Source organism: Pan troglodytes, chromosome 5 (genome assembly GCF_028858775.2).
Source record: "Pan troglodytes isolate AG18354 chromosome 5, NHGRI_mPanTro3-v2.0_pri, whole genome shotgun sequence".
Taxonomy (NCBI): domain Eukaryota; kingdom Metazoa; phylum Chordata; class Mammalia; order Primates; family Hominidae; genus Pan; species Pan troglodytes.
Genome location: NC_072403.2, coordinates 111,302,860 through 111,591,217, shown reverse-complemented (window position 1 = coordinate 111,591,217; position 288,358 = coordinate 111,302,860). Strand labels below are relative to the sequence as shown.

The window sequence follows — 288,358 nt, the reverse complement described above, 5'->3', positions numbered from 1 at the left end:
CATTACAACAATCATGCACAACCCTAATATGTGACAAATACAAAATAATGCCTCACCTATGGAGAAGTCAGACTGTCAGCAACCTCAGTGATCTCAGTTATAGACACTAACTCAAAATGAATCAAAAAAAGAGGTCCTTTAGCCATAAAGTCACATTAGTCTATAGGAAGAGACAAATAACTACTCTCACACCATTGCTATATTTTGTACCTCTCTCAACTCCTCCATTCTTGAAGAGGGGAGGAGCAGTATGTCTTTAACTTATCTCTACCTAAGGCCTTTTTATACATCATAGGTATTCAGTAAGAAGTATTTACCAGTGTGACAGCCATACCACATGTGGCTACTGAGCACTTGAAATGTGGCCACTGAGACTAAGGATCTGAATTTTTATTTTGTTTTATTTTAATTTAATTTTAATTTAAAAACTGCTTGCTATTGTTTGGCTGTTCCCACCCAAATCTCATCATGAATTGTAGCTCCCATAATCCCCATGTGTCATGGGAGGGACTTTATGGGAGGTAATTGAATCATGGGGGCGGTTTTTTCCCATGCTATTCTGGTGATAATGAATAAATCTTACAAGATCTGATGGTTTTATAATGGGTAGTTTCCCTGCACACGTTCTCTTTCCTGCCACCACATAAAACATGCCTTTGCTCCACCTTCACCTTCCACCATGATTGTGATTGTGAGGCCTCCCCAGCTTTGTGGAACTGGGAGTCCATTAAACCTCATGTTCTTTATAAATTACCCAGTGTTGGGTATTTTTTCATAGCAGTATAAAAATGGACTAATACACTGCTATTCAATTCACTTGTTGAGAAACTTTTAAATAGTCTCAAAACAATTTGGGTACATGAATCCACTTTTTCAACTGTAAATTTTATGAAATCTAAATAAATAGCACGTATCTATCAAAAATTTAGCATTCCAATTGAGTTGTGTTGCAAGAGTTAAATACACACCAGATTACAAAGACTTGGAATTTAAAAAATAATGTAAAATACATCATTAATATTTGTATATTGATTACATGTTGAAATGATAGCATTTTGGATACATTGTGTTATATAAAATATATTATTAAAGATAATTTCACCTATTTCTCTTTACTTTGTTTAATGTGACTATTGGAAATTATAAATTACATATTTGGCTATTAGATGGTGTTGGTCTATAGAGTGAATGAATGCAACATACAGCAGTATATCAGAAGCAGGAAGAGAATACCGACTAACAGCAACAAAAAATGACATCTACAACCAAAGAGAGTCGAATAAAATCAAGAAACCACAACGACCTAGAGTCATTTAAAGCATGAGTATATATTTTCACCTATTTCATAGGTGTCTGAGGGTATCACTGTTATTTATGTATTATAACTCTTTTTGTATAAATTTATCATGCACAACATGTTCTTTTGAAATATGCATACACTATAGAATGGCTAAATTGAGCTAATTAACATATACATTACCTCACATATCAATTTTTATGGTGAGAACATTTAAAAATCTACCCTTAGCAATTCTCAAGAATACAATACACTGTTATATACTATAATCACATACTGTACAATAGATCTCTTGATTCCTCCTAACTGAAATTGTGTATCCTTTGACCAACATTTCTGCAATCCCTCCTCCACACAGCCCCTGGTAACCATCATTCTATGAATTCAACTTTTTAAATTCCACATATAAGTGAGAGCCCCTAGTATTTGTGTTTCTGCACCTGGCTTATTTCACTTAATGTAATATCCTCCAGGCTCATCCATGTTGTCACAAATGACAGGATTTTCTTCTTGTTAAGGCTGAATCATATTTCGTTAAGTATTTATACCACATTTTCTTTACCCATTTATCCATTGTTGGAAGCTTAGGTTGCTTCCAAATCTTGGCTATTGTAAATAGTTCTGCAATAAGCATGGAACTGAAGATATCTCTTCAACATACTGATTTCATTTCCTTTGACTATATACTCAGTAGTGGGATTTCTAGATCAAATGATAATTCTATTTTTAATTTTTTTAGGAACCTTTGTACTGTTTTCCATAATGGCTATACTAATTTGCAGTCCCACCAACAGTGTGTAGGGGTTTCCTTTCTCCACATCTTCTCCAACATTTATCTTTTGTCTTTTTTTTTTTTTTTTTTTTTTTTTTTTTTTTGAGAGAGAGTCTCATTCTGTTACCCAGGCTAGAGTGCAGTGGCATGATCTTGATTCACCGCAACCTCCACCTCCCAGGTTCCAGTGATTCTCCTGTCTCAGCCTCCCAAGCAACTGGGTCATAGGCATGTACCACCATGCCTGACTAATTTTTGTATTTTTAGTAGAGACAGGGTTTCACAATGTTGGCCGGGCTGGTCTCAAACTCCTGACCTCAAGTAATCTGCCTGCCTCAGCCTCCCAAAGTGCTGGGATTACAGGCATGAGCCACCATGCCTGGCCTATCTTTTGTCTTTTTGATAAGTCATTCTAAACAGTGTAAAGTAATATCTTACACTGTGATTTTAATTTGCATTTCTCTGATGATTACTAATTTTTTATACATCTGTTGGCCATTTGCATGTCTTCTTTGGAGAAGATATACATATGTATTGTAACTCAGCCACAAAGAAAGGTATGATGGTGGAACTTGTCATTATTTTAACATTTAACAATAAGTTCCACTTACCTAAATATTTCACTAATATATAACAACTCATTTAATTATCACAATAATCTTACGAGACAAATATTACTATTACCTTTCCAATTTTGTAGGTAAGGAAATTGGAGCATAAGGAGGTTAAGTAATTTTGTCAACGTTACATATATTTACTATGATTTTCTATTATTCCTGTCAAAATTCTTTTCCAACATTCCCCTATACATGTGTTTGATCAAAATGCTTCTTTCCTCTATCTTTAAATATTATCCTTTTCAATGGCGCCCTTAGTCTGGAATGATTTAGCCAAATCAACCCTAGGAATGAAAGTTCTGCCAGATGTCACAGGCAAACCTCCATTATATTCTCTAACATTAGTAGAAGTCCTGCTGATGTGGGGTCTATCAGGAGACTAGTTTATAAAGTCTCTCCTCTAATTTCTGGTTAAGAGTTGCTACAATTTCTAAAAGCCTCTGGTTCTTCTACATGGCAAATAACATTCTAGCAAGAACTTAAAAATACTACATGAAACCATAAACTGGTAATATTTGTATTGCATTACCTCTGATGATATAACAAAATAGAAAATAAATATTGTGGTTTTTAAGGAAGTAGAAATTATCTTTAATCTCTGTGGCTTCAGTTAATATATAACAGTTTCACCAATAAAAGTTCAGTAAGAAAGATTAAGATATGATAGGACACCTAAAAAGATGAAAGGCTGATTGAGAAGAGTGGAAGAGGGTAAGAATTAAGAAGGTTAAATAATTAAGCAAATGGTCTGAATGAAAAGAAGCAAGGTATCAGAAGGCAAAATGATAGAGAAACAAAAAAATGCAGCTGGTTCGAAGACAGTGTTATCTCAATTAATTGTTCACAGTCAGTTACAGATCAAACTCCTTGTTCTACTCTTTCCCCCTTTCTCACTACTGCACTTGACTAGTCTAGAAAAAAAAAATTAAACCCACCTGAAACACAAGGGAAGAGAAACTGAGCAGCTTAATGAGGAATTTATTTCAAGCAGTAATAGCAGCACACATTTAAGAAAACTGAGCACTTTTTAAGTGTGAGCATTAACTAATGTAATTTAATAACACGGAAGGCCAATGTGCTTTGTAGTAAGCTGGTTAGTTTTTCTATTTTCTATTCATTGCCTTGTTTTTCCCGCTTTGGCTATTTGTTTTCTCTTTCTAAACAAAAATTAATACACTAAGAGTCCAGGTATTAAAATTTAAAACATGAAAAATTAAGCATATGGCATCAAGATTCTTTCATTTTTATAAAAGGAAAATTAGAGCATCACTCTTATTCAACCATTATCTGTTTTTAACCTATTTGATAATATGAAGATATGGGGAAAATAGCTATTAGAAAGGTTGTAGACTAAAGAATAACCAGGATTCTGTAGATGGTGAGCACTGTTCTGACTTTTTCTGTGAGTACCTTGGAGAACATCATCCTGGGTACCTTTAATTTTCTTCTAGTGGCTTCAGGATTACTTCTGGGAAACAAGCCCTTGTCAAGAAAGAGAAATAAATCAAGTTTTTCTTTAATCTCATTAAGTCCCCACAGTGCAGGCTGACTTTACCAGAAGCTCTTTAGTGATTTTTATTTGTTGCATTTTTCCAAACAGAAGACACAAAGGAAAGGAGCACTGGTGGCCTGTCAGTTCTCAACACTCTGCCAAAAGACCTGGCTGTCATCACGAGGATTTATCAGCTTGCCTTACAGGACACCTAAACCTGTCATGTGGCTCAGGGTTCCTGACCAAAGTCACTAAAGAAGCTATTACCTGAGAGCCCAGCAAATACTGTGGCCTGGAGCAATATTTGGTATGACCGACAGCATGTGCTGTTACCAGATCTTTTGCTATAAAACGCTGGAATCAGGAAGGATTACTCAGAGAAAATTTAACGTAAAGAAATTTAAGCCTTTGACCAAAGTTGTCTTATCTTGAAACAGTATCTTTCTCAAGATTCTTTTTTTTAATATAACCTTTCATAAATCCCTTATGGCTTAATCCCTTGTGAAACAGCATGTATCTTTAATATTACATTATTTTTCAAAATTTGTTGTGTTTAAATCCTAAGAACAAGTTAGTAAACAGTCATGATAGAAACTGCAATTCCAAACCACCTTAACAAAAAGATCCACATATAGAGATGTGATTGAATTTGGTTTATTTTTTAGTGCTTATAAATATTCTACCCTTTTCATCTTTGTTTCTTTTAGATAAGCATTTGGACCTTCAAATAGAATATACTTTTTTTGCATTCATTTGAACATCTTTTCTGACTTAGAACTTGTCTCAAGGGAAAACCTTGAAAGAAAATTAAAACTTCTCTTTTAAAGCCCATAGCAATTCATTAATATTTTCAAGCTTTTCAATACAGTTGCATTCACAAATTGGATTTGCACTGTTTGATATAAAACAATTGTTTTTCACTTCAAGTGCTCCACTGTTTTCAAGCTTGTTAATTAAATGTTTTATTTTTAAAAATACTGTACAAGTTTCTCAAAACTTCATCTGCACCTGCTCTGTAAATGAAAAGATGTCCTTGGAACAACTCCAGTTTATTAAGTGGAAAGCCATTTATTTCACACAAGAATTCAGTCTTTTACCTGCAAGCTTTAACATGAGTTACTGTGCATTGTATTATTTCACCTTTTATCTGCTTTCAATTAATAGAAGCATTTTTAATGTGTGGAGGGGAAAAAGACATGTTGTTTGGAATGTCACTTCCATTGCCTGATGCTCCTATGTGTGTGCTGAACTGACATCCCTGTAAAGCTATTTGGTGGCTTTATCTTTTAGCCTGGCCCTTTTGGTCTTGCCCCATCATCCTTTTTCCCAAAGAGATTATGTAGTGTGATCTGATGAGATATGCAGATGGCGTGGAGCAGTAAAACTGCTACAACCTCTCAGGGATTTTTCACAGCACAGCTAAATTAGTAAACTGCTTTCTAACACAGAAAAGAAATTAGGGACACATGGGATCTGATACAGTTTGGATATTTGTCCCTACCCCAATCTCATGATGACTTGTAATCCAAAATGCTGGAGTGGGTCCTGGTGGGAGGTGTTTGGGTCGTGGGGGCAGATTCTATCTCAAAGACAAAATGCATCTCAAAACTGCATCTTTTCCACTAAGTGGGGAGAGCATCTTAAAATTAAAGGGAAAAAAACTGCATGTAGCCCCCTGAGCTACAATTGGTAATCTAGTACTCAGGGTAGTACTCTTGGTACAAGATGGATGGGCACCTATAACAACAACACTGCCCAGAAAGAGACAACTTTTGAGGCACCTGTTTATACTGCTCCCACCTGCATTCTCCTTTTAGCTAGAACTTACATGAGCTGCCTGTGGGACTCTCTCCCTCCCTCTTGTTAAGAGTAGGAACAGAGCATACATTTTGTAAATTAGTGACTGTTCCACTTTTCAAGGCTAGAAGGAAGTGAGGAGCCAAGGTAGTGCATCCTATGGCCTTAATTCCACTATATTGCCTGTAGACTCCTATCCAAGACATCATGAAGGATATAGATATATGGAAGAAATTTTTTAAAAGTCCACCTAAAGAAGTTATTTTATCCTCTTTAATAAAGGCAGTATTTTGGCATGAGCAAATAGTACTTATTTGCATAAATAATAAAGTATATTTACTTCTCTCCTCTTTAATAAAGGCAGTATTTTGGCATGAGCAAATAGTACTTATTTGCATAAATAATAAAGTATATTTACTTCTCTATCTGTCACACAGCCCATTTGGATGACTTCCATGATGTAAAATAAGGCATGTTATGGTATTAAGATCATTAGTCCTGATGATTCATTATTCGGCTGGAAATAGACAATAATAATCCTCAAAAATTAATACTGCTCTCTGATTGGTTTTAATGTAGCTCTTACAATAATTTTATTTAATAATAATTTAATAATTACTAAATTGATTAAATTATTTAATAATGTGTTTGCTTAATGTAATTATTGAAATTTTTTTCTACTTTGATCACATCTTGAAACTTATGTTGGTAAATTTGAAGATTTGCTTTCTTGCTCTCTAAATATAAAGAGAAATAGACATTAATATATTGTATAGATATTGATATTGATATTACAGATATATAGATATTGCTGAATTACTGGAGAGTCAGTTGAATACATTATAATACTTCATTTCTCAATAATTTAGCATGCATCTAGTAAGAAAAAAGCATTCTTCTTTATAACCTTAATACAATTATCATACTGGGGTAGTTGAACATTGATCCAACACTATTATTGTCTATATATTATATATATCTTATATATAAGCCATATTCAGATTTCCCTAATTGTCCTGTGATACAGTTTGGCTGTGTCCCCACCCAAATCTCACCTTGAATTGTAATAATCCCCAAATGTCAAGGGCAGGGACAGTTGGAGATAATTGAATCATGGGGGCAATTCCCCCATACTGTTCTCATGGTAATGAATAAGTCTCATGATATCTGATGGTTTTATAAATGGGAGTTCCCCTGCACAAGCTCTCTCTTGCCTGCCACCATGTAAGATGTGCCTTTGCTTCTCCTTTGCCTTCTGCCATGATTGTAAGGCCTTCCTCACCATGTGGAACTATGAGTCCATTAAACCTCTTTCCTTTATAAATTACCCAGTCTCAGGTATGTCTTTATTAGCAACATGAGAACAGACTAATACAGTAAATTGGTACCAGGAGTGGGGTGCTACTGTAATGATATCCAATAATGTGGAAGCGACTTTGGAACTGGGTAATAGGCAGAGGTTGGAACAGTCTGGAGGGCTCAAAAGAGGACAGGAAGATGTGGGAAAGTTTGGAACTTCCTAGAGACTTGTTAAATGGCTTTGACCAAAATGCTGATAGTGATATTAAGTCCAATTACTGGACTTCCTGTCACAATCTGGACAATGAAGTCCAGGTTGAGGTGGTCTCAGATGAAGATGAGGAACTTGCTGGGAACTGGAATAAAGGTGAATCTTGCTATGTTTTAGCAAAAAGACTGGCAGCATTTTGCCCCTGACCTAGAGATGTGTGGAACTTTGAACTTGAGAGAGATGATTTAGGGCATCTAGCAGAAGAAATTCCTAAGCAGCAAAGCATTCAAATATGACTTGGGTGCCGTTGAAAGCATTCAGTTTTACGTATTCACAAAAATGTGGTTTGAAATTGGAACTTATGTTTAAAAGGGAAGCAGAGCATAAAAGTTAGAAAATTTGCAGCCTGATGATGTGACAGAAAAGAAAAACCCATTTTCTAAGGAGAAATTCAAGCCAGCTGCAGAAACTTCCATAAACAACAAGGAGCCAAATATTAATTGCTAAGAAAATGGGGAAAATGTCTCCAGAGCATGTCACAGACCTTCATGGCAGCCCCTCTCATCACAGGCCTGGAGGCCTAGGGGGTAAAAATGGTTTCATGGGCCAGGCCCAGGGTCCCCCTGCTCTATGCAGCCTCAGGATATGTTGCCCTGTGTCCCAGATGCTTCAGCTCCAGCCATGGCTAAAAGGGGCCAACGTACAGCTTGGCCCAATGCTTTAGAGGGTACAAACCCTAAGTCTTGGCAGCTTACATGTGGTATTGGTCCTGCAGGTGCACAGAAGTCAAGAATTGAGGTTTTTTAATCTCAGCCTAGATTTCAGAGGATGTATGGAAGTGCCTGGATGTCTAGGCAGAAGTTTGCTGCAGCGGTGTGGCCCTCATGAAGAACCTCTACTATGGCAGTGTGGAAGGAAAATGTGGAGTTGGAGCCCCCCCACAGAGAGTGGCCACTAGGGCACTGCCTAGTGGAGCTGTGAGAAAAGGGCCACCATCCTCCACCATCTTCCAGACCCCAGAATGGTAGATCTACTGCTTGCACCATCCACCTGGAAAAGCCACAGACACTCAACACCAGCCCATGAAAACAGCCAGGAGCAGGGCTGTACCCTGAAAAGCCACAGGGGTGGAGCTGCCCAAGGCTGTGGGAGCCCAACTGTTGCATCCTGTACGTGAGACATCGAAACAAAGGAGATCATTTTGGAGCTTTAAGATTTGACTGCCCCATGGTGGCACATGCCTGTAATCCCAGCTACTCGGGAGGCTGAGGCAGGAGAATCGCTTGAACCTGAGAGATGGAGGTTGCAGTGAGCTGAGATCGCGCCATTGCACTCCAGCCTGGGCAACAAGAGCAAAACTCTGTCTCAAAAAAAAGAAAAAAAAGAAAAAAAGATTTGACTGCCCCATTGGATTTTGGACTTGCATGTGGCCTGTAGCCCCTTGATTTTGGCCAATTTCTCCCATTTGGAAAGGGTGTATTTACCCAATGCCTGTGCCCCCATTGTATCTAAGAAGTAGCTAACTTGCTTTTGATTTTACAGGCTCATAAGTGAAAGAAACTTGCCTTGTCTCAGATGAGACTTTGGGCCATGGACTTTTGAGTTAATGCTGATGAATTAAGACTTTGGGGGAAGGCATGATTGGTTTTGAAATGTGAGGACATGAGATTTGGGAGGGGCTGGGGTGGAATGATATGGTGTGGCTGTGTCCCCACCCAAATCTCACCTTGAATTGTAATAATCCCCACATGTCAAGGGCAGGGCAAGATGGAGATAATTGAATCATGGGGGTGGTTTCCCCCACCCCATACTGTTCTCACAGTAATGAATAAGTCTCATGAGATCTGATGGTTTTATAAATGGGAGTTCCCTCTGCACAAGCTCTCTCATGCCTGCTGTCATGTAAGATGTGCCTTTGCTTCTCTTTTGCCTTCGGCCATAATTGTGAGGCCTCTCCAGCCATGTGAAACTGTGAGTCCATAAAACCTCTTTCTTTTATAAATTACCCAGTCTTGGGTCTGTCTTTATTAGCAGTGTGAAAACAGACTAATACATCCTAATAACATCCTTTATAGTTGGAATTGGGGGTTTTTTTATTGTTTTCTGTTTGTTTCCAATTCTGGATCCAATCAAGGATCACATATTAGATTTAATTGTTTTCTCCTTAATGTCCTCTAATCTAAAACTATTTTTCAGCTTTTTGGTCCTTTGGTAACATTAACATTTGGGAAGAATCTAGGCAAATTGTTTTTAAAGAATGCCCCTCAGTTTGAATTAGCCTGTTGCTTATGATTAGATTCAGGTTAAATACTTTTGACCACAGTGCTCCATGGTTGCTGATGGGTCCTTACAAGTGCATCACATCAGGGAACACAACTCAGTTTGTCCCATTACTGGTAATGTTAAGTTAGATATGTTGGCTATGTTGTCTCTAATACACTGGAGAGGTACCTTAATAAGTACTCTGTAGTATGAAACTAGGATTTTAATCCTACCAAGTTGTTACAAACAATTTTAACCCAAAGTTTTCTAATTTTATGCAGAATTGTAGAGCTCTTATTACTGTCCTGATGCAGTTCTCTCTGGCAGTCCATCCTCCCCACATATTGCTCTGACCTCTCCCTGCAGTCCTCCCCCAACACCTTCCACCTCTCTTTCATGGCTCAGTCTTCTGCTATGCTCCTACAGTTTACTCTCTTTTATTCTTCCATTTGGGTCTACATTCTTTCATCAACAAGTTTCTCTATACTCTAAACCTTCAATACAGTGTTCCCTGAACTTGTAGAATTAACTGAAACCTAGACTTCCCACCCTACTAGGACCCAGCACCCTGGGGGCCCTTCCTATTGAAGAACGATCCCTTTCCTCTACCAAGGAATCTAGGAACAACATTATCCTACACCCCTCTGTATCAAAGCAACTCCACTTGGAACAAGTCTTTGAAAAGCATGCCATGCCTCTGTACCACCCTCTAAATCTTCTCATGATTGTCATCTACCAGCCTCCAAATCTTGCCTCTCATGATCTTGGCACTTGCTTAATTTCTTCCCTCTACGTTGGCTTCTTCCATTATTCTTTGGGACTTCAATCTCCATTTAAAAAATAAAAACAACTTTTTTCTACAATACCACATCTTCTTAACATTTTAAACTCTAAAGATTTTACCTCTGCTCCATTTCAGCAATCCATATCCATGATCACAGCTTGGACCTTATTAATACCCAGAAAAGTTTCACATCTGAAATCTCAAACTCCCATGTCTTAGTCCCTCGCATCTTTCAAGCTTCTTCCCACCTTACGTAAATGCAATCTTTAAATGTGTCATGGCTTTCAGGACCAGAACTCTTTCTTCTTCTCCACCACTTTGGTAAACTCTTTTCCTGTGCAACTGCGAAGTTGTCAACTCCTCAACTCCCTTTGCAAACTGAACTGCAGAATAATCCATTCACCTACATTCTCTTAATTCTGAACTGTTGCTGAGCCCTTCAGGAAAAAACCACGAATCACACAGAGCTCCCGTTTGCCCATTTCCCCAGCTGCTCATCCCCAAGCCTTTTTCATCTTAGTAACACCACCACCAGCCACCCAGTTTGCAAGCCTAAAATCTGGAAATCAACACTGATTCATCTCTTTCCTTCTCCTTCTACATGAAATCCATCTACAGGTGCTTAAGACCCTGTCTCCAAAACATACACCAGTATCCAACCACTGGTTACAACCTCTACTGCAACCATCATCATTCCCTTCAAATACTGCAGCCTTTCTGATTCTACTCTTGCCTCATTCCACAACACTTTCTCCACCCAGCAGCCAACGTGATCTTCTTAAAACACCACCACCCTCCTTTAAGCCTTCTAATGGCTTCCCACCACACTCAAAACAAAAATCATTACTCTTGCCTTGACTTATAGAGCGAGCCCTAACTTTCCTTACCTCTGCTTACCTCAGGTGCCTCAGCCCATCCTACTTTTCTCCTCATCACACTGGTCATTCTCTCTTAGGAGCACCAGACTCATTGCTGCCATAAGCATTGCTGCATTAGCTTTGCCCTTTGCCGCAGAGAACCTCCCCTTGATATCCAATGTCTGGCTCCTCTGGTCAATCAGACTTCATGTTAAGTGTCACATCCTCAGAAAGGCCCCTCCTACCATCTGATTCATAGAAGTTCCCCAGTCCCTTCTGTCACATCGCTTAATTGTAACTGCATAACACTTAAATGAAGTATTTTGCTTATATACGTATTTGTTCCTGTTTGTCTTCTGCCACTAGAATGTAAGCTCCAGGAGGGAAGGGACTTTGTTCACCTCTGCAACCACTAACACCTAAAATGGTACCTGGCACAAAGCAGACACTCAAAATTGTTGGCTGAATAAATACAATGCAGATTGGAAACAAATATAAATTTATAGCTTACTAATTGTTCTCATCAGTAAAATTGGGAATAATAGTATTACCTAACTCACAGGATTAATAATGAGGATCAAAGTAGTTAATAATGTACAAAGGGCATAGAACAGTATCTAGCACATCAATTGCCATTATTATTATTTGTTACAGAAATAACAAAACAAAAAGGTCACCATCCACTAGAAAAAAACTTTGTGAGAACAACCACATACTGATTCATTAATTTCACTTAACAGATACATATTAATTACTTACTATATTCCTATTGCTATAAGTGGCACTGTAGATATTAAAAACAATACATAGTTTCAGTCCTAGAAGACTTTCACATTTCAGTAAAAATGACAGTTTCATAAATGAATATTTAAGATGTGGTATAAATACTATAATATGCATATGTAGAAAATACATTGGGAATAATTACTACTGCAGGGAAAATCCGGGAAGCCTTCACCAAAAATGACATTTGAGCTAGACCTTTCTTTCACACTGAGAAAAAAAACATTCTAAGCAGAGGTAGCAGCATGGGAAATAACAGTCCATGCCTCCCTCCTGCCGCACCCTCATCAGCCCCCCTCATCTTCCCACCTATAAACCCAATCCTGCCCCAGCTCCAGGGTGACTCTGTGATATCACGACGTATCCAAGGTCACAACAGACCAAGTAGTGCTAAGATTCTCTTTCTTGGTCACCTATTCACTTCACACTGAATCAGGTAGGCATGCTCCCAAGCACTGTCTGCACAAGCATGCTGAATTTCTGGGATTCATCCATCTTGCCATCTCACACAGAGAACAAATGAAAGCCTCTCTCATCTTACTCTGATAATAAATCAGCATCATCAAGTTGAAAACTGGTTATTCACTTTTTCTTTTGCACTCCCATTGAATTTGTATTTCTAAAATCCTTGTTTACCTGCCTGGGTCCTCTCACAAACTGTACTCCTTAACAGCCTCTCCAATAGCCTTTCTGACTCCACTCTTGTCTCACTCCACAATACATTCTCCGCCCAGTAGCCGAAGTGATCTCTTGACCATCCATGTCTTTGTAGCTCTAATAACTACACAGTACCTGGCATTAACTTGATAAATAAAAATAACCTGCAAATGAATAAATAAGACTTTATAATTTGTAATGATTTTTATAAGTAATTCTTACATACATCTGCAAAGATATTATAGTCTATTATCTATATATCAACATTATTTCATGTGAAATATTTTAAAATATTAGAATTTAATAAAGATGCTGTAATATATGATTTGAACATACTAAATACAAAAATAAAATGTTAGCTAATCTAACTATAGATCTATAATACATTTTATTTTTTTCCTTCTTTTATTTGAGTTTTTTTTTTTTCTTTTTGAGACAGGGTCTCACTCTGTAGCCCAGACTGGAGTGTATAATAAATTTATAAAAAGAGAAAAAAGTAAAATTTTTTTTAGTTAAGAGGAAAAGTATTATTCTATTTATTATTTCTCTTGCAATGTATAGACAGCAGACATACAACCACCTGATCCCATCACTAAATAGGAAAAGAAAGCTCTGGGTTTTTGGGGTTTTTTTTTCTGTCTTCAATTTTCTGCCTTGTTTTCAAAGGATATTTCATAAAGGAGGAAATAACCAATGAAGCCAAAGTTAATGGGGGAAAAAACCATACATGTCTATATATTATATGTTATTATCTACCAATGGAGGAGTTGCAGGTAATTAGAAATTGTTGGCTTAAAGTGATCACGTTTTTTGATCAAGAGCCTCTTCTCCCTGTACTGGCGGATTTCCACTGGTTTGCCTGAATTCTGTTTGCTTGCATTGGGTCTGACAGGCGAAGAACATGGCCAGCTGGTTTCCAAAGCAATACGCTTCCTGGTCTGAGGAAGGCCTGTGAGACATGTCATAAAACAGCTGCCTCTATCTCCCCAACCAGCCAGAAAAAAGCTGAGCAGAACAAAACCTTGAATAAAAAACCTCGACTTTTCATGCAAGGACAAAAGGCAGTTATTAAGCATACCAGGAAAGTTCTTTTATACCTGGTAATTACATATAAATTGGGGACATATAATAAGAAAAGAATCATTACCCTCTTCATTTACTTAAAAATGTGATTTCTGCAGTCATTATATAATTACTGGTATTTTTCAGTAACATTATTAGGAATAAATGGACTACTGTTTCTGAAATTATCATAAAGATAAAAATACTGAAACTTCCTTATTAGAACTGGTTGTTGAGTAGGTGAAAAGAGAAAATGGTTTATTTCTGTAAAACAGCAAACTGAACTTTCTTCTTTGTCAAAAGGGATCAATCTGTCATCTTTTGCCTTTAAAAAGTGATTCCTCCTATTTCCCTCATACTCTTATAAGCCCTCCATCTTCCTTAAATTCCTCCTTTGAACATTTTGTTCTTTATGACTGCTGATCTCTAATGAAAACTCCACTAGGACTTAGAGTGTAGCACTGTTTTGTGCTCCCCGACCAACACAGTAGTAAAGAAAAGAATAGGAAACTGATTCCTGTTTTTCCTATCTGTGCTACTTTGAGAGTTTAAGTAGGAGTCCTCAATGAAAGTATTAAGGAGGTAATTTGTTTTCCCACATCTTTTAACATTTTCTTTCTGTTTTCTACCCACTCAACAGTCCTCATTCTTGGAAATCACTACATAAAAACCTGAACCAAGCCCCAAGTATGCACATTACCTGTATCAATTGCAACCCTCTTCCCTCATCCAAGCTAATACACCCATGTTCCATTCTCAGCTACACATTCAGTTATGTGTTCCAGACCTTACCATGTGGAGTGAACTGGTAGTAATCAGCTAACAATCACATTTTTTAAATTGCTTTTACTGTGTTCATTAATGTGCTGGTCTTTGCTCCTCCCATCCCTTCTTCCAGATAACATCATACCTTACCCTGGTTACAATTCACAAGTCAGCTGAAGGCCCTTAAGGGAGAATACCAGTATTGGGGTGTCAAACACCATTGCTGGAGAAGAGGAAAATATTTTTATAGACCAACCTTTCAGCTTTTCTCAAATCATATTACACAGATGTCAAAACTATGCCAAGGCATAAATCTGACACTGTCTAAATTGTCATTACCTCAAAAGTTTACAGCTGAAGAAGGGAAAATTACAGAAGCCAGCTTCCAACTGTGCCAACAACTTAACTATGGCCCATTTCTAGGGGAAGTGTGAGTGAACTGGGTAATGCAACTAGCCACAGAGGCCTGAGGTTTAAAAGATGACACAAAGAAATAACGAATGCAGAGAAATATTAGAATTCGAAAACCACTATTTTGAACCCCTAATGAAAGAATGGATCTAAGCAAGTTTCATCAATGGCTGCCAAAACCATTAGTTGAAACAATGATGATTACACCTGAATCCAACATCAATCTTCATCATCTCTAAAAGTGGAGCATACACACATTACATGCCTCCTAAAGTGATACTATATAAAGTATGCAGCACCACCTATGAAGTATTCTTGTCCCTCCAAAAAAAGGGAAACTAAATCTTAATCTAATCAATCATCTAGTTGTAACCACCAGTTTACAGAAAATATGAGGGGTAGAGGAATATGATAAACAAAGTGAAGAGGCAGATTCAGATTATGGAAATTCTAAAGGACAAATGACCTGGTTTCTTCAACAAATAAAAGAGAGGTCGAAGGAGGAGAGCCATTATAAATGTAAAAAAAAACTTTAGAAACATGAATCAATGCAAATGAGTGTCCCTCATTCAGACTGAAATTCAAACAAATTTGACTATAAAAGACATTTTTTAGATAACTTGAGAAATTTCAACATGGACTAGGTATTAGATGATATCAGGGAATAACTGTCAATTTTTTGTCAGGTGTAATCTATTAACAGGTGAAATGATACAATTCTAGGAATTTATACTTAAGCAAAAGTAAATGAAACAAGACTGGTAAAACATTGGGAGGCTCATCTTGCCATTTTTTCCGCTTTTGTGAGTTTTGGAAAACTTTCATGTTAAAATATTTTTAGGTTAGCTTTTGTTTTGCTTTGGTTTTGCTTGTTTGTTTTTACAAGACAGACTTGATAACTTTACTAGTCACATCCTGCAATTGAAGATTCTTTTTAAAGCCTTATTTAACACGGAAGATCCAACTAATCAAAAGAAGAGACAGTTCTTTGTATAAACCATAAGGAAGGTAAATCGGCAAAAAAAAAAAAAAAAAAAAAAAAAACGCCAGGAGTTTAGGAGCACCAGGCAGAGTAGGGAGGGTTGTGTGAAATCTTGGGACCTTCCACAACTGACTTGACAAAGACAACTTTCCAAAGTTACTCAGCCCAAGCACAGACCTGCTGGCTGGTTTCCCACTCCTCACTGCCAGCTGGCTCCAAGGGTCTCAGCCTGTGCCCCCAGCTCCCAGGAGCAGAGGGCAGAAGAAAAGAGGCAGCTCTACTCTCAGACGGAACTGACCATTTCGGAGTCAGCTGTCCTCCTCTTAGGGCTCCATGCTGAGAGGCCCAGAGGGTGGATGGCTGACCACTCCCAAGCCACCAGCCTGGGGACACTCACCACCATAGCACCAGGGGCTGGGATCCAGTCAGCAGTACTCTACGCAGCAGTAAACAATCCCACTGGACAAGGCAGATTTATCAAATCATTCCATTTTTGGAAAGAAAATGTAAATTGGACAAATTTGATTGTGGCCTGAGTAGTAGATCATATTAAAAACTATTCATTTTGTTTGCTGTGAAATTATAGTGCTATGGTCATGGAAGAAAATGTCCTTGAGGCACACTATACTATTGAAGGGTAATATATCATGATGACTAAGATGTACTTGAAAATACTTCAGCAAAGAAAAACAGAAAAATGTTAATAATTACTAAATACAGGTGACAAAACTAGACTTACTAAAGTAAAAACAAAAAGAGCAATGTAGTGCACATGAGAATATGCATAGTCTAGTACAACTACTTTCGTGTTTTGCATATTATTTTCCAGTCTTAATCTATACAAATACATATGCTTAAGTAACTGCAAACATAATAGACAATCATTTTGGTCAGTTGTTCTCATTTAATATTTTCAATTTTCCATTGTTTTGTCTTAATAATTATTTTTAACAATACTTTATAATGTGCCATAATATTGATACTCCCTAAAGAACATTACCTTAATTTTGAATACTTGAGTTGCTCCCCTGCTTTTTTGCTGTATGATTTAATGTTGCAAAGAAAAACCTTGTATATATAGCTTTATGCTTATGTTAAATTGTTTCACTAAAATAAATCCTCAGAACTATAAGAATGGAGCACAAAAATGTACATATTTATAGTTATATAATATAATTTTATTACATATTATGGTTATATAATAAAAGTATATAAATATATTTTTAAAATATGATACAATAAAAAGGTATAAATATATAATCCATAATAAAAACATAAATATGTACATATTTGTGTTCCATTCTTATAGTTCTGAGGATTTATTTTAGTGAAACAATTTAACAAAAGCATAAAACTATATTCACACTGTTTTTCTCTGCAGCATTCTCTGCAGTCATACCACAAAAAAAATGGAGGAAGCAACTCAAGTATTCAAAATTAAGGTAGTGTGTTTTAGGGAGTATCAATATGGCACATTATAAAGTATTGTTTAAAATAATTTGTAGACAAAACAATGGAAAACTGAAAATATTAAATAAGAACAGTTGACTAAAAATGATTGTCTATTATGATTGCAGTTAAGAATATGTATTTGTATAGATTAAGACTGGAAAATAATATGCAAAAATGAAAGTAGTTGTACTAGACCATGCATATTCTCATGCGCACTACATTGCTCTTTTTGTTTTTACTTTAGCAAGTCTAGTTTTGTCACCTATGTTCAGTAATTATTAACAATTTTTTTTGCATTTTTTTATTATTATACTTTAAGTTCTGGGATACATTTGCAGAACATACAGGTTTGTTACATAGGTATACACATGCCATGGTGGTTTACTGCACCCATCAACCTGTCATCTACATTAGGTATTTCTCCTAATGCTATCCCTCCCCTAGCCCCCCGCCCCCTGACAGGCCCCAGTGTGTAATATTCCCCTCCTTGTGTCCATGTGTTCTCATTGTTTAACTCCCACTTAGGAGTGAGAATATGCGTTGTTTGGTTTTCTGTTCCTGTGTTAGTTTGCTGAGAATTATGGTTTCCCGCTTCATCCATGTCCCTGCAAAGGGCATGAACTCATCCTTTTTTGGCTGCATAGTATTCCATGGTGTCTATGTGCCACATTTTCTTTATCCAGTCTATCACTGAAGGGGATTTGGGTTGGTTTCAAGTCTTTGCTATTGTGAACAATGCTGCAATAAACATACGTGTGCATGTGTCTTTATAGTAGAATGATTTATAATCTTTTGGGTATATACCCAGTAATGGGATTGCTGGGTCAAATGGTATTTCTGGTTCTAGATCCTTGAGGAATCGCCACACTGTCTTCCACAATGGTTGAACTAATTTAGACTCCCACCAACAGTGTAAAAACATTCCTATTTCTCCACATCCTCTTCAGCATCTGTTGTTTCCTGACTTTTTAATGATTGCCATTCTACCTGGCATGAGATGGTATGTCATTGTGGTTTTGATTTGCACTTCTCTAATAACCAGTGATGATGAGCTTTTTTTCATATGTTTATTGACCACATAAATGTCTTTTTTTTTTTTGAGAAGTGTCTGTTCATATCCTTTGCCCAATTTTTGATGGGGTTGTTTCTTTTTTTTCTTGTAAATTTGTTTAAGTTCTTTGTAGATTCTGGATATTAGCCCTTTGTCAGATGGATAGATTGAAAAAATTTTCTCCCATTCTGTAGGTTGCCTGTTCACTCTGATGATAGTTTCTTTTGCTGTGCAGCTCTTTAGTTTAATTACATCCCATTTGTCAATTTTGGCTTTTCTTGCCATCGCTTTTTGTGTTTTACTTATGAAGTCTCTGCACATGCCTATGTCCCGAATGGTATTGCCTAGGTTTTCTTCTAGGGTTTTTATGGTTTTAGGTCTTATATTTAAGTCTTTAATCCATTTTGCATTAATTTTTGTATAAGGTGTAAGGAAGGGATCCAGTTTCAGCCATGTATTAAATAGGAAATCCTTTCTCCATCGCTTTTTTTTGGTCAGGTTTGTCAAATATCAAATGGTTGTAGATGAGCGGCATTATTTCTGAGGTCTTTGTTCTGTTCCATTGGTCTATATATCTGTTTTGGTACCAGTACCATGTTGTTTTGGTTACTGTAGCCTTGTAGTATAGTTTGAAGTCAGGTAGCATGATGCCTCCAGCTTTGTTCTTTTTGCTTAGGATTGTCTTGGCTAAAAGGACCCTTTTTTGGTCCCATATGAAATTTAGAGTAGTTTTTTTCTAATTCTGTGAAGACAGTCAATGATAGCTTGATGGGGATAGCATTGAATCTATAAATTACTTTGGGCAGTATGGCCATTTTCACAATATTGATTGTTCCTATCCATGAGCATGGAATGTTCTTCCATTTGTTTGTGTCCTCTCTTATTTCCTTGAACAGTGTTTTTTCTTTGCTGAAATATTTTAAAGTACATCTTAGTCATTATGATATATTATCCTTTAATAGGGTAGTGTGCCTCAAGGACATTTTCTTCCATGAGCATAGTACTATAATTTCACAGCAAACAAAAAATATATGTATATATATGTCCCTGGCAAAACTTTATATGTTGCTGGACAAATGGTTTTAATGACATCAGCAAAATGTGCTTGTATCAATTTCAGACCATTACTAGCATTTTCTTAAATTTTTATCAAATTTTTATATATAAGGATGTTTACATCTTTGTTTATTGGCAACTTGGTTAATTTTTTTTAAGCTTATTCAGGATTTTTTTTTTTTTTTTTGGAGAGGTAGTCTCGCTCTGTTACCCAGGCTGGAATGCAATGGTGTGATCTCGGCTCACTGCAACTTCTGCCTCCAGGTTCAAGTGATTCTCCTGCCTCAGCCTCCCAAGTAGCTGGGACTACAGACACAAGCCACCATACCTGGCTAGTTTTTGTATTTTTAGTAGAGACAGGGTTTTACCATGTTGGTCAGGCTGGTCTTGAACGCCTGACCTCAAGTGATCCACCGGCTTCGGCCTCCCAAAGTACTAGGATTACAGGTGTAAGCCACCACACCCAGCCTCAGGATTTTTTTTTTCAAACAAAATCACAGGAAGTACTTGACAATGATATTTGAACATGAAACCTAGCTGGCTGACCTTAGAGAGCCAGAATTTGAAAGTATAATTAAAATGGTTAATTCTTATCATTTGCTATTTATCTATTGGAATCATGATGCTTTCTCATAAATTTTAATGAACTATTTACATATTGCTATTATCTTCTATTCTTGACAAAGCTATTATTTTTCTTAGGCTGTGTTATCATTATTTCAGTTTAGTATTGTTTTGTTTTGTTTGTATGGAGAGATAATATAAGCTTTTGTTGTCTATATATTCAAATATATTGGTCTTTTAATTTCTTAAGGTTTTATTTCCCAACAAAACCAAACACTTCTAAGATCATCTTGACCTACAGTGCATTTGCCAACAGTGATCAACACAGTGCAACACTACTGAGAACGTTATAACTGTCTTATCATTAATATGCTAGACTCCTTACTCTCTCACATTCCTCCACACAGTGACAAAATCCCATCAACGTTACCTCCTAAATATTTAACTCTATCCTCTCCTCTCCATCCCTATTACCACTATCCCTCATCATCTGTCACCTGAACTGCTGAATGTAACTGCCTTCTAACTAGTCTCCCTGTCTCCAAAATAGTCCTCTTGCAATGCAAAACTGCCATTAGTGCCAGCTTAAACCTTCCAGAGTCCCTCCCTTTATGTCCCCTCATCCCCTTGCACCCTCCCCCATAACTCTCCAGTCTCTCAATAACAATTGGCCAACATGCTTTTAATGTTTACCTGAGTTAAGCAGTTTGCAAACATTACTTCAGTTACCCCTCATAAGAATGTTTTAAATACAATGCCATTGTTGTTCCCATTTTACAGATGAGTAAACTGAAGCATATAGAGGTTAAGTAGTTTCACCAAGTTCTCACAGGTAGAAAGATGCAGAGACAGGATGCAAACTCAGCTCTACTGAACTCCAAAGCCCACATACTCTCTTAACCACTGCATCACACTTCCTCACAGGTGGATCTTCATCTCTCAGCAATACTGCCTGTTTGCCATTCTGCCCCATAGCAACACTGTAATGCCTGGAATTCCTCATATACATTCGTGCTGCTTCCCCACTCACTATGCTCATGCTATTCTGTCTCTTGGAAATGTCCTTCCTTCTCCTTTTAACCATGACCTAGATGACTCTTACCCATCTTGTTTAAGACTCAGCTCAGGTGTTGCATCCTCCAGGAGGCCTTTTCCTATATAACTCCTTCCCTGCCCTCACCCTTCTCTAAGAAGGTACCCTTCCTCTGTGTTCATCTCCATCACTATACCCACCACATTGTGTTATCAATTTCTGTTCTTATGTTTGCCTTCTCCACTAGACCATGAGCTTGAGACAATCTTTCTGTTTTCTTTTGTTTTGTGTTTTGTTTTGTTTTGTTTTTAGACAGGGTCTCACTCTGCCACCCAGGCTAGAGTGAGACCTCCGCCTCCTGGGCTGAAGCAATCCTCCCACCTCAGCCTCCTGAGTAGCTGGCACCACAGGCACACACAACCATGCCTGACTTTTTCTATTTTTGATAAAGATGGGTTCTTGCCATGTTGCCCAGGCTGGTCTCACACTCCTGAGCTCAATGGATCAGCCCATCTTGGCCTCCCAAAGTGCTGGGATTACAGACGTGAGCCACTGCACCTGGCTTGAGACCATCTTAATCATCCATATGTCCCCAGCCAGTGCTGTGCCTGGCATGTAGTGGGCTCTCAGTGCTTCATCAATGTTCAGAGTAAGAAATAAAGAGTGTTTAATCAACTAATTCTCAACTATTTGTTGAGTATCTACTATGTCTAATGTATGCATTAAAGTTTTGGGCTGGGACAGTCAGGGAAGGCTATAGAGAAAAGAGAAGATTTTAAATGGGGTCGAAAGATGTACAAGGCTCAGAAAGCAAAGCCACATATCAATAATCTAAATCTAATGTTTGAGCAAATGCTTAGGCTGGGGACCATGGTTAGCTATAAATGGCAAAGCTGAGAAGTTAATTGTCTTCCTCTTGCTCTTGAATTCTATCAGATCAGCTGTTTCCTTATCCAAGAGCAAAGTGTCAGATTCAAGCTGTGTTCCAGGGCATTTAACCTTTCAATGATGAGCATCTCACCTTAACTCTAAGATCATCTCCTAGGACAGAAAATTGTGGAAATGCTTCTAAGTAAATTAAAAACCTAGAGACGGTTAGATCATGAGATACATTAATAATAATGAAATGTCAGAAACATGTGCAGCTACATGTAATGAACTCAACAACTGTCTGAAGGTCATAGAGGTCTTCCTGCAAAATACATGTCATTCTGTTTACATCAAACACAGAAAACTCATTTACAAGTGAATGTCATTTTCATCTTTGTTCCATGGCCAAGTACATCTCATTTGCATTTGTTTGTTTCCCTACTGGAGTGCTTGTCACTATTCTACAGCTGGTGTGGGTTGTGCTCAGTACCTGCTACTTACCATAGGCTCAGGCTCTAGTCATCCAGTTACAAGTCTGAATCATAATCCCAAAGATGGTTTTACATAAGGTATTTTTAAATAATATGCATCATTGGGAAATCAAAATTTGGTGATAGTGTTCACAGGAAAAAACTAAAAGTTCAAATGCATGTGCATGCAAACATACTCTTTTCCCATGTGAGCCCAACATTAGGATTTCTATATTGCTAGGCCTGGAGAGGTACAGTTCTATAGCTAAGGCCTCCCAAGGAGCCTTTGCCAAATTCCCAAGAGAACAAAAGAATGGGGTGGAGTCCCCATTGTTGTCTCCCTATGTACAGAGTGTGATCAAGAGCTAAAGGTAACTCTGAGTTTTCCAACTATGGAGAGAAGGACCAGTTGAACAGTCAGCCAATCATCCCTCTCCCAGAGGCTGGTCTGATTCTGACACTGTCCTGGCCAGCTCAGCATCCTCAATAGCTCTTTCCTCACTGCAATCAAAGCAGTAGCACCTTATGAAACACACCTGCACCCCACCTACAAAATCACTTAACACAAGTTATTCATTGAAGTGTCTTTAAGGTAATAAAAGATTGAAAACAACCCAAAGGTCATCAATGGGAGAATTGGTTAAATCTGTCTTTCTACATCTACACAATAGAGTACTATGTAGCAATAAAAGAAAAAAAAAGTGAGGAGGCTCTCTTTGAATTATCATGGAAAATTTCTCCACAGTATATTAATTTGAATAAAAAGCAGGATACAGAAGAGTAAATATTAAATATTTAAGACAGGGAAGAAAATAAAAATACATTCATTCTTGGATATTTGTATTTACAAAAAGAAAACTAGATGTATACAATAAACTAAAATAAGTGATTACAAGTATAGATCAAGATTTTTTGGTTTTGAAATTCATAGAATTTGGGGGATCTACTTTAAGAAATAAAACACAGAATTAGGTACTGGTCTGTATTTGTCCATTTTCATGCTGCTGATACCTGAGACTGGGAAGAAAAAGAGGTTTAATTGGACTTACAGTTCCACATGGCTGAGGAAGCCTCAGAATCATGGTGGGAGGCAAAAGGCACTTCTTACATGGCAGCAGCAAGAGAAAAAATGAGGAAGAAGCAAAAGCGGAAACCCTGATAAACCATCAGCTCTCTTGAAACTTATTCAGTATCATGAGAATAGCATGGGAAAGACCGGCCCCCATGATTCAATTACCTCCCCCTGGGTCCCTCCTACAACACTTGGGAATTCTGGGAGACACAATTCAAGTTGAGATTTGGCTGGAACACAGCCAAACCATATCAAGGTCTTATATAAGGATTTCATGCCAGTGAGCTTCGTGGTACCTCTACCCGTGGTTGATTACCTATGAGCTGACAGAAGTGCACAGAAATGAGATTGGATTAAGACTCCTAGATAGATACCTATTTAGACAGTTTTGTTCTTTGAAAATTGAGTATATTTCTTATTTAGAATGCAAAACCTACCTTTTTTTTTTTTTTTTTTTTTGGTAGATACAGGAGTCTCGTTATGTTGCCAAGGTTGGTCTTGATCTCCTGGCCTCAGAGTGATCTTTCTGCCTTGGCCTCCCAAAGTGCTGGAATTATGGGCATGAACCACCTCACCTGAGCATCTCAATCATCTTATTTAAGTTTAGCTCCATTCTGCAACCTTGTGTCTGCAGGGATTCTCCCTCAGCCCGACTTTTTCCTGATGACAATGTGCCTAGCATTCTGTTTTGAGTTTGCCCTTGTATTTCCCTCTTTCTGATCACCCTCAGCTCTGTCATCAATAGAGCAGCTTCAGACCACCCCAGCCCCACCTCTGCCCCCTGCCTGGCCCAGATTTCCAGGAATATAGCCTGCTACATGTGAAAAGAGTTTGAACGTTGAATGAACCACACCACAAATGATCTCCAATACCATGGGATGCTAGGAAACTGGGAACTTTTTTAGGTACTGACTTGGGAATTCAGTGATTCTCTGGCTGTGCACCATAGTCCTGAAATTCTCAACAGAATCCAACTATTACACCTTCCTTCCTAGGGTCCTCAGGATCACAGGTGGGCCATTTTAAATCTATCCTTATACAATCTTCTTGTTTAATAAAACCAAGTAAGCCTAGACTAGATAGGACACAGTCTTGCAGGGACTTACCAGAATTCAAATGTCTTCAAATACATAACAAGCCAAAGATGGTCTCTAACTTAACTCTGGTTCCAGCTAAAAAGCCTGGGGACCCACTTATCTTTCAGCTCACCTCATCATCACCCTGTAAAACATTCATTGGATCTAGTTACAAAGGATTCAGATCGAATTTCTGGAAACCTCTTTCATCAGGTGACACTGTTTTAAAGAGGTCATATGGCAGGGTGTGGCAGCAAGTGCTTGTAATCTCAGCTACTCAGAAGGCTGAGGCCAGAGGATGGCTCAAACCCAGGAGTTCCATACCAGCCTAGGCAACATATTGAGAACCCATCTCAAAAACAAACAACAACAACAACAAAGCCCTAAATAAATAAATAAATAGAACAAGAGGGCATACATTAATAGTATGTTGAGAATAAGGCTGTGTAGTGGAGTCAGTAGGCTTAGGAATGAATCTTAGGAATACTTCTAGCTTGGTATTGAAACAAGCCCCATTTCCCTTATCTATTAAATAGATTGTTATAAAGATTAAATGAGATAATAAAGATTTAATTAAATGAGTGATGTCAAGGAAATCTTGAGGCGAAGCTATTTTTTTTCCACTTTATGAGAATATTGGCCCATATAAATATCATGAAGTCTCAAACTACTAATTCAATACAATAATACACAAATTGATTTAGAAACCAATGTAGGGCATAGTATATATACAAGCACCTATAGATGGCAATGCCAGTACCCTGAGATCACATTTCAGCATGTTAGCTTTAAATAATTCCGAAAGCCTATCCCATAAACCCTCTGATGTATTTTCTTTTCTCTACATCCTCTTGGTTGCTAAGGCATTTCTTTCTCTTGCTTTCTGAAAAATCACAAATAAGCTTATAAAATGCGACATCCTACATTGACTTGTTTCTCATTGGATTGACTTTTAGCATACCTGAAAGCATTTTGCTGCTCACAGATGTGTGCTGCTACAGTCCAATGCCCTCAAGAGAGCTTGAATCCGACCTGGTCACGTCTCCATTTCCCTTAAGGTGACAATTCAGGAATCCACTGCTCAGTGTCAAGTATAGAATCTTATCTCTCTGCCTTTTTTTCCCAGGGATTTAAATAAGATTAAAAACAATCTTTGACCTTCGCTGTTATGTAAAGCCATCTGCTATTGCATCTATCTCCACTATATCTCCTGTCACATAAGACATTTCCACCTAAGGCTTTCTACTCAAATCACTAGATTTAAGTGCCTCCCACTCAAATACAACTTGCCATGAATGTCATTCTCTACTTAAAGTAACTTTCAGGAAAACTGCTGCACTACCAGTATTAAGAATAGAAAATTTGTATTTGCAGCCATTTCCTGCAATATCAAATTATGCAAAAGTATATATGGATAGAAAAAAGGTAGAGAACGCTCATGATGTTTGGATATTTATTTCATTTTTAGTAGTTTCCTCACTCTACTTGAAAACATTTCTCTTAATCTGTGTAACTCAAATTACCAAAAAATCCGACTTTTATATTCTTTAATGAACTCATGATTTCGTCTTTATTGGCCATTTACATGAAACGTTAAACTTTAAATAATTAAAATGTACTTGAAATAAAGCTAATGCCTTCAGAGGGGTTGCATGCATACGTGTAGTCCACCCACTTTCGGTCCCTTTTTGAAGGACTCTTGGAGGCTTTGCAAGCTAAAGGCATTAACAAGTTATCTGTGGTACAACGGCTTAATTTGAATTAAACTACAGTCGCATATGACAGAAGCCCTCCCTTCATCTTTTGTAGGGAGGTCGCCGAGCCCAGAGCGAGCGCCATGCTCCTTCTGGAACTAAACACGTTGGCCCAGCCGTCTGTTGAGTCCTCCTCTTCACAACTCACACCTGGGTGGCCAAGGGTCACGCTTGACCTCGCGATGGCGCCGGCGCCTCTGCCCTCTTCCCGTTGGGAAGGCAGCAGATGGCGAGAGCGCACGGCGCGGGTGCCACAGCTCCCCTCCACAGCGGGGTCGGGCGGTTTCCACAAGGACCAGTTACGCCTGAAACTCTCCCGTCCTCCTGCCCGCATCGCGGGTCTTCCCGGGTCCTCCTCTCCAGCAGGACTCCTGGACTGTCCACCTAAACGCGGCAAGACTCCCGCACCTCTGCCCCAACCAGACCCCAGAAACCCCTGTTCCCAGGGAGCGCGAGGCTGTGAGCCCAGGGAGCGCGAGGCTGTGAGCCCAGGGAGCGCGAGGCTGTGAGCCCAGGGAGCGCGAGGCTGTGAGCCCAGGGAGCGCGAGGCTGTGAGCCCAGGGAGCGCGAGGCTGTGAGCCCAGGGAGCGCGAGGCTGTGAGCCCAGGGAGCGCGAGGCTGTGAGCCCAGGGAGCGCGAGGCTGTGAGCCCAGGGAGCGCGAGGCTGTGAGCCCAGGGAGCGCGAGGCTGTGAGCCCAGGGAGCCCGAGGCTGTGAGCCCAGGGGGCGCCGCGCCACAGGACGCCGCTCGCACTCTCACCTCCGGCGCCGCCTGGCCGCCGCCGCACTAGCCCAAGCGGCCGGGGTTCTTTCGCCGCGGCCAGCTCGCCACCAATAGCAACCCTGGCTCCAAGGAATGCACCAATGGGAGCGCTCGGAGTAACGAGGCTCAACCAATCACCGCCCTCTCGGCTCTGGAACCCCACCAGCAGTGTCATCACTACTCCCGTAACTCCGCCAAACGGTAGTTCTAGCCACTCCCTTCCTTCCCTCAGAGTTTAGACATCAAATATACTTTTCCCTGAGTAGAGTCCTGCGGAATTGCAGCTTATGCTCGGCTCAGGAAGACACGCACGCGCGCTCACCTCCGCTGCGTTCTTCTGCTTAGGCTCATCCCTCAATGCCCAGCCAAGCTTTTCAAAAATTAGTGAAAACAAACGAGAATTATTTTTACCACGCAATTGACCTCTATGAACTGTTTGAACCGTTGTCTGGCCGCTATGAACTATTCGAACCTTTGTCTCAGCTTAAAATGGAAAGATGGCCTGAGAAGGAAGAGGTCTGAAGAAGTCTCTCCTTAGCAAAAGCATGGAAAGCCTTTATTTACTGAAGCTGATGCGAGTTGGGGGCTAGAAGTGAACCAAGAGGAGAGTGTTCTGCAAAAAGATGCTAGTGTTATACAAGGCTATCAACCCTTATCTCCTTAGGTTGATATCTTCGAAATGAAAACACAAAGAGTTGCTAGAATTTAGGGTTTTTAAAAAATATATATATCGTTTGATAGCTCACTATGCATCAGGTGTGATCTGAGCTGCTGGCCTGCGTTAACTCATTTGATGTTCACAACTATCCTATTGCTTATTTCGCCCTATTTTTACAAGTGAGGAAATTGAGGCAATAGAGAAACTGGCCCAAGATGCAAAGCTACTAAGTGACAGAGGCAGGACTAGAACCCAGGTCTGTCTGAGGTATTTAGGTTAACAAAACAGTTTAATGCCCAAACTAACTAGGTTCAAGCAATCTAGAGTCTTTCACTTCTAAAGAAAATGAATACACCTCCTATCTTTAAAAAATTTTTTTTGGTACAAAATATTCAGTTAGAATCCCAGAAACTTCCAGTGGCATTAGCATAACCCTCAAAGTTAGTTGTGGTCACCAAGATAAGAAGAGTTGAATGGTGGGTGGCAGGGAGAAGAGAGAAGGGGATAGGAAACAGAAAGAAATAATCTGAGAAACACTAATTCAACTGAGGCACTTAAAATAAACAATGTTATTGTTCCTGATTGTATATCACTGATATGACTTTGTCATTAAAATGAATAATGGCATTATGTATGATATTATGCACATACATGAACAAATACATGGGTTATCTGAGGCAACCTATGGAGAATTACACATGACTTTTGATTAAGAGACACTTTGTTCAATTTTTTTGTATTGGAATCTATTTTAACAACTTCTAGAAGATATCAGTTCACAAAGGGGAAACAGAATATTGGGTCCTTTGTTTTATTAAATTCTAAATGTATATCCTTTAACCAAACTAATTTTAGGTTTATTTTTTGAGATGGGGTCTCACTATGTTGCCCAGGCTGGAGTGCAGTAGTTATTCACAGGCATGATCATAGCACACTGCAGCCTTGAATTCCTGGGCTTAAGCTAGCCTTCTGCTTCAGCCTCCTGAGTTGCTGAAACTACAGACATGAGCCACTGCCACCAGCTTATTTTTAATTTATTTTTATGAGCTGTTTTCAGAAGTTACAGGAGTTGGTACTGAGCCAGAAAACGGGAGAAGGGGGCAATACTGTTATAGCTGATAAAATGTTTCCCATGTTTCAAATCTGGGCAGCCTTTGTCACTTTCCTTAAGAACTCATATGCTCTGATTTCAGAAAAGCTTTTCCAATATTCTTCTATAGTGGACGATTTGGTTTGAAGCAATAATTGCTTCTAAGGGCAGGACCACAAAACTAAGCAGGCAGCAAGAAGCTCTGGGTTCTTGGAGGCGATTTAGCAGGCAGATGCTTGAATTCACTTCTAGTTCTGTGTGATGAACTGTGAACCTGGTGGGGCAAGCTGATGGTTCTCCTCCATGGAAAGGAAAGAGCTGCAAGTAGCATAAGAACCTGGCACAGTATAGGTCCTCAATAAATGGTAGTATCTTTGTCACCATATTTACATGTTGATAGTTTTTTTTCTCTCTCTCTCTGTTAGCTTTCTTTTACAAAGTGAAACATTTTCTGGTCAGCTGACACTAAAAACCTATAATTCCTAGCATACATTTTCCCATAGAAGAAATCTTGCAGATCACCACCAATAGAAATCACATGCCCTCCCCTATCCATGCCCCTCTGCTGTGATGTGCCAGAAAATGTTCCTGCCAGCCACCGGGTGACTAAAGCAGTGTTGCCAACAGGAAGAAAGGTGAAGACTTGCAAATCATTCAGGATTCAGAAAATAATGGGCATTTTTAACTGAGTTAAATTATCAGAGTCACATCCAGACCCTTGGGTGACTCGCCAGAATCTTCAAACTGATCTCTGAAAAGTGCTGCAGACATGGGCCCTTCGGGTACCTGCCCTTAGCTAAGAGGTTGACTGATCCTCCACTTTCTACAGTGAAATCCTCCCCAGAGTGTATATGGGGAGGAAGATGGGTGCTTTCCAATTTTAGTCAACAAAATTATATTCTTTATGATATCTGCCCATTAGCTAGCATTTTTTTAAAACCAGTAAATATAGTCATTGCTTCTAATTTTGCTGTTCTTATTATGGGCATCCCAGTGTCCTTAAAGAGTATGCTTTCTTTTCTGTAAGATAGGACCAATACTGACAGCAGAAGACCATTGGAAGAAGTACATGGGAAAAAGAAACTTATGAGTAAAGCAAATACATCAGCACTTCCAACAAAACAGACCCTCCTTTAGTATTTGTTGAATTAATAATAAAATATATGAATCATAAAAGACACTGAGCAAGTTTCCTTTTTTGCTTCCCAAGGAAAGTTCTGTCAAAATGGAGCACAACAAGAAATAGTGATTCTACAGTTCCATACTTTTTTTTGACAATATGTGGGTTTTTTCTTCTTGAAGGTCATGAACTTCTTTCAGTAAACATGAAAACATTTAGCATGATTAACAATAGTTTTAGGAAACAATTGTTTTGCCTGATGTTTGGGAGCCTGTGAAATGCACATATTGAAAATGGTATATTTCCCTGTTATAATACAACACTGCTTAACATTATTTTATGAATACTCAAAGTATTCAAGTCTCCAATGATTTATTTTATTATGCAGTCTCCTCGCAAATTGTTTTCAAATTAAACTACTTCTTTAAAATATCTGCTGAAATCACTAAGTGAACAAAACTCTCGTTTGTATCTTTATTTTTCTTAAAGATTGCACAATCTGGAACCAAAACCAAAATACTATACCCACTGTACAGCAGTCATTATAAAACAACACACACCACATTTGTATTCTACCAAATAGAATATTTTCTTTAAAATTATATATTGCGTGCTCTTAGATTCATGCTTTAGATATTTTACATTTATCATTATTCTCTCATAAATAATTGCAACTTGACCAATTTGTACACCTGCTACCACTATATATTCAATGGGGCAAGGAGTAATCTTTGACATGAGAACAGATAAAATGGAAACAAGTATATGGATGTCACATCTACCCAATTGTGACTAGTGTTTTGCCTATGCAATGAAATGCTAATGTAAAATACACACGCAAAACGTCGTTTCAAAAGGCACAATTTCCTCCACAGAAAAGTACAACTTAAAAATACGTGGCAGTTAAAATCTGCGCCCTCGAAGGCGCTGTGACGTTCGCATTGATGTGATTCTGAACACCAAGAGCAGACCGCCTGGGCGGTTCAGGGTGAGCTCATCCAAGAAGTCCAGAGGCCCGGGGTGCGGAGGTACTGGTCGCCCTCGAGCTCTCCAGGTGGCCAGATTTACGCCACCTCTGAACTGTTGCTCTGAGTTTCAGCACCAGATGTGGGACCTCTCACTGTTTCAAATCTGGCGCCCTCTCAAAAACAAAAACGGTTTTGTCCATTGGGTCCCTCTTCCCACCACCAGGAGTTCCTCTACTGCGAGAATAAACCCTCGACTCCTCTCTGTCCTCACCCCGCCCCTTCCCGGGAAGACTCGTTACAAGTCGCGCTCCCCGCCGCCCCCAACCTCGGGGTCGCTCTGGTCGTCTGTGAAGCAGACGTCCACGTCACTGTCGTCGCTCTTGGGATCCCCAGGCTCCGGGGGATAGCCGGGCTCGGCACCCGGGCCGTCGCCCGCTTTGGCGAGCAGACTCTGGCCAGGGTGGCGGGACTTGACATGTCGCTCCAGGTCCCGGCGGCGCACAAGTACCTTGCCGCAGAACTCGCAGCGGTAGGGCGTATTCCCCTCGGCGTGCAGCCGGATGTGCTTGTTGAGATTGCTGGGGTCGCCGAAGGGCCGCAGACAGACTTTGCACTTGAGTGGCTTGTAGCCCGTGTGCGTCCGCATGTGGATCTTGAGCCCATACTTGCGCGAGTACAGCTTGCCACAGTAGAGGCACAGGTGGCCGGTCTTGGGCTTACCTGCGCCGCTGCCTCCGCTGCCGCCGCCCCCGGTGCCTCCCGCCGCCGCGACGGCCGGTGGCAACGCCCCCGAGTCCAGGCGTCCGCGACCCTTCCCGGCAGCCATCTCGGACAGCTGCTGATTGTGCATGGCGATCTCTCGGTCGATGCTGGCCAGCGACCCCAGCTCGGCGGGGCTTAGGGCGGCCGCTGCAGCCCCGCTGAAGTAGGAGATGGACTCCGGATACTTCAGCAGCCCGCCGAAGTGCAATTTGAGCGGGTAATAAGCGGTGGTGGCCGGTGAGCCGTAGAGCAGCTCCCCGTTGTAGACTGTAAAGGCCGGCATGACGGCGGGCAGGTGGCTGCACTCACCACCCGGATAGGCTTTGAGACCGCCCGGGTCGAGGGGCGGCAGCGCGCAGCGCTCGAGGGGCAACCCCGGCGCAGGGGGTAGCTGCGCATAACGCGCTCCTGGCAGCGCGGCGGCTGCGGGCGGGGCGCGCTCCACGTGCTTGAAGGCGGACGCCTCTTCCGGGGGGACGGAGAGCAGAGGGAAGCCGCGCAGGGCCCCAGAGCAGGGCAGGCCAGGCGGCGGCGGCGGCGGCGGGTCCCCAGCGAGCAGGCACTTGGGATGGTGGTGGTGGTGCGCGTGGTGGTGATGGTGGTGACCCGCGCCGCCCGCCGCCGAGTTCTCCCCGCTCCCGGGGCGCCCGCACGCCCGGCCCCCGCCCAGCAGCCTGCCCAAAGCGAGGCCGGCTCCTTGCTTGCTGCTGCTCTCCTCCCGGTAGGGGTCGCCGTGAGCGGCCGCCGCCGCCCTCGCTAGGCCGGCGGGCTTGAAAGCTGAGCGCACGCCGGGGTAGAAAGCCAGGCTGCCGACCCCCGCCGAGGAGCCGCCCACGATGCCGAGGAAGTGCCCTTGTCCTCGGGCGGCTCCGCTCATGTCCAGGGCACGGTCCAGCTGCTCCTTGCCCTTCTTGGGCTGCCCCCACTTGCCTGGGGTCGGCGAGGTGGCCGAGGGCGCGGAAGAGGCCTCGCGCTTGATGCCCTCCCGCGCACCGCAGGCCTGAACTGGTGGCGGGCCTAGGGGGTGGGGTCGCAAAGTTCCTGCCTGGGAAGGCGCGGCGAAATCGAGCGCCGGGGGTTTTGGGGAGAGACCGAGGCCATCAGCCGCTGGGACGGCGCCTTGGCGAGCCGCGTGTTCGTGGTGCAGGAAGGCGCCGCCTCCACCGCCGCTGAACACGCAGTGGAAACGCAGGTGTGCCTTAAGGCTGTTGGGGTATCTAAACGTCCTCCAGCAGTACCAGCAGATGTAGCGCTCCTCCCCTGGGCAAGAAAGAATGGAAAAGCGACCCGGTGAGAGGCGAACAAGCGAGACATAAAGAAAGCGCCAGTGCACCCAAGGCAAAGCCCAAGTTTCGACTAGCGGTGTGGGGAGAGGGTGAAATATAAGTTCGGTAGCCCTACTGTATCGAGGACCCCGAAAAGCCCCAAATGGCCAATCCTTATCAGTGTCTCCATCCTCTGGGACTACTCGGAGGCCAAAAAAGGTGACGGGGCCTTTCCAACGAAGACTTCCTCCAGGCCATCCGAGCAAAATCTTCGTTGGAAGGGCAGCACTCAGGCAGGCTGGCCGTGTAAGAGCAAAGAGCAGCTGTTGCTTTAAATCAAGTGTTGAGGCTGTGCAGTGCCTGGGCCCATCTGTTGGCGTTTGCAGAATAGGTGGCGTATGTCAAGGAGTTTGGATAAGCTGAACAAAGACCAATCTAATGGTCGTGAGCGCCTCATTACCAGGCGAGACAATATCCTGTATGTATAGGCCATATGTAATCATTCCTTTTCACAGGACAATGTCTTTTGTGTCCCTTACCCACCCATTCCACCCCCTTCCAGCCTTAAACACTTTGCCTGAGGTTTTCCTGGAGCGTGACCAACTGAAGGACCACATAGGGACTATGATTTGCCATTCTTCAAAATTATTTGTATCTTTATTTCCTCTTTAACACCATTTAATTTGCTGGGAGAAAAGAAAAAATTCTTATGCCCTGATACTCTAAAAAGGGTGATGATAATCTAAGAAGGATGATGTTGCATTGTCTTGTCTTGTCTGCCACTTGGTAATTAATTAACTCCTAGATAGCTGCACAAATCCAAGCTTAGTAAAGTCTTTGGAGAAAATATATTAGTTTTTTATTATATGAATATATATAAATGATATAGATCGATAAATAAATATAGATACTCAGCTTTTAATAAGTGCAGAATTCTCTACCAGGCACTATATACGTGTTTGGTGTGAAATCTTTTTTTGTTTAGTATTATTAGCATTAGTTTATTCATTTTGCCCGAGTTTGTGAACACAATCAAGAGACACATATATGAGACATTCTGATCACATACTAGAAGTTAATTTCCACTTAAAAGGGTCATATTACTGCTGTAGAGAGAAATGATCTTGCAGTTGGGTTTCTTTTAAAATGTGGTTGATTGATAATACTGAAGGGAAAGATGTCTGAGAAAGAAGTTAGTTGAACCGCAAGGAAATATCCAAAATATACATCAGTCTCATAAAATTTAACAGGAAAGTTAAATTCTCCCTCTGCATATATGAGCAGCTCAAACTTCTGAAATATTACTACAGAAATAACAATAGGGAAGAATTCCAGATCTTCTTCCCTTTATGTATATTAACTTCTGGGTTTGCATAACACAAGTAGCTCCCACCCCTACCCCGTAAGACCTGTGAAAACTCAAGTGATAAGCACTGCATTCCAACTGAGTCCAAGGAGAGCAGAAAGAAAAATGGGGAGAGGAGTATTTGCCTATGACACCCTACCCTAATTGTTTATAGAAGTCTTAGATAAAACCATTTCAATATTCTGTTACCTTGTACTGAACATTCACGTAAAATGAATCATGAAAAAAAGAGAGAATAGACCTCCTGGGTTCTCTTGGTGGGTATGTTGTCTTAAATAACTTCCTTCTAACTTCACAGCCTTTCTCTCTCTCATCACCCCTTTTGAAAGAGGGAGTTTTCAGAGTCTGCCGCAGAATGACTCAGCTCAATGCAAAGCCACATAAGCTTTTTTCTTAAAATGCGGGGGCAGTATTTTCCTCCATCTTACTATGAAATTGAAACCCACTGAAGTTAGCTAGTATTAGGAGGATAGCAGCCATCCTTATTTATTTCTTCCTCTTTCCAAGCTTTAAGCAGCATACGTTTAATATATACTTTTTTTCAGTTATCCTAACTAACTGACATATTCTCCAGACTCTGAGATCCAAATCATGCCAAGAGTATCAAACACATTTAACAAGTGACTGCCTCCTCTTCATGTAACTCTAAGGTGGTCAAGAGTTCAAACTTCTCCAAGCTGGGGAAGTCAGGGTTCAAAATCACCCATGCCTTCTCACCTCCAGAAAAAAAAAAAAATGTTGTTTATTTTGACATCTGTTACCATATGATGTTTATAAGCTCAATTGGCTGAAAGGAAAACACAAGGACTGCTATTCCAGTTGCTTTTGTACTATTTGGGACACCTAAGAAAGGGTGTTCTCTGTAGAAATGGCTGGCTTCTAAAGGTTGGTGGCCCGCCAAATTCTATAGTGGCAGATTTGAGAGTTCTCCACTATGTGGCTTTTATTATACTTCTCTTTTTACTGGAAGAAGTTGACAAGAGAATGTAATATAATGTGATGCAAGGAACAAACTATTTTAGGATAATTTGAATACTATACATACAAAATAAACAATTAACTTACAGAGGACGATGATACTTTAAAGTGATTCATTGTTTTGAATAAACTTCATTCTGTGTTATTCATGAAGTGTTTCCTAATTCACATACTTGTATTGATTTCTCTAAACCTATTTCTAAAGGGATGAGATTGAGCAGGCAATTCAGGAAGACAGCACGTTAGAATATTTCACAGCATTCATTATTTTGATGTTAAATAATAAATGTGTCTTTAGGAGAAATTACAGACAATTGTCAAGGAAAAAAAGCCATGGAAGCTTTGTGTGTGAAAAGGAAGTCTCCAAAACCTCAACTATTCTAGCACCTCCTAGACTTTTTTCCACAGGAAGTGTTCTTCACTGTTCAAGGGTAGGTTTAAAAATGTTTTTCTGTTTAGTTACTGCACCTTAATTTGCATAAATCCGCTCTTGGCTTTGAAGGGATCAAATAAATCTTGAGACGAAACTGGGATACATCCCAGATTCAATTTAAGTAGGCAAGGGGAAATGAATAAATGCCACTTAAATGGAAGGGTCTCAGTACCTGCCAACTGACCAGCTGTAAGTACCGTAATACTTCTAAAATGCTGTAGAAATGCACTGCTCTCCTGGAAAGCCAGTGGAGAAGAAATGTCCATGGACTTTGTAAAAGCATTCCAGGTTTGAGTTATACTCTGTGGAACTCATGATGTAATTACTGTAACAACAACTTAAGGCTCCTTTTTTATTTTTTATTTTTTTATTTATTTATTTTGAGACAGGGTCTCACTTGTCACCCAGGCTGGCATGCAGTGGTAACATTACGGCTCACTGGAACCTTGACCTCCTGGGCTCAAGTGATCCTCTTGCCTCAGCATCCTGAGTAGCTAAGACTACAGGCATGTACCGCAGCACCTGGCTAATTATTTTTTTGTTGTAGAGACAGAGGTCTCACTATGTTGCCCAGGCTGGTCTCGAACTCCTAGCCTCAAGTGATCCTCCTACCTCGGCCTCCCAAAGTGCTGGGATTACAGGTGTGAGCTACCGCGCCTAATTTTTTTTTATTTTAATTGGGTAAATAATGGTCTGTTTGAATATGCAACAGAAAAAGGATGGCCCCATTAAGTTCATAGAGCCTACTTTTTCCCCTGCCATTGTGAGCCAGATTGCTACTATCACTGTTATCGTTTATGGTTGATTTTAAGGAGGTAGTGGCGACCTCTCTCCTCTTTGCCTTGAAATACAGGGAATGTGAATTCCATTTTACATAGATCGAGCTATGTCTAGGGACTCGCTTCAAGACAGGAGGAGGAGGGCTGGACTCTTGCCCATCCACGCTTTTGGAATGGGTACCTTTCTCGTCGTGAGTCGGAGTCGCTGTGGTGGGGATGTCGAACCACTGAGCCAAGGAGTTAGAATACCACACTGTCAGCTCCTCCCCTGGCTGGACGTCTCGCAATGCTCGGTAGAAGATCTGGGACGCAAGGAATAGAACAGTTCAATGTCATTTCCTGGGTAATCGGTCAAAAAGCAACTGAGAAGAAAGGTTCAAATCCGGATTCTGATGCTGTGTGACCCTGGAGAAGCTGCTGGAGCTCTCTGAACTTCACTTCCCTCATCCTTCAAACGGAAAAACAATAGTAACTACCTTAAAGGGTTGTCGAGACGTTTAAATGAGACGTCTAGCTAAAGCACTTTGCTCTTAATATTTTTGGCCACCGCAGGGACGGTTAGGTAGACTGAATTGGCGGTGGGGAGTAGGGGGGTGTGGAGAGAAGCCCGCAGTACCTGTCCTCCGGGTAAGTCTGCAATAGCTTCCAGAGTCTGTTCCTGGGAGTTTCTGGCTGCCCGGATTAACCCTATCCACTCCAGAGGGGAGCCCCCCGACTCGTCCACCAGCTCCCCTCTCACCATGCGCACCTGCAACACAAGCAGTGGTCGTTCTCCCCCGCACCTTGGCCAGGCCCACAACCCAAACAGAAAGTTTATCCTCCACCCCCACCCAACACAGGAAAGTGGTTGTTTTTGGTTTGGCCAGACCACTATGGGCTACTGGGAGGAGGAGAATTCCTTAGGACCTTGCTTCGGGGAGGGAGAAAGAGGAAAGTCTACCTATGCTAACAGTACTCCCACTTCCCTGCGCCCCACCTTGACGACACGGGGAGGGGGGAGGGGTGTTGAGAGCATCCTCCCTGAGTGCTTAGGCACATCTTGTACCAAGTTGTCCCCTACCCCAGCTCTCCCATTTGCAGTTCTGAGAGCAGCCGTAACACCACGGTAGAGACATTTCTAGGTCAGTCCCAGGGCCCAGAGCGTACCCCCGACAAACAAACAAAAAAATTATCTCATGCCTCCTGTATTCTGTATGCATCGCACCTAGTTGCCTGTGAGCCCTGCAGCTAAAGTCTCGGAACAAAGCCCAAGCGGGGAAAAGCTTGCCCGCAGCTGGCAGGCCATTTAAAAGCAATTAAAACGCGTTTAAAGAGGAATGCGCGGTGGGCACCAAACCCTGCTTTAGACTGTAGTGGGGGGCGTGATTGCAGGAGGAGCGAGATGCAAGTCCCGCTGGCTGGACACCGGAGCTTTTTACTAGAAAGCTCCAAGCAAGGCAAGCTAAAGCCAAGGAGGCCAAAGTCCTTTCTTCTACCCCAGACTTCTGCCTTCATTTCCCGGTCGCTGTTTGCCGACCTTTGGCTCCTGGGACGCCCCCAAAGCGGGCGAGTGCTTTAAGTCTCTCTGGTCAGGGGTCGCGACGGTGTGTGGAGTGTGGGAGTCAAAGCTAGTGGTTTGGCCCTGGCGCCTCCCGGTTGGGACTCTGGACTCTCAGAGCCCCGCTGCAGACGCTCTGACCCTGTGCCCCGCGCGGATGGGTGCCCCTCGCCCTTGGAGCCCGCGTCAGAGCCAGTACCTTGCTCATCCTCTCTCCATATGCCGCAAACCCACAAGCCGACATCGGCAAGGGAAAAAAAAAAAACATCTGAGGAGGTTCTAGGAACTGAGAGCCTCCCAAAGATTTTTTTTTCAGGAAAAAAAAATTATTTTAAGGCGAAATTAGGCCTCAAATTAACATATTGAAGGGCAGAAGGGAAGAAAGGGTCTCGATGCCCTGAGCCCCCAGAAAGAGGGTGCTTTTGCAGAGAGAGCTGCGAACAGCGTGCGGGGGTGGGCTTCTGGCTTCTGGCTTCTGACTGAGGAGACCCGAGAGCGCAGGGGAAAACACAAGCTGCGAATGGTCCCGGCACCTACAGCGCTCAGTGCACCCCACCCAGGGCTGTCGCCTCTCGGCCACATCCTCTCCTCTCAGCCCGACCCCGTCCAGCTCTCACAGTTAAAGAGGCTACTTGCTCAGAATAATAGGAGTCCCCTTCCACCCGGGAGAATTAGCAGGTAACGACTCAATCACTCCCTTCCTCCACTTTCTCTCGTATCCCTTTCCCGGGTCAGGGCACTGAGAGGCGAATGGCAGTGGGCAGAGGTCTGAATGGTCAATACCTTTTTCTTAGGCCCGGGCTCCCTGCGGTCTGACAGGTACTTGCCCAGCTTGAAGGTACCAGGCACCGGTCCGAGGCGCAAGCCGGCCGGGATGCAGCAGTCGGCACTCACGCTGGTGGCTGGCGCTCTGGCGGCTCCGTGCATTGTTGCCGCCGCCACCAGGCAGGCGCTCGGGTGCTCCAGGTCCTTGGAAGGGCGCGAGTGACAGAGCTGGAGCTGCGCGCTAGCCAGAGAGCCGCGCCCCGACGTGCGTCCTCCGCCCGCGGAGTGACGCGGGCGGGCATGCACTGCGCCTTTTCAATCGGGGCGGGAGCCTTTTGGCACCGCTAGCGCAAGGGCGCGGAGTTTGGTGAGAGAGTTGCGCTGCGAAGCAGCTGCAGAGTCCCACCCGAGAGGGTCACATGGAGTGGTTCCCTCAGCCCCCTGCATAATCGAGGCCTCTGAATGGCTAGCACACAATGGTCCAGGCGACCTTCCCATTCCTAAAAATCCAATTTGTCAAGGGCGAAGAAAAGGCACTGGTGAATCAAAGGTCCGGCGGGACCATTAATCCTCAGCATGGGGTATTGTCCTCCAGACAGTTACGATATTTTAAGTGACAAATCCACTGTATAATTTCTCCATAAATTTTACTTCCTTTTATTGTTCCCCGACAAACCAGTTTTGGGAAATAAGTGACTACTTTAAGTCTACTTGGCTGATTCCTTTGAGCCTTGATCTACTTCAAAGATTTTTAATTCTCTCCCCTTGGCTTTATTGTAAAGGAGATTAAACAAAGAGATGGAGACTGTTTGGAGGACTTGTTAACTTCTATTGATTTCTGGCGTGTGCCATACAGAAATTAGGCAGGTACTTGATGGGAAAACACCAGAAAATACCTACACTTTTTAAATAACAACCATATTACCATTTCAGGGGATTGGGTTCAGGCCAGTCGTCTATTTAGAACCGCTTTAATTCTCACTTCTGTCCCATTTCGTCCGAAAATATGATGAAGCCTCCAGACCAAGTTGAGAAGGGGAGGTCAACTGTTCATCACTTTTCTCGGGCACACCCCGGGCCTGCACTTTCTCTGGAGAATGGGAAACAGCCCCAGAACCAACAGTTTCGAATGGGGATCCTGCGCCCCGGTCTGCAGCCCAGGGTTGAAGGGGAAGAAGTTCTACCAGTGGGTTATTGATCACGTCCCCTAGAAGAGGTCCTTGGACTAACTCCCCTAAAACCAGCAACCTGGACTTTTCTATTAAAAAAAAAAAAACAGAGTAAACAAAAACGAAAATCACCGCAATCGGTTAAAGGTTGTAGAGAAGAGGGGCGAGGTGGGCGTTTGGGACAACTCTTTCTTACACCTACTTTGTGAATAACAAGACGTTGTACTTCAGAGTTAAACCGGAGAGCTACCCGTTTTCTTTTAGGGAAGCCTCCAATTGGCGTGAGGACATTTATTTTCATAAATAGTAGCCGAGTGATCAAGTTCATCAGATATTTGTGATTTCTGCCGGCACCTGCCGCGTGCTGCTAGTTCTGGGCACAGCTCCCCAAATCCTATGCAGCCAGCACCCGAGCCCGATGCAGTTCTTCCAAGAGAGGCCTGAGTGGTGGTGTATTTCCAAGCCTAGCGCCAGAGGCCCAACCACTGCACAAAAGGGCGGAGGGCCCTCAGCAGCGCCCACGCTAGCTTCTCCTAGAGGCTTTGTCGGCTGAAAGTGTTGGAGTGATTGTGGTTAGCAAGGGTGGCAGGACGCAAGGTGGCGACACCTGCAACTCAGCAGTTTATCTGAGGAGGGTCTTCAAAGAAGCTCCATGTGGTGCCCCTCACTCGAAACCTATGTTCACCATACTGGGCAGGTCCAGGACACTCAGGATCATTCACCCTGTGCTCTCCCACTCAAGACTCGGGGAACCTTTAGTGGATTGCTTCGGAGGCTCAGCCTCCCAGTCTGTAAAATGGGAATGATGGATACAAACAGACCCTTTGCTTCCTCTCTGCGGTTCACTTCGGTTTGTAACAACAATCTGTAGAGTGCGTGCATTCTGGAAGCTCCAAAACTGGTTGTTTGCCTAATGGGAAAATCCAGGCCAGGCCAAAGGTTTCAAGTCTAAGCATCTCAAGTCAGACCATGAGAGGACACACGGAAGGCTGGCCTCGGGCCAACTCCAGGGCCTGTGTATACATGGCTGCCGAGGCAGAGAAGAGCCGCTTGAAAGGTCTGGAGGGCCACACACTGTGGCCTCTGGGACCGTGCAGCCACACTATGCCCAGGTCACTTTCTGAGGGAGCTGCCACTGATTTTTCCTCAGAAGCCTCCAATTGCGCTTCTGAGGGCTGTGAAGACTGCCCTCAACGGAGCAGAGGGAGCCTTTGATCCAGCGGCCCATGAATGGCAAAAGCCGGGGGGGTGGGGAGGAGGAGAGGAAGCCGCTCCGAAGAGTCAGGGCAATAAATTTAAGCCATGAACATGTCCCTCTAACCTCTGGCCTGGCGACTCCGGGATGACACCCAGTTTAAATTACCAGCACTGCAAGCGGGAAGGGGCGAGCGCTGGGCCTGGGTTCGGGGCGCCTCCCCGGCCCTCCTTAATGAGTGAAAAAGCGTGAACGACACGCGAACAATTTTATCAATAGGACCATGTAAAGGCCGACTGTGAGGAAAGTTATTTATTAATATAGCCAATTGTGGCTGGTTCCCAGCCCCGCGAGAAGAAAGAGACTGCGCCAGAGGCATTCACACCAGCTCGCCGAGTTTTATTCTGTCCTGTGGCTCAGAGTTGAAGTTCCCCAAGTGAAATAAATTGTCCACAAAGGAGAAAAGGAACACATTTTCTTTTATTTTTCCTCCCCTAAAAAGCAAGGGTGAAACCAATCTAATGTGCCCAGTGGAGCAAGATGGGCCGTGAAAGGCTGGGTGTTAAAAGTAAAAGCGGGCTGTGCAGCAAATGGGATGGAAAATTAAATGAAATTAAATAGCTTGAACGGCCGTATTGTCCCTTATTAAAAAGACACATTAATTACATGGTCTCAGCCTTATTCAAAGACAATGTTGAGACTCAATCAAAACATTCCACTCGGCTTTTTTTTTTTTTTAATCGACTTGAAATGGGCGTCCAGAGTCCCCGTTAAAGCGAAAGCTCTCCTACACCGAGGTGCGGGGAAAGGCGGTTTAGGGGCGGTCCTGCTCCCTGCCCACAGTAGAACCGTTCGGGCAAGGCTCCCGCTCCGGTAACAGGTTGCCCTAACGAGGCTGGAATGCTCACCAGCAGCCGCCGGCCCTCCGAGGGGCAAGCTACGGAGAGCTAAGTCCCACCCGCGCGCGGCTTTCGAACCCGGCAGCGTTAGGGGGCGGCCCCGCCTGGCGCATAGTCGCGAATGAGCGAAGAGCTGGGAATGCGGCCGGCGCCGAGCACGTGTGACCTGACTCGGCTCCGCCTAGAGGAAAGGAGCCCCTTAAGACTTTGAAGCTGAGATGAGCGGCTTCTTTCAGACCACACTTCTCCGGGGCTGCTCGTCACCGTCGCTCAAAGGCCTTGAGTTTCAGGTCCCCACGGGGACCGAGGGAGTTGTCCCGGGGGTTGGGGAGGCGGGCTCAGCCTTGGAGACCCTGGTGCTGGTGACTCACCAAACACCCCTCCCTCCTAGGTCAACGCGGAATCCCAAAACTGGGGCCGGAGGAGTCCTGAACCCGGGGATGCAGAGAGCCGCGCGGGGTCAGAGACCCACGGCGAAGGAGGTTAGGGAAAGCAGAGAGACTCCTGCAAGCCCCGCTTTCAGTAGCCGAATTTTGGCCTGAGGCGGCCTGGGCTGCACCCCCCGAGGGTGTCCGCGCGGGCCGGGCGGGCGGGTCAGCTTGGACCAGCTGCGCGGCCCCCGAGGCGCGGGTGGGACATTAAGGCCGGGTCTGAATAGGGCGGCGGCGATGGGCTCTGGGAACGCCACCAGATGACACGCCGGCGATGAGGCCATTTTCCCCTTAATTGCATGGCCGGTGGATGCGCGGCGGCCGGGAGGCTCCAAAGCGGCAGCCAGGACGCAGCCCGGACGCCGCTGGTGGGTTTTGTGGTGCCTTTTTTGTTGTTTTTTAAGTCCTCCGTTGGAAACGGCTCAATAAAAGTATTCAGAATCCCTCTCAAGTTGCCTTTTAACCGGAGTTCTCCAACTTATTTCTTGGTTCTTTCGGTTGACATGGTGCAAAGAAAAGTCAGCGAGCGTGTTGCTGAATTGCAATGTCTCGGGGCACCTCCACATTCAGCGCTTCTCTGCCGGCCGCTGCCGAATGAGCCCGCACTCAATTCGATTTTCCTTGCTGTTGGGCACATTTAGGAGCGCCTCTATTTGTGAAGTTCATTTCTAGGCAAATGTATTCAAGAGCTGATGGGAATGAATAGGACCGTGTGTCAGCCGCCCCTAATTGGGATTAAAGCACTTAGGAGCATATGCAGAGAGTGACAGAAATTCTCAGGTTGCATTGTGTTCAGACTTCCACCCGCTCGGACACTTCTCCTCCAGGGGAGATTTATAAAGATTGCACGGAGAAACTGAGGAAAGAAAAGCGAAACGGGAAACAACCGGGCTAATGGCTCACGATGAGGCTGCGGTTCCGCAAGTGGTGGTGACAGCTTCTGAGAAAAGATGCTGGGGAATAATTGAACGCGGGCCGGGGAGCAGGTCTGAACTCTTTAATCAGAAAGGCGGAGAGTTAAAAGGCGAAATAAAGATGTTCTTGAGATTCCCAGAGGGTATTTCCCCCTTTTCTTCTTTTTTTTTCTTTTCCTTGAAGAGCCTGGATACATTTCTTTTTATCTCTACCCTCCCACACCCACACTAAATAACATATCCTCTCTTGGAGCAATAATAAGAACAATTTGGTACTCGAATTAGAGAGGGGAAAAGTCACAAAAGAAACAAAAATATCTTTTTTTTTTTTGTATGTTGAAGACTTCACACCCAAATAAATCAATGAAAGTATTTTCTGGCCTATGAATGTGTGTATAAAGTATACACATGCTATGTTAAACACAATCATAATATGTATTTATACAATTAAGACTGTGTGTAGATCTATAGTGTGGTAAATCTCCACCTAGAAGTGGCTGCTGGGTTTCTGAGCTGAAGTGACAAAGCTTCCCCCAACCCCCTGCTCTGTCACCCAAGCTGGAGGGCAGTGGAGTAATCATGGCTCACTGGAGCCTCCATCGTGGTTCACTGCAGCCTCGACCACCTGGGCTGAAGTGATCCTCCCATCTCAGCCTCCAGAGTAGCTGAGGCTACAGGCGTGAGCCACCACACTTAGCTATTTTTTATTATTATTTATTTTTTGGAGATTCCATCCAGGCTGGTATCAAACTTCTGGGGTCAAGTCAGCTTTCTAAAGTGCTGGGATTACAGGCATGAACCATGGCGCCCAGCCCACGAGGCCTTTTAAAACCTGAAAATCAACATGGAACTGAGGCTAGGACAATTGTCTAAGCAGAGAGAAGTGACAGCCTCTTTTAGCCCTTGAGGAGCAGAGAAGCCAGAAAGGACAGATGAACACTGAACAAAAGAATGAGGGGGAAAGCAGATACTTCTGAAATTATCTTGATTTTCTTTTCTGTTTCTTTTTTTTTTTTTTTAATTCATCTGCAAACGTTGGTTCCCAGGAAAAGTGAGAGACTCTGGTTGTCTGAGCTCAGGATAGGAGAGAGACTTCTCACTATATTCCTTTTGGTATCATTTTGGATTTGGTACCATAAGAATATATTTCCAATTAAAAGTTATTCTTGCTGGCTGTGGTGGCTCTCACCTATAATCCCAACATTTTAGGAGGCTGAGGCTGGGGGATTGCTTGAGAGTTTGAGACCAGCCTAGGTAACATAATGAGACCCTGTGTCTACAAAAAAAAAAGTTAATAATAAGTTATTCTTGATATTACATTTTTTAAATCTGTATGAGGGCAAGGGGAAAAGAGGAAAGAAATAAAAGGATGGTAACGTGGAAATATGAAGAAGAGATGACAACCAGCAATTTTTATAATAAATTCCTATTCAAAATTAGGCTCCCAAACTCACTCTAGAAACACCTGCTAACCACAGGCTTAGCCATGGTGGGAAGCTGTGTTCTTCAACTACAAAGGAGATTCTGGATAAAGGAGATGACCATGTGACAAAGTGACAATCTCCCCCCACCCCACAACCACGTCAAGCCATGAGTGGAATATTTTCTTTCTCCCTCAATTCCTAAAACCTTCTTTCTCCCCCAGGCTAGCCCACCTCATAAAGAAAGAACATGTGAATCTGTGTTCAGGAGGCACAGGATTTTCCTTTAACCTCAAATCTAGTTTTAAACTTTTTGGAAAGTAAGGCATTATCAGAGGAAGCTGGCCTGGCAGATACCTTGGTAGCCCCTGGGAGAACCTGTGAGCAGTTGAAGTTGATCCAGTGGTCACCACGACAGCAAAAGAAACAAAACAATACAAATTTCCTGCTTATGTCACAACTAAGAGCCAAATTTAGGTTCATAACCAGCATCTTCGAATACCAATTAGAAAGTTCACTAGTGGGATCTGTGTGTTCTTCTACTGTCACCACTAATTATGTGTCTGATGCAATGCTATCACTCATGTTATCCACACTCATGTTATTTATATGCGTGAGCAAGTGATGATACATTTCAATTTCCTGAAAGTATAGTAGAATTTTATATATCCTTCATTTTACAGTAGGATAAACATTCAGATAACCTTTCCAACACATAAATAATCACAATCTAAAATTTTGGTAAGGTTACATAAGGTAAATTTTATGTATATACACCCAAAGATATTTTTTAAATAGTTTTATTGAGATTCACAAGCCATAAAATTCACCCATTTAAAGTGTACAATTTTTTTAGTATATTCACAGTTCACAGGGATGTACAACCATTACCACAAGCTAATTTTGGAACATTTTCATCTCCCTCACTCAAAGAAAGCTCGTACCCAGCAGCTACCACTCCCCATTCATCCCCAGCCTCTCCAGTTCCAGGCAACCACCAGTGTTTTTCAGTCTCTAAAGATTTGCTTACTCTGGACATTTTATCTAAATGGAATCATACAACATGTGGTTGTGATTTTTTACTTAGCATGTTTTCAGAGTTCATCCATGTATCAGAGTTCATTCCTTTTTGTGGATAAATAATATTCCATTGTAGAGATATATCAAATTTTATTTTTCCATTCATTAGTTAATAGGCCTTTGCTATTATGAGTAATGCTGTTTTGAACATTGGTATACATGTTTGTGTGTGTGTGTCTGTGTGTGTATGTGTGTGTGCATGTGTATGTATATATATACACACACATATATGTGTATGTTTTTGTTTTATTTTATTATTATATTTTTTTTGAGATGGAGTCTTGCTCTGTTGCCCAGGCAGGAGTGCAATGGCACGATCTCAGCTCACTGCAACCTCCACCTCCTGGGTTCAAGAGATTCTCCTGCCTCAGCCTCCCAAGTACCTGGGATTACAGGTGTGCATCACCATGCCCAACTAATTTTTGTCTTTTCAGTAGAGACACCGTTTCACCATGTTGGCCAGGCCGGTCTCGAACTCCTGATCTCATGTGATCCAACCACCTTGGCCTCCCAAAGTGCTAGGATTACAGATGTGAGCCACTGCACCCAGCTGTTTTTATTTCTTTTGGATATATACCTAGGAGTAGAATTGCTTGGCCATATAATAACTAAGTTTAATTTTGGGGGGATTGTCAAACCGTCTTCCAAAGCAGCTACACCATTCTACATTCCCACCAGGAGTGTATAAGGGCTTCAGCTTCTTCACATCCTTGCCAACACTTATTATCTGTTTTTTTAATTATAGCCATCCTAGTAGGGATGAAGTAGTGTCTCACTGTAGTTTTGATTTGCATTTCCCTAATGGCTAAATGAATAATGCTCAGACATACTTTCGCGTGCTTTTTGCCATTCATATATCCTTTTTAGGGAAATGTCTATCTAGGTCCTTTGCCCATGTTTCAATTTGGTTGTCTTTTAATTATTGAGCACACACATTTTTTATAACTTTTTAAATGCCCAACACATAACAGGCTATTAGGTTGAATGATCATAACAACACTATCAGGTAGAATTTATTATCTATATTTTACCAGTGAGAAAATTTCAAAGAGGTTAAGAAGCTTATTGGGGTCACACAGTAAACAATGGAGACAGAATTCCTCTCACATAATTCTGGGCTTAAAGTCCAGGCCATTTACACTTGACCTCACTGCATTAAGGGGCTTAATTGATGTCACATATCTGTTCTTCTCTATGCAAATGATTAAGTTACCACGGGACATCATAGTAGTTGAGAGAGTGGGCTCTGCAGTCAGAGTGCCTAGATTCAAATCCTTCTTCTGACACTTAGACACATGAACTTGAGCAAGGGTAACCTTTCTATTCTCCAGTTTCCTCATCTGTAAAATATGAGTAATAAAAAGACCTACTTCACAAGTGCTCAGCAGAGCACTCAAGACATAGGATATACTCAGAAATGTTACTTATTAATACTCTTATAATGATACTATGCTCACCATTTACTGATCCCTATGATAATGTATTTGTACTGTTAGGCTAGGGATTGTATATGATAAATTAAATGGAGCAGGACTTCTGGCACCAGAGGCTACTTGGGCAGTCACGTAAGATACAGTCATGCATAGCTCAGGGCAACAAATAATTGATGAAGGGAAGCCTCTCTTTATAGATGTATTCTATCTCATAAATGAATAAAGAGTTTGAGAATTCAAGCATTATTGTTTTGGAACCCTTAGTGAAATAATGAATCCAGGCAATGATCATCAGTGATGGCTAGCAGCACAAAATGCAAGACAACTACATATTATGTGCCTCTGAATGGAAGCAGGCAACACCGCCTGTGAAATAATCTTGCCAAAACAAGCAAGCAAGCAAATAAACAAAATCAAACCTGAATCTGATTGTTCTCATAATAAAAAATAGAGAGGACAGATGAACATGATAAACAAATCGGTGGGACCCAATCAGCAAAAACGAAACAAAACAAAAACAGACTGTGGGACCCTTTACTGGACAAATCATTTTTATTTTTAACAAATAAGTTGCAAGGTGAAAGGGAGAGGGAGGGGGAACCAATACATTTAAAGAGATTTAAAGAGTGTGATGGTTTAAAAATATGTCCACAGATTCTTTAACAATTCACATCTCAAAAAGCGGAACCTTGAGTGTGGGCAAAATTTAATCACTTGCTTGTAACAAACAGAATATGGCAGAAGTGACGGTGTGTGATTTTTGAGACTAGGTCATTGAACATTCCTCCTTGATATCTCTACAACACTGACTAGGTATTTAATGATGTTAGGAATTAATGTTAATTTTAAATGAAATAATTTTAGTATGGTTATGTTTTTTTAAATCCTTATTTTTCAGATACATGCTGAAATATTCACAGAAGAAATATGATGTCTGGGATTTGCTTTATGTAATTCTAAGGTGAGAGGGAAATGAGTAGAGGTATAGATCAGGATTTTTATAGATCAGGATTTTTTGACCTAAGCACTAATGACATTTTGGACTTTGTTGTAGGGGCAGTCCTGTCATTGTATAATATTCAGCAGCATCCTTGTCTCTACCCACTGGATGCCAGTAATATCCCTCCCCTATTGTGGTGCCAGACATTGACAAATTTCCCTGAGGGAGAAAATCACCCTCCGTTGAGAACCACTGGGTATAGATGAAACAAAATTGGCCGTAAGTTGGTAATTATCCAATTTGAGTGAGTAATGAGTACATGGGCATTCGTTACAATATTCTGTCTATTTTTGTATGTGTTGGAACTTTTCGAAATAAAATGTTATTCAAAAATAAGATTTTTTTAAAAAGTCCAGTAGGAGAGAAGAGATGTGAGACAGGCAGTGGGTATGTGCACATGCTCTCAAATCTGAGAGGGAAAAAAAAGCAAAAACAGGTTATTTGTTTCTGTGATCTTTTAAGAAGCTATACCAGCTATGGGCTAGAGAGAATGTGCTGAGTTGCAGGGTGTACAATCTAAATAGCTGCCTGGAATCTTCAAAGCTACAGTGGTACCTTGTTAGACCTAAGAAATCCACAGGCTTCACAATGGAAAAAAAAAAAGGTACTTCTGTGGCATTGAATAAAACTCTTTCTACTCTTCTCAGTTGGGATAGGAACCACCAAATGTGATCTGAACTTAAGTCAATTATAATGGCCTGAATTCATTTTATTTGTACAAATACCTTCCTTGTTAAAAAAAAAAATCGGCAAAGTTATTCCACATTCATCCTTGACCTTTAAGCCTCAAAGTCATGTTTGGAAGATAGCATGGAGGAGAAGAGTCTTCAGTAATATCCCTCAGTTTGGGGATACTGTGCTCCTAACAATATGCTAAGACATGTCTGGATCAGTGAGGGTTCTGAGGTAATGTGGAACCGTGTCCTCCCAAAATTCACATGTTGAAGTCCTACCCACCAGTACCTCACTCGGAATGTGAGCTTATTTGGAGATAGGGTCTTAACAAGATAACCAAATTAAAATGAATTTATTAGGTTGACTCCTAATCTAATATAAACTGATGTCCTCATAAGGAGAGGCATTTGGACTCAGACATGCATGTAGGGAGAATGTCATGTGAACATGAAGACAGCCACCTATAAGCAAAGAGAGAGGCCTGGAATAGATCCTTTCTTCACAGCCGTCAGAAGAAATCAATCTTATCAAAACCTTGATTTTGAACTTCTGGCCTCCAGAACTGTGAGACAATAAATTTTTGTTATTTAAGCCAACCTGTTTTGTTGTGCTTTGTTAAGGCAACTCTAGCAAACTGATACAAGTACAAACACCAAAAACTCTCTGTGAAGGGTTGAAGCAGAAAGGGATAAGAGGTGGTTCTGATTCTATGTAAATGTAAGAAATACTGGCTTCAAGGCTACTTCCCCAAGGAAACCAAATTAAACCATAAGATGGCTCAACTGGAGGCACCACAGCCAAGGCACAGGACACAGACCCGACAAATTACACCGCTGTCTCTGAGAATGGCTCTCTGCCGCTACTGCCTCAAGAAGTTTGATACTCTGCTGCTGACCTCACAAAAAGGGATTCCACACAGGTGTTTGCTTTTTCACATTACTTATTTCCAAATCAAAGTCTTGGGTGGTAGTTTCTGACTTAGAACCTAAGCCATATTGCTATGTCCTATATGCAATAAGAAAGCTGAGAAAATGAGCATCTGATTTATAAATACGGAAAGGATGGAGCCATGAGGTAGGACATTCCCAGTCATAGTTGAAAGGTCTTCATAAGCATGATACAATTTCACTACACTGCCTTAGTGGCCATAACAAAGTCTTCTATTACCTTCCCAAGTATTCATTTTTTCCATCTTCTAATAGAACCGTGATTGTATTACATTACTGCAAGTTGCATTGCTGTCTGGAACAAAGACTGTGTGTCCCAGTCTCTTTGTGGCTATGTAAGTCCTGGTCAATACGATGTAAAAAGAAGTGTCTTTTAAGACTAAGGAGACAACTCAGCCCCCTTTTGACTTTCCTCATGCTTGAAATGTAGACATGATGGTTGGGGCTACAGAAGCCATCTTGGTCCATGATATAATCCTGTGTATAGAAGACATGTTCTAAGGATGGCCAAACAGAAAGATAGAAGGAAGCAGGATCCCAGATGACTTAATGGAACAACCACACCAACCCTGGATTACCTATGGCTGGACTTCTTTCAGGTGAAAATAAACTCTGGTGTCTAAACCACTACTTGGCAGGGGGAGGGAGAAAGTTCTTTTACTCAAGGCTTATAGCAATCCCGAAGTGGTACTACTAACATATGGAAGATGTTGGTTTGTTTCCTTTTGGGCTTTGGCTTTGTGTGTATTATCAATGAATTAACTTTTTAGATTTCCTTGTAATTTGTATTCATTTTTATATTTGAGAGGCTTATATATAAATATACCTTTTAAAATGAGATACTATTGATTTTATTTTACCAAAAATATTTGGAGAATAAAAACAAATGTTTAAGTCATTAACATAGGAACCATTCTTCTGAAAATTGCTACTTAATGTTTAAAAATAAAGACATCCATTGAATCCAGGACATCATTGCTGTGCATTTATGAATTTGTAGTCTGTCTTGATTCATTTTGTGTTGCTGTAACAGAATACCACAGACTGAGTAATTTACAAAGAAAATAAATTTATTTCTTACAGTTCTGGAGGCTGGCAAGTCCAAGAGCATGGCACTGGCATCTGGCAAGAGCCTTCTAGTTGTTAAGAAGGTGGAAGGACAATGGCCGGGCGCGGTGGCTCACGCCTGTAATCCCAGCGATTTAAGAGGCCAAGGTGGGTGGATCACCTGAGGTCAGGAGTTCGAGACCAGCCTGACCAACACGGAGAAACCCCGTCTCTACTACAAATACAAAAAAAGTTAGCCAGGTGTGGTGGTGCATGCCTGTAATCCCAGCTACTCAGGAGGCTGAGGTGGGAGAATTGCTTGAATCTGGGAGGTGGAGGTTGTGGTGAGCCAAGATCACGCCATTGCACTCCAGCCTGGGCAACAAGAGCAAAACCGTCAAAAAAAAAAAAAAAAAAAAAAAAAAAAAGAAGAAGAAGGTAGAAGGACAAGAAAGTGCTCTCAAGAGAGCAAGAGAGACAGAGGGGGAAGAACTCACTTTTACAGCAAGCCCTTTCCCCCAATAACTAAGCCACTCTCAGGATAATGATAACAACGTTAGTCCATTTATGAGAGAAGAGCCATTGTGACCTAATCACCTCTTATTAGGCCCCTTCTCCGGGAACTATTGTATTGGGGATTAACTTTCCAACCCATGAACTTTGGGGAACACAATCAAACCAATAGCATGGTCTGTGGTCTAAATTCCGGATATTGTCAACCCCAACATTTAATTATATTTTAGTAGATGTTTAATGAAGGATATTAAACTATTCATATAGCATCTATCTTCTTCAGAATTGATCAATTTATTCATTCCTAATCTTAAACCAGCTGCCAGCCGTGTGATATATTTTAGGCTTCTAAGGGAAAAGTAACAAATGCAAAAATATTTCAAGTGCAGGGAGAAGTAGGTTCACATCACTGAACATGAAAGAGATACCCATCCATGTTTCCAAGGTCAAACCAAAGGCTATCATTATATGGTTCTTAATTTTATCACTGATGGTGATGCAGAGGACTTAAAAAAATTTAACCTGTTTCATCATGACTCATGTGAGGGTTGAGATGATTTGATAGAAAGAAATAATAAGAAAGAATTCAGTAGAGAGAAATAGATGATAAAGTGATGGAAGAAAAAAGTTAAAGAAAGGAGGAAGTGAGAAGCTATTAGAAATAAGTTTCTATACTTGAGCAACAGATGAAAATGGAATGATTCACTGATTAGTATAACTGAAAATATGGGGAGGTGTGGATTCTGCAGGACAGCATCTGGATTAAATACTTTATGGAAAAAATATAATCAGCAAAAGTTTTTCTCTTCTGTGATAACATGACAGACATTTCAGTGCCTACTTGCCTCAGAAAGAGGAGCTTGACACAGAGCAGCAATCAGAAGCTACTTACTCTTTCATCATTAGACCAGAAAGGAAAGGACGTGTTTTTTAGAATATGTTGCCGAGTAATTAATGAAGTTGACAAGTTGAAGGTAATTTTCTGGTTCTTGTTTTAACAACAACTTAACTTTGTTTTTTATAACCCAGTGATGCTGGATAAAACCAATTGACAGAGAAGTCAGGACAGGACTTGGTTGTTTCTGAATATGAAAAATATCTAGAAAGATGCTTCATCTTTATCCTTTACTTTATTCTGTTGCCCTCATAGCATACATGAATTCAGTTTTTAAATACTTATTTTTAATTTTTTAAATATATAACAAATCATGCATAGCAAAAGTTTTATTCTGTAGAATTGATACTCTCATTCTCTGATTTTTACATTTCACTCAGTCACAGCTTAGAGAAGTTGTGTAATATTGCCAAAAAGAATGGCTCTTTTGATTTCCACATAATTTTTCCAGTGATTGTTTTTTCTCTCTTCTGGGGTTAATTTCCTGTAGCAAACTGTTACATAATCATCCCCAGTGAATTGAACCTCCTGGTATTCATGCTCTTGTATAATCTCCTTTCATAATGATCTTAAGCTTTGCCATATGACTTGCTCTGGTCAGTGGGACATCAGTAAATGTGACACAAGCAGAAGTTTCAGCACTTGCACATTTGTGTCATCCCCTTTTAATATGCTATCGATTGCCATATGAAGAAGCCTGATCTAGTCTTCTTAAAAGACCACACAGAGCAAAAAGGTCCAGCCCTCAGCTCTCCACCAAATGAGTATAGCCACTTAGTGAGCCTAGGTGAGACTAGAGAAAGATCCATCCAGGTAAGCCCAACCCAAATTGCAGAACGGTGAAAAAATAAAGTGTTGTTTTATGTCACTAAGTTTTAATAACCAATTAGTTATTCAATGACAGATAATAGATAGCTACACCTCCTCTGAATGAATATAATTAAATACAACAGAGATAAATGTGGGGGAGACTGCCTTGATTCAAATGATCAGTGGTCTAGAAATGTGAGAAGGTAAACTATTTAGACAAGAGATAGCCAACAAACTGGGGATTGTGACTGATCACAGGTATGGAAGATATTAAGATATCAACCCAAAAACCATCATCCCCATATGTTTTTTGCTAGCAGAACCCTGAGTTTGTGTAAAAGTGGTCAAGTGCTTTAGGGAATGCAAAGTCCCTCCAGACTCCAAGAGGTGAATCTTGATTAACTTAAGTCAATCATGGTAGTTCCTTTACCCTCATTTTTGACTGGTTTAGGAACAGGCATGTGAAACAATTATGGCAAAAAAAAAAAAAAAAAAAAAAAAAACACGTGAGAGCAAGTGTTTTGGAAGTACATGGGAACCGTTTTCTTTCATCTTAAAAAGGGTGTCTAAAAGAAAACAGTCGCCATTATTTCTGTCTTTGCATGTTTTGTGAGAATGAGATTCTTAGAAAAGCAGCAATCAATTGTGAGGAAACAAACCTGAGGACAGAAACCAATATCCACATCAAAGAATAAAGAAATGTTAGGTGTTTATTTGAATAATTAGGCAATAGTTTCTGTAACCTAAATGTGAGATGTGGGTATTTTGATTTGCTTCTTTCTCTTGGACATTGGGAATTGAAATGAGAGGGTGTTTTGACTAATTTTTCTAACTAATGTTTTGCCTCCTATGCTTGCAATTAATTTACCTTTCAGTATTGGTCTTTTAAAAACTGGTTAGAAATTTGTAAGAACATTACAACTCTATCTCCTTTTCCGAAAATAAATGTGAACAATCGATTCTACATTCTTGATACAAGAAATGTTACAGTGAACGCTGGAATCTCAAAAAGACTTCTCTCTCTGGAGCAATGCAATTAGATTTTCCAGTGATTAAATGGGTCATCGCCGATAAGAAGTTATTGCTCAGGGCATAAGATTGTACTTCATTCCATCAAAGTGATGCTCAAGTTCAGAAAGCCGCACAGAAAGCACCCTTAGACAAACACAGACGTGGGAAAGGAATAAACTTGTGAGGCTCCATCAGTTTCCCCATTTAGTTCTTCAGCCCCCTTGCGAAACTGTCTGACCTCGGGCATCTGCGGAAACGCAGACGCTGAGGAAGCACCGACAGAGGAGCGCTTGGGATCTCTGCGGGCCCAGCCCAGGCCAGTAACCTGCAGCCAATGACTGACATCCCAATCTCTAGTCTGGGGACTGGGCGCTGGGGCGGCGCCACGCTGCTTTCCCGGGAGCCAGAAGACTCAGCTGGACCACCGAGCTCACGTGCAGAAAAGCTCGAGGCCCAGCCTCTGCCCCTGTGACAGGCGCCCAGGGAAAGAAGAGAGCCCTGGCTTCCTCAGGGGTCGGGGGATGGGGATGGTAAGGACGCCGTGCCGGGGTCCCTCTTCTGTTGGGGGTGGACGTGCCAGCAGGTCAGGCTGTTTTCCTGAGAGGACGGAAAGGGAAGGCTCGCTCCTGTCTCCTCAATCCCAGGGCCCCGCGGAGCCCCCCTTCTGCGCTGGAACTTCGCCTCTTCTCTGCAGTGTCTCCCCCCACGTCTCAGGCCGAGCTTATGCCTTCTTAGAGATCGACTTCTGTCGCTATGGCCCTTTCAAATCCTAGAAAGCAGCCTGCGGAGAGAGAACTGCGCGCTGAAGTGCGAGTGGCCACGCGCCTGCCGGCGGGCGCCAGCAGCTGCCTCAGGACAGCCAGCAGAGCTAGGCGGCTGCGTCCGTGGGCACCCCGCCCCTGCGGGGCACCACCGCCCCGCGCTCGCGCCCTGCACCCTACCTGGTGCCTCGCACCCCTCGGGGAGCGCCGCTAACTTGCCGGGGGCAATGCGCAGTGAACCGGCCTTAGGGTTCCGAAGCTCGCACAGTGGGAGGAAGGCGACGAGGGGAAGGAAGGCAGATGCCCTCTGTGACTGTACCAAGCTGGTATTGGACTCCCTAGGCAAGAAGCCTTTTAAAATAATTTCATTAAATGCTTTTTTACTGATGATAATGACATCAATAATAATAAAAGAGATCCTGGCTCTCACATTCGTCTGTAAGAGTTTGGTAGCAGCTCTCTTGGTGTGACCATCATTCATGCTTTCCATGAACACGCAATGAGCACTTACTGTGCGGCAGCTCTGCTCGTGCTTGACTAGGATCATCCTAGCCCCTCCCAGGCCTCTCAAATATGAACTTCCCCCGTGTTTTCAGGAGCACTGCAAGGTAACTGTTACGTAGTTTTCGAAAGGTCTGGAGAGCCTGGTGACCATGACAAAGAAAGGCACAGTCATACATAGGAAAAGGATGTCTAATTTACTTGCATTGTTCCAGGCTCCATGCCAGAGTCAGGCCTAGGTTTTGATCCTCTGGAGAAAATGTACCAAAGTCGATGGTTTGAGGGACGTCAGTCACTGCCTTCTGGAAGACTAGGAAGACTGGAAAGATTATTTTTCTCATGCTTAACTGTTTACCTTTTTTTTTGTTACGACAGGATCTCCCTGTGTCGCCCAGGCGGAACTCAAACTCCTTGGCTCAAGCGATCCTCCTGCCTCAGCCTCCCAACAGCTGCGAGTGCCATCGTGCCCTATTACTTTTGTTTAAAAAGGTTTGAATATTTAAAATCAGTTCCATTTAGTCAAAGAGTTACAATTATAGTTCAACTAAACCTGCAGTCAATGTAAGTATTCATACCCTAAGAAAAAGCACCACAAAATGATGACTGTGATTGTAAACGGTTGATTGATTTCCTGTGTCCATAGTGGACAATATTATGAAGCATAGACAGAAAAACATGTTTATTAAGAAGTTTTTTTTTCCTTCCAGGAAATTCTGTAGGTGAAAATGTTGAAATTGTCAGTTGAAATATCTGGTGAAGTCTAACATTAACATTAAATAAAAAGCAAGTGACAGGAGAGTACTGATGTATATTCCTCTTGGGAGATTAACTCTTTCTCTGCTAGTCCCCCCCTCACACCCCCACCCCTGAATTTGCCCACAGCCATAGCAGGGCCGTCCGTGTTTCGGGATGCCAGGCAGACGTAATTCGGCTTCAGAGCGCCTTGCTTAAGCAAAAGGGTGTGTGTACGTTCCCCAGGAGTCCGAGGACGGGCAGGCTGGCAAAGGCTGGCCCTGGTCACCGCTGGGAGAGGACGCCCCCGGGCTGGCTGCTGTTGCTGCTGGGGCTACTCCTCCCCCCCCCCCCGCCCCCGTCGTCCTCCAGCTTAGCCGCAGCCGCGCTTCCTCCTCTGGGGCTCTCGCAGCTGTTTAGGTTTAAGGTACAGGAGGAATTTCAAGCTTTTTCTGATCCCATCCCACCCGCCCCCATCCCCCGTGAGACTGGCCTCTGGGCACCACGGTCTCTTCTGTCTCCATCCAGCTCAAATCGAAGCTTGGAGAGGAAGCCCCACAGCTGCGGTTCAACCCTGCCCCGGCAGACCGAGATGAAAGCAGCTTGCGGAGGCTGCTCCGGCACCTGGCGCGGGCACGCGAGGGAAGAAGCCCGGCGCAAAGCAGCGCAGCCTTGGCTTTTGAAGCTGCCCTCTATGCACTTCCTCCGGCTTCCAGCCGGAATCTACGCCCCATCCGCAGAGCGGGCTGGGTAAGGTTGTGCGGCAGCAGCAACCCCGAGGGAAAGAATTTTGTTTCTTTTTGAGGCCCTGCTGCATTTCTGGTTCCCAGCCTGGAGCAGGGGGCGCCTCGCTCCCCGGAGTCCCACAGGCTTGGGCCGCAGCTGGGCCAACGCGGTCGACAGGTGTGTGAGGCCGAACCCCGGAGCACCAGGAGGCGGCTGGGAGCCAGGGCAGAACGCCTGGGGCTCATCCTCAGAGAGGAATCATCTGGCGTTCAAGTCGCTCTCGGGTCTTTTGCTGGATCTGCAGATCGGCTCACGCAGCAGGAGCCCAAGGAGCAGAACCTGGGCATGCCAGACTTTGCAGTCGCGCACGCCACCCAGCGCCCGCCTTGCGCTGGTCCCGGCTGGCGTTCCCTCTATTAGGCAGATCGCTTAGCGCTTGGGTCGGTTTTAGTTCTCCAGTGTCTCTCTCCAAAGGAAGCACAGTGTAGTCGTTACTTCTCTACTCTCAGCTCCTAGAGCGATACCGGGCACACAGCAGCGCACAATAAAGTATTGGTTCTTTCATGTAACATGTGTCTGTTGAGCGCTCACTATGTCCTAAACACCCAAGGCCTCCAGCCTCAGGAAGCTTAATTTCCAGTTGTTTGGATGAATGGGAAAACAATAAGGTATTTTTCTTGCGTTGCTATAAAGAAATACCTGAGGCCGGGTAATTTATAAAGGAAAGAGGTAGAGTTGACCCACGGTTCTTCAGTCTTTACAGGAAGCATGGTGCTGGCATCTGCTCAGCTTCTAGGGAGGCCTCAGGAATCTTACAATCATGGTGGAAGGTGAAGGGAGAGCAGGCACGTCACATGGAGAGAGCAAAGGCAAGGGAAAGAAAGAGGGAGAGAAAATCGAAGATGTGATTGGAGGGATCTTCCACAGTGATCAGCTCTGTGTCCTGTGGACAAATTACCTGCTTTCTATGGAATTTAGTATATTTTCTCTTTACCTAGATAGGAAGATTTAGGTATAAATGTAACCTGCAATTCCAGTCTTTTAGAAGAGGACTTAAAGAGGACAAAGACTTAATAAGTGAGAGGAAAACAAAGTGAGAGCGGAAAAAAGAATAAAGTGAAAGGGGCACCCAGACCGTCCAACAATTAAAAACAAGCCCATAGCCAAGCACGGTAGCATGCACCTGTAATTCCACCTACGGGGGAGGATAGTTTGAATCCAGGAGTTTGAGGCCAGCCTGGGCAACATAGTAAAACCCCCATCTCAAAAAAGATGCTGGGGCTAACAACATGTCTCATTTTCCCTTTTCACAAAGAAGCATCATGAGTTTAAATCATATGAACTTTTCTCTGTTTTTAATTTAGTTCAAGGACTGCCAATCAAAGGAACTAGAATCATAAAACAGGTACATCCTGACAACTTCACCCTGAAGTGGGAACACCACTACCCCAATACTTCTAGCTTTCTCTTAAGCCACTTTAGCTTCTGGCTTTCAAAAAGACCTGTGAGGCCTGAGTTAAGAGAAAAAGGACAAAGTATTTCTTCCTATGTTCTTTGAACAGAATGCCCCTGAGATTCTAACCTCTGGGAGGCATACTTTTTTCACTTCAGCTCCTGAAAATGACTTCGTAAAGGAAACTGATTAATTTGGGTGGAGGGGTGATGGAGTCAGATGAAAAAGTCAGGAAAATAAGTTCAGGGAAGTAAGACCAAATGAAAGATTCCTGAGTTATTAGCCAGACTTTTACTGGGATGTGGAATTAGGTTTACAGTCTGTAAGTAAGAGGTTGAGCTGCTTTTTTTCAGAAGTGTGGTACCCTGTCTAGTGGGCCTCTTTGAACTTAGATTTTAGGTCTGTAAAGCTTTTCATTTGTTGTTGTTGTTTTTAAATCACGTTTTCTGAAGAATTCCATACATAGTCCCAATATTAGGAAGTAGGCCTAGCAGTTATTATTATTCTAATTTTTTTAATGAGCGTCAGATAAGTTACTTATCCAAAGCCGCATGGTTGATGAATAGAGGAGCCCTTGTTAGCATCTGGGTCTGATACTCAGCTCAGCGTTCTGCCCACCATTCCGCAACAGGAAAAAAAATTTTAAAACTTAACCAATAAATATCTATTGACGACCTATTAGCAGCTCAGCACAGTAGGAAGGCCTGTGGAAGTGTGCTATTTGCTGGTCCTTAATATGTTCAACGTTGACACATACCTGCTTTGTTCCTTCTTGGCACTATCAGTATAATATAGAAGTCATACACACTCTAGGCACACAGTCTGGAATTACTTCCTGGCTGCAGCATTCTACAGCCACACTTCATTTTATTGTGTTTCACAGATATTGTGCTGTTTACAATGGAAAGTGTGTGGAGACTCTGCATTGAGTACATCTATTGGTGCCATTTATCTGTTATGGTGATCTGCGATCAGTAATCTGTGGTGTTATTGTTGTAATTCTTTTGGGGTTCCATGAACCATATTTATATAAGTCAGCAAACATAATTGATAAATGTGTGTGTTCTGACTGCTCTACCGATTGGCAGTCCCCATCACTTCCCCTCTCCTCAGGCCTCCCTATTCCCTGAGACACAGCAGTGTTGAAATTAGGTCAGCTACACCCTACAATGGCCTCTAAGTGTAGGGTGAAAAGTAAAAGTGTTCAAGTGAAAAGAAAAGTTGTAAGTCTCTCACTTTATATGAAAAGCTAGAAATGGTAAGCTTAGTGAGGAAGGCATGTGGAAAGACAAGACAGGCACAAAGCTTGGCCTCCTACACCAAACCATTAGCCAAGTTGTGAATGCAAAGGAAAAGTTCTTGAGGAAAACTAAAAGTGTTGTTCCTGTGACCATACAAGTGATAGGAAAGCAGAACAGCTTTATTACTGATGCAGAGAAAGTTTGAGTGGTCTGAATAGAAAATCATACTAGCCACAATATTCCCTTAAACCAAAGCTTATTCCAGAGCAAAGCGCTAACTCTCTTTAATTCTGTGAAGGGTGAGAGAGGTGAGGAAGCTGCAGAAGAAAAGTTTGAAGCTAGCAGAGTTTGGCTCATGAGATTTAAGGAAAGATGTGGTCTCCAAAACATAAAAGTACAAGGTGAAGCAGCAAGTGCTGATGCAGAAGCTGCAGCAAGCTAACCAGAAGATCTAGCTAAGATTGCTGATGAAGGTAGCTATACTTAACAATAGATTTTCTATGTAGGTGAAACAGACTTCTATTGGAAGAAGATGCCATCTAGGACGTTCATAGCTAGAGATAAATCAATGCCTGGCTTCAAACTTTAAAGGAAAATCTTCTGGAAAGGATTCATCATTTGTCATAACTATTAAGAACGTTTGTGGGCTGGGTATGGTAGCTCACACCTGTAATCCCAGCACTTTGGGAGGCCAAGGTGGATGGATTGCTTGAGCACAGAAGTTTGAGACCAGCCTGGGCAAAATGGTGAAACCCCATCTCTACAAAAAATACAAACATCTGCTCGTCATGGTGGCATGCACCTGTAGTCCCAGCTACTCAGAGGCTGAGGTGGTAGGATCATTTGAGCCCAGGAGGTGGAGGTTGCAGTGAGCTGGGATTGTGCCACTGCACTCTAGCCTGAGCAATAGAGCAAGGCTCTGTCCCAAAAAAAAAAAAAAAAAAAAAGTTAAAGTGTTAAAAAAAATTTGTAACTCATGGGAAGAGGCTAAAATATCAACATGTTATTCACAGGAGTCTGGAAAAAGTTGATTCCAACCATCATATATCACTTTGAGGGGTGCAAGACTTCAGTAGAGGAAGCAAGTGCAGGTGTGGTGGAACTAGCAAGAGAACTAGAAGTGCAGCCTAAAAATGTGACTGAATTGCTGCAACTCATGATCAGACTTGAACAGATAAGGAGGTACCTCTTATAAATGCTCAAAGAAAGTGGTTTCTTGAGATGGAATCTATTCCTGGTGAAGATGCTGTGAACATTGTTTAAATGACAACAAAGGAATTACAATACTACATAAACTTAGTTGAAAAAGTACTGGCAAGGCCTGAGAGGACTGACTCCAATTTTGAAAGCAGTTCTACTGTGAGTAAAATGCTGTCAAACAGCATAGCATGCTACAGAAAAATGTTTTGTGAAAGGAAGAGTCCACTGATGCAGCAAGCTTCACGGTTGTCTCCTCTCTTTCTTTCTCTTTCTTTCTTTCTTCTTTTCTTCTTTCTTTCTTTCTTTCAGAGAGAGATTTTAACACACCTCTCATAGTAACTGACAGAAAAAAGCAGACAAAAAGATCAGTAAGAATATAAAATATTTAACCACATAATTAACAAACTTGCTGTACCCACAAATGTATAATAATAAACTCATACCTTTCAAATCAGAACACTTCAGTAAGTTTACCATGAATAAAGCAAATCATAAGTTGTCTTAGTTTTTTAAAATTACCACAGCCACCCCAACCTTCAGCAACCACTACCCTGATCAGTCAGCAGCCATTAACATCGAGGCAGGACTCTCCACCAGCAAAAAGATTATGACCCACTGAAGGCTCAGGTGATCATTAGAATTTTTACCAGTAAGGTGTTTTTTGGCCGGGCATGGTGACTTACGCCTGTAAGCCCAGCACTTTGGGAGGCGAAGGTGAGTGGATCACCTGAGGTCAGGAGTTCAAGACCAGACTGGCCAACATGGTGAAATCCCATTTCTACTAAAAATACAAAAATTAGCTGGGTGTGGTGACACACACCTGTAATCCTAGCTACTTGGGAGGCTGAAGCATTAGAATTGCTTGAACCTGGGAAATGGAGGTTGCAGTGAGCTGAGATCATGCCACTGCATTCCAGCCTGGGTGATAGAGTGAGACTCTGTCTGAAAAATGAAGTTTTTTTGTTTGTTTTGTTTTTGTTTTTGGGTTTTTGTTTGTTTGTTTGTTTTGAGACAGAGTCTCACTCTGTTGCCAGGCTGGAGTGCAGCAGCGCAATCTTGGCTCACTGCAACCTCCGCCTCCCAAGTTCAAGCAATTCTCTTGCCTCAGCCTCCCGAGTAGCTGGGACTACAGACACCCGCCACCATGCCCGGCTAATTTTTGTATTTTTAGTAGAGATGGGGTTTCACTATGTTGGCCAGGATGGTCTCCATCTCTTGACCTCGTGATCTGCCTGCCTCAGACTCCCAAAGTGCTGGGATTACAGGCGTGAGCCACCTTGCCAGGCCAAAAGTATTTTTTGTTTAAGGTACATACATTGTTTTTTAGACATAATGCTATTCCATACTTAATAGACTACAATATACTGTAAGCATAACTTTTATGTGCACTGAGAAACCAAAACAAAATGTGTGGCTTGCTTTATTGCAATATTTGCTTTATTGTGGTGATGTGGGAATGAACCCACAATGTCTCCAAAGTGTGCTCATGCCTATGTGGACTTGGGCATGTTATTTCATCTTTCTCAGCCTAAGTTTTCTCATCCATAAAAAGAGCATCATAATAATACCTCCTTAATAGGCTTGTTAATAGGACCAAATAAAATGTGTGCATGTAACTGTTATTAAGTATGGTAACATTTCAGGTAGCTGAGTTAGATGTTTACTGCTAAGTTAGATTTTTACATAGGTAGATCAAGAATTTATTACCTAGGAGCTGAATAAGGATTTCTGTTTTTAATAATGTGCATTAAAAGACTAGTGAGATTAAATGTGTTTCTACTGGCTTTACAATTTGTGAGTAAAGGTAGCATTACATAAAATAAAATCCTAGATAAAAAGTGGTATCACTAGCTTACCAAATTCAAGTATTGTTTTTATCATAACTTGACTAAATCACAGCTTTCACGTTAAGGAAAACTTTTAAATTAGCACATCCAAGGCCCTGGCCATAGGAGCCTGATATTCTTCCCTCCAGTATTGTCACTAATTGTCTCTTCTTAAAGAAATAGTTCCTGTAAGACCATTTAAACTTTTAAACTTATGCTCAATATGCCTTGATTTCCCCCTCCTATCACATTACAAAAAGGGAGGAAAAAAACAAAGTATAACAGCTTTTTCTCCATTTTTATCTATTCCCATTTACACAGTGTTTTAATAATTCACGTAAAAATTATTTTCCAATTTCAATTGCGATTTTTTTTTTTTTGAGACAGAGTCTCGCTCTGATGCCAGGCTGACGTGCAGTGGCACGACCTTGGCTGACTACAACCTCCATCTCCCGGGTTCAGGCAATTCTCCTGCCTCAGTCTCCCGAGTAGCTGGGACTACAGGCGCCCGCCACCACGCCCAGCTAATTTTTTGTATTTTTTTTAGTAGAGATGGGTTTTCACCGTGTTAGCCAGGATGGTCTCGATCTCTTGACCTCGTGATCCACCCATCTCGGCCTCTCAAAGTGCTAGGATTACAGGCATGAGCCACCGTGCCCGGCCCAAAAATGTTTCTAAGTTGCAATTTTTTTTTTTTTTTTTTTTTTTTTTTCTGAGACAGGATCTCGCTCTGTCACCCAGGCTGAAGTGCAGTGGTGCAATCATAGCTCACTGCAACGTCAAACTCCTGGACTCAAGGCACCCTCCTGCCTCAGACCTGAGTAGCTAAGTCTAGAGGTGTGTGCCACTGAGCCTGGCTAATTTATTTTTATTTTTATTTTATTTTATGTATTCATTCATTCATTCAAGACAGGGTGTCTCTCTCTCTCTATTGCCCAGGCTGGAGTGCAATGGTGCAATCTCGGCTCACTACAACCTCTGCCTTCAGGTTTCAAGCTATTCTCCCACCTCTGCCTCCCCAGTAGCTGGGACTGGCATGCACCTCCACACCTGGCTAATTTTTGTATGTTTTGGTAGAGATAGGGTTTCACCATGTTGCCCAGCCTTAATTTTTTTCTAGAGATGGGGTCTTGCTATGTTGCCCAGGCTAGTCTTGAACTGCTGGGCTCAAGCGATTCTCCTTCCTTGACCGCTCAAAGTGTGGGGATTACAGGCATGAGCCACTGCATCCAGTCTAAATTGCAAATTTAAAGAGATTATGTCATTTTCTCCTTTTCAGCACTTTAAATGTCTTTGAAGATCAGTGCTTCTTGGTTAGTACAAAGAACAAATGTATATTTAAAAATTTTTAATAAAAAACTAAACATCTGGCCAGGCACGGTGGCTCACACCTGCAATCCCAGCACTTTGGAACATCGAGGCAGGCAGATCACCTGAGGTCAGGAGTTCAAGACCAGCCTGACCAACATGGAGAAACCCTGTCTCTACTAAAAACACAAAATTAGCCAGGCGTGGTGGTGCGTGCCTATAATCCCAGCTACTTGGGAATTGAGGCAGGAGAATCGTTTGAACCGGGGAGGCAGAGGTTGCGGTGAGCCGAGATCATGCCATTGCACTCTATCTAGCCTGGGCAATAAGAGCGAAACTCCGTCTCAAAAATAATAATAATAATAATAATAATAATAATAATAATAATAATAAACCGAACGTCTTTGAACAGAAAAGTTTGGGAGCTGTTTCTTCAAAGAATATATAAAAACTATAACAATGTTCCCTGATTTCAAGTCACTTTCAGATAAGTTTTGTTCTAAATCCTGATAAGTGGAACAAATAAAGTAAGCATAGCCTACTGTGACGGAAGTGTTAAGCTGAGCGTCTGTCTTGACAACACTGGAAGTTATTTTGGTGACTTCTCAAAGCAAGTGGGATTTCAGTTAGAATTTCTATCAGATGGACCGTTTTTCCCCTCCCTGGGACACCCTGTGCTTGTAGTCCCACAGAATTTGTTGTACTCCTTCTTCTTTTTCTATGTCAATTAGAATGCCAACAGAGTTTTTAAACAATAAAGAGATTTATTTTCACCTAAAAAAAGTCCGAGCAGGACAGTGACCATGGAAGTTGGAATCCACTAAGGAGTGTGTAACAACCCACCTGCCAAATCAACTAAAAAAAAAAATCCAGATATAGGCACTTGAGAGGTTGTTTAATTCAATGGTTCCTCAACATTGTCACCATGAACTAATTTTTTTCATGCCCTTTGGTTCTGTCATCTTCAGCCTTGTCTTCACAGTCATAGCACATCTGCCACACAACAGTGATCACATACAGCAGTTTCTCAACTTTGGAAGTTGGTATTTGGGGCTGAATCATTCATTGTTATGGGGGGCTGTCCTGTGCGTTGTGGAATGTTTAGCAGCATCCCTGTTTTCTACCCAGTAGATGCCCATAGCACTCTCCCCACAGTTACAACAAGCAAAAGTGTCTTCACTCTTCAGTCACTGCCAAAAGTCCCATGGGGAGCGGGGGTAAAATCATCCCCAGAACTGCTCACTATAGATACAACAGTCAGTAGCAGAAAACAGACTGATTTTTTTTTCCTCCAAATACTTTAGTTTATGACCTCGCTCAGAAGTTCTCAGCAGACTTCCCTTCCATGGCATTGGCTAGAATTGTCACTTGCTCATGCCTAAACCAACCACATACAAGGTAAATGAGAATCAATGCAGCCCTCAGACTCAGGTAAGTGAGATGCTGTACCAACCCACACCTCAGCATCTTTGGAGTATACACACACACACACACACACACACAAAAATATATATATACACACACACATACATACACACAGACACACATATATACATATATGTATATATACATACATACACACATATATACATACACACACATATGTATATATAAAAAATTTATTTTTGAGACAGAGTCTCACTCTGTCACCCAGGCTGGAGTGCAGTGGCATGATCCCAGTTCACTGCCATCTCTGCCTCCCAGGTTCAAGTGATTCTAGTGCCTCAGCCTCCCAAAGTAGCTGGGATTACAGGCGCATGCCACCACACCTACCTAATTTTGTATTTTTAGTAGAGAGTATTTTTAGTACTTTTAGTTTCACCATGTTGGCCAGGCTGGTCTCAAACTCCTGACCTCAAGTGATCTCCCCACCTCAGCCTCCCGAAGTGCTGGGATTACAGGCATAAGCCACCGCACCTGGCCTGGAGTATATTTTTAAAGTAAGCTTTGTATTAGGCCATTCTTGTGTTGCTATAAAGAAATACCTGAGACTGAGCAATTTATTTTTAAAAAACAGGTTTAACTGGCTCACAGTTCCACAGGCTGTACAGAATAGGCATCTCTTGGCTTCTGGGGAGGCCTCAGGGAGATTTTACTCATGGCAGAAGGTGGAGCAGAAGCTTGCACATCACATAGCAGGAGCAGGAGCAAGAGGTGGAGGCTGGAGGGCCACACTTTACAACAAACAGATCTCATCAGAACTCATTCACTATCATGAGGACAGCACCAAGCCAAGACAGATCCTCCCCCGACCCAAACACCTCCCACAAGGCCCCACCTCCAACAGTGAAGATTAGATTTCAACATGAGATTTGGGCAGGGACAAACATCCAAACTATATCAAACCTTTTATTTTGGAATAATTTAATTTAAATTTACAGAAAAGTTATAAAGATAGCACAGAGAGTGCCTATATGTCTCTTACCCAGTTTCCCCTAATATTAACATCTTAACATAACTATAGCACATTTGTTAAAATTGAGAGACTGTTATTGCTTCATGACTATTAATCAATTTTCACAGTTTATTCAAATTTCACCAATTTTTCCTACTATGCCTTTTTTCTGTTCCAGGATCCCACACAGGATACCACATTACATTTAGCCATTAAGTCTCCTTATTCCCCTCTGGTCTGTGACAGTTTCTCAGTCTTTATTTGTTTTTGATGACCTGGATATTTTTGAATAGTGCTGGTCAGATGTTTTGTATAATGTCCCTAAATTTGGGTTTGTCTGATGATTTTTTTTTTCTCATGACTAGTTGTAGGGTTACAGACTTTTAAGAGGAAGACCACAGAGGTAAAGGTAGAGTTCTCTCCTTATCACATCATGTCAGGAATACATACTACCAACATGACTTATCAGTGTTGATGCTAACCTTGATCGCTTTGTTCAGGTAGTGTGTGCCAGGTGTCTCTGCTGTAAAGTTACTATGTTTTCCCTTTACATAATCTATTGTTTGGAAGCAAGACACTAAATTCAGCCCATACTCAAGGGGTGAAGCTTTAAGTTCCATCTCTGGAGGGGAAATTGTCTACATGTATTATTTGGAATTCTTTAGTAAGGAAGATTTATCTTTTACCCATTTATTTATTTACTTAATCATATACTTACATATGTATGTCAGCATAGATCCAGGTATATTTATTTTATTATTTGGGTTAAAATACTGTACTGTTTGGTTGTTATGGATGGTTAATTTTAGAAGTCAACTTGATTAGGCTAAGTATGCCCAGGTAACTGGTAGAACATTATTTCTAGATGTGGCTATGAAGTTTTTTCTCCTGGAAGAGAAAAAGGACATAGTAGGAAGAGATTTGAATCAGTTGACTGAGTAAAGAAGATAGCCCTCACCAATGTGGTGGGCATCATCCAAACTGTTGCATGATTAAACAGAACAAAAAGACAGAGGAAGGGTCAATTCACTCTCTCTTCTGGAGTCTGGACATCCATCTTATCTTCTGCCCTTGGACATCAGTGCTCCTGGTTGTCAAGCCCTCAGGCTTGGACTGGAACTACACCACTGGCTTTTCTGGATCTCCAGCTTGAAGATGGCAGGCTGTGGGATTTCTTGGCTTCTATAATCAAGTATGCCAATTATATATATAATCTCCTATTGGTTCTGCTTCTCTGGAGAACCCTGATTAATATAGTTGTTGCTCATTATCATGTGGTTGTTCCCATTATCATTTCAATGTCTTGATGTATATTCTTCCACTTATTTCTTCTTGCTTAGATATAAATAAGTACACAGGCATATAAATATGTTTGTATGTGTATTTATTCTATAGAAGAAATTTGGTCTGGAAGTCAAGTCTGAAAGGGATGATTGTTTTAGAAGCACCCTCAAGTAAGTCTAAAGCACAGTCAAGATTAAGGACCACCAACCATCCTAAGCCAATTATGGTTGTTCTCATCAGGGCTGTCCCTAGTTTTGTGGGGCCCTAGACACTTTTTTTTTTTGGTATGAAACCTCTATCTATATAAACAAAGGAAATAAGGAGAGAATGAAGTAGAATGGAATTAAAGCTGAAAGTTCATGTTAAAGAGAAAAACTAAGAGCATACAAACTAAAGTTACAATGCAGAGACTATGAAGCAGACAGAAAATACACAGAATGGGGAAATAGTATAGGCCAGTTGGAACAGGAAAACAAGAAACACACAAAAAGAAGTGTATCTCAATTCCAGACAGTTTTCTAGTTACAATTCTAGCGCCAATCCACATTTCTTTTTTTAATGAACTGTAAATTTATGGAAGTAACTTTGCAACCAAAAAAGTTCAATTATAGTATGTAGATGTGAAAAAAATGAATAAAAACAAAGAAGAGAATTGGCCAATGCTGCAGGGATAAATAACATAATGAAAGAAGTTAGGGGAGTATCCAGTTTATAGCCAGAAAGTGAGATCCATTCTGAGCTTTAGTTTGAAAAGTACATCAAAATCAATCATTTCAGAAGACCACTAGACAGATAGACTTCCCCAGAGTTTGCAGATCTGGTCTTTATTTTTGCAGACTCAGAAACATGAGCTGCCAGATTACGAAGTCTAGTCTATCTCTTGGGTGTAAATACATTGATCAAGCTCATAGAAACTCATACATTAAAAACCCAACCAGGTGCAGTGGCTCATACCCATAAATCCCAACACTTTTGGAGGCTGAGACAGGAGGATCACTTGAACCCAGGAGTTTGAGACCAGCCTGGGCAACATAGTGAGACCCCATCTGTGGAAAAAAAAACCTGCAAAAAACCTAATATATAATCTGTCATGAGATTAGAGTTAAAAAAAAAAGAAAAAACAATACAAATTAATTGATTTATAAAGATAATTGCCAATTGACTAAATACTTTTTTACTGCTCATAGCATTATATTTCCATAGGCAAATTAATGTGGGAAACCAAATTATTATTGAAAGATTGCTTCATAAGTACAAAATTAGATCAATAGAAGTTGGTTGAAGTTAGTGCTATCAAGTTATAACAATCTGATACATCAACTTGTACCCTAAGAACATACTTGCTGAAGAGCCTAGATACTTAAGTCTGTGGGCCAGAGCTGATTAACAATCTGAAGACGCTGTAGCAGTCAAAATAGTAGTCTCCAAAGATGTCCTCATCTGAATCCCCAGAACCTGTGAATATGTTATGTTACATGGCAGGGAGGAATTAAGGTTGCAGATGGAATTTAGGTTGCTAGTGAGCTGAATTTAAAATAAGAAAATTATCCCAGATTATCCAGGTAGGCCCAGGGTAGTAATCACAAGGGTACTTTAAATGTGGAAGAAGAAGGTACAATTTAGAGTGACACAACATGAGAAAGACTCAACTGGCCATGGCTGGTTTTGAAGATGAAGGGAGCCATGAGCCAAGAAATGTGGGAACCTCTAGAAACTGGAAAAGGCAGGAATACAGATTATCCTCTAGATTCTTTAGAGAGGAATAGAGCCCTGCTGACATCTTAATTTTAGCATAGTGAGATGCATCTACGACTTTAGGACTTTTTTCTTTGTACAAGATTTTATTAAAGTTATTTACAGAACAACATCCAGACTCCAGACACAGCTGCTAAGTAGACCCTGCTATGCTGTGGGGACTGGCTGGGACATGGCAGGTGGCTCTGGCTTCCTACCCTTCTGTTCTGAGATGGGAGTGGTGGAGAGTATCTCATCTTTGGGTTCCACGAACCCAAAGATGGGTCCCCTGCCCCTGGTCGGGCAGGGACTTCCTAGGGCTAATCTTACCAGCTGGTTCCCAGGGAAGCATGACCTTCACCTTGATGCCCAGCACACCCTGTTGGAGCAGCACATGGTGCACAGCGGTGTCAACATAGTATTAACAGGGTCCCAGCTGTGGATCATCAGGCCATTCACAAACTTCATGGATTTAGCCCTCTGTCCTCAGAGTTTCCTGGACACAATGACCTTGAAGCCTTTAGCCCCACACTCCATGATGAACCACAGCACACCATAGCAGGCCTTCTGCACAGCAAGCCCTCCTAGGGGTTTGTAACACAGAGACTCTGCCTGGACAATGGCACATATCTCTTGTAGACACCTTTTCAGCATAAAGCTCTACTTTACCCTCTGAAAAACCAAACCTCTTCTGAACTACAGCAGTCAATTCCCAAATATGCCAGCCCTTCTCACCAAGAACATTCTGTGTTCTGGTGGCTAAGGTAAAGATTTCTGTCCTAGCTGGTGTAACTCAGACCTCAACTCCAGAGTAGCTATCTTCAGCCAGCTCCTGAATGAGAACTTCATTCAGTTCAGCTTTGAAGATACCATCAATGACAAACTTCCTCTTCTTGGAAAACTGCACCACCATCTTGCTGTGGCACACCAGTGAAAGGAAAGGATGACATTTAGGATTTCTGACCTCCAGAACTGTAAAATAAGGTAATTTGTTATAGCAACAATGGGAAATGAACACAGACACCCTGCCAAAATTTGATCTTTCTGACCTTTATTTATGGATTCCATAAATTTTCCTTTCACCATCTTTTAAAGCAAACTAATATAATAACTTGGTGTAAACTTTTAGTTACATCACAATTGAGACAGGCTTCCCCAGCTGGATAACCTTGATTGGTGTTCACCAATTATTTGGACACTTCTTGTTCTGGCAAATCTTGTATGCAGGCCATTTCTTGATCCTGGGAATCTCCAGACAATAGGATTGAAGAGATCTGGCTCTAAGATTTCTTATTAATACATTTTGTTCTCTCAAAGGCCATTCTAGACTAACCAAAAATGAAAGGTGAATTCTGGAATCACTCCAAATGTCCGGGGACACCAAATCTAGGAGTGTACAGGGCAGAACAAATATCTAATGGCATGAGTAAGCTGGCATATTGTAACCCAACATATTTGATTATTGTTCCCTGCAGAATACAACTGCATTACAGTGTCAAAGGCTTGTCTTAAAAGACAGAGCATGTTCCTCCTTGTATGAAGCTAGATACAAAGAGAGCTTCCTCATCTCTGAAAACAGAGTTCTTTATAGTCCATGTTATAGAGTCCAGATTTGTTCTAAATTTAAAAAAAGCTAACAGTTATTGAGTTTTTACTATGTATCAGGCACTGCTCTAATTTCATTTAAGTTCATTTAAACTTCACCACAACCCTATGACTTACCAACAATTATCCCTGTTTTACAGATGAAGAAACAGACTCAGAGTGACTAAGTAGTTTGACCAGGGTTAGACAACTGGTAAGCAGCAGAGCTATTATTTGAACCTCATCGGTCTAGAGACTGAGTTCTTAACTAATACACTTTATACTACAGTTTGAATATGTCCCTCAAAGTTTACATGTTGAAAACTTGATCTCCAATGTCATGATGTTGAGAGGTGGAGCCTAACGAGAAGTGATTAGGCTATGAGGCCTCTGCCCTCATGAATGGATTAATGCTGTTATCCTGGGAATGGATTCCTTATAAAATGATGAGTTTGGCCCCGTCTTGCTCTCTCTCTCTCTGTCTTTCTCTCTCTCTCTCTCACCTTCTCTTTGTCCTTCTGCCATGGGATGATGTAGCAAGAAGGCCCTCACCAGATGCCAGCCCCTCAATCTTGGACTTCCCAGCCTCAAGAACCCATGAGCTAATACATTTCTGTTCATCATGTGAAAGTTGTCAAGATCAAAATCGAGTCACTTGGGTTAAAAAATAAAAATAAAAAATAGAGCCTCAAAGGGCCATGAAGGAAGGGTTCTCACAAATAAATGCCTGGTAACAAAAACTATCACAAAAGATGCTGCAAAAACCATAACATTGCACAAACACCACAGCAACCTTGCACACAAAACAGTATTTCTGTGAGGATATCTGCCCAGCAACTGCCTATCTAACCTTGGACTGGTGTCACCTTTGTAATTGATCCTTGTAGCCATGGCTAACTTATCTCAAAACAATTATGTAATCCTTTTCATTTTTTCTTTAAAACCCTTTGTGTTCCTTCACCTCCCTAAATACCCATGTAGTTTACTAAGGGTGCACATACTCCTATTGCAATGCCCTATTCCTAAATAAAGATAATTTTCTTTTAGAGAGCCTCTCTCTGTTATCTTGGTTGACAATTATAAATTACCCAGTCTGTGCTATTCTCTTATAGCACAAAACAAAGACACTTTTCCATAATTTAGACGTGTATTCATCTTCAACAAATACAGGTATACCAGAACAAAAATAAAGGGAGGTACAGGCGATGACTACATAAAGAAGAGGATGTTTTTCACAATAAGGACTATTAATAACAAAGCAAAGTAATTATGATAATAATTTAATTAAAAATGAGAGGATTATCTCCAATAATTGTGTTTGAGAAGAAAAACTTGTACTACAAACTTAGAATAATGTGCTTATAGCGGTTTCATCATAGTAGTTCTGTTGAAGCTGTCTAGTTGGATAAAAAAGTTATTGCACTGTGAATCAGAAGAATCGGATTCCAGGTATTCTTGCCGCTATTTAACTAAGTGAGCTTGATAAAGCCACTAACCTTCTAGCTCCTAGTTTACCAGAAATAGTATTCATGCTGCTGGAGAAAGCACTGTAAGAAGAAAAAGGATAAATGCTTTCTTGTCACAGGAGATTGAACACTAGCATCAAGAATTTATTAACATTTTAAAATACTAAAAGAGTATAATTGGATTGTTTGTAACACAAAGGATAAATGCTTGAGATGATGGATACCCATTTACCCTGATGTGATTATTACTCATTGCATGCCTGTATCAAAATAGCTCATGTACCCCCATAAATATACACACCTACTATGTATCCACAAAAATGAAAAATAAAAAATTTTTTAAAAAGAATTTATTGAACACATCCCATTTGAAAAGCACAAGGTAAGTTGAAAATTGGAAGGGACAACATTAATTTATTTCATCAAGTTTAAATTAGTGGGTAGTGAGGTCTGAAAAACAATACTCCTAAAATTATAAAGAAAAGTTTAAAAAATCATCAGCGAAAAAAGGCAAATCTACTAGATAGCTCATGATCTTTTTGCATCCAGGTAAGCTGGGATATCTATGTATTTTAACAGCTTTTGTAAATTTATCTATTCCACTAGAGATATCCTTAAATGAAGTTAGCTTTTGGTTCAAGTCAATTTAACTCAACCTACATTTATAGAATGACCTCAAAAGCAATTTACTCTGAAACTAAGGAAGCCTAAGCTCCAGGCCTGTCACTTGCACTGGGATGAGCACTGGGAGCTGCTGGGCATTTGGTGGAAGCAGAAACCAGGTCACAAACAGGAAGAGGTTCTATGTAGCACTTATGGTAAATTGCCTAAAAGAGTTCACAGAGGGAAAGGACCTGAATTTCCACAGCTCTAGTAAGTTGTTGCGGCTCTTTTTGCATTCTAAATGTAGTACTCACTTTTCAACATAATTTTGTATCCGTAATGTTATATCAAAGCACATCCCCCAAATTCTATAAGAGATTTATACAAAGATGAAGGATCTCACTGTTTTGTAGGAAGAAGAGTGCAGAATTAGGTATAAAACAAAATTGCGGGGCACGGTGGCTCATGCCTATAATCCCAGCACTTTGGGAGGCTGAGGTGTGTGGATTATCTGAGGTCAGGAGTTTGCGACCAGCCTGACCAACATGGTGAAACCCCATCTCTACTAAAAATACAAAAAAAAAAAAAAAAAAAATTAGCTGGGCATGGTGGCAGGCACCTGTAATCCCAGCTACTTGGGAGGCTAAGGCAGGAGAATCGCCTGAAGCCATTGCACTCCAACCTGGGTGACAGAGCAAGACTCTGCCTCAAAAAAAAAAAAAAAAAAAAAAGTGCTAGTCCAGTAATAGCAACAAAGTATAATAGGATCGCTTAGAATAAAACATTAGTAATACTAATTCATTGCAGTATCCTTATCTTCTGGATGATGCCAGTTTCACAAAAACAAACAAACAAAACAAACCCTGAGAGAGTTGAAGAAATCCTGAATCTGTGAAATAGCCCATGGCCTGCAGTTTCTTAAGGTAGTGCCTTTTAAATATAAATATAAAGATAAATATATATATATATATATATATTTTTTTTGAGATGGAGTCTCACTCTGTCGCCCAGGCTGGAGTGCAATGGCTCGATCTCAGCTCACTGCAAGCTCCGCCTCCTGGGTTCATGCCATTCTCCTGCCTCAGCCTCCCGAGTAGCTGGGACTACAGGCGCCTGCCACCACGCCCGGCTAATTTTTTGTGTTTTTAGTGGAGACGGGGTTTCACCGTGTTAGCCAGGATGGTCTCGAGCTCTTGACCTCGTGATCCGCCCACCTCAGCCTCCCAAAGTGCTGGGATTACAGGCCTGAGCCACCGCGCCCTGCCAATATTTTCTATTGTGATCTGTAGTGTAACAGACAATAGTGTTCATGAAGTATACTACACACTCGTTTACATTTCTCAGCTTTCTTTTTTTTTTTTTTTTTTTTTTTGAGACAGAGTCTCACTCCGACACCCAGGCTGGAGTGCAGTGGCACGATCTTGGCTCACTGCAACCTCCGCCTCCCAGGTTCAAGCGATTCTCCTGCCTCAGCCTCCCAAGTAGCTAGGATTACAAGCATGCGCCACCATGCCCGGCTAATTTTTGTATTTTAGTGGAGACGGGGTTTCACCATGCTGGCCATGATGGTCTGATCTCCTGACCTCGTGATCCGCCTGTCTTGGCCTCCCAAAGTGCTGGGAGTACAGGCGTGAGCCACCGTGCCTGGCCTCAGCTTTCTTCACAGTTAAAAATTGGAGGCATGTGTCTATTCTGGTCAATGGCCCATGAGAGAAAGTGATTGGGTTGTTTCTGTTTCAAGGCTCTTAACCCTGGGTAAGAGTTAGTATGAGTCCTCTGTGCTCTCTCTAGAAAGATTTTAAACCTAGAAGTAAAGACCATCAAAATGGAGTAATTGAAGGATATATAAATATCACATTCTTGAAAATCTGGAAGACAACCACCAAGGAGAGCAAGCCGACTTTATGGGACTTTATGGGAGTGACGTATGACATGTAAAATACTTTGATGTTAAGCTATGCTGATTAGGGGTGGGGGTGGGGAGGTGTTACCACAATTTCACCTAGTGTAGCTTATCCAGACTAATTCATTCTTTTTTCTTTTTCTTTGTGGATTTGGAGTCTCACTCTGTTGTCCAGGCTGGAGTGCAGTGGCACAATCTCTGCCCACCGCAACCTCTGCCTCCTGGGTTCAAGCAATTCTTGTGCTGCAGCCTCCCGAGTAGCTGGGACTACAGGTGCGCACCACCACACTCAGCTAATTTTTGTATTTTTAGTAGAGACAGGGTTTCACCATGTTGGCTAGGCTGGTCTCAAACTCCTGACCTCAAGTGATCTGCCCATTTCAGCATCCCAAGGTGCTGGGATTACAGGCGTGAGCCACCGCACCTGATGCAGACTAATTCTCACATACAAATAAATGCATTTCACATCTTGACTGTGTGTGTATATGTGTGTTTGTGTATGTATATACACACATATATAACTTAACCAAATTTAAATATAATATCCTTGCTATTTCTGATTTACCTAGTATTTTCTGTTCTATTTAGGAAAATGATTATACTTAATTTTACCACACCCTAATTGGTCTCCACCTACAATGTGAAAAATACTGTCTTAAGTTGCCTCAGATGCTGACTGTCTATAAACAAGTTTCTGGCGTGTCCAATTATTTAGAAAAATAATTATAAGTTTTACAATAAATGCATTGCTACAATGAAAATGAAATGGAAAACACAAAATATTTCGTCTTGTAAAATTAAATTATGGCTTTTGCAGTATGTTTCTATTTGGTGCATACATGTACATACATGTGCATACATATATGCATGAATATTTTTAGATGTTCTGCAAAACTGTTGGTTCCGCTGCTCCGTAAGTTTGCACTTTATCACTCCAAAATAACTCCATTAAGGTCACGGCCGAGATCTCGCCACTGCACTCCAGCCTGGGCGACAGAGCGAGACTCCGTCTCAAAAAAAAAAAAAAAATCGCAGCCGGGCGCGGTTGCTCACGCCTGTAATCCCAGCACTTTGGGAGGCCGAGGTGGGCGGATCACGAGGTCAGGAAATCGAGACCATCCTGGCCAACATGGTGAAACCCTGTCTCTACTAAAAATACAAAAATTAGCTGGGCGTGGTGGTGTGAGCCTGTAGTCCCAGCTACTTGGGAGGCTGAGGCAGGAGAATCGCTTGAACCTGGGAGGCAGAGGTTGCAATGAGCCTAGATAGCGCCACTGCACTCCAACCTGGGCGACAGAGCAAGACTCCGTCTCAAAAAAAAAAAAAAAAAAAAAAAAAAAAAATCGCCTGATCCAGGCCGGGCCTGGTTGCCCACGCCTGTTAATCCCAGCATTTTGGGAGGCTGAGGCCGACGGATCACCTGAGGTTAGGAGTTCCAGACCAGCCTAGCGAAATCCCCTCTCCACTAAAAATCCAAAGATTAGACGGACGTGGTGGCACGCGCCTGTAATCCCTGTAATCCCAGCTACCTGGGAGGCTGAGGCAGCAGAATCATTTGAACTGGAAAGGCAGAGGTTGCTGTGAGCCGAGATTGTGCCACTGCATTCCATCCTGGGTGACAGACCCAGACTCCGTCTCAAAAGTAAAAAACAGGCGGGGTGCGGTGGTTTACGCCTGTAATCCCAGCACTTTGGGAAGTTGAGGAGGGCGGATCACGAGGTCAGGAGTTTGAGACTATCCTGGCCAATATGGTGAAACCCTATCTCTACTAAAAATACAAAAATTAGCTGGGCGTGGTGGTGCGCGCCTGCAGTCCCAGCTACTCGGGAGGCTGAGGCAGGAGAATCGCTTGAACTCCTGGAGGCGGAGCTTGCAGTGAGCCGGGATCGTGCCACTGCACTCCAGCCTGGAGACAGAGCAAGACTCCGTCTCAAAATAAATAAATAAATAAATAAAGTAAAAAAAAAAAAAAGGAACACTTGATCCCTGAGAACAGTCATCTTCATTTATTTCTCTTTCCAATCACAGGAAAAATAAGTCACAAAACCTTATACTTTATTACAATGCCATTGTTCTGTTTTTGAAGTCCTGGAAGAGGTAATAACAGAACCCCGTATCTGAGCCACTTCGCCTAGGTTAGACCCGCTCAGCAACTCCCGTGCTGAAGACAGGAAACCCAGCGGCGTGGGCCCCCGGCCAGAATCCTCAAGACGCTCTCGCGAGAGCCTTCCAACCGCCGCGAGCTCTCGTGAGCACTAGTTCTCTTCAATCTCAGCACCTCCAAGGGTCAGCACCTCCCCTCCGGCTCCCTCCGCTACCGCGGGCCGGAACTTTTGTCGATAGGAACGGGTTTGCACAGTTGAGTGTTGTCGGCCGGCGTGAAGGAGACTAGGGGGCCATCCTCTTCCTTTCGCCGTCGCCGCCGCGGAGCGGAGTCGAGCCGAGCTGATTTGATCGAGGAGCGCGGTTACCGGACGGGCTGGGTCTATGGTCGCTCCGCGGGCCGCTCCGCCGGCTGGTGCTTTTTTATCAGGGCAAGCTGTGTTCCATGGCAGGGAACTTTTGGCAGAGCTCCCACTAGTAAGCGATCTTCCGTCTTCTCACCTGGGGCCGGTTTTTGCGGGGGCTGTGAGGACGGGGCCTGTGACTCCCCCGGGCCTGGATCCCAGCTCAGTTCCGAGTGCCGGGGTCCTCACGGGAGACCGCAGCGGCCAGAATCAAGATGCGCTTTTCTGAGGCGACTCCCCTCCCCGCCCCCAGCCCCAGTTTCGGGGAGGGAAGGATCTGTGAGGGGGAGGGGTGGGAGAGAGTTTAGTCTCCCGGGAAGGAACGTTTCGGAGTTTAATTTCGGATTCTTGGTTTAGCTAGGCCGCGGGGGGTCGGATAGAGTGGGCACAGGTACGGGAAGTGTGACTCAGCTCAAGACTGTGAGGCTACTTGTTCAGGACAGTTGTGGCGTGCTTTTACCTGAGGTTTCTTCGGGTGATCGGCGTCGTGGTCTTTTGTCATTCACTGTATATCTTGAGTGGATTTAATATTATGAGGAGAGGAGAGAGTCTGGCTTGTTTCTGCCTACTAACCGCTTCTTGCGCGTACTTTATGTCTAGATGGAGTTTTATATTGATAAGGTATAGGGCAGGTGCCCTCTAAATTTATCCATTTCATTAGCCTGTGCTTTATATTTTGTTTTAAAGGCCTGTTTTTCCAGTGACTTTGTTTACCTGTTTCTTTAACCTTTTTCATGAATAAGTTCTTGTTTCTGTCAGTGACCATGTGAGAGCTAGAATAATATTAAAAACATTTATCCCTAAATACATTTGTTTAAGCAGGCAGGAAGGTGCGTTATGGGGTTAATTGAACATTTGACTAGGCTTTCCACTGTATAGTTGAAAGATGAACAGAATTTGACAAAGAAGGTATTTTAGTATAATTTTTTATGCTAAGAAAGCATTAGTAAGTAATTTAAATTTCGATTCTGTGAATAGGATCTGTTCCTGATGTTCATTTTTTAGCCCTTTGCAAAGAGAAAAAAAGAAACAATGAACTCAGTAACCTATTTAAGGAAAAGCAGGTTTTCCTCTTGCTATAAAGTGATTCTGTGGAGATGACATGTTAAAGAAGCTTTACCACTGATCATATGTGTGTGTGTGTATATATATGTGTGTGTGTATGTATATATATATATGTGTATATATATGTTGCATTGTTTTCACACACTGAAATATTGCTTTGGCAAAATTAAAGTATCGAAAGTTTAGGTATTGGAGTTAGAGCTCCTGAAAAAAAAGTTTAGGTAGTGGAGAAGAGATATTCTGATAAACTCTGAAAGAAGCTGAGAGAATTGACAAGTAGCTGACTGTTGATTTTTCAGTTTTTCAACTTAAAAAAAAATCCTGCGTTATTTTCAATAGTGTTCTCATTATGCTTTCATTTATTCATAGCATTCTAAAAATATGTTTTCACTTTTCAAATATAAAATTATTATAAAGTTAAGTCTACTTCTTTGAAACTATTCTTTTCTCCCAATTCAAATAGTCCTAAAAGAAGGGACCACTTTGCCTTGCTCAAATCCCTTGAGCAGTCATGGAGTTTCTTATCTGGAAAAGGTAACGAGTGTGGAAGACAAGACAATTCTGGAAAAACAAACGAAAAGATTATGAAAGGCCATTGTCTTAGGTGAATTTGGTGAAAGAGGGCAATTTATATTAAATATGCTATATTTCATGCTTCTAAGATGCACGTTTTCACACTTTAACATCTTTGAAATCAGCATGGCAGTTTCTTTCATAGCATATGAAATAATGATGAATCCTAGATGTAATCTCAAATTTGATGAAATGCAGTATTTATACATTTTTTTAGTTTATCCTCCATACAGAGTTCTGTGAGGAAAACTCATAAAATGTTTGTGAAATTTATCTTTTTAAAAACATAAAATGACTCTGTGGGGATGAAATTAATTAGCAAACCACAGTGTAGTTGAGGTAGAACAAAACACAGTCTGTGACCAAAATGAACTAGAAGGGCACTAAGTATTTGCTGGTTAATTGAATGCATTAATGAACAAGTAACAAAAATAAAAACTACAAAACTAACTGTGGATACTTTATTGGTATCCACAGGAAACTGAAAATACAGTTACTTACTATCTAGAAAATAACATCATAATAGTACCATATATGGAATGTAACCAAAGCTTGAATGTATTAGAAAATCAATATCCTGAATAATTGAGAGATAATAGAAATATTCTATTTAATAATATTAAGAAGGAAACATGAAATAAACCTAAAGAAACAGAAAGACTTAAAATAGATAACGATGCTAATATATTAAAAGGAAAAAAATTATAAAAGCTAATTCTTAGAGTAAATAAAAACAGTAGACCAAACTACTGCTAGTTAAATCAGGGGAAAAAGGAATGATACAAAAATACAAAATTAGGAATGAGAAAAGTAAACCCAGAGGTACTTTTGGGTTATCTCCAGGGTTTTAAATTTGAAAGCCAAAGCAAGTTAAGAGTATTACCCAAGAACTATGCGTTATTTCATGGGTAAATACTTTCCATCTTTCAAGAGAATCTCCTTTTGAAATTGTTCCATTTCATACAGAAAGAAGAAAAGCTTTCTAATTCTCTTTATGAAGCCATAATAACACAGAAAAATCTAGCAAAGGGAACACTAAAAACAGTCTCACTTTTGAATATTGATGCAAACATTGTAAATGAATTATTACCAAATGCAGTCTAACATTACATTGAAAGTATAAAACATGACATTGGATTTTATTATAGAAATATAGTCAATATTAAGAAATCTATTAAGCAGTAAAGGTATTAAAAAACTAATACAATTCAACATTTATCATTGACTAAAGCTCTTACTAAAACAGAAATAGGATGCTTCCTTAACATGAAAAACATAAAGCATCAGCAGTGGTGAAACATTGAGATAATTAGGGTGCCTATTTAAGATTTTACCAATATGCTAGTCAATACAATTGATACAAAGGAGATATAGAAAGAATGACAAAACAGGGACAAAATTATCAATACGTGGAAATAAAATTAATGAGAAAACTCAGTTAATTGAGAAGTTATTAGAAATAATAAAGGTTTAGGAAGGTGACCAGTTATAAAATGCAAAAATAAAAGCTTTTTAAAAATGGATAGGGAAGTACAATTTACATTAGCAACAGAAAATATACAGAGGGAAAAATATAAAGAAATATACAGAACCTGTAGAAAGAAAACTTTAAAAGTCCATAGTGGCACATACAGATTTTAATAGAGTTTGAATTCTTGGTAAGATGTCATTTCTCCCCATATTGATCTTTAAATGTAATGTAATCATAAAATTTGAATGGATATTCTTTTTTAGGACTCGACATAATGCTTCTAAAGTTTAGGTCTTAGAATAATTGTGATAGAATAGTCAGAAATTTTCAGAATAGAAGGGAGTATTTTTCATATCACCTATTAATTACTTAATTTTCTATGTTTTAAAGTAGCACAGCATATGAAGAAGAAAAAAATAGGAAATTATAAAGAAGATCCAAGTATACCTTAGCGCATTTGGATAAGCATTTGACAGCATATTTAGCTGGATCCCTACTTTATACTCTGTACCAAAATAAATTCCAGATGGATCATAAATTGAAGGAAAAAAGCTCTTAAGGGTATTAGAAAATATGGGTGAATTGTTTTTTATCGTTTTGAATCAGGAAAGGCCTTGCTATGCCTGACAAACATGAAAATAAAAGGTAGATTTAAGTAAGTGATTCAGATTTCTGTATTACAAATAAATACTGAGAGTTATTTAAACTTGGGAGAAATTTTGCACTTATTTGACAAACAAATGATTTATTATTTATACTATACAAATTTTAGATCAGAAGAATCTCTTAATCATTAAAAAAATCGGTAATCCCATTAGAAAAATGGTCATATTAGAATTAACATTGTACAAAAGAAGAACTGTATTTGACCAATAAAGACATGGAAAGATGTTTAACCTCAAAAGTAAACTACAGGGAAAAGAAACAGTGACATACTACTTTGCCTTTAAGTTACAAAGTATTTAAAAGTGGCAGTAACCCATAGGATTTTTTTTTTTTTTTTTTGACAGAGTCTCACTCTGTACCCCAGGCTGGAGTGCAGTGGTATGATCTCAACTCAGTGCAACTTCCACCTCCCGAATTCAAGCAGTTCTCCTGTCTCCGCCTCCCAGGTAGCTGGGACTACAGGCGCACGCCACCACGTCCAGCTAATTTTTGTAATTTTAGTAGAGATGGAGTTTCACCATATTGGTCAGGCTGGTCTCAAACTCCTGACCTCAGGTGATCCGCCCACCTCGGCCTCCCAGAGTGCTAGAATTACAGGCATGAGCCACCGCGCCCGGCCAGGATTAAATATTATAAGATTCACTCATGAACTGTTAATACAAATGGAAATTGGTATAATGTTTTTGGAGGGTAAACTGACAATGTGTATCAATAAGTTACCAGCAACACTAACCCATTAATCCTACTTCTGGGAAGTTATTTCAAATATATTATTAATCAAATATGCAAGGAGAATTACAAAGATATTCATTAAGAAGAATATCATTCAGGAAAATAGTAGGAAGATAGTATTTTTTTTATACCAGCTATTAATTACTTAATTTTCTGTGTCTAAAATAGCACAGCATGTGAACAAGAAAAAAATAGGAAATTATAAAGAAGATCCAAGTATAATGATAGAATTATAAATTAGGAAATACCTCCACGCATTTGGATAAGCATTTGAAAAAATTTTAGCTGGATCCCTACTTTGTACCAAAATAAATTCCAGATGGATCATAAATTGAAGGAAAAAAGCCCTTAAGGGTATCAGAAAATATGGGTGAAAAATGACGACCTATATTTCCATCAGTAGAGATTGGCTAAATAATGATCCATCCATAAAGCTGTATAAAAGAATGCTGAATAACAAGTTCATTGACATAAGACTTCAAATACATATTGAATGACAAACACAGGTTCAAGATAGTTTTTTCTTTGAGTCATGTCAATTTCATATCTGGTTAAAAATAGCACACTTGACTAGGCAAGAGGAGGAGGCTATCAGTGTAACACATTCTGAGGCAGTTTTTAATATAATTAGATTTGTGAAGTAAGGAAATTAGATGCCATAGTTACCCATGAACAGCTGGAAAACTATATACTTCCTCAAATCTAAGCCACCATCAATTAGTGCCAAATAATTCCACCATTATCTTATATCACTAAGAAAGAATAAACATGCTGCCAATTAAAACACGAAGGCATCACAGATTGTAAGACATGTCTTGATATCAGAGCCAGAATCAATGAAATACAAGCTAGTAACAGACTAAGGAGGAAGAAGGAAAAGATTAGAGCAGAATTTTTTTCAGGACGTATTTACATTTATTAGTGAGATAATTCTTATTAGTCACATTTCAAGAAATGTGAGAAATAATTGTCTTTAAGGTTACTTTTTGCACTTTGTACTTCTCAGAATATGAACAATGTGTTCAATCTTAGAGTGTTTCCTCTGACCTTGCTTGTTGATTTTCTGTAACATGTCTTTTCTAGTTTGCAATGGATTTTGGATAAACAAGATCTGTTGAAGGAGCGCCAAAAGGATTTAAAGTTTCTCTCAGAGGAAGAATATTGGAAGTTACAAATATTTTTTACAAATGGTAAACTTTTTAAAAAATTGGTTCAAATTGTATAGTTGGTTACCTCTGAATAAAAATGTTTTTGTGTGGTAATTTGTGAACTGTTTTAGTGCATACCTAACATTTTTGCTTATACAGGTATTCTTTTTACAACGTATTCATTTATCTTTCTTTTTAGTGATCCAAATAAAGTTTTTTTGTGTGAATTTTACATATCACAGGCACTCGAGACAATTTGAAAGTGTTACCTAATCTCCCTAAGACTTTATAATAATTATTAGACCCAGTTCAAGGTTGGCTAAAGCAAAGTACTTTGAGGATAAATGATTCTTTAGATTGACATCCTATAGTGGTCATTTCTCTTAGAACTTTGCTTTGAAGGGAAGAAGATGTAGGGATAGATCTTTACTCTGACATGTAGTAGGTTTGTCACATAATTTTTTTAACTTTCAGTTCACTATTTTGTAAACTTATCTCTTTTTTTTGAGGATTCATTATGGATTTTTATGTATTATTTATTTGTTTTGGTGAGCTGTATAAAGCTAAGTGTGGTGGCTCACACCTGTAATCTTAGCACTTTGGGAGGCAGAGGTGGGCAGATCACTTGAGGCCAGGAATTTGAGATGAGCCTGGCCAACATGGTGAAATTCCCTCTCTACTAAAAATACAAAAATTAGCTGGGCATGGTGAGGCACAAGAATCACTTGAACCTGGGAGGTGGAGATTACAGTGAGCCAAGATCGTGCTACTGCATTCCAGCCTGGGCGACAGAACGAGACTCTGTCTCAAAACAACAAAAAAAGTGGTAGTATTAACAAGTTTCATAGGTGTCTAATATTTTCTTTTTATATTTATTATAAAGATAATATGAAAAGCATTAAAAATATTTAGAAGATAGAGGGGAAATACTTATTCAACTTCCTTAATGGATGAATAATTTTTTGCTGTGGGGCAGTTTCTGTTTTGTTGTTGTTTTGTTGTTGTTTATGCATACCTATATATTTCTTAACACATTTGCAAATCCTAGAATTAGACCACTGTGACTCACATAGAGCATGTGTAGGTTTTTTCTTTGTTAAAAATGAACATAATTATGATTTAACCACATGGAAGTTACTGTTCAATGTTAATATTATAATGATACCAGAAGATACATTTAAAATTTCATTATTTGCCTTTTAGTTATCCAAGCATTGGGTGAACATCTTAAATTAAGACAACAAGTTATTGCCACTGCTACAGTATATTTCAAGAGATTCTATGCCAGGTAGGATTATTTTTATTTTATTTATTTGAACTCTTATCTAATGTTGATGAACCTTAGCACAGTGTAAATGAATCATGTATCTACCATAGAGTTATCTTGATTTTTTTCCCAGTGTGTTTTCTGTATGAATGATATTTAACTTTGTTTTATCATATTTTAGGTATTCTCTGAAAAGTATAGATCCTGTATTAATGGCTCCTACATGTGTGTTTTTGGCATCCAAAGTAGAGGTATAAAACAATTTTCTGTTCTTCATCAAAGTGTAGTCAATGTATGTTGGTTAATCTGCCCCAGTTTTCACATGGCCTATGTAAAATTAATAAATGGTAATTTATGCAAAATACTAAAATTGTACAAAATCAAAGAAATATATACATATCCTTATATATTCACTTAACAGACACATACAGCACTTACTGTGTACCAACTGACTTAATCTTTGTAACAAACTGGAATACATAGTAGTAGTATTCCCATTTTATAAATGAGGAAACTGAGACAGAGATGAAGAACTTGCTTAAGATGATATAGCTAGTAAGTGTGAGAGCCGGTGTTTGAACCATGGGAGTCTCGTTACCAATCCTGTGTTCTTAACTACTTTCCTCTGCTGCCTTTGAGACATCTATTGTTTGGCACTGAGTAGTATTCAGTAAGTACCACAGCTTGCCTACCATAACCTGAGAATGTCCCTTATGCTTCTCACCCATATGCTTATCTTCTCCTGTCTTCTCTCCCATCATCCTGATGATTGGCTGCCTACCAAGCCAGAAGGAAGGCAAGGATTAGGGGAAGCTATAGCTATATAGAGTCTAACAAGTAAAAGTTGAGGTTGTGAGCGTAGAGAAATTAGGTAAGGGAGAGAAGATAGATAGGAACTTGCAGCAGAGACTGAATTTCTGTTCAACTGTTTTACCTTTGTAGTATTTTTGAAAGAGCTCAGCTAAAGTCCAGAAAATAATAGCAGATATTGGCTGTTTTTCATAAATAATGTAGTCTTTGGTGGTGTGAAATCTTTGCATTATGTTTCTATTTTTGGATAATGTCTTAGAGTTGTATTCTTAGAGTTGTATTCTTGAATATTGAATGTGATTTTTACCTAGTAAGTTTACATTCCTTTTGGCACCCACTTTGATTTAGTTTTGTTTTAGCCATGATTTAAGGTTATCCATGACATCTTTCCCAACTATTACCTAAATAATGACAATTGACTCTGTTAGAAATAATATTAAGACAAGCTTTCTAGAAGTTTATGTTTTCTAATTGTGAGTGGTAGTTTAAGAAGGCAGAATCAGCTTTGTTTTTGTTAATGGAAAAGAAAGTGTTCATTAAAGGTCCTTATTATGGATTGAGTTTTCTAATTCTAATAATTCTATGTAATATTTGATTTTATTTAAATATTACCATGTAATAATTTAAAGTCTCTTAAGCACAGGCAGTATGGAGGACCAAGACAAAAAATCTTTATAAACATTTAATCTTGTAGATTAATTTGAGGATTTTAATCTATCTTACTTGTTAAATATTGTTATTTGATTTACTGAGTAGAACTCTGTGATGTGATTTACTGAATGAAAGTTTTCCCTTTGAGTTTTGGATAAAGAATTATTCCTAGGCTGGGTGTAGTGGCTCACACCTGTAATCCCAGCACTTTGGGAGGCCGAGGCGGGTGGATCACCTGAGGTCAGGAGTTTGAGACCAGCCTAACCAACATGGCAAAACCCCGTCTCTACTAAAAATACAAAAATTAGCCGGATGTGGTGGCAGATGCCTGTAATCCCAGCTACTAGGGAGGCCGAAGCAAGAGAATTGCTTGAACCCATGAGGTGGAGGTTGCAGTGAGCCAAGACTATGCCACTGTACTCCAGCCTGGGTGACAGAGCAAGATTCCATCTCAAAAAAAAAAAAAAAAAAAAGAATTATTCCTGAGAAAGAGAATGTAGTCTTTCAGATTTGGTTGTAGCATTATTATTTTTTTTAATCTCTGTGACCAAATCTTTCTGTATTTTCTCTAGTTTTATGGAAATTGTATGGAAAGCTCATTTAAGAACATGTCTCAGGCTTTTACTTTTTCTTTTCAGTTATTATAGTTGGAGGTTTAAATGTAAAACAAATATATTAGTACACATACATTTCCCTTACACAGGATAAGGATGTAGGCTGAAGGTATTTAAATAGATTTTTAGTTTAGCTCCTTTTGTTGGATAAGAAACCAACTCTTGATTTTTTTATTTTAAAATGAAGTGAAGGCTTTAGAAATCTTACGAGGCAATAAATGAAACAGTATATATAAGGTGGATCATAATAAATTTTAGTATTTTCACAATGGTGGTTGTTCAGTTGAAAGAGGAAATGGGAACTGACTTTGGAAGTCTTACGTAATTCCTGTCTCCCTGTTCTAAAAAGGATAGTAACTGTTTATATGGTTTTTTTTTTTTTTTTTAGTTCTTTTGGTGATTAATTAAGGTTTATCTTATTCACAAATTCGACTGTTTTATCATAGAATGGCATGAAGTATCTGTTAATACAGGTTGAATTGAATAGGAAACATACTTAATATTCTTGCAATTAAGTATAGAATGTAAACAATCTTCTTGGAAACTAATTTAAATGGAAAAACTAACACTGTAACCTTAAGGCTTGGTTTCTAATTTGGTACCTTTTATTGTTATTAAATTATAAAATTATTTTAAAATATGTCTTAAGTTGTAGCAATTTGGGGGAAAGGTAATACAGGCAGAATATCCGTAATCTGAAAATCCTAAATGCTCCAAAATTTGAAACGTTTTGAGGGCCGACATGACATTCAAAGGAATGCTCATTGGAACATTTTGCATTTCAGATTTTTAGATTAGGGATGCTCAACCAGTGTAATGCAAAATATTCCTAAATCAGAAAAATCTCTGATCCTAAGCATGTCAGATAAGGGGTAATCAGCCTGTACATTTAGGGGTGTAAGTACTTCACGCCTCAAGTAGTTAGAAGGTGAACAGATTGTAAACAGGAGCAAGGAAATCCCGTTTTGAATAGAGTTCAGATACCCTTAGATTCATTGGGTTAACATGTACCTGCTTTTCTTTCTTTAGGAATTTGGAGTAGTTTCAAATACAAGATTGATTGCTGCTGCTACTTCTGTATGTAAGTGCAAAAAGTATATCTGCTTTAAGGATGTAATTCTAAAGAAAGCTCCAGAGTACATAGATTCTTTTTTTTAGTTTATGAGACATATGAGAGATTGGTTGGCTTTATTAAATTTCCTGAGGATACCTTTATGTCTAGTGTATTTGGCAAAAAATCAAGCTAAAAGAGGTTTTTTTAAAAAAGATATAAAGATATTACTTTTAACGTTAAAATGGATAGTAATTATCAATCCAAAAACATCAACTCAGTGGCTTTTAATCTTGTAAGAGTAAAGAAAAAATTCTGCTTCCGAATTTTATTGTATTTTATTGTTTTCTAATGACTATTATGTCATTCTTACGGGTAGATATTAATATCTATGTGCAAACCCGTTCCTGTGTTGTTGGGTTGTTATGAGGACCAAATGAGTTAATATAAGCTTTTAGAACAGTGCCTTGCTTAGTATGTTACTTTGCTGAGGCTGCCATAACAAAATGCCACAGAACAGGTGGCTTAAACAACAGAAGCGTATTTTCTCACAGTTTTAGAGCATGGAAATCCAAGATCAAGGTGTCTGGCTATTCTTACATGGACCTTTCTGTGAGCACACACACTCCTGGTTTGCCGTCTTCTTCATGTGAGGACAATAGTCTTAAAGAATTAGGCCCCACTCTTATGTCCTCATTTAATCTTTTTTTTTTCTTTTTTTTTTTTTTTTTGAGACAGAGTCTCGCTCTGTCGCCCAGACTGGAATGCTCACTTCAACTTCCGCCTCCTGGGTTCAAGTGATTCTCCTGCCTCAGCCTCCTGAGTACCTGGGACTACAGGCATGTGCCACCATGCCCAGCTCATTTTTGTATTTTTTAGTAGAGACGGGGTTTCACCATGTTGGCCAGACTAGTCGCAAACTCCTGATCTCGTGATCCACTAGCCTCGGCCTCCCAAAGTGCTGGGATTATAGGTATGAGCCACCACGTCTGGCCTGTCCTCATTTAATCTTATCCCTTTAAAGGCCCTCTCTCCAAATACAGTCACATTCTGAGGTACTAGGAGTTAGGGCTTCAACATACGAATTTTGGAGGGGGACATATATTGGTCCACAATACTCGGTAAACTTTAGGGGCTATCATCATCATCATCATCTTCAATGACAACAACATCATTATCACTGGAAAACACTGTACCAATGCAGTGGCATTGGTACCAAGGTAAAATACAAGGAATTTAAGGACAAAAAAAGAAGACAGAAACATAAAAATATTAATACAGAAGGAAATAAATAGTATAAGAGAGTTACAGAGAATGCTGTGAATGTTTTGGGTGGGAAAAGATTGTTTCATGAATCCAGAAAGGATTAAGTAGAACTTGGTGAAGGAAGTTGAACTGGGGAAATGCAAGAGATAGACAGTCTAAGAACAATGAATAGTTTAGTCAAATAGGGAAAGCTCATGAGTTAGATTAACTGAATGGTGAGTAAGGAAATAGTGGGGAAAAATCCTTACCTAATTTCAGCTAATAGAGGGCCTTCGATGCTAAATGAAGGAATCTGCACTTTGTTCTATTGACAGTAATGAAAGTTAGTTAGTTAGTTATTTGAGATGGAGTCTCGCTCAGCCGCCCAGGCTGGAGTGCAGTGGCACAATCTTGGCTCACTGCAACCTCTGCCTCCCAGGTTCAAGCGATTCTCCTGCCTCATCCTCCCTGGTAGCTGGGATTACAGGTGTGTGCCACCACGCCGGGCTAATTTTTGCATTTTTAGTAGAGATGGGGTTTCAACATTTTGGCCAGGCTGGTTTTAAACTCCTCACCTCAGGCCTCCCAAAGTGCTGAGATTACAGGCGTGAGCCACTGCGCCTGGCCAGTTTTATTTATTTTTACACATGAGGGTAATGCCAGCATTGCGCATTAGGAAGGTAAATCTGACCCACCTCAGCCTCCCAAAGTGCTGAGATTACAGGCGTGAGCCACTGTGCCTGGCCAGTTTTATTTATTTTTACACATGAGGGTAATGCTAGCATTGTGCATTAGGAAGGTAAATCTGACAGAATTATGTAAGATGAATTGGAGGAGAGGGCAGGTAGAATTAGACAAATTTTGAAGTTATTTACATCCCACAACATGGATGAACCTTGAGGACATTACGGTAAGTGAAATAAGCCAGTAACAAAGACAAATATTGTGTGATTACACTTACATGGAATACTTAGTCAAATTAATAAAGATAGAAAGTAGAATGGTAGGGCTGGAGGAAGGGTGGTATAGGGAGTGACTAATGGATACAGAGTTTCAGTTTTGCAAAAATTTTGTATATCTTAACACAATTTAAAAACAAAAACCTTCTGAAATACAGTAAAACTGCAAACTGTATTGAGTGCTGTCACTTACCACAGGGTGCTGTGAGAAATAAAACCTAACAAGTTTAAAGTGGAAAAAATAATTTTTAAGTTGCTGAAGTCATCCCAGTGAACACTAATGAAGGCTTAAACGAATATTGGCAGCCAGCAAGAAGAACAAACAAGCCAGATTTGAGCGAGAGTCAGCAGTTCTTATAAAAAGAAGGGATTTAAGAAGAGTCAGAAATGTGTTTTGAGGTTTTTTTGCCTGGGGGTTGGGGAGCTGAAGCTGGTACTGAAAAAGAGAATAAGTGAGTTCTGAAAAGAATTAAATTTAATCTTTGACATTCTAAGTATAAATATGTTAGTAGAACATCCTCTTAAAAATGTGAGGCCAGCAGTAGAAATTTGGAATTTGATAACATTTAAGAGTTGCACAGGCCAGGTATGGTGGTTCCTGCTTATAATCTGAACACTTTGGGAGGCTGGAGCAGGAGGATTGCTTTAGAACAGGAGTTCAAGACCAGCCTGGACAACATAGCAAGATTCCAGCTCTGCAAAAAATTAAAGAAAAACTAACTGGGCATGGTGGCACACACCTGTAGTCCTAGCTACTCACCTGTAGTCCTAGCTACTCAACTAGGCGGAAGTGGGAGGGTTGCCTGAGCCCAGGAGTTCAAGGTTGCAGTAAACTGTGATTATGCCACTGCACTCCAGCCTGGGCAATGGAGTAAGACTCTGTCTGTAAAAATAAAAAAAAAAAAGAGTTGCACAATGTCTTATGCTGCATAGAAAAAGATGTGAACCAAAGAAAAAAACATCTTTGAGAGAGAACATAGTGTCATTCACAATGTGGGGGTGGAGGTAGAAGCCAGATTGCAAGGAATTAAGAAGCAAGTAGGTGCTGAGAAAGGAATAGTCTAACTATATTAAAAATACATGAAACAACTTCAGTGAAAGGAATTGGGGGAAAGGTGTTGACATAAGTAGCTTTGGAAATGATTAAGAGTGTAAGAGTAAAGGCAAAAGGAACTACACGTAAGCACTGTACTCTAGTTGATAAAGTTATTACCCATGGGTGTACAAGTTAACAATTCTGATAATACTATACATGTATATGGGAATTAAACAATTACGTAAATCAATAGCAAATGTTTGAGAGCCGGGTTTCTCGTTGTTGGAGCGGGAATTTACAGATAAGCAAAGGGCTGGAAACAGCATGAACTCGTGTACCTTAATGGAATATAGATGGTTAGTTACATATAGAAATATTTATAGATATGTGTATATACATGGGTTAGTGTGTATATTTCTTGGCTTCCTCAGCTGAAAGAGTCTATAAGCAATGACATCCCAGTAGCAATGAGCTCACCTAGTACCCATATCTTGGTTTCTAATATCATTCTCCAATAAAAGGTACCAGGGCTCCTTGGAGAAATGGTTGATTCTAGGACTGGGGCAAGAAATACACAAGATGGACCTGGACCATCTCATAATGCCAGTAATAAAGAAGTATTCAAAACAAACAAGAAAAACAAAAACCTCTATTGATGAGGATATGTCAAAAGGATATAGGAGCCAACTAAGAGAGCTCCCACTGACCAAAGCTGAAAGAATTTGAGCATCAAAATTGTAAAAATAGCATTGGATAATAACTCAAAGTATAAACTAAATATCCATGAGTCCATACTGATATAAATAAATGAGGGAGAAGAGACATGTCTTCCATGCTGAAGAATTCCAAATAATATATGTAACTATTCTGCCCTCAAGTAGAGGGAGCATAACTCCCCACTCCTAAGGTGCTGGCTATACATGTTAACTTCCTGCTAGTGTGTACATATGGAAAGGGAGGAAAAAGGTAACTTTACAGTGGGGAAACCTGAGAAATACTGCCTTAGCCAGGCGATCAAGGTCAGTAGCAACAGTGATAAATCACATTAATATCATGTATCATTGATGTGATATGATGAAGATTGTACTTTATCTCGGTGGTCTTCCTGTCAAAAACCCATTTTCTCTAGTCTAATGAGAAAAACATCAGACAAATTCCAGTAGAGGGGCATTTGACAAAATACTTGACTGGTACTCCTAAAAACTGTCAAAGTCATCAAAAACAAGGAAAGGCTAGAAAACTGTCACAGCCAAACAGTCTAAGGAAACATGACAAATAAATATAATGTGGTATCCTAGATAAGACCCTAGGATAGAAAAAGGACATTGGTACAAACTAAGGAGATCTGAAAAAAGTACAGTTTAGTTAATAATAACATTTCAATATTGGGTCAGTAATTGTAACAAATGCGCCATACTAATGTAAGATGTTCATAGTAGGGGAAGTTGGGTGAAGGCATGTCTTAGTCCACTTGGGCTAATATAAGAAAGTACCATAGACTGGGTGGCTTTCACAACAGACATTTATTTCTCACAGTTCTGGAGGCTGGGAAGTCAATAACGGTGGGTATAAGAGAACTGTGCATGATCTCAGTGTTTGAGTCTACAAAAATAAAAGGCAGAGGAATATAATTAGGTAGAGTTTGTTTTGCTTTTTTCAAGGGAAATTTGAGTATATTGGTATGTGATGGAAGATTTACTGAAGGAGGAAGGTTAAAGATGAAAAAAAGTAGTAGGAGTTATGAATTGAATAGATGATAACAAGTGTATAAGTGGTAAGACAAACAATAGAGAGGAGGGATGTATTTTTCTCCAAGTTGGAGGAAAAGGATTAAAAGACAGAAAAAAATGCAGAGCAGTTTTAGCGTGGAGTAACAGACATGTGACAGTATCAGGTAAATATATTCTCAATAGAGGTGTTAGGTGTCAAGGTCCAGGGCATGGGGATGTAGATTTGTTTTATATACAGAGATAATTTTACTTTGTTGATTGTCTACCATTATATAAGAACCTGTTGTGCTGGTATACTTTACATCACAAGGATTTGTAAAACTCAGAAACCTTAATAGGTATGTCTTAAATTTAAATAAAGGAGAGAAGAAAGGAAAGATTATAAATTTACTAATGTCAAGTTTAAATTGTTCTAGGTTTCAAATCCTGGCAGATATTACACATCTAAATTAGCTGTAGGGCACTGAATTTGCAAAACAAATCTTTTTGAAAACATAGTGCATAGAAGAAATGGAATTTCTTTCTTTTTTTCTTTTGAGATGGAGTCTCACTGTCACCCAGGCTGGAGTGCAGTGGTGTGTTCTCAGCTCACTGCACCCTCTGCCTCCCGGGTTCAAGGGATTCTCCTGCCCCGGCCTCCCGAGTAGCCGGGACTACAGGTGCATGCCACTACACTCAGCTAATTTTTGTATTTTTAGTAGAGATGGGGTTTCACCATATTGTCCAGGAGGTCTTGAACTCCTGACCTCATGTGATCCACCCACCTTGGCCTCCCAAAGTGCTGGGATTATAGGCATGAGCCACTGTGCCTGGCCAGAAATGGAATTTCTTTTAATTTCAGTGAAATCACTTGGGCTTTGTACAAATGGAAGCTGACACCAAACATTTTTTAGGACCTGTCAGTAGTTACTTGGTTGAATTAAATGTGTCATAATGGCTTGAATACAGTTTCTCAAATAGTACTTATGTGTATATGCTCACACCATTTTAAGGACATGGGGGATTGATGGTTAACATTTTTTTTCATTTGTACTTTATTTAGTGACTAACCAATAGAGTAATAGATAATAGAGTACTAACTTTATGTGTTACTACTACTACTTTATGAGTAACTCGAGACCTTTGCATATATAAATGCTTTTATTAAAATATATATTTTGATAAATACCTGGTCATTGTAAAAAGTTTAGAAAGTGCAGATTAGTAAAAAGTTATTAAATCTCACAAATAACCACTGTTAACATTTTTTTGGTGTACTATCCTCCCAGTATTTTATATGTATATTTTTTACCAATTGTATATATTGTAAACACATATATAACCCCTGTGTTCCTTCTAAGCTCAGTCACTGGAAAACAGAAGAATACCACTCTGTAGCTGAAAAGATTTTAGAAATGATAAAAGCCAGTGATTTTTTTTTCCTGATCTTTTTCTTTTTTAAACATCAGAATCCTTTCTTAAGGTAGTAAATATAAAATTGAAGCTGTGTAGAGTGTCCTGCCCCCCAGTCTTTCCCCTTCCCTGAAAATAAATAAAAATCTGGGTCCGTAAGTGTTGCCAAGAATTCCTACTGAAAATAATTTTGCTCTACCCTCTAATATTCTGCTCTGTTAAAGGAATTTTGAGTTAATTTATTTCCCATTTTCTCAGTTTAAATTGTTTTTTTTATTTTCTGCAGTAAAAACTAGATTTTCATATGCCTTTCCAAAGGAATTTCCTTATAGGATGAATCATGTAAGTATATGGTATAAAATGGAACAATTATCAAAGCTATATATAAACTAGCTCTATTTTATATTAGACTAAATTTAATAGTTTCCTAGAAATGGCAGTTTCAAATATTACATAAATACAGACATTATTCTAAATTAAAGCTAAATAGCTTTTACCATTTAAAAAAAATACTTCATAGTGGTGATTATCAACCCTGGCTGCTCATTAAATCACCTTGGGAACTTGTAAATAATACTGATGTTGGATCCTTTCCAGAACAACAAAATCAGAATTTTCAGGCTTGGGGCTCCCAACATTGGTACTGTGTAAAAGGTCCCAGGTGATACTACTATTTAGCTGGGATTAAAACTAATGGAACAATATGAAATATAAGGTGAATTTCTATTGACATTTTAATAGGTATGTCCTTTTTCCACCTTGCAAGGGATTTGTTTATTCTCTTTAAGTTACATTTTTTTAATTAAGTAGAAATAATTGTATTTTTGCATTTGCTGAGTAGAAAGTATACTGGAAAATCTGATGGTTTTACAGGATATTTTAAATAAAAGTGAGTAATAAGAATGATTGTGAGAAGCTGGCTTTTCCTTACAAGGATTAAAATCCTTATAATCATAATTGCATTTCTAATATAATAGTAATTTTTTATTGCAGATATTTATTTTAATATAAACTATGTTTATTGTCTGGATTTTTAAAACTTTTTAGTAAAAATTTTTGATAAATTAATGTCTGTAATTTATGTTAGATTAAGTGGACTTATCTAATTTGGTTTCATATTGACATTTCATTGATAATCTTTGTTTTAAACAGATATTAGAATGTGAATTCTATCTGTTAGAACTAATGGTAAGTAAATCTTCTGTGATTAATAGATTAAAACATTTTTAAATTAAATGAAGTTGGAAATTATTTAAAGAAATGATTTTAGAGAGGTACATTTTAAAACCATCCACCTAATATGTGATGGTGAAATCATGGTAGCCTATTTATATTAGCACCTAGAGTCTCTCTGAAGCCTGTAAAATAATTTGTATATCCTACTTAGGATGGGAAAATTTTTCTGTTCTATAGTAAGTAACTATAATGAAAGGATTACAAACAGACAAGTCAGGACATTAAACCACCATAAATTATGTGCACAATTTGTGTGTGTGTGCAGTGTTATTTAAAGATAGATTATGTCTTTGGCAGAATTCTGCTCCTCCAGTTGGGAATTATGAATTTATAGGCTAATAAGAGGTTTCAGTGTGTTGCAGATGTGACACTTTGAGTCTCTAAGGGAATGAATGGATGCTGACTGACTGCCAACCGATTTATCAAGGTATATTCCAGAGAGAGCACTGCCTTCACTATTACGGTAGAGTTTAGGGCTGTCATACTGCTAGCTTAAGAGAATAAAAGGGAAGCAAGCATGAGTTAGTGAAATTCACTTTGAAATACACAATTACAAATCAGTTGGGTAATGATAACATTTTTGTGTTGTAATAAATCTGTTTTTTATACATACACATTTTTTAAACTGTTTCTAGGATTGTTGCTTGATAGTGTATCATCCTTATAGACCTTTGCTCCAGTATGTGCAGGACATGGGCCAAGAAGACATGTTGCTTCCCCTTGCATGGTAATTAGAACAGAAGTTATTAATAGTGTAACATGTTATTAGATAGGAAGGTTGACAATTAAATATGAAGTTCAATATTTTTAAAGTCATTAAACTATTGCCCCAAGATATTTTATGTTGAGCAAAATACCACTTGTTGAATTTTAATAACTATAGTGGTGTAAATGCCAAAATGAAGACAATCCTAAATTATTATCTGTTCCATAAATATACCTATTAAAATTTAATTTTATACAAAACACAGACTGTTAACATAAAAATTAAGACTGAAGTTATCTTTAAAGTAATCAGAATACTTTTTGGTAGTATGCAACATACATATAAATTTACTGTATAATTTCTGGTTTTTTAATTTGATTTTTCTGATTTTTAAAAAATTAGAAAAATGTTTATAATTTGTTATGAGATTTTGAAATTTAAAATATATTTAGCTGTAATTTTATTCATTGATATGTGCTTAGTTGTTGTCACATTCATGTATCCATCCTTTTGCCTTGATGTTTTCACTTTTATAGCTGTGCTTCAGTAGTATAAAAGGAAATAAATGTGTGCAAAGATGGGAAATCTGGCCCTCTCTGGAGGAAATATACAATCAGATGAGGTAGTTCTGCTTTCAGTAATAATATGATTTACATTTCTATAGGAGGATAGTGAATGATACCTACAGAACGGATCTTTGCCTACTGTATCCTCCTTTCATGATAGCTTTAGGTATGTAAGTATGGTGTGCCTTTATGAGTTAAATTGTTATAAACTTATTTAGGTCATCCTAAACTTAATATCACCCTATTGTACTTTATGTTTTTATCTTCCATGAAGTAATAGACTAATCCTTGCATGTGAGCTTTCAATAATATGAACTGCAACTGTCATAAATCAGGATTATTATTCCCCCACCCCCTTTTTTTGGTAAGTTTTTTTTTTTTTTTTAAACCATTCAAAATAGTTTTAATCGGTGTCTGAATAGAACATATTTGTTTGTTTAGAGGGAAAAGTTCAGAATTAAGCCAGCTAATATTAGTTGTAGCATGTAAAATAATTGGGGCTTTCATATCCTGAGCCCAAACAAATACTCAGAGGTTGAGTAAAGGAGCATCTGTGGTCCATAATGCTTGGCTGGAGGAAGACGTTAAGTACATTCATTCTACAGTCTGTGGAAAGCAGTGCTGTAATGGGTGGAGTCAGATAGTCCTAGGCTTAAACTTTACCTCCTTTACAATTGTGGGAAAATTATCTGACCTTTCCGTGTTTGTTTCCTTAATTGTAAAATGGAGAGAATACTAATAATTCCACTGAGCCATTTGAAGAATTAAATGAGATAGGTTGTAGAGCACCAAATAATGCCTGTTATATATTGGGCACTTGTTAATTTTTGTTCCTTTTCCTTCTATTGATTTTTTTTTTTTTTTTTTTTTTTTTTTTTTTTGAGATGGAGTCTCACTCTGTCTCCCAGGCTGGAGTGCAGTGGTGTGATCTTGGCTCACTGCAACCTCTGCCTCCTGGGTTCAAGCGATTCTCCTGCCTACAGGAGGATTATAGGTGTCCACCACCATACCTGGCTAATTTTTGTATTTTTAGTAGAGGCGGGGTTTCGCCATGTTGGCCAGGCTGGTCTTGAACTCCTGACCTCAGGTGATCCACCCTCCTTGGCCTCTCAAAGTGCTGGGATTACAGGCGTGAGCCACTGCGCCCAGCCCCTTCTATTGATTTTTATAACTCCATCCTCTTGATTTTCCCCTCTTATTTTCCATTGGTTTGTCTTTGTTCAGTTGTTCAATTATTCCTTAAATGTTGATGTTTCTTGGCCTTCTTACATCAGGGCTGACAAATAGGTTATACTTACACTTCTGTATTACTGGCAGTTCCCTGAAAGGACTGGATTTGAAAGGATTTTGAAGTGGTGTCCTACCCAGTGGGTAGGAATACTGGGATCTGCATAGGTAGGAAGGAAGGGATAACAGAACATGTGTCACATTTTTGCCATCCCTGCTGTCTTCTTCTTGGGTACTTTCACTGAGATTCATGGCTTCTACTATCACTTACATGCTGAAACATTTAAATTTCTTTATTTAGCCAAGATCTTGCCACTTGGCAGTTCTTTATATCCATCTTCCTTTTACATAGCTCCACTTGGCATCCCACCAGCACCTCAGACTCATGATGAGGATTGAGCTTATCACTTTGCCCCAAAATATGTTCCTCCTTTTAATGTCTTTGCCAGTTTGGTGAATAGCACTAGTTATATACCTCAGTTGGAAACCCAGCAGTTAGGCCCTTTCATCTCCCTCAATACCCACATGTAGTTGTTTACCAGTACATTTTGTGCCTTCCTCTCGATTGTTCCTTCTGTAATCTCATAGTCATCTTCTCATTTCTATCCATGTTACCACAGCAATCTCCTAACTGGCTTATTAGCCTCCAGCACTCCCATCCTCAGAGAGCCTATCTATCTTCCAAACTGTTGAGCTAGGCTAGTGGTTTCACCTGGGGATAATTTTGCCCCGAGGGGACATTTGGCAATGTTTGGTTTTAGTTGTCATAACTAGGGTAGGGTGCTACTAGCATCTAGTGGGTAGAAGCCAGGGATGCTGCCAAGCATCTTGTAGTATTCAAGACAGTGTCAAAGAATTGTTCAACCTAAGATGTCAGTAGTGCCAAGATTGAGAAACCCGGAGCTAGCCAAATTCGTCTCCCAATTGATATACATACTATTCTCTTCTCCCACTCTTATTTTTTTTTTTTTATAAGACTTGGCTTAGATATCAGCTCTTCAGTGACCCTCCCCCACCCTTTCAGCATCACCTCAGTCTGGGTTTAGGATGCTTCCTCAATCTTCAGTGTACTCTATGCATGCCCATGTTAATAGCATTGTCCACTGTATTTTAATTTCCTGTTTTTATCATGTCAGTCATTTGGTTTTTTTAACCCCTTCTTGACCTAAGCCCTACTCATAGCTTTGCTTGACTTAGGGCAACCAGTGTGTCAGTTCACATTTGAGTTGCTATTTGCCTAGAATGTCATCCTTAGCAAAGACATGGATAACCAGACCACGGAGTATAACTTAAGCTGGGGTGGGTTCAGGGTATCCAGGCTGCTCAGTAGAAATTGTTTTAGGCAAAATTATGATGTAGATTCCTCTCTTTTGTTAGTTTATATTGTGTATAACATATGTAACTAATATTGTATACAGTATATTACATTTATTTTCTAACCTTTATTTGATTACAACACTGAATTCTGTAAGGATGTGCCCAGCTTTCACATAACTTGATCATGTGCTAATAATGAAAAGGAAGAAAAAAGGCCAGGCAACACTGCTTTTAACTGAAATGTGGAAACATAGTCAACATTGTTAAAACCTAGTGTATTAATTGACATTTTTGTTTGTTTTGTTTTGTCACACTGACTTCTGGGTGCAGTTTAACGGCTACTTTGTACACTACTCAGGGATAACTTCCCTTTTCTGCTCTCCTCATTGGATGTTTTTCCTCTTCAACGTGCCTGACTCTCAAGGCAACTGCACCATGACTAGCACGCACTGAGGACCAGATGTCAAGAACTTGATGTAATCTAGTAATTTTTTCTGTCTCCGATTACGTTGATGAGATGGCCAATGGTAACTCTCATATGTAGCTGTTTAATGTTTTTTAAAGAGTGTTGGAAAATACACAGGAAATAGTGAAAAATCTTTGTTAGATCATATATTCTGTGTTTGCAGTTAAACATGGACAGTTGTCTCTCATTTTCATTTCAGCTTGCCTACATGTAGCCTGTGTTGTACAGCAGAAAGATGCCAGGCAATGGTTTGCTGAGCTTTCTGTGGATATGGAAAAGGTATTCCCTTAGTTGTATGTAAACTTGAATGTTTAAAAATTAATGTCATGTTTACTTATCATGAGCCTAAAATCTTGTGATGTCCACCAGGCTAAGAAGATTATTGGTTACAAAATATTAAGAAACATGGGCTGGGCATGGTGGTTTGTGTCTGTAATCCCAGCACTTTGGGAGGCCTAGGTGGGCGGATCACCTGAGGTCAGGAGTTCAAGACCAGCCTGACCAATATGGTGAAACCCCGTCTCTACTGAAAATACAAAAATTAGCCGGGTGTGGTGGCATGCACCTGTACTCCCAGCTACTCGGGAGGCTGAGACAGAATTGCTTGAACCTGGGAGGCAGAGGTTGCAGTGAGCCAAGATCGTGCCACTGCACGCGAGCCTGGGCAACAGAGCGAGACTCCGTTTAAAAAAAAAAAAGTTTGGTAGGAAGAGTTAATGCTGATTATTTAAGTTATGTATCTCTTTTCAGTTTGGGATTAAACAGAATGGTAAACTTTTGGTTTAATTGGTTGCAAAGTAGCCTCTAATTCCCAGGATTATTTTAAAAGCTCCCTGGTAACCACTGACTACTACTGTGAACTTCTGTAACATAGCCTATCTCCTGGCAGAATGGCTTTTGCTGTGTTTCTAGCTTTTCTGCTCAAGTGTTAAATGCATTAAAATTAATCCTAAGGTTAGGTTCTACTCAGGTGGGAAAAAAATAGCTAATTTGGAAACTAGTTGTTTCAAATTTGTAGCTGCCAGTTTTTGAGCACCTTAATGTATGTGTAGTAACAGAGAATCAAAACATCTTTTGTGCACTACCCCCGATTAAGTTGTTTAAAATAATTTACACTAGAGGAGTGTGCTCTATAGTGGTATATTCCCTCATGATTAGAACCTTTATTCTTAGTATGTTTCAGTTTAAAAGATATCATCAGATGGAAGGAAATCAGCTGCAGAGATAGATAAGAATGGACAATGCACACATGCTGAAAAATGAGAGGCTAGAAGGAAAATCCTAAACAGCACTGTGGTGAAAAATACTGCTTTCAAATTTATCAGGATTTAAGGACAGAGACTATTTACTGTTTTCTGAGGGTTGTGTAGTGATGTATGCTCTTTATATAAGAAATGTTGCTTGTTTTTGCCACTGAGAACTTTTCAAATATTTTCTTCTAGATTTTGGAAATAATCAGGGTTATTTTAAAACTATATGAGCAGTGGAAGAATTTCGATGAGAGAAAAGAGATGGCAACCATTCTTAGTAAGATGCCAAAACCAAAACCACCTCCAAACAGGTACTTTGTAGACTTTAATTATTGATGTCATTTAATTATATATCATACTTACCATATTTTTCTTAGATTATGTTGTTTTGTAGTTTTTAAAACATTTCTTCCAAAACTTCATGATCCATGTTAATTTTATTTTTTAAATTTGTGATTTGATTGAGAATGTCTCATTTAAAAAAATCACTAATCTGATTAGTAACTTTTCCTAATGCAGTGGAGGTATATTACAGGTATCTCTCAACATATGGTCATATACCATAAATTTAAAGCTGACAGAATTAGGTAAGTTCATCTGAAATTCAGGGCAGAATTCAGAACTATAGTAGTTGCATGTCAGTTTGATTCTGTGCCATCTTTTTTTTTTTTTTTTTTCACTGCTGGCTATTGTCCTGTTTTATAAATTTCAGTAGCAATTTTCAAAAATTTCAATGAATGATCTGATATTGTAAAGATAAAGAATTTTGGTTTTTAAGTGACCCTAAGATCCACAGCACATAAGAATATATTTTTGCTAAAAATGAATCACCTATGCTAAGAGGGGTTTTTTTTTGTTGTTATTGGGGTGTATGTGTGTGTTTTAAGTAAGATCTGTTCATTTAGTTCAGTGGTTCTCAGCCCTCACTGTGTATCAGTTCATTTGGGGCAGGGAGAAAAAGTCAGAAGGGAAATAAAGAAATGCCATCCATCTTAATTGTTTCTTTAGAAAAATGATTGTTATATAACAAGATAGATTTATGGATTGCTACTCATAAGTTAATGTTACAATTTGGAAAAAGTTAATACTTTATTCGAGGAGCTGTTTAAGGCAGTCATTCAAACAGCTACCTTTGGATGCATTTTTTGCAGAAATTCCCTGAGTGATTCTCCACTAGTGGCAGGGCCTGAAGCTGCAAGATGATGGTGGACAAGATAAGGCAATAATCCTATTGCCAAAGTTACTGGTATTTTCAGTTTTAGTTATTTTTAAGTATTCAGCATTTTTATTTTAAGTATTCAGCATTTTCCAGGAAATTACCATATTTCTTGCTGACTTATAAAGGTTTGCTGTATTTATATATGATTTTATTATGCCTTTGGACAACAGTTTTGGTTTTTATTTTTTTGAAGAACACTTCTTGTTTTTCATAAATAGTAGGAATAGGATTTTATATGTAAGATTTAATTTTATAGGAAATTTGTTTAGAAGAAGCTGTAATCTCTATGTTGAGTGATACCTGTAATAACAATGAAATCCCATACCGTAATTTAAAGTTTTTGAGTATATATGGACACTAACTTCCAGAATGTTTGTTATATGTGAGGGCACAAAGTTATATAAGAATAAAAACATAAAACCAAATGTTAGTCTTCTGGATTTTAATTTTTCACGTGTCTTATAATGAGGAATGTCTTTGTTTTGTATAGCTGTGCCACAGAATAATGAATTTAAAAGTCAGTAGGCTTATCAGGGTGTAAAAATGGATCTTTTAATTGGTATAAAATCTCTTTCTTCCCCATTTGAACAGTGAAGGAGAGCAGGGTCCAAATGGAAGTCAGAACTCTAGCTACAGCCAATCTTAAAACATTCCGAAGAATTCCATAGTGGACCACTTGGAAATAAACCATTGGACAGATTTCAGTAATGTCTTCAGTGGAACACAAATGAAAATGAATAGCTTGTTTCTGTCAAGCATATTGGAAAGTGATTTTATTTTTGCAAAATAAGTTTTTCTTTAATATGATTCTAGTACATAATTGATTAAAATCTCTTGATTATAAATGTTTGGAAAGGTTCTAAGGGGACCTACAGACAGACATACATAGACATTTCAAAATTAATAGCTTTTGATTAGTATAATATTTCTTAATTTGGATAATAGAAATTGTAGCTTTTTATTAAGCCAGGAAACATGAAGCATAATTTGTTTAAAATTCTCTTTGGTCATTGAGGGACCAAAAAAGGACGTAAAATTTACAGTCAGTCTATGAGGGTTTTTTTCCCTCCATAAGTTTAACTTTAAAACTGTATTTAAGGAATCAAATCTTACAAAATCCTGGAAGATTTTGGTAATGATGTTGATAATTTCAGGGAAATTAATCAAGTACCTATATTGATTTAAAAGTGTATTTTATTCAGTAGTTTGAGGATCTTGCCATGGAAGATACTAGCCCAGCCTAGCAGAAAAGTGCAATATGTATAGCATACTTTGACATTTTAAACATGATAGTCCGTAACCATTTTGAAATGCTGGGCAAACTACATGAAGTTATTTATAATTAATTCACAGCTAATCAGGCATTTTGAAAGCTTAATTGGATTCAAAAACCATAATGTTGGAATTTGGTAAAATTTTAATGTTGATTTTTACTGTGAAAAGGTTTTTATAAGATATACACACCCTAGTTTAATGTTGTGTCTTGGTGTAGATTTACAGATATACTACAGGTATTCTGAACCAGGAACACAATCAGGTTTCAGGCCAGTTTGATACTGGCTGTCCTTAATTCTAATATGAGAGTAGGACATCATACTAAATGTTATGTCAGTGGGACTGTACTGTCTGTGGAACTTAGCAAATTAATCATTTTCTTCAGACTTGAAGGAGAGTGATAAATAAAATTTGGAGTCATAGGATATTGATGCACAATTTAAGGATTAAACATTTTTAATCAATCAATTGTGGATGATGGCTTATTAAATTAAATGTTGACTTCCTAGTATAAAACTGCAAGAATAAAAGTAACTTCTCCAGCTGTATCGACTAGTGTCTTGAATTTATCTTTTTGAATTTGCCTGATGTTGTTTTTTGAGAATTCTTCTTCCTTTAGTTAAGTGTTAAAGCCTTTTATAGGTTGTCAAGGGGGTAATTTCAAATCATTATAAACAGATTTTAAATAATAGAAAATTTATTTCTGATGGAGCGTATCAAATGAGCTGGAAAGGGAGACTATGTGTAAAGTCAGACTGATGACATATATAGGTTTCCTGAGCTTAATAAGAAAAAAAGCTCTCCTCAGGTCTGAAGGAATTAATGTTGGGCTTAGGTAAGACCTATAGTCTTTAAGTGTTTATTTTTAAAATTAATACCATGCCTCATAGTTTTGTTTTCAGTCTCTTATTGTGGAAGATTTAAAACAACATATACAGGAGTAAAGTAAGGAACCTCCATGTACCTATCATCTAGCTTCAGTAGTTATCAATTTATGGCCAATTTCATTTCATCTAAACTCCCACCCACTTTCCATAAGTTGCCATCCCCCATCTTATTTTGAAGCAAATCCTAGATATCATATAATTTTATCCATAAATATTTCAGCATATATTCCTAAGAAATAATAGCTCTTTAAAAAAACTAAAAGTATTATTGTGCCTCAAAAAGAATTAGTAAAAATAATATCAGATTTTCAGTTATTTCACAAGTATAAAAACTGTTAGAGTTCTAGTCAGGATCTAAATAAGGATCACACATTACAATTTATTGACAAATCTTTTGTCTTTTTATTATTTTATTTTATTTTATTTTATTTTATTTTTTTTAGATGGAGTCTCACTCTGTCGCCCAGGCAGGAGTGCAGTGGCGCAACTTGTTCACTGCAACCTCTGCCTCCTGGGTTCGAGTGATTCTCCAGCCTCAGCCTCCAGAGTAGCTGTGTCTACAGGCGCATGCCACCACACCTGGCTAATTTTTTGTATTTTTATTAGAGACAGGGCTTCGCCATGTTAGCCAGGCTGGTCAGGAACTCCTGACCTAAGTGATCTGTCCACTTCAGGCTCCCAAAGTGCTGAGATTACGGGCGTGCGCCACTGCACCCAGACATGTCTTTTTAAATTCATGAATTCCTTCTCAGTCACATTTTTAAAATTCCTGTTTTTGGTTTGCTTGTCTACTAAGAGTCTCTCACCATCTGGATTTTGCTGATTGCATCCTTGACATGCCATTTAATGTGTTATTTTCTCCTCTATATTTTCTGTAAATTGGTAATTGAATCTACAGGCTTGATCAGATTCAGGCTTGCTTGTTTGCTTGCTTCCTTTTTTTCTGTCTTTTTTTTTTTTTTTTTTTTTTTTTTTTTTTAGTAGACCACTGTACAAATTAAGTAGTGGTCTTTAATCAGGAGACATAAAGTGGCTGGGTTTCTCTATGATTTAATAGCAGCCATTGATGATATGTATTGTTTTTAAAAATCAAATATTACCATAGTTGTCCAGTATGATAGCTACTAGCCACATGTGGTTATTGAACACTTAAAACGTGGCTAGTGTGAATTGAGATGTGCTGTAAATGTAAAAATATATGTTGGGTTTCAAATAGTACAAAACAAAATAATATAAAATTTCTAATTTGTTTATAATGATTACATATTTTTAATATTTTGGATACATAGGATTAAATAAAACATTAAAATTAATTTCACTTTCTTTTTAAATTTTTTAAGTGTAAGATTTAAAATCATGTAATGGTTTGCATTAAAATTATATTGGGCCAGGTGCAGTGGCTCACGCCTGCAATCCCAGCACTTTGGGAGGCCGAGGCGGGTGGATCACCTGAGGTCAGGAGTTCAAGATCAGCCTGGCCAACATGGTGAACCCCCATCTCTACTAAAAAATAAAAAAAATTAGCCAGGCTTGGTGGCCGGTGCCTGTAATCCCAGCTACTCAGGAGGCTGAGGCAGGAGAATTGCTTGAACCTGGGAGGCAGAGGCTGTGGTGAGCTGAGATCATGCCACCGCACTCTAGCCTGGGCAGCCTGGATAATAGAATGAGACTCTGTCTCAAAAAAAAAAAAAAAATTCTATTGGACAGTGTTGCTGTAAGACATTATAGAGAAAATGTTAGACCCCTGTCCCATTCTCCCTACCTCTCATTCCCATTCTCCAGAGGCAGCCACTTTCAACTTTTAGTCACTTCTCTGCTGTTTACTTCATTTCCAAGTGACAAGGTTTTAATTATAACATTTATTTGAACACTTATTAAAAATGTGCCAATTATGTTCTAAGCTCTCTGCATTTATGAAGTAAATTCTTAGAACAATCATTTTAAAAATGATGAAACTCTGGAGCAGAAATATTAAGTAATTTACCCAGTCACAGATTAAGTAAGTGACAGAGCTTGGATTAGATTCTGATTCTTAGTATCTGGGCATTTGATCAGACGTGGTGGCTCACACCTATAATCCCAGCACTTTGGGAGGCTGAGGCAAGAGGATTGAGGCCAGGCATTCAAGACCAGCCTGGGCAACAAAGCGAGACTCTGTATCTGTTTATTAAAAAATAAAGCATTTTTTAAAACCTGGGCATCTAATCTCCAAATATATTACCATATTGCCTCCTCCGCTTACACTCCCCTCATTTTTTCTTTTTAATTATAAATATTATCTAACTCTCTGCTATGGAAGATGAGGACTTTGCTTTTCATACTTCTCCCCCTATTCTCCTTCCCCAACCTGATCTTACACTGGGACTTCTACTCCCATCATCACTTAATTGTATAATTTTTGTTAAATTCATATCGAATATATAAATGTACATAGATAATATTGTCTTCTATAGCATACCATGATTACATTCTCTTTCTTTTATAATATTTTTGTATTTCTGGAAGTAGTAATTGCCTTGGTTGTAATTTGTTCAACTTCATTTGTATCTTCTATTAATTGATCATCAGAATCGTTTGTCATTTTTTATTCTCCAAATCACAGGGAGACTTCTTCTTCGAGTTCTACGGCCTTCAGTCAGGACTGACTACTGTCCAAATAACACAGTTGTTGTAATAGAATTGATCATATTGGGACTTCCCTTTGTTTTCTCTTGCATTTAAGAGATATGGGGAATCCAAGTCTTCTTCTTTCACCATAGATAAGGTCTCCCTCTCTCACCCAGGTTGTAGTGCAGTGGCATGATCACAGCTCACTATAACCTTGAACTCCTGAGTTCAAGCAATCCTCCACTTCAGTGTCCTGAATAGCTAGGACTATGGGTACACAGCTAATTTTTAAATTTTTTGTGGAAATAGGGGTCTCACTGTGTTTTCCAGGCTGGTCTCAAACTCCTGGCCTCAAGTGATCCTCCTACCTCGACCTCCCAAAGCCCTGGGATTACAGGCATAAGCCACTGTACTTAGCTGGTAATCCAAGTCTTTTCAGTAGTACCTTGTTCTGGAGAGTGCAATGGCTTCTCAAAATTCTAAGGATATTAACTTAGGTTTTTTGGTTGTTTTAAAATTTTCTTTGTTCCCTGCATTAACACTACAGGTTGAGCATCCATAATCTGAAAATCTGAAATCCAAAATGCTCCAAAATCCGAAACTTGAGTGCCAACATGATGCCACAAGTAGAAAATTCCCTATCTGATTTTATGAGATGGGTCAAAACTTTGTTTCATGCACACAATTATTTCAAAATACTGTACAAAATTAACTCCAGGCTATTTGTATTAAGTGTACATGAAATATAAATGAATTTTGTTTAGACTTGGGTCCCATCCCCAAGCTATCTCATTATGTATAGGCAGATATTTCAAAATTTGAGACACTTCTGGTCCCAGCTGTTTCAGATAAGGGCTATTAAACCTGTATTTCCTTTAAGTTCCTTTTTGCTGTTTGGTTTGGTCATAGTCTTTCAAGTTAGAAGCTTGGCCATAATTATCTCAGGATCCTTCATATTTGAGAGACACAGAGAAAGCTAACTGGAGCATCTCTGTGTACATGGGTAGGACTTTTCAGTGGTGAGCTTCATTATAGGTAAGGGAACAGCAAAACATTTTCCTTAGCCTCACAACCCCAGCATTGTTTTTTAAAGGTTTTTCTTCAGAATGGGTCAATTTTTCTGGAGAGAAATCTATCTCAGGTAGTAGGAGCTGAGCTGTCAGTTCTCAGAGACGAAATAAGGCAAGAAGCTAGCTCATTGTTCAGTATGCAGAGTTTCACTTTATCTCCTTGTTTTCAGTAAGGAGTCCACTGCCATTTCGGCCCCCAGATGTTTAGGAGTTTTCACCTGCCATCTTTACCCATTAATGTTAAATTAATGCAAACAGTAACACAAAATATCAGCTGCCTACAAACAGGTATCATATTGTACATATTCACACAGTAAGAATAGCAGCAAAGTATTAAATATTTGACATGTTATCTGATTTAATCTTCAAAACTTTACTGTGAAGTAGGAACTATTATTATCCTTATTTGGATTCACTTCAACCACATTCTGCCACTATAATACCTTATTGGCCGGGTGTGGTGGCTCACGCCTATAATCCCAGCACTTTGGGAGGCCGAGGTGGGCGGACTGCCTGAGCTCAGGAGTTCGAGAACAGCCTGGGCAACACAGTGAAACCCTATCTCTACTAAAATACAAAAAATTAGCCAGCTGTGGCCAGGCGCGGTGGCTCACACCTGTAATCCCAGCACTTTGGGAGGCCGAGGTGGGCAGATCACCTGAGGTCAGGAGTTCGAGACCAGCCTGGCCAACATGGAGAAACCCCGTCTCTACTAAAAATACAAAATTAGCCAGGCGTGGTGGCAGGTGCCTGTAATCCCAGTTACTCGGGAGGGTGAGTCAGGAGAACTGCTTGAACCCGGGAGGCGGAGGTTGTGGTGAGCTGAGATCGCGCCATTGCACTCCAGCCTGGGCAACAAGAACGAAACTTCACCTCAAAAAAAAAAAAAAAATTAACCAGTTGTGGCAGTGTGCACCTGTATTCCCAGCTACTTGGGAGGCTGAGGCAGGAGAACTGTTTGAACCCGGGAGGCGGAGGTTGCAGTGAGCTGAGATGGAGCCACTGCACTCCAGCCTGGGCAACAGAGCAAGACTGTCTCAAAAATAATAATAATAATAACTTATTAAAATTTCTCTTTTTCTTCTTATCCTTTGCTCCTGGAGAAACTTGTAGCATTAAAAAGTGGTAGTGATAAAATTATATTTTTCCATTAATAAATTGCTATTTTTGGGGGCACCGAAAAATATTTTTTACTGGACGGTAGGATAAGCATTCAATTTTTTGTGTCTAATCATACAAAATTTCTCATAGATTAGCTGCTGATCCTACCTCTATCCAGTATTTCTATGGCATACACATTCTAGATAGCAAAAGGGCACATTATCTCAGAATCCAAGAAACCCCAATGAGATCATAAGCACAGAAGAATGATGTGAATGAAAGAAACCTGAGATATTTTGATTCGTTTAGAACTCTGAGGCTATCCACTGTTGCCAGTTTTTTCAGGACATCTTTCTCCTATTCCATTATGAGAGAGATGTAGAGTACATATAGCATTTAAAAATATAATCTGGCTTTTCTCATACATATCTGAAACTTTTGATCTACCCTTGTATTATCAAAGTAAAAGTGATATTCTCCCATTACTGAAATAAACAGACATTTATTAAATGATGTAGTAAATCATATGCTGTATATTTACATTTTGAGGTCTCTGATACTACAGACCTTAATAATGGTTTTACTCATAAGAGTTTTGTTGGCATAAGGCCAGGTGCTGTGGCTCACGTCTGTAGTCCCAACACTTTGGGAGGCCAAGGCAGGGTGATTGCTTGAACCCGGGAGTTTGAGACCAGCCTGGGAAACATGGTGAAACCCCACTTCTACAAAAAATAGAAAAATTAGCTGGCTGTGGTGGTATGTGCCTGTTGTCCTAGCTACTCAGGTGAGCTTCCCAGGAAGTCAAGCTGCAGTGAGCTGTGATCATGCCACTGCACTCCAGCCAGGAGACAAAGTGAGACCCTGTCTTAAAAAAAAAAAAAATTGTTGTATAAGTCAGTGCAGTTTAAAAAGTATAATTTGTCCAGAAGCAGAGGTTGCAGTGAGCGGAGATAGCACCACCGCACTCCACCCTGGGAGAAAGAGCGAGACCCTGTCTCATAAAAAAAAAAAAAAAAAAAGGCTGGGTGTGGTGGCTCACGCCTGTAATCCCAGCACTTTGGGAGGCTGAGGTGGGCAGATCACAAGGTCAGGAGATCGTGACTATCCTGGCTAACACGGTGAAACCCCGTCTCTACTAAAAATACAAAAAAAATTATCTAGGCATGGTGGCGGGTGCCTGTAATCCCAGCTACTCGGGAGGCTGAGGCAGGAGAGTGGTGTGAACTCAGGAGGTGGAGCTTGCAGTGAGCCAAGATCATGCCACTGCACTTCAGCCTGGGCAGTAGAGTGAGACTCCGTCTCAAAAAAAGAAAAAAAAAACCCCATATATATATATATACACACATAAAATTTGTTAAATCTTTGTATCAGAATGACAACTAAAATTGTCTTTCTAAGTTTGATCTAATATAGAAGATACATTATTCTAATTTATTAACCCTTTGTTTATTTGGGTAAATAGAATACATTATCAAGTTTTTTTCTTAAAAAAAAAAAAAAAAAGGGTACCAGGAATCCAAAGGTATATAGTCTTGTTCAAGTGTAGCCAAGTGGGGACAACAGTTCCTGTCCCATGCATACAAAAGGTAAAAATAAGTGCTTACCTACCAAACATATTAAATAAAATTGTCAACAATACTGTTAAAGCCTATTGTGTTCCTCTCCCTTCCCCCATTGGAAACCATTCAGAAGTAGATATTTTTATAATTTATTTATACTTACACTATATATGTCCATATGCCTACATAATAATATGTTATTTTGTATGTTTAAAAACTATACTGGCCAGGCATGGTGTCTCATGCCTGTAATTCCAGTGCTTTGGGAGGCAGAAGCAGTAGGATCAGTTGCGGCTAGGAGTTCGAGACTAACCTGGGCAACATAGCGAGACCCTGTCTCTACAGAAAGTGAAAAAACTATCCAGGTGTGGTGGTGCGTGCCTGTAGTCCCAGCTATTCTGGAGGCTGAGGTGGGAGGATTGCTTCAGCCCAGGAGGTATAGGTTGCAATGAGCTGTGATCTTGCCACTGCATTTCAGCCTGGGTAACAGTGAAAAAGCTTGTCTTAAAAAACAAACAAACAAAACAAAAAAACAACAAAAAAACTATACAGTATATGTTTCTGTAATTTGCTTTTTTCCCTCAACATTGTAAGAGTCATCCATGTTAATACATGTACCTCTGATTTTTCCATTTTCACTAATCCTGTCATCAGGTGTGTCTAATTGGCCATTAAACCTACCTACCTTCTATTGGGTGTTTAATTTCAGTTACTGTAATTTTGTTATCTAAGTTACTGAATATATTAATCACAGTTATTTTAAAATCTGTGTCTGAAAACTCCAATCTGTAGATCTTCTGTGGATTTGTTTCTCTTGTCTTGTTTTTCCATTATTTCTCAATCATAAGGTCCTATTGACTGCTGTGCCTATTAATTTTTGATAGAATACCTGAAATTGTATGTGAAAATTGTAAGGTGAAATTGTATGTGAAATATTGTAAGGAAAATTTGTGGCTCTAGCTCAGGGATCTACAAATTATGCCCCATGGACCAAATCTGACCTGCTACCTGTTTTTGTCTGGCTTTAAGAATGTTTGCTGTATGTTTAAATGATTGAAAAATAATCAAATGAGGAATAATATTTGGCAACACATGAAACATAAAATTCAAACCTAAGTGGCCATAAGTAGAGTTACTGGAATAGTCACATTATGTATTGTCTGTGGCTGCTTTTCTGCTGCAACAGCAGAGTTGAGCAGTTGCAACAGAAACCTAATTGGCCACAAGACTAAAAGATTGATTATTGCCAACCTCTGTTCTAGCTAGATAATGGTATCTTAATCTAGAGAGGATTTACTTCTGGTAGGCCCTTAAGATATTAGGAAGATCACCTTAATTCATTCAGGGATTTAGTTGATTCAAAGCTTGTTTTGAGTTCTTGTGGGGGTTGTGAATTTCTGGTTCAACTCTACTTCTAGGGCATAGCCTTTTCAGGATTCCGACTAAAAGCCTGATGTATTTACCCACAATCCTATTCCTTGATGGGCCCAGTACTTCAATGTTGGTTCATTGTCTACAACTTTCCTTCTCCCTGAGATTATGGCTCTTATATATGTGTGTGTGTGTGTGTGTGTGTGTGTATATATATATATATCTTGACCTCAGTCAAGATACAGAACATTTCCATCACCCTAGAAAGTTCTCTCCTTGCCTTCATATGTGTGTGTATGTGTATACATGTGTATACATGTGTGCATACATGTGCATACATGTGTGCATGCATGTGTGCATACATGTGTATGCATACACATATGTATATATGTATATATGCCTATATGTATATATGCCTATATGTATATATGTACATATGTATATATGTATATGTGTGTATATATACACATGTGTATATATACACACACATACACACTGACAGAAATATATATATTTCTGACATTGTCCTTATAGGTACTACAAGAATGACTGCATGAGTGAGTCTAAAAATACATGGGTCTAAAGAGGCACAGACAAGAGAAAACAGGTTTATTTTGCCACCAGTGCATTAGCACACTAATTAAGTGTAGGACTTAACATTCCAAAGGAATATACCCATGCTAGTGGGAGTCATTTACATTTAGGCATTTCTGTTTTCATTATTTTTAAACTGAGGTATAATCACTTACCAAAAATGTACATTTAAGTGTTCAATGTGTTTTGACAAATGTATATACCTATGTACCAATACCTCAGTCAAGATACAGAACATTTCCATCACCCTAGAAAGTTGTCTCCTTGCCTTTTTTGTTTGTTTGTTTTTCAATTTTGTTGTTGTTGTTGTTCTGAGACAGGGTCTCACTCTGTCACCCAGGCTGGAGTGCAGTGGTGTGATCTTCCAGTGTTTAAGTGATCCTCCTGCTTTAGCCCCCCAAGTGGCTGGGACCACAGGCACGTGCCACCATGCCTGGCTAATTTTTTGTATTTTTTTTGTAGAGACTGGGTTTCACCATGTTGCCCAGGTTGGTCTTGAACTCCTGAGCTCAAGCGATCTGCCTGCCTAGGCATCCCAAAGTTCTGGGATTACAGGCCTGAGCCACCCTCCTTGCCTTTTCCAGTTAATCTTCTTCCCTCTAGAACAGCAACCACTGTTCTGATTATCCCCATACTAATCATAATTTTTATTTTATTTATTTATTGTGTGTGTGTGTGTGTGTGTGAGACAGAGTCTCACACTGTCACCAGGCTGGAGTGCAGTGATGCAATCTTGGCTCACTGAAACCTCCACCTCCCGGATTCAAGTGATTCTCCTGCTTCAGCCTCCCAAGTAGCTGGGACTACAGGCACCCGCCACCATGCCTGGCTGATTTTTTTGTATTTTAGTAGAGACGGGGGGTGGTTTCACCATGTTGGCCAGGATGGTCTTGATCTCCTGACCTCATGATCCACCCTCCTCGGCCTCCCAAAGTGCTGGGATTATAGGCATGAGCCACCACAACTGGTGGCTCATTTAATTTTTAAATTTAATTTTTTAAATTGCAAATTTCATCACTACCATGCTGGTCATAATACTGCTATAAATCTTTAGAAGCTGTTAATGTATTTTCATTGTTCAAATTTCACCTGCTTCTCTGGATCCCAGATTAATTGATTTTTTTTTTAAGGCCACATCTGCGTGTTAATCTGCAGGTCTAGCTCATAGCCCTTTTGATGAATAGAAGGTATACTAACACAAATGTCATACATGAATAGGTAGTATAAGTAACCTGGTATTTTAGAATACTATTGAATGATACTAAGCTACTTAAAAATTAATTCATAGAATCCCGACCCTTATATTTCCATGGCAAGTAACATGCGTTATCTCAGGGGAGAGTGCCATTTTCAATTTACAGATGAGAAAATGATTCAACAACTAATTGACTTATACAAAAATCCCCTTACCATAACCAGTGGTGCCAGGACTAGATTTTTAATATTTTGCTCATTCCACTATCCTAGGCTGCATGTACACAAGGAAAGAGCCAACTTGTATTCCAAAAATTCAATTTCCTTGTTTCTTCTCTGAAAATTCACAGGTTACCCATTCTTTCCATCCTCTGGCATAGTGTTGAGCACTGAAAACATACATCAAATAGTGCTATAAACATTTTTTTTTTTTTTGAGATGGAGTCTCACTCTGTTGCCAGATTGGAGTGCAGTGGTGCGATCTTGGCTCACTGCAACCTCCGCTTCCCAGGTTCAAGCAATTCTCCTGCCTTAGCCTTCCAAGTAGCTGGGACTACAGGAGTGTGCCACCATGCCCAGCTAATTTTTGTATTTTTAGTAGTGACAGGGTTTCACCATGTTGGCCAGGATGGTCTTGATCTCCTGACCTCGTGATCCACCTGCCTCGGCCTCCCAAAGTGCTGGGATTACAGGCGTGAGCCACCATGCCTGGCCGCTATAAACATTTTCTGTATTTTATAACAGAAGATTGACAGAAATTTAGAGATAAATAATTAAATGGCTATTCACCGTACAATTTAGACTCTACACCTATGTAAAAGACTGTTGCTTTTGAGTAAGATGAAAAGAGGCTCTTAGTTTTGCTATCCTGCCTTTACTGACAGTAATTACAAGAAATTCTTAAATAGACATATAAAAATGTAATATATATGAAACATTGGATTATACATTTATCAATCCATTTTTTCATTCATCTACACACCTGTGAAAGCCCAGAGATATTGCTGTGTCCAGGGCCTTCTTGCTTCTCACTCCGGCTAAATAAGAAAACACTAGCTGTCAGATTTGGATGGTTTTACTTCATTGTACTTCTCTTTGAAGTCTCTTGGATTCATCTGTAGAGCTTCACCTACTTCATCCACTGAAAGAAAATGTTAAGAATTTCAGTTAGATTTTAGATATAGTAAATTATATGTTTTTTAATAAATTAATTTAAGACACATGTCACTTACATGGTACATTGATAGACTCAGGGATTTTTTGATACTCCAGAATTTCCCATATCTCTCTAACATCAATTAACATAATATTTTTAGAATTCAACAGGTTTTTAAGTTCCTTATAAGTGACATCTTTAGAAATAGCAGTATAAAAATTGTGGTGGTTTCCCTTTATTGACGTCAAACCTGGAAAAAATAAACAATTTAGGCAACTTCAAAGTGATATCACTATTAACAGCTGGAAAGAATAGGTTAAAAGAATTTCCCCCTGGTTCCAGTCAGTTAACTATAGTTAATTTTTTTGCTTTAATAAACTATGTATTCTAGGTATGTATTTTGCACAGTGACATAATAAATACATATTTGGTCTCTGCTCCTGGTTCCTGATACAAAAGCTCCTAAAACCCTTATAATTTCCTGAGTGATGGGGGTCAGGGGGGTGCTAGGAGCATCTTTTGTTTTAATGAATTTCATTTTTTACTCCACTTCCTGACACAGAGCTCCCAAATCCCTTGGAATTTCCTGGGTGATAGATTCTTTTGTTCTAATGAAGTGACTCTTGGTGGGTTCATGGATAGCTTCAGGATGGGGGCTGGTCACCAGAAAGACCCAAATATGATTAGAAGCTTGGAACTCAGCCCCATTATCATCCTCCAGGAGGTAAGAGCAGCTGGAGACTCAGTTAATAACTGATGACTACATGATGAAGTTTCCATAAATATCTCTGATGGGGTTCAGAGAGCTTCTGGTTGGTGAACACATTCAAGTGCTGGGAGGATAACACACCCCAACCCCATAGGGACAGAAGCTCCTGTGCATGGGACCCTTCTAGACTTCCCACTAGGTACGTCTTCATCTGGCTGTTTATCTGTATTTTTTATTATATTCTTTCAAATAAATCAATAAATTTGTTTCTCTGACTTCTTCGAGCAGTTCTAGCAAAGTATCAAACCCAAGGAAGGGGTTAAGAGAACCCCCGATTTACAGCTAGTTGGTCAGAAGAGTGGGAGGCCTGGACTTGTGACTGGCATCGGAGGTAGGGGCAGTCTTGTGGGACTGAACCCTTAGGCTGTGGGGTCTGTGCTAACTCTGGGTAGTTAGTTCAAAATAAAATTTTAGAACATCCAGTTAGTGTCCACAGAGAACTGGAGAATTACTTGGTTGTGGAAAACCCACACATCTGATGTCAAAAGTGTTGTGAGAGTACAGAAAAGAATTTTTCAGCCAGGCATGGTGGCTTATGCCTGTAATCCCAGCACTTTGGGAGGCTGAGGTAGGAGGATCTCTTCAGCCTGGGAGGTGGGGTTGCAGTGAACCAAGATCACATCACTGCACTCCAGCCTGGAGGATACAGTGAGAACCTGTCTCAAAAAAAAAAAAAAAAAAAAGGCCAGGTGTGGTGGCTCACGCCTGTAATCCCAGTGTTTTGGGAGGCCGAGGCGGGTGGATCGCCTGAGGTCAGGAGTTCAAGACCAGCCTGACCAACGTGGTGAAACCCCATCTCCACTAAAAATACAAAAATTAGGTGTGGTGGCAGGTGCCTGTAATCCCAGCTGCTCGGGAGGCTGAGGCAGGAGAATTGCTTGAACCTAGGGGACAGAGGTTGCAGTGAGGTGAGATCGTGACATTGCACTCCAGCCTGGCAACAGAGCAAAACTCCATCTCAAAAGAAGAGAAAGGAGTTTTTCCATGTATGCATGTATCCTGACACTGAGCATCAGGATGCAGCCTGTGCTGCCCTGAATGTTTGATATGGGCCTTGTGTCAGTTCCATATTTTACTCTTTCCAAGCCCCTTAATTGGTGGGAGCTTGTAAATACACATTCAGCATCTGGTAAGTGAATTATGGAAATAATCTGTAAATCTTAATCCAAGTTACAATATTAAGAAAATTTTAATTTCATTTCCCCTTGCAAGCAAAGATATTAAGCCATAGATTAGATGTGGGGACCTTACATTTTATACTACACTTGTAAGTACTTAATGGCACTGTTTTTTTTTTTTTTTTTTTTTTTGAGATGGAGTCTGGCTCTGTCGCCAGGCTGGAATGCAATGGCGCAATCTTGGCTCACTGCAACCTCCGCCTCTTGGGTTCAAGCAATTCTCCTGCCTCAGCCTCCTGAGTAGCTGGGACTAGAGGTGCATGCCACCATGCCCAGCTAATTTTTCTGTTTTTAGTAGAGACGGGGTTTCACCATGTTGGTCAGGATGGTCTCGATCTCTTGACCTCGTGATCCGACTGCCTTAGCCTCCCAAAGTGCTGGGATTACAGGCGTGAGCCACTGCGCCCGGCCTGACACTGTTTCTATCTCTTAAATACAGTCGCCTTTTGGTATCTGAAGGGGATTGGTTCCAGTACTCCCTTGGATACCAAAGTCTGTGGATGCTCAAGTCCCTTATATATAATGGCATAGCATTTGCATATAACTTATGCACATCTCCCGTGTACTTTAAATCATCTCATTTACTTATAATCCTTAGTACAATGTAAATGCTCTGTAAGTAATTGTTATACTGTATTTTTGGGTTTTTGTTGTTGTTGTATTGTTATTTTGGTTTTTTCCTGAATATTTTCTCTCTAGTTGACGTGAATCCTCTGGTGTTGAACCTGCAGATACAGAGTGCCAACATTTTGTTACATAATATGGTATCGTAATATAATATTGTAACATAATATGGTATTGGAACCCATACAATAAAATAAATCCATGGGTCCATACTGGTTTAAGGATATAATTGAATAAATAAATGGGGAGAAGGGATTATCTTCCTTATATGGGAACTTCCAACTAATAAATATAGAAGGAATGATGGGAACAGAAAACCATTAGGCAAACACTCCAGTAATAATTGTTGCAGATAAAAACCATTGATGGATATAGATCTAGTGAGTGAAAGTGTGATGAGAAATGAGGTAATATCTTTCCATGAGATACTAATTACAAAGGGAGAAACCTGAAGGATACTACTTTAACTAGTTATTCAAAGATAACTCCACTAGTAATAAGACATGTTGATAACATATGCCTCCTGATATGAGGCCCTGAGAAGAGTGCACAATATCACTTCCTTAGTATTCTTGCAAAAAAAATTCATGTCCTGAATCTAATTAGAAGAAAACCTCAGACAAAAAATCTACAAAGTAACTAGTACCCTTTTTAAAAGTGTCAATGTCAAGAAAGATTAAAGGCTGCGGATTAGTTAATAGTATTATATCAATATTAATTTCCTGATTTCAGTAATTGCACTATGTAAAATGTTCATACTATGTGAAGTTGGTAACCATAAAGGAAACTTTTACTTTTGCAACTTTTCTACAGGTCTAAAATTATTTTTTTAAAAAGAATATCCAAAAGATTTTTAAAATAACAAAAAAATTAATAATGTTCATATTTCACAACAAAATGACCACTATAAGAAAGGTAAATAAGGCCAGGTGCAGTGGCTCACGCCTGTAATCACAATACTTTGGGAGGCTGAGGTGGGAGGATCACCTGAGTCCAGGAGTTGGAGACAGCCTGGGCAACACAGTGAGACTCCATCTCTACTAAAGGTTTTTTTAAAAATTAGCCAGATATGATGGCACCTGCCTGTAGTCCCAGCTACTAGGGAAGCTGAGGCAGGATGATCGTTTGAGCCCACGAGGTGGAGGCTGCAGTAAGGCTGTGATGGCACCACTGCACTCCACCAGCCTAAGTGACAGAGTGAGACTTTGTCTCAAAAGAAAAAAAAAAAAAGGAAAAAAGGTAAATTATACAGGTATGCTTCAAATTTTGTTTAAAGTATTAAATATAGTAAAATTGATTTAAGTAGTGTAGAGCTGGCATAAGAAAAGGTTTAAAAGTCTAAGTCCAGAAAAGAGACTTACAATATACTTTATATGAGAATTTAGTATCTGCTAACAGTGACATTGCAAATTAATAAGAAAATGACATTATATTTAATAAACAGGCCAACTAAGTAGGAGAAAACACTAAGCAGGCTGTTACCCCATCCCTTATGCTTAAATAAATTCCAAATATAAACCTAAAATCTAATTTTTTTTTTTTTTTTTGAGATGGAGTCTCGCTCTGTCGCTCAGGCTGGAGCGCAATGGCGCAGTCTCGGCTCACTGCAAGCTGTGCCTCCCGGGTTCACGCCATTCTCCTGCCTCAGCCTCCCGAGTAGCTGGGACTACAGGCGCCCGCCACCACACCCGGCTAATTTTATGTATTTTTAGTAGAGACGGGATTTCATCGTGTTAGCCAGGATGGTCTTGATCTCCTGACCTTGTGATCCGCCCACCTGGGCCTCCCAAAGTGCTGGGATTACAGGCGTGAGCCACAGCGCCCGGCCCTAAAATCTAATATCTTAAAAGTACTCATAGAAAACATGAGTAGATAATTTAAGTCTTAGGATAGGAAGGCCATTCTAAACATGACAAAAACCAGAAATCATAAAGGTTTGATCTCATAAAAATGCTAAAGTTACATATGGAAAAAGAACAATGAACATTTTGAATACAAGTAACAGGTAGGAAGAAAATTCTTGTAACATAGAAAAAAAACAAAAGATTAGTGTTAATAAAATAGAGTTCATACAAATAACTAGGAAAAAGAAAAAAATCCCCATAGAAAAATGGTCAAAATATATGAACGTGGATTGACAGGAGAAATATAAATAGCCAATAAAATGTGAAAAGGTGCCCAATCTCACTACTAATTAAGGAAATACAAGATATAAACAAAATTTTGTTATTTTGTCAGGTTTGTAAAAATTAAAAGAATTTATAATATCAAATATTGGTGAGGGAAAGAGGAAATGGGTACTTTCATACATTGCTGGTAGTGTATAATGTCACAAACTTTTGAAGGGAAATTTAGCTGTAATAACATTTTAAGTATGTATATCCTTTTTACCTCACAATTTTAGTTTTAGGAATCTATCCTACAGAAATCTTAGTATGAGTTAATACAGATGTATATATATGCAATTATGTTTGTGGGTAGCATTCTTTGTAACATTAGAAAACTACAATAAGCTGAAAGTTCATCAATAAGGCAACTGTTATAAGTGGTACATTTATACAATGGGATATGCATTATTTAATGTAAGTTGTCCAAAATAGTATTGAATTTAAAAAACTAGTTGTTGAACATTATGTATAAACCTAAGGTTCCCAAACTTTCTGGGTTTACAATGCTCTTAATGCCTTGGTAATTTTTTGCAGGGCTCATAGGCCAAAAGAAATAAACAGCAGTTCCATGTATTAAGTAGTTAAGAAAAGCCAAAAGTAAGTTGCAAAAAAAGCGTATCTTCTTATGAAAAACAGACACTCTTTTATTTCTTTTTTTTTTTTTTAAGACTAGTCAAGTGCAGTAGTGAGAAGGAGGGAAAGAGTAGAACAAGTTCGATCTGTAACTGACTGGACAATCAATTGAGGTAACTCACTACCTTCAGACCAGCCACACTTTTCTATTTTCATCTGTCATTTTCATGGCTAGGAAAGTAACATAAAAATGGACAAATAGCTATAAAGGTTTAAACGAACAGGTTTCCAGCTGTTCCACTCCCATGTATATGCTCAAATGAAAACAGGGGCTCAAACAAATACTTGTACACTAATGCTTATATTTATTCACAATAACCAAAAGGTGGAAACAACCCAAGTGTTCATCAACAGATTATGGATAAATAAAATGTGATGTATACATACAATGGAATATTAGTCATAAAAATGAAGTACTGACACGTGCTACAATATGGATACACCTTGAAAACATGCTGAGTGAAATAAGCCAGACGCAAAGGACAAATATTATATGATTCCATTTATATGAAATATATAGAACAGGCAAATTCATAGAAAGTAGGTTAGAGGTTGTCAGGAGTTGGAGGGAGGAGGAATGGGGAGTTTTTGTTTGGGGTGATGAAAATTTTTGTACTGAAATAAAAAGTGTTGATGGTTGCACAACACTGCGAATATAATTAATGCTACTGAATTGTACATTCAAAATAGTTAAAATCACATTTTATACATATTTTACCACAATAAACAAAACTTAAAAATAAAAATATAGGTTTCCTCACCCCCTTCAGATTTGAAAAGTTGATTCACTGTGTCTACAACATTAGATCTTAACCTGGAATCAAACTGTTTCTCATCCAGCTAGCTGTTTTCTGAATTCCCAGAATATAAAGAGCCAGCAGGCTGAATTAATGCTCATTACTGCTTCTCATTGTTAGGAACTAGAAAACTATAGTAATTTTATAATTTATGTTAAACTCAAGATTCTGGCTCTTAGCCACTGTGAAAGACAGTGACAGCAAGTAACTTCTTTAACTGGATCAAATAGTTATGTTTTTCTTGTAGTCATCTAACTGATATTTAACTTTCTATAATTCAATTATATTCCTATTGGGAGGTGGAGGATGGGGGAAATAACCAGTGAACACTAGAACCAATGAACACTCAGTGAGCAAAAGCCTGAAGTAAGCCTATTTGTTTGATGAGGCTCAGCTGCCCCCAAGCCTCTCATGATATGAGCCTCTATTGCATACTAATTATTTAAAGCCAATAGTGTGTGTTTTTATGTACAGCATGTGCTCCACTGGCAAATCAACCACTTCATCTTGTGCTCAAAGAAACACTAATCTGTTCCTATATTGAAGAAAAACTGGCTATTTGGGATTTACTGAGAGATGATGTGTGGTTCTCTAGAGGGATTTTCAAGAGTAATACAGACTGCACCTGATTTTTACCTTTTCAGCCTAACCTTTGAATAACCTCCAGTTTTGTGGTTTCCACATTAGTAAACCTAACATCACCTGGATGTCACTGCAGCATTACATCACAGGATAGAATCCAAGCTCCTTAGTATGTTCCTTAATGCCTTTCAACAACCCCTTACCAGCACAGTTTACCAAACCCACTCCTCCCTTCATTTCTCCTCTTAGGCCCCAATTGCTCTATCCTCCAGCTACATCAAAAGTATATGTGTGCTCCTGGCTGGGCACAGTGGCTCATGCCTGTAATCCCAGAACTTTGGGAGGCCGAGGCGGGCGGATCACAAGGTCAGGAGTTCGAGACCAGCCTGACCAACATGGTGAAACTCCCGCCTCTACTAAAAATACAAAAATTAGCTGGGCGTGGTGGCACGTGCCTGTAATCCCAGCTACTCAGGAGGCTGAGACAGGAGAATCACTTGAACCCACGAGGCAGAGGTTGCAGTGAACGGAGATTGCGCCACTGCCCTCCAGCCTGGGCAACAGAGCAAGACTCCATCTCAAAAAAAAAAAAAAAGTATATGTGTGCTCTAAATACAGTTTTATAATGAAAAGAGAAGGGATTTTAGAGTCAGATAAACCTAGAGTCACATTCTGGCTTACCCACTTATCCCTGTAACCCTACAGAAATTACTTAAAATTTGTAGGACTTAGTTTCTTATTTGTAAAATAGGAATATTATTATCATTTAAACCTATGAGCTTTCAGTAAGGTAATGTATATACAGTGCAATCAATCAATATCTATTTCTGCCTTTCCTTTGTGATTTATACATACTGCCCATTCTGAAAGAAATAGCTTTCTCCCTCATCTCTCCGTGGAACACTCTTACTCTCCAGTTAAATGTCCCTTGCCACCTCCCCTTTAATCTAACAATTTTGCATCTAGATATCTATTTTAGTAAAATATTTGTAGAAATACACAAAGTGGTATGTACAATGATAATTACTGAACAACTTTATAATAGCAAAAAAATTGGAAATCAAAATGTTCATCAATAGGTGACTGGTGAAATGGTGGAATATATGCAGCAGTTAAGAGAGTTACATGTGCCGCCATGGAAGGCTTCTGAATACCTGAGAAAAAATTGCAGAAAAGTATGCACAGATCACATTTGTATATACAGTATTTTTATGTACTTTTATTTATGTATATTCATAGACAAGTGTTTAGAAGGATGTGTATCAAGCCATATCTGGGGAGAAGAGTGGGAAGGGGAGGATATATAAAGGAGCCATATGTTGTGTTTTGTTTTCATATGAGGATAGAATCATTTAATACTAGCATAATTTTTTTTTTTTTTGAGATGGAGTCTTGTTCTGTCACCCAGGCTGGGGTACAATAGTGCAATCTTGGCTCACTGCAACCTCCGCCTCCCAGGTTCAAGCAATTCTCCTGCCTCAGCCTCCTGAGTAACTGGGATTACAGGCATGTGCTACCACGCCTGGCTAATTTTTATATTTTTAGTAGAGGCAGAGTTTCACCATGTTGGCCAGGCTGGTCTCAAACTCCTGACATAAGGTGATCCACCCACCTTGGCCTCCCAAAGTGCTGGGATTACAGGCGTCAGCCACTGTGCCCAACCACTAGCGTAATTTTATATGTATATTTATTTATTTTGAGACAGGGTCTCGCTCTGGCGACCAGACTGAAGTGCAGTGGCATGATCTCCCAGGCTCAAGTAATCCTTCCACCTAAGCCTCCTTAGTAGCTGGGACTACAAGCGCTTGGCTGATTTTTGTATTACAGCATAATTTAAATGAAAAAGATACCTTTTTCTAATATTTTCTAGAACTCAGAGTCAGTTGTTCTTTTCCATTGCAGTGTCACTTGACTGGGCTGTGTGTGGTGATTACTTGTGTCTGCCTTCCCTAGAAATGGGTGAACTGAGCTGCAGAGGCCGTATCCCCAGCAGGAAGCCCGGCAGTTTAGGAGCTCAATAAATGATTGATTTTTCATGTTTGAGACAAAGTCTTGCTCTGTGGCCCAGGCTGGAGTGCAGTGGTGCAATAATGACTCACTGTATCCTAGACCTCCCAGACTTAAGCAAGTCCTCCCACCTCAGCCTCACCGGTAGCCGGGACTACATGTGTGTGCTACCATGCTGGGGTTTTTTTTTTTTTTTCTTTTTTAGTAGAGATGGGGGTATCACTATGTTGCCCAGGCTGGTCTCGAACCCCTGGGCTCAAGCAGTCCTCCTGCCTTGGCCTCCCAAAATGCTGAGATTATAGGCGTGAGCCACCACGCCAGTCCCAGAGCTCAATAAATGATTCTTTTTTTAAAAGACAGGGTCTCACTTTGTCACCTGGGCTGGAGTGCAGTGCTGTGATCTTGGCTCACTGCAGTCTCGACCTCCTGGGCTCAAGTGATCCTCCTGCCTCAGCCCTCCAAGTAGCTGGGACTACAGGTGTGTGCCACCAAGAGCAGCTAATTTTTTCTACAGACAGGGTTTTGCCATGTTGGCCAGGCTGGTCTTGAACTTCTGAGCTCAAAAAGCTCAGCCTCCCGGTGCTAGGATTACAGGCAAGAGCCACCGCGCCCCACCAAATGATTCTTGAATAAAGGTGAAAGGAAACACTCTGTGGCCAGGAGCAGTAGCTCACACCTGTAATTCCAACACTGTGGGAGGCCGAGGCAGGAGGATCACTTGAGGCCAGGAGTTAGAGACCAGCCTGAGAAACATAGCTAAAACCCCATCTCTACAAAAACAAAACAAACAAAATCAGCTGGGCCTGATGGCCTCCGCCTGTAGTCCTAGCTACTTGCAGACTGAGGGGAGGATCGCTTGAGCCAAGGAGTTTCAAGCTGCAGTGAGCTGTGATTGCAGCACTGCATTCCAGCCTGGGCGACAGAGCCAGACTCTGTTTCTTAAGAAAGAAAGAAAGAAAAAAAAGGAGAAAAGAAAAAAAATTTGCATAGAAAAGCACATCTTAAACTACAGAGGACTTACCAACAGTTAAAATAGGTAGGTGGGGCTGGGGGTAAGCTGTGTTAATGCTGGGTCCCTGTAGCTGCATCCACAGATAAAAGTTGGTGCTGGAGAGGCAGCATGCAAAGCGAAAAGAAGGGACTGCTTTGAGTTCTAGACCCAACGCCTCCGGTAACCACCTTCATTTCTCTGGCTTCTGCTGGCTCATCGGTAAAATGAGGGGTGGTATTTTTATAGTTCTAACACGTTATAGTTCTAGGTGGCTGTTTCATGAAGCGCCGAGCGCTGCTCTGTAGCGGGTCACAAATGTAACTCGCAAGGCTGGGCTCGGCATTACGACTCTCGCCGGCAGGGAGTGGCCATCTTGCTCGCTCCTCTGAGTCGCGAAATTGGCTTTCATGTATTGCTCAGTCAAGCACCACTACCAATATAAACGCCCTCCCATACGACCTCGCTGGAGCAATGTTTACCTCTGTCCCTGCGTACCCAGAGCGCCCACAGGTTCGGGTAGCCCGAAATCTTCCCCAGGTGGGTGTTACATCCCCAGGTGCCAAGAGTGATGGGTCTGACTTTTAACTGGAAGTCTAAAGAAGCGAGCACCCCCACCAATGTTAACCCTTGCCTGAAGTCTAAGGTTAGGCGCTCTCCCTTTCCCCAGGGACCACCAAGCTCACCGCAGAGCGCAGCCTCCGCGGACCCGAGGACCGCCCTGCGCGCAGTCTCGAGCAGCAACCAGGGTAGCACCATTGCGGGCCGGCGGCCGCCGCGCTAGTAACCACTTCCTCCTACTCCTTCTCCTGCTCCGGCCTCCTGGCGCCCTGCTCCAGGCTCTCCGGCGCCCTCCAGCCAGGCACCGGCCGAACCGGGTAGTGCCGCAAGGTGTAATTACTGCTTTGAAACTTAAAAGGCATTTGGAAAGAAACTACGGGTTATGCTTACTTTTTTTGTTTTTGATTATTATTTTGTAGGAGACACAAAGTTTAAAAATAGCAAAAAGTGTGACACATTATTTAAAGAGTTAAAGGAAATAAACGTTTCCAATTTACCTTATAACATGATTTTCATACATTGGATTTGTTTAAAACAGACTGACTACATGGATAACTTTTCTAAGAATTGTTCTTAACTCTGATAGCTGGCTCAACTGATGTAGGCATTAAAATAACGTCAAGATGGATTGCTTGAGGTCAGGAGGAGTTCAATTCCTCCACGAATTGATGATATTTGACTATAGCTTTGTCAGGGTTATGTCCAACTATTGTATAATATGTGTCAGTTTCCTATTGCTACCGTAACAAATTACCCCAAATTTACTGGCTTAAAACAACACAAGTTTACTATATACAATTCTGTAGATTAGAAGTCTCACTTGGCTAAAATCAAGGTGTCAGCAAGCCTGTGTTTCTTCTGAGCTCCAGAGTAGAATTTCTTGACTTGTCTTTTCTGTCTTGTAGTGGTTGCCTGCATTCCTTGGCTCTCATGGCCTCCTTCTCCATCTTCAAAGCCAACAACTTTGAGCTTCAAATCCCTGATTCTGACTCCTGCTTCTGTTATCACATCTCCTTCTCTTCCTCTGATTCTGCTGCCTCTCTTTTATAAGGACCTTTACATTCAGACCACAGAGATAATCCATGATAATCTTCTCATCTCAAGATACTTAATTTAATCACATCTTCGAAGTCCCTTTTGCCAGTTAAGGTAACACATTCACAAGTTTCGGGTTTGTAGAACATGAACATCTTTGGGGCAGGAGGTCATTATTAAGCCTACCACATAAAGCTTCTCATTATCTTATTTTTTATTTATTCTCAGGTTGGTTCCCAAACATAATAAAAGCTATATTTAACTGCAAATAGATTTACAGTTAAAAATTAAAATATTTGACCAGGTGCTGTGGTTCCAACCTGTAGTCCCAGTTACCAGCAGGCTAAGGCAGGAGAGTCACCTGAACTCAGGAGTATGAGGCTATAGTGCACTGTGATCAGCCTGAGTGACTGAGTGAGACCCTATCTCAAAAAAAAAATTAAAATATTCATGTTTAAATGGCATTATTAAAGTGTATGTCCAAGGAATCATTTCATTAAGCATTTACTTTTAAATTCTTCAGTTATCAATAATTTAATAAGCTATAAACCATTTCAGATTTCTAGACCAATGACATCATTTATAATTATTTTCCAAATAATTTGGAGCTTAACCATAGTCTCCATGTAATTTATTTTGTGGATTCACTTTTAACTAAGATATCACTATATACTGTAGATTCATGTAGTCTCTGTGGCATCCTCATTCTAAATATACATCATAAATCACAGGTAGTATGAACACAAGATAGGGAAACAATGTACTTGGCCTCACTGAACAATATTTAATCTGATTTCTGCTTTTGCAGGAGAAGTATTACTAAACAATTATTCTTTTAGGGCTCATAACTAATTATTATTTTAAAAATATTTTTATGTAGGACTTTTTTTTCTGAGGAGATAAATATGCCTTTCCATATATAGCACACTGCTAAACTTAGTTTATTTAAGAGTCATTGCAGCAAAAAGATCTTGTCAAAAGAGATTCTTGATCATTGTTCCTAGTTATCTTGATCATTGTGTCCAAGTTATTCCATCATTGTTAAGGAATAATTTAAGCAAGACTTAAAATTGATAAAAGAGGGAGAAATAGTTTTCACTTTTCTGAGAAAGATTTACTAGTGCTGAGTTGATATGAATCATTAATTCTCAAACAACTAATTTAATTTTTTGTTGTTACTCATATGTTAGTGAAAGGCTATTGGAAAGAAGGCTTTTTTTCTTTTTTTTTTTCTTTTCTTTTCTTCTTTTTTTTTTCTTTTTGAGGCAGATTCTCACTCTGTTGCCCAGGCTGGAGTACAGTGACAAGATCTCGGCTCACTGCAACCTCTGGCTCCCGGGTTCAAGCGATTCTCCTGCCTCAGCCTCCCCAGTAGCCACCAAGCCTGGCTAATTTTTGTATTTTTAGTAGAGACGAGGTTTCACCATGTTGGCCAGGCTGGTCTTGAACCCCTGACCTCAAGTGATCCACCCGCCTCAGCCTCCCAAAGTGCTGGGATTACAGGAGTGAGCCACCACGCCCGGCAGAAGGAAGACAATTTTTAAGAGACTTGGGATTTTTCCCTTTTCTTTTTATTTTATTTTATTTTTGACCAATAAAGTCATTTCACACCCATTTCTTTTAAAATCAACTTTAAGTCCCCATATAACAGACTAATAAAATGAAAAATTAGGAAATGTATGGACTTTCATGTGATTCTCTTTTTTTAAAAGAATTTTTATCAAAACTTTAAATGAACATCTGTTGACTCAGCATTTCCATAGTGAACAGTTTATTTACTGAGAATATTTGTGTTAGTAAGCAAAGACAAGTGTACACTAACAAGAAACTGATGAAAAAATAAAAACATTCATTCACAAGAGACTTAAGCAACTGCTCAAAAAAATGAGGCTAATATGGCCCAGCACGGTGGCTCACGCCTGTAATCCCAGCACTTTGGGAGGCCGAGGCAGGCAGATCACCTGAGGTCAGGAGTTCAAGACCAGCCTGGTGAACATGGTGAAACCCCGTCTCTACTAAAAATACAAAAATTAGCCAAGTGTGGCAGCGCATGCCTGTTGCCCCAGCTACTCGGGAGGCTGAGGCAGGAGAATCGCTTGAACCCGGGAGGCAGAGGTTGCAGTGAGCCGAGATCATGCCACTGTACTCCAGCCTGGGTGACAGAGCAAGACTCTGTCTCAACAACAACAACAACAAAAATAGGTTAATATGAAAATATGTCTGACATATACTGTGAAGTGAAAAATTCAAGTCATAGAAGAGAATGTAGACTGTAATCTAAGCTGTGTTATCTTTTAGCATAAAGGTAGTCATATAAAAACATGGTACAAATGCCTGGTGTACGCACAAAGACAGTGCCTAAAACTATATATCAGAAAACAGCAAGCAGAGAAGAGGAAATGGGAGTGTGGGAAGGAGGGGAAGATGAGAAACCAGCAGGTATTACTTTTAAAATAAAGAGTGTATCTTAAAAATATATACTTGATATCTGGTTCAATTTGGTGTTTGATAAAAAGGAGCTGGGCTCGGTGGCTCACACCTTTAATCCCAGAACTTTGGGAGGCCAAGGCAGATGGATTGCTTGAGGTCAGGAGTTCAAGACCAGCCTGGTCAACATGGTGAAACCTTGTCTACTAAAATACAAAAAAAAAAAAAAAATTAGCTATGTGTGGTGGCAAGTGCCTATAATCCCAGCTACTAGGGAGGCTGAGGCAGGAGAATTGCTTGAACCCAGGAGGCAGAGGTTGCAGTGAACTGAGACCATGCCACTGCACTCCAGCCTGGACAACAGAGAGAGAATCCGTCTCAAAAAAACAAAAAAAGGAAAAAAATACACTTGATAGAAATATAAGAGGAATATATATAGCCTACAGCTTAACAAAGATTCCCCATATTTCCAAACAGAACATGATGGTAAATTTAAGATATTTAGCATTATTTGGAAAATACATGGTTAGGTAATCTTAAGGTAATCTATATTTTTATTTGATGTTTTGTTATAATGTCATTGTAATAGCACTAAAACATACTTACTGAGTAATATTTAAAAATAATTTCCTTTCTTTGAATAATCCATCAAGTAGTAAATTTTACATTCAATTAAGTGAAAAGGTAAATGAGGAACATCAGAAATAAAATAAAATAGTGTTAGAGAATTTTCCTTAATTCATGCCAAGTTTTGAAACAAAGATTGAAATCTCTGGAGATTTTGGTTATGCTAAGGGTCTATCTAGTGGAAATCAAGATAGCTTTGAATTTTGTCGTTTCCAAGAAAATTTAAGTATTGTATGGTATTTGATAATTTCTAATTTTTTTCTTATGAAGAAAAGAACCTAAATTTCCATAATCTAATTCAATCCCTTTAAAAAAATCAATCATAAACTGGGTTTCCACATATATTTTTTAAAATCTCTTTTACAGTGACACAATTAAGATGCAAATTATTTAGATTTGCTCAAGTTTGCTTGTTCTTGTTCTTCCAAGTTCTAGGTCAAATCCAACGTTAAAATACATGAAAGCTTTTGATTTATGAAGTAGACAATTTTGCCTTCAAAATTACACCACATGACCTCTTCTTATTTGAGGAATATTTTCTTTTTCCCTAGGGAAAAAAATTATCCTAACCCCAAAATGATAGTGTACCTCTATACCTGTAACAGCAACTGGCATATCTGTGCTCAATTATGTTTGTTAAATGAATGGTCCTTGTAAGTACGATATAAGCAAATATCAACCTTCTTTGCCAAGTTCTCCACATGTAAATACTGTTAGAAGAGTTTTTAAAGAAAAATTTAGTGTTTGCAATTTTAACTCTCGTATCTTCTGATTTCTACGCCAATGCTCTTATCCTTAAAGCCACATTTGTCCCTTGGCTGAAGAGTTGTGAAAGATCAGACTTTTAGAACCTATCCATAACCAGTGTTGGCATTTGCAATATCCATGATTGAAACAAAATATTTTCAAACCAACTACTTTTACTAAACATGCAATGTGCTGGCCACTTCAACAGATAACCGGGCTTTGAGGAGGTATAGGTGTATTTCAAGAAATGTACTATCTAGTTAGGCAGAGAGAAGGATACGTAAGACAACAGCAATGGGGGAAAAACCACAATAATATATGACGAATGTTAGATGGGACTTTAAGAGTTCAGGGGGCGGCGGGGGTGTGGGGGCGGAGCCGGGCGCGGTGGCTCAAGCCTGTGATCCCAGCACTTTGGGAGGCCGGGGCGGGCAGATCACAAGGTCAGGAGATCGAGACCATCCTGGCTAACACGGTGAAACCCCGTCTCTACTAAACAAAATACAAAAAATTAGCCGGGCGTGATGGCGGGCGCCTGTAGTCCCAGCTACTCGGGAGGCTAAGGCAGTAGAATGGCGTGAACCCGGTACGCGGAGGTTGCAGTGAGCCGAGATCTTGCCATTGCACTCCAGCCTGGGCGACAGAGCGAGACTCCGTCTCAAAAAAAAAAAAAAGAGTTCAGAGGAGGGTAACGGAGGGAAATCGGAGGCTGTTTCAGAAGGTGCCCAGCAACAAGTGGGACTTAAGCCGGACTCCTGCAACATCCGAGGTGAGCACGCTGGCCCAGGATCCTAACAAATTGCTAGTCGGTGGCTATGAGTCTTAGATTATCAGGGACTCTCCGGGCTCTGCGGACACGCAGAACGCAGGCGCCACGCAAGCCGGCCCCGCCCTTTCACCCCTCCCCGCGCTCCCCGGCCCCGGGCGCGCCGCCTGGAACCCTCCCGGGCCTGGCTGGGGGCGGGCGAACCAGGCCCCACCTCTGCCGGGAGCGGGACGAGCGCGCAGGCGCAGTCTCCCCAGGTTGTAGACGCTGCGGCCCGGCCCGGCGGGGTGAGTTGAGAATGCGGCGCTTTGGTCGCAGCGGCGGTATGGTCGCCGCAGTTTCTCGGTCTTCGCTTCGGCGACCTTGACCCCCTTGTGGGTGGGCGAGGCTGGAAGAGAGGCTCCCCACCCCACTCGGCTTCCTGATCCCTGGGGGCGCCGGGCGGTCACCGAGGGCCGTGTGAGCGCCGCTCTGCCGGCTCCGGGTCCATGCGGCTGCGGGAGAATCCCTGGGCGTCGGGGCTGGCCTGGGAGGGGCCCGAGTCCCCTGGTGACCTGGGCGCGCGGCGGCCCCACACCTTTCCGTCCGCCTCATCGCGGCGCATTTCTCTTCACATCCTCGGGGTGTGTGTGTGTTGGTGACCGGAGGAAGCCTGTCTAATGACTTTCTGGAAGCGTCGTGTATTAGGAGCTCCGGGGCCGGACTGCTTGGGTCCGCACTGCTTGGGTCCGCATCTCCATCCACCGCTTACTGGCTTTGGGACCTCTGCAAGTCACTTCACTTCTCTTTCTCAGTTTCAAGTGTAAAATGCGGAAAATAATAGCAACTTACCTCCTAAGGTGGTTGTGAGGGTTGCGTGGGTTAATATTTGTGAAGTGCTTAGAACTGAGCGTGATACACAGCAAAACCATAAGTGCTGCTCATCTTTTTGAGCTTGGTATATAAAAGGAGATAGTGACCTTTTCTTCTCTTTCCAACCCCCATAAATAATTGCCCAAGAGTAGGAAAAAAGGATTTTTTTTTCTTAAGGATATGGGCTTTTTGCATAGCCTGTTTAAAAACAAAGCTTTCTAAACAACTTAGTTGCACATCCTACTTTAGAGAAAAGACAAGTGTTAAGTGATGGTGACTTGAAAACTATAAAGTTTATTGTTTGGAAAACCGCATGAGAAAAATGGCCAGAACATATTTGTGCTAAAAAGAGTTAACATAGCAGGCCTTAAGACTGCTATCCTTAGAAAGGACTGCTTGCAATGTTGGTGCTTGTTTGGCATCTGGGAACTTAGATTTTTGGGTTTGTGCTGAACAGTATGTTTTATGCCGAAATTACCAGCTTCTGTAAAAATCCGGGACACCAAGTCTTTAATGGGCTTCCCTGCGCGGAAACTGCTGCATTTTCACTGATGGAGGAAAGATGTGTTTTGTTTGACCCCTCTTGGGAGGGAGACCGCATAAGGAGCCTACACGTGATTCCTCCAGAGTCCGCTTGTGTCTTTTTCTATTATGATGAGCCTTTATATCCATACTGCATTGTGTAATAAATGTCAGCCATGAATTCAACTATATGTTGAGTCCCGTGCATCCTATCAAAGCTCTAAATGTGGGGGAGATCACGGAGATCCTCAGCCACAGTTTTGTAAATTTGTATAAAGGTAAGGGATATAAGTGCCGTTTTTTTACAAAGATATATTTCCTAGTGGTACTGGGCTTTTAGTGTAACCATCACCTGAATAATGTACATTGTGGCCATTAAGCAATTTCTCATTCCTCACCCCACTCCCATCCTTCCCAGTCTCCAGTGCCCAGACACAATTTTGATGATAAAAAGTATTGGAAGCTCTAATAATTGGACTTTTAATTTTGCCCTTTTGCCTCAAATGGAAATTGGAAAACTACAGATAAATAATTGCCGAATTGTGGGTTACTGTACCAAATGATTCTGTCTGTTTAGACATTACATATGGCAGAAAAATCATCTGAAATTGCCTCTACATTACCAAGTTAAGTTTGAGTCAGTGTTTTTGAAAAAAGGCACAGGTTGCTTACAGTATGTAGGTCAAATGCCTGGTTTTGTTTATTATTTTGCTAGCATTATCTGTGTTAATGCTCATCTTTATCAAGAGCTTATCTGTACCACAGCGAGAAAATATAATCAGTTTCTCATAGGCCATTTTCCCTGTACTTTATTAGTTATACCTATCTCTTTTCAGGACATCAAATTTAAATTGATGGAGGTAGGTTTGCAAATTTGAGGTTAGAAAGATCAAATTTGCTGTCTGCTTATGTCTCTTTTCCCTTATAAAAGACTAGATCAGTTTTTGGTAAGTTAGTTGGGAGTTGGAGGGGTTAGAGGTTTAAGGAAAGTGAAGAAGATTTGAAATGGCTCTGTGGATAGTATGTAAGTTGACCAGAAGGTGAAGTGAATAATAATGGACCTAGTCTGCTTTCTTAAGAGACTTTCTCCCGACATGGAGAAAATGGTTAATTGGGTTCATCTAGGATTGGGTTCTGCCAGAGAGGTGATGTAGTCCTTAAGGCTCTGCACAAGTATTCCGGTTCACCTATTTTTGGGTACATGTAATGCTGCACTCTTTGTACATGGGCAACCCCTCTCCATGTCTGCTTGAAGTTAAATGCACCATGTGACTTGCTTTAGGAAGCAGCTCTCCATTTGCCATTTCCACTTCTCCCTGCCCTGCTGTAAGGGTCATGGAAGGACTTGTTGAGATGCAGCCTCTTGTCAGCCTGGACATTATAGGAAAATATGAGTGGCTGATCAGGCAAGTTGGAAGAACTGGGAAGTTGCTATCAGAGAAGGGGATACTTAAATTAGTGATTTTATAAGGTGGAACTGTAGGGGAGAGTAGATGAGGAAGTTTGGAGGGAGAAGGTAAAGATGAAGTGCTCAAGGAACTCAGAGGCTTTTTACATGTTCCTAACCCGGAAGCCCTTAATTTATTGCAACTTAGTTCAGTAGTGATGACCGTTGGACTTAATGGTAAACTTGAAAGCTCCCTTATTGTGAATTATGGAATGAATAAATCAAGATTTGGAATTTAGTACTGAATTGAAAGATTCATTACCTTGATCATTGAAAAGTAAGTCAGCAACCATGAAAATTGCGATGTTGCTTAGCCACCAGGCAGGAGAGTAAAAGGTAGGCCAAGCTACTCTAACAGAGATTCCAAAATATAGTAGTTTTAAAAAATGCTTAGCTTGTATCTAAAATCTTTGATAATTAACTGAATTTTTAATAAATATAAGGGATAGAGGTAAATAACACCATGAAGAAAGAGACAAATTCAGTGTGAGACATTATATAACTTTGCTGTCGAAAGAGTATTCTATGGGCCCCCAGCAGTGGCTTCAGTTAGAAGCTTTTTAGGTAGGTAGAATCTCAGGTCTTGTGCCAGACTTGTTGAAGCAGAACTTTCATTTTAACAAGACCCTCAAGGTGACTCATGCACTGGCCTGATCTCTTTAAAAAGCTAAAGTCTTAGGCAAGTAAAAGGTTGGAAGAACTGTTCTGTTAATAGATTAAAAGATACTAAAGAGACATAACCAATATCAAGTGCAAACCTTGATTGAATCTTTTTCAAAAAACCAGCTATAGAAGACAATTTAGGGTCAACTAAGGAAATTAGAATATGATGGAATATGAGATGATATTAGAAAATTATTAATTTTCTTAGATATGATTACATTGTTATATAGAAGAATGTGCTTATTTTTAAGAGATACATGCTGAAGTATTTAGGGATGAACTGTCAAGATCTCTACAACTTTCAAATAGTTCAACTATATATATATATATATATACACACTTACATACATATATGTGTCTCTCTATACACACATACATATTGATATTTAGATAAAAACAAACATAGCTAATTGTTAATAGGTGTGGAATTGGTGGGGCACCATGGCTCATACCTGTAATCCCAGCAGTTTGGGAAGCCAAGGCATGTGGATTGCTTGAGCCCAGGAGTTCGAGACCAGCCTGGGCAACATGGGGAAATCCCATCTCTACTAAGAAATACAAAAAAATTATCTGGGCATGGTGGTGTGCACCTGTAGTCCTAGCTACTTGGGAGGCTGAGGTGGGAGTATCACCTGAGCCTGGGGAGGTCGAGGCTGCAGTGAGCTGAAATCAGGCCACTGCACTCCAGCCTGGGCCATCAGAGTGAGACTTTGTCTCAAAAAATAATAATAGCCGGGCACGGTGGCTCACGCCTGTAATCCCAGCACTTTGGGAGACTGAGGTGGGCGGATCATGAGGTCAGGAGATCGAGACCATTCTGACTAACACAGTGAAACCCTATCTCTACTAAAAATACAAAAAAAATTAGCCAAGCCTGGTGGCACACGCCTGTAATCCCAGCTACTTGGGAGGCTGAGGCAGGAGAATTGCTTGAACCCAGGACGTGGAGGTTGCGGTGAGCCGAGATCCATCTCAAAATAATAATAATAATAGTAATAATAATATAAATGTGGAATCTAAATAGTATATGAGTGTTCATTATACTGTTCTTTTAACTTTTGTAGATGTTTAAAATTTTTCATGATAAAAAGCTAGAGTGAAAAACCCCCAAAAATGTAGTAGCTTAAAAAGATAGAAATTTAATTTTCTCTTAATATTCCAGTGCTAGTTGTACAACACAGGTATAGAGTGGCTTTACTATGCTTGGCTTACAGCTTCCATTTTTGATCCAGTATGGCTCATCCAGCTCCTACTATTTCCTTGCTAGCAGAAGGGAGGAAAGGGTAAAGAGAACTCATTATCCAGAAGCAATACTTACTCCGTTGATGAAAACTTTAGTTTTGGTCATTCACCTGGACATCATATATTTAGGGGTTGTGTCTTGGTTCAGCCTGGTATAGCAAATTATTATAGACTGGGTGGTTTAAACAACACAGACTTATTTCTCACAATACTGGGAGCTGGGAAGTACAGGGTCAAGATGCTGGCAAATCTAGTATCTGGTGAGGGCCTTCTTCCTGGTTTATAGATGGCCATCTTCTCGTATATCCTCATGTGGATACAAAGGTAGCTTTCTAGCCTCTTATTATAAGAGGCCAGTCTCATTCATGAGGGCTCCACCTACATGACCTAATTACCTCTCAAAGGCTTCACCTCCAAGTACCATCACTTGGGGGATTAGATTTCAACATATCAATTTGGAGTGGGGACACAAACATTTAGTCCATAACGGTATAGTTGGCAAAAGCCAATGGAATATACCATGTGTATACTGATTTAACAAAGATTTATTTCATTTCAAATGATGTTCCCCTCTTCTTCCTCTGTTGATTTCCCGGACCAGTTGAAATTGAAGTCATTTCAGTTTTAATACACATTAAATAAAATATAAAATTTTAATTTTGAAGACTAAAATGTATGAATTTTTTTCCCTCAATCCCTTCAGTAAATAACAGATGCGGGTGAAAGATCCAACTAAAGCTTTACCTGAGAAAGCCAAAAGAAGTAAAAGGCCTACTGTACCTCATGATGAAGACTCTTCAGATGATATTTCTGGTAAATTGTGATATTTGGCATCCCAAATAGTGTTGAGAAGAAATAACAATGCAGTTGACCCTTCAACAACATGGGTTTGAACGCTGAGGATCAACTTGTACACAAATTTTTTTCCACCAAACCTAGATGGAAAATACACTATTCTTGGGATGCGTGAAAACTGCGTACTTGGCAGGCTGACTTCCTAAATGCAGATTCCACAGGGCCCACTGTGGGACTTGAGTATGCACAGATTTGGGTATATATGGGGAGGTCCTAGAACCCACTACCCCACCCCACCTCCCTGCCTCAAGTATCTGAGGGAAGACTGTATATGTTTTTAATTAAGAAATCTGTTACTCTTTATTTTTACTGTTTTCTGCATAAATATTAGAATCACCTTTTCTAGTTCCAAAAAATCCTGTTGGCATTTTTATTAGGATTTTGTTTAGTTTATAACATGAAGTAACTTAGATTGGCTTTTTTTTTTTTTTTTTTTTGGTCTCTTTCTCATGGCCTATTAAAACCATGTCACCAAGCCACCAGAGCTTGGCAGATGGCTTTTGGGAGCTGCTGGCCTCAGGGCTTGGTTTTCTCTTTAGCCTCATGCTTTTGATTTGGGCCTCTGAGGATTTTCCTCACTTTCTTGCCAGTTCTCTCCATTTAAAGGGATATTTTTAATATATTTTTTCCATTTTAGGTATGCATAGTTGCATACAGCTATACACAAACACACTCACATATGAGTGCCTATGTCTTCTGAAATCCGAATAAGTTCTAAGGATTGTACCAATGTCAGCTTCCTGGTTTTGATATTTTACTATAGCGGTGCAAAACATTGACATCAGGGGAGGCTCAGTGAAGGGTGAATGAGACCTCCTTGTATATTTCTTTATACCTTCCTGTGAATCTAAAATTAGTTCAAAAATTTAAACTCTAATAAATTAGGGACATCAGATAAGGTCCTAATGATATTTAAAGAGATAATTCAGACATCCTTCAGTGCAGCAAACTGGCTATCGAAACATCATCCCGTTTTAGTACATGTATAGCTTTGTATAACCACCACCAATCAAGATACTTGACTGTGTCATCACCACTCTATGTGCTGTCCATTTATAGCAACACCCTCTGCCTTGCGTCCATTGCTCCCTACAACCATGAATCTCTTCTCATTCTATAATTATGTTATTTCATGAACATTATATAAATGGAATTATATAGCATATATCTTTTGAGTTATTTTGTGTGTTCAATCTCTGTGCTTTTTAGTTAACAGCATTTAATACTTTTGAGGTTTGCTCAGTAATGGTAGCACTTTGGTGTAGCAAAGAAAATGTTGAGATTTTGTTTTATCTTATTCAGTAGGTTTCACTTGCCAACATGTAAGTCATGCTATCAGCGTGAATCATGTAAAGAGAGCAATAGCTGAGAATCTGTGGTCAGTTTGCTCAGAATGTTTAAAAGAAAGAAGATTTTATGATGGGCAGCTAGTACTTACTTCTGATATTTGGTTGTGCCTCAAGTGTGGCTTCCAGGTAAGAAAAGTATTATTTATATGTGAGTTTGTCTGAAATGTTTTCCTTAAATGCTTATTGTGAGTTGGACTGTTGGTCATGCATAGGAGTTAAGATAAATTTATTCCAATTTAGATAGAAATTTTCCAGGAATGAACTTAAAAATGATTGTTAAGGTAAAGTAAAAGGTATGCTATGTTCAGAAAGTAATCAGGTGTGGTTTATAAATACTTGCAGAGGGAATTCAACCTATTTGCAGTAGTTCCCATATCTGGACCAGTCTTTACCTTTTGTATTTACTTAGGAAATGGATCTACCTTTCAGATTAATTTTTTTCTCTCTCAAAACAGATTATTCTGCTGCTTTTGCAAAGTAATTTAAAATCTTAAAGTTTAAAAGTTATTGATATCTGTAATAAAGGAATTTTTTAATGAAATTGAAAGTATATACTTTTTTAAAAAAATAAGAGAAATCTTCATTATTTCACACAAAATGTCCAGAAGTAAGGCCACTTCAGGATTAGTTAATTTAATGGAAAGAACATTAAAAACTGAGGTTTATTCTGTTTTCTGCTGTGCCATCCTCAACCTCATGGTTGTGTTCCTCTTAAAAAACGAAAAAAAAACCTTCTGGAAAGATTCAGCGGATTTGACTTCCCCTCATGTTGCATTAACCAGAATTGCATCTCATTTCTTTACTTACCTCGTGAGGGAAATCGCTATGATTGGTCTGTGTCTCAGTAGTTCTCAGTGGGCTGGGGTGAAGTTGTGTACGGGATTGGGAAATGTGTGTTTGCAGAAGGGCACCACTGGCCTGCCAGGATGCTGGGTGTTCCACAGTGTGCACATTTTTAAATGATAGGGAAATTAACTTTGCCCATGATTGTTTTAGGTAAATACTGTATATTGAGCATGTTAGCCTGTTGGCAAGAAATTAAATTTAATGAGAACCCATATTACTTTTTTGAAACTTTCTCCTCTGGCCTGAAATTAAAAACAAAACAAAACTTTTCAGTATAAGTGTGAGTATAATTTAAGTTTTGATTAATTTGAAACAAACATTTGTAAGTCATAAAAAATAAAATTCTGTTCATCTTCAGGGATGTGGTAAAAACTCAGAAAGCCAACATTCATTGAAGCACTTTAAGAGTTCCAGAACAGAGCCCCATTGTATTATAATTAATCTGAGCACATGGATTATATGGTAAGTTAAATTTTGTTAGTTCTTGTGTCCACTAACCACAGCTCCCCAATTTTTTTTTTCTTTAAGCTTTTAAGGTAAAATAGTTAAAGATGTTCTATCAGCTTATGGTTTTTTAACCTGAACACAATCTATGGGATACTTCAAGAAAATTATTATTACCTGTGAATATAAAATTTAAATTGGAAAATTTTTAACTATCTCTCTACTTTTTGTTGTTGTTGTTGTTGTTGAGACAGAGTCTCACTCTGTCGCCAAGGCTGGAGTGCAGTGGCATGATCTCAGCTCCCTGCAATCTCTGCCTCCTGGGTTGAAGCAATTCTCCTGCCTCAGCCTCCTGAGTAGCTGGGACCACAGGTGCATGCTGCCATGCCTGCCTAATTTTATGTATTTTAGTAGAGACAGGGTTTCACCATGTTGCCCAGGCTGGTCTTTGAACTCCTGAGCTCAGGCAATATGCCCTCCTTGGCCTCCCCAAGTGCTAGGATTACAGGCGTGAGCCACTGCGCCCGGCCTTTCTACTTTTCTCTATCATTTTCCTTGTATAATATAAAGAAAAATTCTTTTTAGTTGATTTTTTTGGTAGTGAACTTCCTAATACAGAATTCTAGTGTTGTAGAGAAGGAAGATACTTCAAGCAGTCAGGTCATTTTCTGAAGGGAGAGGGAAGAGCGGGGCATAAGTAGCTTGTAAAAACTTTTCAGGTCATTCTGCTGTTTAATCCTGGTTGAGAATCTAGTCCAGTTTCCTATGTTACCTGTAAGGAAACTATGTAATATTTACCTTTTTGTGGTTATGAAGTAAAAATCCAGGTACTAAAACAAGTTTTTTGTGGGGCGTGATGGCTCACACCTGTAATTCCAGCACTTAGGGAGGCTGAGGTGGGCGGATCACTTGAGGTCAGCAGTTTGAGACCAGCCTGGCCAATATGGTGAAACCCCGTCTCTACGAAAGATACAAAAATTAGCTGGGCATGGTGGCGCACGCCTGTAGTCCCAGCTGCTCAGGAGGTTGAGGCAGGAGAATCGCTTGAACCTGGGAGGTGGAGGTTGCCACTGCACTCCAACCTGGGTGATAGAGTGACACTCCGTTTCAAAAAAACCAAAAACAAGTTTTTTTATTTTCTAGTTTCTTATTAGCATATCACACTGTTTTGGTAGTATAAATGGACACTATGTTGAAATGCTTCCTCTGTGTTTTACAATAATTTTCCAACTTGAATCTATGGACTCCTAAGGGTTCCTTGAATGAATTTTCAGGAGTCTCAGATTTTCTTTAACATAAAAATATTTTGTCTAAAATTAATATAAGGGTATTTTGGCTCACAGAAGAGGTCATCATCTTTAATACAGCCAGAAGGGTTGGGCACCAGCTGCATTTGTGTTTTTCTTTGTTGTCGTGAGTCCCAAGTAGTAGTACTGGGGAGAATGACGAAAGAACAGAGGGAACTTAATATATAAATGATGCATTGGAACCAAGGGAGACAGCAATGGTGCCATAGTGTGGCAGTTCAATAAGGATTTCACTTTAGTGGTCTCAAACTCTAGGTGCATCAGAATCTCAGGGAGATCTTGTTATGACAGATTGCAGGATCCCAGTCTTAGAAATTCTAATTTAGTAGTTCTGGGGTGGAGGAGCCAGAGAATTTGCATTTAACAAGCTCCCAAGTGTTGCCAGTGCTGCTGGTCTGGAGACCACAGTTTAAGAATTACTGAATTAGAAAAAGGTGGGTAAGAAGATTGTGAACATGTAATGTAGCATTGGTGTAATGCATTATGTTTTTTTGTTTTTTTTTTTTTGAGATGGAATCTCACTCTGTCACCCAGGCTGGAGTGCAGTGGCGTGATCTCGGCTCACTGCAACCTCTGCCTCCTGGGCTGGGAGTAGCTGGAATTACAGGTGCCCGCCACCACGCCCTGCTAATTTTTGTATTTTTAGTAGAGATGGTATTTCACCATATTGGCCAGGCCAGTCTCGAACTCCCAACCTCAAGTGATCCTCCCGCCTTGGCCTCCCAAACTGCTGGGATTACAGTTGTGAGCCACTACACCCGGCCATAATGCATTATGTTTATAAAACACTTTGAACACTTTCCAACACATGTTCTTAAATGATCACTGGATCTCATGAGGATAAAGGAAACAGGTAATTATAATATACAGAAGAAACAAATTAATACGATGTATTAATGAGTAAACTTAATTGAGGGTAGTTTTCTGAATTGGAATGTGCTTTTGAAAATGTCTTTCCTAACCCTCTACCTCCAAATAAGCGCCAAGCAAAATAGAACAGCTATTTCTTTGAGTCTTACCTATCTCTATGTGTAATCAAGCTAGAAGCCTGGCAGTTATTTCCTTCCCCCTTTTTATCTTATTTTATTTTTTAGCCTGTTAACAAAAGTAGACAGAGTGGTATAATGAATTTACCTATACCCATCAACCAGCTTCAGTTGTTGTTGTTGTTGTTTTTCCAGCTTTAAACATTATCAACTCACAGCAAGTCTTGTTTCGTCTAGGCCAGGATTTCTCGATCTCAATACTATTGGCATTTGGACTGTTAATGTTCTGTGATTAATTCCTTGCTGTGCTGTTCTGTACGTTATTGGATGTTTACCAGCATCCCTGGCCTCTACCCACTTAAATACAAGTAGTGGTCCTCTCACCTCTCACCAGTTGTCAGAACCAAAACTGTCAAATGTCCCCTAGGTGGCAAAATCACTCCTCATTGAGAATATCAGTGATTCTCAACAACAACATTGAGAATCGCTGACATTGTCTCACTCACTTCTCCCTACCCATGGCAGTTATTTTGACACTTCCCTTTCCCTCCTCTTTGATATCTAATTTGTTACTGTTTCTACCTGCAAATATATATATAAAGAATGCCCATTTCTCTCCAGATCCTCTGCTACTATACTAATCTGTTTCTCTTCCTAATGCCCTCCAATCCCTCCAATCTAGTTTATCACATTAGTGAGAGTGATGTTTTTAAAGTGTAAGTTGGGGCTGGGTGTGGTAGCTCACACCTGTAATCCCAATACTTTGGGAGGCCGAGGCGGGTGGATCACTTGAGGTCAGGCATTCGAGACCAGTCTGACCAACATGGTGAAACCCCATCTCTAATAAAAATAGAAAAATTAGCTGGGCGTAGTGGTGCATGCCTGTAATCCCAGCTACTGGGTGGCTGAGGCAGGAGAGTCACTTGAACCCTGGAGGCAGAGGCTGCAGTGAGCTGAGATTGTGCAGCTGCACTCCAGCCTGGGAAACAGAGCGAGACTCTGTCTCAAAAATAAAAAATAAATAAAGTGTAAGTTGGACCATATCATGGCCCTGCTTAAAAACCCTCTCGTGGCATTTCATTATACCTAAGATAAACTGCCAAAACTTTCATTTCAACTGTAAGTCTCTGTATGAATTGTCCTCTGCTTATTTCTCTAGACTTACCTGGTGGCTTCCCCTTTGTATTCCCTCCCATGTAATTTAAAGACAAAAGTAACTAAATACCAACTTTGTTATGTGATGTGCAAAATTATTGAGAATATTTTCATAATACTTTCTTAAATTTTATATTTTTTCAGGTGTTATGAATGTGATGAAAAATTATCAACGCATTGTAATAAGAAGGTTTTGGCTCAGATAGTTGATTTTCTCCAGAAACATGCTTCTAAAACACAAACAAGTAAGTTAAGCGATTACTAAAGGAATCTGTGTTAAAATACAGTATTTCATGTAAAGAGTTCATAAATTCATAAACAATACTTTAGATTTTACTGTGACAGCCCAGCCAATAATTTGAATAAAGATATTATGAGTATCGGCTGGGTGCAGTGGCTCATGCCTGTAATCCCGGCATTTTGGGAGGCCAAGGTGGGTGGATCATGAGGTCAAGGGTTTGAGACCAGCCTGGCCAACATGGTGAAACCCCGTCTCTACTAAGAATACAAAAATTAGCCGGGTACGGTAGCACATGCCTGTAATCCCAGCTACTCGGGAGGCTGAGACAGGAGAATCGCTTGAACCTGGGAGGGGAGGCGGAGGTTGCAGTGAGCCAAGAACATGCCACTGCACTCCAGTCTGGGCGACAGAGCAAGACCCCGTCTCAAGAAAAAAAAAAAAATTATGAATATCATGCATTCTTAGGTGGCCACCTTGTTATACGTTTATATAACCAATTTGAGAAACTGAAGTATGTCGTGTCTAGATCATGGGCTTTGAAGTCAGTCCTGATAAGTTTGAATTTAGGCTTCCCCACTTACTGGCCATGGTCACTTTTATTGCTTAGTTTCCTTATTTATAAAATTAGGATGATAATTCTGTCTTATGGAGTTACTATGAGGCCTAGAGATAATATTTTCTAAAGATTTAGCAATAGTGCATGTAAAAATACTTGCATAGTACCTGTATTAGTCTTTTCTTGTATTTCTATAAAGAAATACCCGAGATTGGGTAATTTATAAAGAAAAGAATTTAATTGGCTCACAGTTCCGCATGTTGTACAGGAAGCCTCCTGCTGTCATCTGCTCAGCTTCTGGGGAGGCCTCAGGAAACTTTCAATCATGGTGGAAGGTGAAGGGGAAGCAGGCACGTCTTACATAGTGGAACAGGAGGAAAAGATAGACGAGGAGGTAGTACACACTTTTGAACAACTAGATCTTGTGAGAACACACTGACTATCATGAGAACAGCACCAAAGTGATGGAGCTAAACCATTCGTGAGAAGCTCACTCCCATGATCCAGTCACTTCCCATCAGGCCCCTCCTCCAACATTGGCGATTACAACTCGACATGAGATTTGGGTGTGGACACAGATCCAAACCATATCAGTACTTGACACATATGTATGAAATGGTGTCTGTTATTTATTACATAATTGCAGTGTAGTTCTGACACTAACTACTGGGAGTTAGGCCAGACTTCACAGGCTAAGGGCACAGTTGCCCACAGGACTGCCCTCACTTCAGAAACTAGCTGCAGGCTTGAGGGTTCCTAGACCACTGAATTTCTGACCAACTGTCCACAAATTTGGGGGTTCCTACCATTTCTTCAGGTTCAGTGATAATTTGCTAGAATGAGTCAGAGAACTCAGGAAAGTGCTGTACTAACAATTATAGTTTTAATATAGCAAAAAAGGATACAAAACAGCCAAAGGAAGAGATGCATAGGGCAAAGTCTGGGGAGGGTCCCAAATGTGAAGCTTCTGTGTCCACTCCAGAGGGAATGAGGATGCATTCTCCTCACTCTCCCCAGCCCATGCATTCGTGTGCACTAATATACACAAGAGTATTGGTAACCAAGGAAGCTCACTGGAGTTTTGGTGTGGAGAGTTTTATTGGGATTTCATTGTGTAGGCATGATTGATTGAATCATTGGCCATATTGATTTAACTCAGTCTCTAGGCCCCCAACATTCTAATCACATGGTTGGTCTTTCTGGCAGGGCCAGGCCCCATCCTGATTCATCTCTTCAGCATAAACTGTCTAGGGGCCCACAGTGAGTCAGTTTGTTGATATAAACTATCAAATGTGGCCTGAGGGACCCATCATGAATAACAGACACTCTTGTCGCTCTGGAAATTCCAAGGATTTAGAGGGTACTTTCCAGGAACCTGGGGAGAAAAGCCAGCCAGATCCTTTATTATATAACAGTAATGTATTATGTATTTTGTTATTGTATACTTTGTTACCTAACAAATAAATAATACATAACGTATGTTAAGACTGTATAGGATAATAGTTTCTTCCTCCAAAAATAGTAAGTGCTTCCCACATGCCAGGTATTAAATTTTATTTGGTCTGTAGTATTAGAGTAAAACAAAAATAGTTTTATCTTGCCCTCTAGGCGTTAGATTATAGTGGGAGTAACAAGCAAAAAATGCAAATATATAATGACTTCTGGTAAGTGCTACAAAAGAAAGGAACAGATTGCAGTGCTGGGTAATAATATAGTAGTCACAGTGATCAAGAAAGGCTAATATTGCAGAAACATGGTTTGTTAGAGAGTGCAAAGAGATGAAGTTACGAGGTAGATGAGCTGGTCATGACAGATACTGTAATGAACTCCATGGTAAGGAATTTTTATTTTTTTGGAAGTGTAATAGAAATTACTAAAGTATTTTAAGCAGGGGGGTATCACGGTAATTTCATATATTTTTTTTTTAAATAAAGATAAGTGATTGCTATGTGGCACACAGATTGTAGGGAGTTAAGCATGGGGGTGGGGAGATCATGAAGAGGGTTAAGGAGGTGATTGTTGGGGGGCCAGGTGAGAGGCTGATAGATACTCATGGGGAGTGAGTGGATTACATGTAGTGAGGGAGGGAGAGTGGGAGGAATTAAGTATTAATACAAACCTCAGGATTTTTACTGAACAGCTAGGTGAATGGACGTGATAATTTTGAGTTGCCTTTGAAGCAGAATTGAATTGCTTAGTAGGTGGCATCAGAAACTGAAAAGCTATATAAAAATATAGTTGCCAACTGTGTTTTCTATAGCCCAGTGTACAGCTGTTTTTGTTAGCCATCGCCCTAATGAGACAGTAATGGTGAAGGAACTGGAGGAGGAACCAGAGAAGGTAAACTCAGGCTCCTGGACAGCAGTAGAAGTGATTAATTTGATCACTTATCATTTACTTATTCAACAAACATTTATTGAATTCTATTCTGCAGCAGGCATACTAGTCGTAGCTCCAATTCTGCTCAAATAAAGAACCAGGAAAATATGGTGGTGAAAGACATGTAACACTACTGGAACTGAAGTTGGTCATAATTCTGTCTGCTGAAAAATGAGCATTAAGTTTCGTTGGCCATAATAAGAAGATAGGCAGGGATATGATGGCATGGGTGATGAAAGTACAAGTTTAGAAATTATTTTCTCTGGATTTTTTTTTTTTACCTTAGAGGTTCCCTAAGGTTAAGTACAAAGCCAGTCTGATTTTCATTCAATTTTACTGATTTCTTGAATAAGTATTACAAGAAAGATGCTAGGAAGGGAGCAGAGAATTACGGTATGATGGAAAGTACATGGCTTTGAGGTTGGGCACGGTGGCTCAGGCCTTAAACCCAGCACTTTGGGAGCCCAAGTCAGGCAGATCACTTGAGGCCAGGAATTGAGACCAGCCTGGCCAACATGGTGAAACCCCAACTCTACTAAAAATACAAAAATTAGCTGAGCATAGTGGCACATTCCTGTAACGCCAGCTACTCAGGAGGCTGAGGCATGAGAATTGTTTGAACCCAGGAGGCTGAGGCATGAGAATTGTTTGAACCTGGGAGGCGGAGGCTGCAGTAAGCCGAGATCACACCACTGCATGCCAGCCTGGGCGACAGAGTGAGACTGTCTCAAAAAAAAGAAAAAAAGACAGTAGATGGCTTTGAGTCAGGGGGTCTGGTGTTCAAATTTGACTCTGCCACTAGGTGTGTGACCCCAGGCAGTAATCTGTTTATGTAAGCCTCATTTTTCCTTAGTACTTTATATTTCCAAGGTGCTTCAGGGAATAGAGATTGATAAGACAGTCACTAAATCTTTAAGAGGCTGAAGATCTGAAAGAAGGTGTAAGATTAAACAGTAATGATATGCAAGTAGAGTAAGATTTCTGTTTTAGGTAACAACCAAAGTCCTTCAAATATCCAAAGAGGGATATAATGTTCAGTTGTAGGAACTAAAAAGGAATCATGGATGAGCCGGCTTTCAAGCTGACCCTTAAAGGATGAACTTTGGGCAGGTGAAGATGAGAGAAGAAATCATTTCAGGTGGTGGGAAGCACTAATACGAGCCTTAATTGTGTTTATGGAACCGTGAATAGCACCTGGAGTGGTGGGGCACGGGCTTTTGAGGTAGTTTGAGAGGGAGTGCAGCTTTCAAAGTTTGAGAGATACATAGTTGTTAGTTTAAGGCTTTCGGCAGTTCTAGGGCAAGATGTCATTATCCCTGTGGGTCAAGCTACAGGATCTCTCAGGCAAGTTTGATTTAAAATAATATTCCTTGGCATTCTAGAATAAGTTTTTGGATATAATAGTTTGCCATATTGTGCCTTATATGTGGCTTCCGTATATTTTTATAAAATATTTGGAAAATCAAATATGAAAGTTTTTATTGAGGTTTGTAAGAATGCTGGATATGATTTTGCACTAAATGGTAATCATGAAACATTGTGAAAACACCTATTTATGATAAAAGGAATATGAAACTGTATTATTGTGTTTGGGTGAGAGGATAAGTATGATTTTAAAAGGTTATTTTTATATTTTTGTACTAAGTAAAAATAGTTATTGAGAAGAAAGCCTGTGCCTGTATGTTAAACACATTTTGAAGTTATGCATGACCAGAAATTTTCTTTCTCTTGAAAGCATATTATTAATTCTTTTGTTTTTTTATTCCTTTACTTTTAGGCATCACTATCCTAAAATCATATAGTATATGGGTGGCTCACTCCTGTAATCAGAGCACTTTGGGAGGCTGAGGCAGGCAGATCACTTGAGTCCAGGAGTTTGAGACCATCCTGGGCAACATAGCGAGACTTGGCTCTAAAAATAAAAATGAAATAAATACTATGCCATGTTAACACAAATAACATTTGTAGAAAAGATAACTTTCAAAACAAAAATATAATGAGTGGCACTGTCTTGCATTTTTATAAGACTCTTAAGTGTCTGGCTTAGTAGAAAACAGCTGGATTCTCATATCTGCTTCTGCATTTAATCCTTTGTGATATCACATGCCATATGGCCTCTGGAGAACGGCATTGTATAATTGAGAGTGAATGAAGGTAAAAAAAGCAAATAAAATCTTAGGCTTATTATGAAAATACTTTTGACCTTAAGTACCCTTGAAAGAAGGAAGTTGTCTTCTGACCCACTTGGAGAAGTGCTGAACTGTAGCACATTTGTCTTTATATTTTCTGTCTTCAGCCTTACTTATCCATTAAGGCTCAGCTCAAATCCTACTTCTAGGATGCTTTCCCAATCCTTATCTCTTTTTTGGCACTCAGTGTCTGTGCAGCACACTTTAGAATCTAATAACACACTTTTTTGATGTTTCATATTTATGTTTGTACATGTCTTATTTTCTCTCAAGACTGTAGGTTCCTTAAGACTGGACTCTGGATTATATTCTTTTTGATTTTTATGTGGGTAGACAGTAAATACTTGCTGAATAAACCAAATAGAATGTGACCAGTTTTTGTTGAGGAAGTAGATAGATAAGCTTTGCACTTTCACCCCCCAAAATCCTAAATATTAATATCAAAATTATTTATTCAGTCTTTTAATATCTCTGAGTTTCTTATTTGTACCAGATGCTGCATTAGATGTTGGAGATGCAGTAGTGAATGAGACAGATCTACTTCTAGTTCCTGTCATTACTGATCTTTTGGTCTATTGAGGGATATAGACAAATTGCACTTAGTTATACTTGCCTGTTTAAATAGTGCTGTGATGGAGCAAGTACGAGGGACCGTGAGAACAATTTGGAATAGTATCTAACATTCGACTGGAGGAGTCAGGCCAATTCTATTTAGAAGAATAATCCGACTTAGTTGGAAGCAGAAGAATATCTAGAAATTATCTGGGCAAAAAAGGAACAGATTGTGTGTTCCAGGCAAAGAAAATAGCGCATTGACGAGAGCTCAATAGGTTCAGGGAAGTCTAGATAGCTGAAAAGTTGAGTTTTGTGGTGTAGAAGATGGTGAGGTGAGACTTGAGGTAAGTAAGAACAGATATTTAAGGGCCTTGTACAGATAGAATTTGTTCTGAGGGCAGTGAGGAACCACTGTTAAGTTTTAAGCAGAGAAGTGGCTGATCAGTGATTTTGTGTCTTAGATCTCAGTTGGACTTGTATGGAGACAGATAGGAATGCCTATATATGTATAACTGCCCATTTATTATGTTAATATCAATTTATCATATGACTAAGTAAAGATTTCTAAGGCATAATGGTTAACTGGAAGTTAGTCGATTTTGAGAGTAAACTGGCAAGCTAATTATTATTTCGTTCCAAGCTAGGGGAATTGTGGGGCACCAAGTTGTCTCTTTTTACTCGCTCTTTAAATATTAAACTTCTTTTCAGCTATAGAAATGGGCAGATTACATTAATACTACATGACTGGTTTAGGTAATTGCATTAAGCAGTTGAGATGAACCCCAGCTCAGTTTCCCAGAAGAATGCTTACAGCTGTGTAGATTTCACATCTGATGTTAGGATTTGCTTATAGAAACAAAACTCCCTCTACCTCCCCCTTCCCCATACATGGAATAAAAAGGTCATATATAATGCAAGACTGAAAATGGGCAAATAAGCATTTTTGTGAGTCCCACCCAGAAATAGGTTATTATTAAAAAGTAGACCAGAAAACTTTGGAGACAGTAAAAAAAAAATCAGTGGTTGAAAGGGGTTGAGGAGAAGAAGGGGTGAGTAGGCAAAGCACAGAGAATTTTTTAGGGCAATAAAACTACTCTGTATGATACTATAATGCTGGATCCATGTCATTCTGCATCTGTCCAAATCCATAGAATGTACACTGCCAAGAGTGAACCCTGATGTAAACTAGGAACTTTAGGTGATAATGATGTGTCAGTGCAGGTTCATCAGTTACAATAAATGAACCATTCTGGTGGGGGATGTTGATAATGGAGGCTATGCATGTGTTGGGGTATTGGGGATATGGAAAATCCCCATTAACATATGCTCAGTTTTGCTGTGAACCTAAAACTTGCTTGAAAAAAAAATTTTTTTTTTTTAAAGTGGGCCATTGTCCTCTGAAAGTCTCATGAGATTTCTCACTTTAATAGTCTTTTAAATGTCATGAGGTGTTCTACAAATATTTAGAGAATATAGGAATTCCTGGTAAAATAATGTAGTTGAATATTGGTTTATTTTTTGTGAAATAGATGACTGACAATCCCATGTTCTTTTCTAAACCAATGCATTTGGCTCATAATTTTAATATTGACGGGATGCCATTTTTAACAAGGTTAAAGAGAAAAGAAAATACTATATCCTGCTGAATTTATTAAGCTCATGCTCCTGATTTATAATAGACATGAATTATGTGGGTTTTATGAAGTATGAGTTTGCTGTATCTTTTTTTTTTTAAATAAGAAAGTAAGTGGTGGTATGTTTGGGATCTGAAACTCCATCTGAGTATAATATTATGACCTGTTTCAGTAACAATTTGATTACTATTTAATACTTAAAAAAAAAAGGTGATACATGCTGGGCACATGTATGGCTCATGCCTGTAATCCCAGCACTTTGGGAGGCTAAGGTGGGAAGATTGCTTGAGACCAGTTCTTCAGGACGAGCATGGACAACATAGCATGACCCTATCTCTGTTTATTTTTGTCTGTTTTTTTTAAGAGGTAATACAGTTCTCTAAAGTGACAGTCATGTTTCTAAGAAATTTGCATTTTCAAAAATAAGCACTAAAAATCGTTGTTTCAGTGTATACAAGGGGCTAGGTTCAAAAAGATAATGACATTTTAAAAACAACCTATTTTTACGTATAGGGTTTTTAATTTGGGGTTCCTCGTCGGTACTACAAAACACAGTAAAATTATTAGAGTGACTATTTTCTCAGTTTTCCCAAAGATGTCACATAACTAGTATCCTTCCAGATACATAGGGAGATGTTAATTACATGCAGTGGGTACCTAGGATGTTAGGGCGTTAATTTTTTAAGGAATCATTTGAGAAGGACTGCTACAAACTATGACTAAAAAAGCTATAAATCCAAACACAAAACATGTGCAGCAATGGATTACATACAGCTTTTACTTAAGAGTAATGGCTTTGCTATTCATATCACCACTGGCATTTTGTTAGTGTCTTAAACTACTATCACACTTATAAATTGCATCATCTTTATTATAACAGACAGTAGATAATGTTTAAGTGTGTGAATTCTGAAGCTAGACTGCCCGGGTTTGAATCTTCCCTCAACACTAACCAGCAGTATACCTCAGTTTCATCTTTGAAATGCTTCAGTTCTAAAATGGGGACAGTTATCAGAGGTGACAATTTAAGGGAGATACACTCTCAAACTCTCCAACTCTAAACGCAAAATAAGTTCACTTCTCCCTTGCCTATGGGAAGAAAGGGAAGAACCAGTGTTCCCCACTTTTGGTTTAACCAAGGCAATTCACAAATACACCTTTGGGAAAAGAAAGACACCAATTTAGTATTACTTCACAACAAACCCACTATTGGTTGTTTTCAATTTTCTCCTGTGATAAACAAAGCTGTATCTTTGTATACTTGCTCTTTTATTTTGTAGGTGAAATTTTTTTGGAATTTCTTGGCCAAAGTATAAATTTTGATTACTGTTGTAAAACTGCCCTCAAGAAAGCTTGTACAAAGGGTATAGTTGACAATAGTGCCCATAATTCCATATTTAACTTTGTTTACAGTTCAGTTTTGCCATAATGAAGTTTTTAATGTCATTGTTGCCAGGTCATTAGTCTTTTCTGTTTTTAGCCTTTGGGGTCATGCTTTGAAAGTCTTTGCTCTCCAAGATTCTAAAGATATTCACCTAAAATTTGCTGGTACTTTGAGTTTTTTTATGTTTATGATTTAATATCCTTGAACTCAGTTTTTTTGTTTGTTTTTTGAAACAGTCTCACTCTGTCACCTAGTCTGGAGTGCAGTGGCATGATCTCAGCTCACTGCAACCTCTGCCTCCCGGGTTCAAACGATTCTCCTGCCTCAGCCTCCTGAGTAGCTTGGACTACAGGCAAGCGCCACCATGCCCAGCTAATTTTTGTATTTTTAGTAGAGACGAGGTTTCACCATGTTGGCCAGGCTGGTCTCGAACTCGTGACTTTAAGTGATCCTGCCACCTCGGCTCCCAAAGTGCTGGGATTACAGGCATGAGCCATCACACCCAGCCTTGAACTCAGTTTTTAAAAAGATAGTTATAGGATCTCTAAGTGTTGAAGTAATTTTTATGCTGGAAAAATTTGAGGTAATATCTTAAGTTTTTTTTTTAAAGTTCTTAGACAAGTTGTTTTGTTGTTTATGTTGTTTTGTTTTTGCTCGCTGGTATTTCAGCCAGTTTTGTCTTCGAAGACTTGAGGTACATGCAAAACCTATCAGTCCTCAATCAGCTACTTTTTGAGGACTCAGATTATAGGCTTAAAGGTAAACTACAGAGATGTACAAGAGCTTTAAAAACTTTAAAGTGCCGAAAGTGTGCTCTCAATATTCTTTGCATTCCAGGTCTATATTATCTTTTTATGTAAAGGATGACAGTGTTAGTAATATAGAAGTGATAAGTAGAGTAAATTAAATTGCTTTTATTTTTTATTAGTTTTGATTTATTTCCCAAGGTGAGATAAATCCCTTTTAATAAAATAACCTAGCCTGGAAACTTTGTGATTACCTTTTTGACTATGCGGACCACTTTTTTGTAGGTGTGGGTAAAACTTTAGGAGAACAAAAGAAATGATAATAAAAATTTTGTGTAGTTTGTCTTTATTGTTGTAGCAACTTTGTCCTCTTACTTATATCATACTTAAAAACATCTTGAAGTTCATTCCTTATTGTATTTGGTTCTGTGTTTATAAAGGAAGAAGAGAATTTTTAATATCATCTAAAATGTTTGCACTGCCAGATTGAAAAATGCTTTGTTATCTCTGAAAACAAAATGATCAAAATAGTTCTTCAGTAGAAGCTATAAGCTGCTTTTTATTAAAACATACAGGCCAGGCGCAGTGGCTCGTGCCTGTAATCCCAGCACTTTGGGAGGTCCAGGCAGGTGGATCACCTGAGGTCAGGAGTTCGAGACCAGCCTGGCCAACATGGTGAAACCCCATCTCTACTAAAAACACCAAAAATTAGCTGGACGTAGTGGTGGACGCCTGTAATCCCAGCTCCTCAAGAGGCTGAGACAGGAGAATCATTTGAACCCAGGAGGTGGAGGTTGCAGTGAGCCGAGATTGTGCCATTGCACTCCAGCCTGGGCGACAAGAGCAAAACTCCGTCTCAAAATACATACATACATACATACATACATACATACATACATACCTGCATGAATGTCAAGTAATTGAGACTGATTCAGGCATCCCTGTTTTAAACTAGAATTGTAAACTCTCAGTTGACAGCTTCTTAGTAAACACATGCACAACAAGTATATTTAGTGTCTAAACGTTTTCCTGAGATATTACAGTTACCATAAATTTAAGGCTTGGCCGAGTGTGGTGGCTCATGTTTGTAATCCTAGCACTTTGGGAGGCCAAGGAGGGTGGATCACCTGAAGTCAGGAGTTCAAGACCAGCCTGGCCAACATGGTGAAACCCCATCTCTACTAAAAATATAAAATTAGCCAGGTGTGGTGGCGTGTGCCTGTAATCCCAGTTACTCGGGAGGCTGAGACAGAAGAATTGCTTGAACCCAGGAAGCGGAGGTTGCAGTGCCAAGATCGTGCCACTGCACTCCAGCCTGGGCAACAGAATGAGACTCCGTCTCAAAGAAAAAAAAAAAAATTAAGGCCTAAGGTCTCTGCTGTTTACTAGTTTACTATGTATCAATTCTTTATACTCCAGTCATAAATAAGAAATTAGGTGTAAACAGTTATAGTGTTTCCTATAGTGCCTGATACACAAAGGGCATTGATAAATCAATTTAAATTGTTACATTTTGTAAATGTACTACTTAGTAAAATTTAAGACTTGCACTTTTATTTTAAGTAAAACACTTAAATAGCTCTTAGAAATGTTATTCTGGCCAAGTGCGGGGCCTCACTCCTATAATCCCAGTGCTTTGGGAGGCCAAGGCAGGCAGATCACTTGAGGTCAGGAGTTTGAGACCAGCCTGGCCAACTTGATGAAACCCCATCTCTACTAAAAATACAAAAAATTAGGCATGGTGGCGCATGCCTGTAATCCCAACTACTCAGGAGACTGAGGCACGAGAATCACTTGAACCTGGGAGGCCGAGGTTGCAGTGGAGCCGAGATCACACCACTGCACTCCAGCCTGGGAGACAGAGTAAGACTCTATCTCAAAAAAAAAAAAAAAATTCTATTTTCTAGTTAAATTATCTTATCTGTTTGATAGTGTAGTTAATTTTTAATATTTTCTCACAGACTTACATGTAAAAGTCAACAAACAGACCCTTGCCACTTGTGTGAAGTGGCTATTTAACCATGAAATAAACTCTTTTTATTGCCACTGCCCTGTGGGTATGTTCTTTCTGGCAGTGCTGTCCATATTTGGTGGCTATGCATGGAGAGCCAGGTGGTGCTGAAAAGCATCGCACAGTGAAGCGTGGATATATCTTGGTTTGACATTTGTCGTCCCTTACTGCTGAAGGGAGGGGGAAAATCTGTTTTTCCATATGTTTATGCTTTATTTTGCCTGCAGTTTTGTCCAGATGGTCTTATGAACATTGTTTACTTTGGGATGCCATCCCAGATGTTTTGAAAACTGTTGGATAAATGTGGCACACAGATACATTTGCATATTATGGTTTTTAAAATGTTATGTGTCTTTGCAAGATTAAAATATAATTTATTTCTAGGAGTATTTTCCCAAGTGAATAATGTGTCTGTGTATATATGTATTTTTTAATGTTTTTTAAAACAGGCCCAATAGGTGTCGTGTATATATATTTCATAAGTATATAAAACATATATAGTTATTATCTATAGGTTATTTCTTCCAGCCATTCAGTTTTCATGTTAATAAGCTAAAAAATATTGTGGCAACATTTATTAAGAATGTTAAGTCTGCTTCATGTTTTGGAAGAAGCCAAAAAAAAAAAGATATTTTTGAGGAGTCATATTTGTTTAGGGTTGCATATACCCAAATCTGTAAGAATCTTGACCTACTGTCTTTTATAATTCTTCTCATTGTACATAAATCACTGAAGAGAATTTAGGTGGTAAAATGACAATGAATTTATAATCAGAAGATTATCATTGTGACCTTGAGCATATCACTTAACCTGTTGGAGACTGAGTTTTGTAAATGTAAAATCAGAGTTAACAGCCTGAAAAAATTGAGTAATGCTTGGATTTAATTTCTCTCTCATCTTAAATCTCTCAAAAATCCCTATGAAACCACCTTTTGGCAACAGCAATAATGAGAGTCTGAACCCATCCTATTCTAGGTTCTATTTACAGTCTCAGATATAAACAAGAAGCAGACTGTTCTGTCTGTAAACCCAGCGAGCAGCCATATCAGGGTTCCTCTTGTTTGTGTAGTGCTTCTTAAGTACTGACTGGCTTTTTTCATTTGCTTTTATATTCATTTGAAAACTACCTGGCCTCTTCCCCCTTTTCTTTTTTCCATGCCTGGTGTTTGTACTTCAGTGACCCACTTCATTGATTGTGCTGGCCTTTGCCCCCAAGCTCTAGTGTGGGGTTTATTTATTATAATATTTGGAGGACAGGAGAAGAGACCTATCTTGCTAGTTCTTTTCTGCTTTACCTCAGGATTCTGGAGTTGGGAGTTAAAAATAGTTCCTTAATATCTGAACACATTCCAATAACAACCAATAACATTTAAAGAATAAAAAAACCAGGAATAGGGGGAAACCAGTTAATAGCGTTTATAGAAACTATTGTAGCACAGGATAAAAGTTGTTAGAACTTAAACTTTTTTCCATGAAATAGGTTTGCTTAATGAAAGAAACATCTTCTGCTGGGCGCGGTGGCTCACACCTGTAATCCCAGCACTTCCTGCTCCTTAGAACAGGGCCACTCCCACTCGGGTTCATCTCCTTTAATGTTGTTTATAGAAGTGGGGCAGGTGTCGTAATTTATTTCCTCTTAAGAACTTGTCAGAGACGTAAGAAGCTAACCTACTAGTTCTGCTGTTTAATCTTGCAGATTTTTATGTGTTTCGAATTTTTATTATGAACAGTCCCCCCAGTGCTGTACCCCTTTGGCAGGAAGAGCAAGAGTAAGAGATGTTCCCCTATTTCCATCAATCAGCCAAATATTTAAAAGTTAATTAGTAATGCAAGGCAGCATGTCAGTATTAGGTGAAAAAAACATGTAATTGTAAAGAACTATAAAATCTAAGGGCTGGCTGGCTACGGTGGCTCACACCTGTAATTCCAGCACTTTGGGAGCCCGAGGTGGGTGGATCACTTGAGGTCAGGAGTTTGAGACCAGCCTGGCCAACATGGTGAAACCTCTTCTCTACTAAAAAAAAAAAAAGAAAAAAAATACAAAAATTAGCTGGGTGTGGTAGTGGGTGCCTGTAATCTCAGCTTCTTAGGAGGCTGAGACACGAGAATCACTTGAACCTGGGAGGCGGAGGTTGCAGTGAGCTGAGATTGCACCACTGCACTTCAGCCTGGGCTACAAAGTGAGACACTGTTTTTTAAAAAAGAAAAAATCTGAGGGCTGAAAGGAATTTAAAAGAACATCTAGTTAAAACTAAAGCATTTCAGAACTTGGGAATTTCTTATCAAACTTCAAATTATCATAATTTTGATTCAGAGAGTAATCTGCTAAATACATGTAGTCAACCATGTCAGTAAATGTTAGGAATTGTTCTTTGTTTTCATATTAGTAAACATGAACTGATAATATAATTTTCTTTTTTTCTTTTGAGACAGAGTCTCACTCTGTCACCCAGACTGGAGTGCAGTGGCATGATCTCAGCTCACTGCAACCTCTGCCTCCCAGGTTCAAGTGATTCTCATGCCTCAACCTCCTGAGTAGTTGGGACTACAGGCTTGCACGCACCACCACGCCCAGCTAATTTTTGTATTTTTAGTAGAGACGGGCTTTCACCATCTTGGCCAGGCTGGTCTTGAACTCCTGACCTCAAGTGATCCACCTGCTTCAGCCTCCCAAAGTGCTAGGATTACAAGCCTGAGGCACCGTGGCCAGCCTAATATAATTTTCAAATCTGCATTAATTATACAAATCTGTAAGCACAAAACATGCACTTATGTGTCATATACTTAGGTATTTTACTTTTTGTATTACAGTGTGGTTCTGTTTATTTTTTAAAAACTTTTAATATGAACATTTTCAAATTCACAGAAATGTTGCAAGAATAATACAAAAATTGCCACTATAGGATGGTGATTTTCCTAATTCTGTCATTTCTTCTATTAGCTGGCATTCTCTTATAAGGAAGTCTCTTCCCTACTTTTTCTCATTTAAAAAATCTGTTACCAATTCAGATTCATTCTGTGAATAATAATCTATTATACTACCCTTACTTATTTTTATGATCAAATTATCTGAACTGAACGAGCCTGGTCAAAATCCCTGTGTATTTTGACTTATTCCCAATCACACGTTTTGAGCACTTCCTTACTCTCTGGCATGGCAAAATGTTATGGGTTCATTTTGCATCTTTGCTACCCTGGGTTAAGAATCAGCCTTTTCCCCTAGAAGTCCTTATTTCTTTTCATGGGTAATGGTATTTAGAAGTTAGACCTTTTCTACTTGTTCTCGACTGTTCTTTTACATTTAGTTTTTTAATTCATCTGCAATTTATTCTGTAATATAGTGTGAGGTGCAGATCTGTATACTAAAGTTTAAATTAATTGCTCTAGCAATAAAATATAAAACCAAAGATAGTTGTGTTTATATTCTTCCCCTTCAGGAACACTGATTCAGGGAGATAATCTTATTTAAATTTAATTTTAAATAATGTATATAAATTATGTTAAGTGACATATTTATCTTTACATCTTGTGTCAGTTATTTTTTCTCTAACTTGTAGGTGCATTTTCTAGAATCATGAAACTTTGTGAAGAAAAATGTGAAACAGATGAAATACAGAAGGGAGGAAAATGCAGAAGTTTATCTGTAAGAGGAATTACAAATTTAGGAAATACTTGCTTTTTTAATGCAGTCATGCAGGTAAGAGTCATCAGAAAGCTTTGTAATATGTAAAAGATTCTCTTAATTTATATAGTCATTGGCTCACCTGTAGACTGTCAAATGACTGCTAAATGTTCCTCTAGAAATTTCTCTGTTTTCCTTTTGTTTACGCTATCTTGGGCCATCACCATATGTATACATGTACCTTATTTTCATGCAGGGCTTCTGAAAGGTCTTCTGTGTATTTTACCATGGCTCTATCGGTAATAGTGACCTTTACTAAATGTAAAATGTACTCAACTAAATCTTAATATTTTTTGAAATAGACACTTTTGCTATGCTAGATGAAATTTGAGAGTGTATTCCATAAAATCAGAGGCATATTTTAACTGAATCTGAAGACTTTAATTTTGTTTTCTTTTAGAACTTGGCACAGACTTATACTCTTACTGATCTGATGAATGAGATCAAAGAAAGTAGTACAAAACTCAAGATTTTTCCTTCCTCAGACTCTCAGCTGGTGAGTAATAACTGTTTGAATAATAGCTGCTTTCAGATGAGCCACTGATGTTACCAAAATCTCTTTTCCTAATTCGCAGATCAGTCAACTAAGATAGTAGTCAGGGGGCTTAAAAATAATTTAAAAGCATTCTGTGAAAATAATCAGATTTAAAATTTCTAAAATCATAACTTTAAGGTATGTTATGGTTCCAATATGCCATGGATCAAATAATAAAAAGATATCAAGGCAGCTTTAAAATAAACATACTGGAAGAAACAAAAGAGGTGTGACTTCTATTGAGCAAAATGCCTATAACCCCTATTTTGTAGTTTCTGGTGACGTTTAAATTTAGCATTTTTGTTCTTTAAAGCAAGATGAAATTTTAATAGTGAGCATCTAAAGGTTTTTTTTTTTGAGACGGGGTCTCGCTCTGTCGCCCAGGCTGGAGTGCAGTGGCGCGATCTCTGCTCACTGCAAGCTCCGCCTTCCGGGTTTATGCCATTCTCCTACCTCAGCCTCCCGAGTAGCTGGGACTATAGGCGCCCGGCTAACTTTTTTTTTTTTTTTTTTTTGTATTTTTAGTAGAGACGGGGTTTCACCATGTTAGCCAGGATAGTCTTGATCTCCTGACCTCGTGATCCACCCGCCTCGGCCTCCCAAAGTGCTGGGATTACAGGCGTGAGCCACCGCGCCCAGCCACATCTAAAGGTTTTTTGAAGCCTAGCCTGATGATAGATTTTTAAGCTAGTGAGAAAGATGAAAAAAAGAGCAGCCCCTGATATTCAGAAGCTGGCCTGGCACCCACAGTTAGGCCATGTTATTCAGATAATCCCACAGAATAACAATCTGATAGTAGGTTTCTCTGAGACTACGATGAAATAAGACAAAGCAAGGCCACTTCATGATTTTGTCTAAAACAAGATCACTTTGCCATTTAGAAAATCTGAAACACCCTCCTTCAGCCAAAATGAGAAATGAATGAATGCTACTTTACTAGTTAGAGATTTATCCTCATTTTAGTCTCCCCCACCAACTGCCGCAATATGTAAGATTTATTGAGATGTCCCATGATAGAATTAGCCTCGCTTTCTGAGGGCATTCACTCTAGAGTAAACCTCTGCTTCCTGAAACCCACCTTCAGATTATTCAACCAGAGCCTAAATCCTGGGTAGGTTCTTTACAGCACTCTCTTACTAGGACACCCTGTGGTTCCCCATGCTGCGTGATCTCCCTCACTGCCACAAGTAATAAACCCACCTAGTTCAACGATAGGTGTGTTTCTGATGGACTTCGGCTGGGAGGTATTGATACTAGTAAGGACAATTTTAGTGAGAAATTGATCAGCTTGTGTGTGTGTGTTTGTGTGTGTGTGTAAGTGTGTAAGTCAGAGTATATGTATAGCTCATGATCTGACTTTTGAAAACAATTAAAGAGTTCTAAAAATGCTTAGCCCTCTAAACATGCTTAGTAATCTTAGATTGTTTTTCCCAGTAGGCATTTTTGAAAGACAGTACTGTTTTATATATATATCTTTGAAAGACAGTATTATTATATATATAACATACTGTTATATATATAATAACCTCCTTTTTATATATATATTTACATGTAAATGTTTACCATATATATGTATATATAGTCGAAAAGCAGCCTGTAAACATTTGTTCAGCCCCTTAAAAATTTAATGATAGATTCCAATGCCCTATTCTAAATAAAGTGTAGTGAGATCCTTAAAACTACTAAAGGGAAGTTATTGCCTAGTCATTTAAAAAGACCTGTTAAATGTGATTTCCTGTTAAATGCGATTGGATGTTGAGTTTAAATATTTGACATGCAGAGCTGTGTTTCAGGATTACTATATGGCAATTAGATACTGTAGTTCATAACTTTAGGTTTGTATCATTCTAACAGGGTAATTTTGAATCTTATATCTTAGGTTTTTAAGGCATAAAGTTGACCTGAGCTGTGGCACTATTCTTTGAGTTGGTTACTGCCCTTTGAATCACCAGTTTATCTTTGTCTTTTGTCTATATACCGTTTATTTTTTTATTTTTATTTTTTTACCTTATTGTGCTGGCTCAGAGCTCCAGTAACATGTTGAATAGAGATGATGGGAGCAGTCAGCCTTGCCTTAATCCCAAAATTAGGGGAACAAACATTCAGCCTTCTCCCATTATTACATACGAAGGTACGATTTTCAGAGGTGTTCTTTGTAAGCTTGAGGACATTCCTTTCTATTGCTAGTTTTCTGAAAGTTTTATCGGAATGGATGTTGAATTTGTCAAATGCTTTTCCCACATCTATTGAGATGATCATATGGTTTTTCTTCTTTATTCTGTTAATGTGGTGAATTACACTGATTCCTTTTTCAAGTGTTAAACCTATCCTGTATTCCTCTTACAAACCCCAGTTATGATATGCTTATATGCTGCTGGATTCAATTTAATATTTATGTGCATATCAACTGTGTGTGGAAAACTTTTTATTTAATGAAAATATTCTTAAAAATGTATATTATGAGTGTATAACTTGATGAATTTTCACAGCTAACACACTTGTGTAACTAACACCTTGCTCAAGTAACATTACCAGCATCTGGAAGGCCCCTTCAACTCCCCCCCACATTCACTACTTCCCTAACCCACATGAGTAACCACTAACCTGGTTTCTAACAGGATAGATTAGTTTTGCCTGTTTTAATACTGCATATAAATGGAATCTTACTATATACATTATTTTGCATTTGGCTTCTTTCTGTCAACATTATGTGTGAAATTCATCCTTCTTGTGTTTTCAGCAAACTTTTGTTTTCAAAGTTTAAGTGTATTTTTTATTTTTATTTTATTTATTTTTTGAGATGGAGTCTTGCTCTGTTACCCAGTCTGGAATGCAGTGGCACGATCTCGGCTCACTGCAACCTCTGCCTCATAGGTTCAAGCAGTTCTCTTGCCTCAGCTTCCTGAATAGCTGGGACTGTAGGTGCGTGCCACCACACCCAGCTAATTTTTTTTTTTTTGTATTTTTAGTGGAGACAGGGTTTTGCCATGTTAGCCAGGCTGGTCTCAAACTCCTGACCTCAAGTGATCCACCTGCCTCGGCCTCCCAAAATGCTGGGATTACAGGCGTGAGCCACTGCGCCAGGTCTAAATGTACTTTTTAAAACTAAGGTTATTTCCTCATCTCATTTTGAAGGTTTTTTATTCTGTCTAAAAAATATTTTCATTGAGAAAAGGGAAGTGCAACTTGGTACTTGAAGTTTAAAATTACCTTAGATTTTACTTTTGACCCTTGAGGTAACTTTCAGTTAACATGGCAGAAAACACTTTAAAAAAAAATAGACTTTATTTTTTAGAGCAGTTTTAGGTTTACAGCAGAAGAGAAAACTTTTTTTTTTTTTTTTTGGAGACAGTCTCATTCTGTCACTCACACTGGGGTGCAGTGGTGCCATCATGGCTCATTGCAGCCTGGGCTTAAGGGATCCTCCCACTTCAGCCTCCTGAGTAGCTCGGACTGCAGGCACGTGCCACTACACTTGGCTAATTTTTAATTTTTTTTTTGCAGAGACGGAGTCTCCCTATGTTGCCCAAGCGGGCCTTCCACTCTGGGCTCAAGTGATCCTTCCACCTTGGCCTCCCAAAGTGTGGAGGTTACAGATGTGAGTCATGGCACCCAGCCCAGAAAAGCACTTTTGACATTCAAAAGCTATGGAAGGCCGAGGACCATGGCTCATTCCTGTAATCCCCTAGCACTTTGGGAGGCCGGAGTGGGAGGATCACTTGAAGCCAGGAGTTTAAGACCAGCCTGGGCAACAAAGTGAGACCCCCCTCTACCCCCGTCTCTACAAAAATTTTAAAAATCAACTGGATATGCTGGCATGCATCTGTAGTCCCAGCTGCTCAGGAGGTGGAGGCAGGAGGATCACTTGGGTCCAAGAGTTTGAAGTTACAGTGAGCTGACCGCACCACTGCACTCCAGCCTGGGTGACAGAGTGAGACTTCGTCTAAAAAAAAAAAAACAAAACACAAAAGTCTGTCTTGAGTCCTCTGTAATTTTGACTGGGTGTGGTGGCTCATGCCTGCGATCCCAGCTACTTGGGAGGCTGAGGCGGGAGGATTGCTTGAGCCTTAGGAGTTCAAGACCAGCCTGGGCAACCCTGTCTCTTAAAAAAAAAACAAAACAAAACAAAAAAAAACAACTATGGAAAATTATAGCCTGTGCTTTCTGTGATTATAGTGGATTTTTAAGGATAGTTGTTATGAAATACATATGTAACAGTTATTTCATGAATATAGGAATAGGAAAATATATTCAATAGTTATCTTGGAAGATAACATTCTTTAATGTCCCAAGTTTATATTTGGGATCTGCTTTCTATTCCTTGTCCTTTAGGAGAAAGTGTTATTTGTGGGGATAGTACTTTAGAAACCAGATTTCGAGGGGAAAAAAAATTCTAGAATTAAATGGGTTAATCCTTCACCCAATGTTAGCTGCTTTTGTCAAGCTTTATGTCTCTCCCCTTTAAAAGAGGGAGATGTTATGCTGATTTTGTTACATGATTCCACATTATTACTTTACTAGTAAAATATTTGGGGAAAAGAAAGGTGTATAATCATACATTATACACAAATAATCATACATTATTTACTAGCAAATAATGTATGATTATTCGTGGAGTGGTACAAACATTAAGTAGATTAGTGATTTTATTTATTGGAGAGTGCATTAAAGGACAGTGACAAGCAACTAAAGATTGGTGATATCATTTGATCTAATAGTTTTATTAAGCAAAGGGCAGAGGATATGAAAATACCTGTGTTTTTCAAGGCAGGTATTCTGTTTTCCATTTTTATATATTTTATTTATGAAATAATAAAGTTTCTTAATACAATTGAGGCAATTTAGTTGGTGTTATTTAAGCAGAGTGTAACTCAGATTTTTAATATGTTATTTTTAAATTGTACATTTCTGACATAGAGTTGATCATGTTTTTAAAGGACCCATTGGTGGTGGAACTTTCAAGGCCTGGACCACTGACCTCAGCCTTGTTCCTGTTTCTTCACAGCATGAAGGAGACTGAAAAAGGACCACTTTCTCCTAAAGTTCTTTTTAATCAGCTTTGTCAGAAGTGGGTGCATCTACATTTAATATAAATAATTATGAGTTACAAAATACTAATGTATTCATCACTTAACATGAATAGTCGTTTTTACTGTAACTTTGCTCTTATTGCCCTGACTATGAAGAGAACTAAAATTTATTAGTTACAGCTCTATGCTTTATGAAAATTATATCTCAGTCCTCAGAAGAAGCAGCTTATCCTCATATATAAGGAAATGGAGACACAGAAATTAAATGGCTCACCTAGTCTGAGTGAAAAGCTGAGAATCAAATGGAGGTCTGTCCTGACTTGGATGCCTATGTTGTAATACCATAAAGTGAGAAAACCATAGAGTTGTAAAATCTAGAAAGTACCGTAAGATAACATCTAATCTAGCTTTCTTATTTTAAAAGATGAGCTGTGAGGCAAATAGAGTTTAAGTGAATTTCTCAAGGTATTACAGTATGTTTAAAAACCAAATCCTTATGTGCCTGGAAATAAACACATAAAGGATCTGACTTGACGTTAATGCATTCATGTATTCATTTATATAAAAAATTGAGAGCTTGCTTTTTATGAGGTACTTGCTGCAATTCAGGGGTACACAACATATATTGCATCACAAATGCACCCTGTCCTCATGGAACTCACAAGCTAGTCCAGTCCACAATTACTAAAATATGTAGAAGGAAAATTCTTTGAATATGAGCTTGCGTTTTTGTATATCTATAGACTTTAAAATCTCATTTTAATTAAAACTAGTAATGAATGCCATGATATTTTAAATATAGTCCAAAATAGAGGGCTTAGTGTATGTTTCATTTGGTTGGCAAATGATGTTTCTTCAAAGCCTGAGGACCAAAAAAACCTGCAAAATTCTCAGAGGCATGAGTGTCTCACAGAGTTAAAAAGTTTTTAGCACAGCCATAATAAAGAATGAAATCATATTCTTTGCAACAACATGGATGCAGCTGGAGGCCATTATCCTAAGTGAATTAATGCAGGAACAGAAAACCAGATACCACATGTTCTCATAAGTGGAAGCTAAACATTGGGTACTCATGGACATAAAGATGGCAACAGTAGAGAGTGGGGATTACTAGAGGTGGGAGAGATTGAGGGAGGAAGGGTTGAAAAACTAACTATTGGGTACTATGCTTAGTACCTGAGTGACGGGATCATTCGTACTCCGGACCTTTGCATCACACAATATACCCAGATAACAAACCTGCACATGTACCCCTTGAATCTAAAATAAAAGTTGAAATTAAAACAAAAAAAGTTATTAGGTCATCATTGTATGCTTTAGAAATTTGTTTCTGACTTTGCCAGAAATAACTTGTTTTGTATAATTTTCTTCCTGGTTATAAAGGTTTATTAACATTTTAAAAATTATTATTAAAATAATGGGCACTGATAAAAATTCAAACTCCTCTCTATCTTTACTCCTCAGAAGTAACTATTATCTGATTCTTTCCAAAAGTGATCATACATACACAGACATATGCAAATTTTTTGCAACTTGCTTGATATATTTTATACATCTTTCCATGTTAGCACATGTGTGTATAACTTACTCAGTTTTGTATGTATACACTGTACTTGCAGAAGTGTATCCATACATCTGTAGGATAAATTCTTAGAATAACTAGATCAAACATTATTTGAAGAGTTTTATTTATTTTTTGTATTTTTTAGGAGACAGGGTCTCGCTCTGTGCCCAGGCTCAAGTGCAGTGGCCCAATCATAGTCGAATTCCTGGGCTCAAGCATGCCTCCCTGCTCAACCTCCCAAGTAGCTGGGATTACAGGCATGAGCGTCATCCATGCTTGGCTGAAGAGTTTTAAATTGCCTTTTTTTTTGTTAGTTTTATGGTGTTTACTTTTAAAAGAAGTATACATTAGACAAATATATTTTTTTAAAATCAAGTAAAGATTTAAGCCACATGTGTTTGGGTTTATTTCTGAACTATATTCTGTTTCATTGATCTACATGTCTTGTCTTTACCCCAAAGCCTACACTGTCTTGATTACTGTAGCTTCATAGTAAGTCTTGCAATTGAGTAGCATAAGTTCTCAAATTTTGGTCATCCTTTTCAAACTATTCTAGGTCCTCTTTTCTTTTTTTTGAGATGGAGTTTCGCTCTTGTTGCCCAGGCTGGAGTGCAATGGTATGATTTTGGCTTACCACAGCCTCCACCTCCTGGGTTCAAGCAATTCTCCTGCCTCAGCCTGGGATTACAGGCGCCCGCTACCACACTCAGCTAATTTTGTATTTTTACTAGAGATGGGGTTTCTCCATGTTGGTCAGGCTGGTCTTGAACTCCCAACCTCAGGTGATCTGCCCACCTTGGCCTCCCAAAGTGCCAGGGTTACAGGCGTGAGCCACCGCGCCTGGCCGGTCCTTTGCTTTTTTGTGTAAATTATAGAATCAGATTGTCAGTTGGGATTGTTTTGAATGTGTAGATCAATTTGGGGAGAATCAACATCTTAACAATGTTGAATCTTTTCATGTATGGTATCTTACCAGTTTTCTAGGTCTTTGATTTTTCTCATCAAGGGTGTATAGTTTTCAGCATACAAATCCCGCACATATTTTGTTAGATTTATCTTAAGAATTTCATGTTTTTATGCTATTTATTGTAAATAGTACTCTTTTTAAAAAATTCAATTTCCAATTGTTCATTGTTAATATACAGAAATACAGTTGATTTTTGTATGTTGACCTTGTTTCTTGCTACCCTACCCAACTTGCTTTACTAGTTCTCTTAGCTTTATGTTGATTCGTTGGTATTTCCTATGTAGACAATGTCATTGGCAAATGAAGATTGTTTTCTTTCTTTCCAATCTGTATCATTTTATATCTCTTTCTCATTTTATATCACTGTCAGGGACAACCAATACATATTGCAATAGGACTCTTCTTGGAAAAAAAATGAAAAAGGACCACCAATACAATGTTAGAATGGTGAAATAGGCATCTTGCCTTATTCCTGATATTAAAGGGAGAGCATGCAGTCTTTCACACGTAAGTGTGATAATAACTATAGAGTTTTCATACATGCCTTTTATCAGGTTGAGGAAATTCCCAATTATTTTTAGTTTTTCTTTTTTCTGAGAGTTCTTATTAAGAAATGGATTTTTTAAAAATGCTTTTTCTGTATCCAAATAATCTTTTTTTTTTTTTTTTTTTTTGTCTGTTGGAATAGTAAATTGTATTGGTGGATATTCTGGCTAGCTTTAGTAAGGTATATGTGACATAAAATAAATTGTACCTATTTAAAGTGTACTACTGGGGCCAGACACAGTGGCTCATGCCTGTAATCCCAGCAGTTTGGGAGCCAAGGTGGGAGAACTGCCTGAGGCCAGGAGTTTGAGACTAGCCAGGACAACATAGGGAGACTCTATGAAAAAAAAATTAGCCAGAGGTGTGATGGTGCACACCTGTAGTCCCAGCTACTCTAGAGGCTGAGGTAGGAGGATCACTTGAGCCTAGGAGTTTTGAGTGTTCAGTGAGCTGTTAATGTCATTGCATTCCTGTCACCCCTGTCTCTCTAAAAAATAAAATATACTATTGGATAAGTTTTGACATATCTATACACTTTGTGTGTGTGTGTGTGTGTGTGTGTATATGTATATATACATACATTCATTCAATATAATGAATGTATCCATCACCCCCCAAAGTTTTGTTGGGCCCCTTTATAATCCCTTTCTCTAGAACCTCTCCCCTAAACTCCATCCCTGGGTGGTATACCCCTTACCTGTTTTTTTTTGTTGTTGCAATAGATTAGTTTGCATTTTGGGGAATTCTATAGAAATGGAATCATACAGGGTGTACTCTTTTTTTATCTGACTTCCTTCACTTGGCATAATTTGTGGTTTACTCATATTGTGTGTATGTGAACCAGTCTCTTGAAGTTTCTGTTATAGTGGTGATTATCACACACTTTGACCACTTGTGATGAGCCTTATTTGGGAGCAAGGTCTTCAACTTTGTGGTTTTTGTTTGTTTTATTTGGTTTTCTGCTTCTGCATTAGTTCACTTAGGGTGATGGCTTTCAGCTGCTTCCATGTTGCTTGCCGCAAAGGATATGACTTTGTTCTTTTTTATGGCTGTGTAGTATTCCATGGTGTATATAGACCACATTTTCTTTATCCAATCCACCATATATGGGCACCTAGGTTGATTCCATGTCTTTGCTATTGTGAATAGCACTGTGATGAACATAGAAGTGGATTAAATTTCTTTTTCTTGACAGTCTCCTAATTTATGCTTGTACATATATTTTTCTCTCATGCCTTGAGGTTTTTAAAAGCCCTCTCCTCTTTCTCATGGCAATACTTTTACTAAAGTACATTTCCTGGGAATCCTTAGGGTTCCCCTTATTTTGAATAGGCTGAATATTTTCATATGTTTGGTGATTTTTATCTTTTAATCCTTTAATAGGTTTGAAAGTCTCTCTTGATATGGGTAGCTCAGATAGGCTCCATCATAGAGTCTAGAAATCATCCTATGATTTTTTTTTGCCCATTCCTAGGTTAAAAAAAAACAAAACAAAACAAATCTAAGTTTATTAAATTTTCTTCAGTGGTTTAGAAGGCAGTAAATAGTTTTTGCATTGGTTGAGAAGGAGCTATAGGCAGAGACATGGTGGAGGCAGTTTCTCTTTGTTCAGGAATGATTTCCTCCTTGTGTGTCTGCTTTGAAAGCCATAAACTGCCCCCTCCTCCTACCTACCACTTGGCTAGTGAAGATCTCTGAAGGATTCTCCTGTTCCCTCCTCTAGTCATCTGCTACTTCACTGGCCTTCCTTGGAGTATACAGCATAAGTATAGGGTTCTGCAGTTTCTGCCTCTCCTGATGCCAGCTGTGGAGGTCCAAATAGGATTAGAATATGTGTCCATCTTGGTTTCTGTCCTCATCTCTAATCTAGGAGGTGGGTTCTGTCCACCAAGTGCAGGTAGGGAAGCCCATCAAGGTAATAAAGTATTGTCAGCATGTTGCTATGTGCTGCTAGTTAGCAAGAATGTCTGGAGTGGTGTTTCCTCTTACAGGCTGGATTGATGACCGGTTAATGTTTTAGCAGTCAGGGACTCACTTTCTTTGTATTATTAGGATTAATATTTATCCTGAGATAATGAAGAATAATGCTGAAAGTACTGCACTTGGCCGGGCCTGATGGCTCATGCCTGTAATTCCAGCACTTTGAGAGGCTGAGGTGGGTGGATCATTTGAGGTCAGGAGTTCGAGACCAGCCTGGCCAACATGGAGAAACCCCACCTCTACTAAAAATACAAAAATTAGCCGGGCACGATGGCAGGTGTGGCCAGCAACTGTAGTCCCAGCCACTCAGGAGGCTGAGGCAGGAGAATTGCTTGAACCCAGGAGGCGGAGGTTGCAGTGAGCTGAGATTGTGCCACTGCACTCCAGCCTAGGTGACAGAGTGAAACTCCATCTCACAAAAATAAAAATGAGATAATAATTAAAAATAATTAAGTACTGCACTCTGTCAAAAGACCTGTAGTTATGTTAGTGGCACTTAGCTTGTTCTTCAATTTTCTCAAGCATAAAGTAGAACTTATATTAATTATAAATTCCTGAACAGTGCTGTTTTGTATATCACATGAGATATGTTGTAAATATCATAAATAGTTGTAAATGTGTCTTCTACTATAATATATTCTCATTATTTTGTATTTTGACAGAATTATTTCTTCATCTTAGGTCAGAACACTTTCTAGATTTAATACTTGTCTGCACTTAAGGCAAAATGTTCATTTTAGCATAGAGTTTACTGTAGGTTACTTCTTAAAGTTACTGAAATCAACCAAATATTTCCTATGTCAGTGTCTCCATGAATAGTACCTGATCTTTCTATTAAGTTAATACAGAGGAAATTTAATTATCAAGTCCTTAAAAAATATATTCACAGGGAGATCAACTTATAGTCCTTTATATGAAATAGAAACACTCTCTTGCTTTCCTTTTGGTTAAGGTAGGAAGATAATAAATCACAGTGGCTTGGGTTTGAATACTGGTTTATTTGCTAGCTGTATGACCTTGCAAATGTTTTAAACAATACCGCTGAGCCCTCATGTGTAAGTTGGAGAAAACAGTACATCCCAACAAAGTTGTTGGAGGATTATGCCTGAACATGTGAAAAACTACTAGTATTGTGCTTAACATATAGTAGTTGCTTAATAAATGATAGCCATATTCTCAGTGCACACTTAAGATCACACCCTAATTGGACCAGTAATCACATTTTGTCTATTTAGTTGGAAAAGTAGTAAACTGCGTCTTTATGCCATTTTGTGTGTGTGGGTGTGTGTTTTGGTAGAGAACGGGGTTTTGCCTTGTTGCCCAGGCTGGTCTCGAACTCCTGAGCTCAAGTGATCTGCCCCTTGGCCTCCCAAATGCTGGGATTACAGGCGTAGGCTGCCTCACCCGGCTAATAATATGCTATTTCAAGTGCATTTAGAGAAGAGTGTTGATGAACCATGGAATGATTATTCTTTTTATCTTTCCTCTTTTGTTTTTAAATCACAGGGCACCTCGATTTAAAGATTTCCAGCAACAGGACAGTCAGGAGCTTCTTCATTATCTTCTGGATGCAGTGAGGACAGAAGAAACAAAGGTCAGGTTTCTTTATGTATATCATGTATTCTCTTCAAGAAGAGGATACAAAACTAAGGGATTATTGGGGGGCCAAGGCGGGGTGGATCATCTGAGGTCAGGAGTTTCAGACCAGCCTAGCCAACATAGTGAAACCTCGTCTCTAATAAAAATTAGCCGTGCATGGTGGTGCATACCTGTAATTCCAGCTACTTGGCAGGCTGAGACATGAGAATTGCTTGAACCCAGGAGGCAGAGGTTGCAGTGAGCTGAGATCACGCTACTGCACTACTCCAGCCTGGGTGACAGAGTGAGACTCTGTCTCAAAAAACAAACAAACAAAAAACAACTAAGTAAGTAATTTCTATTACAATTTAAAAGTACAGTTGAGAAATAATTTAATTTTTTAGAGTAAATATTCTAGATATTTTTTCTTTCTTCTGTAAGATATTTACCTTTATCCTTTTACAGCCCTATTGTCCTTTTTAGTTAATGTCCTTTGTCTGTAAATAAAATAATTTAAACTAGCTTAAGTAAAAAGGAATTGGGGCCAGGCATGGTGGCTCATGCCTGTAATCCCAACACTTTGGAAGGCCGAGGCAGGTGGATCACCTGAGGTCAGGAGTTCAAGATCAGCCTGGGAAACATGCTGAAACCCTGTCTCTACTAAAAATATAAAAATTAGCCAGGTGTGGTAGCGTGTGCCTGTAATCCTAGCTACTTGGGAGGCTGAGGCAGGAGAATCACTTGAACCCCAAAGGTGGAGGTTGCAGTGAGCTGAGATCGTGCCACTGCACTCCAGCCTGGGTGACGGAGTGAAACGCCGTAAAAAAAAAAAAAAAAAAAAAAAAGGAATCTTAAGATGCAGGGAGATATTCCTGGGCGATAGGGGGATATAGGAACAGGAAAGCTGTCAGGAATCCAGAAAGCATTCTTCTTCTTATCCTAGTTTCTCTGGCTCTGTAAATTTTCTTCATTTTTCTCCATGCAGACCAACCAGTATTTGCATGTCATAGTTCCATGTATGTAAAAACTATACTGGCTATTCATGATTCTCGATTTTTAAATTCCCAGTAGATAGAAACTTCATTATTCCATGTTGGATTAAATTCCACTCATGGATCAGTTGTTTGTGGCTAGGAGAGAGGAGTCCCAGCCTCTTGGATGAGAGAGCATTTCTCAGAAAAGGAATAGCCTGTGGACTGGATAGATTCCCCAGTGTTGATTGTAGGCCTATCCCCTAACTGATTGGCTCTTTATTGACTTTAACGTTAAATTAGTTAAATTCAACTTCTTCTGGGGAGGGGTTTCCTGTGCACATAGGATCAGTTTATCAGAGAAAATGCAAGATATTAAGGATATCAGATACACAGCACACATTCTCCGTTTTCCTCCCTCTTACTCATAGAAGACATTGCTGATCGTTCCTAACAGTCCAGGTGAGTTTGGGTTCAGCCTCAGAATTATTTTCTGAGCACAGCATTGTGGGCAGCCCTTGTCAGTCATAATTGGAGTAATAGGTGAAAACCTGTGTTCCATTCAAGGCAAATATACTTCTTAATCTATATGGTAATATGTAATAAAAGCAGCCAAGTGTTCAGTGAAGTGCATATGTGCTTGTGATAAGTAGTGCTAGGCAAGATGGACCTTCCTTTTTAAAAAAAAATTCTGCCAGATATGGTGGCTCATGCCTGTAATCCCAGCACTCTGGGAGGCCAAGGTGGGTGGATCACTTGAGCTCAGGAGTTTCAGACCAGCCTGGCCAACATAGTGAAACCATGTGTCTACTAAAAACACAAAAATTAGCCAGGCGTGGTGGTGCACACCTGTAATCCCAGCTTCTTGGGTGGCTGAGGCATGAGAATCGCTTGAACCCGAGAGGCGGAGGTTGCAGTGAGCTGTGATCGCACCACTGCACTCCAGCCTGGGCAACAGAGCAGAGCCTACCTCAAAAAACAACAAAAATCCTGTTTTAATTGTAGTGTGGCAGTGTCTCTTTACTCCTAGTGACCAGTTTCCAGTGAAGAGAAAATTAGAGTTCTAATATTTTCTTTAAAGTTTCCTTTAAAAATAAGGATTGAGTTAATTACTCTCTCCTGCTATAAAACATCATGTATCACAATCCTATTTTTAATTGTCTGTTTATTGACTTTCTTATTAAGCTAATTGAATTCAGCTTTTAGAGGTGTCATTCCTTTTCTGCCACCTCTCTACTTTTACATATTTGATCATAAACCCTACCACTTTCTATTTAGATTTATGTCCCTATCTGTCAGCTTTCTTAGATTGTGATCTCTTTGAGGAATGGTACTATGTATTGTCTCTGTCCTGTGTGCCTTGCACATAGTAGGTGTTCTGTGAATTTGTGTGTGTGTGTGTGTGTGTGTGTGTGTGTGTGTGTGTGTGTGTTTTGAGACAGGGTCTCACTCTGTCATCCAGGCTGGAGTGCAGTGGCATGATCTCAGCTCACTGCAGCCTCTGCCTCCCAGGTTCAAGTGATTCTCCTGCCTCAGCCTCCCGAGTAGCTGGGATTACAGGGTGTGCCACCATTCCCAGCTAATTTTTGTACTTTTAGTAGAAATGGGGTTTCACCATGTTGACTAGGCTTGCTTATTTATTTAGACAGTGTCTTGCTCTGTTGCTTAGGCTGCAGTGCAGTGTTGTGATCTCGGCTCACTGCAACCTCCAACCTCCTGGGGTCAAGTGATTCTCCTGCCTCAGCCTCCTGAATAGCTGGGATTACAGACACATATCACCAAGCCTGGCTAATTTTTTTTTTTTTTTTTTGTATTTTTAGTAGAGACAGGGTTTTACCACTTTGGCCAGGCTTGTTTAGAACTCCTGACCTCAAGTAATCTGCCTGCCTCGGCCGGCCTCCCAAAGTGCTGGGATCACAGGCATGAGCTGCCACTCCGGGCTCCCTGTGAATGTTTTTTGAATGAGTTGTATGTGCTTACCCTTAAACGCAACTTTTTTTTGAGAATTTGAATTGGGAAGAAATCAAAATAATTATTCTTATATGTTATACTAGCTAGTTTGTGATTTGCAATTATTTTGAATATGTTGTATTTGAATAAACTAATAAACCGACAGGATAATACTGTGTTGTTTTACCTACATTGTGTCTAAAAAAGAAAAAAAAAAGAGATTTATAATTAGTTAACCATTGAGGATATTAGCATAGTCCCCTAGCTAGTATTTGATCACATTTTCTTAGAGCTAGGAACTGATACTTAGAGTTGAGCTTCAAACTCAAGTCTTTCTGACTCCCAAACTAATGATCTTTCTAATTCTATAAAATACTGCTGATTGAAGTTTAAATGCTTGGACATCTGTAGTCAGTAGAAATAATGATTTTAAGTCTGCTATTTAAAATGTAACCACAATTATTTTACTATTTGTAAAAGTATTAAATCGGATTCAATAATTATGGTATATTGCTGTTCTTGTTGAGGGGTAGATGCATGTTGGCACGGTGGGAACAGGTTGCTTTTTGTATTATGAACAATAAATGGGCCTACAGATGATACGAGTTACTTTAAGATTAATTCAGATTTATCAATTGCTAGAATTATTTTTTTCCCCATGATTTGCAGGAATACGTTTACTATGTGGTGGTCATGTATCATTAAATGGAATTAAAAATTATGTAAGTGGGCTGGGCATGGTGGCTCATTCCTGTAATCCCAGCAGTTTGGGAGGCTGAGGTGGGCAGATCGCCTGAGGTCAGGAGTTCGAGACCAGCTTGGCCAACGTGGTGAAACCCCGTGTCTACTAAAAATACAAAAATTAGCCAAGCATGGTGATGCGTGTCTGTAATCCTGGCTACTCAGGAGACTGAGGCAGGAGAGTTGCTTGAACTCAAGGTGGAGGTTGCAGTGAGCTGTGATCGCGGCACTGCACTCTAGACTGGGTGAGGGAGTGAGACACGTTCTCAAAAAAAAAAAAATTAGTAAGTGAAGTTAAAAGTCATGTGAATGGATTAAAATTATGTCTTGGGGTTTTTTTTCTGTTGATATTATAAAAAAAGTAAAATATATCCCTGTCACTTTTTTCTGTTTTACCTCTATAATTTGATAGCAGTCTTTGTTATAATTAAATTATTGTTTAGTCGTAATGGTGCATTGGGATGCACAGTATCTTAGGCAGCCCAGCAGGACACATTGGTTTTGAAAGCTCTTATCTTTCTTGCACTATTTGAGGGCTTTAAATGGTGCAGTAAAATTAAAATGTCAAGTCTGTGGATCTATTCAATTTCATAAGCGAGGACAGTCCTGACGGTCAGCTACAGTGAGTATCAGGGCAGGAGCTGCATTGTCTGGCCTGGGAACTCCACAGCTGTTAATCGTGCTGTTGTTGTGTGTCACTGCCATGTGTTTCTTGATTGAAGGAAGGCTACAGTGTTATGTCTGCCACCAGAATCTTTTAGTAATGATGAAAAACTACTGACCTCCTTTCATATGGTTTCATTAAAGTCTTTTCTGAACTACAACATTGAGGAATATACTCTTGCTGAATATAGTACTTAAAGGATCATTTGTGCAGAAATTGTAAATTTTTCATGTACAAAATCAAATTTCCTAGAAGTAGTTCTTTTATAAGACAGTCTTTTTATTTTATACATTTATGCTTCTTTGTTTTTTCCTTATAATTTGCACAGTCACTAAATTAATGATACTATATTTTTATTATCTTCAAGATTTATTACTGTAATATATTTTTGGTTAGAATTATTTTAAAGACAGAATATCTCAGCTAACTTAAACTGTACATTATTTTCATTCTTGTTTTTAAAGTATAAGGTGGAGATTTGAAATAGTTGAACCTTGATACTGCTAATTGATTAAGTGCTACAGTTATTAACAGCTCCCTGACCAAAGTATGTATCTTTCTTTTAACCTAGATTGTTCAAAGCACAACTCTTAACAATGAGGAATTGTATATGGACGTAAACTCATTTATTTTCCTCAACTTGATGAATTACCTATTAATTGACTTTTAAACAGTTTAGAGTAGAGAATATAAATTCATGGTTAGGATCAAAATTAAAAAGCAAAAGTCTAATATTTAAAAGTTAATAATGTAAACAATTTCATTTTACTCTTTTTAGAGTGTAATCACAGCTTTTTAGCTTTTTTCCTGCTGCTTGAATTGGTAGCTTCTTAGCTTCTTTTGAGTGATATGACATTTCAGGATATATAGCAAAGTTTCATTAAATCATATCAAAAATCATGTCTGAATTAGTAAAATGTTTAAATTGTAGGATAAATTTACAGACTAAGTTGAGTTAGAAGTATTTCTCTTGAGTTGTTTGAAATGTTATGATTATCTGAAATATTTGTGAGTGAACATTGGTATTTATTGGAATTTTTCATTTAAGTTCATTAAATATTTCTCCTGCATGGAATTTACACAATTCCAATTTGCTTACTTTAGTTCAATAAATTCTTTTTTCAAGGTGTAAAAGTCAACTTTAGCTTAGACAATGTCTGAATTATATCAACTTTCAAATTTATTGAGTCTGAATTGAAGATTATTTCAGTATTTAATAGCTTCTGGGAGACATTTTATTGTTTGATTTCTTTATAGTATATAAGTGTATTTCAGGACTTGTGTCACACGGTATGAATTGCTTTATGTTTGCTTTTATCCCCTACTTTGTAAAATATTTAAGTGTTTTGAATCTTGTATTAATTTTCAAAATATGCTTGAGGACAGTCAACAGTTATAGGAAATATAATGTGTTAATCACAGGCCAGTTAGTAATAAGTGAAACTCGGTTTCACAATTATTGGAGGAGGATGTGTTAAAAAACATATATCATACACAGAAGAAACATAAATCATACACAGCAGAACAATTCTGGGGGTCATGAGTGTCTTCTGCTTATCCAGGCAGCAGGGCGTGGAGCGAGAATAAGAATGTGATCACCTCCTTCTCCATATAATATTGTGTTCTTAGATTAAAAGCATGTTATAATGGCAGAAGGGGATCTTGGTGTTGACAATATGTCTGATTCATAAGTCTCATTGCTCCAATCTGGGTTCTTTACCTCTCATATCTGATGTACAGGTGTCACTCTGGAATTCCTCCTAACCATGCTCCTGGGAAATCCCTTTGCCTCTCTTGTGTTTTGACTTTGCCATTGTTTATATCCCGTGTTCTTGTCTTTCTTCCTTTATGCTCTTTTTTTCCTTATTCAAAAGGTGGCATATACCATATATATAACTTGTACTTTGTCTTTTTTTCACTTAATATATCATAGTGATCTTTTCCAATTAAAAGATAGGAAGGACCAGGCACCACCTGTAATCCCAGCACTTTGGGAGTTTGAGACCAGCCTGGGCAACATAGGAAGAGCCTGTCTCTACAAAACACACAAACAAACAACAAAAAACAGGTGTGGCAGCTCATGCCTGTAATTCCAGCACTTTGGGAGGCTGAGGCAGGTGGCTTGCTTGAGCTCAGAAGCTCAAGACCAGCCTGGGCAATATGGCAAAACCCCATCTCTACAAAAAAATTTTTAAAAATTAGCCAGGTGTCATGGTGTGTGCCTATAATCCCAGGTACTTGGGAGGCTGAGGCAGGAGGATCACTTGAACCCAGAGAAGTCAAAGCTGCAGTGGGCAGTGATCACACCACTGCACTCCAGCCTGGGCAACAAAACAAGACTCTCTCTCAAAAAAAAAAAAAATTATATATATATATATTTATTATATATATATTTATATATATATTAATTATATATATATATTTTTTGGAAAGATAATTAACAAACTTTTCCCTCATCCTACTGTCATAATCTGAATTAGGAAGACAAAATTCATCCACTAATTAGGGGCATAGTTAATGTTAAAAGGTCACTTATTAAGTTTTATTCTTGGAGTATGTAGTTTTATTCTGAAACTTTTCTGTGAGATGGGATCTTTCCTAAAACATACACAAGAGATGTAGAAATAGTTAATATAAACCTTGTCATTTACTGAGAGCTGCTGAAAACATAATCATTATTGACAACTAAGTTCAAGTAAAACCATAATTAAAATTTGGGGGATTCTTCTTGCTATGGACATTAATTGATAAATTTGGACTTTAGTTATATGTGTATATAAATGAGTTAGTCCACATAGCATAGAGATTATAGTAACCAGCTTGATAGCTTCTTAATATAGAAAGGTCTTCATAGACAATAAATTTCATATGGTCTATTTTCTTTTTTGGTCCTAATTAAGAAGTGTCATTTTAGAGAGAGGGAGAAGGAAGAAAGAGGGCAAATTAATTTATGCTAAGCAACAGGACTAGGCTGCTTGCTTTTTGTACATTGATAAAAATACATTAAATCCAAGAGAGAACCTAAATGTAAAAATTCTGACTCTTGGGAAAATTTGACATTAGAGCAATCCATTCATGGAATTTGAGACCTGGAAGAAATTACATTTTTTTAAAAATTTGGTCATTTTATTTTCAGACTAGGGAACTGAAATCCACAGTGTACCTTGCTGTTTGAAAGTACTTTTATTAGGAGGATGAGGCCTGAGTTAACTATTATTAGACCAGAATCTATTAACTTTGTTTTACAGCGAATACAAGCTAGCATTCTAAAAGCATTTAACAACCCAACTACTAAAACTGCTGATGATGAAACTAGAAAAAAAGTCAAAGGTATGTTGACTCTTTGTTAAAACTTTTTTCTGTAAGAAAATATTAAAATTTTATTTTAGTTGGAAAAAGAACATTATGTGAACTAATCCACCAAAGTAGTGGCTTTAAAAGGAGGACGTAGTTGCTGCAGTGTCTGAAAAATACTTTAGTGGAACATAGAAAATGCTAGAATGTATTCATGTGAATTTATAAGAATAAAGCTAATACCAAGTATACAGATTGACACTGATACCTTTATGTGAGGTCTTCTAAGGGAAACTTGAAAGGTTGTTGAAAGTAGCAACCACACTTGGAAGTTCATATTTATCATATTGTATCATTTGACATGTGTTTGGATCAATGGATTTATGGATATTTTTTAGATGTAACTAGACAAAATGTTTAAGTGCTCCAAAGACTCCTGCAAATAAACCGTTTATTGAAGAGAGTGCTGGTAAGTCAAGTGTAAGTGCACTTTGCCTACTCCTAGTGTTTGCTATTCATCCATAAAAATATGAGCCCCAAATGATGATTACCTAATCAAAGTTGGTTATTTATCATTATCAATACTACAGTGTGGGTTTATATACCTTGCCCTAAATGTATATTCTGCATTGAGATACTAACTAATGTTAGCATGAAGTGATTTTTAGAAGACATTTAAAAATATTATTTGTACTTTTTTCTAACTTTTGTTTTTGTGGTTTTATAATGTATGTACTACAGGTCTATAATTTGCAAACATACACACATTGTTACTGTGCACTTTATTGTAATTAAGGGTTCAAGATTTTTAAAAAACGTAGCTGCTCAAATATGCCTTGTTCTTTTGTGTTGAGATAGTGCCATCTCGTGGATGTTTAGAATAACAGCCCCGTTTTTCTTCCCCCTCTTTCCAGTTTTGTACTATTTCCAATCCCTTGTAGTTTTTCTAGAAGAAACATCTTTATTATTATAGTATTTCTAAATACAATTTTAATTAATGTTTACTGATATATTCACATGTTTTCTGTCATTCAGTGCTCTAATATTTTTAATGATTTTAAGTATTGTTTGTATGAAACTTGAAGATAGAGGCTCAAAAAAGAAGTTTGAAAGAGGGGTGAATAGGTTTGTTAATATACTTTTTGCTCCCATGGTTTATGATGGAAAGTTTCAAATTTTTATTAAAGTAGAGAGAATAGCATAATGCAGCCCTTTATATCTCTCACCCAACTTAAACTGCATTCATGGTTTATGTTTAATCCATTTTCTCCCAACCTCAGGTTATTTTAAACTAAGTCATTGGCATTTTTTAAATTTATAAATATTTCCTGAGCAGAATAATTTTAACTTTTAAAAATATAACCATGTTCTTGAGTTCTTAATTACCTATGTTAATTCCTTACACTTGCCTTTTATGACTGTTATTTTCATAGCCGTGATCCTGGCATCCGTAGTCCTGATAGCATAATCTCCTTTTCCATTCTTCTGGGTACTTATTGGTTAGACATGAGGTTTTATAAGTTTTAATGGGAGTGGTTGAGGTGTGGTATGAATAGTGGTTGTTTTGTTTTACCTCTTAAGAATAGTTCATTATTTCTTGGAGACTAAAGTAGTTGATAGTTGTAAATCTGCTACAAAATTGTAAAGGAGAAAGACTTTAGAATGTTGTATGTATAGTAAAATGTATTATTAAATGTAGTACAGAATATCTTATTCAGATTACTTTTGAATAACCAGAAGATAGCCTATTATACTGCTAGATGGATGGTTGACATGTTTTTTGCATTAAAAAGTATGATTTTTACAGCATATGGAAAAGAAGGTGTGAAAATGAACTTCATAGATCGGATCTTTATTGGTGAATTAACTAGCACGGTCATGTGTGAAGAATGTGCAAATGTAGGTACTTTAGAATTCAATTCAGCATGGAATGGATTACAATCACATCATTTTTATTATATTTTCTTTCACATATAATCATTGGCAGTCATTTTTAAAATTTGACAGATGATTACATAATAATTCTTGAAAGTCTTTTTATACGCTACACTCCTAGAAAGTAAATGTGATAATTTATATATTTTTAAAAGTAAATGTATTTTTGTGTTATTTTTCCTCATGACACACCTATGAGGCAGTTTTAGCCTATCTTAATATACTGAAATTCATTAGCTATCTGTTTGAAGTGAGAGAAAAATTTCTGTGAAGAGAGTAACTGTGCTACATTGCAGTGCCCTAAAATGTAATTCCAGGCTGGGTGCAGTGGCTCATGCCTATAATCCCAGTACTTTGGGAGGCCAAGGCCGGCGGATCACTTGAGGTCAGGAATTCAAGACTAGCCTGGCCAACATGGTGAAACCCCATCTCTACTAAAAAAATACAAAACAATTAGCCAGGCATGGTGGTGGGTGCCTATAGTCCCAATGACTCGGGAGGCTGAGGCAGGAGAATCACTTGAACCCAGCAGGCAGGGTTGCAGTGAGCCGAGATCGCACTACTGCACTACAGCCTGGGCGATACAGCAAGACTCAGTTTCAAAAAAAAAAACTAATTCCAATAGAAATAACTTAATGTATTAACATAATTTAGGGTGGTTATATCACCTTTGATTTAAAGTTTATATGATGTATTAAAGATTTTTGTGTAGACTTCACTCACTTTGAACTTAATAATTTTTATTTTGAATGCCATCTTTAACAACTTAAAGCATGTATGAATTTTTTGTAGATTTTCAATTGCTTGGCAAGGAATATTTCTGTAAGTGTATGACTTAGCGTATGATAGGTTTAAATTTCTGTTAGATTTTTGTAGTAAAAGGAGCCTTTATTCATTTTCCTGTCCCAGATTATGGAGTATTTTTCTGTGTTCTCTAGCCTTAAAGAAGCAGGATTATAAAATATATCTCATTCTAGCCTGTCACATTGAAACACAGAATGCATGACCATGATTATTTAAGTTTCTAGACTATTCAACACAGAAGTTGTTTTCTCTCTCACAAGATAGAGAGTATCTTTTAAAACAAAATTACCTTAAAGAATCTATAAAACACAGCCAAGCTCTCTGCTTTTTTTCATGGCTTTTTCTTAACATTTCATAGTTTACTTATGTTCCAGCCCTAAGCTCACCAAAAATGTCTAGTCTTTTTTAAGTTATTTTAAATATTACAGGCCAGTCATATTGACAGTAATATAAAATTCAATTGGATCACATTCACTGATGTTTGAGAATATCTTGTTTTGATTAACAATGTGCTGCAATACCCAATTAAATTGCTATTTTTTTCAGGAACAGTTTTTAACGTAAAATTTTAGGTTGCCCGGGAAGTTTGATTTCTTTGTACTTTACAAAACTATATGTTTATATTAGAATTCTAACTGAAGTTTTCAATGTGTTTTCCTTTTAAGATCTCCACGGTGAAAGATCCATTCATTGATATTTCACTTCCTATAATAGAAGAAAGGGTAAGGAGAAGAAAACTAATGATGAAGCTTTGGTGAAGAACATTTAATCATTTATTTAAACATTTGTTGAGTATATTACCAGATATCTGAGAGTCATTATTTTTTATATATAATTGAGTTTGTATTCATAATTGAGTCTGATTTGGGGGTTTGTGTAAGTATGCATAAAGTATGATGGTTTTTATTCTCAAGGAATTTAAACTCTTAAACACTTTTTATTTTGATAATTTGTTAATTTTTTGTATTTCAAGTCAGTTAAAAATTTTAAGATGAGGACATCCAGAATTTATTTACTAAAGAGGTTTTGTGTTCTGTATGTGGCATTTACATAGGTTTCAAAACCTTTACTTTGGGGAAGAATGAATAAATATAGAAGTTTACGGGAGACAGATCATGATCGATACAGTGGCAATGTTACTATAGAAAATATTCATCAACCTAGAGCTGCCAAGAAGCATTCTTCATCTAAAGATAAGGTAAGACCATAAGCATCTGTTAGACGTCTGTTTTTTAACAGTTTATTAACAAAAGTTTCAAGCACATCTAAAAGTAGAGAACATAGTGTAATAAACTCTCATGTACCCATTTTTTGGCTTCATAATTATCAACTTGGCTACTTGTATACTAACTATATATATCCCACATCCTCCCCTTCCTCCCATCCCAGACTATTTTTGGATAATCCCAGATTATTTTTGAAATAAATCCCAAATATATCATATACTTCAATGTGTATCTCTAAAAGAGAGTTTTTGTTTGTTTGTTTGTTTTTTAAGACGGAGTTTTGCTCTTGTTGCCTAGGCTGGAGTGCAATGGTGCAATCTCAGCTCACTGCAGCCTCTGCCTCCTGGGTTCAAGCGATTCTCCTGCCTCAGCCTCCTGAGTAGCTGGGATTACAGGCATGTGCCACCATGCCTGGCTAATTTTGTATTTTTAATAGAGACGGGGTTTCACCATGTTGGTCAGGCTGGTCTCGAACTCCTGACCTCAGGTGATCTGCCCTCCTCGGCCTCCCAAAGCGCTGGGATTACAGGAGTGAGCCACTGCGCCCAGCACTAACCGAGGGATACTCTTAAAAACCAAAAACCACAGTACCATTATCATATCAAAAATATTAATTCATTATAAATAAATAAGGATTCAGTCATTATTTAAATTTCTGCAGTTGTCTCATAAGTACTTAGTTTTTTATTTTGCTTTCTAAAGTTTGGATTTTAGGATTTAAAAGAGGTCTATGGATTGCAGTGCCTCTTTTTTTTTTTTTTTTTTTTTTTTTTTTTTTTTTTTTTTTTTTGAGATGGAGTCTCACTCTGTTGCCCAGGTGGCGCGATCTTGGCTCACTGCAACCTCCGCCACCTGGGTTCAAGCGATTCTCCTGCCTCAGCCTCCTGAGTAGCTGGGAGTACAGGCGCATGTCACCACACCCGGCTAATTTTTGTATTTTTAGTAGAGACCAGGTTTCACCATGTTGGTCAGGCTGGTCTTGAAATCCTGACCTCATGATCCACCCGCCTCAGCCTCCCAATGATTGCCATGTCTCTTAAATCTCTTTTCATCTACAGATTCCCTCTCCCTCTTTTTCCTCCTTTGCAGTTTATTTGCTGAAGAAATCAGGTCCTTTTTTTCAGCAGCATGGTGTTAACAGATTCCTCTGTCACCTTTATTTCTCCTCTGAGACATTTAGATCTAGAGGCCTAGTTAGGTTCAGATTTAATTACTTATTTAATTTTTAGCAAGAAAACTTCTAGGTGGTGGCATGTATACTTCCATCAGCTAGATGTACATAATGTTTTATGTCTCTCTATGATATTACCAGTCACTGATAACCATTGTCTAGATCTATTATTTTACTAGGGACATACCTGGTTGTTGAATATCCCATGAAAATGGAAAATTATTCCATGAAATGGTGATCATTGTAACCATTGTCTAGACCTATTATTTCACTAGAGACATACCTGGCTGTTGTATTATCCCATGAAAATGGGAAGAAATCAATCTGAACTTATACTTCAGCAAAAAAAAACTTTTTTATATGAAATGATTTGTATTAATTTGGCAAATTAACATTAAATTTAACTTACTCTATTAATTAATTAATTAATTAATTATTGAGACAGAGTCTCACACTGTTGCCCAGCCAGGCTGGAGTGCAGTGGCACGATCTCAGCTCACTGCAGCCTCCCAGGTTCAAGTGATTCTCGTGCCTCAGCCTCCCAAGTAGCTGGGACTACATGTGGACACCACCATGCCCGGCTAATTTTTGTTATTTTTTGTAGAGATAGGGTTTTGTCATGTTGGCTGGGCTGGTCTCAAACTCTTGATGACCTCAAGTGATCTACCTGCCTTGGTCTCCCAAAGTGCTGGAATAGCAGGTGTGAGCCACAGCGCTGGGCCTGAATTTAACTTACTCTGTTAGAAGACTTATGTTAGAAGTCACAGGACTTCAGAAAGGACAACATGTTTTCTATAAATAAAAGCTAATTTTGCTTCATAAGATATATAGGACAGTTAAATTCAATTTGAGCATATGCTTTATTCTAATGGTATAAAACAAAGCATCTTACAGAGTTTGAAAAGGTTAAAGCATTAATTGTGTTGCTATTCCCCTAAAAAGCACTGGTTATTAAAATATAAATGTGTAGTGATTTTTTTTTCTTTATTTTTATTTAGTTTAAAGAGTTAGGAGATTCTGTGGTACTGGCCAAAGTAGTTTTAATACATCCGCTATCCAAATGTATGAGAGAAATACTTTCCACACGATATTGGTTAGGAACTGAGAATATGCATATATGATATATAGAAACTGTACCTCAAAGATCTGGACACCACATGGATATAACTTGTGCTTGTGCTGAACAAATTGGACCTACTCTTTATTGAAAATTTTTTTCATATAATATTTTTTGTTACTTTTTTATTGGACCTATTCTTTATTGAACGTTTTTTTCATGTAATAGAGTTACCTTTTTTTTTTTGTTTTGATGGGAAAAAGTGCAAGTTTGCATACGGTTCTAAAATTAGAAAAGTACAGTTCTAATAACATCTTTAAGGTACTATATTCAAGAAGCGAAAATTTAGATGACATAAATGTATTTCAGTCATTAGGAAGTTTATGTTTAGAAGTTATTTCCAGTAGTTCAACTACAGAACCAGTTTCATCATGGAACCAGAATGATTCAGTAGTTAACTACTTTCAGTACTAGTTTTATAAAGATCAATAAAGTCTTGTTTTGCTGATTAGTGAAGCTGTTAATAAGAGTATAAAGATATTTGTGACAAACTTTTCTTTATAGTATTTTTTAATCTCTTACAGTAATAGAAGCATCTTGCATCTTTTAAAATTATACTAGAGGCACAAGTACTGATTTCATCATAAGTTTTTGAGTTTTTTACCTTTTCTGTTTGCCAAATTATATGAGTTATCTCATTAAAACCACACAAAAACTTAATATGAAGAATGATAAAAATAATTACATAAAAATAGTGAAATTAGCTGAGAAAATCTTGCCCTCAAGTTGGAAGATGTTATCTCTGAGTACCTTGAAAAAGTGCATTTTCTTTTGCTTACTGATAACAGGCAAATAATCCAGTTAAATAAAGCACTATAAAACTAGTATGTGCAATTTCTGGCCTAAATACAGAAAAAATAGTAACAGGAGGCAGATACGTAAACAGAGTAAATAGCCATAGGCCTATATAAACATCCTTCTTGAACCAAAAACTAAGGTAAAATGAGCTGCAACAAATGGCTACCAAAAGATATTATGTGAAGTCTATTCCATAGGCTATTTTTCTTCCTCTCTTTCCCCTCCCCACAGCTTTTTAAAAAACCATCATGCTGATTGAATAATTGTAGAGACTGGAAAATCTCAAATTGATATCCTTATATAAAATCCTGCCTCAGCTCATTAGTTCAGAAAGAAATCCAAAAGTTCAGTTCTCTGAGCTGCTTCAACACATAAGTATATTAGTTTTATGAAAGATTTTTTTTTTTATTTCATAAAACTTTAATACTTCTGCCAGAATCAGAAGTGCATTGTGCTCTGGTGCAATTTACATGAACTTTGGTTCCCACCACCTGTTAGCTGCGCAGCGTTTTGCCAATTAAGCTCTTTGAGACTCAGCTCTTACATTCAATTATAAGACCAGAATCTTGCTGTTTTTTCTATTTATCCCATCTGTTGTTTATTTCTGTTTCTACTTTTCATGCACTTTTGGTTTTAATTGAATAATTTTTGTGTTCCATCTTATTTCCTCTGTTTTCTTTTTAGTTATTATAAAAGGTGTTATTATGGAATTGCTGAAACCTGTGTTGTGCCTCTCATCATTGGGGTTATATTCAGAAAATCATAGTCCTCTTATTTACATGGAAGAAATTAAGAAAATTTCAATCTTTCTATTATTTTACCAATCAGACCAGTCACCAAAAGAATACTGTGTAGTTACGGTATCTATCAATATACTTCAAAATAGATTTGAGGAAAACGCTGTATTCAAAGGGATCTTACCTGATTTTACCATTTTTCCTAGGTGCTAAATTGCTCAAGGTATTATACAGAGGTATTTGAGAAAATGGCAACTTAACCTATGTAAATTTTTTTAAGGATAAAATTGAACAGGTACTTAGTAGTTTTAAAGTCCAAGTAAAACAGTTGCAAGGATATTTTTGTTTATCATGTGGTGTTGGCTCAATTTACTCTTGGGAATTTTGGAAACACCCAGAGAAGGTCATATATCTCCCCTTTGATCATTTTCATTTCTTATATTTTTAAAGTTTAAAAGTGGGCTTTTCCCCTCTACTTAGTGTCTGTAACAAAAAGAGAAGCTCCTTGCATCTTTTAATAATAGAGGTACAAGTACTGATTTGATAGTAAATTGAGTTTTTCACTTCTTCTCTTTGCTAAATTATACTACAGTTATCTCATTAAAACTGAACAAAGTTTAATATGAAGGATGATAAGCATCAGGTGAGGAAAAAAGGAGAAATAAAACCAAGATATGGTAATGTGAATACAAATGAAAGTTAGCACTGGTGGAAAGGCAAAAGATCTGGCCTGAGTATTTTAGAAAGTTTAAAACATAGTGAAAGGAAACAGTGAATAGAAATTTTTTATTGGAAAATTATGTGAGGCAAAAAAAGCACTACCCAAAAGGTCTGAGGGAAAAGATAGGGAATTATCATGTAGCCGTCTGATTAATTTTTTGTTTCCCTAGACCCCACTCCTCTCCCTATTCCCCACCACCATTTGGTGCTCCACATTGCAGACAGGGCAATATTTCTAAAATACAAAAATAGGTCATCGTATTCCTTGTAGCCCTCAGAATCAAGTCTGATACATGCAGCCAACAGGCATATGAAAAACTCAACATCACTAATCATTAGGGAAATGCAAATCAAAAGCACAATGAGATACCGTGTCACACCAGTCAGAATGCTATTATTAAAAAGTCAAAAAATAAATGCTGGCGAGGCTGCAGAGAAAAGGAATGCTTATACTCTGTTGGTAGAAGTATAAATTAGTTCAACCATTGCGGAAAGCAGTGTGGCTATTCCTCAAAGAGCTAAAAACAGAACTACCATTTGACCCAGCATTTCCATTACTGGGTATATACCTGAAGGAATATAAATCATTCTACCATAAAAACACATGTAGGTGAATGTTCATTGCAGCACTATTCACAATAGCAAAGACATGGAATCAACCTAAATGCTGATCAGTGACAGTTTGGATAAGAAAATGTTGTACATATACACCATGGAATACTATGCAGCCATAAAAAAGAATAAGATTGTGCCTTTTACAGGAACGTGGATGGAGCTGGAGGCCATTGTCGTTAGCAAACTCACACAGGAACAGAAAACCAAATACCACAAGTTCTCACTTATAAGTGGGAGCTAAACATTGAGTACACTTGTACACAAGGGAACAAAGACACTGGGGCCTACTGGAGGGTGCAGGGTGGGAGGAGGGAGAGGATCAGAAAAAATAATATTGGATACTAGGCTTAGTACCTGGGTGAAGAAATAATCTGTATAACAAACCCCTGTGACACAAGTTTACCTTTATAACAAACCTGCACATGTACCCTGAACCTAAAATAAAAGTTGAAAAAAGAAATCTCATTGCTGTTCAAAACAAAAACAAGTCTGTGACTTATGTGCATCTGGTTAATTTTTGTGTGTCCTTCTCACCTCCCCACACTTGTACTCTATTTTCTAGCTAGACTTCCCTAATTTCTTGTTCTTTGTCTTACCTGTGGGCCTTTGAACTGTCTCTTCTGCCACGAACAGTCCCATTCTCCTCCTGTAGCCTCTGCTCAATTTCTGCATATTTCTCTGATCCACTCAATTCTGGATTAGTTCTTTTCCTCTGGCTTTCTATAGCACTGTATTTCTCCTATCATAACAAAAGTTGTACCTAACATTTGAGTTCTTAATTATGTTATGATCACTGTTTTCAGTTATTTACACCAATTATATTGAGCCAAGAGGTGGATTAAATAACATGCCTAAGATCATACAAGTAGTCTGGCAGAAATGGGGATTCAGACAGGTTAAACAAGGACCATGTTCTTAACCACGTATACTGCCCCCTGCTGACTTGAACTTATGTCTCACCATACTTCTATTGGGATGGATTGCAGGATCTGCAAACAGGAACTGAGTCTGTCCTTCTTGCCACTATGTCTTAGGTGCCTAGTTCAGTGCTTGTACATGGATGGTGTTTAGGGAGACCACTGAGCTCATACTCATGATTGCTGCCAATCGTAATAGCTGATACTGGCTGGGTGCGGTGGCTCACGCCTGTAATCCCAGCACTTTGGGAGGCCGAGGCAGGCAGATCCCGAGGTCCGGAGATGGAGACCATCCTGGCTAACACAGTGAAACCTTATCTCTACTAAAAATGCAAAAAATTAGCCGGTCATGGTGGCACACGCCTGTAATCCAGCTACTTGGGAGGTTGAGGCAGGAGAATCTCTGGAACCCAGGAGGTGGAGGTTGTAGTGAGCCGAGATTGCGCTACTGCACTCCAGCCTGGGCGACAGAGCGAGACTCCATCTCAAAATAATACTAATAGTAATAATAGCTGATACTTACGCTGCTTACTGTGGGCTACGCACTGCTCTGTGGGCTTTTCTGTAGTCTCAAAAAATAAGGATGGGAAGGGGTACTTTTATATTTCACTAGGAGTAGGAGGATAAAAGGGATAGATAGAATAGTCTCATTCAAAAGTTCCTAAGACCAGCTGATGATGAGAATCACCTGTTTATTAAAACGAATTCTCATACCCAACCTCAGACATGATTAATGGGAATTTCTTAGTGGTAATGCCTCGGATATGTATCTTTTAAAACAACAAGCCCTCTTAGGTGAGTCTGATAATCACCTGAATTTGGAAACTATTCAATCAGAAATTAGATTAATTGGATTCTGGACACAGCTATTTTTATTAGTTATATGATCTTGGACAAGTTACTAAAAACCTGTATGGGTCTATATTTTCCATTGACCATTAATTTTCTATTGGTACATAATATTTGTACATATTAGGTATATGTGATATTTTGATACATGCATAGAATGTATCGTGATCAAGTCAGGTATCGGGGAACCTGCCCCGATATTCACATAGGTTCTTTTCTATTTTCCTTAAGCATCGGCCAGCTTGAGAAATAAAGGGACAGAGTACAAAAGAGAGAAATTCTAAAGCTGGGCGTCCAGGGGAGACATCACATGTTGGTAGGTTACGTGATGCCCCACAAGCCGCAAAAACCAGCAAGTTTTTATTAGGGATTTTCAAAAGGGGAGGGAGTGTGCGAATAGGTGTAGGTCACAGACATCAAGTACTTTACAAGGTAATAGAATATCACAAGGCAAGTGGAGGCAGGGCAAGATCACAGGACCACAGGACAGAGGCGAAATTAAAATTGCTAATGAAGTTTTGGGCACCATTGTCATTGATAACATCTTATCAGGAGACAGGGTTTTGAGAGCACCCGGTCTGACCAAAATTATTAGGTGGGAATTTTCCCTTCCTAATGAGCCTGGGAGCACTATGGGAGACTGGGGTCTATTTCATCCCTGCAGTCTCGACCATAAGAGACGGCTACGCCCAGGGGGGCCATTCATAGGCCTACCCCCAGGCGCGCATTCTCTTTCTCAGGTATGTTCCTTGCTGAGAAAAAGAATTCAGCGATATTTCTCCCATTTGCTTTTGAAAGGAGAAATATGGCTCTGTTCCGCCAGCTCACCAGAGGTCAGAGTTTAAGGTTATCTCTCCTATTCCCTGAACAATTGCTGTTATTCTGTTCTTTTTTCAAGGTGCCCAGATTTCATATTGCTCAAACACACATGCTGTACAATTTGTGCAGTTAACACAATTATCACATGGTCCTGAGGCAACATACATCCTCCTCAGCTGACAGGATTAAGAGATTAAAGTAAAGACAGGCATAGGAAATCACAAGGGTATTGATTGGGGAAGTGATAAGTGTCCATGCAATCTTTATGATTTATGTTTAGAGATTGCAGTAAAGACAGGCATAAGAAATTATAAAAGTATTAATTTGGGGAACTAATAAATGTCCATGAAATCTTCACAATCCATGTTCTTCTGCCATGGCTTCAGCCGGTCCCTCCGTTTGGGGTCCCTGACTTCCTACAGTAGTCAGGGTATTTGGGATATCAGTTACCTTAAGCATTTATCATTTCTTTGCATTGAGAACATTTCAGATTTTCTCTTAGCTACCTTGAAATATATAATCTATTGTTGTTAACTGTAGTTACCATACTGTTCTATGGAACATTAGAACTATTCCTTCTAACTCTGTCTTTGTACTCACTAACATACCTCTCTTTTTAGCTTCTCCACTACACCCCCACTCACTCTTTTCTAAGCCTCTGATATCTATCATTCTACTCTCTACTTTCATGAGATCAACTTTTTTTTTTTTTTTTTTTTTTTTTTTTTCCGAGACAGAGTCTCGCTCTGTTGCCCAGGCTGGAGTACAGTGGCGTGATCTTGGCTCACTGCAAGCTCTGCCTCCCAGGTTCATGCCATTCTCCTGCCTCAGCCTCCCAAGTAGCCGGGACTACAGGTGCCCGCCATCAAGCCCGGTTAATTTTTGTATTTTCAGTAGAGACAGGGTTTCACCTTGTTAGCCAGGATGGTCTCCATCTCCTGACCTCATGATCCACCCACCTCAGTCTCCCAAAGTGCTGGGATTACAGGCGTGAGCCACTGCGCCTGCCCCAGCTTTTTTTTTTTTTTTTTTTTTTTTAAGCTCTCACATAAGAGTGAGAACATGGGATATTTGCCTTTCTGTGCCTAGCTTGCCTTACTTAACATAATGACCTCCAGTTCAATCCATGTTGATGCAAATGACAGGATTTCATTCCTTTTAGGGCTGAAGAGTATTCCATTATGGATATATACTACATTTTCTTTATCCATTCATCTACTGATGGACACTTAGATTGATTCCATTTCTTGGCTATTGTGAATAGCACTGCAGTAAACATGGGGGTGCAAGTATCCTTTTGATACACTGGTTTTCTTTTCTTTGGATAAATGTCTAGTAGTGGGATTGCTGGATCTTATGGTAGTTATATTTTAGTTTGTTGTTGTTGTTGTTGTTGTTGTTGTTGTTGTTTGAGACAGAGTCTTGCTCCATCGCCCAGGCTGAAGTGCTGTGGCACAGTCTCAGCTCACTGCAACCTCTTCCTCCTGGGTTCAAGTGATTCTCATGCCTCAGCCTCCATCTCCCAAGTAGCTGGGACTACAGGCGTGTGCCACCACGCCCAGCTAATTTTTGTATTTTTATTAGAGACAGGGTTTCACCATGTTCCCCAGGCTGGTCTCAAACTCCTGACCTCAAGTGATGTACCCACCTCAGTCTCCCAAAGTGCTGGGATTACAGGTGTGAGCCATCGCACCCAGCCCTATTTTAGTTTTTTGAGAAATCTCCATACTGTTGTGGTTTTTTTTGTTTTTTTGTTTTTTGTTTTTTTGAGATGGAGTGTCGCTCTGTCACCTGGGCTGGAGTGCAGTGGTGTGATCTTGGCTCACTGCAACCTCTGCCTCCCAGGTTCAAGTGATTCTCCTGCCTCAGCCTCCCGAGTAGCTGGCATTACAGGCACCTGCCATCACACCGGGCTTATTTTTTTGTATTTTTGGTAGAGACAGGGTTTTCACCATGTTGGCCAGGATGGTCTTGAACTCCTGACCTCGTGATCCACCTCCCTTGGCCTCCCAAAGTGCTGAGATCACAGGCATAAGCCACCGCACCCAGCCATCTCCATACTGTTTTCTATGATGGCTGTACTAATTACATTCCCACCAACCGTGTTTCAGACTCCTTTTCTCCACATTCTTGAAGGCATCTTATTATTTGTCTTTTTTGATAATAACCATTCAACTGGGGTAAAATGATATTTCATTGTGGTTTTAATCTGCATTTCTCGGATGATTAGGGATGTTGAGCATTTTTTTCGTATACCTCTTGGCCATTTGGATGTCTTCTTTTGGGAAATGTCTAACATTAGTTCCTTATAGGATGAAGAGTTTGCAGATATTTTCTCCCATTCAACAGGAGGTCTCTTCATTCTGTTGATTGTTTCCTTTTCTGTGCAGAAGCTTTTTACAGTGTAGTCCCATTTGTTTTTGTTGCCTGTGCTTTTGAGGTCTCCATAAAATCATTACCTAGACTAATGTCCTGAGTGTTTCTCCTATGTTTTCTTCTTGTAGTTTTATATTCTAGATTTTACATTTAAGTCTTTTATCTATCTTGAGTTGATTTTTGTATATGGTGAGAGATAACGTTCTAGTTGTATTCTTCTGCATATGGATAACCAGTTTTCCCAGTACCATTTGTTGAAGAGGGCGTCCTTCCCCCAGTGTTTGTTCTTGGCCCCTTTTTCAGAAATCAGTTTGCTGTAAGTATGTGGATTTCTTTATTCTGTTGCATTGGTCTATGTGTCTGTTTTTATACCATGACCATACTGTTTTGGTTACTGTAGTCTTGTACATTTTGAAGTCAGGTAGTGTGAGGCTTCCAGCTTTGTCACTTTTGCCCAGGATTGCTTTAGTGATTCTGGCTCTTTTTTGGTTCTATACAAATTTTTTTCTTTTTTTAGATGGAGTTTCACTCTTGTTGCCAAGGCCAGAGTGCCACTGTCAGAGGTGCAATGTCAGCTCACTGCAGTCTCTGCCTCCCAGGTTCAGGCAATTCTTCTGCCTCAGCCTCCCAAGTAGCTGGGATTACAGGTGCCTGCTACCATGCCTGGCTAATTTTTTGTATTTTTAGTAGAGATGGGGTTTCACCGTGCTGGCCAGACTGGTCTCAAATTCTTGGCCTTAGTTGATCCACCTACCTCAGGCTCCCAAAGTGCTGGGATTACAGGCATGAGCCACTGTACCCAGCCAGGTTCCATACATATTTTAGGATTGTTTTTTCTTTTTATGTGAAAAACGTCATTGGAATTTTGATAGGAATTCATGGAGTCTATAGATTGCTTTGGGTAGCATAGTCATTTTAATATTTTCCTGATCCCTGAGCATGGGATGCTTTTTCGTTTGTGTCTCCTTCAGTTTCTTTCATCAGTATTTTATAGTTTTCCTTGTGGAGGTCTTTCACCTCCTCAGTTAAATTATTCCTAGGTGGAATTTTTTTTCTTTTGTAGCCATTGTAAACAGGATTGCTTCGTTGATTTTTTTTTTCCAGCTACTTTGTTGTTAGTGTATAGAAACGCTTCTGATTTTCGTATGTTGATTTTGCATTCAACAACTTTACTGAATTTGTTTATCAGTTCTAAGATTTTTTTGTTGAAGTCTTTAGGTTTTCCTATATGTAAGATTATGTCGTCTGTGAAGAGGAACAATTTGACTTCTTTTCCAATTTGGATGCCTTTTATGTTTTGTTTTTTTTTCTTTTTTAAGTTCTAGGGTACATGTGCACAACGTGCAGGTTTGTTACATATGTATACATGTGCCATGTTGGTGTGCTGCACCCATTGACTCGCCATTTACATTAGGTATATCTCCTAATGCTTTCCCTCCCTGCTCCCCCCACCCCACAACAGGCCCCTGTGTGTGATCTTCCCCTTCCTGTGTCCAAGTGTTCTCATTGTTCAATTCCCACCTATGAGTGAGAACATGCAGTGTTTGGTTTTTTGTTCTTGTGATAGTTTGCTGATAATGATGGTTTCCAGCTTCATCCGTGTCCCTACAAAGGACATGAACTCATCCTTTTTTATGGCTGCATAGTATTCCATGGTGTATATGTGCCACATTTTCTTAATCCAGTCTATCATTGATGGACATTTGGGTTGGTTCCAAGTCTTTGCTATTGTGAATAGTGCCACAATAAACATACGTGTGCATGTGCCTTTAAGGCAGCATGATTTATAATCTTTTGGGTATATACCCAATAATGGGATGGCTGGGTTAAATGGTATTTCTAGTTCTAGATCCTTGAGGAATCGCCACACTGTCTTCCACAATGGTTGAACTAGTTTACAGTCCCACCAACAGTGTAAAAGTGTTCCTATTTCTCCACATCCTCTCCAGCACCTGTTGTTTCCTGACTTTTTAATGATCACCATTCTAACTGGTGTGAGATGGTATCTCACTGTGGTTTTGATTTGCTTTTCTCTGATGGCCAGTGATGATGAGCATTTTTTTCATGTGTCTGTTGGCTGCATAAATGTCTTCTTTTGAGAAGTGTCTGTTCATATCCTTTGCCCACTTTTTGATGGGGTTGTTTTTTTCTTGTAAATTTGTTTGAGTTCTTTGTAGATTCTGGATATTTGCCCTTTGTCACATGAGTAGGTTGCAAAATTTTCTCCCATTCTGTAGGTTGCCTGTTCACTCTGATGGTAGTTTCTTTTCATGTGCAGAAGCTCCTTAGTTTAATTAGATCCCATTTGTCAATTTTGGCTTTTGTTGCCTTTGCTTTTGGTGTTTTAGACATGAAGTCCTTGCCCATGCCTATGTCCTGAATGGTATTGCCTAGGTTTTCTTCTAGGGTTTTTATGGTTTTAGCTCTAACATGTAAGTCTTTGATCCATCTTGAATTAATTTTTATATAAGGTGTAAGGAAGGGATCCATTTTCAGCTTTCTACATATGGCTATCCAGTTTTCCCAGCACCATTTATTAAATAGGGAATCCTTTCCCCATTTCTTGTTTTTGTCAGGTTTGTCAAAGATCAGATGGTTGTAAATGTGTGGTATTATTTCTGCGGGTTCTGTTCTGTTCCATTGGTCTATATCTCTGTTTTGGTACCAGTACTATGCTGTTTTGGTTACTATAGCCTTGTAGTATAGTTTGAAGTCAGGTAGCCTGATGCCTCCAGCTTTGTTCTTTTGGCTTAGGATTGTCTTGGAAATGCAGGCTCTTTTTGGTCCCATATGAACTTTAAAGTAGTTTTTTCCAATTCTGTGAAGAAAGTCATTGGTAGCTTGATGGGGATGGCATTGAATCTATAAATTACCTTGGGCAGTATGGCCATTTTCACAATATTGATTCTTCCTATCCATGAGCATGGAAGGTTCTTCCATTTGTTTCTGTCCTCTTTTATTTTGTTGAGCAGTGGTTTGTAGTTCTCCTTGAAGAGGTCCTTCACATCCCTTGTAAGTTGGATTCCTAGGTATTTTATTCTCTTTGAAGCAATTGTGAATGGGAGTTCACTCATGATTTGGCTCTCTATTATTGGTGTATAAGAATGCTTGTGATTTTTGCACATTGATTTTGTATCCTGAGACTTTGCTGAAGTTGCTTATCAGCTTAAGGAGATTTTGGGTTGAGATGATGGGGTTTTCTAAATATACAGTCATGTCATCTGCAAACAGGGACAATTTGCCTTCCTCTTTTCCTAATTGAATACCCTTTATTTATTTCTCCTGCCTGATTGCCGTGGCCAGAACTTCCAACACTTGTTAAATAGGAGTGGTGAGAGAGGGCATCCCTGTCTTGTGCCAGTTTTCAAAGGGAATGCTTCCAGTTTTTGCCCATTCAGTATGATATTGGCTGTGGGTTTGTCATAGATAGCTCTTATTATTTTGAGATATGTCCCATCAGTACCTAATTTATTGAGAGTTTTTAGCATTAAGGGCTGTTGAATTTTGTCAAAGGCCTTTTCTGCATCTTTTGAGATAATCATGTGGTTTTTGTCTTTGGTTCTGTTTATATGATGGATTACGTTTATTGATTTGCATATGTTGAACCAGCCTTGCATCCCAGGGATGAAGCCCACTTGATCATGGTGGATAAGCTTTTTGATGTGCTGCTGGATTTGGTTTGCCAGTATTTTATTGAGGATTTTTGCATCGATGTTCATCAGGGATATTGGTCTAAAATTCTCTTTTTTTGTTGTGTCTCTGCCAGGTTTTGGTATCAGGATGATGCTGGCCTCATAAAATGAGTTAGGAAAGATTCCCTCTTTTTCTATCGATTAGAATAGTTTCAGAAGGAATGGTACCAGCTCCTCCTTGTACCTCTGGTAGAATTCGGCTGTGAATCCGTCTGGTCCTCGACTTTTTTTGATTGGTAGGCTATTAATTATTGCCTCTATTTCAGAGCCTGTTATTGATCTATTCAGGGATTCAAGTTCTTCCTGGTTTAGTCTTGGGAGGGTGTATGTGTGGAGGAATTTATCCATTTCTTCTAGGTTTTCTAGTTTATTTGCGTAGAGGTGTTTATAGTATTCTCTGACGGTAGTTTGTATTTCTGTGGGATCAGTGGTGACATCCCCTTTATCACTTTTTATTGTGCCTATTTGATTCTTCTCTCTCTTCTTCTTTATTAGTCTTGCTAGTGGTTTATCGATTTTGTTGATCTTTTCAAAAAACCAGCTCCTGGATTCATTGATTTTTTGAAGGGCTTTTTTTTGTGTCTCTATCTCTTTCAGTTCTGCTCTGATCTTAGTTATTTCTTGCCTTCTGCTAGCTTTTGAATTTGTTTGCTCTTGCTTCTCTAGTTCTTTTAATTGTGATGTTAGGGTGTCAATTTTAGATCTTTCCTGCTTTCTCTTGTGGGCATTTAGTACTATAAATTTCCCTCTACACACGGCTTTAAATGTGTCCCATAGATTCTGGTATGTTGTGTCTTTGTTCTCATTGGTTTCAAAGAGCATCTTTATTTCTGCCTTCATTTCGTTATGTACCCAGTAGTCATTCAGGAGCAGGTTGTTCAGTTTCCATGTAGTTGAGCGGTTTTGAATGAGTTTGTTAATCCTGAGTTCTAGTTTGATTGCACTGTGGTCTGAGAGACAATTTGTTATAATTTCTGTTCTTTTACATTTGCTGAGGAGTGCTTGACTTCCAATTGTGTGGTCAATTTTGGAATAAGTGTGATGTGCTGAGAAGAATGTATATTCTGTTGATTTGGGGTGGAGAGTTCTGTTCATGTCTACTAGGTCCACTTGATGCAAAGCTGAGTTCAATTCCTGGCTATCCTTGTTAACTTTCTGTCTCATTGATCTGTCTAATGTTGACAGTGGGGTGTTAAAGTCTCCCATTATTATTGTGTGGGAGTCTAAGTTTCTTTGTAGGTCTCTGGGGACTTGCTTTATGAATGTGGGTGCTCCTGTATTGGGTGCTCCTGTATTGGGTGCATATATATTTAGGATAGTTAGCTCTTCTTGTTGAATTGATCCCTTTACCATTATGTAATGACCTTCTTTCTCTTTTCATCTTTGTTGTTTTAAAGCCTGTTTTATCAGAGACTAAGATTGCAACCCCTGCCTTTTTTTGTTTTCCATTTGCTTGGTAGATCTTCCTCCATCCTTTTATTTTGAGTCTATGTGTGTCTCTGCACATGAGATGGGTCTCCTGAATACAGCACACTGATGGGTCTTGACTCTTTATGCAATTTGCCAGTCTGTATCTTTTAATTGGAGCATTTAGCCCATGTACATTTAAGGTTAATATTGTTATGTGTGAATCTGATCCTGTCATGATGTTAGCTGGTTATTTTGCTCGTTAGTTGATGCCGTTTCTTCCTAGCATCGATGGTCTTTACAGTTTGGCATGTTTTTGCAGTGCCTAGTACTGGTTGTTCCTTTCCATGTTTAGTGCTTCCTTCAGGAGCTCTTGTAGGGCAGGTCTGGTGGTGACACAATCTCTCAGCATTTGCTTGTCTGTAAAGGATTTTATTTCTCGTTCACTTATGAAGCTTAGTTGGGCTGGATATGAAATTCTGGGGTGAAAATTCTTTTAAGAATGTTGACTATTGGCCCCCAATCTCTTCTGGCTTGTAGAGTTTCTGCCAAGAGATCTGCTGTTAGTCTGATGGGTTTCCCTTTGCGGGTAACCCGACCTTTCTCTCTGGCTGCCCTTAACATTTTTTCCTTCATTTCAACTTTGGTGAATCTGACAATTATGTGTTTTGGAGTTGCTCTTCTCAAGGAGTATCTTTGTGGCGTTTTCTGTATTTGCTGAATTTGAATGTTGGCCTGCCTTGCTATGTTGGGGAAGTTCTCCTGGATAATATCCTGCAGAGTGTTTTCCATTCTCCCTGTCACTTTCAGGTACAGCAATCAGACATAGATTTGGTCTTTTCACATATTCCCATATTTCTTGGAGGCTTTCTTTTTACTCTTTTTTCTCTAAACTTCTTGCTTCATTTCATTCATTTGATCTTCAATCACTGATATCCTTTCTTGCAGTTGATCAAATCGGCTACTGAAGCTTGTGCATTTGTCACGTAGTTCTCGTGTCATGGTTTTCAGCTCAATCAGGTCATTTGAGGACTTCTCTACACTGATTATTCTAGTCAGCCCTTTGTCTAATCTTTTTTTCAAGGTTTTTAACTTATTTGCATTGGGTTCGAACTTCCTCATTTAGCTAGGAGAAGTTTGATCATCTGAAGCCTTCTTCTCTCAACTCGTCAAAGTCATTCTCCGTCCAGCTTTGTTCCGTTGCTGGCGAGGAGCTGTGTTCCTTTGGAAGGGGAGAGGCGCTCTGATTTTTAGAATTTTCAGCTTTTCTGCTCTGTTTTTTCCCCATCTTTGTGGTTTTATCTACCTTTGGTCTTTGATGATGGTGACTGACAGATGGGGTTTTGGTGTGGATGTCCTGTTTGTTAGTTTTCCTTCTAACAGTCAGGACCCTCAGCTGCAGGTCTGTTGGAGTTTGCTGGAGGTCCACTCCAGACCCTGTTTGCCTGGATATCAGCAGGGGAGGCTGCAGAACAGCGAATATTGCTGAATAGCAAATGTTGCTACCTGATCGTTCCTCTGGAAGCTTTGTCTCAGATGGGTACCCGGCCGTGTGAGGTGTCAGTGTGCCCCTACTGGGGGTGCCTCCCAGTTAGGCTACTCGGAGGTCAGGGACCCACTTGAGGAGGCAGTCTGTCCGTTCTCAGATCTCAAACTCTGTGCTGCGAGAACCACTACTCTCTTCAAAGCTGTCAGACAGGGACATTCAAGTCTGCAGGGTTTTCTGCTGCCTTTTGTTGGGCTGTGCCCTGACCCCAGAGGTGGAGTCTACAGAGGCAGGCAGGCCTCCTTGAGCTGCGGTGGGCTCCACCCAGTTCAAGCTTCCTGGCCAGCCACTTTGTTTACCAACTGTTAGTATTATATGTATAATAGGAAAGTTTGTTTCCAAAAAAAAGTACTATATAAATTCAGCGGAGTGGAACTTGTTGGCTAATGTTATTTTTCCTGATTTTGAAGATAAAAAAAATTGAGGCAAGACACTTTTTATAACTTAATCATCTTCTTCCCCTGAATAACTAAAACTGAGTATCAATTACTCATGATAGTCTTTTCTTTATTTTTTGTCTTGACCCTTCAGCCAAGGTATAGGAAAAGAAAAATGTACTTCAAGCCATCAGCTGTGTGGAAACTTTAGTGAAACATTTCAGGTAGCTTAAAATTTTTAATTAGTTGATTCCCCCCTTCCCAAACTTAGGTTATTTTTTTCCCGTAATTTTCTTCCAGATCTATGGCAACCAAGCAACACTGTGTCATAATAGTTTATAGTTTACTTTTGTTACTTTTTAATTTGTTTAAAAAACAGATACATTTTCAGTGTTTAAAAATGAACAAGTATGGAAAGGCTTATACAGTAACTGAAAAGTCTCCTTTGGGAAGCCAAGGTGGGAGGATTGCTTGAGGTCAGGAGTTCAAAACCAGCCTAAGCAACATGGCGAGACTTTATCTCTACAAAAAATTAAAAAATTAGCCAGGTATGGTGGTACATACTTGTAGTAGTAACTACATGGGAGGCTGAGGTGGGAGGATCACTTGAGTCCGAGAGTTTGAGGCTGCAGTGAGCTGTGATTGTGCCACTGCACTCTAGCCTGGGCAACAGAGCAAGACGCTGTCTCTAAAAGAGATTTTTTTTTTTAAAGAAAAAAGTCTCCCTCATAGCCCTGTTCTACAAAAGTCCTATTTCCTTCCCCACAAATAGCCTCTGTTACACTGTTGTTTCTTGTGTGAAGATTTACTTTTAAAATAGAACTATTTTTTAGTATATCTTCTAGTGATCTTAGTTTCAGTAGGCTTAGGAAATGGATCTGAGAGAAATGGTATTTAATAACTATGATATGTTTAAGAATTATTGGCATTTATTTTCAATGAGGTTACAAGACTCTTTCTTTGAAAACACTGTCAACTTACAGAGTCAACTAATTCATGACCGAAAATGTATTAGAAAATTGTCATCTGGAGAAACTGTCACATACCAGAAAAATGAAAACCTTGAAATGAATGGGGATTCTTTAATGTTTGCCAGCCTCATGAATTCTGAGTCACGTCTGAATGAAAGCCCTACTGATGACAGTGAAAAAGAAGCCAGCCATTCTGAAAGCAATGTTGATGCTGACAGTGAGCCTTCAGAATCTGAAAGTGCTTCAAAGCAGACTGGGCTGTTCAGATCCAGTAGTGGATCCGGTGTGCAGCCAGATGGACCCCTTTACCCTCTGTCAGCAGGTGAACTGCTGTACACCAAGGAGACTGACAGTGGTGATAAGGAAATGGCAGAAGCTATTTCTGAACTTCGTTTGAGCAGCACTGTAACTGGAGATCAAGATTTTGACAGAGAAAATCAGCCACTAAATATTTCAAATAATTTATGTTTTTTAGAGGGGAAGCATTTGAGGTCTCATAGTCCCCAAAATGCTTTTCAGACCCTTTCTCAGAGCTATATAACTACTTCTAAAGAATGTTCAATTCAGTCCTGTCTCTACCAGTTTACATCTATGGAATTACTAATGGGGAATAATAAGCTTCTATGTGAGAATTGTACTAAAAACAAACAGAAGTACCAAGAAGAAACCAGTTTTGCAGGTAACTATTTTTTTAATTACATAATTATTGATCTCCTGATAGTGTCTAGTGAGTTACAAATTTCACTGAGAATTTTACTGAGAATCTTGTCCCTATACTTGTGTTACTTAGGCAGAGATTGTTTCATTCATATTTGTACCTGAGCGCTTACAATACTGGGCAGAACAGATTTTCAATAGTTTTTTTATTTAAATAAAGAGCAGGAAGTATACAACTCTGCCTTGAAAATGCAAACCCATATAATCTTATTTGAGGGTACTACCTATCTGAAATCTATCCAGAAGAAATATCCCTACAACTTTTTTTTTTTTTTTGGAGATGGAGTCTCACTCTGTTGCCCAGGCTGGAGTACAGTGGCGCGATCTCGGCTCACTGCAACCTCCACCTCCTGAGTTCAAGCGATTATTCTGCCTCAGCCTCCTGAGTAGCTGAGATTACAGGCGCCTGCCACCATGCCCAGCTAATTTTTGTATTTTTAGTAGAGATGGGGTTTCACCATCTTGGCCAGGCTGGTCTTGAATGCCTGACCTCATGATCCACCCGCCTTGGCCTCCCAAAGTGCTGAGATTACAGGTGTGAGCCACCATGCCTGGCCTCCCTAAAACTTCTAATTGTATCACTGGTAAGATAAATGATAAGGCTAATGTGTTTCACAGATCCTATCAATCTGTTGTAAACTCAACGTAAGATAAATTTTGAAGATTTTAAATAGTAGCATGTCATAAAGCTAGCGCTATAATTACCATGATTAGTTGGTCAGAGAAAAGTGGAGAAAGGGGGAAAATAAGAAATTTTCAGTTCATCTTTATCCTTGAATAAATGGAAAGAATACTCTGATTCTTAGTGACTACTTGTTTTAAAATGTAGGCTTTATTATTCAGGTACGGTGAGGCTAAAAGATCAGGAGATAATTGCCACTGAAGAAATAGTGTGTTATTCATAGTTCCCAAGAAGTGGGGGCCCACCATGCTGCACAGGACCACACAGGGAAGCACCAGCGTCAGTCAGGAGGTAGGGGAGTGAGGGGGAAACATGGACAGGAGCCTTTAGTGTGATTTCTAAAGGAAGAAATGGGTAAGGCAGGCTAAGCAGGCTTAGGATTGGCTACTTTGAATAATATTAGTGGGCTCTGGGATATAGGAGCTGTCTCTAGTTATCAGGTGCCTGGTCCTAGAGTGATTACAGCAAGTGGATAGTGTCCCAGAGTGTAAGAGCCCAGTGAAGGAGGTTGTTTGGGTATGCGCTCTGGGCTCTGGATTGGTTTGCATGTGAAAGGCATGCATATGTAAGTTGTTTACTATCTCTAGGAATTAGCCCTTGGAGGGGTTGTCCCTCCAATGTTAACCAGACCCTAGATGTCAAAGCATCAGAATAAAGACATACTTAATACACTAGTAATAAAGAAATGGGAGAAGGAAGAAATACCTATATGCAATAGGCAATGTTCAAATACTAACATAAATCTTAGGAATTTAGAAATTGGGGCTGGGCGCAGTGGCTTACACCTGTAATCCCAACACTTTGGGAGGCCAAGGCATGAGCATCGCTTGTAGCCAGGAGTTCAAGACCAGTCTGAGGAACATAGTGAGATCCCATGTCTACAAAAAACATTTTAAAAATTAGCCAGGTGGGGTGGCATGCACCTGTAGTCCCAGCTACTTGGGAGGCTGAGGTGGGAGGATTGCTTGTGCCTGGGAGGTCAAGGCTACAGTGAGCCATGACCACCTCACTGCACTTCAGCCTGGGTAACAGCAATCTCCAAAGAAAAAAAAAATTTAGAAATCTAGAAATCTTTTAAAACCCAAATTCTTCAACTACACGTGCTTCTGGTGATTTTTGGCTGGAGGGCATTGACAGAAATTAATTCTAGTCCATCTGCTTTCTACCTTCCAAAATTTTGTTTCAAGTGTTACCTCTCCTATTCTTTGTTCTTATTAACTGTGTGCCTTAAAAAAAAATTCCTTTACTTTCATTTTAGCAGAGTTCTAGGAAGGAGTAAAGACTGTCCTTTCATCAGAAGTCCAATTTCTTTAACATTTTTAAAAATGTGGTATGATGCTTCTGTATAAATTTTTATTATATGGTAGATAATGTATAAAATGGAATTTTATAAATAAATTTATTGTATTTTATGTAGAAAAGAAAGTAGAAGGAGTTTATACTAATGCCAGGAAGCAATTGCTCATTTCTGCTGTTCCAGCTGTCCTAATTCTCCATCTGAAAAGATTTCATCAGGTAAGTTTCTTCAGTAGCACCATAATTTTCATCATGTGTTTTACAGAGCTTTAAGTCCTATAGAATATTGTCAAGAATTAGACAATAACCAGTAACTTATTGCATTTTAAAATGTGTCATGTGAGATTTACTGCTCATCTAGCCATAATAGTTTATAAGACTTTCCTGATTAAAATTGTTTAATTCACAATATTTGAAAATTTAGGCAGCAGGAACCTAAATGGTATCTCTGTGTATGTTTGTGTGGTAATAGAAAATAAGTTTTGTGGCTGGGCACGGTGGCTCCCTCGGCCTTTGGGAGGCCGAGGTGGGCAGATCACCTGAGGTCAGGAATTCGAGACCAGATGGAGATAAGAGTCTTGCTCTGTCACCCAGGCTGGAGTGCAGTGGCACAATCTCAGCTCACTGCAACCTCCTCTTCCCGGGTTTAAGCAATTCTCCTGCCTCAGCCTCCCAAATAGCTGGGATTACAAGTGCCCACCACCACACTGGCTAATATTTGTATTTTTAGTAGAAATAGGATTTCACCATGTTGGCCAGGCTGGTTTCGAACTCCTGACCTCAAGTGATCCACCTGCCTGGGCCTCCCAAAGTGCTGGGATTACAGACGTGAGCCACCACACCCAGCCCATACAATTTTCAAATAAAAATTTTAATTGTATAAAACAAATTATCAAGAAAACAAGGAGAAAACTTAAATGATTTTTTTGGGAGGGTAGAGGAGAGAATCTCCCTCTGTTGCCAGGCTGGAGTACAGTGGCACAATCTCGGCTCCCTGCAACCTCCACCTCCTGGGTTCAAGCGATTCTCCTGCTTCAGCCTCCCAAGTAGCTGAGATTACAGGTGTGTGCCACCACACCTAGCTAATTTTTGTATTTTTAGTAGAGATGGGGTTTCACCATGTCGGCCAGGTTGGTCTTAAACTCCTGACCTCAGGTGATCCGCCCACCTCGGCCTCCCAAAGTGCTGGGATTTTAGGCGTGAGCCACTGCACCTGGCCCTTAAATGAATATTTAACTTGACCTCTGTGTGAAAGCCTTTCTAAATATAAAACCTTAAGAAGGAAATCTCAAGGAAAACTATTGATAGTTTACATATTTGCAACATTTTAGGTGGGATCCAGATGTGCGAGAAGAGATTTTTCTCCATCCTGCCATCCCTATCCACAGATTAGATTAAGTTCTGAATTCTTCCATAGCCAAGGTTGTAGAAGCTCAATGGAACTGAAATGACACAGAGAACAGAAGCAGATGTATTATGTCTTGTCATATCAGAGCGCCTAATGGAAAGGGTACATCTGCAGTGATTCTGTGTGAATAAGAGAGGATAATGCCAGATTGCAGAAGCTAATTTCATGATGCACCGCAGTTATTTTATATTTGGTACTTGCATCCCTGTTTAGAAACAACTTACAGAAATAATTCTTGCCCTTAAAGGGAAATATTTATGGACATCCATCTAGGTCCCTTTTTCTCTCAAGCTAAATGTAATGTCAGCAAAGCCACATTCTTATTCCCAGGGTTTGGGCATTGTAGGGAGCGGAGTCCCTAAGCAATGCCTGTGTTTCTAGTTCATTGACATCCCTGAACACCTTCTCTATGGTAGCTTTAGGGCTGTATATCAGAAACATCCACAACACTTAAATGCAAATCTGAAACTGAATAGAGATCTTTGTCATAAATATGCCAAAATTTTAATATTGTAAGTATATAGTCTTAAAGATCAATAAGAAAAATATCAGACCCTAATAGTAAAATGGGAAAAGAATATCAACTAACATTTCTAGAAGTACAAAGTCCAGGCAAGTATGAAAAAGGTCCATCCTTCCCAGCAAAAGAAAGACAAAATAAAATGGCAGATTCTTTTTTCAACCTGTCCAAATTAGCAAAGATGTAGTAGTGTTGATAAGGATGAACTGAGATAGAGACATTTTCATTTACCAGCATTGGGAGTGTAAGTTGGTAACACCTGCTAGAAAGCAATTTAGTAATGAATATGAAGAACATTGAGTAATTTTTTTTTTTTTTGGAGATGGAGTTTCGCTTTTGTCGCCCAGGCTGGAGTGCAATGGCGCGATCTCGGCTCACTGCAACCTCCGCCTCCTGGGTTCAAGTGATTCTCCTGCCTCAGCCTCCTGAGTAGCTGAGATTACAGGCACCCACCACCGTGCCTGGCTAATTTTTGTATTTTTAGTAGAGACAGGGTTTTACCATGTCAGTCAGGCTGGTCTTGAACTCCTGACCTCAGGTGATCCACCCACCTCGGCCTCCCAAAGTGCTTGGATTACAGGCATGAGCCACCGTGCCTGGCCGAGTAATGTTTTAAACAAAACAATTTTTGAACAAAGCTAATTACTCTTGACTAAGAATCTACCACAAGGAAATAGAGATATACACAAAAATTTGTGTGTGCCCCACTCAGATCATGCCAGACGTAAGGCCTAGCTTAAATGTCCAATGTGCAGGATATCAAATTTATATTTTAATATGGAAAATGCAGTGTATCATTTCATTAAAGGGAAAAAGGCAGGAGACTGTATATGCAAATATAAGTCTAAAAATTTTCCAAAAATTACCACCTAAAAAAAGATTCATCTTATATTAAAGTCCTTCACACAGTCTCTCGTATGATGGTGTAGTTTCTCAACAGCAAAGTACTGATTGAGGAGAACACAATAGCTGAAATGATCTCAGACAGTGCTGGTATTGGGTGCTTATAGAGGTCACCTGATGAAAAAGGCAAAGAAATTGAATGTAGATTAAATATTCCTAGGATATGACGTCATAATTTCATGTCAGCTATTTTCAAGCCTTCTAAAGATCACTTGAAAAAACAAATCAGTAGGTGGATACACTTCGGCAAAAAAAAAAAAAGGGTTTTTTGTTTTTAAAGAAAGATAAGCCATAAAAAAGCAACAGATCTACAGTAAACTTGTGATTAGTATGCAAATGAAAGATCAGTCATTGACGTCATGACAGGTTGCCCCTTTTCGTTTTTGTCTACCCATTCATTTCAGATTTAGGTATCTTTTCATTCCAACAGAGTCCATTTCTATTTATGGGTCTCCTCAATACCTTTGATATTTTATTAGCTAGTTTTTATTACCATTACATAATGCAAAGCATATACTTTTTAAGGTTTGCCTTTGAAAATTAGAAAAAGAGAGCATATTTAAGAACATAAAAGTACAATTTTATTTATGTAATATATAGCATTTACTTTTACTGATAAAATGTTTTGAGTGTTCAGGTTGTTTGTTTTAATGAATGAATATAATTGAATTTTAGAACTGAAAAGGACCTAATCTCATCCTTTTATATATGGAATCAAGTTGACAACCAGTCACTGAGTTAGGCCTAGAACACCAATCTCTTTACTCTTTAGTTGAATATATTTTCATGATAGCATATGTGTCAGTAGCTTAGCTTTTATATTGAATTTATTTTTCCATAAGTGTTGAAAAGCCATAATGAAAGTAACTATTCCCCCTATTGTTTGTGGTAAAAATCCCCATGTAAATGAATAATCTTTGCAGTAACAATTTATGAAACCTAATTTTTAATTTAGTCATATTAATTTTAGACTATACATTAGTCACATTTTTTATCTATGAAAAAACTAAGTCCTACAATTTCTCTTTTGGTTTTAGTTAACAAAGACAATGCTTTATTTCTAATTGTTGCATTTCAAAAATGTTTTGGTCTTTTTAAGGCTGGCTTGAGTCTTCGTAAAGTAAACAGACATGTAGATTTTCCACTTATGCTCGATTTAGCACCATTCTGTTCTGCTACTTGTAAGGTACAGTATATTAAGATATTTAATTGATTTATAAATTAATATGCTTGAAAGTATCCTATATATTATGAGACAATGCTTTTTCTAAAAAAATAACTTCTCTTCTGAAAGGGAATTTTAATAGCCAGTGATTAAGTCAGTAATATGTGGAACACTTAATACATTGAATATGATTTTTGTCCTTTGGGAGACAAAGGAAAATTGAAAAGGTAAGGCATGAAGCATGATGGTTATGAAGGTCTAAGCTGTTTGTAAGTGCTACTGGAAGCTGATGGTTGCTGAGAGAAGGAGGTTTTGTGTCCTCGATTGTTCCTTGTGAACTGTTTAATCAGTAGTAGTTTTACCATTTGCGGAGTTCTGTATCTTTTGCAAATCAGTGTAGAAGTGAATTGTCTTTCGTGCCACTTCATGTGTACTACTGAGAGTAGTGTACTTGTCAGCGGAGTGTGATACTTCAAAACTGCTGCTACTTTAATAATTAGGTACAGAAAGCAGACTGGCTTATCATTGCTTATTTTACATGTAAGAATTGTGTAGATGAAGTAGATGACTTGGTCTTCCTTGAAGGAAGCAGTTATGGGGTAACATACTGTCCTGTTCATGATTACTGGCTAGAAGTCTAGATTTTGTAGTATGTAATAGAATGCTTATTGAACTTAATACTTTCAGCACATTGATAATCAAAACAAAATCATCTTAAATGCAATTTTTGGTTGAATTACAGTGTATCTGCTGTGGAATACCAGCACTATCTGTCAATTGTTAATACTCAGTATTCCTAGAATTTAATAATGTGGTAAATAATAATGAAATTTAACAATATTTGTGTTAAACTTATGAAAACATATTTTTAAAAAGTACCTATTACGGAGAATTTCCAATAAACACAAAAGCAAATAGAACACTACCATGAACTTCCAGCACCCAGCCCTAAAACCTTACATCCATGGCCAGTCCTGCCCTATCCACACACTAATTCACTTTCTTCTCCTTTATTATTTTGAAGCAAACATCAGGAATCATTTCACCCATAATATTTCACTATGTATCTCTAACAGATAAGAATTGCTCCCTCTACACTTTTTAACATAACCACAATATCATTTAATAATTCTGTCATATCACCTAGTGTTCATATTTTCAATTGTCTCATAAATGTGATTTTTAAAATCAATTATTATCCAGATAAGGACTGGATCTATTGTTCATTTGTGCAATTTTTAATTTTCACTTTTTGGAATTTCTTTTAAAATTTAATTTTGTTTAATAATTACATAACATATTTATATAGGTCCAAAGTCAAATGTACCTAAATAAGGTAAATTGAAAGATATCTGGCTTTTCTCCATGACATTCTACCTGTTTGCTCCTTCCCCTTATAGGTAACCATTTTAAAAATTATGGCTTATTCTTTTATAATTTTTTTTAAATATAAGCAGACAGGCATGTATATTTTCATCTCCCCTCTTAAATAATGGTAGCTGACACTGTGTATCCTTTTTTCTGTCTTACTCTTAACATTATATCCTACAGCTTATTCCATAGCAGCATTTAGAGATAGTCTACACTCCATTTTTCAAGCAGCATAATACTCTATTGTGTGGATGCATCATAGTTTATTCAACCAGTCCCCAATTTACAGACATTTTAATTCGTGTTTTGATATTACAGATAATCCTGCAATTAATAGTGTGGTACATGTCTTTTGACATTTTGCTCATGTATTTGTGGGATCAAATCCTAGAAAAAGGATTAATGAATCCAAGAGTAATACATACACAACTTAGCCTGATAACATGAAATATCCCTGCATAGGCCAGGCTCAGTGGCTTACGCCTGTAATCCCAGCACTTTGGGAGGCCAAGGCAGGTGGATCACCTGAGGTCAAGAGTTTGAGACCAGCCTGTCCAACAAGGTAAAACCCTGTTTCTACTAAAAATACAAAAATTAGCTGGGCGTGGTGACAGACCCCTGTAATCCCAGCTACTTGGGAACGTGAGGCAGGAGAATTTCTTGAACCTGGGTGGCGGAGGTTGCAGTGAGCCGAGATCACACCATTGCACTCCAGCCTGGGTGACAGAGCGAGACTCCATCTCAAGAAAGAGAGAGAGAGAAAAAAAGAAACATCCCTGCATAGGGATTGTACCCTTTGCATTCCCATGTGCAATATGTGTGAGTGCTCTTTTCCCCACAAATCAGCCAACAGAGAACCTTGTTAAGGTTTTTCCATTTTGCCAGCCTAGTAAGTATGGAAAGTATCTCAATTTTACTATGCATTTTTCTTATGTTAAGCAGATATACATTTACTTACTTTTCCTTAAAACAGTATTTAACAAATTTTACTAATTTGGGTTTTTTTCTTTGTTTAAAAGAATGCAAGTGTGGGAGATAAAGTTCTCTACAGTCTCTATGGCATAGTGGAACATAGTGGCTCGATGAGAGAAGGCCACTACACTGCTTATGTGAAAGTGAGAACACCCTCCAGGAAATTATCGGAACATAACACTAAAAAGAAAAATGTGCCTGGTATGCCATCCTAAGTTTATTTTATTCTTAAAAACAAACGAATATGTGCTTCCTTTTCTGGGAGAGCTAAGTTATTATTTCATAGATGCCTCTAGTGGATTTGCTTGCTTGCTTTATTTTAACTTAATTGATTGATTGATTGATTGATTGAGACAGAGTCTCAGTCATCCAAGCTGGAGTGCAGTGGCACAATCTTGGCTCACTGCAACCTCTGTCTCCTGGGTTCAAGTGATTCTTATGCCTCAGCCTCCTGAATAGCTGAGATTACAGGCACGTGCTACCACACGTGACTAATTTTTTATATTTTTAGTAGAGACGGGGTTTCGCCGTGTTGGCCAGGCTGGCCTCAAACTCCTGACCTCAAGTGATTTGCCCGCCTCGGCCTCCCAAAGTGCTGGGATTACAGGTGTGAGCCACCATGCCCAGCCTCAACTGGATTCACCTTGAGAATTCCCTCTAGGAGTGCCTAGAAAATCTCAAATATTATGAAGACTGTACCCTTCTAGGTCATATGAGATGACATGGTATTTTAAGGTACTGAGTCATTGTGTATTATAGTGGAGTAGCATTTTATTTAACAATACCAAAAGTTTTTGAAGCCATATCAGATTGTCAGAAGAGTTGGAGTTGAAAATTTGCTGGCTTTGTTTATGGGTCATCCAACTAACTTTGCTTTTTTTGTTTTGTTTTTGAAATGAGGTCTCACTTTGTCACCCAGGCTGGATTGCAGTGGCAGGATCTCGGCTCACTGCAACCTCTGCCTTCCGGGTTCAAGCGATTCTCCTGCCTCAGCCTCCCAAGTACCTGGGACTCCAGGCGCCTGCCACCACACCCGGCTAATGTCTGTTGTTTTTTAAATTAGAGACGGGGTTTCACCATGTTGGCCGGGTTGGTCTCAAACTCCTGACCTCAAGTGATCCACCCACCTCAGCCTCCCCAAGTGCTGGGATTACAGGCATGAGCCACTGCGCTGGGCCAGACAGCATTATTAATTATACCTATAATATTAATGCTTTGAAAGAATTTGTTCTAATGAGAACACATGGACACAGGGAGGGGAACATCACACACTGGGCCTGTCAGGGGAGGGGGGCTAGGGGAGGGATAGCATTAGGAGAAATACGTAATGTAGATGACAGGTTGATGGGTGCAGCAAACCACCATGGCACATGTATACCTATGTAACAAACCACATTCTACACAGGTATTCCAGAACTTAAAAATATAATTAAAAAAAAAAAAGTTCTTTTTGGAAAATAACCCAAGAAAAAACAGACTTCTCAGGTAAAATTTGGCATTAGATAGAGTTTGTAATGAATATGTTATTGTTTGTAATTTAGAGTAAGAACCTAAAGCATACTTACTTTAAAATTGTACTTCTTTTTGTTTTGCTAGGTTTGAAAGCGGCTGATAGTGAATCAGCAGGCCAGTGGGTCCATGTTAGTGACACTTACGTACAGGTGGTTCCAGAATCAAGAGCGCTTAGTGCACAAGCCTACCTTCTTTTCTATGAAAGAGTATTATAACTATTAATGGTAATGATTATTTAGGTCATTTGTTTTTGAATGCCACGGTGATAACTATAATATATAATGTGCCTTTGTAGTCTTCCCTCTTCTGTAGGAATAGCATGTTCCTCAAATGGTCCTGAACTTTTTCACCATTTTGGTGAACCCTTTTAAAGTAAATTTACTCAATGCTTTAAAATTCATAGTCTTAAAATAAATGTGAATTTTGTTTCCAGGTATTTATTCTGGGGTACAAAAACCTCCCAGAATTTACAGTAGGAAAGGAAACCCCTTTATGATGTGGCTTATTATTACAAGCATTCAGAAATGATGCTGGCTAAGTCAAATCATTCCTTGAGACAGTGATTCCTAAATGTAATGCCACCTTCCTGAACTCTCACATATTCTATATCATGGTTATTTTTAAAAATATATTTTTAGCCTTTTGTAACCTTAGTCTTGTTTTGAGCAATCATATTCCATGTTTTATGTGCTTTTATATTTTTATAATAAATATTAAAGTAAAACTATTAAAAATTGTTTATCCACGTACCACTTAACTTAAAATCATCTCAGGGCCATCTAGTGGTATATATGTGTACTACCATTTAGGAAACTGCTATAACACATAATTTCATGAAGTAACACCTAATACGGTGTAGTTCCCTGGTCATATTTTATACAATTCAACCATATAAAAGGGTGTCACTGTAATTTCAGTAGTGTGGGTTTACAAATAATCTGCTGGTTAGCTTATTACCTTGAGGTTTTGAAAAACTAGAATTATATTGAGGCATTTCATAAACATATCTCTTGCACCCTCTTCATGGTGGAGTTAAGGATAACTTGCAGGTGGTTGGCCAAGGCCCAATATAGATGATTATAACATTTAGAATTGGCAATTAGAAGTTGATAATCCATATAGGACCATAGGATAGCTTTGAAATATAAATTACCAAATTATATTTGTAAATGATAGAGAATTATATTCTTAACAGAAAAATATATACTTTTTCTACTTCTTGTAAATACTAAACACAGTTTTGGGGTTTTGAAATCACTTTGTCTTCAGCAAGCATCATTAATAAGTTCAGGTGAATTTAGCTTTTAATGGGGCATTAAGCTGGCATTTTTTATTTTCTTTTTAAATAAATAATAGCAAAAATATCATTTTCCCCTCTAGAATACAAATTATTGAGCTGTCAAAACTTGGCATGAAGAATATACTATTACTTAGGCTTAAATATCAAAAGATAATGGCTACTTCAGTGTCATATTGTTGAAATAGAAACAAAACTGCATGGTTCAAGCATCCTAATCATTAGTGCCAATGAATGATAGTGCAGGCAAGTGCCGGGTAAATGCCTAGTCCCACTTCATTCTCCTCCTGGGAAGAAAGGATAAGAATAGTGGCTGCAGATAATGTATGGAAATATTTAATCAAGACTGTCTTAAACACATAAGCATATATAATGTTATCAAGGTCACCAGTGCTGCCTTTTGATATATGGATGAACATAACTGTAATTAAAGACGGTAATAGTATACAAAATGCAGAGCTTAAAAATGTCATTGCATAAATTCTATTTTTAAGATGTTGAAATGTTAGTAGTGTTTTTCTTGATTTTTTAACAGTGAAATAATCAAGAAATATATCTTTAAGTTAATCTGCAAAGTCAGGCTGTGTTCTGTAAAAGGTATTTCACAGCATTTTCTGTTTAACTGTAATCTGTCATCATGGAGATCTCAGTACCAGAGCAGTGAATTTTTTGAAAAATATTGACTGTCTTTATTCAAGTCAGCCATCTTGGTAAGAGCAGTTTTCATCCCCCCACTGCCCAAATGTAAATATAGATCACCTAATTTTTCTTACAGAAAGATACTGTTAAGAGGCATGGACTTTTCATCGGATGGTCACTTGTTTCTTGTTTCAAAGATAAATATTTGGATAGATACCCATACTTGCTATGAGTCAGTCACAGTGCTGACACTATTTTAACATCATTTAAAATGGAAAGATCTACATAGATTTTTGACATTATTCCAGAAGTAACATGCAAGTAAGATATTTTTATTGTCATTTTCTTCATGTTAAAGGAGCTACTTATGAAATCTATTTTTTTATGGCCTAGAGTTTATGAGTGCTTTTTCCTTGTCTTCTGAAAATGGAATAAATTGGATTTTTGATACTTAAGAATTTCCTAAAGATAGCTTTTGTAACAGAGAAAGCATGTTAAATTACACATGGGTCTACCTTAAAATTTTTGTTATTGAGTATTTCCAAAGCACATTTGCAGGGATAGTAAATGTATATAGTAGCGAGTCTACTATAATAACAGTAGTTTCTGGATCACCTCAGGAAACAGTATAAATAAATAATAATGTTTACTTATCATCAACATAACTACCATAGTGTTTGAATGAATTAAAGTTTCATTAGCTTTATTTAGAAACTGGTTTACCCCAGCTTCCCGTTTTTTTCCAAATATAAAATGATAAAATATTGATTGTGCCAATATTGTCATTTAATGTTCTTAAAACTTGTGAAGACCACCTTTTTAGTTAGCTGAGAAGAGTGATAGTTGGTATCAATTTGTTAGCCAGGCATGGTGGCTCATGCTGTTGGGAGGCTGAGTGGGGAAGATGCTTGAGCCCAGGAGGTCAAGGTGCAGTGAACCATGATCACACCACTGCATTCCTGCAGAGTGACGGAGTGAGACCCTGTCTCAAAAATAAATAAAAAGAAGACAGTTGGTATCAATTCAAAGAATAGTTGATGCCTGTTCTCTTATTTTAAATGTACCAACAGAGCTATTTTACTGTATTTAATAGTTCTTAGCTTCCATGTGTGATGATTTTAATCAGTGATTTTATGCAATAGCTGAAGAAAATTTTCTGAAGATTAAGCTGTGAAATGTATCAACCCTCATCTAATTTTTGTAGTACAAAATGACATCCTGATTCCTTTTAAAAATTCACGTTTGTAATTTATTTTTCTGCATGTATTGATCAAATAAGCCTAAACCAAATATGTGCAATAAAATTGAGCCTTTAGATAGTATCTAGTGCATTGTTAAAAAAGATTATTTCTAGATATTTATGATGTTTTTGTTTATGTAGAAATCATGAATTCAAATCTGTTTAAAAGAAGACCATATTTTCAATTTTGAGTAATACATATTATTCCTACTGTTTTTTTTTTCTTTTGCCATGTTTCTAGAAAACAGCTGTGTAACTTATTGAGCGTTATTTTGGTGTTACTGTATAAAACATGCATAATAAATATTCTTATTTATCTCATGTTACAAGATTGGTCCTGGAATTTTCACAGTTTACGTTATTGACAGAATGTTTTATCAACAATGCATTTGCTTATGTCTTAGTCCACTCAGGCTGCTATAATAAAATACCATAAACTATGTGGTGTATTAACAAAAATTTATTTCTCACAGTTCTGGGAGCTGGGAACTTCAAGATCAAGGTGCCAGTAGACTTGGGGTCTGGTGAGGGCCCACTTCTGTTCATAAAGACAGTGCTTTCTTGCTGTGTCCTCACATGGGAAAAGTACAAGGCATCTCTGTGGGTCCTTTTTCATGCAGCCCATTCATGAGGGTTCCATCCTCATGACCTAATCACTTCTCAAAGGCCCTATCTCCAAATACCATCACATTTGGGATTTGTGAATGTTGTAGGGGACGTAAACCTTCAGTTTATAGCAGCTTTCTCAGCTATATTCAAAATACCCTACATGTTTTAGAAATTCTCTATTTCACAACAGTTTATGGGCCACTTTACCTCAGATTTCAGTATCTACCAAGGACGATCATCTTCCTTTCAGGGGTTTCTTAAAAGGTGTATTACTTAGACAGGATAATTATTAAGACAAGGGTAAGGTCTTGCACCAGCAATTAAGAAATACTTTGCCTACCCATTTGTGTCTAAACTTCTTCCAGGTCATGAAGCTCTTTTGAGATTATGATGAAAGTTAGAGACTATCTTTTATTTGTTTAGTCATTTAGTAAGTGTTTGTTAGGCCAGGCACAGTGGCTCATGCCTGTAATCCCAGCACTTTGGGTGGCCAAAGTGGGCAGATCACCTGAGACCAGGAGTTCGAGACCAGCCTGGCCAACATGACAAAAACCCATCTCTACTAAAAATACAAAAATTAGCTGGGCGTGGTGGCACAGGGCTGTAATCCCTGCTACTTGGGAGGCTGAGGCAGGAGAATCGCTTGAACCCGGGAGGCAGAGGTTGCAGTGAGCCAAGATAGTACCACTGCACTCCAGCCTGGGTGACAGAGACTGTCTCAAAAAAAAAAAGTATTTGTTGAATACCTGTTGTGTGGTAGGTACTAGGCATACAGCAGTCAACATAAGAGCCAGAAATCTAAAAGGTGAGGAAATACACATTCTAAGAATGTAAGGAAAATTTATGTCAATGATAATGATATGGAGAAAAATCAAGCAATATGGACTCCCTATGAAGTCATGCAGAAATTAAGGTACAGGGGATGAAGATATCCTAGAGATAAAAGGCATGGTGATATTAGTACTGATATTCCTGAAAGAGAAAGCTGAGTGTTGTAGGAAGGATGGGGTTTTAATTCTGGGGCCCTCTCTTCTGGCAATATAGAGACGGAGAAGGGAAGTCTTAACATCTGTATGTTCCCAGAAAAATGTATCTCCCTAATTCTTGTATGTAATTTTGAAGGTTCATGGACACTTCTGAAGCCATTTCATACGTATTTTAAATTGCACCCAAGAAGAAATATCTGAGATGTTTGCATTCCCATATGTATTAGGATAGGCTGAGTTGTGCTGCAGTACAACCCCAAATCCCAGTGACTTAACACAAAAGTTATTTCTGGCACATCCGAAGTTCACTGTGAGTCTGCACAATCTGCAAAGGCAACTGATCTCCAACTGGCGATTCTGGTAATCCAAGCTGATTCAGTCTGTGACTGTACCATTTCAATATGAGGTCTCCCCATTGTGGCAGAAGAATACAGCATTAAAAGATCTTGCACCAGCAATTAAGTTTTTCATCTTGGATGTGTCTCTGACAACTCATTGGCCAGCAGTAATCACATGACCCTGCCTAAATGCAAGGAAAGATGGGTAGGAAAGAGTCTACCATGGGCTTACAAAAAAAGGAGAATGGGATATGTGAATTTAAGAGAAGTCTCTACCACAATCCACCCTTCTGGTCACCAAATAGTTTTTTTTTTTTTTCCCCTTTATACACATGGAACACAGTGACTCTTAAGGGACCGGGGCCAAAAGTCCCATCAAGGTAAAGTTTTATCCTCCAAGACCAGGCTCTCTGGAAGTGCTATATCAGATTTGGATGTTTGCTCCTACTGTTCTGGAGACCCAGGAACCAAAAGGATATCTTCTGTTTTCCACATACTTAATGTACAGTGGTGGAACTGTATCTGCAATAAACATTCTGAATGGGGAAGAAGAATGGGAGACACAGTTAGGATCCCTAAGTCTAGGTATGGGGTATATTCATGATTAGGGTTCTTTTCTACCTCCTAGGAAGAATTCCCTTGTATATTGTTCTCTGTGACTCTAGAGTCCAACCTCTGGGAAAGTTTTGTTGTTGTTTTTTTCTTGTTTTTTTTTTAATCTTCATGGCTACATCTGAAGAGCTACTGAGGGATATATATGCCAACTCTGGGAGTTGCACAGCTTTTTTGAGACCATTTCTTAGATGACTAGGGACTGTAATTTCTCTTAATTTGGAATAGCCACAAGTTGTTGTAGCCAAGGTTTGTGTGTGTTTTTAATACAATTCTTAAAATTTTAGTAGGCTTCTCATCTGTAGATAGATTTGAAGGGGTGGGTTGCCCCTCCACACCTGTGGGTGTTTCTCGTAAGGTGGGACGAGAGACTTAGGAAAGAAAAAGACACAGAGACAAAGAAATAAGGGGACCCGGGGAACCAGCATTCAGCATATGGAGGATCCCGCCAGTCTCTGAGTTCCCTTAGTATTTATTCATCATTCGTGGGTGTTTCTCCGAGAGGGGGATGTGTCAGGGTCACAAGACAATTGTGGGGAGAGGGTCAGCAGACAAACACGTGAACAAAGGTCTTTGCATCATAGACAAGGTAAAGGATTAAGTGCTGTGCTTTTAGATATGCATACACATAAACATCTCAATGCTTTACAAAGCAGTATTGCTGCCCGCATGTCCCACCTCCAGCCCTAAGGCGGTTTTTCCCTATCTCAGTAGATAGAACGTACAATCGGGTTTTATACCGAGACATTCCATTGCCCAGGGACGGGCAGGAGACAGATGCCTTCCTCTTGTCTCAACTGCAAGAGGCATGCCTTCCTCTTATACTAATCCTCCTCAGCACAGACCCTTTATGGGTGTCAGGCTTGGGGGCGGTCAGGTCTTTCCCTTCCCACGAGGCCATATTTCAGACTATCACATGGGGAGAAACCTTGAACAATACCTGGCTTTCCTAGGCAGAGGTCCCTGCGGCCTTCCACAGTTTTTGTGTCCCTGGGTACTTGAGATTAGGGAGTGGTGATGACTCTTAAGGAGCGTGCTGCCTTCAAGCATCTGTTTAACAAAGCACATCTTGCACCGCCCTTAATCCATTTAACTCTGAGTTGACACAGCACATGTTTCAGAGAGCACGGGTTTGGGGGTACGGTTATGGATGAACAGAATCTCAAGGCAGAAGAATTTTTCTTAGTACAGAACAAAATGGAGTCTCCCATGTCTACTTCTTTCTACACAGATACAGTGACAATCTGATCTCTCTTGCTTTTCCCCACAAGTTTGAATCACAAAAGATTTTAGGTAAGAACAGGCAGTCATTGAACATAAGTTTACCTTACTTTCTCCAACCTGGCCTAAATGGACAATACCTGCATAAAGCCCAATGGGATCTATTGTTATAAAATAACTAAAGTATTATTTTATATCTATTGTTATAAAATAACTAAAGTATTTTATACCCTCATATTTCATTATACCAGATTCACTACTATCTAGGAAATGCTTAAGTAACTATATTAAGAATCAAAGAGTAGTCTGGGTGTGGTGGCTCACGCCTGTAATCCCAGCACTTTGAGAGGCTGAAGTGGGCAGATCATGAGGTCAAGAAATCGAGACCATCCTGGCCAACATGGTGAAACTCTGTCTCTACTAAAAATACAAAAATTAGCGGGGCGTGGTGGCATGCGCCTATAGTCCCAGCTACTTGGGAGGCTGAGGCAGGAGAATCGCTTGAACCCAGGAGGCAGAGGTTGCAGTGAGCCAAGATCACGCACGCCACTGCACTCCAGCCTGGCAACAGAGTGAGACTCCATCTCAAAAAAAAAAAAGTTGTAATTTGTAATGATGTGCCTGTAGCATACTAGCTTTAAATATTTTTCATCCTCCATTGTATTATGTGGTAAAATATATACAACATAAAATTTACCACTTTAACCATTTTTAGGTGTATAATTAGGGTCATTAAGTGCATTCACATTTCCAGAATTCTTTCATCATCCCAAACGGAAACTCTGTACCCATTAAACAGTAACTTCTCATTCCCGCCTTCTCCCAACTCCTGGGAACCTCTATTCTACTCTCCATCTGTGTGAATTTGCCCATTCTAGGCGCCTCATATAAGTGAAATTGTACAATATATGTCCTTTTGTGTCTGGTTTATTTCATCTTGCATGTTTTCAAGGTTTATCCACATTGTAGCATGTATCAGAATTTCATTCCCTTTTAAGGCTGAATAATATTCAATTGTATATATATACCACAGCTTTAAATTTTTATTAGGTTTTAAGATGGATGTGATATGGCACCTAATAACACTATAAAGGTTCAAATCTCAAGAAAGAGCAATAGTTCCTATTTCGATATATTTTCCACATATCATCTTACTTAGCTTATTTCCATTTTGCTTTAAGGATAATTTGTTTCTGTAATAATGGAAGGTGACATATCCTCCCCTAGAATTTTCTACTTCACTCCATTCATTCATTCATTCATTCATTCATTGAGACAGAGTCTCACTGTGTAGCACAGGCTGGAGTGCAGTGGCACGATCTCGGCTCACTACAACTTCCACCTCCCGGGTTCAAGTGATTCTCGTGCCTCAGCCTCCTGAGTAGCTGGGCCACCACACCCAGCTAATTTTTGTATTTTTTTGTAGACAGTTTCCTCATGGTGGCCAGGCTAGTCTCAGACTCCTGGCCTCAGGTGATCCACCCTCCTTGGCCTCCCAAAGTGCTGGCATTACAGGCGTGAGCCACAGTGGCCAAATTTTCTACTTTAAACACTGAAAACAGAGGAAGTTAATAAAAATTTTAACCTATAAAGTCCCCTGGTTGTTAGTCATTAACAGCAGATTGTCAGATAAGACTGGTAAAACGATGGCTGCTAAGCATTTGATGATCCAGGCGCAGGATGATCAAACTGCAGCAGATCATGCACGTGACAGCTGCTTACATAGAAATTTAACACCACAACACACATTCTTAGAAAATTCTGTGTTGAAATACATATACTTACCCGATGTGTCCATAAGATCATAATGTTATGGGGAACTCTTAGAACAGAGTGGTTAGAGAAAGGGAACTGGAATTGGAACTGTAAAATTCATTTTCTGGTCTGGTAAACAGCAATTGCTGAGGGTGTCTCATTAAACTGGCACAAGGAACAAAATGTGAGGTATTTAATAATCCTCTCCACTTCACAATGCATTTCCAAAATGACTGGCCTACATTAGGATCATTGTTGAACATATTAATGCAAACATATAGCAGATGTAAAAATTTCTGTGTGCAAAGCAGATGCTGGCCACTTGGAGGGCAGAGGTGAGGGGGAAATCCCTTACCCGAAAATTGCCTCACCTTTACTAGGGAAACAAGCAAAGAATTACAATATGATTATAGAGAGTAGGAACATGACAGTTTCACTAGGCCAATCAGGTTTCTCTAAGAAGATAGAACATTCCTCTGATGAGAATGTTTCTCAGAGAATTAAACTTGAAAATCAGACCTGATGCAAAAAACTTGGAAAATGCACAAAATCACAGAGCAAAATTAGAGATTACTGATAACATGTGGTATATGTCCTTCTAGTTTTTGCTCCATACAGTGGTTTTTATTTATTTTATTCTTTTGAGACAGAGACTCACTCTGTTGCCCAGGCTGGAGTGCAGTGGCGGGATCTCGGCTCACTGCGACCTCTGACCCTGGGTTCAAGCAATTCTCCTGCCTCAGCCCCCCTAGTAGCTAGGATTACAGGCGCCTGCCACCACGCCCAGGTAATTTTTGTATTTTTAGTAGAGACGGGGTTTCACCATGTTGGCCAGGCTGGTCTTGAACTCCTGACCTCAAGTGATCTGCCCGCCTCGGCCTCCCAAAGTGCTGGGATTACAGGTGGGAGCCACCACGCCCGGCCATACAGTGATTTTTTAAAATCAGACTGTCCAGTAGTCTTATTTGTGCTAAGTGGAAATTAGGGAAAGGGTCAGAGAAATAGGGATTTCCTTTTGCCTTCAGTAGTATCCTCATGAACCTGCGTCATGGTGTTGTTAGGTGTAATTAATGAAGGTTTCTCACAAGATAAAATGTTATTTTGAGGACCACGTCCGTGGATTGGAGGAAAGGCAGATGGTTAGCTAGTGACGACTTTATTATAATGCTAATTCAGGAGTATCTTGGTCTCTAGCGCTGAGAAAAACTGAATTTTCATGCAAAGGGCATCTATATTTTCACATCTGTATCTTTATCCATCTAGCTGTGCTCTTACTATTTTGTTTCTACGGTAATTTGCTATTTCTTTTGCACGACAATTGCCCAATGAAATAATTCAGATACTTCGTGCACTTTGTCACGCAAAAGTTTTCATGTCACTCTCTGGAAAGGCACTTCCCAAGATGTAGCTAATAAACACTGTATCTTTGGAACATTTTTGTTTTCCTTTTAACTTGTAGCTCCTAGCCTGGAAATTGATACTTTTGACACTTGAACGTTGTTCATATAAAAACACTGTGAAATCAACATACTGTCTTTGAGGAATGGCATTGCATGCGTCCTTCTGAGAAGCCATCTTGTAGTTGAAGGAAAGCAGCAGGACGGAAACCAGACTTCCCCCCCACGGTTCCCTAAAGGTCACGGATAAAGAATGAAAAACCGGGACTAGTTAAGCCAAGGAGAGAAGAGCAAGTGTTCCCGGAAGGGGGCGCGATGTGTTGAGGTTAACAAAGAGAAAGACAGCTGCGGGGTCAGCTAAGGTCTCCGCTTTCGCTACCGACCCAGACTGCTCACCTTCACAAACTCACGTTTTCCTCAAGCGGCACCCTCGGCAGCGCTCAAGTGAGAGTATTCCATCCTTGGAATACTCCGAGAAGGTTCGAGCCAGAAGCTGGATTGCCTGAAATGCCGCTTCCAGCGCACTAAGTAACTTGAACTGCGCTAAGCAACTGGCCAGAATTGGTTTGGTTTGGTTTGACCCTGGGGTTCCTCCGTAGTCTGTAAGTGGAGTTGCGAACTCAACCCCTTCTCCAAGGCGGGAGTGTTTCTAGGAGGGAACATACTTCCCCTTAAAGGAAGATCACGTTGCTAAAGTAAAAAATTTGAAGGCGCCCTATGTGTAGAACACTTACGTTCTTGGCTTTCTGGCCACTATAAAGATGGGTCGGGAATGGCGCCAGCTACGTTAAAAAGTAACGTGCAGGAATGGTTCAGTTGCCCGGTGTTGACCAGAGTAGAGATGGGTTTGCCCACAAAAAAAATGGCGCCGAAACATGTCAATCCGCACAATCACGTGTTCACAAACCTGGATGAGAGATGGTATGGCTTCAGATGACAAACGGATGTTATTATTCTTTACTTCCGGGTGAGACAAATCGGGCGCCATCTTGTCTTGTTCCCGAAGAAGTAGAAGCATCGAAAGCGTTGGAGAGGTGTTACCGGAACGGCGGCGACAAGGGTGTTCCCGAGCTAGAGTGGGTAAGTGATGGAGAACAATTACACGTGGGCACTTGCCGGACCATTACAACGTTCTTGGTTTCTGTGGCGAAGGTAGCATAACTTAAAATAGGCTGCGTACGCTGCTTGGCGCGACCGCTGGAACCTCATTCCTTTAAAGCGGTGCGGTCCGCCAGACTTGGTAAATCAGAGCGGTGCTTTCGCTGAAAAGGAAATGTCCTTGTTAAAGAGAGTGCTCACGGCCCCATCTTCTCACAGAGTTTCCTCTCGGACGAGAAGGGACTAATTGTTGGGTTCCTGACCGGCCGTTAAACACTGCGCGTGCGCAGTGGGAACCCCCTTGTGGGAAGGGGGTTCATGGGGGCGGAGGAGGCGGGGGCTCGCGACCTGGAGCTTATACCCTTTGAGGCTCTGACTACGCAGGCGCAGTTCCTTAGTTTGTGTTTTTCGTGTGTTCTTACCCAATGATGGATATTATGTGTTAAGCTTCGCTAAAGGTAGTATCCAATATTTCAGTTTTTTACCGTGTGGTGGATAGTATCGTCATCTGAACAAATTGAGCATTAGACAAATTTGTTTGTGGGTTGTTAAATTAACATTCTAGCTTAAGATTTTAATTCAACATTAATCTTTTACATCTTTTTACTTCCCCCTGCCCCCAAGTAAAACAAAATAAACTTAGAATTCCTCATTTGAGTGCAGCAGGGCGAAAACAACAGCAACCAGACTACTAAAGATTTTACTTGTGGAATTTTTTTGTAAAGTGGCAAAGGGCTTATAGAGAAAATAAAACAGTTCTTTAAAGATGTTCTTGAGAGTTTTTTTTTTTTAACTTACTAATAGACTTTATGTTTTAGAACAGTTTTTGTTTACGTTGAGCACATACGACGTCCCCACTACACACACAATTTCTCTTCTTATTAATAGATGTTAGTATGGTACATTTGTTGCAACTAATGAACCAATAATGATAAATTATTAACTAAGGTCCATAGTTTATTCCTACTTCCTCACATTTTACCTAAAGTCCTTTTTCTGTTCCAGGATGCCAGCTAGGATATCACATTACATTTAGTTGTTGTATATTCTTAGGCTGTATATTCTTGGCTGTCACAGTTTCTCAGGCTTAACTAATTTTTGATGACTGTTAAGGGCTGACTTGTGCCCCTCTAAAATTCGTATCTTGAAGTCCTAACCTCAGTACCCCAGAACGTGACTGTATTTGGAGAGAGGGTCTTTAAAGAAGATGAGGTCACTAGGGTGGACCTTAGCCCAATATATTAATAACTGCTGTCCTTATAAGAAGAGAGTAGGACACAGAGGGATGATCATGTGAAGACGTAGGGAGAAGACAACCATCCACAAGCCAAGGAGAGAGGCCTTAGAATGAAATCAACCCCATAGAGCTTACACTATACGCCTCCAGAACAGTGAGGAAATAAATTTATGTTGCTTAAGCCACCCAGTCTTTGGTACTTTGTTATGGCAAGCATACCAAACTAATACAGTGACCTTGACATCTTTTGAGGAGTATGGGTCAAGTATATTGTAGGGTGCCCTGCTATTGGAATTTGCCAGACGATTTTCTCATGATTAAAATGGCCTTACGGACTATATCAGGGGAAGATCACAGAGGTAAGATGCCCTTTTCAACACATGCTATCAAGGATACATACTATCAAGGTGACTTATCACATTATTACTGACCTTGATCATCCTTCTGGAGTAGCGTTTGTTAGATTTATCCACTGTAAAGTTACTTCCCCCACCCCTTTTTATACTGTTCTCTTTGGAAGGAAGTCACTTTGCAGAGCCCACGCTTACTGAATGGACAGTTGTGCTCTTCCTCAGTTAGGGTGGAATATTTACATAATTTATTTGGAATTCTCTGTGGGAGATTTGTGTCTTCCCTCACATTTATTTGTTAGTTTATTTTATCATATCCTTACGGGCTTGTGGATGTTTATTACATAACTTGTATTATAATCCAGTACTTCTTTATTTTGTTGCTCAAATTGTACCAGCTTTGGCCATTGGCAGCTCTTCGAGTTGTCTACTGTTCTCCTTTGACATGTTCCTATCAATTTTTTTTTTTTAGCACTTTATTACTTCCTGGCAGTATACATGCTCCAGACTCATCTTTTGTATTTCCTGTCGCAGTCCTAGAGTCAGCTATTTCTTTAAAGATCTCTGATTCCTTTTATTGAAGAATGGTATTAAAACCAAGTTCTCGTGCCTAGGTGTGCTTGTTGCTACTAGGGTGTCATTTTGGGCTCTCTCTCTGCATTTATTTTTAAGTTATTATTGGGGGGGTATTTATAACCAACTCTCCAATTCTCCAATTTTTTTTTTTTTTTTTTTTTGAGACAGAGTGTCACTCTGTTTCCCAGGCCGGAGTGCAGTGGTGGCGCACAATCTTGGCTCACTGCAACCCCCGCCTCCCGGGTTCAAGTGATTCTCCTGCCTCAGCCTGCTAAGTAGCTGGGACTACAGGTATGTGCCACCATGCCCAGCTAATTTCTGTATTTTCAGTAGAGTGGAGGTTTCGCCATGTTGGCCAGGCTGGTCTCGAACTCCTGGCCTCAAGTAATGCACCCACCTTGGCCTGCCAAAGTGCTGGGTTTACAGGCATGAGCCGCCATGCTTGTCCTCCACTTTTAAAATAATCTTTTGAGCTACAAGCTGCAAGTATTTCAGTATATACTAAAATGCATGTCACATAAAGTAGCAAAATTTCTGTTTTCCGTATTTCGAATGATTACAAGATTAATCTTTACCAGTGCCATTTCCACCTAATCTGAATTAAACAAATAAATTCTTTTTTGACTTTGAGGTCAGTCAACTCATGTAAGACTGAAATGTCAGGGGTGAAGAGGATTGTTGTATTTTCTGGCTTCTCAGCTTTGTGGTTGATTTGAGAAATATTTCATCCTATGCATCAAATGATAGATGTGTTTCTGTAGCTCTTTGATTTTGTAGTTGATGCTCAAGGACTTTAAAATACCACATTTTAATTCTCATCCATCTCTGTCACAGTCTCTGAGTGACTTTTGTAAATATTACTGATTGTCATTTTGGCCACACGGGGTGGCTCATGCCTGTAGTCCCAGCACTTTGGGAGGCTGAGGAGGATGGATCATTGAGGCCAGAAGTTTGAGGATAGCCTGGGCAACATGGTGAAACTCCATCCCTACTAAAAATACAAACATTATCCTCGCGCGGTGGCATGCACCTGTAGTCCCAGCTACTCGGGAGGCTGAGGCATGAGAATTGCTTGAACCTGGGAGGTGGAGGTTGCCGTAAGCCGAGATCACACCGCTGCATTCCAGCCTGGGCGACAGAGTGAGATTTTCTCAATAATAAATAAATGATTGTCATTTAAACAAGTTGTTTTAGGACCTCAAAGCGATGAAGTTCTAATATAGATCCATTTAAGAAAAGGATAAAATAGATGATGGCCATTTCTGGTTGTATTAGTTTTCTAGGGATACTGTAGCAAATTACCACAAACTGGCTGATTTCAAACAACAGAAATTTATTCTTCCACAGTTCTGAAGGCTAACAGTGTAAAATTGAGGTTTTGGTAGGGCATGCTCTCTAATGGCTTTGTAGGGGATTCTTGTCTCTTCCTAGCTTTTGGTAGTTCTTGTCAATCCTTGATGTTCCTTGGCTTATAGAGCCATCTACTCCCAATCTGTACCACTGTGGTCATGTTACGTTCTCCCTGTAAGTGTCTATGTCTCCTTTTTAATAAGGTCCCTCCTAATCAAATATGAACTCACTGTAATTTGAATACATCTGCAAAGACCCTATTTACAAATAAGGACATACTCACAAGTATCACTTGATACTCACAAGTATCAGGAGTTAGGACTTCAGTGTATCTGTTGGATGGGGACACAATTCATTCCATAACACTGGTGATAGCTATCACTTGATTTTTTTGCGGCAGTGTGTGGTGGCTTTGATGATCTGATACAAACCTTGGTTATTCATCTTTCTGTTCTTCCCAGACCCCATTTGTTTTCCAAGGAAATAGCAGTTCACTTTACCCCATAAAGGGAAATACTCTTAGGAAAGTCTTGCAGCCTTGCCCGTCATTAATCAAATTTCTCCAAACTTGAAAACCCAAGCCTAACAAGCTTTAAAATTAAGTCTAAAGGAAGAGTGAATAAATTGGAATCAATTTTTGATATTATAAAATCACAGTAGCAATATTGGAATGTCATTTTCATGGTTGAACATTAATGTATTTACTTGCTAACATTTCAGTGAATTGTAAATATTTAACCACTTAATATGGACAAAACATTATGGAGAATTTAAATTATTATAAAATGTTTTCTCTCCCCTAAAGAAGATTTTTGTTTGAGCCAAGACAAAAACATGAAAATTTAATGCAGACCCTCTATAAAAAGTATTGTATGTCATCTTTAACTTATTAAATGAAAGCTTTCAAACAGTGGTAAAGAAGAGGGTAGCAAATGCCCATCCTTAAATTATCAACATTTTCCAAATCATTTTTAAACCAACTTGTAAATGTCATTTTTAATGGTACAACGTTATGTTATTTCATTAGACCATAGTGAAATTTAAAATATGTATCCATTGATTACTGTGTTGTGCCTGTGTATTCCTTCTGTTTTCTAGATTTTGCATTTGTTGGATTTGTTAGTAGTGAAGATACTATGGTGAAGATGAAGGAAGAAAGAGTAGTGTTCCTAAATCCTTGCCATAAAATCACTAGTAATCTTACTGTTTAATTAAACAATAGTTAATGAAACTCCTTATCAAGCATTGTGCTATGTGCTGAAACATATATAAAAGTTTAAGTATTTCCTAGTTTTATAACAAGTCTTTACTACAATCTGTCTCTTTTCTACAAAATTTTAATGTAAGTGCAAATTTTGTTTTCATGACCAGAGTTACCTGTTTTGGATAAGATTATCAAAATTTACTCTAAATCCTATAAGAAAATGAGACAGAGAACATTTGCCCAATGCATGAAAAATGATGCCACTTGAGGCCTTTTCTTTTTAAGAATGCAGTTATGGGCCGGGAGCGATAGCTCACGCCTGTAATCCCAGCACTTTGGGGACTGAGGCGGGAGGATCACGAGGTCAGGAGATTGAGACCATCCTGGCTAACAGGGTGAAACCCTGTCTCCACTAAACTACAAAAAATTAGCCGGGCGTGGTAGCAGGCGCCTGTAGTCCCAGCTACTCGGGAGGCTGAGGCAGGAGAATGGTGTGAGCCTGGGAGGCAGAGCTTGCAGTGAGCCGACATCGCACCACTGCACTCCAGCCTGGGCAACAAAGCGAGACTCCATCTCAAAAAAAAAAAAAGAATGCAGTTATGTATAGAAAATTACTAAATTACAAAATCTTCTCAAAACTGCTAAGCTCTAGGAATTGGAAATAGGAATCAGGTATTTTTTATCTTTATTTTATATCTTTCTGTATTCTTTTAATTATTTTATTCTATCAATGTGTATTTTTAGAAAAAATACAGATTTTTAAAGATACAGAGAATCAAATGAAGCTAATGAACACAGTCCATAATGACTAGTACAGGCAGTACAAATTACACAAACTTCTTCAACTGTGAGACATTGGGCAAATGTCCTGTATCTCATTTTCTTATAGGATTTAGAGTAAATTTTGATAATCTTATCCAAAACAGGTAACTCTGGTCATGAAAATGAAATTTGGACTTATATTAAAATTTTGTAGAAAAGGGACAGATTGTAGTCCCTTTTTTTCGCTTAATGCAGTTTGTACGATAATACGTACCAGTATGTAGCAGTCTACCTTATTCATTTTAATGGCTGAATAGGAATCAACTGTATGGTTCACTCTAACTTATTTAACTTGCCTTTAATTTAATGTCACTGAAACCAGATGTTTACTGTTACAAAATATGCTGCCAATTTTTGAATTATGGTATGAATATTCACATTCATGGTTTAGGACCCTGCGGTGGAATTGCTGGGTCAGAGGGATGTGCATGTACGTTTTGTTAAGATGCCGTAATGGTAAATTGCCTTTTTTTTTTTTTTTTTTTTGAGACGGAGTCTCGCTCTGGCACCCAGGCTGGTGGAGGGCAGTGGTGCTATCTCAGCTCACTGCGACTTCCACCTCCCAGGTTCAAGCAGTTCTCCTGCCTCAGCCTCCTGAGTAGCTGGGACTACAGGCCAGTGCCACCATGTCTGGCTAATTTTTTTGTATTTTTAATAGAGACGGGTTTCACCGTGTTAGCCAGGCTGGTCCTGAACTCCTGACCTCAGGTAATCCACCTGCCTCAGCCTCCCAAAGTGCTAGGATTACAGGCGTGAGCCACCATGCCCAGCCAGTAAATTGTCTTTTAAAAAGACTAACCATTTGGTGTTCCACCTGTGCCCTCATCCAGTAGTCATCCTCTGTAACTAAATCAAGTTTCTCAACTCCAGACTTAATTAAAGCGCTTTAATAAATAGCCCCTAACTTCCTTAACTTACCATCACCTTCTTTACTGTTTTTTTATTCTGCTCTGTTTTTCCCAATTTCACATCTTTTTTGTATTTTTCTCAGCCTAAGTGTCCAAAACATTATATTACTTGAATAGTAGCTTCCATCAAAACTTTGGGGAAGAAAAGCTTCTAAAAATATAGCAAAAGTAGAAGTGGCTGTTCTAAACATACAGAAAAATGATCATAGGTGATACAAATCAAACCCTTGAAAATATGCAAATTAAAACCTCTGTTCATAGGAAAACTTTTTTTTTTAAAAAATAAAAGCTTCAGCTGGGTGTGGTGGTTCACACCTATAATCCCAGCACTTTGGGAGGCCGAGGTGGGTAGATCATTTGGTTCAGAAATTCGAGACCAGCTTGACCTGCATAGTGAAACCCCGTCTCTACTGAAATACAAAAATTAGCCAGGCTTGGTGGCGAACACCTGTAATCCCAACTACTCAGGAGGCTGAGGCAGGAGAATCGCTTGAACCCAGGAGGCAGAGGTTGCAGTGAGCCCAGACTGCACCACTGCACTCCAGCCTGGGCGACAGAGCGAGACTGCCTCTCAAAAAAAAAAAATAATAATAATAACAATAAAAGTTTCAACCCATGAAACAGGAAGACAAATTTAGACTAAAGAATTCTTTCAAAGATAAAGTGAAACCTCTGTAAGTTTTAGATTGCTTCTGGAAAAGAAAATGGAGTTGAGCAGAAGTGGGTTGGCTTGATCACTTTTTTTTGAGATGGTGTTTCTCTCTTGTCGCCCAGGCTAGAGTGCAATGGCACAATCTCGGCTCACTGCAACCTCCGCCTCCCAGATTCAAGCAATTCTCCTGTCTCAGCCTCCCAAGTAGCTGGGATTACAGGAGCCCGCCGCCACGCGCGGCTAATTTTTGTATTTTTTAGTAGAGACGGGGGTTTCACCATGTTGGCCAGGCTGGTCCTGAATGCCTGACCTCAGGTAATCCACCTGCCTTGGCCTCCCAAAGTGCTGGGATTACACACGTGAGCTACCGCGCTCGGCCGATCACCTTTTTTTTAAAACCCCCTAATAGTTGTTAACTTGAAGAGTGCTACCAAAAGTGATGGTGGGAAAGCTCTAGTATTGATATTAATCACCATGAATTGAAACTTCTGATGCTTAGTTTTTATGTGTTTCTTATTTAATCCTCACAATAATCCTTTGGGGTATAGACATTTAGGTCTTCTGTTTTACAGATTGGAAAACCAAGGGTTAGAGCATAATTTACTTATGTTCACACCACTAACGAACGGATGTAGGTAGGCATCCTGAACCAGAGCCTGTGCTCTGAAGTCTAGGTGACAAGTGGTGACCAGAAAACTTAAAAGGGGAACTAAAAAAGTTGTCCATGACAACCATTAAACATGAGTAAGAAAAACAACCTTTATTTAGAGTAATTTCTGGAAAAGTAAATTTATGGATTGGGAATGATGGTAGGGAGTCATTATACATCATTTTCATCATTTAAATGGTTTTAGTAAGTGCACATTTTCAGTTTCAGTAGGCACTTTATAGAGCTGTTGATAATGTCTGTATTATATGAGTTTACAACTTAAGACAGAAAAATTATGCATTGAACTCTGATAAGCTGTTAAAGCGTTGGAAAGCACAGCAAGCTTTTTGGTTCTCATAAGTAGAAGTTAACAGCTTCCTCATCATTAGCCTTTAAACAGAAAGTAATAGCTAGACACTGATTATTTATTTAGTGTCTGCTATGTGCAAGATGCTTTCTTGTACCTTATTGAAGATAAAAAGATGAATAAATTTGTCTTTCTTTCAACTGTAAAAAGCTGTTGATTGAATAAAAAGGAAACTAAACCATTTCAGGAACAAACTGTTCTCTCCTTGCTAATGTTAATTTCTAAACATAGAATTCTATAGGAAAATTTAAATTAATATTTTATTACCTTGTATCATCTAAGTTAATAGGTGGATGAGATCTTCATTTCAAATGTTTGTTGTTCCTTTTTTCTCAATCTCTAAATTGTTTGACATTGTTTTTTATTATGAAGGAATTGTTCAAGTAAATAAAAGATTTGGAAAGAAAAAAGATGTTAAAAAGCTTTGCCTCTTCATTTCTGGTGTATCTCTTTTCCCTGATTTTATTATGATAAAATAATTCCCCATTATAAAGTTAATGCAAGGAAAAGTGACTAACTTGGAGATGATCACGCTTATGTTGCATCTCTAGAATTTATTTTTATGCGAATCATGATAATCTATAAGCAGACATCTACTTTTTTTCCCCCTAGGGCATACATAATCTTGCTGCTATGCTTCGAAGCTGTAGTCTGAATCAACCTAAGTTTTAAACAGAAGGTGAACCTCTGAGGTCAGTTTAAATAGCAGTTGGTGTGTCTTCTTGGTGTTTCCTATTTATTTGTTAACTCTTAATTAAAGTTGTAAGCGAGGTTACTTTTCAAGGGCTCTGATAACCTATTTAGCCTTAAAGGACTCTAAAGGCGTACTTGGGAAACTGGACAGGACAAAAAGGGGAGGAAGAAGGAAACACTGAAGAGAGGTTAGAAAACAATATATTTAACTTGGAACTGATACCCAAACCAGTTGTTGGCCTCATTTGTGCTGTGTAGTGCCTATTTTGCCATATTCTAATAATGTCATTGTAATTGATTACATTAGTGTAACTTGAAGACAGGTACATTTGACTCATAAGTAAATCAAGGTGACAAAGAAATACACCTCCCATAATTCACAGTGTTCTTCATTTGAGGGATTAGTATCTGCCGCAGATAGAACTATACCTGTATGGCATTCTGGGAATGCTGCGAAGACGAGTTGGAAACCTTTAAAAGCCTGAATTGTAATCGCCAATTGTCCTATTAGAGTTAATATCTCTATTTTTTTTGTTATCCAACTTGCCTACTTTTTGTGATCCTGCAATACAAAGGCTTGCTTTTATCTTCTTTTTAGCATACAGGAAAGGATCAATCTAGAAGGATTCATTTAGTAAACATTTATTAAATGCCTGCTATGAGCTAAGCCTTGGGATACAAAAATAAAGAAGAAACCATGCCCTGGTTATGTGAGTCACTGGTTCTTGAACAGGGTTGTGTATCAGTGTTGGATAAAGTACAAAGATATTAGACTTGTAAGACTTTTAAACCTTTTATTAGGAATGTTTTCAGACTAGCTTACAGAAAAGTTGGGCTAGTGTGATGATTCCCCCCCATACCATCTCCTAAATTTAATAGTTATTAACATAAAGTACCTTCCCTCCCATCTTTTCCATGCTATTTATATGTTAAGAAACCAGGTCTTGGAGGCTGTCTTACTTTCTGGATTTAATACCGTTTATCTCATTTCTTTATCCTTTAAAATTGCTTTATATTGGAAGTAAAATCCAAAAGCTCAGTTGGACTCAGTTAAACATTTTTTATGAGAATTCTTAGTGATTCTGGGAGCATAGTAGACACCTAATAATCTGTAGGGGTGATATTTTGGCAACCTTTGAATTTCTGATTTCTCATCCACTTTTCTTGTAAGGTTTCCTGAATTAATATTTTATTACTTTTGGCAATATGATAGTTTTCTAATTCTGTTCTACATTCTTCATTTTTTTAGCTGTAATTATTTATAAGGAAGAATTTTTCTTCATCTGCTGAAGCTATGTGGTTACTATCTTAAAGGAATCTTGATTGGGGAGAAATGAAATCACTTTTTTCCTACAATCTTCAAAATAATTACATATCCAGAAATTTATATTGTACAAAAAAGAGTTTTTTTTAAAGTCTTTTTTGAGCTAAATTCATTGTGTTATGCTTGCCACCAAATTCTGAGACCAGCATTAACATAAAATTTTCTACCTCGTTTGGTACTCTAAAAATTCTAGTTGCCTCTGGCAAGCTATTGACAAGAATTTTAGACCTCTGATGAAATAAATGTATCATCATATAATAATTTCTGATGTGAGGTTTTAAGATTAAATAACTCACTATAATTTTTAAACTATGTTTAATTTATTGAAGATAGAAAATCAAGTATATTTTAAAAGAAGGGATGTGGGATCAAGGAGGACAGCCTTGGCAGCAGTGGCCCTTGAACCAGCAACAATGGATGCAGTCATTCCAGCACCAACAGGATCCAAGTAAGGAAACAAATTGAATTTGAAAGGGCGGGGTTGGATATGTGGAAATGGGTAGAAGACACATGATGGGATGGATTAAGGGATATGGAATTGAGATTGGTGTACTGGATCATTTTATGGTCAGAATTTAATCTTCTCATAAATAGCCTTGCCATAGCATATATAGCAGGAAATGGACTTCCCTTTGGAAGACTCTCAAAATGTAGAAAGCTTTTTGAAGATTTTACATTTTTTAAACTGATTTAGTCCTTGTTTTTCTAAAGAAAGAGAAAAGCCTAAAATATGTTGCTTATGGAGAACACTTCTGTGAATTCTGACTCTTAAAGTTGTATATTATATTGAACTGGATGGTGTGCTATATCATTTTAAAATTTCTTTTTGCTGTGGACTATTTCAGGCACACATACAAAGGTAGAAGAGTATAGGGAGCCCTTGTTTATTATTTAGCTTTAATAATTGTTAACTAGTGGCCAATTTTGTTTCATCCGTAAGACCACTTACATTGCTCTGCCCTCACTGGGTTGATCTGATGCTATTTCTTTTTTTAATACCTTGTATCATTCTATTGTAGGATTGTACCATAATTTAACAAAGCCACTTTTGGGTGTTTTGTTATTTATAGTTTTTCACTTTTTGAAACAATTAGCATAATCTTGTGTGCATATTGTTATTCACTTGTCCAATTATTTTCTTATGAAAAGAGCTAGGTTTGTTAAGTCACGGTAATTTCAGGTGCACATTGCCACGTGTAACCCCATAGGGGTTATGCCAGTGTTTCAAACTGTATGAGAATACCTATTTAATCTTCATTAAAGTAAGATGCAGAAAAACATATCTTATTCTACTTTGTTTACTTTATTAATATTAGATCTTAATGCATTTTTGGGTGGACTTGCAAAATAAAAATTATTTAAAAGATCTTGAAATGTTAAATGTAGATGCTTGGGAAGAGAGGCCAGGTGCGGTGGTTCATGCCTGTAATTCTAGCACTTTGGGAAGCTGAGGTGGGCAAATCGCTTGAGCTCAGGAGTTTGAGGCCAGCCGGGGCAACATGATGAAACCCCATCGCTACCAAAAATGCAAAAATTAGCCAGGCTCATAACCCAGACTCTACATGGATGGATGGATGGATCATGGATGAATGGATGGATGGATGGATGGATGGATGGATGGATGGATAGATACGTAAAAATTTAGAAATTAAAAAAATGTATCTTGGGAAGAGAGTCTTCAAGATAGTGGGGAAATGAATTTTGAATAAAGACTGGCTAAGAAGTTGTAGCCAGACTACACTAGTCATGTTTTGGCTAGAGAAGGGAGCCTTATTTAAAGAAGGGCAACCATAAGGAAAAACAGAGTTAGGTAGCTGCTCTCATCAAAGGCCTATAGGCTCGAATGCAGGCCTGGAAAGATAAATAGGACATGTTGAAGGAAGAAATGATAGCGTTTGATTATTTTTGTGGTTTTTTTTTTTGTAAAGGTGATGACATTTAAAAATTCAGTAAACTAAGATGCAGGGGATAAATTTTATATGAATTAATATTAGAAATGGGTTAAGAGTGTTTTTTGTGGAGTTCTTTCCTGAAAGTGTAAGTAGTTTATATTATTTTTTAGCCTGAATATGGGTTATTTGCTAAGTACCCTTTCAGACACAGTATGCTTTAATATTTAAGATCTCATTCAAAAAAATTTTTTCTAATTTCCCTCATACCCTCTCTGTCTGAAATATTTAAGATCTAAGGAATAGTTGAACTGCTTGTTTTACATAGAGGCACTATTCTTTTAACTCCTACATTCTGAATGCTGAATTCAGTGTTAATTTACGTTAGGCCAGATTGATTGGGCTGCATTGGCCCAAGCTTGGATTGCCCAAAGAGAAGCTTCAGGACAGCAAAGCATGGTAGAACAACCACCAGGAATGATGCCAAATGGACAAGATATGTCTACAATGGAATCTGGTCCAAACAATCATGGGAATTTCCAAGGGGATTCAAACTTCAACAGAATGTGGCAACCAGGTTTGTTGTTCATGTTTTCACAATTTTAAGACTTTTAAAAAACAGAATGAAGATTATTATTAAATTTTTTAATTTGCTTAGTTGTATGACTTCTGGAAATTAATGCTTCTTAAAGAATAGGCAGTTTTCAATTTGATTTGACTTTGACATTTTGTGGTTAAAATTATTCTGTACTCATTCTGCTAGCTTTGTGGCACTCAGTTTGATTCTTTTCTTGGTTCTTCATTCCTAGGCTGACAGGGGCTGGGAACACTCTGGAAACCTCACTTGGCATCTAGGGAAGAGAGCATTCTTTGTCTCTCTATTGCAACCTCTGGCCTTTTCAGAAGCAGCACTGGCAGAGTAAAACATGTCTAGCCTCTAATTAAAGAAAAATTGTGTCACTGTGTGACAAATTAGTCTGTCAAATATACTCTGCCCCTACCATCCGCCTACCTTTTTCTTCCCTTTTTTTTTTCAGATAGTGAAGATCTTTCATAAGTTTTTGTGTGTTTTACTTTTTTGTTTGTTTTATTTCACAGTATGATGTAGATTTCTTGATGCTAATTCAGTCTTCCACGGCTTGTGTTATTCCTTTTTAATAGTCACTTGAAACTATGGAGGAAATCAGCCTCTCATTTGGGTATGCTGATGGTGAAGTCATAACCTCCTTTCCCTATTAATACTTTTTGTTTCTCCTTATAAGAATGGAGACCTCAGTCGAGACCAGCCTGGGCAACATAGCAAGGCCCTGTCTCTACAAAAAAAAAAAAAAAAACCTTAAAAATTAGCCAGGCATAGAGGCGCATGCCTGTAGTCCCAGCTACTTGGGAGGCTGAGGTGGGAGGATTGCTTGAGCCTAGGGGATTGAGACTGCAAGGAGCTGTGATCACGCCACTGCACTCCAGCCTGGGTGACAGAATGAGTCCCTCATTTAAAACAAACAAATAAAAAAAACGAGAATTCAGATTACTTTTAAAAACATAAATATTCTAGTCTTTGATACTGTGAGGTGGTTCATTTCTAGCTTTCTTGAAAGTGAAATTTCCCCACATTTGAAAATGTTTTAGTTCCTAAGTTTAAGTTCTTAAATGACTCCCCCGGGCATCCCTACCCCTTAGTTTTACTTTACTTTGTGACCCTGGGCAAGTGATTTACCTCTGTGTGCCTCGATTTTCCCTCCCGAAATTGGCAAAAATAATACCTAATTTCTCCCTACCTCACAGGGATGTTGTGAGGATAAATGTGTTCGTGTAAGAAAGAAATTATATAAAACCTCAAGGTATTATTTTTGTGGTGTTGTTACTAAACAAATATAAAAATTCAACAAAAATAGTGCTTTGGATTTTGTTACATTTGTTAAAAATAACTTTGGGCATTTGGTTAGGATATGAATTAGAGTGGAGTTAGCTCATTTTGAATTATATATGACAGTTTAGTTCATTGCTTATTTTTAAGGTAAACAAAAGGAATTTGACCAAGAAGTCATAAGTTGTTTTTTAAATCTGTATGTTTACTGAAAAATCTTTCTTGAGATCTTAAAATTCTGTGTTGATTTTGTTATAACCGCCTGTTGAATGTTTTTATGCCTAAATCTTAAATAGAATGGGGAATGCATCAGCAACCCCCACACCCCCCTCCAGATCAGCCATGGATGCCACCAACACCAGGCCCAATGGACATTGTTCCTCCTTCTGAAGACAGCAACAGTCAGGACAGTGGGGAATTTGCCCCTGACAACAGGCATATATTTAACCAGAACAATCACAACTTTGGTGGACCACCCGATAATTTTGCAGTGGGGCCAGTGAACCAGTTTGACTATCAGGTGAAAGATATTTTGTTGCTTTAATATTGTAGATGTGCACGTAATCCATTCTTTGGAAGTGTCTCATCAAGAATACCTAAGATACGTGTTTCACTTTTCAGACTTGTATAAATAAGCACATTCTGTCTCAGTTATCAATTTTTGAGTATTAAAATAATTAGAATTTGTTTTCTGATTTTTTTATTTCATTAGGAAAATGGTATAAAAGATCATTAGGGAAAACTTTTGAAAAAATTAAAAATGTATAAGTGCAATAGCTATATGATGTTTTATTTTCTAATTTATATTTCAAAATGGTATATTTAAATGTTAAAGACTAGAGAATGCACAGTAATTGAATATAGCTCATGGTTAAGACATGAATAAAAAATATAGATCATTTTCCTAAGTGTAATTCCTTGTGCTATGTAGAATTATGACTGTTTTTCTAGTGTCATTTTTTTTCCATTCTGACATGACATGTTAATGGAATTGTATATAATTTCCTCTGTAGCATCCAATTCATTCCTAGGGACATAGAACTCTGTGGGGAATAGTGTTGTATGTTGGGCTTTATTTACTTCATTCCCTCTGCCGGGGTCTACGCTTAAATTATAGTGCTAGGTGTCATTTTGAAATAACTGATTGCAATTATTAACTTATAAACTGCTATCATAATTTAAAATTTTGAAAGAATTATTTCATGAATTCTAGGGTAGATTTGATAATGGACATATAGTATTCACCTTGAGATGGTAATCCTCTCATTAATAAATATTCAGATACTTGTATACTTGGTATACAGATACAACAGTTTTTATGTTGTTTGAAGAAATATAATGGCAGGGAGCATCTGCTTACCCTACTTTTGCATGGTAGATCCCATGTAAACAAGACAAAGAGCTGTATTGGCAGCTGGCCTAGAAAAGCCTCTGAAAATAGCAAAATTGCAGAAAATATTTAATGATTCATTAACTTCTATCTTTGCTTATAAATGAATATATCTGCAAGATTATAGAAACAGCTTAAGTTGTTTAGTTCACTTTTTGTTCACTGTAAGTAGGATGTTGAAATTGACAAAAATGTCTAGTTAAAGAGAAATTAGTATCTATTTGATGTCTTAGTGTGGTAGGATTAGCTTGTAAATGGATTCAGAATGAAAAATTTCATATACTTCTTGAAAGTAGCTTATCAGCTGGCTTTTAGAAGCCTCTTTGCATTTACGTAGCCGGAAAATCTTAAGTAAGCCTAGGTTCTTGGGACTATAGAAGTATCGGTGGATATTAGAGCCATGGAATTCTTGGATGTGCTGCACACATGGATTTCTACTGTCCCAGTTCATAACACACGTGTGTCCCAGAGAGTATATTGTATTAATTTGAAGAAAAAATAAACTGCAATACTCTTTCAGCATGGGGCTGCTTTTGGTCCACCGCAAGGTGGATTTCATCCTCCTTATTGGCAACCAGGACCTCCAGGACCTCCAGCACCTCCCCAGAATCGAAGAGAAAGGCCATCATCATTCAGGGATCGTCAGCGTTCACCTATTGCACTTCCTGTGAAGCAGGAGCCTCCACAAATTGGTAGCTATTTAACTTAGTTTAGTGGACCACAATTGGCATGACTTTTTTATCATATAAAAAGGATGTCTTGTTTTCTTAAAATTGTTTGAGTATCTCTGATGTGTTAGGAATTGACACTTTATTTTTTATGGTCATAAAGCTTAAAATTACAAAAATGATACTGGTCTGAAATTAAAAGGTTTAAATAATTTTCTTTAAACCTTCACATTAAATTCCAGATTTTGTGATGAAGTGAAAATTTATGCTAGCCATAGCATGTTGGTATTTTCTTCAGTGTAGGCATTTCAGTACATTATACAGATATATGAGCCCTTCTCCTTTTAAATCTAATTGTTCAATCTCTGTCCACTCTTAGTTCATCTGATGCACTGCTGTCAGATTAATTTTCCTCTGGTTATTTCACTTCCCCTAAGTATTTTGGCAGAAAATTTCAATTTTTTAAATAACATTGTAGAGCCAGCCTATTTCAAGTGACAAATACATATTTATGCCACTTTATATCTGGAAAGTTCTAAATTGTTCAGTATTTAATGGACAGGAGCATTTGTTAATCTTTACTTTTTACATTTTAGGAAGATTCTAACTTTACTGCTTTTTTAACTTACTAGCAAATCACTTAATTTTTTCGAGTCTCAGTTTCCTCACCTGTGGAAAAAAGTGGAGTAATAGTAGTGATCTCTGAGGGCTTTTGTAAGGATTAAATTAGATGATGGTTTAACATGCTTTCATTGTGTCCTGGCAGATTTTAAGCACTAGAGCAGTGGTCCCTGCTGTTATTAAAAGTGATGGCATTGAAGAAAGGCATGATATTTAATGGGATATTTTTTAAATTTACTCACAAGTTTGTAGAAATATTTTACTTAACTGACTTGCGTATATTTTTCCCACGTGAAACAGATGCAGTAAAACGCAGGACTCTTCCCGCTTGGATTCGCGAAGGTCTTGAAAAAATGGAACGTGAAAAGCAGAAGAAATTGGAGAAAGAAAGAATGGAACAACAACGTTCACAATTGTCCAAAAAAGAAAAAAAGGCCACAGAAGATGCTGAAGGAGGGGATGGCCCTCGTTTACCTCAGAGAAGTAAATTTGTAAGTAGAATCCCCAACATGAAACTCCATGTGAAAATCTTGGTTGTGTGAAAACTTTACTGAAATAGATATTTTAGCCTATAGGAAAGTATTAGAGTGATGTTCCTAAGATTACGTTCATTAAGTATATTGAGGATTATGATTTTATATATGTGTTACTGAAGATACAGTAAGGAGAAAATGGGACAACAAGTTTATAAACACTTCATTCCAGAGAGCTGGCTAGATCTTGATAAACAATCTGTATTCATTCATTGTGGTACAGATGACTCCCTGGTGATAGATTATAAAACAAAGCTACATTAAAATAGTAATAGAGAAATAAAATCTCCCTCTTTTGAACATTTAAACATATACCTGAGGATGTAATAATTTTGATTGTTTTTGACGTGAGCACTGGAAGTATAACAACATTTTAAGTCTTCAAATCTTCATCAGTTAGATGGCTTGAGTGGTTTAGGAACTTTTTTATTCAGCAGGTATGATAGCCACAGCACTGGCCAGTATGCAACTCAGGAAATTTGTCTGTCTTGCACGGCCATTTTCTGCTTTAGAAATAAGTCTCAAGAAGAGCAGAATAACTAGATTTTGGCAGGCATTAGTTTTGCTTAAATTCTATAAATTACTTTTATTTTTCCCAAAAGATCTATGCAAAATCTGTGTTTTTATTCTAGATGTTAAGTAACAAAAATAAGAAGCAACAGAAAGACACTGTTAAAGGTTACTCTTTTTTTTTTTTTTTTTTTTTTGTCTTTTTAGGCAGTTGGGGGATCAGGGTCTCACTCTGTTGCCCAGGCTGGAGTGCAGTTGCACAGTCATAGCTCAGCATAGCCTTGAACTCCTGGACTCAAGCAATCCTCTCACCTCAGCCTTCCAAGTAGCTAGGGCTACAGGCGCACACCACGACTCCCACCTAATTTTTGTATTTTTTGTAGAGATGGGGTTTCACCGTGTTGCCCAAGCTGGTCTTGAACTCCTGGCTTCAAATGATTCTCCCACCTCGGCCCCCCAAAGTGCTGGGATTACAGACGTTAGCCACTCTGTCCAGTCTTTTTTTAAAAAAAATCTTTACATGAAATAGTGGTGTTCCAAATTTTTTTTAAGCATCAAAAATTGTTTGGAAATTTTCCTTCCTCTTTCCTCCCAAATGCCTGTGGGATTGTGTTACATATATTTTTCCCCTGGTTCACGTAGTCTTTCCACAGTAGTATTTAGGTGGTCATCTTGTCTTTTACTTAGTGGGATTATTAAAAGTGACTAGGGGACACTTCTCTGACAAAGGAAAGGGTCACATGCAATCTGGATCCTGAAACCTAAAACCATACAAAGACAGGAGACAAACTGCTGGCATTTGTTTAATCTGAAGTAGACCTCATTTTTATCTGTTTATTATGAGCTAAAAAGAAGCATGTTTTACTGAGTTTCAGGGCCAGCTGAGATCTTGGCCCTGAAAAATCTGATTAGAGATTTTTCATTTTAAGTCGTGCAACTTTAGGTAAATAGCTTAAATACATAGCTGTAAAAGTTATACTGAATAATATGTCTATGGTCCATTTATCCAAAGTTCTATAAGTGTCTCATTTCAGGCCCATTATATGTAATAGATAGTAATTAAATCAGTCTCTGGGCATTATGTTTTTCTGGGTATTTATAAAATAAGGTTAAAATTGACTAAGGGAAAAGTAAAATTGAAAAAACAATTTATTTTCCTAAGCCTTCTTGTAATCTTACATTTTTCCCAGGTTATACTTTTTAAATTATCAAATGAAATCTGTAGTAAATGTAATTTAGATAGCAGTTTCACTCATATTTCTGTTTCATAGACTTTTTAATTTGGGGTTTAAGATTTTCTGTATGTAAGATAAGGATTTTACATTATACACATGAATTTGGACTACCATACTATTATTTTTTATAGGATAGTGATGAGGAAGAAGAAGACACTGAAAATGTTGAGGCTGCAAGTAGTGGGAAAGTCACCAGAAGTCCATCCCCAGTTCCTCAAGAAGAGCACAGTGACCCTGAGATGACTGAAGAGGAGAAAGAGTATCAAATGGTAGAATGTTAAAGTTCTTACTATGTACATGGATTTATTTTGTTTGCAATTTTTTTTGGAGAAAATATTAGAGGAAAAAACAGAAACTAGAACTGCTGACCAGTATTATTAATTGAAGAGATACTCCTTTTAACTTAAAACAATTATAGAAACCTTTATTAATAGGGACTTTTTAAAATGTTTTGATTTCAGGCTGGGGTAATCCTAGTACTTCAGGGGGCCAAGGCAGGAGGATTGCTTGAGTCCAGGAGTTCAAGACCAACCTGGGCACTGCAGTGAGACCTTGTCTCTACAAAAAATTAGCCGGGCATAGTGAGGTGCACCTGCAGTCCCAGCAACTCAGGAAGTTGTGGTGGGAGGATTGTTTGAGCCTGGGAAGCAGAGGTTGCAGTGAGCCGAGGTGGTGCCACTGCGTTCCATCCTGGCTGACAGAGTGAGACCCTGTCTCGGAAAAAAAAGAAAGAAAAAAGTGTTTTGAATTCAGTGTGTCTACTATACAGATACATTTATAATATTTTTTTCTTTGATCCGTATGATTTCGGAATATTTATTTATTTATTTATGGAGATGGAGTCTCGCTCTGTTGCCCAGGCTGGAGTGCAATGGCAGGATCTTGGCTCACTGCAACCTCTGCCTCCTGAGTTCAAGCAATTCTCCTGCCTCTGCCTCCCGAGTAGTTGGGATTGCAGGTGCCCACCACCATGCCTGGCTAATTTTTGTATTTTTTCAGTAGAGACAAGGTTTCGCCATGTTGTTCAGGCTGGTGTCGAACACCTGACCTCAGGTGATCCGCCCACCTCGGCCTCCCAAAGTGCTGGGATTACAGGTGTGAGCCACTGCACCCAGCCTGGAATTTTGTTGAAGTTTTGATGTTACAGAAAAATGTTCAAGATACTTTATTCCTTGAAATGGCTGCTCTGATGTCTAAAAATATTTTATAAAATGGTTTTGTGGCTGGGCACAGTGGCTCACGCCTGTAATCCCAGCGCTTTGGGAGGCCAAGGCAGGCAGATCACTTGAGATCAGGAGTTTAAGACAAGCCTGGCCAACATGGTGAAACCCCATCTCTACTGAAAATACAAAAATTAGCTGGGTGTGGTGGTGCACACCTGTAGTTCCAGCCACTTGGGAGACTGAGGCAAGAGAATCACTTGAACCCAGGAGGTAGGGGTTGCAGTGAGCCAATATCACGCCAGTATGATCCAGCCTGGGCAACAGAGTGAGACTGTCTGAAAAAAAAAATGGCTTTGCATTTTAATATTTTTGAAGATGTCACACTATTAGTAGCTATAATAATTAGAAATACTGTATAAAATGCTCTTTTTTAGATGTTGCTGACAAAAATGCTTCTGACAGAAATTCTGCTGGATGTCACAGATGAAGAAATTTATTACGTAGCCAAAGATGCACACCGCAAAGCAACGAAAGGTATATTTTGGTGTTTCTGGTTTTGCTTTTCCTGGGGTATTTTGGTTCTGATGACTATTTTGGCCTTTTTTTGTTGTCCTTGTTGGATTTCTACCAGATATTTGAATATTCTCTTGCATGTTTTAACTCTTAAAGATTAGATTCGTAGACACCATATTAAAGCTATACAAATATTTTTGTTTTATCTGACCTACATGAGTACAAATTAGCAATCATGCTGTTTTCCTCTAAAATGTATTGTGGAAAATTCCTGGTGTTCAGTTTATTTCACCTGATTTTTTTTAATAGATAACATGGCATTGTTGTGTGACTTCTGATACAGTTTATTTTGACTAATGAATTTTGAATTATCAACCTACAATTTTTAGTTTACCACTTATCTCTTACAGAAGCAAGGGATTCCCTACCCCTAGATTTTTAGTAACACCTTAAAAATGTATTGAAAACAAAAATTAAGTTACATGTCATAATCTCAGAAGTAGACATACAGATATACCTGTCAACATTTTTTCTCATTATAAACCAATTTCAACTCACATCAGAGTTATAATTTCAAAGCCAGACATGATACTGGTTTAAAATGAATGTTATGTTTTTAATGTTTCTTCTCTCCCCAAAAAGCAGCAATAGTAGTAGATTTAACAATACCATAGACTCATGACTATGAAATCGTGGCTATTTGTGTTAACATGTTGTTCCTGTTGTTGATGTGATACAAAGCTCCTGCAAAACAGCTGGCACAGTCCAGTGCACTGGCTTCCCTCACTGGACTCGGTAAGTGTTTTCCATATTTGTGAGAGGGCCTAAAGGGAAAAATCACACATACATTGTCTCTCTGCGTATTCTATTTTGAAACTGTATTAGTCCTACTCAGTTTATAAAAACCTAGGTCTTAGGGTTATGTCATCCTGTCTAAAAAGGTTTGCCTATTTTTTTGACTAACGCATTCACAGTGAGAAATTTATAAATGTGATGGTTAATTCATAGTTTATTGGGGCAGGTTATATTGGAAGATTTCCTTATTGCTCCAATATATGCATTTTATATATATATAATTATATATGAACACCTATAGTTTGTACTTAATAATTCATAATTTAGCCATGATAGTATCTAAGCTCACTTTCAGAATTATTGCATACATGCCTTAGGGAAGAACCTATCCACTAATGCTTTTAATAACTTACATAGATTGTGTTGCGGCAAGTCAAGTTTTAATATAGAGGAAAGGGTTTATCTTATCATAGTAAAATAGTAGTGATGTGTTCATAATTTACTATTTGCATGGTATTATTATCAAGGCTGTAAAAGCTTGAATTTGCCTTTTCCACATCTTCATTTCAAATTAATTTTTGTGAGGACCCAGAGAAGTGGGTAGAACCAAATGCCCATGTGGTTTTGTTATGGTTATTTAGATCATTTCAGGGTGGGGAGTATTTTCAGCACCATAATATTTCTGTACCAGGGAGATTATAGTATTCTAATTTTTTTAGGGAAAAATTGCTTAGCTCTAGGGATTTCTAAACTTTGAACAATAAAAGTTAATTTTAGAAATACTTTCAGGGTCATCATTAAGCTTTAGCGTGGCTTTGTTACTGCCCTGTTAAGTAGTTTTGTTGGTTAGTATGGACAGTACAGCAAACCCATTATGATTCCTTTACACTGAGAAAAATATGAAATAGTCCAGAAAGAATAAGATATTAAGTAACCTTTGCCTGAAGGTTCTGTGAACTCCTTAAGCGTTTGAATGTATACTTCTCCCCACCCCGAATAAGCGTATTCTTCTGGGAAAAGGCAATGAAAAAAGAAATGAACTTTCTTCTCAGACCTTGAAAAGTTTTTAGTGCATAGTATAATTTTTTTCATATGATAGACTGAGCTTTATGCACACAGGTGGACTGGGTGGTTATGGATCAGGAGACAGTGAAGATGAGAGGAGTGACAGAGGATCTGAGTCATCTGACACTGATGATGAAGAATTACGGCATCGAATCCGGCAAAAACAGGAAGCTTTTTGGAGAAAAGAAAAAGAACAGCAGCTATTACATGATAAACAGATGGAAGGTGTAGTATACCTTTTAGACTTAATTTTGGTCCAGTTTTGTATTTCTTTTTATTTTTTAACTAACCTAAAAATATCAAAGGATAAAATAAAGGCTATATTATAAATAATATGTGATATAACTGAAACTAAAGTCACAATTTTTGTTTGGTTGTTTTAGGAGCCATTTATTGCAGTGGCTATAAGCCAAGCTATTTAGGGTATTTTTATTTCTTGCTAAAAGTCTTGAAATGAAAAAGATGACTTTTGAAATGGGAAAAATATATTTGTAAGACTATTGAAAAGTAATTTGTAGCTAGGATATATAAGGATAATAGAGAACCTAGAAGTTTTTTACTTAAGATACTTTACCTAATACTAGGAATAACAAAAGAGAAAATTTACTTAGAATTTCTTCTTTGAAAAATCTAAGGTAATTAAGAGTTAGCAGCTAAGACTTCTCTATAAACCACTTACTTACCTTTAAAATTTTGCTTTAGTTGGACAAAAGGGAAGTCTTTTCCTACTTGCCTCACACCCACCTCTACATCTTGATACTGTATTTTGCTACACTGTCCAGGAGGGTAACGTAACTAACTACAAGCTATAGAGAACTTCAGATGTGGCTAGGCATGTGCTGTGGGTATAAATTACATGCTAGATTTCAAAAACTTTACTTGAAAAAGAGAACAGAATTTTTTAAAATTATGTGTTGAAATGATAATATTTTTGGTATATTGGGTTATTTTACCTGTTTCTTTTTACTTTTTTAATGTGGTTACTAAAAAATTTTGAATTACTTATATGGCTTGCGTCATAATTCTATTGAAAATGGTGTTGTATTGTTACAGTCTGGTAGCTTGACATTTGGTAGTATGAGAATTTTACATGCACATTTTCTTAGTGTTTTTGTCTTTTTCTGTTTCAGAAGAAAAGCAGCAAACAGAAAGGGTTACAAAAGAGATGAATGAATTTATCCATAAAGAGCAAAATAGTTTATCACTACTAGAAGCAAGAGAAGCAGACGGTGATGTGGTTAATGAAAAGAAGAGAACTCCAAATGAAACCACATCAGTTTTAGAACCAAAAAAAGAGCATAAAGAAAAAGAAAAACAAGGAAGGAGTAGGTCGGGAAGTTCTAGTAGTGGTAGTTCCAGTAGCAATAGCAGAACTAGTAGTACTAGTAGTACTGTCTCTAGCTCTTCATACAGTTCTAGCTCAGGTAGTAGTCGTACTTCTTCTCGGTCTTCTTCTCCTAAAAGGAAAAAGAGACACAGTAGGAGTAGATCTCCAACAATCAAAGCTAGACGTAGCAGGAGTAGAAGCTATTCTCGCAGAATTAAAATAGAGAGCAATAGGGCTAGGGTAAAGATTAGAGATAGAAGGAGATCTAATAGAAATAGCATTGAAAGAGAAAGACGACGAAATCGGAGTCCTTCCCGAGAGAGACGTAGAAGTAGAAGTCGCTCAAGGGATAGACGAACCAATCGTGCCAGTCGCAGTAGGAGTCGAGATAGGCGTAAAATTGATGATCAACGTGGAAATCTTAGTGGGAACAGTCATAAGCATAAAGGTGAGGCTAAAGAACAAGAGAGGAAAAAGGAGAGGAGTCGAAGTATAGATAAAGATAGGAAAAAGAAAGACAAAGAAAGGGAACGTGAACAGGATAAAAGAAAAGAGAAACAAAAAAGGGAAGAAAAAGATTTTAAGTTCAGTAGTCAGGATGATAGATTAAAAAGGAAACGAGAAAGTGAAAGAACATTTTCTAGGAGTGGTTCTATATCTGTTAAAATCATAAGACATGATTCTAGACAGGATAGTAAGAAAAGTACTACCAAAGATAGTAAAAAACATTCAGGCTCTGATTCTAGTGGAAGGAGCAGTTCTGAGTCTCCAGGAAGTAGCAAAGAAAAGAAGGCTAAGAAGCCTAAACATAGTCGATCGCGATCCATGGAGAAATCTCAAAGGTCTGGTAAGAAGGCAAGCCGCAAACACAAGTCTAAGTCCCGATCAAGGTAGTATACTTTTTAAAGTATTTTGTCTGATTTTTTAAAAAATTTGACTGAATTTATTCAAAGTTGAAAGTGTCCTTTCTCTCTCTCTTTAATAAACTCAGTTTGGTACTTGATAAATAATCATAGTCTTAAATGTTAGAAATCCTATATAATATTATTTATTTAAAATTGCAGATTTTTAGTTTAAAATACATTTTTATTTTTAAATTTTGTCTTTTCCCTTTTTTTTCAGATCAACAACCCCTCCCCGTCGTAAACGCTGAGGAATGATGTGGCAAGAATGCCATGATGTTCTTTAAAAAAATTCCATGAGTTTTAAGGGCTTGTCTCATTATAGAGGCACATTGTGGCTGTGTAGGTGAAACCAGAATCTTTTTTTTTTTTAATCTGTAAATAGGTGTACTTTTTCCAATGCTGCTCCAAGTTACTTAATAGGATTTCTTTGTATTACGTTTTTTTCAAAAAATATAGTGCATAATAAGACTATAAACATGCCATTCTCTTTCAGCTGTAATGTTCTTAAAATTATTCTTGAATGTACTGTGATGTCAATAAAGCTCTTTAGTTCATTTTTGTTAAACTCTTGCACCTTAATTTTATGGTTTTAATCTAAGGAACGTACTTTTATAAAAAGGCAGCTGGAATTTTGTATAACAGGTTTTAAAGGTACCTTCTCTCACCTCCCCCAAAGAAAATGGTTTTTACTTAATAGTTTGTCAAAGTTTGTAAATTGTACCCATGGACTTTTGCCAGATTCCAACTTTAAGGGTATGAAAGAGGGCTAGAAATAGACCTTTACTTTTCATTTGGAAGTATTTGACAACTTTCTAAACTTTTCTTCCTATTTTGGGGATTTTCAAGTAATATATTCTCTGTGTGTATAACGTGTGGTTCACTCCTGTAAAATGAAATTGCTGGAATCAATCAAGCCAGTGCACCAGTAGAGTTATTTGTAAGGAACGATTGTGTTTGACACTAATAGTCAAGTCTGGAACTATATTCTACAGTCACCCACTTCTGTTTTAGAAGCATTTTGAAACACTTTTTGGGGTTATAGAAATAAGACTCATGATTCAATATATTTATTTATATTTTTAAAGTATAATATGACCTCAAATCAATGGAGGAATGCTGTATTATGCAGGTTTGTGTCAATTTCATGACATTAAAATTGTCTGATTTTGTCCATTTCTTAAAATTATGATTAGTGAGTGGTCTAACAGTTTAAGGCATTGATAACTTACAAGTAGAATGGGGCTCTCAAAGCATTTTAACTCAGTTGCTTTCAGGGTCCATTTTTTTATGTAATCACTTATTCAGTGATAAATGAATCTCTGAAAACAAATGCTTTTACATTTTAATTTAAAAAGAAAACAGGTGCAGGCCACAGAAAAATTTTAAAGTATGCCTTCTTACCAGCAATAGTTCATTTTAAAAATCATGCCAGATTTTTGCCAAGATCAGTGTTTCCTCAACATGAAGATAGAAATAGATTTGTATAGTGTGCTCTTGTACCTCTACATAGATTATTATATAATTTTGAGCAGTTACACATTTATCTAAAGGAAATAAATCAACTGTGAATAAATGCATGTTTACCAAAATGGCTGTTTACAGTGCATTTAGTTCTGATATTTATAAAGATGACATTTCACAGAATAACTTTAAAATAGTTTGAAATTCTATATAGTTTAGACATCGATCACATCTGGAGACAAAATAAAATGTGCAATATTTTTTATGTAGGCGAGCTAACACAGTGTACCTAATTGCAGAATTATCTGATTAATTTGTAATAGATAAGTTGTATAACATTTTCATATCTTAAAATGTTTTTTAGATCAATCTTGAAGTGAAATATTTTCAAAATAAAATTCTACAGAAAAATTCTGTTGGCTATGATATGCACATTTTTGGGCAAGTTATGAACTAGAGCCAAAAGTAGTATTTGACAGTTTTATTTACTCTGCCGTAATTTGCAAGCTTATCAGTTAAGTCTGTAGCTTTTTTAAAAGCCGTCATGATATTTGTGATTATTAGTCCATAAACCAGTGTTATAATTTGATATTTGGGTTTTTCAGACTTTTAGTGGCAGATTTAGAGAATTCTTTATTTTCTTGACATGTGATATAGTATTTATTTACCTTGAGTGGTAAGGTTTTATAAGGTAGGGTTTCCATGATTTAGGATGTGAATGCAAAAACTTACACATAAGTTAATTAGATGTATAATTTGGTTATGAAATCTTTTCTAAAATAATACCACCAGAAAATTAACAGATTAAATTTTTGAGACAATCCTTGGTCTGGATTGGTTAATGAAAATGTCTTGTTTAAGAGGTTCTATTAAAAAATATTTCTAGTGTATTAGTCATAATTGTTTTTGTGGAGTGGGGGTAAACCACACCATTAAGGGAATAAAATGTAATTTGAAAGAGGTGATTATAAGATTTGTTTCAGGCCCCAAAATATAAATAAAAATTGGTGTGGAATCTCGTTAGTGTATATGTTTTCTGCCACTATAAAATTACCTTTTTAGCATCTGTTTCTAGTGGTGTAATACCAAGTAGGTAAATTTCGCAGTCTATTTTTAGTGTCCTGAGTTTTTTGTTTCCTTAAACACATGAAAGGTAATAGTAAAGAATTTTTTACTGTATTTGGGAATTTTTACATAGGAGTTGTATTAGGTTTCCAGTCCCTGTAGTGTTGCCTTACAGAAATCTTTACATCTAAACTGAGTTTTTCTTCTCCTACATAAATTTAAATGTATTTTGATTTACTGAAGTTTCTAAAATGTACTGAGTACAGACATACACCACATAACGACGTTTCAGTCAATGACGGGCCACATGTACAACAGTGGTCCCATAAGATTATAATGTATTTTTACTGTACCTTTTCTGTGTTTAAATACACAAAACCATGATATTACAGTTGCCTACAGTTTTCAATATAGTATTTGTAGCCTAGGAGCAAAAGGCTATACCATGTAGCCTGGGTGTGTAGTAGTCTATACCATCTAGGTTTATGTAAGTATACTCTGTGATGTTCACATCACAATGAAATCACCTAATGACACATTTCTCACATGTCCCCAAGTTAAGCAACTGCATAGTTGCTGTTTTTTGTTTTTTGAGATGGAGTCTTTCTCTGTTGCCCAGCCTGGAGTGTAGTGGCGCAGTCTCAGCTCACTGCAAACTCTGCCTCCTGGGTTCAAGTGATTCTCTTGCCTCAGCCTCCTGAGTAGCTGGGATTACAGCACCCACCACCACATCTGGCTAATTTTTGTGTTTTTAGTAGAAACGGTTTCGCCATGTTGGCCAGCTGGTCTCGAACTCCTGACCTCAGGCGATCCACCCGCCTTGGCCCCCCAAAGTACTGGGATTACAGGCGTGAGCCACCACTCCCAGCCGACTGCATAAATGGAAGTAGTATTAGAGTCATTGGATTGAGCTGGCTCTGTTTCTTGATGTGTTTTAGGCAAATCACTAAATCACCATGGGCCTTAACTTCTTCAGCTGTGTAAGGGAGGAATTAGATGAATTTTTTTTTTTTTGAGATGGAGTCTCGCTGTGTCGCCAGGCTGGAGTGCAGTGGTATGATCTTGGCTCTGCAACCTCCGCCTCCCAGGTTCAGACAACTCTCCTGCCTCAGCCACCCAAGTAGCTGGGACTACAGGTGTGCGCCAACATGCCCAGCTAATTTTCGTATTTTTAATAGAGACAGGGTTTCATGTTGGCCAGGATGGTCTTGACCTCTTGACCTCGTGATCCGCCTGCCTCGGCCTCCCAACATGCTGGGATTGCAAGTGTATGCCACCGCACCTGGCCAAATTAGATTAGTTCTAAACACATCTAGCTGTTAAGTTTTTCAGTTTTAAGTGGAATTTTGTTGTGTAAAATTTAAAAGAGAAAATGGGCTTTAGCTCTTCAGAAAGCACACATGGGTTATATTTATATCATAAAGGTTTATCAGATACCTATAGAGTTCCTTTAAAGATACCTTGGTTAAATCTGCCACATTCTGATTTTGGTAGAAGTTATGATAGAATTATTCTGAGTTACCAATTTATGTAAAATTTTTAAGTAAATGTGAAAACTTCCCAGTTAAACTGAGTGGATGTAGTGGTATATCTCTTTTTTTTTTTTGAGACACAGTCTTGCTCTGTTGCCCAGGCTAGAGTGCAATGGCGTGATCTCAGCTTACTGCAACCTCCACCTCTCTTGTTCAAGCGATTCTCCTGCCTCAACCTCCCAAGTAGCTGGGATTACAGGACTCCATCACCACTCTCAGCTAGTTTTTGTACTTTTTGTAGTAGAGATGGGGTTTCACCATGTTGGCCAGGCTGGTCTTGAACTCCTGACCTCAGGTGATCGCCCACCTCAGCCTCCCAAGGTGCTGGGATTACAGGTGTCAGCCTCCACGCCCAGCTGTATATCATTTCAAAGCTACAAGGGAGCACTTTACCCTTGGATGAAAAAAAAATGTTTATAAAGTTGAATTACAAAACAGACATTAAGAGTTTTAGAGCAAAATAAATACGTAGACTTACGGGTGAGACCATAACAATAATAGTCTGGGGAAATATCTCCAACAATGGCCATATACTGCATTACAGCCATTACAACTTTCCAATACCACTTAGGCTTAAGGGTCATTGGGAAAGCCCTTTGTTGATGTTTGTAGCGAGAAATACTATGAGCTAGTTTTGCTTATTTGGGCCAGACCAGTTCTGGGTGTTCAAAAGACATACTTGTCAGCATAAAGCAAATCATTGATTCCCCTTCTTGTTAAAATGTAGTGGAAAGGCTCTGAAGCCCAGTGAAGTGTGGTACCTTCAAAGAAAGTACATATAAAGCTCCTAGAACTTTATTTAATGTGCTTGCACTTTGCTTTTTCCTTGGATGTGTCACTCCAATAAATACAACACGTGCTACATTTTCTTTTGTGCAGAGCTTTCTGCCTTCATGTGGAGAGAGGATCGTGTATCTAAGGGTAGAGGAGCTCTGAAGAGGACATAGCAACTGAAAAGTGCGACCACTCTTAGGAGGAGGTCAATATTTTAGCTAAGAACCATGAATGAAAGACTATTGCTGTCTGGGTGAGGTGGCTCCCACCTGTAATCCCAGCACTTTGGGAGGCTGAGGCAGGCAGATCACCTGAGGTCAGGAGTTTGAGACCAGCCTGGCCAACATGGTGAAACCCTGACTGAAAATACAAAAATTAGCCGGGAATGGCAGCATACACCTGTAATCCCAGCTACTTAGGAGGCTGAGGCACGAAGAATCACCCGAGCCTGGGGGGCGGAGGTTGCAGTGAGCTGAGATCCTACCACTGCACTCCAGCCTGAGCAACCGAGTGAGGCTGTCTCAAAAAAAAAAAAAAGAAAAAAAAAGATTCCTGAGTGGTAAATTTCGCTAACTGAAAGAACCCTTTGCCAATTTGACCCTACCTGTTGAAAATACAGAATAATTTTTTGTCTTCAATGTTGGAGATTCGTCATTGTTCTTACCCAAAGAAAGACTTTGTGCATTTAGAGGTAAAATGTTACTGATCACTGTTCCTAGCTCTAAATGAAGTTTGCCTAGACTGAGCCACAGAAGCCTCCTACTACATGATGTATATACCCTGTACAAGATAATAGTCATTTGCAGAAAATAAGTTTTACATTTGGCCTTCTGGCCATCTGATATTTGAGTGCCTTGAAAGGGGAAACAATTCTTCCCTTGAGGAAGAAGTGCTCCCATACTCTTGCATTCTTAGCAGTAGGGTCAGTGTCTTACAGGAATATAAAAGTCCTTGAAGAGACATCTGTTAAGTGTGAAATAGAGCTACATGGCAATAAAAGAAGACACAGCACGAAGTAATGGCCTGATTGAGGTCAACTTCGAACATGAGGTTTGAGGTGTCCTATAGCAATAAAGTATCTTCAAAGTTGTTTATGATAGTAAAAACATCTTGCAGTTTAATTCCATGTACAATTTGCTAAATGAGCGTGAAAGTATAGCCATACATACATAACACTCAACAATACAATCATGAAAGTCGGCTGTAGACCGGGCGCGGTGGCTCACGCCTGTAATCCCAGCACTTTGGGAGGCCAAGGCGGGCGGATAACCTGAGGTCAGGAGTTCGAGACCAGCCAACATGGAGAATCGCTTGAACCCGGGCGGCGGAGATTGCAGTGATCCGAGAATCCGAGATGGGGACTGTACTCCAGCCTGGGCAACAGAACAGACTCTGCTGAAAAAAAAAAAAAAAAAAAAAGTCGGCTGCGGACGGCGAAAGTGATCTCGGAACCTTTATGTTGGGGATCTTTTTTCGGGAGGGACCGGAAAAGAGGTGGGATCGTTTGTCGCGATGTGGAGTGGCCGTAAGCTGGGCTCCTCCGGGGGTTGGTTTTTAAGAGTGCTGGGGCCTGGAGGCTGTAATACAAAAGCTGCGCGTCCCTTAATTTCCTCGGCGGGTGAGTGTGTGCGCGGAGGTCCTTCGCATGCAGTCAATTGCGAGCGCTAGCGTCTCTGCGCATGCGCCGGGGGTGGGGCGGTGGGTTGTCTCTGGACCTCGCGAGGGGTCAGCGCGAAACCTAAGGCTTGGTCCTGGCCCCATCTCTCTCCATTGTAAACCTCGCATAGTCCCCTTGGGGGACGCCGGGGAAAAGAGCTCAGGACCAGTGGTTCTGTCTGGAAAAGCGCAGGCCGCGGGTCTCTTGTGGCTGAGCTCCTTGCCCCAGGAGCCGGCGACCCGCTCTGCGTGTGCTGCAGTCTGAAGGTCATGCATCTTTCCTTTGCCGGGGCAGGAATAACTCACGCCTCCTAGTTATGCATAGCTTTGTATCTGTGTTTTGTTTGCACAAAGCTTGCTGTTTTTTCAGAAAGAATTTAAGGCAGCTGTATTACTTTTTGATTAATAGATTAATCCAACAGACTGCATTTGCAAATGAGATCAAGAAAATAACGCACTGCTCAGTGCTTGTAGACAGCAGTCTGATTTTCGAACTCTCAGTATTAAGTAGAAACTTAAGCTCATCTTTTACATGGAACTCTTAACAAATACTGTATGCCAGACACTGGTATGAGCACTGGGAATTTAAAAACGAATGACACCGCAAGGATCTCTTTAAAAATGTTAGGATAAACCTAAGATCAGGATATAATGAACAAAAAAATGGGGAATCTAACCGCCCATTAATAAAGGTTATTAGTTGGTACTATCATACAGTGAAAAATAGTACAGCCAATAAAAATGATTTAAATCTATTTGTACCCACATGGAAAAGTAGTAAGATATAGTGTTAAGAAAGTAAAGTTTCATTGTTTCCTGGAAGGAGCCAAAAAAAAAAAAGTTACAAATCAGTATGTATAGTGAACTTGGAGTTATAGGTGGAGATATATAGAGAAATTTTGCAGTGATTGCCTGTGGTAGAGTAGGTGATTTTCTATCATTTTATCCTTTATATACTTTTCTTTTTCTGAACTTTTTTTAGTAAACATATGTGTCTTTTATAATCAAAAATTTAGAAAAGATATAATAAACCTAGTTCCAATTTTTGAGGGGTGAACATAGAAGGAGCATTTAATCCATATTTGGGATCAAGGAAACTTCTTGAATGGGATATTTAGAGAAATCTTGAAGGAGGTGGCCAGTTTTAGAAGCAGTTGGTCGAGACAGGCAGCTCACTTGAGGTCAAGTGTTCGAGACCAGCCTGGCCAACATGGTGAAACCCTATCTACTAAAAATACAAAATTAGCTGGGCGTGGCGGCAGGCACCTGTAATCCCAGCTACTCGGGAGGCTGAGGCAGGAGAATCGCTTGAACCTGGGAGGCAGAGGTTGCAGTAAGCCAAGATCACACCATTGCACTCCAGCCTGAGCAACAGAGTGAGACTCTGTCTCAAAAAAAAAAAAAAAAGCAGTTGGAGAGGGGAAAGGACCAGCTCGAGAATCTGTGAGAAAGTTTGTGAGAAACTGCAAGGTTCCTTGAAAAGTAAAGTGTGTAGGTGGAGGGCAGAAGGTAAAGGCAGGGGGTGGCAAGGGATGAGGAAGAGGCCTTTTTGGCCATGACATATTCATGAAAGGCCATTTACACCTCCTGAGGTAGACTATCCTGCGGATAGTGGAAATCACTGAAGAAGCAACATGAACAGATTTATGTTTAAGAAATAACACTTGGCAGCTGTCTACATAGAATGTGGGATGGAGTCAGGCAAGTCTAGGCCCAGGAAGACCTTAGAGTAATCCAGACAGTAAATTATCATTGCTGGAAATAAAGTATTGGTAGGGTAAAAGTCTGTCACCTGTTTTATTCACCATCAGCATGGTGCCTGGTAGGTGCTGAATAAATGACTTTTCAATAAATAAAATGAAAAATACCTTTTCCCATTCCTTTAAAATTTCAAATACCAGGATGATCACAGATTCAAGGTAGAGAAGGAATTGGTAGCATTCTGTTTAAATACAAACTCAATTACTCTCTTTCCGTTGTGGTAAGGTGGTAGAGTGGTTTTTATTTTTACTTTTTAGATTAATTAATTATTTTTTTTTGAGAAAAGGTCTTGCTCTGTATCCCAGGTTAGAGTGCAGTGGCATGACCACAGTTCATGGCAGCCTTGGCCTCCCTGGCTCAATTGGTCCTCCCACCTCAGCCTCCCAAGTAGCTGGGACTACAGGCAGGCACCACAATGCATGGCTAATTTTTATATTTTTAGTAGAGAAGGGGTTTCACCACATTGTCCAGGCTGGTCTTGAACTCCTGGGCTCAAGCGGGCCACCCACCTTGGTCTCCCAAAGTGATGGGATTACAGGCATTGAGCTACTGCGTCTGGCCTAAGATGGTTTTTAAACCTCTTGAGAATTGTAGCAATACTGATGACTTAGGGATTCATTTTCCGGAAATAGAGGAGGTAAGAGAGAGATCAAGGGTTGTCTGTCCGTAAAAGGCAGATATTGTTAAAATTTCTAAGGCTTAGTTTCATAATAGTAATACCTTATATGTCATTATCGATGTATCACGGTTTACATAGTTAAACTTTATTCTTTAATAATATCTCATGTATCTACCTAAAGTCATACAGGAGGTGATATTTGAACTGGGTCTTAAAAGGTAGTCCAGATAGAGTTGGTGGAAAGGGAAATAAAATGAACAAAAGCCTGGCCGAGCACCTTTAATCCCGGCAGTTTGGGAGGTCGAGGCAGGTGGATCGCTTGAGCTCAGGAGTTTGAAACCAGCCTGGGCAACATAGCAAAACCCTGTCTCTACAAAAAAAAATACAAAATTTAGCCAGGCATGGTGGTGTGCTTCTGTGGACCTCGCTACTGGATAGGCTGAGGTAGGAGGATTACTTGAGCCCGGGAGGTAGAGGCTACAGTGAGCCGTGAACCCACCACTGCACTCCAGCCTGGGCAACACAACGAGACCCTGTCTCAAAAATAAATAAATAAATAAATAAATAAATAAATAAATAAATAAATAAAATGAGCAAAAGCCTAGACACATGAACTTTATTAAAAAAGAACATCGTAATGGGTTTGGGATGGACTGTGAAGGGCTGATTAAAAAATAAAACCAAATAAACATAAGCTCAGGAGAAAAGTATGCAGAGACTACAAAAAGACAAGATGTGAAATGTAAATGACCACTAAACATAAGAAAGGATGCTTAACCTCATTCATGATAAATTGAAACTACATTAGCTGGGCACGGGGCCCATGTTTATAGTGCCAGCTACTCGAGGGGCTGAGGTGGGAGGATTGCTTGGGTGACCTTGGTGGAGGTTGTAGTGAGTGGAGATTGTGCCACTGCAGTCCAGCCCGGGTGACAGAGTGAGACCCTGTCTCAAAAACAAAAACAAACAATTAAAACTACACTAAGATACCATTTTCATGTATTTGATTAGCAAACATAAAAATGTTTAACAAAGACTGGGCGCGTGGCTCACGCCTGTAGTCCCAGCACTTTGGGAGGCCGAGGCGGGTGGATCATGAGGTCAGGAGATCGAGACCATCCTGGCTAACACGGTGAAACCTGTCTCTACTAAAAATCCAAAAAATTAGCCAGGCGTGGTGGCGGGCACCTGTAGTCCCAGCTACTTGGGAGGCTGAGGCAGGAGAATGGCGTGAACCCGGGAGGCAGAACTTGTAGTGAGCTGAGATCTCGCCACTGCACTCCAGCCTGGGCGACAGAGCAAGACTCCGTCTCAAAAAAAAAAAAAAGTTTAACATTGTATGGGTGACAGTGTGGGAAAACCAACACGAGACACTCTCATAGATTACCGATAGGATTGTAAATTGGTTCAACATCTATTTAGTGGCAATTACAGATTTACAAATGCACGTACCCTTTGACATCATTCTTGAGATTTTACCTACAGGGACTCTGAAACACATATGAAATGAAATAACCTATGTAATTTAATCTCTAGTTGTTGTCGTTTTGAGACGGAGTCTCACTCTTTCGCCCAGGCTGGAGTGCGGTGGCGTGATCTTGCCCACTGCAATCTCCACCTCCCGGGTTCAAGTGATTCTTGTGCCCCAGCCTCCCAAGTAACTGGGACTACAGGCGCACCCCACCACGCCTGGCTAATTTTTGTATTTTTAGTAGAGACGGGCTAATGCCATGTTGGCCAGCCTGGTCTCAAACTCCTGACCTAAAGTGATCCGCCCACCTCAGCCTCCCAAACCGCTGGGATTATAGGCATGAGCCACCACACCCGGCCCTAATCTCATAGTTTTGATAATTACCCAAATGCTCATTATTAGGGAACTGCTTAAATAAATAATATAGCCATACAATGAATTATCACACAGCCTTTTAAAAAATATGAAATAATTTCCAAGATATGTTGGTAGGTGAAGAGAAACATTCAGAGTGAGTGTATTGTGCTACATTTTATATAAAATGAGAGAAACTGATACTTTAAAATGATTGCATATGTATAAAATGCCTCTGGAATCTTACATACAAATCTAGTAAGATTGGTTGTTTATAGGGAGAGAAACTAGATAGCTACAGTCAGGGCTGGGAGAGATACTTTGTACTGTACCCATTTGTACTTTTTGATTTTTTTAATTTTTTATTTTGAAATAATTTAAGACACAAGAAGTGGCAAAAATAGCACAGAGAGGCTGGGTGCGGTGGCTCACGTCTGTAATCCCAACACTTTGGGAGGCCGAGGCGGGCGGATCACTTGAGGTCAGGAGTTTGAGATCAGGCCGGTCAACATGGCGAAAGCCTGTCTCTACTAAAAATACGAAAAGTTAGCCGGGCATGGTGGCGTGTGCACCTGTAGTCCCAGTTACTTGGGAGGCTGAGCTGGGATAATCACTTGAAACTGGGAGGCGAAGATTGCAGTGAGCTGAGATCTTGCCTCTGCAGTCCAATTTGGGCGACAGAGTGAGAGACCCTATTCCCCCAAAAAACAAAACAAAACAAAACAAAAACCCCAAACACACAGAATTTCCATGTACTATTCACCCAGTTCCTTGGTGATACCATCCATAGTACATTGTTGAAGCCAGGAAATCAACTTTAGTATGATAATTGACTCCACTACAGACCTTATTTGGTTTTTGCCAACTGTACATGCACTCATTGTGGGAGAGAGTGAGGATGTGGGTGTGGGGGTGTGTGTGTGTGTGTGTGCATGTATACATTAGTGTTTTATTTATTTACTTATTTAGTTTTTGAGATGGAGTTTCGCTCTTGTCACCCATACTGGAGTGTAATGGTGCGATCTTGGCTCACTGCAACCTCTGCCTCCTGGGTTCAAACAATTCTCCTGCCTCAGCCTCCTGAGTAGCTCGTATTACAGGTGCCCACCACCACACCTGGCTAATTTTTTTATTTTTAGTAGAGACGGAGTTTCACCATGTTGGCCAGACTAGTCTCAACCTCCTGACTTCAAGTGATCCACCTGCCTCAATCTCCCAAAGTGCTGGGATTACAGGCATAAGCCACCGCGCCAGGCCTATTTTGCCTTTCCATATAAATTTTAAAATCAGCATGTCTGTGTCTATCAAAAAAAAAAAGGCTATTGAGATTTTGATAGGAATTGTATTAAATGTGTAGGTCAATTTGGGGAGAACTGATCTTTTTACTATGTTGAATTTTCCAATATGTCTCACGTTTATTCTTTGATTTCTTTCATCAGTGTTGTATAATTTTAAGCATATAGATTCTGTACATGTTTTTGTTTGATTTATGCAACAATGAATTTTTTTGAAATGATTTAAAATGATAAAGTATTTTACATTTTGAATTTTGCCTTCCACTTGTTCATTGTTAATATATAGAAACAAGACTGACTTTTTTGTGTTGCCTTTGTAATCTTTGAGCTTTCTTTTTTTATTTTATTTTATTTTTTTTTTTGGAGATGGAGTTTCGCTTTTGTTGCCCAGGCTGGAGTGCAATGGTGCGACCTCTGCTCACCGCAACCTCCGCCTCCTGGGTTCAAGCAATTCTCCTGCCTCAGCCTCCCGAGTAGCTGGGATTACAGGCATGTGCCACTATGCCCGGCTAATTTTGTATTTTTAGTAGAGACAGGGTTTCTCCATGTTGGTCAGGCTGGTCTCGAACTCCCAACCTCGGGTGATCCACCCGCCTCGGCCTCCCAAAGTGCTGGGATTACAGGTGTGAGCCACTGTGCGGCCTGTAATCTTTGACCTTTCTGAATTCACTTATTATTTCCAGGAGCTTTTTAAAGATTTCTTGGTATTTTCTACGTAGACAATAGGGACAGTTTAATTTCTTTCTTAACATTCTATATATCTTTTATTTCCTTTTCTTGCCTCATTGCACTGAATAAGACTTTCAGTACAATGTTGAATAACAGTAGTGAGAATGGATGTGTTTACCTTGTTTCTGATTTTAGGGGGAAAGGGCTTAGTCTTTCATCATAAAGTACTATGTGAGCTATAGGTTTTTATAGCTGTTTTGTAAAATAATTTCCCTTTCATTCTTAGTTTGCCAAAAGTTTTTAATCATAATGGATATGGATTTTGTTAAATGCTTTGTCTGTATCAATCAACATGATTATGTTTGGTATTTGTTTTGTTTTGGTTTTTGACTTTCATTTGTTTGTTTTTTGAGACAGTGTTGCTCTGTACCCTAGGCTGGAGTGCAGTGGTGCAATCATGGCTCACTGCAGCCTCTACCTCTCAGGCTCAAACAGTCTTCCCATCTCAATCCCCTTAGTAGCAAGGACCATGGGTGCACACCACTATACCTGGCTAATTTTTTAAGTTTTTCTGTAGAGATAGGGTCTCACCATGTTGCCCAGACTTGTCTTGAACTCCTGGGCTCAAACAATCTTGACTCTTCAGCCTCCCAAAGTGCTGGAACTACAGGTGTGAGCCACCCTGCCTGGTGTGTTTCTCTTTTTTATTGTTAATATGGTCGATTATATTAACTGCTTTTTAACATTGAACTAGTGTTGCATACCTGGAATAAATCTCACTTGGTTGTGCTATATTGTTCTATTTATATGTTGCTGAATTATATTGTGGTAATATTTGCTAAGAATTTTTGTGTCTGTTCCTGAGAGGAATTGGTCTGTAGTCTTTGCTGTACTCTTTGATTTTTGTATCAGAGTAATGTTGGCTTCATAAAATGGCCTGGGAAGTATTCCTTACCCTTCTATTTTTTTAAGAGATTAAGTAGAATTGGTTGTTATCTCTTTACGTGTTTGGTAGAATTCACCAGCGAAGCCATCCGAGACTGGAGATTTGTTTTTCAGGCTTCTAACTATGAATCCAATTTCTTTAGTAGTTATCAGTTATTCAGGCTCTCTATATGAATTTTGGTAGTTTGTGGTTTTTATGGAATTAGTCCATTTTGTCTAAATTGTAGAATTTCTGAGTGTAGAGTTATGTGTAGTATTCCCTTATCAACCTTTTAATGTCTATCAGAGCTATAGTGATATCCTTTCTTTATTTCTTGATATTGGTGATTTACATCTTTTCTTTGTCAGCCTTGCTAGAGGCTTATCAATTTTATTGATTTTTGCGGTGAATTAACTTCAGGTTTGATGTATTTTCTCCGGCTTTGTTTTGTTTACAATGTCATTGATTTTCATTTTTATTTATTTATTTGTTTATTCATTTTTTGAGACAGAGTCTCACTCTGTCACCCAGGCTGGAGTGCAGAGGTGCCATCTCGGCTCACTGCAACCTCTGCCTCCCAGGTTCAAGCGATTCTTGTGCCTCAGCCTCTAGAGTTGCTGGAATTACAGGCATGTGCCACCATGCCTGGCTAATTTTTGTATTTTTAGCAGAGATAGGCTTCTATCATGTTGACCAGCCTGGTCTCGAACTCCTGACCTCAAGTGATCCACTTGCCTTGGCCTCCCGAAGCTCTGGGTTTACAGATGTGAGCCCCCTCACCCGGCTGATTTCTATTTTTTATCATTTTCTGATTTCTGCTTGCTTGCTTGCTTTGTGTTTATTTTGCTCACCTTTTTCTAGTTCTTGAGGTCGAAACTTAGATTGTTGATTCGAGGCCTTTCTTCCTTTTCTTTTTTCTTTTCTTTTCTTTTCTTTTTTCTTTTTTTGTTTTTTTTTTTTTTTTGAGACAGAGTCTTCCTCCATTACCCAGGTGGGAGTGCAGTGGCGCAATCTTGGCTCACTGCAACCTCCATCTCCCAGGTTCAAGCGATTCTTCTGCCTCAGCCTCCCGGGTAGCTGGGACTACAGGTGTGTACCACCATCCCCAGCTAATTTTTGTATTTTTAGTAGAGACAGGGTTTTACCATGTTGGCCAGGCTGGTCTTGAACTCCTGACCTCATGTGATCTGCCTGCCTCGGCCTCCCAAAGTGCCCAAAGTGCTGGGATTACAGGTGTGAGCCACCATTCCTGGCCCTTTCTTCCTTTTCAATATGATTATTTTAGTGATATAAATTGCCCTCTCAGTGCTCCTTTAGCTATATCTGCTGGTTTTTATATGTAGTATATTTATTTTCATTTACTTCAATTTTTAAAATATCCGTGAGACTTGTCTTTGACTTATGGATTGTTTAGAAGTGTGTTGTTTAATTTCCAAGTGTTTTGCTTTTTACCGTTATTTTTCTATTATTTATTTGATCTTATTACATTCAAAACTATAGTTTGTGTGATTTCACTTAAAGTTATGAAGATTTGTTTTGTGTCCCAGGATATGGTCTATCTTTATGAATGTTCCATGCATGCTTGAAAGAATGTATATTTTGTTGTTTGGGGGAAGTGTTTCACACATTTTAAGTAGATTTTATTGAATAATGGTCTTGTTCTGTTCTTCTTTATCCCTGCTGGTTTTCTATCCAGTGGTTCTATCAATTACTGAGAGAAGAGTGTTGAAGTCTCCAACTTACAATTGTGGATTTGTTTATTTCTCATTTCATTTCTATGAGTCTTTATGTGTTTTGAAATTCTGTTGTTGGTATGTACACATGTTTTTTGAGACACAGTCTTGCTCTGTCACCCAGGCTGGAGTACAGTGGCTTGATCTCAGCTCGCTGCAGCCTCTGCCTCCCGGGTTCCAGTGATTCTCCTGCCTCAGCCTCCTGGGTAGCTGGGATTACAGGCACACACCACCATGCCTGGCTAATTTTTGTATTTTTAGTGGAGACAGTGTTTCACCATGTTCACCAGGCTGGTCTTGAACTCATGACCTCAGGTGATCTGCTTGCTTCAGCCTCCGAAAGTGCTGGGATTACAAGCGTGAGCCACTGCGCCTTGCTGGTGCATACACATTTAGTATTGCTTTTTCTTCTTGGTGGATTATCCCTTTTATTGTGATGTAATGCCCCTCTTTGTTTCTGGTACTTTCTTTGCTCTAAAGTCTACTTTGTCTGAATGTTTATTGAACAACTGAGTGTTCTGCAACACAGCTGCTGGCTCATAAAGCAGGCCCCTGTGTAAGTTGAGCATATAGACTGGGTGAATGTTTATTTTAGGTTTTATATATACACATACATTTTTTTTCCTCTGTAAAGGGTATTGAGCATATGCAAAAATTCATTTCATGTAGCTAATATGGAATTGACAGAATTTGAACTAGTTTTGACAAATAATTTCAGAATTAATATTATCCTAGTTTAAAACATAACACTTTATATTTGAATATCATTCCTGTCATTTTATGTACATAATGTAGATGTAAAAACTAATGGCATGAAAAACTTTATAAACAGATGCATTACTTGTTTTGGCTAATTACAATTTTAGAAATGTCTGGGTTAGAGTTAGATACCAGAATGTATGTAAGACCTTTATTTTATTTTATTTTTTAGGTAAAATCTTAAATTAAGTAAAAAACAAACAAAAACCGTTTGTTTATCAATTGTAATGTAACAGTATTACCATATAAAATAAAATTTTGTCCAGACCCAGTAAATCCCAGCACTTTGGAAGGTTGAGACAGGAGTATCCCTTGAGCCCAGGAGTTTCAGACCCAGCCTGAGCAACATAGGGAGACCCCATCTCAACAACAATAACAACAAAAATGAGTTGGGCCTGGTGGCCTGCGCTTGTAGTCCCCGCTACTTGGGAAGCTGAGGCGGGAGGATTGCTTGAGCCCAGGAGGTGGAGGCTACAGTGAGCCATGATTGTGCCATTACACTCCAACCTGGGTGGCAGAGCAAGACTATAAAATAAAATAAATAATAAAATAAAATAGAATCTTCAATTACATGCATATCAGGGATTCTTACTGTGCAAAGCTTTTCTCTAGATATTTAATTTTTTTTTTTCAGTTTATGTGAAGAACCAGCTCAGTTGGACTCTACAGATTAAACCAGGGGTTTTCAATGAATACAGAACCATATGGTTCAAATCCTACAGGACGATCTTTTCCTGTTTGAACAGAATAAAGAGTTTCAGGTGAGTTTATTATTACTGTGGCAAATATTCACGTAATTATATGTAATAGGTTTTTAGTATTATCTTTAATAAACCCAGTCAGTATGTAATAGTCCATGTGGCTTGATTAAAGTAGCTTGTGTTTATTTAAGTAGTCTCAACTAATTTATTTTCTAACAATTTTTAAATTTGGGGAGTTTCAAACCCACAGAAACGGTAATAGAATAATACAGTATATAGACAATAAACAACCTTCATTCAGATTCAGAGATAGCTTTTGTTTTCAATATAAGGCTATTACTTAGAGAAGAATTTTTATTTCCTCATAATGTCCTTATGACAAGACACAAACAATGCAGTGCTTAAAATCATAAATATTACTTATAATACCTAATACAATATTTTAAAATTTTTAGAAATCATAAGTGATTTGGGTGCTGCATAAATATGATAAGGTGGCTAAGGTGGCAAAATTGAATGAAAGTAATATCTTTCTGTATTTGTATTTTATAAGCCAACTTTTAACCTTGTGAAAATATTGCACAGCATTAATACTTGAACTCTGTTTTTTGTTGTTGTTGTTGTTGTTTTGAGGTGGAGTTTCACTTCTGTTGCCCAGGCTGGAGTACAATGGTGCGATCTTGGCTCACTGCAACCTCCTCCTCCCGGGTTCAAGCGATTCTCCTGCCTGAGCCTCCTGAGTCATTGGGATTACAGGTGCCCGCCACCACAGCCAGCTAATTTTTTTTTCTTTTTTTCTTTTTTTTTTTTGTGACAAGAGTTTCACTCTTGTTGCCCAGGCTGGAGTGCAAAGGCACAATCTCGGCTCACTGCAACTTCCGCCTTCCAGGTTCAAGCACTTCTCCTGCCTCAGTCTCCTGAGTAGCTGGGATTACAGGCATGCACCACCACACCCGGCTAATTTTGTATTTTTAGTAGAGAAGGGGTTTCACCATGTTGGCTAGGCTGGTCTTGAACTCCTGATCTCAGGTGATCCACCTGCCTCAGCCTCCCAAAGTGCTGGGATTACAGGCATGAGCCACCGAGCCCAGCCTTGAACTCTGTTTTCTAAGTGCTTGTTCCTCCTTGTAAATGAGCCCCTTTGAGTTTGGGTTTATATGAAATCATTCTTAGTCAAATGAGCAACCACCTACTGTTACCTATTGTAAATTAGTCCTTGATTACTGAGGCTTTGCATTAAACATGGACAAGGGGGCTAATATTCCTAAGATAATATTAATATTAAAGAGGAATGACACTTGAATCTTAAAAGAATAAAAAGTAATGAATATAGAATATGCTCTCTTTATGTGGCTAAAAACAAACTTAATAAAAATGTGAATGGCATTACCTTTTCTAAGTTAACATCCTTACTATGTTTTACCTGAGCAGCCCTTTGAAGGATTTTTCTATACTATATGCTTCTACATGGAAGTCAGTGTAGTGTCTATCTAACCCCTCTTTACTCCTGTTTGATCCCATTTAATTAAATAAAATTTTAGGCAAATTATATACTTTCCTGGGCTTTTTCCTTCAGATTATTCATTTGCCAAGTGCTTCCTGAGCACCATGTTCCAGGAACTGTACTAGTCACTAAGAATAAAATGGTAAGGAAGACAGTCCATGCCTTGCCTTCAGAGTGCTTGTGGTCTAGTGGAAGACAGACATGATCGACCAGATAATCACATAGCCCTATGAAGAAGTACAAAGTGGTATAAGAGTTAAAATAGGGGGACAGGGGATGAGGGGAACATGACCCAGTTTTGAGGATCAAGGAAGATTCTTTTTTTTTTTTTTGAGACAGAGTCTTGCTCTTTCACCCAGGCTGGAGTGCAGTGGCATGATCTCAGCTCACTGTAGCCTCCACCTCCCTGCTTCAAGCAATTCTCGTGCCTCAGCCTCCCAAGTAGCTGAGATTATAGGCACCTGCCACCACACCTGGCTAATTTTTGTATTTTTAGTAGAGACTGGGTTTCACCATGTTGGCCAGGCTGATCTGGAACTCCTGACCTCAGGTGATCCACCTGCCTCAGCCTTCCAAAATGCTGCGATTACAGACGTCAGCCACCACATGCAGCAGATCAGGGAAGACTCTTAGATAACATTCCATTGAAACTAAGATCTGAAGGATGAGAAGGAATCAATTAGGTGTTTGGGAAAGGAAAGGAAGGATGTGGGAAGAATGTTCCATGCAGAGGGGACAACCTATTTGAAGTGCCTGAGGAAAGAGCATGCACAGCCAGTCCAAAGAACTGAAAAAGGACCCATGTGGTTGGAGTGGGAAGGATGAGGAGAATAGAAGGAAGTGAGTTTGGAAAGGGAGAAAACTGGGAACTAAATAATTCAGAACTTTGTAAACTATGCTAAGGATTTTGGTCTTTTTTCTAATGGCACTGGGAAGATATGGAAGCATTTTATTCAGGAAAATAACAATCAAATTTGTATTTTGGAACAATCACTCTAGATGCATCATGGAGAACAGATTGGAAAGGGATGAGGTAGGAATCAGCTACCAGTTAGAAGGCTAGGACACTAGTTCAGACAAGAGATGATGGGTGCTTGCGTTAGAATTATGGCAGTAGAAATGGAGCAGAGAAGATGGAGGCACCTGTGCTCAAATCCCAGCTCCACAATTTACTTAATCTCTCTGAGCCTCCCTTTTCTTATCTGTAAAATAGGGATAATAATAATACCCACCTTGCAGAGTTGTTGGAAGGATTAAGTGAGGTAATATATGTGGAGCTCTTAAACAATACCTGGAATTTAATAAGTGCTCAATAAATGGTAGCTATTATTATTATTTATTTATTTATTTTGAGACAGAGTCTCACTCTGTCGCCGAGGCTGGAGTGCAGTGGCTCAATCTCGACTCACTGCAACCTCCACCTCCCGGATTCAAGCGATTCTCCTGCCTCAGCCTCCTGAGTAGCTGGGATTAGAGGTACCCACTACCATGCCCAGCTAATTTTTATATTTTTAGTAGAGACAGGGTTTCACTAAGTTGGTCAGGCTGGTGACCTCTTGATCTGCCCCTTTCGGCCTCCCAAAGTGCTGGGATTACAGATGTGAGCCACTGCACCCTGCCAGCTATTAGTATTGTTATTGTTATTATTATTAGATATGACCCAGAAGGCTAAGTTTTATAAAGTTCTGTTTTGAATTGAAACTTACTTGGAAAGTAATTTTGTTTCGTCTGTGAATAGATGTATTTATATGCAGTGTGATTATAAGAAAACTTGGTTTTAAAGCATCAATATTGAGCAATATACAGATTTAGAATATAATAAATTGTAAATAAGACTATCTTTCTACATAATATCCCATGTTAAACATTTCTTCAAAACAGCAGTATTTGCTTGGTTCTTCATTTTCACCTTTTAGGTACCCTTGCGCGAGACTGTACAGTACTTCCCAAACCACTGTCGACAGCGGTGAGGTAAAAACCTTCTTGGCCCTGGCTCACAAATGGTGGGATGAACAAGGAGTATATGCACCTCTTCATTCCATGAATGACCTGAGGGTGCCATTTATTAGGTAACACTCCAGAAACTCTAAGTCTTTTTAAATGGAACTTTTTAAGAATTCATATTTCACATTCATTTTTTTCTTAGTTTATACCTAGTTAAAAAATGCTGCACATTAAGTTTGCTTTGGAAATTAGGGAGATTCTTTTCAATTACCACTGTTTGAAACCATTAATTTTTAATAATATCATGCAAGGTCTAGGCTGCTTTCATAGCTTAATTTGAAGCCTATTTGTATATTATCAAGTTAATTATAATTAAGTTCTTATAAAAGCAAACTAGGGTCTTATGGCATCAAGGCCATTTTATTTATTTTATTATTTATTTTTTTTTTTTTTTTTTTGAGATGGAGTCTTGCTCTTGTCACCCAGAGGGGAGTGCAATGTCACCGTCTTGATTCACTCCAACCTCCACCTCCTGGTTTCAAGCGATTCTCCTGCCTCAGCCTCCTGAGTAGTTGGGATTACAGGCATCTGCCACCATGCCCAGCTAATTTTTGCATTTTTAGTAGAGACAGGGTTTCACTATGTTGGCCAGGCTGATCTCAAGCTCCTGACCTTAGGTGATCTGCCCGTCTCAGCCTCTCCAAGTGCTGGGATTACAGGCATGAGCTACCGTGCCTGGCCCAAGGCCATTTTATAACTACAGACCTACAGTGGCGTCATTGACTTAGGCAGTTCTGGTAAAGTTTGATTCAACAAATTTTTTTGAGAACTTACCTCATACAGAGCTCAGGGGCTAGACTGTAAAAGACTCTAAGATGAATGAAACATAATCTTTGTGCTTCGGGAACTTATAGGTTGCTGTGGAAGTTAAAGAAAGGCAAGAGTTCATCAGGGCTTACATTTAAGAAAACTGGACACCATTCTCACTTAACGTGAGAATTCTCACTTAACGTGATGAATTAGAAAAGCATCCAAATTGTTTATCCCTTTAAAAATATTTTTTTATCAGTGAGTTGCAAAACTGTTTCTTAAAACGTATTTCTAGGTAAGTAATTTCTGAAAGGCTCCAACCATTAAGATTTAGTATGAGGGGGGAGGGATAGCATTAGGAGATATACCTAATGCTAAATGATGAGTTAATGGGTGCAGCACACCAACATGGCACATGTATACACATGTAACAAACCTGCACGGTGTGCACATGTACCCTAAAACTTAAAGTATAATAATAATAAAATAAAATAAAATAAAAAATAAAGGGAACTGCAAGGGAGCAGCTACAAGCAAAATGTAAAAAAAAAAAAAGAAAGAAATTGTTCATTTGTTCCTCTGTCCATTTATGTATTCATCAAACAATTTTGGGCAAAGCACTGTAACAGACACAGAATATCTGACTCAGACTTTGCCCTCAAGGAACTTCCTGGTTGGTTTTTGCTGGTTCATCCAGAATTAGTATACCAAAAAGAGAAATACTGACATCCTTTAATACCACTGACAAAGCAAAGCAAAGAAAAACAGAAATGTCATTCTTGTAAGCTAGAACACTGGTTCTCAAAGTGTAGGCCCTGGACAGTGACATTAGTTCACCTAGGAGCTCATTAGAAATGCAAATTATCACGTCTCATCAGGGACCTTCTGCTCTGGGGAGGGGTCAGCACTCCATTTTAAGCAAACTTTACGTGATTCTGATGTATACTAAGTTTGGGAATTACTCTGTTCAAACTACTGAGACACCTTTAACTAGACATCACACATAATAACCCAGGGCAGTGCAAGCTATGGTTAAAGTTTAGATTTTATTTTGAGCATAATTAGAACCCGTTGAAGGAAAGTGATATGATCTAAATTATGATGTAAAGGAGTCATTTTAGCTGTGGTTTAAAGAATGGATCGACTTCATTTGAAATGGGTCTTTTCTGTATGTTATAACTTTCCAAAATGATCTACTTAACCACTATCCATGTTATTCTTAGAATTCAATTAACTTTAATGGCAATAGAAGATACCTTAAGATATCCTCATTATGAATAATATTTATTTTAATATAAGTATAATTAAAATTTATACATAGTCCTCTCTCTCTCTCTCTAAATATATATATATGTTTAGTTTACAATACTGTTAGGTGTATATATACTTGTGTGTATATGTGTGTATACATATGTTTGTATAGGTAAAGTATTAACCATGATTATCTTAGAAGTAAGTTTACTTGATTTAGATGCCTGTTTACATGCTCATACATGAAAACACCACTCATTTAGAAGATTAAAAGAAATTTTATTTTGAAGGGAATATAGACAAATTCTGAAAATATAGGTCTCCCATCTGCTTTTTCTAAGCTCTATAAAATAACCTATTTGCTGCTGACATGAAATGGGTCTAGCAAGTATTGACAGCAAAGCCAAAACGTGTGTCATGATATCTCAAGCAATTGAAATTAGGTTAATCTAGATTATTTTGAAATTTTTTCTTTATATTATTACTAAAACAATAATTAAGTCATAATTACTACTAGATTATTTCAGACCTTTAAGCCTCCTGCTTTTGATTATTGAAAATGTTTTATAAATTAAATGTCAATGTTGAAAGATCTATTTATCAAAAAATATGAATAATTTATTTAAATGGAGGTTAATATTTCCTTGAAAACTACACACTTTGTGACTTTTCGTTGATAAAATTAATTATTTGTTTTGGTATGTTTTGAATTTTTTTAAAAAGGGACAATCTTCTGAAAACAATTCCTAATCACCAGCCAGGAAAACCTTTGTTGGGGATGAAGATTCTTGACGTTGGCTGTGGTGGTGGGCTGTTGACTGAAGTAAGTGACAGCTTTCCTGCCATTTTTAACTGGGGGAAAAAATTAAGAAGTAGACTTGTGCCTCATTTATTCTTTCAACAAATAATATTATTCATTAAAAAAAGAAATGCATGTTGGGAGGCCAGGGTGGGTGGATCACCTGAGGTCAGGAGATCGAGACCAGCCTGACCAACATGGCGAAACCCTGTCTCTACTAAAAATACAAAAATTAGCCAGGTGTGGTGGCGGGCACCTGTAATCCCAGCTACTCGGGAGGCTGAGGCAGGAGAATCGCTTGAACCTGGGAGGCAGAGGTTGCAGTGAGCTGAGATCGAGCCACTGCACTCCAGCCTGGGCAACAGAGAGAGACTCTGTCACACATACACACACACACACACACACACACATCCATAATATTGATTTTAATCTTTTTTTTTTGAGACAGAGTTTGTGTTGCCCAGGCTAGAGTGCAATGGCATGATCTCAGCTCACTGCAACCTCCAACACCCAGGTTCAAGCAATTCTTCTGCCTCAGCCTCCCCACTAGCTGGGATTACGGGCTGCCGCCACCATGCCCAGCTAATTTTTAGTAGAGACAGGGTTTCACCATGTTGGCCAGGTTGGTCTTGAACTCCTGACCTCAGGTGATTCACCCGCCTCTGCCTCCCAAAGTGCTGGGATTACAGGCGTGAGCCACCATGCCTGGCCAACCTGTGTTTAAAAACTTGGGCATGTCATGGGAAATGACTAAATAAAAAAGCTGAGAGAAGAATTAGCTATGAAAAATCATTTCTAGTCAGAGAAAAAAACTTTTGAGAAAAGATTGTTCTTTAGAAAATTTGAATATTTCAGAAATGATTGCTGTTTTTTCAATGGCTTGTTACATTTATTGCACTTTAAATATGTTAATACTGTACTATGTGCAAGTAAGTGTATCTAGAGTACATAGACAAAGTTTTTTTCACTGTCTTCAAGTAGTTTTTTATCAGTTTTTTGTTGTTTTCATTGTTCTTCTTAACTTTAAGGGTTTGATTATGGAAAATTTCAAATGTGTACAAACTAGAGAAAATGGTATATGAGTTTTCATGTACCCATAAATGATGTCCAGTATTTATCATCTCATGGTTAATCTTGTTTCATTTTTGATAAGCTTTTTATTGCTAACATGTGCTCTATTTTCTTCCTGAGGGTAACAGTTTTTTTAATGCCATTAGCCTCTAGGGCGGCTTGGGGCTTCAGTTATTGGAATCGACCCTGTGGATGAGAACATTAAAACAGCACAATGCCATAAATCATTTGATCCAGTCCTGGATAAGAGAATAGAGTACAGAGTGTGTTCCCTGGAAGAGATTGTGGAAGAGACTGCAGAAACATTTGATGCTGTTGTAGCTTCTGAAGTTGTAGAACATGTGATTGATCTAGAAACATTTTTACAGTGCTGCTGTCAAGTGTTAAAAGTAAGGCTTATGGAGTTTACGTCTTGGTTTCTTCTTCTGAGTGTGTGTATTTGTATCTATAGCAATAAAATGGTCCATAATGCATTAGCAGTCCAGCAGGCAAGGTATAGTAGAGAAGAAACCAGGAAGCCTGGATGAGGGGACAGCATCTCTGCTGTAGATTTCTTCTACTCCTCAGCTTGCCCTCAATACCAGGGTCTTCCTGTGTCCTATTAATATCTTGGATGTCCAGGGATCTTGAAAAATGTTGGTGCTGGCTGGATATGGTGGCTTATGCCTGTAATCCCAGCACTTTGGGAGGCCAAGGTGGGCAGATCACTTGAGGCTAGGAGTTGGAGATTAGCCTGGGTAACATGGTGAAACCCCGTCTCTACTAAAAATAGAAAAAATTAGCTGGACATGGTGGTGCATGCCTATAATTCCAGATACTCAGGAGACTGAGGTACAAGAATTGCTTGAACCCTGGAGGTGGAGGTTGCAGTGAGGCGAGATCGTGTCACTGCACTCCAGCCTGGGCAACAGAGTGAGACCCTGTCTCAAAAAAAAAAGAAAAATATTGGTACTGAACATGGGAAAACCATACACTTATAGCAGTATTTTTCCACTGGTGCAGTCGGGATTAAATACTTAACAGATATTGAATGACAATTATAAGACATTGATTTGAGGCCGGGCACAGTGGCTCACACCTGTAATCCCAGCACTTTGGGAGGCGGAGGAGGGTGGATCACCTGAGGTTGGGAGTTTGAGACCAGCCTGACCAACGTGGAGAAACCCCATCTCTACTAAAAATACAAATTAGCCATGCGTGGTGGCGCATGCCTGTAATCTCAGCTACTTGGGAGGGTGAGGCAGGAGAATTGCTTGAACCCGGGAGGCAGAGGTTGCAGTGAGCCGAGATTGTGCCTGGGCAACAAGAGCGAAACTGTCTCAAAAAAAAAAAAAAAAAAGAAAGAAATTGATTTGGATGAATACTTAAACATCAATAAAAATAATTATTAGCATAAGTTTAATTAAATAACAAGTAATTCTGTACATGGTAAATGCATAATAGTTTTCAGCTTATAAAAGAATATTTCATAAATGTGATCTCACTTGATCTTACCTACAACTAGATGAGGAAGGAAAGGCAGGTATTGTTATCACATCCTTTCACCTACGAGGACTCAGGATTTATCAGATGTCAGAGGTCTCTAGGCATTTAAGTGGGGCTTAAGGCCAGACCATTTGACTCCAAGTTTGGTTCTCTCCATTACTTACTATGCTTATATAGTATAATTTACAACAGACTTTGTTCTCTGAATGTGGCTGTAAGTTTTCTTTTAATAAATACCCCTAAAGTATTATTATTATTACTATACTGACTCTGTCGTTCACATATTTAGGAGGTGACATCCTAAGGTCAAAAGCTAAAAGAATGAAATGCATAGCTCTTATCGAAATTTTAAGTAATTTTAAATTTATAGCAAAATTGCAAAGATAGTGCAGTGTGCCTTTCACCTGTCTTCCCCTTAGGTTAACATCTCACATCATAAGGGTAGGAACTAGGATGAGTCAAGTGAGACACCTAGGGCACAAAATTGCAGGTGACAGCCCCTCTCAGGTGCTGACCCTGCACTTGCATACCCTGAAAGGGGTTGCCTATTTCAATTCTGTGCCCTAGAAGCCTCACTTGCCTCATTATAGTTCTAGCCCTATATATAAACCATGGTACAGTTCTCAAAACTAGGAAATTAACATCAGCATTATACTTATTAACTGCACTACAGAGCTCGTTAAATTTTATTATTATTATTATTTTTTTTTTTTTGCTAATGTCAGTTTACTGTTACAGGATCCAAACCAGACTTGTACATGTATTTAGTTGTCATTTCTCCTTAGTCTTCTTTAATCTGTGACAGTTTTTTGCTGTTTCCTCTGTTTTTCTTGACAAGGTCTTACTCTGTCACCCAGGCTAGAGTGTACTGGCAAGATCACGGCTCACTGCAGCCATTTCCTGGGCTCAAGCCATGCTCCCATCTCAGCCTCCCAAGTAGCTGGGACCACAGGTGCATGCCACCATATCTAGCTAATTTTAATTTTTAATTTTATATTTTACTTTTTTATAGAGACAGGGTCTCCCTATGTTGCCCAGGCTGGTCTCAAAATCCTGGGCTCAAGGGATCCTGCCGCTTCAGCCTCCCAAAGTGCTAGGATTACAGGCGTGAGCTACTGTGCCTAGCCCTTATTTCCTCTTAAGTAGAGTTTTACTAGGCTTATCTCTTATTTTCTAAATAAAACTTCTTAATTGATTGTTAATTCTTGTTTTATATGTCAGTGTGTATGAATGGAGGTTCTTTGACACATATGAGGGATGCTGGCATTGTAGGGTTTAAAACTAATTTTTGCTTTAATGGAAAGCCTATGTTTTAAAAATGACTATTGCTTACCACCATTTCCTTAAAGTATGAGTATGTAGAACACAGATTAGATATTCATAAGTGACTTTTTTTTTTTTTTTTTTTTTTCAGAGACAGGATCTTCCTCTGTCACCCAGGCTGGAGTGCAGTGGCACCATCATAGCTCACTAAAACCTCAAACTGCTGGGCTCAAGTGATCCTCCCACCTCAGCTTCCCAAGTAGCTATGTCTACAGGTGCTTAGCACCATGCCTGACAGTTTTTTTAAATAAATTTTTTGTAGAGATGCGGTTCTCGCTATGTTGACCAGGCTTGTCTTGAACTCCTGGTCTCGAGCAATCCTCCTACCTCAGCACTAGAATTATAGGCATGAGCCACCATGCCTGGCCTAGAAGTGATTCTTAAGATATTTTAGAGTTTGAAGTTGCAATGAGCTATGATCATGCCATTAAAGGGAAAAAAAGATATTTTAGAATACTAGAGCTTTACAGAGGAGAGTTAAAATGTGTGATAATATAGTGTATGATATTTTTGTTTTTAATTTAAAGGCATACTCCAATATTTCAGGGCCCTCTCTTGTCTTTTTTATTTTTGGCATAGAGTGGTATCTAAGATATATTATCTCTTTCTCCTAACTCCCCTTTCTTTCTCGCTTTCTTTCTATATGTCTATAGTAATATGATTATTTTGGAGGGAATCTTTGGCATTTTTCCCTCATCAGGCTAATGAGAATGTTTAAAAGAGAGAGGGGACATTAATATCCTTGCCATTTGTGAGACAATATAGGTAACACCATAAATATATTTACTATAAAATGACAGACTGAGGCCGGGTGCAGTGGCTCACGCCTGTAATCCCAGCACTTTGGGAGGCCAAGGCAGGTGGATCACAAGGTCAGGAGTTCGAGACCAGCCTGACCAAGATGGTGAAACCCCGTCTCTACTAAAAATACAAACATTAGCCGGGCGTGGTGGCAGGCACCTGTAATCCCAGCTACTTGGGAGGCTGAGGCAGGAGAATCGCTTGAACCCGGGAGGTGGAGGTTGCAGTAAGCTGAGATCATGCCACTGCGCTCTACCCGGGCCACAGAGCAAGACTGTGTCTCAAAGATAAAATAAACTGGCACACTGAATAGTCCTATAAATCCTTTGCATTCATCCTGGTGCTCATGTTGTTCTCTTTATATAAATATATATCACTGCAACCTCCACCTTCTGTGTTCAAGTGATTCTCCTGCTTCAGCCTCCTGAGTAGCTGGGAATACAGGCACTCACCACTATGCCCAGCTGATTTTTATATTTTTAGTAGAGACGGGGGTTTCGCCATGTTGGCCAGGCTGGTCTCAAACTCCTGATCTCAAGGGATCTGCCCGCCTTAGCCTCTCAAAGTGCTGGGAATACAGTTTGTAAGTCACCACGGCCGGCCACTCTTTATATTTTTTATAAAAATGAAATAAAAACAAAAAATGTTCAAACCTAATCATTAATGTTTTAGTGAGAAAACACTTAATGGTAGTACTTCCCTGCACAAGATGTATAGCTCTGTGCTGTAACGAACAAGTTAAGACAGGCTCAGCCCTTACAATGAAAACCATTTTGACATATGTTAGAATGTGAATGTGGACATGTAACAAGGAAGAGCAGCCTGATCTCATTTTTATTGTAAAGTGTTTGATATGTACAAAAGAATATATAAATATAAATCATAATTATATATGATCTTAAGAGTTGTAAGCACTGTTGTATATACTCACTGAGTACATCTAAAATGCCTTTTATAGTGAATTTCCCAAGAGAAAAAAAATGCTATTTTGGTGAATTATATTTTATGCATACATATATATTTTAATGGCACTCAGATTATTTGGAAGAAAGGAGGAGGGAGGGGGAAACAGCTTTTACTTAAGTGATACACTTAGTCTTTTACATTTTACTTCTATATAATTTCATTTCTTTTAGCCCGGTGGTTCTTTATTCATTACTACAATCAACAAAACACAACTTTCCTATGCCTTGGGAATTGTTTTTTCAGAGCAAATTGCAGGTATTGTACCAAAAGGTACTCATACATGGGAGAAGTTTGTTTCACCTGAAACACTAGAGAGCATTCTGGAATCAAGTAAGTATTAAGAGAATTTTTTCCAATTTTCCAGGCCTAGCTGAACTTTTAATATGCCAGTAATTATTATGCACTTAGCCTAGCACTTAATAAAACAGGCCACTATGTTTTTGAATGTTGGTTTTATCTTCTCAACTAGGTCATAAACTCATGGAAGCTAGGATTAAGTAGTAGATACCACTTGTCTTTTACCTGTCGCCCCCTAACCCAGGGCCAAGCAGATAACAGATGATCAATGAATACTTTTTGGCTATTTAGTCCTCACTTGTTTAAGAAAGAGATACAAATGTCTGTTATTTACACATTCTCAGTCTGCCTTCTTGAGCCCTGCTTGTATCAGCTTATCTTACATATTATTTTTCCTGATTCCACCACAGTTACATATATTTTGAACTTCAGTATCACTTTTTATGTATTTTATATTACTTACAGCATGACTTTATGGTTATTTTGGTGTTTTTTTTTCATCCTTTTATGGCCTGTAAGCTACTTGAAGGCAAGACTATGTCTCCTTTTTGTACTCTCTACAATGCCTAGCTCTGCTTTACACAGAGTGAGCTCTCGATTTATGTGATGAATTCCAGTCAAGTAATAGTGCTTGTCAGTTCATTTATTTGGCATTCGGTATTCCTGTTGAGTACTTAGACTCCTATATTTCTAATGCTTTTTTTTTTCATATAAGTCTATCAGTAAACTTGATTTTACTTGGAATATTATTAGTACATAGCCATGTAGTAAATTCTAAAGATTTCTGTGAGTAACTTTGTTGAAAATAAAGTAAGGCTGCACGCAGTGGCTCATGCCTCTAATCCCAGCATTTTGGGAGGCCGAGGCAGGCAGATTATTTGAGGTCAGGAGTTCGAGACCAGCCTGGCCAATGTGGTGAAACCCTGTCTCTACTAAAAATACAAAAATTAGCCAGGTGTGGTGGTGCATGCCTGTAATCCCAGCTCCTCAAGAGTCTGAGGCAGGAGAATCACTTGAAATCAGGAGATGGAGGTTGCAGTGAGTCAAGATTGTGCCACTGCACTCCAGCCTGGGCAACAGAGTGAAACTCTATCTCACAAAAAAAAAAAAAAAAAAAAAGAAAAGAAAGAAAGAAAATAAAGTAGGAAAAAAATGTTTTAAAGATGTGTTATGGGGACAATCTCCTGTTGGCACATATTTTTTAATAACAGCTAACATTTATTGAGTACTTACCAAACTCCAAGCATTGTGCTAGTTTACACATATAGCTCATCTAATTCTAACAGTTCTATGATACAAGTTCTGTACCTGTAAGAAAACTGAGATTTATAAAGTTAAGTGGCTTGCCCATGGTCACCATATAATAGGTACCCGAGCTGGGATTTGAATCCAGGCAGAGTGCATTGGAGTATGTGTCCTAATTGCGACTTACTGAAGTTCTGCAGTAAATTGTGATTAGTGCATAGTTACAAAATACGCTTGCCCATTAAGTTAGGAATCCTTTTTTTTTCTTCTTTTCCTATCCATTTAGTGTGCTCTCAGCATTTTTAATACAGAAAGTTGCATGAAACTCTTGGAAATTGGAAGGAAAATATTTATTAAACCTACTCTTTCTGATTTTTTTTTTTCAGATGGTCTGTCAGTTCAAACAGTGGTAGGAATGCTCTATAACCCCTTCTCAGGTTACTGGCATTGGAGTGAAAATACCAGCCTTAACTATGCAGCTCATGCTGTGAAATCCAGGGTCCAGGAACACCCAACCTCTGCTGAGTTTGTTTTAAAGGGAGAAACAGAAGAGCTCCAAGCTAATGCCTGCACCAATCCAGCTGTGCATGAAGAGCTGAAGAAATGAATTGTTTCTGAGAACTATAGTAATATGGCTTGGATATCTGATGTTTTCAAATACAGGAAATGTACAATTTATCCTTTGAGAGAGAATCATGAAGAAAAGAAGGTCAATAAAAAGGGCTAAAACCTTGGACAAAAGTTTTTGTTATTTCGTCTAATAGCTACTTTCAAGGGATTCTATGAATAAAAAGTTTTGTCAAGATATTGCGTGATCTAGGAGTGTAAGTTCCTCAACCTTTGTTGTATAACTAGGGTATGCATATTCATTTCATCGTACAAAAAAATACATATATATATATATTCTGCATGTATACATATACATATATATATGCTGTAATTTGTTTTTGTTTCAAGATAGGGTCTCACTCTGTTGCCCAGGCTGGATTGTGGTGGCGTGATCATGGCTTACTGCAGCCTCAACCTCCAGGGCTGAAGCAATCTTCACACCTCAGCCTTCTGAGTAGCTGGGACTACAGGCATGCACCACCATGCTTTGCTGTTTTTTATTTTTATTTTTATTTTTATTTCTTTTGAGATACAGTCTTGCTCTGTTGCCCCCGAGCTGGAGCGCAGTGGCGCTATCTCATAGCTAGGCTCACTGAAACCTCTGCCTCCCAAGTTCAATCGATTCTCCTGCCTTAGCCTCACAAGTAGCTGGGATTACAGGCACCAGCCACCACGCCCAGCTAATTTTTGTATTTTTAGTAGAGACAGGGTTTCGCCATGTTGGCCAGGCTGGTCTTAAACTCCTGACCTCAGGTGATCCACCCACCTCAGTCACCCAAAGTGCTGGGATTACAGGCATGAGCCACCATGCCTGACCCATAACTCATTTTTTTTTTATACTTTAAGTTCTGGGGTACATGTGCAGAACATGCAGTTTTGTTACCTAAGTATACACATGCCATGGTGGTTTGCTGCACCCATCAACCTGTCACCTACATTAGGTATTTCTCATAATGCTATCCCTCCCCTAGCCCCTAGCCCCCTGAAAGGCCCCAGTGTGTGATGTTCCCCTCCCTTGTCCATGTGCTATAACTAAATTTTTTAACTGAGTGTTTAAAAAATCCTTTCTACTTAAAAAAAAAGCACCATAAAACATTTAAAGAACTGTATACAGAAGTATGTCAAAATAACCTGAAATTCTTGAATTTAATATTTGAATCCAAATCCAGCATATATTTAACAACTCATTTGCTTTCCAACAAAGTAAAATTTAAAGGAAAAAAAACCATGTTTTATCTTCCCAAATATAAGTGATATGCAGTTATTACTGAATCATCTTGAAGCAATTATTACTGAATCATCTTGAATTTCTAGTATTTACAATGTATATATTTAATAACTGTGAAAGTTAGGCATCTCTTTCTACAATAAATGAGTTTTGTTTTGGGGACTGCTTTTGAAGCAATTCCATTACATATTTCTTAGATTAATCTTTAATACCAATACTTCTTCTAATAGATAGAGCGAGGAGGCTTAATTTACTAAGAAAACCACTAGAAAACAGACTAAGAATGAAACTTTTAGATGAAGACCAGTGGAAACTCCTAATTTTTAGTCCCCTAATTAGTCACTGGCAACTGAAGTTAAAAATTTTTCTTCTAATTCTTGAAATTTCACTTTCTTCCCCTAAAATGCCACTGAAAAAAAGAAAAAAAGCTAAGATAGTTGGGAAGTGTTTGCCCAAGGAACCTAAACCAACAGACATTGACAAAGGAATATAGAAAACCTATGAACTGAAAAGTGGAAAAGGCAGAAAGTAAAAGCTGACCTCTACATGGGTCACACAGCGTCCATCTGTGTTGTCACATTTGGCCAACACATTCTGTGTATGTCCTTATGCAGCATCCAGATTTTCAGAAAAAGCCAGAGACTCACTTCAAGAGGCATAAAAATATATTTCATGTTAGTCCTTTTCATTATAAAAATGTTAGCTGAAAAAGGAAGTTTCCATAACTAAATTGTTGTTGTTGTTGTTTGAGACAGAAACTCACTCTGTCGCGCAGGCTGGAGTGCAATGGCACGATCTCGGCTCACTGTAACCTCTATTAATTCCTTTGGAATTAATAGATAAAAATATATCTTGCCTCTATGTATAATCTAATTTGATCTTGCAGGCCAACTTCAATCATATTCCAGAAGAAATAGACTTTTAAAAGACATTACAATTTCTTAAATGTGTATTTGTAAAGTGAGGATTACCCAGCTGAAAAGTTCTAATTTTGAGAACCACCTATTTTTGAAAACCAGGAAAGTATCAATTACAGTTATAGTAGAAACTTTAATATGCAAAACCTCCCTTAGGAACACTGGGGGCATAAGAGTCCCTGCAATAAATAATGGCGGAAACTTTAGGGCTGATAGTCCAGCAAAAGAGACCGTAGATCTGTCTTAGGAAGAAAAAGAACAAGGCTGGAGAGAGCAGGAAGGTGAATTTGCTTGGGATTTTGGTTTAGGGTCGGAGGAACAGCGATGGGAAGCTGAGAGATGACCTGAATGAATATGCATACCCTACTTATAAAAGTAGATGACTCACATAGTCCTCATGAAGGCAGTCAGATTGCTCTGTGGGGCTACTAATTATAAAAACTCCTAGACCATTTAAGGTTGACTCCCAGAGCTATGAGCACTAGGAGAGCAAAACTTTCAGCACATGGAAGTAGTAATAAATGATGGTAGGAAGAGTCACAAGAGAGAAGTCAAGTGGTGTAGCTTTTTCGAAAACATCCATAAGGAACCATAGAAGCCAGCACCCAGCACACGCACAAAACACCTGTAGAACCTAGAGGAGACTTCTGGCAAGATTCCAGAAACTAGCAACAGTAATGAATAAAATCAATAAAACATCATGTGCATGTTCTACATATTTCCTCATAGTAAAACATGACAACAAAAATCTTTCTTTTATTTTACATCTTTCAGGAGGCACTAGAATTGTCAGCATCCATTCCTCAAATTATGCCTGAGTGTTCTCAAATGAAAATGTCACTGTTACTACAACTGTAAGCTTAGAAAACTTCCTATTTTTGATAATAATGTCAGGATTTAAAAGTCAGGAGTATCATTTACATAGTCAGGAGCATAATTTACCCAATCTCTATGTAAACAAATCTTCCTCAAATTATCTATTTTAAGCATGCTATCTCTTTCCTGTTGGAAACCTCACAGATATACTGACCCCATGCCCCGACCTCTTCTTCAGTGGTTTCTCATTGCTCATAAGATACAAGGCCTAAATCCTTTAACATGGCTACCAAGTGCCCACATGTAGCCCTACCTACTTCTCAAGGCTGTTTGTTTGCTTTTTGACAAGTTTGCTGTATTTGAATGACAGAACAGTTCATTACAAGTCTTTTGCATTATTTTATTTTATTTTTTTGAGATGCAGTCTCACTCTGTCTTCCAGGCTGGAGATCAGTGGAGTGATCTTGACTAACTGCAACCTCTACCTCTCAAGTTCAAGCAATTCTCCTGCCTCAGCCTCCCGAGTAGCTGGGACTACAGGCTAAATGCATGGCTAATTTTTTTGTATTTTTAGTAGAGATGGGGTTTCACCATGTTGGCCACGCTGGTCTCGAACTCCTGACCTCCCAAAGTGCTGGGATTACAGGCATGAGCCACCGTGCCCAGCTTTTTGCATTATTTTAAACTTTACATTTTAAAATAATTTAAAAATAATTTCAGACTTAGAATAAAGGATACAAAAGTAATGCAAAGAGTTCCCATATATCCTTTATTCAGCTTCTCCAAATGTTCACAATTTTAACCACATTATAATTATAAAAACTGGGAAATTAAATTTGATACAATACAGTTATCTAATCTAAAAACCTTATTTAAATTGTATTAATTGTGCCACTAGTTGGGTTCTTTTTTTTTTTCCTTTTGAAACAAGATCCCACATTGCATTAAATTGTCATGTCTTCTTAGTTTCTTTTAATTTGGGATGGTTCCTCCATCCTTCTTTAATATTCATGACTTTGACACTTGAAGAGCACTGGAGAGTTATTTAGAATGTACCTTAACTTGAGTTTTTCTGAATTTTCTTTGTGATTAAATTCTGATAATGCATTTTTGGAAAGAATACCACAGACATGATACTGTACTCTTCTCCACCTCAATGCATCCTATCAGGAGATACATAATGTCAATTTGCCTTGTTACTGGTGATGTTAACTTTCATCACTTGACTAAGGCGTTGTCTACCAGGTTCCTTCACGGTAAAGTTAGTATTTTTCCCTTTGAAATGGATGAGTATCTCGCAGCAAGATACCCCTAGAAATACATAAATATTCTGTTTTTCATCATATTTTGCCCATTAGTTGTATCATCCATTGATGCTTCTTGCTTGAAACTATTATGCCTATGGTGTTTGTCTCTTTCTACACTTATTAATGGAATTCTTCTGAAAGGAAGAGCTGTCCCTTTTCCTCCATTTACTTATTTATTTACATCCATATAGACTCATGGATATTTATTATCATTGATGGGTTATTATTATTCATTACCATTTCATGATATGATTATTCATTATTATTTTGTTTTTCAACTTGCCCAGATTTGGCCATTGGAACCACTCCTGTGTCTTTTCATGTCCCCATAATTTTTTTTTTTTTTTTTTGAGACAGAGTCCTGCTCTGTCACCCAAGCTGGAGTGCAGTGGAGTGATCTCGGCTTGCTGCAAGCTCCGCCTCCCAGGTTCAAGCAATTCTCCTGCCTCAGCCTCCTGACTAGCTGGGATTACAGGCGCCTGCCACCACGCCCGGCTAATTTTCGTATTTTTTTAGTAGAGACAGGGTTTCGCCATGTTGGCCAGTCTGGTCTTGAATTCCTGACCTCAAGTGATCTGCCTGCCTTGGCCTCCCAAAGGGCTAGGGTTACAGGCGTGAGCCACCATGCCCAGCCTAATTTTTTGAACACCACATTTTTTCTGGCACCATAAGATGCTCCGGGTTCAACTTGTGTTTTTCCTGAACCAGCCCTGGAAATCGAGGGACTCTAATACCTTTAATTGGAGAATGGTATTTAGAAACCAAGATCTGAGAACCAACGACTCTTGTAACTACTGAGATGTCATTGATTCCAGGTTCAGCAGATAGCTAGGAAATATGTGAATGCATACAAATATACATATCTCTATTTCTGTATCTGTGGGTGCGTTGTTTGTGTGTATATAATAATGAATTCATACTGATACCTCTGATTCCAATCCAACATCACAGGGTTTATTCCAACATTCCTCCTATCTTTATTTGTAACCCTTTCTCTGACAATGAGAAACCTAGCTCTCATTATTCACAGTATATTCAGTTATTTACTCAATTCCAGAATGCTTAGTTTCACAATTGCTAACTCATACCACTGTGAGTTAGTTCTTTTCCTTCTCATCTATCTCAGCATGTTATTCATTTGTAACACAGTTGGGTTCTTATGGTACTCTGTGTATGTGTGTGTGTGTGTGTGTGTGTGTGTGTGTGTGTGTGTGTGTGTGTGTGTGTATCTATCTATATTTTTTGAGACAGGTCTCACTCCAGGCCGGCGTGCAGTATCCCAAGCATAGCTCACTGCAGCCTTGATCTCCTGGGCTCAAATGATCCTTCCACCTCAGCTTCTTGAGTAGCTAGTGCTACAGGTGCATGCCACCATACCTGGCTAATTTTTTTTGAGACGAAGTCTCATGTTGTCGCCCAGGCTGGAGTGCAGTGGTGCAATCTCGGCTCACTGCAACTTCCACCTCCAGCATTCAAGCGATTCTCGTGCCTCAGCCTCCTGAGTAGCTGGGATTACTGGCGTACACCACCACGCCCAGCTAACTTTTGTATTTTTAGTAGAGACAGGGTTTCACCATGTTGGCCAGGCTGGTCTCGAACTCCTGACCTCAAGTGATCTGCCTGCCTCAGCCTCCCAAAGTGCTGGGATTTACAAGCATGAGCCACTGTGCCCAGTCCACCCGGCTAATTTTTTTTTTTTTTTTTTTTTTGAGATGGAGTCTCGCTCTGTCACCCAGTCTGGAGTGCAGTGGCATGATCTTGGCTCACTGCAAGCTCTGCCTCCCGGGTTCATGCCATTCTCCTGCCTCAGCCTCCCGAGTAGCTGGGACTACAGGCACCCGCCACCACGCCCAGATAATTTTTTTGTATTTTTAGTAGAGATGGGGTTTCACCGTGTTAGCCAGGATGGTCTCGATCTCCTGACCTCGTGGTCTGCCTGCCTCGGCCTTCCAAAGTGCTGGGATTACAGGCATGAGCCACTGCGCCTGGCCCTACACAGCTAATTCTTAAAAATCATTTGCAGAGACAGGGTCTCACTATGTTGGCCAAGCTGGTCTTCTGCCCTCAAGTGATTCTTCTGCCTTTGCCTCACAAAGCGTTAATATTACAGGCGTGAGCCACTGCATCTGGCCTGATATTTCATTTTGGGTCTGTCTGCCCACATCTTGGCTAATTTAAATTATTTCCTTTGGAAATACATGCCACTAACATAGTACTGAAAGTCAGAACTATACAAAAGTTATACTCAGAGACATGTCACTCTCCCATATGCCTTCTACTCTGTTTCCATCTGCCCCATTCTTTCCATCCATTCTTGCTTACTCATTGTAAGTGACCAATCTCATTATTCTTCTGGTTTTGTGGGTTTTGCAGAAATGAACAGAAATGTATATTATTTCCCCCCTTGCTTACATGAAAAGTGGCAAACTATTGGTAGTGTTTTGCACTTTGTCCCAGGCTTCATGTTGTTACATTGTTATGGGAACTGTTGCTCAGTTCTCCCTCCACTGTCAGGAACATTTAAACTCTCTCACCACTAGCCACCCACCCCTTCACTTAGTTCACTCTACTTCTCAGTCTGACCTCAGCCCAAGCATCACCTCTCCTGGGGACATTTCTCTGATCTCCCTGACTAGCGCAATACCATTTTAATATTATACTTTATTTCCTTTCTTGTAGCACTTACCACAATTGCAGGCTTAGATTTATTCATGTGAATATTTGATTCGAATTTGTCTCACATAAGTACTGTGTGGGCTGGGACCACTGTTCTGCTGTGTTCACTATTGCATCCCCTGACCCAGTTTGGTGCCTGGCACATGATATGTGTTTATTGAATAAAAAAATGAATGAATGAAGTATTGGTAATATATTCCAACAAAGTTCCAATAAAGTCAGTAATCTGGATATCTGACAGGTTACTACTGTAGGCTTTTTTTTTTCTTTTTGGAGACGAAGTCTTGCTCTGTTGCCCATGCTGGAGTGCAATGGCGTGATCTCGGCTCACTGCAACCTCCGCCTCCCAGGTTCAAGTGATTCTCCTGCCTCAGCCTCCCGAGTATCTCGGATTACAGGCATGTGCCACCATGCCCAGCTAATTTTTATATTTTTAGTAGAGACGGGGTTTCACCATGTTGGCCAGGCTGGTCTTGAACTCCTGAACCTCAGATGAACCACCCGCCTCAGGCTTCCAAAGTGCTGGGATTATAGGCATGAGCCACCATGCTCAGCCAATTTTGCGAATAATAGGTTCAAAACTTATGCTTTCTTCACTTTGGGTCTACCACCTTCAGAGAAGGCCAAATAAATAAAAACAATTTTCTTGAGGTTTTGAAAAGTATTTAATCTGCCTGTCTTTATTCTCAATTTCCCCTTATCTTTTCCTAAGAATATGGCCTGTTTTCATCTTTCTAAAGATTAACCCATGCCATCCCCAATGCCTGGAGAGCCTCCTTTTTGTTCCCCACTAACTGCTCCTCAGTGACCCTCTTAGCCACCTGTGAACAGACATAGCCAAGTCTGATGGATGTTCTCTAAACCTCTTCCCTTCTGTAGCAAAATAACTCTGTATTTTAGCTACATTTCTCAACCTTCTTTGCAGCTAGACGTGGCCATGCCTTTTAGTTATGGCCAATGAAATGTAAATAGAAATAATACGCGTAACTTTCAAGAAGTGTCCTTAAAAATATGCCCTTTTCTGTGCCCTTCCTCCTTCCTGCTATGGCTTAAACTGGAGCAGTCATCTCAGACTTTCAGCTGGAGAAACAAGATTGAGAAGCCTGAGACGTGAAGTACTATGTTATCCCTAGGCAGTTTACTTCCATACTTGAGAGAAGAGAGAGAGAGAGAAACACAGAGAGGCAGAGAGAATCAACTTGTTTGAGCTACTGATGTTTGGGTTTTCTGTCACTCACAGCCAAAATCTTAATTCATTGTAGCTTACTTTACCATAACATCCAGACCTAGAGCCAAATTACCACTTAGAGAGCAGGGATAAATAACCCAAACAAAGCTCACATCTGTTGATTGGAGGATCCCACACAAAGGAAAGCAATGATTTAGGAATCATTATAAGAATGACCACTTTAGGTCTAGGGGACCATGATGACATAAGGATGAAGTCAATTCAGAGGCAATGGCAGACGTCCATATCTTTATTCACTCAGCACCCTTCTCTCTCGTCCATTGAGTGAGTAGCTAACCTGCTTCCAGACTCAGCCCAAATATCGCCTCCATGAACCCATTCCTGACCAGCTTTCTGACTCAGGTAGAACTGATTATTCACATCTTAGAGCCACCCTTTTCCATCCTCTACCAGCCCCACTCTGTTATCCTATATTTATTCTATCAAGTGTTTATAACATCTTAGTACCCTTAATTCTTTATTAGGAAGCTCTTTGTGAGTAGGAACTGCATGTCTTATCTATATATTTCTAGTGTAATTTCTGGCACATACAGCCACTATTAAATAAGAGTTGAAATGAATAAATACTTGTCTTATGAAATCCAGCCAAGAAACATATATACTTATAAAATGAGATCATTTTTACACATGGTGTAGGAACACAATCTCCAAGCCCATGGTGATTTCTGTCAACTTTTAGATATTCTTCTTCCCTTTAAGCACTGTCTCTACTCTTTTTTAACTGACCTATTCAGTCACTCAAATGGAAAATTAAAAGCACTTGCATTGCCTACAACGTAATAATTGATTCAGGCAACGGTCATCAGTGAAAGCTGTCAATCTAAAATAAGCAACAGAGAGGCTGACTCTCCAAAACAAAGAATTTACTTGGGAATAGCAAGAAATTGCCATTCAGAATGTGATTCACCATAGGCACATACAAAGAGGCTGGGGCAAGGGGAAGTTTTTAAGTGAAAAAAAGGAGACATCCATGTAAGCTGCTTTGAAACAAATCCATTGGTTACAGAGGCTTGTTGCAGGAGTTGGCACTGGCTTATTACTGGAGACAGCCATTGTTAGGTGAGTGTCCTTTGCCAAGTGGCTTATCTGGAATAGTGCGGGTTTGAGGAATTTCTTGCAATAATTTCTGTTACAGATATAGGTGTGTGAGGGCTCCTTCTTTGTGGCTTCTCAGCTGCATTTTGAAAGAATATGACTTAAGTGACTCAATTTTGATACTGATAACTTCCACAAAGTTAAAACCATTGATATAAAAATTGAGGGGAACAGGATGTTTATTGGATGTCAATGTGTCACCCAACAGATTACTTACTAATTCCAAATGAGTGTTTTTTTTACAATGGAAAGATTAAATTTAGCATCACTTATAGTGGGATTGCCTTACACTATGTCCTCCTGATATGATGCAATATGAAGTACATGATATATCTATGGTGTGTCCTTGCTAAAAAAAAAAATTTAAATCTAATTATGCTTCTAGGCTTAAGTTTCCAGAAATATAGGGCAAAGGGAAACACGTTAAAATAAACTATAAGGGGAAAGCCAGACAAATCCAAAATGTGAGGCATTCTACAGGTTAACAGGCCTAAACTGGGATGTAGGTTAAAAGTGACCAATGCAATGCAAGACTGGATTCTAGGCAGAAAAAACAACGGCAACAACCAAACAACTAGAAAATATGTTCGAGACAGTTGGAAAATTTTGAATATGGTTTGAATATGTACTGGATACGAGATAGCATTATGGAATTATATATTTCCTTGTGTGTGATAATATTATGTTTATGAAAGAAAATGTCCTTGTTCTAAGGAATTGCATGCTGAAAAGTAAAATACTTGCAACTTATGTTCAAAGGGTTAAAAAAAATGAAAACAGGCCATGTTGTTAGTACCTGATAAGGGGCAAATGGGAATAGTCAGCTAAAGAGAGACAGATGAGATACTTTTCAGAACTTTAAGTTTCTGAGAGTGTGTGTCCCCGCTTATGTAGAAACACAGAGGAAGTAAATGTAGCAAAAGACTAACAGTTGATGAGTCTAGATGAGGGCACACAGGCTACTATTCCTTCAACTTTCCTATTAATTTGAAAATTTTCAAAATCAAAAGTTAGCAGAAAATGTTAGTGAAATTATGATTTTGAGTTGGCCAAGAAAAGAATTCCTACATTGATTATTGTCTCTGTGTCATATTTCATTTTAAAAAGAATTCATGATTGGCCGGACGCGGTCACTCACACCTATAATCCCAGCACTTTGGGAGGTTGAGGTGGGCGGATCACCTGAGGTCAGGAGTTTGAGAGCAGCCTAGCCAACATGGTGAAACCCCGTCTCTACTAAAAGTACAAAAATTAGCCAGGCGTGGTGGTGGCGTGTCTGAAGCCCAGCTACTCGGGAGGCTGAAGATGGAGAATTGCTTGAACCCAGGAGGTGGAGGTTGCAGTCAGTGGAGATTGTGCCATTGCACTCCAGCCTGGGCAACAAGAGTGAAACTCTGTCTGAAAAAAAAAAATTTATGGTTACTCTTGGCTATTTACTGTAATCCTTTGGATTTATGAAGTGCCAAATCTTGTGCTAAATGCTATGCATGTGCAATCTCACTTAATCCTCACAACAGCATGAGGTAGAAACTATTGTTAGCTTCATTTCTCAGAAATGTTGAGTGACATTGACATGTTCAGCATTACACAGCTAGGAAGACAGAGCCAGGATCTGAAGCCAGGCAGTCTGATTCCTGAGCCTGTGCACTTCACCACTTTTATACTTGTATCTAGTGTCCATGCCATCATATAGTCATAGCAGTAGCATAGCCATGCACAACTGGATTATTTTAATCACATATTTGAATTGTCTGTATGCAAGGCAGCATCTTCAAAAATATTGAAATCAGACAGAACATCAGCAAGCCTGAGTCTGGGCTCTTGACTCAGTTCTCTTAAAGATTAATTCCCCTTCTATGATTAAAACAACTATGAGCTACTAATTGCAACTTTATAAAAATGCTTTAAATACCCTGCATAAAATTATATCCTTACTCTCTGTATTATACTTAGATGTTTTACTATTATATTAGTGTTAAATTGAAGAAAAGCATCAAGTTAAAATATAACACATTGAAAGTATCTTAGTCAAGCACAAAAGTCAAAATTTTGGACACTATTTGAAATAGCCCTTTGATGTGTTCTAGGGACACTCAAGAGGGCTTCTGTGTTACTACTGGCCTGGAATAGATATAACATTGAGAAGCATCAAGTTTTAGAGACTGTTCAGTAACCAGGCACAAGCTC

The 288,358-nt window shown here is 39.0% G+C and overlaps 6 protein-coding genes and 1 pseudogene across 31 annotated transcripts; 4 read left to right on the top strand and 3 right to left on the bottom strand.

Moving 5' to 3' along the window:
- Positions 1 to 30,481: 30,481 nt before the first annotated feature.
- Positions 30,482 to 39,281, bottom strand: PRDM13 (PR/SET domain 13). The gene is made up of 4 exons (XM_016956391.3): positions 38,921 to 39,281; positions 37,244 to 37,378; positions 36,809 to 36,929; positions 30,482 to 33,066 (listed from the first exon to the last, which is right to left on the bottom strand). Exons 1-4 carry the CDS (start codon positions 39,089 to 39,091, stop codon positions 31,340 to 31,342), a joined length of 2,154 nt encoding a protein of 717 aa, XP_016811880.1. The 5' UTR covers positions 39,092 to 39,281; the 3' UTR covers positions 30,482 to 31,339.
- Positions 39,282 to 69,636: 30,355 nt separating this feature from the next.
- On the bottom strand, positions 69,637 to 70,478 carry LOC107975226 (small ribosomal subunit protein uS3-like; annotated as a pseudogene).
- A 6,806-nt stretch (positions 70,479 to 77,284) lies between these two features.
- CCNC (cyclin C) lies at positions 77,285 to 103,813 on the top strand. 4 transcript variants are annotated; one of them, XM_063813306.1, is made up of 13 exons: positions 77,285 to 77,666; positions 83,184 to 83,290; positions 84,452 to 84,536; positions 84,697 to 84,766; positions 87,620 to 87,671; positions 94,290 to 94,345; positions 95,156 to 95,191; positions 95,875 to 95,966; positions 96,610 to 96,677; positions 99,721 to 99,800; positions 100,964 to 101,082; positions 101,923 to 102,017; positions 102,582 to 103,813. In XM_063813306.1, exons 1-12 carry the CDS (start codon positions 77,635 to 77,637, stop codon positions 101,972 to 101,974), a joined length of 849 nt encoding a protein of 282 aa, XP_063669376.1. In that variant the 5' UTR covers positions 77,285 to 77,634; the 3' UTR covers positions 101,975 to 102,017; positions 102,582 to 103,813. The 4 variants fall into 4 exon arrangements, with proteins under 4 accessions (XP_063669376.1, XP_001140770.1, XP_009449971.1 ...); XM_063813307.1 differs by having other exon boundaries at positions 77,350 to 77,444; XM_001140770.8 differs by lacking the exon at positions 101,923 to 102,017.
- A 26,511-nt stretch (positions 103,814 to 130,324) lies between these two features.
- On the top strand, positions 130,325 to 213,817 carry USP45 (ubiquitin specific peptidase 45). Of its 11 annotated transcripts, none has more exons than XM_009451697.5 (18): positions 130,325 to 130,716; positions 136,143 to 136,252; positions 137,597 to 137,769; positions 138,848 to 138,951; positions 142,526 to 142,626; positions 157,634 to 157,773; positions 158,159 to 158,254; positions 163,231 to 163,361; positions 169,887 to 169,974; positions 177,533 to 177,614; positions 179,386 to 179,477; positions 180,983 to 181,039; positions 181,372 to 181,515; positions 199,668 to 200,334; positions 202,472 to 202,569; positions 206,281 to 206,367; positions 208,737 to 208,890; positions 210,286 to 213,817. In XM_009451697.5, exons 2-18 carry the CDS (start codon positions 136,153 to 136,155, stop codon positions 210,414 to 210,416), a joined length of 2,445 nt encoding a protein of 814 aa, XP_009449972.1. In that variant the 5' UTR covers positions 130,325 to 130,716; positions 136,143 to 136,152; the 3' UTR covers positions 210,417 to 213,817. The 11 variants fall into 11 exon arrangements, with proteins under 11 accessions (XP_009449972.1, XP_063669373.1, XP_518650.2 ...); XM_518650.7 differs by lacking the exon at positions 130,325 to 130,716 and adding an exon at positions 130,870 to 131,000; XM_009451698.5 differs by lacking the exon at positions 130,325 to 130,716 and adding an exon at positions 130,886 to 131,000 and having other exon boundaries at positions 137,600 to 137,769.
- A 2-nt stretch (positions 213,818 to 213,819) lies between these two features.
- LOC104006934 (uncharacterized) lies at positions 213,820 to 221,313 on the bottom strand. Its single transcript, XM_054686167.2, has 4 exons — positions 221,203 to 221,313; positions 220,430 to 220,528; positions 216,863 to 216,972; positions 213,820 to 215,846 (listed from the first exon to the last, which is right to left on the bottom strand). Exons 1-4 carry the CDS (start codon positions 221,311 to 221,313, stop codon positions 215,735 to 215,737), a joined length of 432 nt encoding a protein of 143 aa, XP_054542142.1. The 3' UTR covers positions 213,820 to 215,734.
- PNISR (PNN interacting serine and arginine rich protein) lies at positions 220,276 to 246,568 on the top strand. Of its 11 annotated transcripts, none has more exons than XM_009451709.5 (13): positions 220,464 to 221,375; positions 230,121 to 230,200; positions 231,855 to 231,973; positions 233,803 to 233,991; positions 235,575 to 235,798; positions 237,189 to 237,360; positions 238,258 to 238,448; positions 240,367 to 240,504; positions 241,833 to 241,932; positions 242,653 to 242,706; positions 243,826 to 243,996; positions 244,902 to 245,988; positions 246,221 to 246,568. In XM_009451709.5, exons 3-13 carry the CDS (start codon positions 231,886 to 231,888, stop codon positions 246,249 to 246,251), a joined length of 2,445 nt encoding a protein of 814 aa, XP_009449984.1. In that variant the 5' UTR covers positions 220,464 to 221,375; positions 230,121 to 230,200; positions 231,855 to 231,885; the 3' UTR covers positions 246,252 to 246,568. The 11 variants fall into 11 exon arrangements, with proteins under 11 accessions (XP_063669370.1, XP_009449984.1, XP_063669367.1 ...); XM_009451710.4 differs by having other exon boundaries at positions 221,267 to 221,375; positions 231,859 to 231,973; XM_063813297.1 differs by lacking the exon at positions 242,653 to 242,706.
- A 5,697-nt stretch (positions 246,569 to 252,265) lies between these two features.
- COQ3 (coenzyme Q3, methyltransferase) lies at positions 252,266 to 277,081 on the top strand. Of its 3 annotated transcripts, XM_054686163.2 has the most exons (8): positions 252,272 to 252,453; positions 262,712 to 262,838; positions 263,412 to 263,534; positions 266,199 to 266,351; positions 269,011 to 269,110; positions 270,304 to 270,546; positions 274,903 to 275,062; positions 276,661 to 277,081. In XM_054686163.2, the coding sequence occupies exons 1-8, from the start codon at positions 252,348 to 252,350 to the stop codon at positions 276,879 to 276,881; spliced, it is 1,233 nt and encodes a 410-aa protein (XP_054542138.1). In that variant the 5' UTR covers positions 252,272 to 252,347; the 3' UTR covers positions 276,882 to 277,081. The 3 variants fall into 3 exon arrangements, with proteins under 3 accessions (XP_054542139.1, XP_054542138.1, XP_527458.2); XM_054686164.2 differs by lacking the exon at positions 270,304 to 270,546 and having other exon boundaries at positions 252,266 to 252,453; XM_527458.9 differs by lacking the exon at positions 263,412 to 263,534 and having other exon boundaries at positions 252,277 to 252,453.
- Positions 277,082 to 288,358: the final 11,277 nt, after the last annotated feature.

Excerpts from the sequence above, each read along its gene's own strand:
- CCNC (XM_001140770.8), top strand. The coding sequence starts at position 77,635 with ATGGCAGGGAACTTTTGGCAGAGCTCCCACTA. Across the intron at positions 77,667-83,183 it reads TTTTGGCAGAGCTCCCACTA|TTTGCAATGGATTTTGGATA; the intron begins GTAAGCGATCTT and ends TGTCTTTTCTAG. Across the intron at positions 101,083-102,581 it reads CCAAAACCACCTCCAAACAG|TGAAGGAGAGCAGGGTCCAA; the intron begins GTACTTTGTAGA and ends CCATTTGAACAG.
- COQ3 (XM_054686163.2), top strand. The coding sequence starts at position 252,348 with ATGTGGAGTGGCCGTAAGCTGGGCTCCTCCGGGGGTTGGTTTTTAAGA. Across the intron at positions 263,535-266,198 it reads CTGAGTCATTGGGATTACAG|GTACCCTTGCGCGAGACTGT; the intron begins GTGCCCGCCACC and ends TTCACCTTTTAG. Across the intron at positions 269,111-270,303 it reads GTGGTGGGCTGTTGACTGAA|CCTCTAGGGCGGCTTGGGGC; the intron begins GTAAGTGACAGC and ends TAATGCCATTAG.
- LOC104006934 (XM_054686167.2), bottom strand. The coding sequence starts at position 221,313 with ATGCTTCTACTTCTTCGGGAACAAGACAAGATGGCGCCCGATTTGTCT. Across the intron at positions 220,529-221,202 it reads CCATACCATCTCTCATCCAG|GGAACCGTGGGGGGGAAGTC; the intron begins GTTTGTGAACAC and ends CGTGACCTTTAG. Across the intron at positions 215,847-216,862 it reads CCTCTGCCTAGGAAAGCCAG|AATGTTTATTGCAGATACAG; the intron begins GTATTGTTCAAG and ends TTCCCCATTCAG.
- USP45 (XM_009451697.5), top strand. The coding sequence starts at position 136,153 with ATGCGGGTGAAAGATCCAACTAAAGCTTTACCTGAGAAAGCCAAAAGA. Across the intron at positions 179,478-180,982 it reads TGTGTGAAGAATGTGCAAAT|ATCTCCACGGTGAAAGATCC; the intron begins GTAGGTACTTTA and ends TTTCCTTTTAAG. Across the intron at positions 206,368-208,736 it reads TCTGTTCTGCTACTTGTAAG|AATGCAAGTGTGGGAGATAA; the intron begins GTACAGTATATT and ends TTTGTTTAAAAG.
- PRDM13 (XM_016956391.3), bottom strand. The coding sequence starts at position 39,091 with ATGCACGGAGCCGCCAGAGCGCCAGCCACCAGCGTGAGTGCCGACTGC. Across the intron at positions 37,379-38,920 it reads CCATTCAGACCTCTGCCCAC|CAGGTGCGCATGGTGAGAGG; the intron begins TGCCATTCGCCT and ends CTGCTTGTGTTG. Across the intron at positions 33,067-36,808 it reads TCCGACTCACGACGAGAAAG|GGGAGGAGCGCTACATCTGC; the intron begins GTACCCATTCCA and ends TTTCTTGCCCAG.
- PNISR (XM_009451709.5), top strand. The coding sequence starts at position 231,886 with ATGTGGGATCAAGGAGGACAGCCTTGGCAGCAGTGGCCCTTGAACCAG. Across the intron at positions 237,361-238,257 it reads GCAGGAGCCTCCACAAATTG|ATGCAGTAAAACGCAGGACT; the intron begins GTAGCTATTTAA and ends CACGTGAAACAG. Across the intron at positions 245,989-246,220 it reads AAGTCTAAGTCCCGATCAAG|ATCAACAACCCCTCCCCGTC; the intron begins GTAGTATACTTT and ends CTTTTTTTTCAG.